Raw genomic sequence first — 288,358 nt, forward strand, 5'->3', positions numbered from 1 at the left:
TCGGTGCCTTTAATTAAAGTACTAGAAAATATGATGGCTCATTTTGTGACATACTGTAATTTAATCTTTTTGTTCCCCTGTTTCCCCATAATAAAAAGAGGCTAATAATACTCTAGCTTACCTCCTGTTTTTCAAGGGTGATGTAAGGTATTGCTAATTAATGTGTTTAGGAAAGGCTCGGATTTGCCTGGAATGGTATCAAGGGACAGGGATAGGTTATCCCGCGTTCCTATAAATTAAGGAGAGTTCTGGTTATTAAAGAAAGGAAAAGGCGAGCGTGATGGTGACGGCCTGGTGATCCCTGGAGGCTGAGGCCTGCCGGATTCCATCCCCCAGAACCAGGGAGAAAAGAACTCAAGCTACTTTCTGTTCTTTAGTCCTTTCTGTTTATCTACATTAAGGATATATGCTTTTACTTCCGCGGCTGCAATGATAATTTTTGTTGGTTCTGAATTATTTAGTTTGGCCATTATTCAGCGTTATCGGGGAGTCATCTAAGTCCCAGTTTTTTGGGACACTCAAGTGTCCTTCGTATCCATACATGGGCACTGGTCCTGTAATGTCTTTACAGCCTTCATTTCTGACCCTCAGTATGCCTTTCCCCTACTCTCTGAACCAAGCGTGTTTTCATGCTTTTGACTGATTTTTTTTTTTTCTTGAATGCTTTATTCCCCACTCTATACCTTTCTGACCTTGATTTTTCTGACATGTGCATTTTTTTCCCCCTTCTGGGCCATATCCCTTAAATTTCTGGATGTCTCTAACTCTTACTCATTTTGTTTCTTTTAGTGCCTTTTCTGCACCAGTACCCTTTGTTATTGTTTGCAGGACACAGTCCCCTTGCTCCTATTTCAAAAAGCCACGGGTTGTAAACCCTGTGCTGCTACAGGGTTGTTGAGTCATCCCGACACTCCAGACAGCCCTGGAGTGTTGATTCTCTTTGATACCATGGAAACCGAGGTTTAGAGAACTTAACTCATTAGCCAGTGATCACATAGTTCATAGGTAACACAGCTGAACTCCAGTATTGTGATTCATACTTAAATTGGGTGGGAGCTAGTTGGTCCAGGGAGGTTGCTCTCTGGGGGGAAATTAGCAAGCTTTCTCCCTCCTCCTTAGTGGTTTGTAATTGGGATTAACTACTAACATGTTGTGGATGGGGGCTGGGATGCTGTACTTTTTGCAGTGTGCTGGATATGCTGAACAAAGAATGTTCCTCTGTCCTTCATGGCTTAGGAATATCATGCTTGACATGCCTGTAACATTTGTTAATTATCTGAGCCTGAAATTTCCACTTTATAAAGTAATAGTTTTAACCAAGACTGAATTTCCTTGTATCTGTTTCTTTACATTCCTGTTGTATAAATCAAAGGAAGGCTTATTCTGTTCACAGCTTGATTAGAAATTGCTTATAGTTTTAGAACATTGCATTATAAGCAGGTTTGCTATGCAGCCATGTCTAGTTACTAGTTATTTTGTCAAAGCCCTCATATGTTGACATGCTTTTCTAATAACCTATTTTTATTTCCCTTTTCCATTTATTATTTTATTTAGGATAGATGGGTTTGTTTGAACTTGTCTGTAGGAAGATTATCCGTTTCATTTCAGAGTAGTAGAGTAGAAATTGGAAAGTGTTTTGCAGAAGGGCTACATAGAAGCTGATGTGGTTGAGAACTATTGACTTAAATAAAAGTCAGTATATTTAAAGAGGAGCCTCTTGTGGAAAGTGCCCAGCTTTTAGAGGTGGCTGTTTCTGTTATTGAGCCTCAGATACTTAAGATCTGCTAATACATGCTTCACTGTTTAAGATGAGGCTCTGGTACTATGTGAGAAAAGGAAATAGAGTTATCTTCTGCCCAGCTTCATGTGTGTGTGTGTGGTGGGGCATGCACCAAGGGAAGGCCAGAGGGTGTCAGGCATTCTCTGTTCTTTGTCTTATCCTTTGAGGCAGGGTCACTGTGAACTTGGAGAGTTTATGTTTTCAGCTAGGCTGGTACCCAGAAAACCATACTGATCTTCCTGCCTTTGTCCCTTATCAAACTGGGGTTATTAAGAACATGGGTAACCAAGACTGGCTTGTGGGAAGGCAGTCATGGGCGTAGGGTGGGGTGCTGGGATTGGGACTCTGGTCTTCATGGGTGAGGATAAAGCACTTTTAACCACTTAGACATCTCTCTAGATCTGAGTAGATTTTATAATGTGGTCTTATCTGCCATGCTTGCCATCATTCCATATAGAAGGTAGGAAAAAATTTAAAGGCATTGTTTTGTTTTTGTACATTTTATCGCTATTTGTGTGTAGTGCTTCCTTCCTTGTGTTATGCAAGGACACTTTTCTTCTGTGGATATTGAGTTCTGAGGATATCCATAGGAGGTAATGTATGTAGGACAGAGGACATTTTCTCAGGAGACCTGTTTCCGTACCAGTAATGAGGTGAATGGTGAGTCACAGTGTGTTTTGTTTTGAATGAATATGTTAATGAATGGCAATCAAATGTAAGGGTTTTAAGATTCCTTTAAAAGACTTGCTTTCACTACCAACATCTCTTAGTGGTCTTAGGAGATAGTGGAATGTACATCTTTTGCATGTTAAAGGGGTTCATTTATTAGCAAATCAATGGAGTAGGAAAGTACCTCAAGCAGAGAGATCCTGGCATGTAGAGCAGAATTACAGAGTACAGAGATACTATCTAGTCATGTAATTATTAATGAATATGCTAATGAGACTGGATACTAGGTCACCTTCCCATTTCTAATAGAACAGTGTTTTTAAATAATTGAAAATACTTTCATTTGTAAAGAGTCTCAAATTAGCACATTACCTTAACACTAATTTAGAAATAGTGGGAGGCCCTGACCAACTTGGAGGAAGAAACTTGAATTTTGTTCTGTGTGCTGCAGATGAACACCTGCCTGCCCCTTTCTGAGCCAGTCTCCTTTGGGTGTTATGGTTGCTGCAGAGGTAGAGTTTGGCATCCTGCATGGAAATTGAGTCATAAAGATATGATGCTGAAAGTACGATAAGATCGCATTAGAATAGACAGATTAGATTAAAGTAGTCAGTACAGGTATCAATAAGAGGCGCTGACCAGCCCACAGTGGGGAAAGCAAAATGGCTAGCTGTCAAAGCCTCAGAAGCCCCTCTGGGAGCTGGCATTGCTTCAGGTCTTTATATGTAGGAAATAGCTTCACCTGAAACCTGGAACCCTCTTCTTGGTTAGAAAACAGTACTATGTTAAGTGACAGAGACACATGTTTGATGCACTTTCAGCCTTCATTGAAAGCACAATAGACTGAATCATAGTTCCTTACTTTAAAATACAAACTTGTGAGTTCAGAAAACTGGGTTTGTGATTAAGTTTCAGAAAGCTAAAGTACTTGATGATTCCATCCTGTGATTGTGTAGCATTCAAGCAGAAAATTTAAAACTATTTATTGATGTTGTTTTGTTGTGATTTGAAACATACTGAGTGAAATTGAAAAGTGAAATGGTGAAAAATCTGGCCTTTTTGTTCCACTGTCTTCAGTCATCATCCAATTTCCTTCAGAAAATCTAATTTTTACATAAATTCTACATACTCAAGGAACAGATTAAGTGCCATTTCTTTCAGAAGATACAGGGAGGTTTTTGTTATATCTGTCTTTAAAAAAAAATCAAAAACAAAACACAACTGATTTCGTAGGTTCTGAAATCCCCTACCTCCTTCTTGCTAATAGCTGGAGGACCATTCTTAGGTATAAAATGACTTAATGGACAGCTACCTGCCAGATAAACATAAGGAGAACAAGAGACAACCATTTTATGAACAGGGATTCAAAAATCTTTATGAAGATAACTGCATATGGAGCCCAGCAATGTATGAGATATTATACTCCATGAGAAAGTGGGACATCCCAGGTGTGAAAAGCCCGATTGACAGTAGAAAATCACATCAATAATTTTATCACATCAACAGAGTAAGAAAGAAAAACAGTATGGTGATATCAGTACACACAAGAAAAGCACTTGACAAGTCCAAGACCAATCAATTCATTATGAAAACTGGACAAATAGGGATAAAGAGGGGGTTCGTTGCTCATAGTTCATGGTGAGGAACTAAATGCTTTCTTGCTAGGGGCAGGAGCAAGATAGAGATAGCCCCATCAACATTGCTTTTCAGCAATATTACAAAATAGGCCAGAGATCTTAAGAGATCTTGCCCAGGAGGAAATACCCATGACAAATGAGCATGTGAAAAGGGCTCAACCCCCACCCTGTCACAGGTTGACAAGTGGGAATGGATTCAATACCTGTGAGGGTGACTAAGTCCAGAGCACTGGGGCAGCCATGCCGCCTGAGATGAGGGCCTCTGAGGAGGGAGGCAGTCCAGTGATGAGGTGCACAGATGGCATGGCCACATTGAAAGACAATGTTCCCCAGATCAAGCTCATTCAGCCCAATGGTCCCAGAACCTCCAGTGTTGACTTTTGTCACAGGGAAACCTGCATGTGTCTATAGTAGCTTCATTCACATTTGTTAAAATTCACTTGAGATCAAGATGTCTCCCTCCCTCCTTCCCTCCCTCCCTCTCTCCCTCCCTCCCTCTCTGTCTGTGTGTGTGTGTGTGTGTGTGTGTGTGTGTGTTAGTGTTAGTAAGTTTAGACAGTGCTGGCAGAGGAAGCAGTGGAGTTCAGGAAACCTCACCCCACATTCTTATGAAAGAAACACTTCCTGAAGAGTATGTGCACTCCGGTTTCAAGCATGTGACCATGCAAAGCAGAAAGAGAAGTGACTCTCATAGTTGTGAGGGCCAGAGAGGCATGGAGGAGATTTCTCACACAATTACACTTTCCTTGTCCTACAGTGATTCATAGGAGCCATGATATATGTGTTAAAAATCTATAATATGTATGAGATCAATAAGGACCTATTTTGTAAGCTGTGGAATGTGAGTAAAGCCAGTGTCTGTGGGCCCATTGATAACACCAATGTACCACTCTTAGCCATATTAATACTTCTTTTTGTTCCTCCTCATTTTTCTTGCTGTCTTGGAGTTTTCTCACAGGTCAGTCTCAAGCTTTCTTCCTAAATCCTAGGATTAAAGAAAAACTAGTTGCTTCTCATTCATGTTTCTCTCTTTCCCCCTACATGATGTTGACCAGATTAGCAAACCCTTGCTAAGAACAGAAGTTGATTGGGCTGGTGAGATAACTCTGCAGGTAGAATTGTTTGCCCCCAAGATTGGCAAGCTGAGTTTGATTCTGATCCTCAGGGAGGAGAGAACGGACTCCTACAAGTGGTCATGGGATGCTCACAAGCATGCTGTGACATGAACCTGTACGTGCAGCACAGGTGCATAAGTAAATAATGGTGGTAAAAGAAGGGAAGTTGAGTGAAGGGTGGAACCCTGCATGTGCTCACATGTTAATAAACTTTGTCAGCTCATATGACAACTTTTTTTTTTTTTTTTTTTTTTTTTTTTTTTAAAGATGGTGTCTCACTATGTATCTATGGCTGACCTGCAATCACAATGGCTTCTAACTCAGAGAGATCTGCCTGCCTCTGTCTCCTGAGGGTTGGGACTAACCACTGGACCGTTGTGCCCTGCTCCACTGTCTTGATTATTAAGGAAACCAGATAAAAAGTCCCTCAGTGGAGAATGATTGTATTTCTGAGAAGGAGCTGATGCTCACAAGTTGTCAGGAGTAGATGACTCTGACTATCTCAGAGGACAACCTGCCACGTTGTTACATTTCTGTGGATGCCAGGCCTTTAATTTGTCATCTATTGAGACAGGAACTGGGCCTGTTGTTTCAGTCTGTGTATCTCCCAGCTCTTGCCCCTATCCTTTGCATTTTAAAAGCTGACTGTACTTGCTATATCTCAAACTTAATGTAAAAGGCTTCTATTTAAGTCACCTGTGATGATACCTGAATCCATTCTTCCTATCCTGAGATTTTGTATTTACTTTCCTACTTTCCCATTCTGAGACTCACTGGACAGAAGCCCTAGATCTTTCTCACACCTTTCGAGATGCCCTACACTCCAACTTGTTTTCTTTACTTAATACTAGGTTTCTGAGACTCCTAATTTTTACTTGTAAGCCTGGCTCCTTGATTTCTTCTGCTGTGTAGTATTACCAGTGTTTGAGTATATGCCAGTATATTTTTCATCCCACTCTCTGATGTTTTGGATGTTTGGAGCATTTGTTTTGTTTTGCCTCAGCTGCACTTGTGAATGTTCATGGTATGTGGCATGTATGTACTACATCGTACTCTAAAAACAATATACGGGGATAGTCTAGTAGGAGACTCCACACTGAGCATGTCTAAGACCCCATCTTAACCCCCAGAACCAGAAACATAAAAGAGTAAAAATGTACTGTCGACACCTTGAATGGTTGCCATCTGGGTTCTGCCAGCTGTCACTGTGACTGAATACTTGAAAAGTCACCTCATAGGGCGGTTCAGAGGTCTCATCCAGGGTCACTTGGCTAGTTGTTTTTCTGTGCTTGCCTGAGGCAGAGCTTCCCAGCTGGACCCATGCTCCCTAGAGCTGGGAGGAGGGGGAAGAGGTAAGCCAGTATCCTTCAAAGCCATGCCCTTCCACCCCCAGTTTTTAACCTCCTCCCATTAGTACCAAGAGCTGGAGACCAAGCTCCAACACAGGAGCCTTGCAAGAACATTCCAGATGTAAACATAACACCATTCATTCTAGCAGATGTTAAAGATTCTTGACAGGAGGATGTGCCGTACACACCCTAACTTGTCTTGTTTGGTCGTACTCACAGTAGGTGTCACTTCAGTTCCTCATTCTGTAGATGAAAGTAAAAGCCTTTGTCAATTGTATAATGTTTCTGGTGTTTACAGGGTCTAGAGAAGAGGAATAATAAAATCAGGAAGTCCAGTAAAAATGGAGAAAGTCGGTTATTTGAAAGATTAACGAGAGATGTATTCTGTTACATAGACTTCGGTGATGGGGGTTAGGTTGATGCCCGGTAGATGAGTGGTGTCCTGAAAGTCTTCCTCAGTAAGGAAGGCCCTGCGTTGGAGTCACCCACTACCTGGGTTATCCTGGAAGGCTGGGTTTATGATTCCAGGTTCAGCCCAGGTCTAAGGTATCTTCAGCATAGGGGGGAGTATTTATAATACTAAGAGAATTGAACACGGAAAGGTGTGAAGTCTCTGTCAGCAGTACACTGTCACGGAAGCATGAGATGTTTTTAGATTAGTAACAATCCATTGCACATATTCCAGACAGCTTTTGCTATGGGGAGACCATGGAATTTGGGAGACGCATACTTTCACTATAGAGAGAACATATGTGCAGCCAACGACTACTGCCAGGATAATGTGCCACATAAACCGATTAGAAGAAATTAAGATGGAAGGGAGAAATTGCTCTTTTTTGAAGGAATAAACCTCAGCTCCAAAAAGGTGATCTGTCATCAGGGTCTCCCGCAGGAGATAAGAGCACTGAAAAGAGTGTCCAGGAGGGAGGATACAAAGGCTAGACGCAGTCAGCTCAGCAGCAAACACAAGCCAGAAGAAGTCTGCTGGGTCCCTTTGCATCAAAAGATTTCACAGGCCACAGACTCAGTGCTGAAGAAGATTCCTTCACCTTTTTTCAGTTACTCATGTCCCTTCCTCCCTTCTTTTTTAAATCCTCTCACTCTGCACCCCCTCCCCCACTGTCTTGTGTTGGGGATTGAGCTCAGGGCCTTGTGCCTGCCATTGTGGCTTGTGTACCACTGAGCCATGCCCCAGACTCTTCCAGGTTTTTCCACTGCCCAGTAATTTGCTTGCATTCATTTTATTGGTTGATTGGTAGGATGTTACAAAGATAGGAGAAGAGAGGCAAGGTCTGGGAAAGGGCAGCAGCTTCTAGGCCCTTTTGGGAGTGTGCCAACTGAGGATCCTTCCTGTGTCTTCTAATGCTGTCTCTTTTGGAAACTTCTTTCATAGTCCTGTTTGAAGTGTGGACAGCCACGTCAAGATATGCTCACACAGAGCCTGATCCCTGGCAGTAGACTCTTCGAGAATCCTACAGGCCTGCCTGCTCCAGAGACTGCTTTAATCTTCTTGGCTGGCTGTGCACTATTTCTTCTCAGAGGGCATGGGTGGGGCTTCTGTAGACAGGAAGGTATTACTATCCACTGTGGTCAGGCGCAGGTAAGAGGATTTTATGAGCAGCTAAAGGCAGAAAGGAGAGGGAAAGATCAGAGTTTCTGTGGTATGCCTTGGGGCCAGGAACCATGGATGGAAAAAACTAATTTATGTATCATGATGTGACATCATTTCTTTCGTTCTCTGTCATTAAGTTTTACCTTTCTGAATCAGCGCGACTTCTCAGCCACCAACTCCCTGCTGCTTGCACAGGATTTCTGGTACATAAGTGAGAAGACATTGCTATATGTCCTTCCCCTGCTTTGTGTTAGATTCCATCTTGGCTCACAGAACCCTGTGTGCACTGGTCTTTTTATGTTTCCAAAATTGATGTGTTAACTATCTCTCTGGCCTTTTCCTGTGCCTGTAAACACGGCATCGTATTATTTCCTTCCCTGAGGCTTTTGCCGTTCCCTGTTTCAGAATGAACACCTGGCAGGTTCAGCTGGAGACTCAGTGACTGAACACTGTTCCTTAGACTGCCTTAGTGTGGTCCAGATTCCAAGGCACCTCTGTCATCTATTACCCAATCTCATCTAGCCTCACGTGGATTGTCTTACTCCATAGGACTTTCCATTGGCCCCTGTCCTTAGTGTCAGTCTGTTTGTCCTCCAATTATACTGTGAATTGTTAGTGCAGGAATGTTGTCTGTCCTGTTTCACTGTTTTGGTCTCAGTACCCACATACACCCAGCCTTAGGATTTTGAGTGGTGGCCATTTATACCTGAGAAGGCACTGAGGCAGGTCGTTTATGATTCCATAGTTTTTGCTCTCAGGCTGCAATTTATTGAATCAACCGAAAAGTGCTGAAGAGGCTTGGAATCAGCTATCTTAGGATGACAAGTTTAATGTTGTCTCAGCAGAGTGTGGCTTGTAGCAGTTCAAGTGACTTACCCAGGAGGCAGGCTAGCGAAACAGGACCTTAGCCCATGGACACCCCCTTAATCAATTTCAGAATGAGTTAGATTTCAGAGAAGGCCCAGCTGGAGAATTGAGAAGGTTGAAGGAGTATGGCTCAGCTGCTTGCTTGACAGAGGCAAGTTAGTCAACAGATGGCCAGAGAGTTAGACTAGAAGTGGGAGGAGCCCAACAAATGGCGAAGAACTGTTCAAGGTTTGCACTGGATAGTCCTGAGTCACCTTGCTCGATGCCTTTATTCTTGATGGGAGCTGCTGAGAGTTAGAGTTGTCTAGGCCCTCTGTGACAGTGAAGAGCAGTTGTGGCATTGGAGCATGGGATGCCGAAGGCAGCAGAGGGATTGGACGGGATTGAAGGTTGGTTGAAGACATCTCTATTGGAGCAGTGTCTGGCACTACTCTGCTAATAGACCCATTGCACATCACTGCGGTCATCTGGTCCATTGTCTTCCAGACTATTCAGAAAAGGTCTCCTAATTGTTTTCGCCCTCTCAGCTCTGCATTACAAACATGCCTGTTTGTCAAAGACCTTTAATTATTAATGCTTTCCCTTTTTCAAATCAAAGATTGCAATTAGAGTACAGGTTGCCTTCTATACTGAATTGACCTAAGTTGAACTAAAAGCCCCAAGCCTGAACAGAGCCCCATTCTAGCTATGGCCACAAGACAGCTCAATGGTTAGCTCATGTAGATTTCTGAAGGATGAGAGGTGGGTGTGGGCTTTTGGGAGCTTGGCTGGTGAAGGCCCACATTCATTTCTCAGACCCTCTGTCTTCAGATCGCTATCATCTAGGTGCTAGGTTTGTTCATTTAGCTTTTCAGACCCAGTCCCATTTGCAGAATTCATGTGATGGCAGTACTTCCTTCACTGAGTGATTTTAGTTCTCTTTAGATAATCATGCCTTTTAGCTCTTGGCATATTGCCTGATACATAATCTGTGTGTAGTAATTATTGTCTAGTTCTCTGAATTATCTTATAGACTTTGGACTTCAACCTTGATTTAAAGTTTTATTTTCTTTATTGCAGTACATAGGATCAAACTCAGGGCCTTGCATAAGCCAGACAAGAGCTCAGTGGAGTTCAGATTGAAAGATACGGGAAACTTAAGAGGTGGGAAGGGAAGCAGAAGGAGCGCCTTTCCTTGTAGTTTGCTTGGTTTCCCCAGCTAATTCCAGTGCACTTACCAACATTTGATATGGAGGTTGTCTGTATAGGGACATTTCAAATCAGAATGTTAAAACAGCCATGAGCTATGCTTAAGGCCCAAGAGTTTATGACCCTTTCTCCTTTCCAAGCTGTAAACCCACAGTCTTCTAGAAGTTAAGAGCTCCATCTTGTGCAGCACTCGCGACCCTGGCTTTCTTTGCCTAATCAGGGTGTACTCCTTCCTACCCACAGCACCCCAGGCACCAGCCTATGATCTCATTGGCCAAAAACAGTGAAAGGTTTCTTAACAATTTTGAGATGTGACTGACCAAATCCTGTGAATCGCTGCTGTTAAGACATTTAAATGTGACACTCTCCCTTGATCCTTTGAGAAACTCATATCCACCCTTGGGCTGTTCCTTGAACTCCAAAACAAAGTTAAACAAAGAATGGTGTAAATTGGGCAGTTGGGGGGTTGGGGGGAGGGATCCCTGGAAGGGCTGGCAGGTTGTGAGCATTTCCATCTTAGGTTAGAAGCAGCTGTTCTACCTTGACTATTAGAAGGGTGGTGGGATCAGGCTTTTCCTTCAGTAGTCAGTGTGATACTGATGTGCAATAATGAGCTCCTGCTGTTGTTTTGGGGACAACTTACCTGGGTATACGGAGGTGGAAGGGCTGAAATTTGCACTGTGGCAAATTTATAACAGTAGATCTGACCTTAAGTGCTTTTATGCAGTCCACATTTTTACAACACTTTTCTCAGTTCATGTCTATATCAAAGTGAGTGTACTCAAATGAATAAAATGTTTCCTTGGTAGCCATTGGTGTTATTTCAACACAGGGAGCAAAACATTTCCCTCGGAAGGTATCAGTCAGCACTATTTGCTATCTTTATTTCATTTCCTTTCATTTACCTTGTGTGCTTGCATACCTCTGTGCCCCAGTGTCAGTCAGAGGATGGCTCAGAAACCCATTCTTTCTTCCTACCATTTGGATCCCAGGATCAAACCTGGGTAGTCAGGCCAGAAAGAAGATAAACTTGTATTGGTGAGAAGGCTCCATGAGTGAGTGTTTGGTGTGCAAGTCATCTGACTTTGAATCTAGGAACCCATAGTAAAAGAAAATGAACTCCTAAAAAGTTGCCCTTTGTCCTCAACATGCATGCTCCCATACTCACACATACGCAGTGTTGTGTGAATTTAATTACATTTTGAGTATAGTGTGCTTCTCCGTCTCCTTTTGCTCTTCCCTCCTGCTCCATAGGGCCACAAGTGTGTTAGCAGGTGATTTTGTTAGCAGAGTGGAGATTTGATAAAAATGTGGTACTATTTAGGAGTTCTATTAAGAGAAGGCTTCCCCTCAAACAAGTGGTGTATGTAGTTCAACAATAGTTTGTCTTTGAAAGCATTTTAACATCCCTTTTCATTTTAAATACATTTATAAATTTTGCTTTTTAAATATTTTTATATAATAGTAGCCTAGAAATTCAAATGCATTAATGTCTGATGAACAAGGCATGGGATACTGAGATTCTAATCTGTTTTTTTTCCTCTGTATTTTCCTGAGCATTGGGCTACATGGCATGCCTTTTAGTGTGCTTTAAATATTTCCTTCAGTTTTTAAAACTTATTTTCTCATTATACCTTTGCTGTTGAGGCTATTAAAAATGTGTTTTCATTTGATAACAATTCATCAATAAATACCTTGGTCTTCTTGGTCTTTAATAAGACTGTCTTACACACTTATGTTTAAGGTTGGGACCGGAGCTGATTGCCAGGGGCCTGGCCAGAGGAAATTGTTTCAGCTAGTGAAGATGACTGACAACCACGATTTGCACATCAGGTGCTAGCAGTAGGGCTTTCGTGATAATTGCATACTGAAACACTTGTTGAGGAGGAGGCAGGTTTATTTCATGAAGCTCGCTGGAGTTTGGTACTCACCGTGGCTCAGAGCCAGAAGTGTAAAGATCTTCTTCACCTTGATGCTCAGCAAGCTACCACCCCTGAACCAGGAAGTCTTCTGTGCCCTGGGGTAAAACAAAAGTTTGTTTCTGGAGACTACAGTGGCTTTCCAACCAGGCAGAAAGAAAGAACACAGACATCTCAAGTAAGAATCTTCCAAAGCACATAGGAACCCATGAGAATCACTACTCTTCCTTGGGCTCAAACGTAAGCATAAAGGTAGAATGAAGTTATTCACATACACTCGAACTACGTATTCCTTACAGATCACTGGTGACAAGATTGGAAGATATCCCCAAAACCAAAAAGTAGAAAAAACATATCACAGAACTCCCATAAATTATTCAGAATAACGGCTTCACAGTCTAGTCTACTGCATGACACTGGTGACAGGAAAGAGGAGGCTAAGATTTCATCCCTAACTGATTCTGTCATTGTCATTCTATTCTGGCATTCTCAAGAGGATCCCATCTCGGGCAGATCCACACAGAAACTGCAGGACCAGTGGTAGACTATAGACTGTCTCATTTGAAATAATACACAGTAACATGGAAGAATATAAGTAGAATTTTGAGCAGATTGGTTAGAATATAGAATGGATTTTTCTGGCCTTCAGAAACTTGCAAATAGAAAGAAATAGTATTTTAATTTTTAATAGCAAATAAATTATAGAAAAATAAATTAGTGGCTTAAGCGTTTGAGGGAATCTGAATAAATCTTTTAAAAATTCAGTTTTTTATTAGCATAGTCAGTGGACCAGCAGGGTTTGTGCAGTTCAACACAGGCATACTGGGTGTGGAACAGGTCAGCTGCTCTGCAGCCATTTTCTCTTTCTCTGGGCTTCCCCGCTTTTGAAGTCTGCTTTTTAAAGCTGCCATCCATGAGAGAACATTTTTCTTTTTGTGTCTAGCTTGTTTCATTGAAGATAATATGCTTCAGTTCCATCTGGTTCACTGTAAATGAGAAGGTCCTATCCTTTATGGCTAAGTACTTGAGTGTATACATTTATCACATTTTTCACTCATTGATTTATGGGCCCGAACAGCTTAGCTATTTCGAATAGTGAAATAATAACAATGGGCATTCAGATATTTTATTATTATTATTAGGAAGGTTCATGTTGTGTACATACAGCATATTGTACTAATGTATAATTGGCATAGAAATCTCTTAATAATCGAATTGATACCTAAATAGTTTACTGGCTGAGTGTGACAGTTTGATAAATTGTGTGTTATGACCATTTCCATATTGGCCATTAAGGGCTGAGTTGACATTGTGATAAATTGTGTGTTATGACCATTTCCATATTGGCCATTAAGGGTGTTGTTTGGTGCGTTCAATCTAACCATGGATTCGTGGCTATTTTTTTGCCTCAGAAAAATACTTAACTTTGTTATAAGGCCTTATTCATTAAATATAGAAGAGAGGTTTGTGTGTGTAACTGTAGAATTTTTAGCCAGGGTGTGGCAATTGTAAGAAGCAGAGGAACCCCCCCCCCCCAACTTGAGTAACTTTCCAAGGTGTTGAGCTTAAAGCAGTGGCTTGGTGGATTAAAGAAATGCACAGAAATACAATTTACATTCTTTAGAAAGGATAGTGTTGTCATCCTTTATTTCACTAGTGGCTAATGTAAAATCCTGCTTAATACTTACTAAGCAGGGGATTCCCCCACATATTTAGGCCTGTCTGAGTCTTTCCTATAAGGATGAGAGATCAGAGGTTGAAAAATGGTCACCATTGTTCTTTTATACAGACCTTGATGATCCCACCTGCCTTAGCTCCAGTTCCTGTAGTTTCATTCTGAATTTCCATTGCATGAAAGCCTCACTGTGTGTCAGATTATTTCATTGACATGTTTGAGGAATAGCTCTTAACGTTTCACTGTGTTTATGTACCTGTACCATTTCCATTATGGAGACTTCATGCCTGTCTCCTTACAGTGTGCTTTCAAACCCACTATTAACAGTGTACTCGAGAGCTAGGCCACAGGCCTTTAATCCCAGCAGAGGCAGCTTGAACTCTTGAGTTCAAAGGCAGCCTGGTCTGCAGAGTGAGCTCCAAGACAGCCAGAGCTACATGAAGAGACCCTGTCTCAAAAACTAACAACAGCAGCAAATACATACATTGCAAAGTGGTTAAAGAAGTGTTGCTTAGTGAGTATGAAGATTTTGGAGGGAGACCTGAATTGTGCTAGGCCACCTTTTGATGCTGATGCTTTGCCATCAAGGACTAGTTAGCTCCTTCATGAATAAATGTTTTAGGGCCTGGAACAAAATGTGTATGTTCTTTATTATTGCCAAACTCAGTTGTAACTTTAGATTTGATTGTCTGGTTTCCTCAATTACTTTGTAAACTTGTGCATTACCCTTCTTGCTAGCCTAGCTCTTGTGCCTGCAGAGTTATTTTTATTGAATTGAGACATTTAATTTAATCTCTTGAGGTCTCTTAGATACACTAGCTAGCTAGTAGTTTTTATGTCTTTTATTTAGGCAAAAGTGAGAATTTCTGTTCGAAGAAGGCTGGTGTGCAGGTGTGAGTCAAGTATTGGTGTTTTCAGAGTAGTTGACATGGATCACTTTTACTCTCAGTTCAGTATGACACTTCCTGTTTCAAGACCCATCTGCCTGCTCCTTGTGGGCCTTTCCCTGGAAATAAAGGTGGTGCCTACCATACCCAGTTGTTCTGTATTTAATAGGCACACAGTGTCTGTTAGATAGCTTCTTACATCCAAAATAGTGACTATTTTTCTTTATGAAAATAATTTCTTTGTGCTGGAGAGAGGGCTCAGTAGTTAAGAGCACTGGTTGTTCTTACAGAGGATCTGGGTTCAATCCTCAGCACCCACATGGCAGCTCAGAACAGTCTGTAACTCCAGTTCCAGGGGACCAAACACTGTCATACAGGCAAAACACAAGTCATAAATTTTAAAAAATCTTCATATTTAATTACTAAATTTTTGTTTTGCTTTGTGTTTTGAGACAGGGTTTCTTTGTGTAACACTCTGGTCCTGGAACTTGCTTTGTAGATCAGATTGACCTCAAATTCAGAGATCACCTGCCTCTGCCTCCTGAGTGCTGGGATTAAAGGCATGTGCTGCCACCATTACATCACAGGCTAAAATTTTTTTGGGTAGGAAAATTTTCTTTTTCTGCCCTGAGGCAGATCCCCTTCTCCTACCAAGGAGTAAAGGGTTTATTTTGGCTTCTAGTTTATGTAGGGTAGAATCCATTATGTTAAGAGCATGGCAACAGGCAAGGAAGGCATGGTGGCAGGAATAGGATGTAGAATCAGAACAGGAAGGCCCATCCCAGAGACTGACTTACCTCCTCCACAATCTTCCCACATACTACCACCAGCTGTCCCCACCAGGGTGGGGGACATCGTGGTCTTTAACGGAAGTCTTCTGAGCCCCAGGACTCCCTCTGCACTGTGACCCAAGTTCTAGCTGGGGTTCTGACCACCGTCATGGGGAAGACATGGCAGCAGGCAGGAAGGGCATGTCTGCAGGAACACAAAGCTATTTTCTTTGAGACAATCGCTTATAACCCAGGCTGTATCCTATAGCAGAGGATGGTGTTGAGTTCCTGATCTTCTTGCGTCCATCTCTCTCGTGCTGAGATTCTGTCACTTTGTCCAAGCTTAAGAACGAGTTCATATAGGAAGGGAGAACAAACGCCTGATAGTTTTATTTATTTTATTCACCCCTCACTCCCCCATCCCCTATCTCCTTGACAAGGTAGGTTTTCTCCGTGTGGCCTTGGCTGTCCTTGTACTCTCCCTGTAGGCTAGGCTGGCCTCGAATTTAGAGATCCACCTGCCTCTGCCTCCCAAGTACTAGGATTAAAGGTGTGTTCTATCATTTCCCGGCTTATTTACTTATTTTTAAAATTTTACTTTTCTCTCTAAATTTCATTCTTGTTTGTTTTTCAAGACAGGGTTTCTCTGTGTAGCCCTGACTGTCCTGGAGCTCAGTCTGTAGACCAGGCTGGCCTCGAACTCAGATATCTACCTGCTTCTGCCCCTTGAGTGCTGGGATTTAGCACCATTTAAAAAAAAAAAAAAGTTATGTTTAGCTATTTGATACATTTAAAATACTGACTTCAGTCCATATTTTTGTTAGTGCTCATATTGGCCAGTCTAGTCTAGTCTCTTTATATGGTTCCTATTTGCTATAGCCCACTGGTCTTTGAGAGTGTCCTTGAGTTTGCTATTTTCTTGAGTTAGCCATTTTCTTAAAAACCATTGTACCCTTGAGTGGACGTGGTATTCAAGTAACACATTTGGGTTACCAGGAACAGCCCTTGATCCCTGAGTTTTAAAACGAATGGCCTCAGGAAGTCTGTATCTGTTCGTGTGTGTGTGTGGGTGTGTGTGTGTGTGTGTGTGTGTGTGTGTGTGTGTGTGTGTGTGTGTGTGAGTGCATACATAGATGGGTTCGTGTGTATCCAGTCTAGTTTGGCAAAAAAACATACTCAGTCCGTTTTTGTTTTTAAATTACATTTGAAGGAACCAATGTCATGGCTCATGTGCCACAACATGTGTGTGGAGGTCAGAGGGCAGCCTAGCAGAGTCTGTCCTCTCCCTATCCCTGTGGGGTCCAGGTTGGCAGGGGCGGCATTTAGTGTCCTTTTATGTGTTGAGCTGTCTCACTGATCCAGAAAATGCTCTTGGAGTTATCTGGGGGACATTTCTAGTCTTAACACCCTTTTCCTGTCTTTGTGTGAGTTCCTCACTTCCATTTATAGTGACCCCTTACCAGGCCTATAAAAATGTCAAGTCAGAAATTAACTTTTATGTGAAAGTAGAACACTTTTCTCGCCTTTAGGTGCTGTTGAGTATTATTTTAATAGTATGCACCTTTTTTCTTACTTAAAAATAGCCTCTAGTTTAACCTAGATTTTAATAGTATCACTTAAAGTTTTCTGCAGTAAATACATTATTATTAAAAGGCTGGTGATGGCTCATGAATATAACCTCCAGAGACCTGCCATTGTGAGTTCCAAGCCAGATTGAGACACCATGTCTCCAACAAAACAAAACAGCAACAGCCAATGTATTGTTTCACGTCTCCAGATCACAAGGAAAAGACGAAGGAAGAGTAATGTTAATAAAAGAGAAATTGAGAGCATTGGCTTCCTTTTTTCTCCCTGACCATTAGCCTGACACTGAGGGTCTTCTGACTATTGCATCTTCAAGCAAACTGTGTTTGGCTTTTTGTGTTGCTTTACTTGCTTTCATCTTCCTTATATTGAATGTAGCACCTGGAATTTGTATTTTTTCTTTTGCATACATTAAAAAAAATGATTATTGTATGTGCCTAAATCTTGTGCACCAGAGTGGTACAATGCCCACAAAGGCTAGACAAGGGCATCAGATTTCCTGGAGCTGGAGTTAAAAATGGTGGTGAACTGCCATGTAGATGCTAGGAATTGAACCTAGATCCTCTGGAAGAGCAGCCACACTCTTTACCATTGAACCATCTCACTGCCTCCCTTTTGTTACATTTTTCTTTTCAATTTTCCTTTTGATTTTAAAGGATTATTTTTTATTTATCCCTTTATGTTCTTATCTTCATTATAGGTTACTAATCTATTTTTTTCTAACCATGGCTACTTTGATCCTGGTCGGTTTGTATCAGAAGGAACCTGAGGACTCAGCTTGCCTCTCAAAGAAAACATGAAAATTATTTTAAGAATCTATAAGGATAAGGAATTTCTGCTATTCTGGGTTCCCCTCACCACCATTTAGAATGGATTCTGTCTTTGACAAATAGCTCTTTCTGAACTTGGTGATGAAACTTCCTCTTGGGACTCTTACAGAAGGGTCTCTGGCAACTGATTCGTGCCTTGAGCTTTCTTGAAGTCGCCTTATTTGTCTGCAGAGTCTAGAGCCCCAACTTCCTCGTCCCAAGAGGCTGGTTGTAACTGGAGTTATCTGGGAACAAATCTGAAGGGTTCCCTGGTGACTGAAATAGAACAGTGCTTTGCATAGACTTCTTGACTTTGTACTGTAGACCAGATCTTTATCTGCACTAACAGGACTCTTTCTGTTGAAGATAGGTATAAGTGCTGGGCCTGGTGGTACCGGCCTGTGATCCCACTACTGGAAAGGCTGAGTGAGGCAGAAGGATAGTGAAGTTGAGACCAGCTTGGACTACATTAAAAGAGCCCCTCCCCTCACCATTTATACTTCTCTGTAAGTGGCAGAGAAAAGGGGAACGAGAAGCCTGGGTGCTTTTTGCTTTCTTCCTTTCCTGTTAATCCTAAACTATTAAGTGAATGGCTGAAGTGACTGTGAGAAGTTCAAGACTTGGGTGCAGATTCCTGCCTATAGAAGCATTGTTGGTCTTTGTTTGATGTCTTGGTACTCTTTACCCTACATTAAAGTGTCAAGTAGAATCTGAAAGTCCTCATGCCCTGAAATCACTGTGAGTCACATCAAGTGGAAAGGAGGAAATAGTTAAGATGACTGAGGATGGCTGAAGGGAAAGTGTGATGGAGAAGAAAGCTGTGCCCGCTGGAGCTGACGGTGATGTGCTCTGGTTGTCTGGTAGGCTGCCACTGCGGTGTGGAAGCAGGGCTGTTTCCTCACAGCAAATGTTCCTGTGTCTTGTCCTGGGCAGTGGGTCTAGAGTCCTGCCATGTAGCCAGTGTCATTCCTGTCTCATCAAACTCCTAGTCCGTTCATAAAAGCACAGATTTGGAACGAGATTGATCATTCTGGAGTGAATCCCAGCTCTGCTGCCATTGTGCGACCTCACACACTTGGTTTTACCGCTGTCTCAGTTTCTTCATGTTCTACATATTGGAATAGTAAACCTTTCTTATAAATGTCAAGTGTGGAATAAATGAGACGGTAAATGTGAACTATTCTAGATCTGCTTTACTCTTACATTGTCCCTGTGTTAAACAGCCAGAGCATTGCTCCAGGACAAGAGTAAAAGGCTGCCAAGGTCTCTGTCTCCTGCTTCTGCCCTAATTCAGCTCAGCTGCTGTCCTTTTGGATTTGTTTCCTTTCTGAAGCAGAGCTTCCTCCCTTGATATTCTTCACGGCAGTGTTTCTTGGCATTAACATAGAGAGCTTGACCTGGCATAGGAAGACTTTGGAGGTTGGCCCATCACTGTCCTCCTAGATAGCCAGTTACTTCATTGATACACTTTGATTTTCTGGCCTACACTTAGCAGCCATGTCCTCTCACTGGTGAAATGTCAGCCTTTTGTTAGCAACAACGTAGGGTCCACTCTGTCCTTGCCGATATTTGGGATATCGGCAATTATAAGTTTTTGCCTTTTCTACCTTCCTGGTCTGTTACCGTAAGTCTGATGAGCATCTTTGGATCTCTCCTCCCTCTTGGCATGCTTGGGAATCCAGCTTCAGTCACACCAGGTTTCTCTTTAGCATTGCTAGCATTTGGATGGAGACTGTCCTTGATACTGTGTGATGTTCAAGAGCCTGTCCACTGTCTACCGATGCCTCCAGTCAACCCTTTTCCTGAAGGCGTGGTGTCTGAACTCACAGAGGTAACACAAACTGATTTATTAATGGGTGCAGTGAAAAAGGATAGACCCACAGATACAGAGTGAGGTTGAAGCCACTGCTGAACCTGCACCTGCTCTCTGTCCCTTGGGTCTCCCACTATGCCAAACACGAGCCAGAGCTTGAGAGACCAGGCAGGGTTTCTCACCCAGCTTTTCAGTCCTCATATAACTCCAGGCCACACCTTCAGGCAGGTATCCAAAAGTTATTGGTAGACACCAAAATTGTCTACATAGTACCCAGTATTGTACAGTGGAACAAAATTGTCCCCCTCCTTTGTTCAGAACCATCAGTCCGGACACCATATTTGTCCTTTTCATCTGCTCTGAAGAAAGTCCACAACTGGGTCACAGACATTACCTGTTTCTTTTTGTTTTAATAGGTCCCTAACTTTGCCTGGCAGTAGTTTAATATTTTATTGATTAATGCTTCTATTTTTCATGGGGTTATTTCAGACTTTTATTCTGCTCGAAATGTTCATTTTATTATATATTTGTAGTAGATGACCTTGGCATCAAAGATAAAACAGAAGCTATTATATCTGTCCTTATGAAACTTTGTGATACCAGCCATGAATTTGAGTCCTTGGTTAGCATTTAAGAAATTTTGTGGCCTTCAGCAAGTTAGCCTGTACCCTCATTGTCTTTGTCTCTATCATGGCTACCATAACAGGAAAGATATTGCCCATAGGTCAGCTGGTGATGGGCACGGTGAAGCCAGAAATGACTAGAGGGGTGCTGTTGTGTAAGGTGAATTAGCCACATGTTAGGGTAATACTGAATTTGGGATCTGAAGAAAATGAAGGGTGAGTCACATAAGTTACCTGGGGGAAAATGCTTTCAAATAATGTGATTCTAATATGAACAAAGAAAAAAGGAACTGTGTGGGGAGAGTAAACGACCTTCATGTTTGTGGATGGAGAGATGTGGAGTCTTTTTGTTTTGAGACAGGGTTTTACTATGTAGCCATGATTGTCCTGGAACTCTGTAGATCAGGCTGGCCTAAGAGATCTGCCTGCTTGGGATTAAAGGTGTTCGACATCACCACCAAGTAGATGTGGACTCTTTTTAAAGAGACAAGGTCTCACTGTAGCCCTGAAGATCCTGGGATTTGCTTTGTAGACCAGGCTGGCCTCAGACTCAGAGTTTCACCTGCGTCTGCCTCCTGCCTTCTGAGTGCCAGGATTAAAGCCATGCACCACCATGCACACATTTTTTTCTTTTGTTTCTTTAGTTTATTATTTTACATGTTGATCCCAGTTCTCCCTTCCTCCCTCCCTCCCTTCCTCTCTCTTACCCTCTCTACCCTCTCCCATGCACCCTAACCACCCTCCCCTCCCATTCCCCCACCCCAATTCCATATGTAGGGGAATGCCATCCAGTTGGGGTCATGTAGATCTGACAGGTCATGTGAAGTAGGGACTAGGGCTTCTCTCCTGTCAAGATGTACACATTTTTAATTGCCTGTATAAGTGCTATCGGAGGGTGGCATTAAGGGGAAGATTAAGTTAATTAATTTCAACAGTTTCTTCATTTTTCTTATCCATTCTCATGCTGCAGTGGGAATCCCATTCTTTTACTTAGTTGGCGTAAAGTCACAGTCCAGTTGCTCTTGTCCTTAGTCTCAAATTCAAACCTTATAAGATTTGTTTTATTTTATTTGTTTTATTTTGACACCTCCTGGGAGCTGGAGAGGCTGCTTTCTGTGTGATCATGAGGACTACAATTAGGACCCTAGTTCCTGAGTTCACTAGCTGGGCGGGCTTCATGCAGATACTTGTAACTGTAGCTGCCAGGGACCCAACACCTCTTCTGGCCTCTGCCCATGCATAGATGTGCATCCTCCACTCCACCCATAGGCACATATCCTGACAGACATCATCAATACATTTTTAAAACAAAACAAGCTACGGAATGGCTAATGAAACTTTCTGCTTGTTGCATTTGGCTTATTTGAGATCACATCTTCCCTACCCACTCCTCCAACCATGTGGGTAGTGGCCCTCCTATATGTTGCAGTCTATCCATTTAATACCTTCTTTATTTCAATTTGTTAGTGCTAAGTCCCAGATTGCAGTTTGTGTCTCATGGTGTGTGTGTGTGTGTGTGTGTGTGTGTGTGTGTGTGTGTGTGTGTGTGTGAGCTCTAGTGTCCTTGCAGGCCAGAGAGAAAGTGAAATCCCTAACAGCTGGAGTTACAGGCAACTGTGATCTGCCAGGTAGGGTGCTCAGGTCCTTTGGAAGAGAAGCAAGTGCTTTTAATCATTGAACTACCTCTCCAGCCCCTTAAACATCTTTACTACTAATATTTCATAGCTGTTTCTGGAAAAATCTAAAACGGAGGGTGGTTTTGTCAGCAAGTAATTCTGGAGAGGAAATGTTTGTCACTTATTTCAACAGTTTCTTCATTTTTCTTATCCATTCTCATGCTGCAGTGGGAATCCCATTCTTTTACTTAGTTGGCGTAAGGAAATGTTACCACTTATTTTACTGTTTTGCCCCTAAAATTCTACATATAGCAGTTTCATTGTCCACCCCCCCCCCCAGTATATGTATATCCATCTCAATCCCAAGATTTCCAAGAGATTCCAGACATATGGTTTTAGGGGAGAGAAGAGGAGAGTTTTTGTGTGTGGTGGTGGGTTGGGTTCCTGATTTTTCTAACTTACTTTGGATTTCTTAGTGCTACTTTTATTGTTCTCTGTTCAAAATGATAGTTTTCTGAGAGCCTGAAATTTTGTTAAAATGATTGTAAGTTATGAGCTACTTTGATGAGACTGAACATGTCTGCTCACTCCATGTAGGACATTAATGACAAATAAGGAAGGATTCCACCCAAGTGGAGTGTAGGGCATGGGCTTTTGGGTATAGGAGCAGCAGGAAAAAAAAAAAAAAAATCTCCTAATAACAAATAACAGTAAATCCTGGGGGAGCTTGTTTACCTTTCCCTCCCATCAACTGTTAACCATCTGTAAGATCATGAGGAGGCACCAGTGGGGCCTTATAAGCACCCCACCCCCTCCTTAATTGTCTTTAACTCCTTAGGGAGGGGCAGGGCCTCATGAACCCTCCCCCTCTGCCATCTATAAATCCTTGGATGGGGCGAAGTCTGACTAGCCCCTTCCCCAGATAGTATTAACTTCCTGTAAATCCTGGGGAACCTTGTGAGCCTCTCATCTGTCTACAAATACTTGGTTTTGTGCAAGGCCTTGGGAGGGGCAGAGCCTCATGAACCCCACCTTCTAACCATTTGTTAACTGTAAATCCTTGGGGAGGAGGGGGCCTCAGGGGACCCTCCCTACTCCCTAGTGGGAAGGTAATGGTGGACTTGGGCAGGTACCTGATAATAGTGTCATCTCATGAGAGTTCAAGAAGGCAATAGCATGCTTTGAGAGGACAGCATTCCAAAGCATTATCTTTCAAGTTTCAGAAGTCCTTACTGTTCAGGAATAAGTCCCAAGAAATCTGAATATCATCGTGTTTATTTCTATAGAAGTCAGCAAGATAACATGATTTAGTAGTAAGGATAAAGAGAAAAAATATTGAGGTTGAGAAATAAACATCAGCTTTGAAAGATGGTAGACTACCAGTTCATTATCCTGACATAAATAACAAAGAATAAAAACCCTGTTCCACTTTTGTTCTGAAATCATTTCAAGGTAAGCAAATAGCAAATTGGGCTTTTAGTTTTGATGTTTTCATTCTTGTTGTTGCATTTATTTTCAGCACTTGACTTCCTATTTTAACACTTGTTTTACATAGTCTTGATTTGATTGTACATATGATTCTGTACCTGCTATGACTTGTCTCTGGGTCTGTCTGTGGCCTGTGGTTTCCCTTGACAATGGATTTTTCTTGACATTTCATTTGGATTTCAGCCATCTTTTGGGGCAGGGGGAATGAAGGTAAATGGTATTTATTTTGAGACGTGGGTGTGACTGTTACATTCCTCAGGTTGTCAGTCTAATCTGGAGTCCTGAAGGTTTACAGGTTTGTTTTGTGGGTCTGGTTGTCTCCATTGCATCATCAATGCTTGTTGATGTGCTAGACCATTCTGATGCAGCCTCTCAAGAGGCTTTCTTGAACTTGCTTGAATATCTGTAGTTCAGCAAAGGTCTCCCAGGCTTTGTCCCCTCCTGGTGATCTACTGCCATTGCATACTTCTGGAAACATTTAGGTTTTTAGCCCTGTCTGTTGTCCTAGACTCCTAGACCAGTGTTGGGTTTCTAGAGGCTATGTTTCTCTTTCCTCTGTAATCTGCTTCTCCTTTAGTTGTAGGAGATCCCTATTCTTCCCTTCCAGGATAGTAGTTTCCTTCAGCAGTAGACAAACAAATGAAACTATCCATTTTAATACACTTTTTTTTTTTTTTTTGCAGTAAGAATAGTTGCAGCAAAGGATTTTTAAGGTAATATATGCAACATTATAGAGGTTCCAACTTTTTACTTGTGAGAGACCGTACACTTTAAGGTAGTTTTGACTTTGTTTGCTTGTTTTGTTTTGTTTTGTTTTGTCAAGACAGGATTTCTCTGTATCGCCCTGGCTGTCTAGGCACACTCTCTGTAGACCAAGTTCGCCTGCTTCTGCCACCTGAGTGCTATGATTATAAGGGTGTGCGCCACTACCCTGCCTTGTTAGCTTGTCTTAATGGAATAGTTTTACCACTGAACTCGGAGAGCAAAGAAGCTCTTCAGTGCTGTCTGTAGAATCTATTGTTTAAATGGATTATATCAGACTGCAGTGCATCTGCCCAGCAAAGAAAACTGTCATCAGAAGTGAAGGGACAGTCTTCAAGGTCATGCCAGATTTCTCTGACAGAGTTTATACCTAGAAAATGAGAGGACTCAAAATACAAGTAATTTAATGACAACATGGGAAGATGGTCTGAATAGACACTGCAGGCAATAAATATGCAGTGAATCCACTCCATGCAAATCACAGTTATGATGTCACAGTGCCTCACCTCAGTTCAAATGGCTGTGTATAAGAACAACACGGAATACAGCAAATGCTGAAAAGCACGTGCAGAAAAGAACCTTTGTACACTGCAGGCAGAAATGTAGAGTATAGCCACACAAGAAACAGCATGGAGGGGCTTCCGAAAGTTAAGGATAGAGCCACTGCAGGGTATAGCTCTCCCATGACTGGATATGTATCCCAGTAAAAATGAAGTAGGCACACAGATGAGGTACAGACATGTCCAGGCTTATTTTCTCTTTGTCACAGTTGTCATGTTACCTAGGTTCCTGGTTACAGAAGAATGGACAAAGAAAATGAGATATACTTGCTAGCATTACTATTTGTCCAATAAAGAAAAAGTGAAGCAGGTTATTTGCAGAAGGATGACTGGGATGGGAGAGCACTGTGTTGAGTGAACTAAGTCACACTCAGACAGACAGCAATGGGATGTTTGCTTTCCTATGAGGAAACTTGAGGCAGAAAAAGGTCACTTGAAAGTAGGGAGTGGGTGTACGTAGCAGAAGGGAAGATAGACATGATTGACATATACAATGATATAAGAATGTTTAGAAATGCCGCAGTGACTCCCACCAAGATACACAGTTAATAGGTATTATTAATAGCCCTGCTTACAGGCTGGCAATGCTACTCCCAATAAATAATAAATGTATTTTTAAAGTATATGAAAAGAGCCTGTTTAGGTATGAAGCATGGTTCTGTGTTATCAGTATGAGGGCAGTAAGGATTGTTCTGTATCTTCTGTGAGCCACTTGAGAAAAATGAACTGGGAAAGTGTTACAGTGACTTTGATGGATGAGCAGGGTTACTTTGTTAGCTTGGGTTTGGATTTGGCATGAGACAGGAGTATGCTTTGCTAATTGCTGAGGGTCCCAAAAGCCTTAGAAGTAAACTTTAGGAACGTTGCAGGTTTCTTCAGCCTGTCTGTTTTAGAAATGATGACCTTGAAGAACAAGTTTTTAATAGTTGTGACAGATGTGGTCTAGAGTTCCTTGATTTTCACTCTTTCATTTTACCATATTATGGTAATCTTATTTTTGGTTTGCTGTACTTGGGGTATACACCTTCAATCAATCAGTCAGTCAGTCAGTCAGTCAGACAGTCAATCAATCAATCAATCATCTATCCATCCACCTTTGAGGCAGGCTCTCTATGTATTTCTGACTGTCCTGTATGTAGACTAGGGCGGTGACAACCTAACAGATCCACCTATCTCTGCCTCCCAAGTGCTAGGATCAAAGGTCTGTGCCACATACCTGACTACATCTTAGTTTTTCAAGTGATTTTGCAATGAAATGACTAGTTTTTCCTAATTGTTTCTTAAAATGATACTGGTTATTTAATATTAAGTAACATTATAATGTACTCCCTAGTAGCTGAATGTTAACAAATGCATTGATTGAATTTAAAGTCAGTAGAGGTCCAGTAGTCTTTATGTGCCAAATCAGTCTAAAGTGGTCCCATGACTGGCAGGTGGGTCCTGGCTCCTGTAAGTACAGGCTTTGGAATTGAGGTGCTGCCTTCTCTGCTCCCTTTTGTTGAGTACATACATTATCTGCGCTATTGAAGCCCATGTGGAGCTAGTAGACAGTGCTGTCCTTTATATGGAGTAATTTGTTTCTGTCCCACAGTTGTGTTTTGCAGAAGGTTATAAATCTCTTTATATAGAATCATGTGTGTTTTTGAGAATGACCCAAAGGAAGGAATGCCTGAAGATGACTATTCACCACTAGGTTTTGTTTTGGTTTTGTTTCCTCAAACCAGGTGCCATTAGTTTGAGCAGTGTATATCAGTGCTCTGTGACCCTAATCTCAAACGCTCTTCAAAATGAGCGATTCCATTTCATCTTGAGAAGAACATTGATGGAGTTGAGATTTTTGAGTATTGTATTTAGAATTTCTTTTTAAAGATGGCTTAGAGGTTAGGGTTAGGGTTAGTGAATAGTACTGGTTGCTTTTCCAGAGGTCCTGAGTTCAATTTCCAGCAATTGTATGGTAGCTCACAACCATCTATAGTGAGATCTGCTGCCTTCTTTTGGCCTGCAGTGCAGGAGTACATGCAGGCAGAATGCCAAATGCATAACAAATATCTTGTGAGTATTTTGCCTACATGTATGTATATACCTGCACCATGTGTGTGACTGGTGTTCTTGGAGGCCAGAAGAGGGCCTTGGAACTGGAGTTGCAGATAGTTGTGAGCCACAGTGTATGAGCTGGGAACTGAATCTGGGTCCTTCTAACTGCTGGGCTGTGACTTCAGCACCTCACTTATAATTTACTGTCAGTTCTCAACTTAATGAATTTCCATTGAGCGTGGTCAGGACTGTTGCGAACATGGTTGGGTCAGGTAGAGCTTGTGGGTTCAGTGGGAGCATGGCCCTGTAGGAACCTGACCTATTTGCAAAGTGTGAATTTGCATGTGGCTTGGTTTGGTGGTAGTTAATAATTAAAACATTTCTGAGAGGCATATGGGCAGAGAACTTGCTGGAAGAACCCTGAAGAACTGCTTACTGTTGGCTAGAAGGCCACTTTCCATTTCTTTGTTTTTTGGGGTTTCTCATTGAGCAGAGTAGGAATTTTGCTTTGTTATTTATATATTTTAAATTTCTAGTGCTTTATTATTAAAAGTCAAATCAAAACTAGGAGATAGTTAAGAAGCCATGGTAGCCAGACTGTAAATAGGAAGTAGTGATCATCAGTAAAGAATGCACAGTTAGAAGGTTTGGTATGGTGCTAGCTGGTTATTACTCCTTTTCTTCCTTTCTATTCCTGTGCCTCCCTTCTCCTTCCCCTGTCAGCAAGAAGACAGCAATCACACATGTATGTTGGCCTCATCAGAGATGAGACTCTTTGGAAGGTGTTTTGTATAGGCACTCAGGATTTCTTTAGAGTTTGTATCAAATTGGTAGTTTGGTGATGAAATGAATGCTTCGCTTGGGAATTGTAAATATTAATGTTCGTTCTATAGAATTCTCTTGGAATAGCTTTGCTTTTCTACTTTAACCGTGTGCTTGAAGATTCTCAACATAGAAACCTGGTGAAATGGGGTACTATTGCATGGCAGCAAATGAGTGTGTAGGCAGAACAGGAACTCTGATTCACTACTCTCGATTTAGAAATTCTAAGTTCTCTTTGGTTGGAGTAAGAAAAGATAGTTGTGTGTGGCAGTGTAGTACACCAAACCTAGTATTTAGGAAGCTGAAGCAGGGGGATTCCAAGTTCAGGCCAAACTGGGCCCTATAGGAGGAGACCTTGTCTTTAAAAAAGAAAAAAACAAAAGGAGAAAAGATACATTCTGCTGTATACATTCATTAGTCCATCCAATATATGGTCTTCTCACAGCAAGAGTTTGTAGATGCTGGGAACACAGATAAATGAACATGATGAAGATACACTGTCCCCTTGTCCTTGCCCTTGTGATACTTGTACTTATCAGATGAGACAGGTATAGAATGATCAGTCACATGAGTGCTCAGATACAGTTGTCCCAAGTGTTAGGATGAATAGGACAAGTTTTGAAAATTTGTAGTTGAGTAGTTTGTCTTAATCTGGGAATAGGAAATGGATTGTTTTGAAGAAGAAACATCCCGAGTATGATTTATTCATTTTAAGTGTATGCTTAGGAAGTTAGCTAAATGTAAACCATTTAAGGTTTTATGATAAACATTAGACTATCAGTTTATCTTGTGTTTTATTTTTGGTTTTCTACTGGCACAGTCTAGTTGAAATTTTTCGTTCTCTTAATGAGTTGTGTTTGAGTATATAGTCCCTAAGGTTTTATGAATGAGTTCACTCTATATTTGACAGATACTAAAAGGCCCCAAGTTATAACAGACATGGAAGGTGTGAAAAATGAATTAAATGTATCTTGTATGACATTCTGTTGATATCTCTTTTTTTTGCCTTTAAAATTATTTTACGTGTGCAGTTTTTTTTTTTATGTATGTCTGTACACCATGTACATCCTTGGTGGTCATGGACGCCAGAAGAGGTTGTTGAACCCTCTGTGGCTGGGGTTACAGACAGTTGTGGACAACTGTGTGGGTGCTGAAAATTGAACTGGGTCTTCTAGAAGAACAGCCAGTGCTCTTAACCTCTGAGCCATATCTCTCCATCCTTGTTGGTAAATCCTTTAGTCAGCAGACCAAAGCATTTCTGTGGTCTGAGTTTTCAGATAGGCTTTGGGCTTCTCAGACAAAGGGCCCTGTCTACAGAAGCTTTCAGGATGTGAGATAATAGTAAACGATAAATAAATGTTGAACCAGTTAAGTATGAATAGGCCATGTTAATAAAGAGTAATCAGCTTGGTAGCTGACCTTCAGAGTCCCTTTGACATTACAAATCTGGTTTTAAAATTAGTTACTTAGCCCAGCAGTAGTGGCATACCCCTTCAATCCCAGCACTTAGAAAGCAGAGGCAGGAGGATATCTGTGAGTTCCAGGACAGCCAGAGCTACACAGAGAAACCCTAACTCCTCCCCCCCCCCCCCCACCAAAGTTTCTTAATATGTAGTCTTAGGCAAACTTAGGAAGCTTCTCTAAGCCTCATTTACCTCATCCTTAAGATTACATGTGTAAAGTGCTTAGCCTAGTGCCTGACACAGCCAGTGTTCCACAGTCCTAAACTAATACATTGCAGGAGACAAAGGGCAAACATGTTTTTCTTTGATGTTAGGTAGACTCCCAGGTGTGTTTAACTTGCCTGCCTAGCCCCCTTCCTCCCAAAATGTAATAGACCTTAAAGTATATGAAAGCAGATAATTTACCCTCTCACTGATTATACAAAAATGAAAAAAAGTTGAAAAGTGTTTTCCTTATTGATCCATGATGACCTACCAATCGCTGATAATTGAGTAGATAATTATGACTCCTGTCGTTTCAGTAATTCACAAGTAAGCCACCATGGCTACCACTGCATGTTTGTCCTGAGCTGTCTCCTAATATGTCTTTAATGTAGCTTAACATTTGTTTTTGGTGTATGAGGCTTGTATGACTTGTTATGTATGTGCAGACATATTTAAGGGACAGAAATCTTCATAAATGATGAAGTTTAGAAGATCTGAGTGGTATTTCTCATTTTCAGCTTCTTAAAGTATATATGGTTAGTTTTTAAATACTTCTGCTACTCTTTTTACTGCCTTTGCCTACCTTTGCCTACCAGGCAGTAGGATTAAAGATGTGGCCATCTTGCTTGGCCTGAGCATCTTTATGGAAAATATATATATATATATATATATATATATATATATATACAGAAACTCACAAGTGAAACATACAGTATTCTATGTATGCTCTGCTTTTTCTGTTGTTATGACAAAACACCCAGACAGCAGCAGTGTAGTGGAGAAAGGGTGCACACAATGTGTATGTATGTGTACTGGTCACTCATACATAGTCCATGATGTGGCAAAGGCATGGTGACAGAGAGTGGCAGGAACATCAGACAGGTGGGGAGGGTGATGAATGACAGCACTCAATCTCACTTCCTTTGGTTAGTGATAAGGCCCCAGCCTGTTGGACCCTGCTGCCCACAGTTAAGATGGATCCAGGTATCTCAGTCTACTCTAGCTAATTCCCCACAGGAATGCCTAGAGTCTTTGCTGCTAGTTAGGCTTGTGATCCTGCACCCTACTAAATCAACGGTCAGTATTATCCATTATATACTAAGGTTTCAAATCTGATGTTAAAATTTCTTTCAATTCCATATTGTTTACAGTTAGGATTTGCCATTAAAAATTAAATAATACAGATACTCCTTAACTAAACAAATTAAAAACCTGAAAAACAAAAACGAACAAACAAAAACAAACCCCTCCAAAAGAAACCAAAAAACTTGAAGGTTTTACTCATCTTTTGAAAAAGATCTTTTTCAAGTCTCTCCAAAGGCAAAATAGCCCCAGCTTAGCATGAAACCTAGATATTGGCTATAGTCTTGGTTGTAGGAGACAGTTTGGGATATAATTCTAGAAATACATTAAATAATAAATAATACATTTGAGAACAGCAAAAGGAGCCTAGCAGTGGTGACACACACCTTTAATTTCAGCACTAGGGAGGCAGAGACAGGTGGATCTCAGAAGGTTGAGTGAAGCCAGCCTGGTGGTTCTACAGAGTGAGTTCCAGGATGGCCTGGTCTCCACAGAGAAAACCTGTCTCGAAAAAGCAAAGGGATGAATTCAGAGTCAGCCCATATTACTCAGCAAGAAAGCCAGCTGTGGGGATGGGATACATGGCCTGTGAAAGCTTTGTTTCTATCCGGGTGTGGTTTTTGTTGTATTTGCATGCTTTTTATTGGACTGCTTTCCCTGTATTAGGATATCATTGAGAGGGATCAGTTTTCTTTAAAAACAAAACTCTTCACCTACGCTGGGCCCCCATCCCAGGGCTTTCTTTACACTAGTTAGACAAGTGCTTTGCCACCCAGTGGCACCTTCTGTCCCCAGCTCCAGTTGTTTCCTTTAATGATTTCCGTGTGTCCCAGGTTACAAAGCAGATAGATCACTGAAGGTTTGGTATTTGAATATGTGATTCCTTTAAAAAATCTGTACTTATGCTGCACTCTTTTCACTGACTTATTTTATAGGTTTATTAACCTTGCACGGGAAGAAATCCTCAGAAATCTGAGCTGTCAGCACACAGTTTTGTGCATACTTTTCCTTTATGCGATACAATTTTGTTTTTCCATAGCCAAGTAAAATTAGACTGCTCAATTCAACCCAGCCTTGTAGTTTCCATCTCTTATATAGGCAGTGGCTGTTTGCCTGTTTTAACAGCTTACTTCGAATGTTCTATAGATAGAAGAGTCTTTTTTTGTATTATAAACATGCAGAGTGGTATTATAAGGCTTTTCCGAAAGCATTTCTTTTTAAAGGGGAGAAAAGTTTAGGAAGAGAATTTTATTGGATTAGATAAAGTTTTGAAGTTGATAATCACTGAAAAATGGCAGATCGGATTTAGATTCACAATTTCACAAATCTGCTTTAAAATAAAGTCAGTAAAGCATATCCGTTATCAAACTCACCTGTGTCTGTCTGAAAGGGAGCCTTGATTGTGAGAATTGAGACGCGATTAGAAGAGGAATTCCTAGCTGTCTTTGGCTGGGTTATAAAGTCCTGTTGTGATTGGACGGGAAGTAAACATCATTTATTTTCTTCAAGCGTGATTGGCTAAGATTCTTTTCTTTCCATGGTCTTTTTTCCAGTAACTGTCTGGAGCTTTCCGTTTTATTACCCGACTGTGTTCTAGTACGCGGAGTACTGAGCTTGGCCCTGAGACAGTTTGTGAAATTTAAGGACGTCGGTAACAGCCCGCGGTGGAGTGTCTGGCGTTCCTGTAAAAAGGCAGCGCGAGGTGTAAATCTCCGAACAGCTCCAGTGCGGAATTAGAATCGCCGCCGGGAGGAATGCTGCTTTAGAGGCGCGGGCCGCCGAGCGGGCGCGGTGGGGTGGGTGGCGCGGCTCGCTGTGGCCCGCGCGGGCATCCGGACTCCTTGACGACGGCGCTATGTGTTCGCTTGGACAGAGCTCCTGACATGCGGGCCACCCGGAGTTGCCTTTGCGACCACGCGTGGGAGCCGAGCCCTTGCCCGGCAGTCGCCCCTCCGAGGGGGCGAGGACGGAGCGCAGGAAGCAGCTTGGCCTTAGCCCGCTGTCCCTCGGCAGCTGCCTCTCGGTGCCGCAGCGCAGCCGGCGGGGCGGCACTACTTGGCGGCGCCCGCCGACCCCCGCCGCCCCGCCCGCGGAAGGACACGCGCCGCGGCGCGGGCGGAGGGGTACTGGCCGCGGCGCGCCGCTGGCGCCGGCCGCGCGCACATTCCTGTCAGTTTGCCTGTGGGGCGCGCGGCAGGACGGGGGCGGCGCGGCTCCGCGTTGCCGATCGTGCCGGGGCGCAGTCGCTCGCGGGCCCCCTCGCCTGCGGTCCGCTCGTCAGCATGGGCGGCCGGTAGGAGCGGGCCGCGCTCGTCCCCGGCGCAGAGGCGGCCATGGCGGTGGAGACGCGGCCCGAGCTGGTGGGGAAGCGGTTCCTGTGCGTGGCGGCCGGCGAGGACGCGCGTCCCGAGCGCGGGCAGAGCGGCTCCGGGAGCGGCTGGCGGGCGGGGGTCATCCGAGCCGTGTCCCACCGCGACAGCGGCCACCCGGACCTGGCGGTAAGAGCGAGCGGACCAGCTAGCGGGCGGCCCGGCGGCACGCCCCTCTGCGCGGGGCCGGCGGGGAGCGCAGCCTGGGGGCGCGGGCGGGCGGACGCGCGGCAGGTGGGGCGGGCAGCCAAGTACGGCGTCGCGGGCCCCAACTCAGTGCGCTTTGCCCACCGCAAACCCGTACCGCATTTCGCTTTGTAACCAGAAACGAGGGGAATCTTTTTGGTAAGAAGGGTCATCGAAGCCTTTCTCCATCGTTTCATACTTTGTGTTTTGTTTTGTTCTAAATGGACAGTGCCCTAGGGCTCCCTCCCGTTCCCGAGTTTTAGATGGCTTCACAAAGGCGAGAGATACAGTAAATTAAGATTTGGAAGGGCATTTAGCACTTATAAATAGCCCTCCGCCCCCACTTTTGCCACTTACATAGGACACTGTCAGTGTTCTTTCAGGAGTATAAATGTGTATGTATGATTTTGTGCCAGGAAACGCTCTGATGGTCACAAATGCATTCTCATAAGGGAATGAATTTAAGGGAATGGGGAAGAGTAGAGAGACAGGGAATTCACTAAGCTTCCCTGCTTTGTTCAGTAAATACAGAATTTGTTAAATCCATAGCGACTAGGATAACTTATTTTCTCCTGCAAATTAAAAAAAAATCCTTTGTATGTAGATTTAGTTTCAAATCCACCGTAACATACTAAGTATTTACAGCTGTTGGAAGGCTTGAATATGTTCTTGCAAATCATTCCTACCTACAGTTACTGCCATAGTTAAACGTGTTATGTATTATTTAACTTTATCGTGTAAAATGAGTTTAGTTTGCTAACACTTATAAAAAGAAAGTAACACTAGAGCCAATTTACAAAACTCTGCTTGGTTATACTTTGTGTAATAATGAGGAAAAAAAGCCCTTAAACTTTACTCATCTTAATGATTACTTGTTACAGTTTTACTTAGTCATTACTTTGTGTAAAGATTCGTTGGCATTAAAATTGAGGGTTTTACCTGGAGGACATTTGGGTAATGGTTTAGACACTAAAGCAAACACTGAGCAGAATTTTGTGTTGTACTATGAAATTGTTTTAGATTAGATAGTACATTGAAAGGTCTATTGGAAATAGTGTCACGGAAGGAATAAGCATATGCCATGTTTTGCAGATAGCAAGATACTAATCTGGTTATTTCAAAGTGAAAATTGTCAGCTGGTCATGGCTTTGAGTGCTTGTAATCCAAGCACTTTGGAGTGTGATGAAGGAAGTTCAAGGCCAGCTGGGGCTACAACCGAGATCACCCACTACATATGCAGTGAGGGTTAAATTACCATGGATAGAAGCAGTGGAGTGGAAAGAAGAGAAGGGAGTTTCAGACTTTTTCTGTCTCCTGACTGTTGGTTACATAAATTAAACTTTATTTCCTATTATTGGTTCATACAATTAATATGTCTGTATTTAATTTTATATAAATTTTACTTGATGGGTAAAAACTTATGCCACCTAAAACAGTGTGATTCTGCCTTCCTCCCAATAATTTGACAAGTGATTTGTTACTGTATAATTTCCCTTTTAATTCTAGAGCCTATAGTTTTTGTTTCCCAAAGTTCCTTGAATATTTGAAGCTATGAAATTTAGAACATTTTTGCACTAGAGTTACATAATTTCACTTTCAGCTATATTAAAAAATGTTCATGGTTGGCCTCCATTATGGTGTAACTATTGTAGTTACTGAGGGAGCAGAACTGTATATAAACACTATATCATCTCTATATAGTATTTTTGGGGGATGATATTTTTCCTTTTTAAAGATGAAAGATGAAATTTTGCAGTCCGGTGTTGGTGGTGCACACCTTTAATCTCAGCACTTGGGAGGCAGAGGCTGGTGGAATATCTGTGAACTTGAGGCCACCTTGGTCTACAGAGCTAGTTCTAGGGACAGGCTCCAAAACCAGGGGGGGGGGGGAAGACATTTTTCCTAATTGTTTGTGCTGGTCTTGTATTTGAATGTCTGGACTCAGAGAGTTCTTCATGTCTCAGCCTCCCAAGCAGTAGGAATTATAGGTGGGTCTGTGCCACTATTCCTCTGGTTTTTTTTTTTTTTTTTTTTTTTTTTTTTTTTGTGTGTTTTTGTTTTTGTTTTTGTTTTGTATAGGCTATGATGTTAGGTCTTAAAATTATGCAGTATATATTTCTTTATGTACTTTAGTCACTTATTTAATTTTTTGGTGAAAGTAGTGTATAGGTTTTGACCTGTTAATAGAAATGAAGGAAAGAATGCAGTTAGGTAGTGTGTCTGTTTTAGCAGGTACATTTGGAAAGGAATAGAAATGTGCTTCCTTGGATGTATATTTCATTAAAAATTGAATTATTGACCTAGGATGATAATAAAGTCTTTAAGATGCAATTAAGCCATATGTGAAGACTGGAGTTTGATTCCCTCAGAATATACCTAAGTAAAACCAAGTGTGGTGGGATACACTTGAAATTCCAGCTCTGAGGAGGCAGAGACAGGCAGGCAGACTCTGGGGTTCATTGCAGGCAAGCTGGCATGCAGCCTAGCTGGCTCCACAGGTTCCAGGCCAGAGATAGACTCTGTCTCAAAGGGAAAAAGCAGGAAAGGTGACCACTGAGACCTTTCGAAGGTTCAGTGGATGGACCAGCACTTGTGTGCCAGTCTGAAAGCCTGAGTTTGGTCTTTGGATCCATGATAGAAGGAGAGGACCAACTCCTGTCAGCTGTCTGTTTTCTAAAAAGTAAATACTTTAAAAAACACAACGGCTGAGATTGTCCTCTGATTTCCATTCACAGTGCACAATGTGCTATCTGCAAATAGCATACTGAGCTTTGGTTAGGTGATACACATGTGTTACTCAAATTTTTTTTTTGTTAGTGATTGCTAGTTTGATAGATGATTAATGTCAGGATCATTAATGTTGCTGTAAAGCTTTTGTGAGAGTAACATGAGTTAATGTAGTAAAAGAGTAACCTGAGTACACTAATTCTTTAGATTCTCCTTATGAGAATCCACATGAGGAGTGTATTTGCTGTTAATTGGTATGCTCATTACTCTGTGGTTGGTGTGTGTGTGTGTGTGTGTGTGTGTGTGTGTGTGTGTGTTGTGTGTGTGTGTCTATTTCATGTACTCCTGGCTGTTCTAGAACTCTGTATAGACTAGGTTGTCCTTGTACTCAAAAAAGATTCCCCTGTCTCTGCCTCCTGAGTTAAATCATTTAGTGATTCTTATGCTCTCAGATTAAATGTCATTTATAGATACTGTTGGATTTTGGCAGAATCTCACTCATTCTCAGCCTTGCCTGGAGCTCATTATAAACCAGGCTGTTTTAGAACTCAGTGAAGTTCTCTTTCCCCCAATTTCCCAGTACTTGGATTATATGGATGAGCCATAGATTTTAGGTTACCTTGTTTCCTTAGTTTTGATTTATTGTGTGTGTGTGTGTGTGTGTGTGTGTGTGTGTGTGTGTGTGTGTGTGTGTGTGGTGTGGTGTGTGTGTGTTGGCTGTTATATTGCTCTTTAAACTATTGTCTAAGCACACTTGGCTAAAATATTCGTGCTTGGTTTATATGAAAATCAAGTCCTTATGATCTTAAATTTTGTCTGTAACTTAATACCTTAGCAATGATGAATCTGATCATGTTTAGGTTTATCATCTAATGTGTTATTAACGATTCAGTCACTAGATTCAGAATTATGCTAAAAATATTGTAGGGACTTGGTTTTAGCTCAGTGGTAGAGGGTTTTAGCTCAGTGGTAGAGATTGTGCTTCATATGTTTGAGGCCCTGGGCTTATTAATCCCCATCACAGATAAAATAGTTTAGAACCTAGCATTAATATTTTAGGGTAGAATGCATCTGTCACGTCATTCAGAGTGTGATATGGTCAGTAGATAGGCAGGAGATAGGAAAGCTTAAGGATTAAAAGGACCTCTTCATCTTCTGTGCTTTAAATTAGTGTTGTAGTTTCTTAGGGCTCAGTGTAAACAGTAAAGTGGACTTGATCTTCCTATATGGGGAAAATATCTCCCCATGGAGAGTACTCTGACTGCAGTTTTAATCTCACTAGGAAGTTTCTAAATGTGTACATTGGGTATTTGTAGTCCTATAAACCTCTGTGAATGAAGCTTAGTGTACAGTTTGTAGTCACACATCTCATTTTATGAACTGGACAGAACATTTAGTTCTGAGATCTTATAATGTTTGTTGAGCTTCACAGATAGTAATTTATTAGTCTACTAAATTCATATGGTTAAGTGATAATGATGTGGAAATAGCTGATATTTTAAAGTTTGTTGGTTTTGTATTTTGAGACATGGTCACAGTGTATAAACTCTGACTCTCCTGGAACACACTATGGAACTCACAGAGATGTACCTGCCCTCTACCTACTAGGATAAGAAGTGTGTCATCATTCCTTCATTTTTCTGTTTATTTTTTAACCTCTCAAAAATAAAACGACTTGAGAATTCTGAAATCACTTAACTAGTAAATATCAGGACAGGAATATGAATGAATACAGGTTTCTGATTTCAGATCTACCATGTCTGACATATCTTCTTTAACTGTGACAATTTAACTCCACCATCAGCTACCCAGAACTAAGGGTAGACTCTGAGGGATAAAAGCTTAATCCTCATCACATACATTATTAACAGATTTTTGTGTTGAAAGAATAAAATTGTGCAAATGTTTTGTGAGAATTATTAGTTATAATTTTAAACTTTTATAAAATTGATAATTCCAATTCAAACTAGGAGTGGGGGTTACCCCTACAGGACTGCCCTCACTTTAGACACCACAGGGAAGTCTCTGCAACCAATTATTAGCTATAAAAATCAGAAATTCCACAATCACCTCTCTTCTCTGGTTTAGTAATTTACTGAACAATGCACAAAACTCAGGAAAGTAATTACTATTACTATTACTAGTTTATTATTTAAAAACACAGTATAGTAATTGTCAAATGAATAAAAAATATAAAGAACAAAGAGTATTTCCATGCCCTCCAAATTATGCCCATCCTTTCAGTACACTGGGTTTTTCCAACATGGAGCTTTCCCAAGCCCATCCATCATCTAGGAGTTTGTAATATCAGCTTTCTCACAGGTCAAGGCATTAGGTTCTTCCAGGCTCTGCTGAGCTTTCCCCGACATTATATTTCAAAAGGCTTAGTTAGAACTGTCCTAAAATAGGTTGATGACCATATACTTAAAAATCATTGAGAAGATAAAATATAATTATTTGCTTGCTTGTTTATTTTGGAGGCTGGGTCTCACTATATAGCTCTGGTTGTCCTGAAACTCACTATTTAGACCAGGCTTGTCTTTAACTCAAGAGATCCACCTACCTCTGCCTGAGTGCTGAGATAAAAGGAGTGCATCATTCTGTCTTTATTCAGATTGGTAATGCAGAATAAATTGGCTTATCTTAAAAGAATTCAATTTGGCACTATAATTATTATATATAAAATAAAAGCTAAATCAATAAAACATTTTAGAATATGACAGAATGTTCTCTAAGGCCTACTAAGTAAGTATTATCAGTATGAATTTTAGCAAGCCAAATTATCATAAGGTATGATCCAGCACAAACACTAAAAAGATAACAGCTTGACACCTCCAAAATGTCTCTCAAATCCCTCAGGGAGCATTGTGCTGTCTGGATGCTAAGGCTCTATCTATGGATTAAAACAAAAGAAAAAATCCTATGCTAAATATCCTCAAAGGCATCTCTTTTTTTTTTTTTTTCTTACTTTACATATCGATCCCAGTTCCTTCTCCCTTTCTCCCACCCTCCCATTTCCCCAACCACCCTCCCATCCAACCTCAAAGGCATCTTATATAAAATGACAGTGCATAACTACATCCATACACTGGCACTGCTTCCTTCCCTGCTATTCCTCTGAACTTGAAGATGGAGCAGACGTTTCAAGCTAAGTAGTATCTTTCACAAGGTGAAATTAGTCATGTAGACTTACTCCTGGATTAGAGTAGATTGTAGGAATGCTGGCTGTTTCTACTACAATGCTAACATTCTCTGGCATGTGATAAGCAGTCCTTTGCATTCCATATAAATAATTTCTATAACAATACATCAACATAGCAAATAAAAAAACTCTGAGATAATGGTAAAGAAGTCAAATTCAAGCATCCAACACTTGATGTGATACCAATGTAAACTAACATCACAAGCTTTTGGAAGCAAAAAAAGAAAAGAAAAAATCATTAAGGAGGTAAGATAAAGCCAAATAATTATTAAGACATTGTATTTTTCATTCATTCTCTTCTCTATTTTGTCTTTATTTTGCAACTTTGCAAACTGCAAGCCATTTGAAAAAGCAACATGGTAGGGTATATTTTGTGGCAGGAGTGGGAACTACCCCCTAATTAAAAGACTATTTATTCTATAACAATATGTAATTGTACTATATGTTGTAGATATTAAAGAAAAGGGTAGTTAGACAACCATACCTTGGCCAATAGGTTGGCTTAATGACCAAGCACATAAAGGCAGGCAAGAGCTGCACTTGTTGACTAGAAGTGCAGCCAAGACTATGTTTGGCATCTCAAAAATTTTTGTGCCATTGTTTTCTTTTTACTCATCTATTTATTTTGTGTGCCTTGCCATGTATGTGGAGGTTAGAGGACTGCATTTTGAAGTCTGGGAATCAGACTGTCAGTGTTGGCCACAAGTGCCTTTACTGTCTGAGCCATCTTGCCAGACTTGCATCTTTTTGTTTAAAGTCCTGTTTTTCATTCTCTGTAGTTTACATTTAGAGTTATAAGGCACCTATTGATGTACACCATATGCATAACATGGTATTAGGTTTCAGAGGGGGAATATATAGTTCCTTTTTATTAAATCCAAAGATCAGCATTAGGTGGTAGCACATGCCTGCCATCAGCTCTTGGGACGATGAAGAGGATTGAGAGTTCAAAAGAACAAATGCAAGTGTGTGTGTGTGTGTGGGGGGGGGGGTGTGTGTGGTGTGTGTGTGTATGTATATAATATTTTATGTATGTGATATAGTTGAAATGATGTTGTATGTATTTTAAGCTCAGTGTGAGGGTAAAATTAGGAAATTTTATAGCAAGCCCCCAAATTGTTTATTTTTCCCTGGTGACTGAGGATACTTTACTTTTTTATTTGTTTGCTAGCGTATTAGCTCTTAATGAGACAAGTCCCTTGGATCATTAGATAGTATTTTTGCTTGCTTGTTTCTTTCTCATTTAACGAATGATTCTATCTTCCTGTGGAAGATCTCACCAGCTACAATAACCAGTCAATCATTGTGCACATTTATTATCAAGCATATTTAGCATTCAGACCACTGCTTAATAATAGGTGCTGTTAGACAATTAAATACATAAAGTTTGGATGTACCTTATTCAATATTTAAAATGTAGACTGTAGCTCTGGGTAGTTGCCTGTACTCACTCACATTCAGGTAGCACTAACTGGACTAAGTGAATTCACCCTCTCAAAAAAATGAAAAAGAAAAAGGACAAGAAGTTCCGAGAGGGATGTTTTGGGAGTGATGAGGTGGGAGTGGAGGATGGATATAACCAAAATGTGTTATATATGTATGAAATTGTCATATTAAAATTACTTAATAAAATAAAATGTAGAAACACCAACACTAAAAATATAAAGAGAAGGAATGATCAGAGTAGAATATTAAGGTGATGGTAACTATTTTGAGGTAATTGAATATGATGATGCAAACAAAGGAGTTGGGTGGGGTTATAAAAAGGGGTCAGTGATCTGTCTTATTTATTACCAGGATATGTTTACATTAACTCTTTATCAGCTAGCTTCTGTGTGATTTTTGTGGCTGATGTTTAGAAGAGGAAAACTGGGTAAAAAGGGGTACATGACTATGTGAAAATAGAGAGTACAGACATAAGAGAATACAAAATGAAATGATTAGGAGGAGTACTTAAAGATGTAAGGTGAGAAGGAAGGGGCAGGAGGTGTCATATCATATGACACAGTGGTAGAGTGTGTATGTCTAGGGATCCCCCAGTACCAATAGCAGAAGGGGGAAAACTTTGTAAGGTAGATTTCCACCTCTATACCTAGCTCACTATGAATGATTCCTAGATTAGTTACTTTTCTGTTGAGATAAAACACCATGAACAAGGTGTTTATTTGGGTGTGTAGTTCCAGAGGGATAAGAGTCCACAATGGCATGACCATATCATTCAAATCACCGTAGCTCCTGTCTGTAACTGTCTCTCAGAAGGACTCAGGAAGTCATTTGCTTATGGATTCTCATCTGAGATGATCTCATGTCTTAGAAAAAAAGACTTTCTTGTAGTGATTCTTGAAGTCTTGACAGGCATTTCATTTTGGGCTTTTCTTTTGATCCTATTCTAGAATCAGCACACACCTCCAGAAACTTTACATTGTAGCTGGTAAGGGCAGTTTTTTTTTTTTCTTTTCTTTTTTTTATTATTTAATTTTATATAACAAAGTCCAATTAAATGAAAACAAACATTTATACACAATATTTGGGAATTTGGGCGTCGTTCTTTCCAAACTACTTCCTGCTGGTAAGGGGCGCTGTCTTGGGGGATTCGAAGAAGATTCAGATATCCTAGCTGTAGTCTGTAGGGCTGTTTTGTCCAGCTGTTTGGAATGTAGGATCAGCTTGTACTCTGTTTCAGGCGGTCTGGCGTGATCGAACCACATTAGTCTGGAAGGAATCCACATCTTTTCATTTTCTGTGGAAACAAAAATAGAAATCCTTTTCCCCAGTAACTTGTTCTTCAACTTAAATTTTGGAGTCAAAGCGTTTTTTTTTTTTTTTTTTTTTTTTTAATTTATTATTTTACATGTCGATCCCAGTTCCCTCTCCCTCCCTCCCTTCCTCCCCTCCAGCCCTCCCTCCCTCCTTCCCTCCCTTTTGCCCTCTCTGCCCTCTCACATGCACTCTAAACACCCTCCCCTCCCAACCCCCCACCACAATACCATATGTAGGGGAATGCCATCCAGTTGGGGTCATGTAGATCTGACAAGTCCTGTGAAGTAGGGACTAGGGCTTCTCTCCTATCTCTAGAATAAGGCAGTTATCCCTCCATGGGGCATATGTTTGCAAAGTCCTTTTGTGCACCAGGGATACATCCTGGCTCCACTGTCTGAGGTCTCTTAGACTGCTCAGACCTTCTGGCTGAGACCCATATTCAGGGGGGTCCGAGTCAGACCCCTGTTGGCTTCCCAGCTATCAGTCTAGTGGCCCTTAGCTCCTCCTTGTTCAGGTAAGCTGTCTCTATGTACTTCTACCGCATGGTCTTGTCCTCTCCATCTGCTTCTGGGTTCTAGTTCGACTCAGTGTTTATGTATGGGTGTTTGCTCCTATTTTCAACAGGCATTAGTTGAGGACTCCATGGAGAAGTTAGTTGTTGATCTCACTCTCCGGGAAGGGCATTTATGATAGCCTATCCACGGGAGCTGAGATTGTTAGTTGGGAGCAGTCTTGTAGTTCCCTCGACCTTTCTTTGTGTTCAACTTTATCTGCAAACCAATATTGGCTCCCTCTTTTATGTTCTCTCTCTCTGTCTCTGTCTCTCTTTCTCTCTCTGTCTCTCTCTCTTTCTCTCTCTCTCTCTCTTTTTCCTATTTTCCATTCCTAACCAGGCTCAATCCTCCTGGTCGCACATGCCTTCCTCTCCTCCCCCTCATTTTCTCCTACTTCTCTCTCCATTAGCTGTCCTCCCCCACTTTACCTGAGGTCTGGGGGACTTGTCCCGGTAAGGGCAGTTTTAATTCAGTAAATCACTAACTACCAAGGTACTTTCAAAAGCTGTGGCTGCCATGCTGCATCTTGACTATGGAGTAGGAGTGAATGGCATAGAGCTTCCCTGGACCCATTGCCACAGCCTACTCAGAAAGAAGATGAACCATTTTTAATTTTTATGTTTTTCACTCTATGATGACAGTTTTGGTTTTGTTTCTGAAAGATGCTGACTTGGTATGTTGCCTAGGCTGGTCTTTAACTTCTGGGTAGGGAAGATCATCCTCAAATTTCCTAAGCATTAATAGCTGAGACAGGAGGCCTTGGCTTCATCTATGTCCATTCTCCTTTTTGTCATACTGCCTCCCCATAACAGAATGTAAGGGCTTCTACATGAGGTTGAGGAATGAGGTTGGTGTCAGAATTCTGTCTAAACCTCATGCTGAGGGGATTGCAGGCCCTCAAGTTCCTAAATGGTAACAGAACTCAGGACATGGCAGTACCTTTCACTTTTTGTGGTTTCCCCTCTTCTGAACCTCCTTTGCCTTTTCTTCTATTCTCTGCTTGGTTGATTGCTGCTCAGTTTTTCTCAGCCTCAGATAATTTTCCTACATACTTGGTTAAATTAGTGACTTGAAACATACTCATAGTTATTCCCTATGTGTCTTTAATAAAAGACTGTTACAAGAATTCAAGGAAATGGTGTTACACATTTACCACAGTGTCTTATATTTCTTTACTAAATCTGTTTGTGGATACATTGGTGAGTGGGTGGGTGTTTTAGTAGATGGTTGAGGGATGATGATTAAAAACTTAATGACCCAGTCTTCAAAGAAAGTGTGTGTAATTAAAAGATTTAGCAAGAATCTGGTGGCTGGTATGTCTGAGCTTCAGTTGGCTCATAGGACTATCTATGATCTAACTAAAGTTTTTTTGAGAGAAATAATATAAACAAGTGTATTAGGAAGTATCATAAAGGCAGATTTCTTGCCACAATAGAGTTTGAGATAAGTTTTAATTATTTTTGTAGTTGTGCTTTACAAGTGATAGAGTTAAATTAATTATACCTCCTGTTGCAATCAGACTGTCACTGCTGTTATTTAATATTTTGTGTGCTTAAGAAAGTTAAACCCTTGCTTGAGAGCCTATAAGTAGGAAAATAATTTTTATTGTTTATAACCTTTGATAGGATGCTATTCTAACATAGCCATATTTAATAAAAGTATACCATCTTTTAAAAATACTTGCTTTTATTTTATGTGTATGGTTTGCCTTCATGTATGTATGTACACTTGGCAGAGAACAGATGTTGGAACCTCTGGAACTGGATATATAGATGGTTTTGAGCTGACATGTAGGTGCTGGGAACCCTGGGTCCTCTGGAAGAGCAATAAATGCTTGTAAACACTAAGCTATCTCTCCAGCCCCATGTCACCTTTTCAGTAGTGAGAAAAGCGTTTAGTTTATCTTCTTAATAATTATTATGAAAGCTTAACCAGATGTCTGGTATTTTTTGAGGCATTTTAGATATTCAATGCCTGTGAATTTCTATTTGGGTATTAGTCTAAAGCTGTAAATATAAAAAGCCCATGCTTATGTCCATTTGGAGCCTTGTGTTTTTAATTGTGTTATAATAACTTGCATTTGAACTAACTGTTCCTTTTTGCCTCACCTTTTCTTTAGTACTAGTTAGTTGATATGTTCAAGTATTAACATTTCCTTACTAGGAAAGTTTAGAGATTGAGTTTGGATGTGTTTAATCAAAATTCTAAGTAGCAGAATTTTTTTTGTTGTCATGGGAAGTCCAGAAGTAGATGATTCAAGGAGTTGCCTATGACAGTGTTGTTTTCTTGGTTTGCCCTTAATAGTCGGTGACAATATAGGACAAATAGCTTGTTTAGCTGTTGAGAGGGGGGGGGGGTCAGAAAGGGCCAGAAACCTCACACTGTCTTTTGTTGCTAACTAAGAAGTACTATATGAGATTATCCCAACTCATTTCCAGAATTATGTCTTCTGTCTTCCAAGATCCTGGGAAACTGAATATGGGCCTTTTCTGGTACTAACAAAAAAATGTTTTGGTATGGCAGAAGAGTTTCTCTGTGCAAGAGACTTCCTTGGCTGTCCTGGAACTTAATTTGTAGATCAGGCTCCATCTGCTGGGACTAAGGGCGTGTACCACCATACCTGTCAGAAGACAATTTTTAGTCTTGCTTGGATTCGTGTTTTTCATATCTGTAATCCTTCTGAAACCAAAAGCTAGACATGATATGTTTTAAATTAATAGCCCAGGTTTGATTACCAGCATCTGTCTGGCAGCTTCTTGTAACTTCATTTCTAGGGGATCAAAATTAAAATATGTTATAGAGTTTACATAGCATAAATTTAGTATTCTAACTGGTACAATATAGTGAATGTCTCTTAGTTTGTGGAATTGTGTGTAATCACGACCATTGTCTAATTTTAGAACATTGCATTTTGTGAACACTCCATGCCAGAGTGGTGGCTCATGCCTTTAATCCTAGCACTCAACAGAGTGCAATGGGAGTTGGATCTCTGTGAGTTTGAGGCCAGCCTGGTCTACAGAGTGAGTTCTAGGACATGATCCAAAAAAAGAGAGAGAGGGAAGGAAGGGGGAAGGAAGTGGGGAGAGAGGAAGGGAGTGGAAGAGAGCAAGAGAGAGATTGAGAGAGAGACAACCCTACCTATTTTCTTTTCTTCTTGACTGTCCCCTTCCCCAGCTTATTCCCTCTCCTCCTTCCCCTCCTTTGCCACTTCCAGCCTCTGGCAAACTACTTCTCTGTTTTGCCTCTGGATATATCTTTTCTGGACATTTCATTTTAGCAAATAAATAATGTGTCATTCACCTCAGACTTTCAGTGTTCTTAGGATTTATCCATACAATTATAGGTTATGAAATCCTTATTAGATAATATGTATTTAAATGTTCTATTTGTTGTTTACCTTACTTTTTACTCTTTGAAGCAAAACTCAGTGTGCATGCGTGTGTACGTGCCTGTCATGTGCTTGAAGGACATGGAGGCCAAGGTATAGAGTATTAGATAATCTGAAACCTGAATTATAGATGGTTATGAGCCATCCAATAATAGGTGTTAGGAACCAGGAACAGTAAGCACTCTTAACCACTGAGCTGTCTAACCAGCCCTGAGTGTTACTATCACAGGTTTATTTACCAGTACTGCTTTCTAGAAATTCAACAAATGTGAATGAGCTGCAGAATGAATTCCCCTTAATTAAGCAACCTGTTAACATGTATTCCTTGTAAAAACAACAATATTTATTGTTGAAATTGTCTTAAGATTTTATTAGAACATACTGTACTTTTTGTAATATAAAACTAAAAATCAGCTTTTACCAAATGGAAAGGTAGAGTTTTTATATTATTCACACTTGTAAACATAGTAAACATAATTTTAACTTAAAATACGAATAGAGTTTCAGCAGTGTTCTCTAAATGTTTGAATTTTCTGATAAGAAAGCATTAGACTTTGCTGTAATTTATTACAAAGCCAAGTATGCACTGTTATGTATGTAAAATAGTGGCTTTTGTTTAGCTTCTTAGAGTGTTAGGAGAATTGTGTAGTTCCATTGATTGGTTCCATGCAATGGAAATCTGACCTTTAGCAGATGTTTGAGAAATTGCCAGCACAGCATGATCAACCAGCTAGACAGTTTCCCCTTGTTTTTTGATAGGCCTTTTATGGTTTAGGAACATGCCAAAAAATGTTCAAACTCTTTTTCATAATTGTCTAAAGTTCTGTAAAATATTAACAATACACTGTAAAATATGGATTAAAATGAAATAGCCACCCATAATTTATTTAAATCCACTAACTTAAGAAGAAATCTTTGTTAAAAATATTTACAAAAATATTGTTGAGTGAATAATATTTTGATGTTTTGAACCGTGAAATTGTTAAGGTTCCATGTATATATGTTGGATTTACCTTGCACAGTGTAGATATTATTTCAGGTTTCTCATACTTTAGTGTTAGTTTTAGGCACTTACTGAAGTTGAATTTTGGTAACTCTGATGGGGATTTTTTTTTTAAAACCACAGAAGAGATATTCCATCTAGAACTTGAATCCACATTAAAACTTGTTCTATGAAAGACAGTGCTTTTTTAGGCCAAGTAATAGGTTCAGCTGTGTAGTTGTGTGAGCTCAGCAAGAACACTGTAAGCTCTGTGTTCTTAAACTCTATCCACTGAGTGCACAGGAAGGGGCAGGAGGAGTGCTTTAATGTCTGAGAACTAAGTGATGAATGGACAGGCCCAGCATTTGCCAAACTGCATCTTTTTCCTGCAGGTGTTGATTTTCCATAGGGCATTGCAGTTGCTTTTTATTGTGATATGGCAAGAAAGATTCTATTTTAAGCAACATTTGAGCAATATAGCATTGTATGTTTTGCTGTATAAATTTGTAGCCATCTTTGTGTCTTTAGGCATATATACTGAAGTAATTATTACAGAGCATTAAAATTTGAGGTGTTGGTATACATATGCATATCACCTTTTGGCAGTACATACTTAACATCATATTCAATATCAGGAATTAGAAGATATGCCAACTAAAATTAAAAAGATTGAACATGTATAATACAATTTGCGAAATACTCATGGACCAGATAAAAGCTGATAACATATGGCTTACAAGTGAATGTGAACTTTATATTTTCTTACATAAATTAAACATAATAATTACTGTGCTAGTAATTATTCCATTATTAATCTTTCATGTTAGCTCCTCCTTGTTCAGATCAGCTGTCTCTATGTGTTTCTGCAACCTGGTCTTGTCCTCTCCATCTGCATCTGGATTCTAGTTCGACTCAGTGTTTAGGTATGGGTGTTTGCTTCTGTTTCCAACAGGTATTAGATGAGGGCTCCATGGATAAGTTAGTTGTTGATCTCACTATCCGGGAAGGGCATTTATGGTAGCCTTTCCACTGTTGCTGAAATTGTTAGTTGGCAACAGCAGCAGAGGACCACCAGCCCATAATTTACACCACTATAGGATCTAGGATACAAGGTGTACTCTAAGAGATTCATATAAAGTCCCTCACAGAAGCAGAAAGGGACAAGTCCCCCAGAGCACTGGGGAAGTGGGGGGGGGGGCAATGAATGGAGAGAGAAGTAGGAGAAAGAGGGGGAGGAGAGGAAAGCACTTGCGACTAGGAAGACTGAGTCAGGGTAGGAATAGGAGATAGGAGAGAGGGAGGAGGAGGAGGACGAGGAGGAGAGAGAGAGAGAGAGAGAGAGAGAGAGAGAGAGAGAGAGAGAGAGAGAGAGAGAGAGGAGAGAGAGCATTATTGGTTTGAAGAGAAAACTGAACCTAAAGAAAAGTCTAGAGACCTTCAAGATTCAGTGGTGCTTAAACTTCCCAATGCTGTGGTCCTTCAGTATAGTTCCTTATGTTGTGATCCCAACCACAAAATTATTTCATTGCTAATTGTAATTTTGCTATTGTTACAAATTGTAATGTAAATATTTGATACACAATCCCCTTGTGGGTGGTGACCCACACATAGGTTGAGAACATTTTTTAGAAGAACCTTCTTGTAGACTCTAGAAGATGGCATTGGATTCCCTGGAGCTGTGAGCTGCCTGTTGTGGGTACTTTGGACTGAGCTAGGACCTCTGCCAAAAGCACTAGGCACTCTTATCTATCGAGCCATTTCTCAACACTAATGCAGTCCCTAAAAAGAAAAAAGAAAAAAAAAATTTCAAGCTGCCTTGGAAACAATTTTAAATTAAAAAAGATGTGTGTATGAGTGGTTTGTCTGCATCTATGTATGTTTACCATATATATCTAGTGCCTGCAGGGGCAAGAAGAGGGCATTAGATAACCTGGAATTAGAGTTCCAGTCGAGAGCTACGTATGGGTGCTGGGAACCTAACCTGAATCCTCTCTAAAAGTAATAAACACTCTTAATTGCTGAGTCTTTTCCAGTCCCTAGTTTTTAGCTGTCTAATGTAGTCTGATGGTCATAGACTGTTATGAGCCCTCAAAATTCGATAGTTCTCTCTCTCTCTCTCTCTCTCTCTCTCTCTCTCTCTCTCTCAAAATCCCCCCCCCCCCACATACACACATACAATTTTTAGAACACAATTTGTCTTCCCAAGAACCCAGGTTATTTTAGAATTGTTTTCAATTCCTTTATCAATTGAAACATTAGAAGTACATGTCTGATTTAGGCTTGTATTTCACCCCTGTAGGCAAACACTAATTTAAAAACTGGCTAGGTATTCTCTTACTGTCTTCTTTTCTCATTTTGAATTCATTTACTTTTTAACTGTGTTTCTCTACCTTTTCCAGTTTTCTACTCAATTCTCCTTGGTGGAGAAGATGGATGCAAAGCAGGCGGTGTGAGTAGTTATTTATTCTCTCTGCATCTGTTAATTCTATATCATCTTCCCTCATGGTGATAGTTTTGTTTCTTCTTAATTCATTATCTTACATTTATTCAGTCAGTGGGTTTATTTGATTTCCTTTCTTTGATGAAATTGAATTGATTCAAATAAACTAGAATATTTACTAATTTGTAAGCATTTTTATTTATGTTTTCTTTCTTCTATTTTCTAAATATACATACTTTGAATCTGATACTAGAAATCTCTGTACTCCATTTACTGTAAAGTTTTAGAGATTGAACCCCAGGGGCTTGAGCATGCCAGGCAAATGTTCTATCAGTGCTCCATATTCCCACTCATGTGCCTAGGGTTTACTCACCCACTCAATCCCTTCATTTATTCAGTTCATTGACATTCGTAAAATTACTTACATAGATGAAGCCAACATATAACTTTTACTATAGAGTACAAACTTTAATAGGGGAATTGATTATTCTCATACCTGTTAGAATTTTTCACATATAATTAAAGCATTATTTCTGTATTTTGGTTTCTTCAACATATTATCGACTAATATTTCCTTTTGAACTAATATGTGGCATTATAAAAGTTGACTCCAGCTTGAATTTTGGCTCTGCCGTATATTAATTATGTAATACTATTTGACAAATGGCATAACCTTTCTGTTTTTTAACCTGCAGCCCTAGTACTCAGGCAGAGGCAGGTGGATCCTTATTAGTTTGAGGCCATTCTGGTCTATATATCAAGTCCCAGGCAGCCAGGGCCACGTAGGGAGACATTGTCTCACCTCTCCCTGATTTCTTTTCAGAATGTGGCTCATGTGCCAAATGGTATACTACAGAGGTATAATTGTAAATAAAGAATATTATGCTATGTTGGCTAAATACATTGTTAAGTTGAAATATGGTACAGCAAGTAGGTACGGTATACTCTGTCTAAATAGATAAGTGTGTGCTTGTGCCGTAAACTTCTGTTTTTTTTTTTTTTAAGAGGATTTATCATTTCATAACATACCCAAAGTTCATAGTTATCCTTTCCTTAAAAACAAAATGGCTTGGAAACATGCTGGGACATGCCTTTTAATCTTAGCACTTAAGCAAGAGGTTCTAGGCCATCCAGGGATACATACTGAATCATTGTCTCAGCAAATGAGAACCCACTTGTAATTCTGTATTCTAAGATGTTGGGATATCAAGTCTATTTCAGAAACAGAAGAGAAAGTATTCATCTTTCATGTAAAGCTTTATGGAAATCAGGCATTTGATAAGGGAAATTTTCATTTAGTAGACGTACTCCATAGTAGATGATGAAAGAATGATACACTTAGAATACTGCCATTTTGTAGATTTGAGGGAAGTATTGAATTTGGATAGTAATTATTTCCACAAATACATCATAATGATACATGCCTTTTTTTGAGCAGATAGTCTTGAACTTGGTATCCATCTGCCTCACCCTCCCATGTGCTAGGACTAATGGAGTTACCAGTGTGTCATTGTGACAAACTCATGTGTATTAATATACATTGCTCTCTATTTGGTAGCTTTCTTTGTTAATCCTGAATTTGAGTTAATCCTGAATTTAACAATTACAGTTAAAGGACAAAGGCACATAATTAAACAAAGCACATTGAATAGTCAATAAAATACAGAAAAATGAAGACTATATGGAACTTGATTTCTTTACTAGTATAATCACAGTAGGAAAACATTATGTGGAAACCTTTAAACAAAGCAAAATTGAGAGGCATGTCAACTCGTTGGAATTTGTGGCCCTTTGAACAAATGAAAAGAAAGCACACAAAGTGTCCATCCTGGGAAAAGTAGATGCTGACTTACTGTTGGTAGATTTTAGAAAATTAATTGGTCATGAATTTGAAATTATTGAAATAGCTGACATGGTGGCTCACACCTTTACTTCAGCACTCAGGGACCAGAGTTAGGAGATTCTGGGAAATTCAAGTACAGACTGAGCTACATTGTTAAATACAAGCCTGCCAGGGCTTAGTAACAAGATTTTATCTTGAAGGGGTATAATTGTCATTAGTTTCTCTGGAGAGCTGGGCTGTTTTCTAGGTTTTCATTATAAATAAAACAACTTTGAACTTGAAAAAAGTAGGTTTTATATCTGAAAATCCATGCAATATATTTCATCTCTTTTGTACATGCGTCTGTGGATATATAGGTTCTCATTGTTTCACTTTCTTTACTATCTAAGGTTCCACAGGCTTGAGGTCTCTTCATCACTAAAAAAGCAACTGTTCAAATTTTTCTTCTGAGCTTTGTTGCTTCCATTTCTTTTGAGAGATTTGAAAGGTTTTGTTTCAAGATACAAATACTTTGTCAAGTACATTATTTGTAATTTTTTTTCCTAGTTTGTGGCTTTTTTATTTTGTTAACACTGACTTCACAAAAGCAAAAATAATTTTGATAACCTTTTTTAATAGGTTATGATCTTAGTATTATTTCCAATAATCATTTTGCTACCCAAAGACCACAAAATTTTGGCTTTAAAAAATGTTTTGCTTTATATCCTTAAGTCTGACCAATTTGAGCCTATAGAATATAAATTATGCATTAAATATTTTTGTGGAGATGATATGGGTGTCCAATTATCTCTGCACTATTTTTGAGGAAATTCATCAACTCTCTTTTGAAATAACATTATTCTTTTATCAAAGACCAATTTTCATTTCTCATGGATTTATTTTGTGGCATTCTTTTATTAACTTTGTTTTCTCTCTCCTTTGGCAGTGCTCCTGGATACAACAGCTTTGTTTTCTGTCTTATTTAGTGTGTGTGTGTGTGTGTGTGTGTGTGTGTGTGTGTGTGTGTATGTGTATGTGTGTGTGTATGAGAGAGAGGGAGGGAGAGGGAGAGAGAGAATATAATAGGATGCCAAAGGGCCATTTCTGCATTTGGTTCACCTTTATGTGGTTTCCAGGGATTGAACTCAGGTTGCCAGGCTTGCTTGGTAAGCGCCTTTATCCAGTGCACCATCTTGCCAACCCAGTATTCAGCTTGGTAGTTTAGAAATACAATTTTTTTTTTTGAAATTGTTTTGGCTTTTCTATTTCTTTGTACTATCCTGTGTATATTTAACAATCTGCATAAAGAAAATACTGTTGCTTCCAAAACCACACAGGAACCCTGTCTCAAAAAACCAAGGGTGGGGTGGGGGGGGGGAAGAGAAAAAAAGAAAAAACTGTTGGGATTGGGATTGGCATTATCCAGAATCTGACTCAATTTGGGGAGAACTGATACTCTGAATTCATGTAGTAGTTTCATCTATTAGTCCAGCCTTCAGTTTTTCCCATTATCATTTTGTATTTTCAACATACATGTTGTAAACATATTTTGTTATCTGACTCCCTTTATGCTAGATTACTCATGTTTTTTACTTATTTTTATGTACTTGGATTACTTTTCTCATTGTTGAAACAAAATGCTTGATAAAAGCATCCATAAAGGAAGGAAAGGTTTGTTCTGCCCTGTACAGTCCATTATGGAGGGGGAAGGCATAGTACCAGTAGAGTGATGTAGCAGGTGCCACTGTATCCTCAGGGAGCAGATAGACAGGAATGGTCTGTCTACATTTAGTATGGGTCTTCCCACCTATTATCCCCAGTTAGGTCAAGAGAGTTTTCTCCTAGCCTGTCATGTTGGCAGTCAATATTAGTCATCACAAGACAGCTTAGTGATTGAAACAGCCTGGAACATACCCAGTTAAATATACCATTCCAATCCAAGGCTTCAGAAATTAACACCTTTCTCTAAGGTCTAGATTCTACTGCAAACTATCACTTGTTTAGATGTCAGTCTCTATTAGGCTGGCCCACTGGCTGATCCAGCATCAAAGAGTTCTTTACATGTTAACAATTGCTGTCTGTTAGGGTTTATAGATGTGTCTAATCAGTACTTATAAACCAAAAGATGTAGATTGAGTTATATTTTGAACAAAGACTATGTATTTTTCCTTCTTTTAAAGTAGCTCATACATTTACACTTGGTATTAGCCAAAAGATTCCGTGATCAATATAAAACTATTTTTTAATTGCTTTATTTTATGGCTGCAAGTTTTTGCCTGCCTGTATTTCTGTGTACCGCTTGTGCTTGGTACCCATGGAGTACAGAGGAGGGTACCTGGTCCCTGGACTGTTGCTGTGCTGCCACATGGATGTTGGGAATCAAACCTGGGTCTTCTGTAAGAGGAGCAAGTGCTTTTTTAACTGCTAACCATCTCTCCAGCTCCTATGGTCAACATTTGTAGAAAAAGATTGGTTAAAATCAGACCAACAGAAAGGAAGAGCTTTTTGTTTTGTGTTTTTAAAAATATGCTGTCATCATCTTCCAAGGTAGTAAGTATATTCTTTAAGTTGTGAAATTTGGCAATCCAACAGTATTCAGTATAGCCATTCATGTCTGGACCATTATATAATGCTCCCAGCAGAAGCAGGCAGTAATCAGTGAATTCAAGGGCGGCTGGGTCTACAAAGTAAGTTCTAGGACATCCAGGACTATTTCACCCTGTCTCTAAAAACCAACCAAACCAAAAAACCCTAAATTGTTGAGCTAGACATGGTGGTGTATGCCTTTAACACCAACACTCAGGAGAATAGCTCGAGTAGCAAGTGTCAGCTGTCTTATACTGGGAGCCTTTATCTTTTTTTTTTTTTTTTTTTTAAGCTTATTATAAGGTTGACATGTTATTTGTCATTCCTCTCCTATGTTCCATCCAAGGTTAATGAAGGTGATTTTAAGGTGCTGGAGAGATGGCTCAGAGTTTAAGAGTACTGACTGCTTTTCCAGAGTTCAATTCTTAGCAACTACATGGTGGCTCACAACCATCTATAAGATGAGATCTGATGCCCTCCTCTGGCATGCATGTTTACATGCAGGCAGAGTGCTATGCACAACAAACAAACAAACAAATGTTTTTAAAAAATGAAAAGGTGATTTGAAAGAACCATCGCAAACCCCATTGTAGTCGTCATACCCTTGTATAACAATATATATTGTGTTCTGTGAGAGTTAGGGCTTGGAGATTTCAGATACCATTTGAACTTCATTTGCGCCTCTTTTGATGTTGTGGTTGAGTAAAAAGAAAAGGTCAGATGTTGAGATGCCAAATTATCCTGTTCTGCATGTATCTGTCTACTGTTCTTGCTTTAGCAGTGCTAGAGATCTGGTTCTTGGACATGATAGACAAATGTGCATGACTAGGCTACATCCCTAGCTTGATTTGAATTGTTTGAGGATCTGTTCATAGGAAACCCTTCGATTTCTTGTTAAAAAAATTATTTATGTAGATTATTTCTTTATAGAATATTTGTCTTGGGATTCTGCAAAACACACACATGTATATCTATGTGTGCACACACATACATACACACATATTTGAATGTTAATATAATCTGAAACATTTATCATTGTATGTCTAGTTATTTATTTGATAAAAGGATCTCATTATATATCCCTGACTTGGAACTCTGTGTAGGCCAGGTTGGCCCTTAACTCACAAGGATCTGCTTGCATCCCCCTCCCAGTGCTGGGCTTAAGGCATCCTCCATGGTGCCAGGCACCTTTATTTTTAATATGAAGTATTCTTTGTGGTTAAGCAGCATTGGAATGAAGTTGCTGTTTAGTTTTGAATAAACTGCAAGACAAATTTCTCAAAGTCATGCAGTTCATTTTCATTTTAATGTAAATAAAACAACGTGAGGTAGGTATAATCAACTTGCAGTAATTTACACTATGTTAAGAATCGCTAAATTTAGCAGGCCGTGGAAGCTCATGCCTGTAATCCCAGAACCTCAGAGGCTGAGGAGAGGGGTGGCTGTGAGTTTCAAGGCCAGGGGGTTAAATTATGAGGTCGTGTCTCCAAAAATAACAAAAAGATTATTAAAATGGAATGTAAGCATCTCAGTTACCAAGGGGCAAGTTATTAGAATTCATTGTTGTAACATTTCAGATTGTACTTAGAATATGTTCATTATGAAATAATTTCCAATTATTTTCTTTTTAATCTTATAATCATATTAATAGGCATGATTGTTCAAGCAGAACCTCCTAGCCCAAGTTTTCCTGAATTCTTAGTATCATAGTGACTAGTTTTTATATGCAGTTGCAGAAGTTTATATAAAATGGAATCATCTTTTTCTCTTCTCAGATAATCATGAACACAATGATTAATGAGAAAAAAAGCAGCTGTATTTAATCATACACATATTTTCCTCCTAAACTAGTTGTGATATACTAGTTGTGATGGAATGACCTTATAGCACACTAGTATGCAGTTGCCCTGCCTCAGACTATAGAATGCAGAGATCATTGTATGTGCCACCATGATCTGCTGAGTTTATTACATTTTTCCAGATGTATTTTCTGTATCATTGAAAAAATAATTTTGCCTTTCTCTGTCCATCTGATTTATTGTGTTGATTGACTTGAACATTGTGAACCATTTTCTACTATATGGTTTGCAAAGCCTAATATATTTTCTGTTTACATTTTCTTCTTTTAATGATGTGGTTTTAGGGCTTTTTGTATTTAATCACATGTTCTATACTACTGAACTGTACTCTAGCTGCCTATTTACTTTGGAAAATACTTTCCAAGCTCCACCATTAGATTAATTAGTTACACATAGTTATTTAGTGTATATTTTAGATATGCTGGCTAATAGGTGCTGATTAGCACCAATTTTTTTTTTTTTTTTTTTTTTTTACTTTTTAAAATTACTTTTTTTTTTTTTTTTTTTTTTTACCATGTAGTCCTTTATGATTTGCTTCCTTGTCATAGAAATAAGTAGGGACTTGTTCTGACAGAACATTACAAAGTTCTAGCATTTGGGATGCAAAAACAGGAGGATCCCAAGTTTGAGACCACCCTGTGCCCAAAACCTAAAAAATAACATTAATGTCTTTTCTAATTTCCTTTCATGGGTATCATTGCTGTATATTGCTCATAAAATTGTGTTTTCTTTCTTTCTTTCTTTTTTTTTGTAGGTTTATGTGGAATTTGATGACCTTGAATGGGATAAACGGGAGTGGGTTAAAGTTTATGAAGATTTTTCAACTTTCTTGGTGGAATACCACTTAATTTGGGCCAAAAGGAACGACCCTAACCAGACTCAGGGATCCAAGAGCAGACAAATTCAGTGGCCTGCACTGGTAAGATCTGTTTATGTTTTATTAAGTGTTTTCAGTTGTTTATGATGAATAAACATTGAATGTAATTTGAGATATGTCTGGCCAATTTAGTTTAATATTCGTGAACAATTGTGATCTAGCAGAATTTTCAAAGCACTATTGTAATTAACAGTTTTCTGTGTCAGTTTGATTAATATTTTTAGCATATTTAGTTCATAAATAGTTTGCTCTATCCAATTAGATAAAAACTTGAATTTGTTGTAGACTACTTGAAAAATAGTCATCTAATTGTTTATTGTGTGGTGTGGAACAGCTTTGTTGAAAGGAACTTTAAAGTGAAAGAGAAATGCTTGAATTTCCAAAGTATTCAGCACCACATGATTCTTGTCTTGTTAACCAATCTACAGTATAAGTGAGACATGTGTAGGTGGTGGGTCAGATTAGTTCATATCTTAAAATGGTTTGGTTAAGAAAATATTTTCATAAAGTTCTCATTAGTTAAAAGATGTCTTAGGGTTTCTATTGTTGTGAAGAAACACTATGACCATGGCAACTCATATAAAGGAAAACATTTAATTGTGGTAGCTCACTTACAGTTTCAGAGGTTTAGTCCATTATTATCATGGCAGGGAGCATTGATGACATGTAGGTCAACAAGATATGGGAGAAGGAGTGAAGGAGTTGAGAGTTCTACATCTTGATCTGCAGGCAGCTGAAGCAGCTGTCCCACACTTAGTTTGAGCAAAGGAGACCTCTGGGCCCACCTACAGAGACACACTTACTCTAACAAGGCCACACCTCCTAATAGTCCTGCTCTGTAGGCCAACATTGAGGCCTTTGCTATTTAAACCACTACAGAAGAATTTTAGGAAACAAACATATGAACTGAACAAGATTACTAAATTCTGTTAGCCAAGTGAGGCATGGTTGTATGTGTGTATAAATCCGTCAGTTTAGGAGGTAAAGCAGGAGGATAGGATGAGGAGTTCAAGATCTGCATTATTACATCGTGAGTTCAATCTTAATAGGAAAATAACACATTTGATCCTTGACACCATTCCCCCCCCCTTTTGTGGTTGTACTTTTTTTTTTCTTTCTTAAGTTTGTAGAATGTTGTCTTTATCCCTAAGTTTCTGAAATTTGATTAAATCATGATGTTTCTTTGAATCCCACTATTGGAGCTTAACTTTCTTCAGTCCTGGGAAGTATTCTTTAATCTTCTTCTCTCCTTTCTCTTTTTTGCTTTTTTTAGTGATAGGCTCCCTGCCTTCTTTTCTCTTAGGAAAGAAACAGTCTCTGCTAAGGATGAGTCTTTCAGGGTTCTGGTACAAAGTCAGGGGAAGACTAATATTCTGTCTTTAGCTATGAGTCTGCTACTTGGTTTAATTATGATGAAGTGCAGAAGTGACATTTGGTTATTCCCTAGTTACCTATTATGTAGTACTGGCTGTCCTGGAACGTACACTGTATACCAGACTGACCTTGAACTCAGAGAACCACTGCCAGGCAAGACCTTCTAATAAAATAAATATAATTACCTAATCTAGGTGTTGTTTAAGCTTTGAAAAATGAGGTAGAATGCTTGATCACAGTGCATGTTCATCCTAATAAATATGGTAGTTGTGAGGAATGACCATCATCAGTTGGACTCACCAGGGAGACATTCCTGAACTTGTTCACAAGTGAGGGAGTATTCAGAATGCTGTGACAGAGAAAGGAAGACCTAACTTGGCTGTGGACGTCACTGTTACACGGCCAGTGTCCATGATTGAATAAAAAGGGGAAGGGAGATAAATGGGTGAGCAAAGCATCCATCTGTTCTCCTGCTTCATGACTCTGGATCCAGTGTCATTCCTGACTCATACTCTTGCTGTTCTGCCTTCCTCTGCAGTCATGGAGGACTGCACCCTCAAACCAGGAGCCACAACACCCCCCCACCCCCAAGTGGTTTCTTAAGTATCTTGCCACAGTATCAAGAAAAGCAATAAATCTAGAAGTGAGCCCCTTATGCAATTATTTATATTTACTCCAATGTTTAGGAGTTAGTAGTTAGTAAATTTATATTTACTCCAATATTTTACTTCAGTAGTAGTATGATGTTAATAGTTGCTGTTATTTAACATTCTTACAATTCTCCTATAGATTGAAAGATGGAAAAACATTTAATAATAATTGTACTTGCATCCATATTTTAAAAATGTTTTGGAATTTTTTAAGATAAAAATGCATGGTAAATAATTATTATGTATTAAAATATTATTATGTGTATAACCTCCTCTCACACATATGCATTCCAAAGTTTGAAGACCAAACTGTAGAAGCTATAATGATCCAAAAATTAGTCTAGAATTAATGCATCACATATACTCTGAGTGGCATTGGAGATTAAACTTAAGATTTTACATATTTTAGGCAAATGCTTTACCATCAAGTCATAGTCCCAGCCTTCATGGAGGTATGTGCGAAGAATGTTATTACCTGGCCACTTATTATTGAAACACCTAATGATTTTTCATAATATTTGTACCAGTGCTATTCTCTGTTCTTTCTTGTCGTTACTCTTACTGGCAACATTTCAGCCACTTTGCTGCAATCCTAGCCTGTATATTATTATCTAGTTAAACATTGCCCATATTCAGTATTCATTACCTGAAACTGCATAACTCTATGTATGAAAAAGTTAGAACTATAATGATAGCCATAGTTTAAGTTTCATTTGCTTAGGTCTTTTTCCTCTACCTAAATGTCACAATAGTCCATTCATTCGTTATTCATGCCTTTGTCTATATGGGTTATCCAGTTCCACTAGTCTTTCTATTTATAATTTTGATACAGCTGTTTCTGAAATTATCATAGATTGGATGGTGAGAAAGTTTTACCTGACCCTAGATTAGATAAGCATTAAATATTTACAAATAAAATACTTAGTGATTATTCAATTGTCATTGAAACAATTCTTTGGTTTAATTACAATTTTAACATTTTATCAAAGAGGAGTATAAATGTACATACTAATGATAGATGTTAATATTTTACATTATCATTAAAATAGTGCCTGGATATTTGATACTTCTGGGCAGAGAGCATCCTCAACATTTTCAGAATTGTGATAGATTTTTTGATGATGTGATTGTCAGGCCTGAGAGTCACACTTTTGAATAGATACATAATACTGAATGGAAGAAATAATTTAGGGCCTTTTCAAAAATTACTGGAAATTATGACCTATACCCCAAGCCAAAGTCACAATATAACATGCAAGTCAGAACTCAAATAAGTTTGGTTTGGTTTTGGTTTTTTGAGATAGGGTTTATTCATGTAGCCTTGACTAACTCAGGAATCTGCCTGCCTCTGTGAATTCAGGACCAGCCTGGTCTACAGAGGGAGTTCTAGATAGCCAGGGCTACACAGAGAAACTCTGTCTGGAAAAATGAATAGATAAATTTTAAAAAGCATATATATGTACACATATATGCCTAAAAAGTAAAATAATTATTAAAATGCCCTTGAATCTGATAATAGCCAATATGAACGTATTTTTTCAGCATGACCAGAAGCATGATTTTTAGAGGAAATGGTACTAAAAGTCTCAGGACTAGTCCTTGATGGATTATTTCTATTAAGTGGATCCTTTGAAGGAATCTTGATAAACAAGATATGCTGTCGGGGATATAGCTAAAGAAGTACACAGATTTATTTATTTTAACATTTGGTGGTAAAGTATATTCTCAAATCCTGGAGGTGGATTTTGGTTTTGTTGTTGTTGAACAGATTATGAGATGACTAAGAAATTGTTATGATTTCTAACTCCAGTCCACCCTTCCAAGCTCTCACTGTTCTTACTGCATAGGCTGATATCATAATTGGTGTTTTTGTTGTAGCTACTGGTACAAATAATAAGTTCATTTTTTATCTTAGTCAAAAGAAGTTGACATTTCATATTTCTGAACCTAGAAAAAAATCAGTTTACCAATACAAATGATTTATGCTATTTTTATTTCTTCTTGAGAGAACATTTTTGTTTGTTTGAAGTATGGCGGCTGATTTATTTTTCTTTAAAAAAAAAAAAAAAAGGATCTGGCTATGAATCCTAAATTTTCATTCTCTCAGATGTAGCCAGCAGTCTGAGAATGTCTGTCTGAAAAACAGAGATAGCCTTTTGCCCAAATTTCTGTTACCAGTGCCTTTTGATATCCAGTATGAATTATTTTGTTTGAATTTCTGACAGTGGCAAAGACAATAGGTAACTATTCACATTTAAATAGCTTTCAAAAGCTGGACATATGTGTAAACTTTATTGGGGAACTCATTTTGGAGTCCTAAGAAAACATTTTATTTGTCCTTTGCCTTTCAGTTCTAGCATTGAATACTGAAGCCAGGGAGATTGCAAGTTCAACTTGTTATAGTCTACATAGCAAGTTCCAGGGCAACTCATGGAAATTAAAGCTATAATAGAATATTATTTTCAAATAATCAGATATAAAAGTCCTTGGGTTTGGTTTTCTTGAGTGATTGACTTTCTTTCCCATGCTTGCCCAGAACTGGTAATGTTCCTCTTCCTAGTGTCTTGTCCCCAGTGTTGGGATTATAGTTGTGATTACCCTACCCATCTTCAATGTAACTTTTTTTTTTTTCTCTTTTCTCATGGTAATCTTTCTTTTCTATGTAGTTGAAGTTCTTTCATCCTGATATTACCTATCAAGTCTATAAATTGAACACCTTACTGTTCACATACACAGTTCTGTTCAGCTTTTTTTAGTTTCCTTCCTTTTTTGGTATGTAGGAGTATGTAACCATAGGCCAATGGTCTAGTTTTTTTAAGTTATAAAAAGGTAACAATGATATATACCTTTGGGGGAAATGTTTGTCATGTAGAACGTTTCACTTAGGTGTGAGTTACTTTTTTCATTAAAAATGTCAATAAGTTTTAATACTTTTGTTTAACTATTAAATAAGGTATAGTCAAGAAAGGTGGAGGTGGCTCAGCAATTAAGAGCACACTGCCTGCTCTAACAAAAGTCCTTAGTTCAATTCACATCAAACATGGTGACTTACAACCATCTGTAATGAAATCTAGTGCCCTCTTCTGGGTTGCAGGCATATATGCAGGCAGATCACTATACATAATAAGTAAATAAATCTCTTTTTTAAAAGGTGAAGGTGGTGCTCATACATAGAATACATAAGGCTTTGATTTAATCCCCAGTACCACATAAGTCAGGATGGTGCTGCATGCCTATAATTTCAGCATGTAGGAAGTTGAAGTTGGATGGTCCAGGTCATCCTCAGCTACATAAGGAATTCCAGGCCAGTTTGGGCTGTGTGAAACTCAAAGTAAAATGAAATAAAATCTTGGTTGAGTATAGTGATGCATGCCTTTAATCCCAGCTTCAGAGATAGAAGCAGGTACCCCCGAGTCCCAGGCCAGTGGCACTGCATATGGAGACTCTGTCTTAACAAGTTTCACATCCCACCAAAGAAAAGTAATATATATGAGAGAAATATAGAAAAAATGGCATGTATTGGAGCTGGAGTGATGGCTCAGTGGTTAATAGCACTGGCTGCTTTTCCAGAGGTTCTGAGCTCAATTCCCAGCAACCACATGGTGGATCATAACCACCTTTAATGAGATCTGGTGCCCTCTTCTGTTATAAGTCAACAGGGCACTCATTTACATAAAATTTAAAATAAAGTTTTAAAAATTGTATGTATTGATTCCAGATTAATACAAACTTGTTTTTTCTCAGGTAAATGCCTTAATTAATATTTAATAATCTCATATTTGGGATGACTTTATAGAACATGAGTAGTCAGAATTGATTGTACCAAGTGTTTCTTGCATAAATATTCAAAAATTTCCCTGTTGTTTAGAACTAAAGTATAATGCTGTGTGCATATTGGTAAGAAATTTAGTCAATAAATGTTGTGAAAATCAAATTTGTATTTTGAGGTACCTCTTATCAACTGGCTTTCTGACGAGACTCATAAGATAGCAAGACTGAATTCACGATAATGAAGCTTATTCTTAAAATACTTATACATTTATTTTGTGTGTGTGTATGTACATGGGTTTGCCATGGCACACATGGAGAGATTAGAGGACAATATACAGAAGTCATCTCCCTCCTTCCATAAGGCTTGGAGACAAATGCCTTTACCATAGAGCCATCTGGAAACCCACTTACACTCTTCTTATTGTGGTACCAGCCTTTTAAATGCTTCTGGCAACTTTTTAATCTTTTCACAGGTACATGTTAGGTATGTCTATGACATGCCATGTGATTTCTCAGTATTTCTGTACACTGTAGTGTTCAAATCAGAGTAGCTATATTTTATGTGGTGAGAACTTTCAAACATCCTTCTGGCTTTTTTAAAAATAGCTGGGCATGGTGGCACATGTCTTTAGTCCCAGGATTCAGAGGGAATAGGCAAGTGGGTCTGGTCTATAGAGCAAGTCTAGTACAGCCAGGGTTACACAGAGAAAGCCTGGGAGAAAAGGAAAAAAAGAAAAAATACACTATCATCTGTAGTCACCTTACTGTGCCAGAGCTTAGCCATCTGATATTTTTGTAAACTTTTCCATATGACACCTCCCCAGACTTCTATAACTACCATTTTTATCCTCAACTTTTGTGAGATCAACTTTTTCTAGATTTCACAGCAGATTGAGATTATGTCGTACTTTTCATTCTTCTTTTTCTTGTTTAACTTACCATAATCATAATGATCTGTAGTTCTCTGTTCATGGTATAGTAAATGGCTAATCTTTGGTCACTGAACACTGTCTGAGTACCAGTGCTTTTCCTTTCTTAGGTAGAAGACACTTGAGACAATAGTATTGTTATCAGTAAGTGGACATTTTAGTGACAACATAGCAAACTGCAAGTGACATGATCTGAACTTCATGAATACTTACGATTTACTTGGCATTTTCATGTATTCTCTTTCCATTTCTGACATGTAACATGGGTTGTTTGCCATGTTTATCATATCTTTAGTTTTCATTCATCTTAATTTGTTTTCCCTGGTCTGTAGAGTGGATTGGGGCATTATTAAAAAGTAAGTTGAGAACACTGGCTGCTCTTCCTTAGGACCCAGGTTCTTAGGACCAAAAATCAAGTTGGGAAAGAAAGAGTTTATTTGGCTTGTACTTCCACATGGCTGTTCTTCACTGAAGGAAGTCAGGGCAGGACAGGATCCTGAAGGCAGGAGCTGATGCAGAGCACATGTAGCGGAGCTGCTTACTGGCTTGCTCAGCTTGCTTTCTTGTAGAGCTCAGGGACAGCACCACCCATGGTCTAGGCCCTCCTCTGCTTCCTAAATGAGAAAATGCCTTATACCTGCATCTCATGGAGGCATTTCTTAACTAAGGGGCCTTCCTCTCTAGCTTGTGTCAAGTTGACACACAAAACCAGCCAGTACAGTGGTCATGTACTGGCCACAACATGAGGAACTGTATTAAGAGGTTGCAGCTTTGGGAAGGTCTTTTATACTTGGGGGTGGGCATGAGTGCTTTGTTCAAGAAGACCATTGGAGGGTGTCAGATCCCCTGACACTAGAGTTAGAGACAGTTATAAACTGCCTCAACTGGGTGTTGGAAATTAAAGTTGGGACCTCCTATAAGAGCAGTATGAGTTGAAACCTTTCTTCAGCCCCTTAAGAGTTTTTTTATTCTTAAATCTGTGTTGTAGAATAAGATGGCTAAAAAATTTCCAGTACATTAAAACATAATGAAAACCTTATTTGAACTATTACTAGTATTTTAGCAGTTCAAAACATTGAGGTTTTGTAGGTGGATCTTTTTAGTGCAGATCACTGTTTATTTCCTAATATCCTGGGGTCAATTTAATGAAGTTTTAGTTTCACTTAAAATGTTCTCAGTGTGTTGTCATGTTATTTCACATGATTGAAACACAGTATCTTTAACATTCACACCAGCCTGAGATAGTCAGTGTAAAAGCTGTTGCCCAGCATATGTGAGTCATAAAAGTTCATTGCCTATTATGGGGTGAAGGTGTGGCAGTTCATACCAAAGAAGTTTTGTCTTTTACAGAATTTCTGGTTAACTTCATCTTTACATCAAATTTAATCTTTGTGCCAATGCTTAACAAGCTGGATGTTTCAGTTAATATTTGTTGAGTGAATTGCTTCCTAATCCTTTTTTCATCTGAAGCTGCCTAACTGGTTTGACCACCTCTTGTTCTAATGTGAGCCTGTGGGGGTGGGGTATTGCCCCATACTTAAGTAGTAGTCTTTTGGAACCTAAACTGGACATTTGAGGATTACTAATGTTAAATTTAAATATATAAGAGCAGTTTCAGATGGTGTCCAACTTAAGATGACTCGGTCTACTTTTTCCTAACTTTACAATAATGAGACAGCAAGTACAAAAATGTGGAAACTGTACCTTGAATTTTGAGTTTTGTCTTTTCTTAGAGGCTAGGCATATATATGGGATCCTAGGCAGTATAAACAAGTAGCAGCTCTAAATCAGCCAGGAAATCCAGTGGGTGAAGAGCCAATCACTTACTAAATTAGTTGAGATAACCAAAGCATTAGTATAAAACAGTTTGTATTAGATACTTTTGCCCAACTTGTACATGTTTCTGAGTGCATTTAAGAAACACCAAGCTTCTGGACATGGTGATGCATGCATGCCTTTAATCTTAACATTGAAGGCAAGTGGATCTCTATGTGTTCAGCACTTCATTCATGTAAGTTGTGATATAGGTAGTTTCCATGGAGAACCAGATAGCAATACATTCTATTTTTAGGTATGTAACACCAAATAACAGTGAGTAGTAAAATGTTTACTACCTAGTCTTACTCTAGTATTTGAATACTGGCTTTGTTGATGATAAGAGTATTACTAAAATTGTAATTTGTAAATTAATAAAGTATATATAATTATTTTGTTCAGATGACTGAAGAACCTGGAAAACTATTGATTCATAATACACTACTATTATTGTTTTTACATATAAATATGCATATGCACATAGAGATATATGTATATATACACTATACATACACACATATATTTGGAAACTAGCTGTGCTGTCAACTTTGGAAAAATGTATCTTAGTTTATCATGTTGAGTTGGCAGTGTGCAAAAATGAAGTCATTGATCTAAAAACATTAACCATAAATATATATATACACACATACATATATATTTTCATTTGTAGAGGAATAATAATACTGTTAAATATGTGGGTCTTATCTCTGTGGGGTTGGTACAAAAACTAATAAAGTATTCCTTAAGTAATGAAAACAACAACAAAACTTTGGGTACTTAGCAATTCTGAGGGAACTTGCAATGCATAAGCATTTGTCATACATACCTGCCCTTCTCCCAAAAGAGGATTAGAGATGTTGCTTAATGGTAGAGTTGAGTACCTAGTGGCAAAAAGTTATGCTAAGTGAGATAAAACGTACAGAGAAAGGTAATTATTATTTCATATATGTGGAATTTAAAAATGTTGAACTCACATAAACAGGGCAGAAATGTTTGGAGAGATGGCTCTTTAGTTATGAACTCTTGTCCTTGCTAAAGGTCCTGTGTTCAGTTCTTGGCAGTCAACCACATTGGGCTGCTCACAACCTCCAGTAACAACTACTCAGGGGGAATCTGATGCCCTCTTCTGGCCATTTGGGCCACACATGTGGCAACTCCCCTGCTCCCAAAAACATATACATAAATTCAACAACAACAAAAGAAAGAGTAGAGAATGGTGATTGCCAGAGAACAGGAGTAGACAGATCTTAGTAAAAAAGTTTAGACTTTCAGTTAATGTGATCAGACTGATGACCATAGCTAACAGTACTGTCATCTGTCATGTATACTTGAAATTTCCTAACTAGATAAAGTGGTAGATATATAAACCAGCCTTGTAGCAGTCACTTTACAGTATGTGAAATCATCACATTATACACCTTGAATTTATAAAATTAGTATCAATTATATTTCAATAAAGACGAAAAATGGGGAAAATGTGCTGTCGTTGATAATTCAAGATTAAACATTGTAGTTTTAGGTCTTTTTCTCCTTTGGCCACAGTCTTGAGCCAGCTCATTCTGGGTTCATAGTTCATGTGACCTGAGAATTTTTTTTTTTTTTTTTAATCTTCACAGGCAGTTTCAGTCAGCCTTAAAAATCTTTTCTTGAATGATTAACTACACTTCTGGCTCTTCAGGTCTTTTCTTGAAAGCCTTCCTCTTTGTTCCAGTTTGGATGCATAGAAACTAGGGATCAGAGATGATTAAGCCCTCATCTGTTTAAAGCTTCCAGGGGAAACTATCTTTGCATCCATACCGTTTACAAATTGGTTGTAGGTTTTCTCTTGCCATGGAATTTGGGGAAGAAGCATTGCCACTCCTCCAACCTACTGTTTCTGCTGCTTGGTAGTTTAAGGAGAGAGAATGGGGGAGAGAGATCTCTGAGAGGGCATCTTTCTACCTGGTATCAGAGTTTCTTCTTTTGCCTTCGGATTTTCACATTTGTTAAAGGAGTCAGAGCTCCACACTGAAAGTGGCTTGTTTCTTCACAATTAATAACAGTAATAAATAGAAACACAAGTAAGTCAGTCTAATAGTCACTGCATGAAGGTAAAGAAAACTTATTTTTGGCAAAGGACGTAGCAGAGCAAAACCCACAGGCAGTTTTTAAAAGTTAACTCTACTAACACACTTAAGCTTCATGAAGAATTACTTCTACATACTGTTTTGCTTTACTGTAGAAAAATGCTTATTTCCTGCCTTGTAAGCTTAAGGCTATGGATTTAGATCCCAACCTCAGCAAATGGAAGGAGAGGCAGAGATGGAAGCAACACTTTACACTTTTGAGACCAATGTAAGAACATAGCAAGTAACTATTCACAGAGACGCACAGAGAGATGCTCAGAGGACACTTGGGTGATGGTTTTGGTTTTTTTATTTTTACACTAAATTTGTAAATTTAAAGTAATGTTCATGTTTCTGTGACAAAATAAACTACAAAGTTAAAGTTTTCCCTAATGAAAGCTAATAGTGAGAATCTCTTGAGATAAATCCCAGAAAACAGGTAGTCAAGTGTTAGTGCTTGGAATCCTTAAAATTCTTAACGAAAGCACAATGGATAAAAGGTATAAAGTACTCTCAATCCACAGGAATCTTAAAGATTTTTTCTCATTCAGTTTCACAGGCCATTTGAAAGTTTGAAGAAAACTAGGGTAATGGAATAAGTTTATTATAATCACTGAAACATCTAATTGTGAAATTTTTCTCATTCACACAGAAATAATTGTGTGCATCATGAATCTCAATTTATCCCTTTTCCAGTTAGCTCTGGGAACCTATTTATTTAATCTCTTTATGAGGGAATGAAAGTGCTTTGGAAGCCAGGCACAGTGATTCCTGCCTGTAATCCCAGGATATGCAAGGCTAAAGCAGAAGTTTACCAGGAGTGTGATGCCTGCCTGTTGTGCTTGCTAAGTTCAGGTCAACCTGAGTTATTGTGAAAAAGAAAGGGAGCCAGGATAGGGCCAAGTTAATGAGACCTTATTGCTTTGTGGCCTTTGTAAAGGAAACAAATCATTTTCTGTGAGCATTTGTTGAGATTCAACTTGTGTATTTATTTTCTCTGTGCTTTTTTGTAACAAATTTCCTAATGTACAGTCTGTTAGAAGGACAGTAAAGGATACTTTAATTGAATTATTACTGTCTTATAATTGAAAGAAGCAGTTCAGTAGCCAAGTGTCTACTTAGTTATATAAAATAGTTATCTTTTCTGCTACTTTGTATATCAGAATTTCATGTTGTCAAAATATTGGCATAAATGATACATTCTTAGAGGTACATTTGAAATTTTGATAAACTTGTTACTTTACTATGTTTTCAGTCTAAATACTGAAGATAAGTGATCACTGTCATCTTTTTTAAAATTAGAAAGCTACTGCTGTCATGGGGCACTAGGAATTGAACCCATATACTCTGGAAGAGAAGTCAGTGCTCTTAACTGCTGAGTTATCTCTTCAGCCCACTAATTATTCCCATTTTAACATATGTTTTTATATGTATGGTTGTATTGATTTGTGTAGATTTATCCCCATAAATTATAATTGATTTTTCATCACCAAGAGAGAAAAGATCTGTGGATTACAGAGATCCCATCCTGCAGACTTTCCCTGTGATTTTGTGTCTGTCACTCCAGACAGCTTTTAGTTAGCCTTTATTTATTAATATTTTTTGAAATAGGATTTTGCTACTTTGTGTTCTGCCACCAGTGTAATATATGAACATGCAAGCAGTCTTTTCTGCTCGTGTTAAGTAATTTGAAGAAAAGAGCAGAATCTTAAAATATTTTGTAACTAACTCCCCACCTGCATGAAAAGTGGGATTTTTATTTGTTTGTTTGTTTTGTTTTGTTTCCAGATAGTGTTTCTCTGTGTAGCTTCGGCTGTCCTGGAACTAGCTCTGTAGACCAGGCTGGCCTTGAACTCTGCCTCTGGAGTGCTGGGATTAAAAGTGTGTGCCACCACTGTCCAGCCAAAAAGTGGGATTTTTTTATTCAGTGACAAATTTGATAGTTTTTTATCTAGATCCTTTTTTTTTTTTTTTCTTCTTTCTTTGACTTTTGAGATGAGGTCTTTCAGTTATCCCTGGCTGATCTAGAACTCATTATGTAGACTCGACTAGCCTCAAACTCAACTTCCAGTACTGGAATTAAAGGCATGAGCCACCACACTCCACCTTTTTATGATTTGTGAAATATAAATGTAGGAGATACGGTTTTCTTTTCTTTTTTGTTTGTTTAGTCAGGCTCTCACTATGTAGTGTTGGTTGGCCTGGAACTTGACATGTAGACCAGACTGGCCTATAAATTGGTAGAGGTCCACTTGCCTTTGCCTTCGATGTTCTGGTATTAAAGGTGTACACCATTTTGTTCTCAAGCTTTTCTTTATTAAATTTAGAAGTTAATCTTTGTTCCAGTTGTTCTGATTTAGTTTTTTCAGACAGGTTGCCCCTATAACCCAGTCTGGCCTGGAGTCTGGTCTATATGAAGTCAGTGTTCCTGCACCCTCCTGTCCCAGCCTTTCAGATACTGGGATGTTCATAGGTGTCTGCTTCCTTGCCCAGCTCTTATCATTTGTTTGCTTGAAGATGGTTATAAGATCGACGAAGGGTGCACATCCCAGATTAACATTGCTGGTAGTCAATACCTGTAGGACTATCATTAAGCCTATAGTGCATTGACTTCTCTTTGTGGGATGTGTTGATAAAAAAATTTGTTAAAGTCAGGCTTCCAGTATCTTAGTGTCATATTCTTCCATTAGTTCAAAGGTTAAAGTTTAATACAAGAGATTGGCAGAATACTTTGCTCTCTGCCATCCCAAGCCAGCAGTCATAAAAACAATGTAGTTAATACTCTCTTACAATGTAAAAATCACTCCTCCTCCAGAGTACTGGGATTCTTATAACCACAGCCTGCAGAGTTACGGTGAAAGGAAATTAGTAAAGATTCTCTATTAGGAGGCAGAAGGATTAATCAGTTAATTCTGAATGAGATGTCTGAGGCGAGAAACTCTTAAACAATTCTAGAGTGCCAGGGTGTCTCTCACTAGTATAAGAAAGCCTAAAAAGGATTGGAGTTCAGTGGAGAAAGTATAAGGTGCTAGGTTTGAATTTTTCAGCATCTTAAATAGAAACAAAAATCTAGAAGGAAAATATTTTTTAATTACAAATTCAGCTGTAATAAAGAATTAAAAAAATATTAGTGTAACCCTTTGACAAGATATCTTCAGAATGCTGTTATCAAGGACATAGGAAGAGAGGGTTACTAATTCTCCAAGGTAATTTTTAACAGTTAAAATTGCATGTTATAATCACTAATGTTGCGTCTCCCGAAAATAAATTGTGGTAGGAAAATAGCTTGCCTTCTGTTAGTCTTCTAATTACCAGAACTAAGTGCACAAGACCCACATAGAGTGCTTGACTGAGTGTGTGTCTTCTTAAGGGGAGGGTGAAGTATGAGCTTGTGTTGTTTTATTTTTTAGATTTGTGTGGGTGTTCAACTTACACATGTGTGTAGAGGTTGGAATTGATGTAAGGAGTCTTCCTTGATTGCTTTTCTTCTTTATTATTTGATTCAGGGTTTCAGTTTCACCAATATGGCCATTAGACTTCTCCTGAAGAACTCATCTCCAACATCAGAGCCAGGATTACAGGGGAACTGCCAGGCCCACCTACCCTTTACATAGGTTGTAGAGATCTGAGCTCAGTATCTCTTGCTTTCTTGACAAGTGCTTTATAAATAGATGAACTGAGTCCTGTCTCCCCCTCTCCCCCAGAGGAAGTCAGAAGATGATTTTGTATCTTCTAGAAATAAATGTAGAACTCAGTCTAAAGGCATAAAGCCATACTCTGCAGCCTTAGCATTGCATGCTGGATCTGTGTACATTGAGTAATGAAATATTAGTTCTTTGGGTGTTATTATGATAACAGGAATTTTGCACTTCTGTATTTCCATAGATAATATAGAGAAAAGTACACCATACTGAAAAATATTTGCCAGAATCTAGTTACAAGGCTATATCTAGCTGAGGTCCTTTTAACTATAATTGTTTTTCTATTTTTTCCCCCATATTTGTATGTCTTTTGTGTTTTTGGATTTGTTTGTTTTAGGAACAGGGTCTCACTATGTAGCTCACTATCCTGGAATTCACTATATAGATCAGGCCAGCCTTGAGCTCATAATGATCTATTTGCTTCTGCCTTTGAAATAGGTCTATAATACTAGGCCATTGAACACAGAAGTTTATTCCCTAGTATTCTCCCTTTGATTTTTGCCCTGGCAGTTTTTGTTGTTCTTGAGGCTTTCCTGGTCTTTATTGTTGGAGAAAGCCTGAGGATTTCATGTTTCCATGTGTATAAAGGTGTAGGACTTACATGGGATAAGCTAAAATATAAAACTAAAATGTTCATTTAATCCTTAATTCCATTTACGGCCTTCTTTCATTATTGGACGGAACAAATTTTCTTTGGAAAGCTGGTGTTGCCTTCCTTTTGGCCTGTTTACTTTCTCACCTCTGTTGATTTATTCAGCTTGTAACCTGGAAACCAGCTTAAAGGGAAGGAAGTCAGAGATGTGTATTTCTGGGCAGTAACTGGAGTAGTTTCCTCTTCCTCTAGCTGGGTTCTGCAGCTAGAAAAGAAAAGGCTTCTTACATCCTTTACCAGAGGGCAGGGTGGGATTGATGAGCTCCTCACTTCCTCTGTCTGACCTGACTTTCCCATTCCTGATAAGCTTTAAGAATAAGAGAAATCAAGGAGACTTGGTAAAATTTAGCAACTTTCTGTATCATCACTTCACTGTTTTTTGTTCTTTTTTTCCTTTGGTTTGGGTTTTCAAGACAGACAGGGTTTCTCTGTATAGCCCTGGTCATCCTAGAATGCTCCCTGTAGACCCAGCTATCCTCAAACCCAGAGATCCACTTGCCTCGACCTCCTGAGTGCTGGGATTAAAGGTGTACACCACCACTGCCGACCACTTCACTGTTTTTATGTGTGTTAGAAATTTGTTAGAATACAAAAACAAGCATCAATGTATTTATAAGCATGTCAAATGCCATTTCAACATTTAAAAGTATCCTGTTGCGTTTTACCTGCAGCTTGTATGTATCTCTGTAAATATTCATTTTGCAACAAGAATTGTCCAGCTAAGTTCTTGAGACACCTTTTTATTTTATTTCAGCATTGATATAATTTGAAGTATATTTAAGATGACTGTTTGGTTCCTCAGTAATCATATTAGTTATTTTGATTTTATCTTAAGGATGACTTCGGCAGTTGGGTTGATACTGTGGTTCTTTGTGGTTGCTCCTATTGGAGTCTGATAATACTTGAGCAGCATTTGAAAAGTCAGTTGTGTATATAATCAAATCTTAGTATATAATGCATTATTACTATAAGATTAATCCTGTGAAATACCGTAGACTACTGTGTGTTGTAAATTGTAGAAATGTAGAATAAGAAGGCACTTCGAAATTGATACTTAAATCCATAGCTGTATGAAACATTTGGCTCTGTGTTTGGGATTCAAAAGAGATTGTCGTATGTGTCCATTTGTTTTTCTTTGTAACATATATGACCCATTTTTCAGTTCCTATTTGTTTTCTGTCATAGAAATGAGTTGTTAGGATTGCATATTATGACTTTTAATCTTCTCTTGACAGCATTATTTAAAATAGTTTATGCTAAAGTAACATTTTAGTACCATCCGTTGCCTGTAAATTAAAGCATTTTATTTTAGCACCACCCACGCTCTGTAAAATAAAACATATTTACTCCCATACTTAGACTAATTATTGCCTATCACTTCATCTTTACTCCATACCCATTCTTGGTTTTAGGGATAAGGTTTCAGTCTACCCCAGGCTGGCCCTGAATTTATTTCAGTCCTCCTGTACCAGCCTCACAGTTATGAACCACCACACCCAGTAAAACTTTATTTTCACATTTTTATTACATGTGTTCATAGTAAGTATGTTTCTTCATGTGATTCTTAAATGGAACTGAAAACATTTCAGGTAAATATTAACTCTGAGGTCACTCCATGTCAGGAGTTTGTATTTTATTTTCTGTTGTAAAGATTTAAAATTTGATTATACTGACAGATTAGTAGATATGACCTAGTGTTTAGCATGTAGCCACAAATCATGTTTTGCATCTCTGGTCCTTAGGTTGTTGAGTAGTTTAAGTTTATGTTTCAGAATCACATGTCTTGGTATAGCAGAAATTAGCGGGCAACACATGTATTTTTAAGTCCTTTAGCACTTTTATTAAAAATTGAAGAGCAATACACAGGAGATTATAGTGTTAATCAATATAACCAAAGTATCATTTTGATTTTGATCAGTGTGGATTTATGATATATTTTAGGATGCATTTCTTTTGTATAGACAGCAAACTTCTCACTTCAGAGAACTACATTTTAGATGTTCCATAGCCACACACATTCAATATTGTACAGCATAACCCCAGAGTTATGAGCTAGCTTACCCTTTGAATAGAGTGCTTCTGAGATGTTGCTTATGTCCTTTTGCTTTGCTTTATTACACCTATTTGTTTATTTTTTAAGATTTTTGTTTTGGTTTCTTTTGAGACAGCATTCTGCTAGGCCTTGCTGGTTGAACTAACAACAGTGTCTCCTCAAACCCATGTTTGTTGACATTACAGACCAGCACCACCACATCAAGTGTGTGGCTTTTCCTTTTTTGTTGTTGATGCATTTTCTGTTTTTTGGAGATGCCTCCCCAGTGCTGGAATTAAAGGTGTGCACCACCACTACCAGGCATAATCATCCTCCCTCCCTTTTTTGGGAGGGGGAGTTTAAGACAGGGACTCACTGAGTAGCTCTGTCTGTCCTAAAACTGTGTAGACCAGGCTGGCCTCAAACTGACAAGAGAGCTGCCTGCCTCTGCCTCCTAAGTGCTGGGATTAAAGGTGTGAACCACTAAACTAGGCTTCAGCTTCACAGTTTTAAAAATTGACTTTTCTAGAGTTTTTTTTTAAACACTTGATGACAAAGTTTTTCTTTTATTTTTGAGATTATAATTACAGCAGTTCTCTTTTCCCTGTCCTTTTCCCAAACCCTTCATTCATCCATCATCCAAACCTTATTATATTTCAAGTTCATGGCCTCTTTTTCATTGATTGTTATTGCATGAATGTATATGTATGTATTAATATATATGTATATATATACACACACACGTGTGTGAATATAATCTGCTCAGTCTGTATAATGTTACATAGCAAAAATTTAAAAGCCCCAACCAGTTTTTAAAAATAGCTTAATGATAGATTTTTTTTCCCCCCAAGTTGATGTTATATATTTTTTAGTTTTATTAACTTTATCATCTTGGTAATTCTGAAAAACAAAAACTTTGTATTTGCTTTACGAAGGAGACAGTAAACTTGAGCTCTTCATCTCGCCACTAGTCTGCCTTTGTCTGTTGTTAAAATTATGAGCCAGTCTCTATGGCCGCAGCCAAATGAGTAATCACCAGTAATGTGACTCGTGCTGGAAGTGACTCCATCAGCACCTGTGACGGGGGATTAGTTACAGTTTACAGAGCACCGCCTCTTCCCTTCTCTCACAGTGCCCTAAGCCAAGTACTCGTTCTCATTTGGGTGTCTGTGCTGTTGGAAGCGACCGCAGTGTGTTTCCATGCAGACAGTACAGTGGGAAAGCTTCCTCTAGCTAATGGATGGCTGTTCTCTTTATTTGGAGTATCTTACTGGTTATGTAAGTGACCTCGGGAGAAATTATCCTGACCCAGATCGGAGGATGCGGTAGTGCTTCAGTTGCAGGATTTCTTCGTCGTTAACACCACAGTGCTGATGACAAAGAGCAAGTTGTAATCCTCATCACTGCCAGGGCTGAGCTGGGCAGACAGAAAATCGTCATTTGTTGCTTGGAGCCTTGTTAGGTTACAGCCTCTGCTTCGTTTTGTGGTCTTGGCTTTTCTTCCTATACAATGACGGCGCTGCGAGTGGACTCAGAAGTGCTTGGTTTGAAAGCCATTTGCCTGTGATTGTTTTTGAAGACTAAAGAAGTATTTATGTTTGATTTAAAAAAAAAATACTGCTCAAGAACAGAATGAAATGTCAGCTATATTTACTGACCTTTAAAGCCTTGGCTTGGATTGCTGAGATTTAAAGATACTTTAAAATTCTCAAGAACTAAGTACGGTTTGTATTTTTTTCTGCTTCCTTTTTCTTTTGTCTTTATTACATTTGGTTTTGCTTCATAGCCTTAGGAATTGAGGTCATTGCCTTTTATAGTTCTAGGCTCAGCGTTCTTAGTTTTAAGATTTCTAAAACTATTTAGAAAGAGGTTCACTTTGTTGCCGATTATTTAGTTACACTAAAAAATTAATTTAAAAGCTAGAGTTTAATTGTTTCGTGTATTTGGGCAGACGTGTTTAAATTAGAAAACAATGTTTTAAGGGAAGTAGTATTTGTTTTGTGAGGTGTTTTGTGTTTTCTCTCTCTCTTTTTTTTTGGTGGTGGTGGTGGTATATATTCCCTTCCCCACCCCCAACTTGTTTTCTAACAGTATCATGTTTTCAGTAGACCTGCTTGGGTGGGAATTTGGACTTTGTTCTTTCAAGGCGCTCCAGTCTTTTTTTTTTTTTTTTTTTTTTTTTTGTACGCTAAACCTTGACTTACAAGTGTGGACTAGATTATTTTTAGTTTCAGTATTTTCCTTTGTTGAGATTTACACTTGTATTTTTGTAGTTAATGAGCTTGATTTTTTTTTTTTTTAAACTTGAAAAAGGAATTGTTAAATGTTAACCGGAGATTGTTAGAAACTGTGGCTGCAGACATAAACCCCATGAATTTCCTGTTAAGTACTAGGTGGGTGAGCTTTAACATGTTTTGTCTGAGCAGCTGAGTTTGAGAACTGTAGATGATTTATTTAAAAATATTTTTCGGGGAGGGCTCATCTGTTCGCCTCTTCCTCATGTGAATGGAATGTGGTGCAGCGTGGAGCCCCAAACAGGATACAGTTGTTGGAGCATTCTTCCTATAGCGTGGTAGGCCTTTCTAGAAATACAGTATCTCAGCAGGATTTATTTTGGCTTTAGACTATTTTTAAAGTTTGATTAACACTAACAGATGACAGTAAGAGAACTCTTAATCTACTAATAAAATGGAAAAAGTGTTTTCTTTCAACTAAATATTCAATTTTTAACTTAGTGTCTTTCATTTTGGTTTTCAAAGACTTAAGCCCTTTGTGATTAAGGCCATATTCTACTAGGTTTGCTTCCCCTTGGGTTGAGGAAGTTCCCATAAATGTTTTCAGCGTCTTGAATTAGTTATTTGTGAGTTCTAGTTTTTGTACATCCCAGTGCACCTACAACAGAGAAACTTACTATATGGATTTATTATTAAAGCTACAAAATACATTTGTTTCCATTTTAATATGAACATGTTTAACTTTTGATGTGTTAGATATAAAAATTATCATTGAATTTTTCATGTTTGTATATTTTGTAATAGTGTAAGATTTACACTGGCACAGTTGATAATTTAATATATATTTTGTTTCTTTAACAAGCACTGTAAAGTGCCTCTACTTGTTGAGGGTATATTTGTAATTTAAATGTACTTGTACATGGTATTATCAGAGGTTTTTTTTTTTTTTTTTTAACTTGCCATACATTATTTGCTAGCCAAATTTACCAAAGGTTTTCAGTTAATACCTTGAAGTTCGAGGAATTATTTTATCTAGAAATTAAAACCCTTTCCATGTTAACTGAAAGTAATTTAAATTATGTTAACTTGCTGAATTTTATCTGTAAACCTCTGGCCCACCTTGAAAAGGAGAGCTGTTGAGAAGTTCTCAGGAATGTTTTTGATATTATAAAATGTCTGGGTCTCAGGAAATGCAAAACACCTGCATTATTTGCTTAAGAAAGAGGTTCTTAGGACCTACTAAATTGAATTGTTTCTTTAGCCACTTAGATAATAAACTTTTGTTTATCGTTTTTTGTTAACCTTGATGGTTTGGTCTGAAGTGTTTGGAAAAGAAACAGATAATGTCCAAAGATTGAAAGTCCTCTTGAGAAGGAGCCAGTGTTTGTTCATTTACCAAAGCTAAACTAATAGAAGTATAACAAGAAAATGTTTCTTTGTAAAAATAAGGTAAATTAATAGCTTTTCATGTTAACATTTCATATAATCAGATAATAGGAACTTTTTAAAAAGTGAGTAAATTCTCTTGTAAGTAATGATAGGATTTTATGAAATACTAATTTTAGGAATCTAGGCTCAAGAAATAGAGAAAATTGGTGTCAGTGATAGATATCCAAGTAATGTGGGAATTTTCTATTTTGAAAATGTTATTCCCTCCACAAAGTACTTTGTAAATATTTTGCACTTGACAGGCTATAGACTGGACATAGAAGAAAGTTATTGTAATAGATTTAATTATCACAGATGTTAAAAAGTAAGTGTAGTGTGCAAGAGGGATTTTGTGTATTTGTATTTTGGGGGGGGGGGGTTCTAGAGATCCAGGGCTTCCTGTGCATACTAATAAGTTAGCACATGCTGTTACCCTTGTTCTCACAATTTCAGTATTATTTCCATTAAAGAAAATTATTTGCTCATAAGTTCATTGTAATTGAAATGGAGCAGAAAGGAGGTATGTTTAAAATACTTGTTTATTCTCATGTACTTATCAAAAAGGTTGTAGATCACAGTGAATCCATTTGAGTCGTTTTAGGAATTTCTTAAATGTAGAAATTAACTCTTTAAGAATCTCTTCAAACTCAAATCTTTACTTTTCCCCCCAGAGTATTTTGTGTGTCTTTAAGACTTAATAATTACAAAGGAAGGTAAAAACAAACCCCAGCAGCTTTAGGAATCCTGGAGACATTTATTGTTCATGAAAAAAGCTGTTTTGTGTTCAAATGGTAACTCAGGTTGCTTTGTAATGAAGTGTGTGTGTCTGTGTGTGTGTGTGTGTGTGTGTGTGTGTGTGTGTGTGTGTGTGTCTGTCTGTCTGTCTGTCTGTCTGTCTGTCTGTGCTTAGAAGCCCAGTTGGTTAATTACGTTTTTCAGATTTTGATTATTTTATACTAAAGCCAGTTTTTTTTAAAGATTGTTGAAATTTTGTTTTCATTCTAAAGTTTTTTAGAACAAACAGGAGTATAGATACATGAATACTTTTCATTTTTATTGAAGCTGACTCTACTAAGAATGAGAATGTGCTGATAGTCATTTAAGAAAACAAACATGTTATTCTTACTTCCTTCCTCTAACTTTCCCACCTACCTTACTGCAGTGTGGTCTCAGACTCACTTTTAACAGGAGACTTTGCTGCTGGGTAGACTGTATGGTCTTTCTTACTGACCTTCCTGCTGCCCTCTCTGAAGTAACTGCTCCTGTATTTTGTATTTATTCTTAGAGCAAGGCAGGGGTGGAGTTAGATCAGATGCTTCCTGCACTGTATTAAAATTAGATGATAACTTCTGTCTTGATGGCTTAGAGAAAGGAGGGTAAATGTGTTTGACTTCTTCAGGAGCAGTTTCAGTTTTAGTGTTAAGTAGGAACATTTACATGTATATTTGTTAGTCTCTTTTCAAAAATACATAACAGCTTAACATGGTATAATTTTTCGCTTATGTGTTATGGTTGTATTTAATTCCTTTTTAATGAATATAAGTCTATGGTTTAAGTAAAGGCATTCAATTATATGTAATTGTGACAATGATATTTAAACAGTATTCATACGTACCTTTTGTACCATACTTTGAGGATACAATGAGAAAATAACCGTTGGATTTTTTTTTTTCCTTTCTCTTTTTTGACAGACCTTCAAACCATTGGTTGAAAATAGTATACCTAGTTCAATCACTGCAGTAGAATTCCTTATAGATAAACAGCTGGATTTTTTAACAGAAGATTGTGCCTTTCAGCCATACCAGGTAAGAAACTGTAGACTGCTTTCAAAAGTTACTTGTTCATTAAATGTCACTCATATTTAGGTATTCTTAAGCAATGTTTTATTTAACTTACGTATACAAGGAAGGAAGTGCATCCAATATATTTTAATTAGAACATAATTTATCAGTTACTATGTGCTGAGACCTTCCTGTGAATCTGGAAGGTTCTTGCTGTTGCTAGGATTACAGGAGTGAACCCAGCAATCTCTGACATTCTGAATGTTAGAAAAGAACTGGCTAAACACTAGTATTACTTTGGTTCTTCTCCAATTCTTTAAGGTGAGAGGCTGGGTCTGTAAATGTAGTTAAGATCAGTCTTTTTTTTTTTTTTTTTTTTTTTTTTTAATGTGCATATATCCCTTTTCTTTGCTTTCTCTCTTTTTTTTGGGGGGCTGGGAGGGGTTGTTTGTTTTTGCATTATTTGGAATCAAGCCCAGGGCTGTGGTCAGGATAGTCACTTGCTTTCTCATTGAACTATATACCAGCTCCTTTTTTTTCTTGATGAAATTTTGTTATTACTAAATAATTTAATAGCTTAAGTAAATGCATTTTTAGAAGATATGTTTCCCAATAGACAATTAGATGTAAATTATGTGAGGAAACTTCACAAGTGTTAACTATATGAGGTGATACATACCTATAATCCAGCCACTTAGGAGGCTGAAGTAGGAGGATCTCTTTAAGGAACAGCCTGGGCAACATAGGAAGACTGTCTCAGAAAGCAGAAAAGTATATTGGGGGATAGGCAATGGTGCTGGAGAGATGTGTCAATGGCCAAGAACACTTGGGGCTCTTGTTGATAACTAAAGAGTTACTAGCATTGACATCAGGCAGGCCACAGCTACCTGTAACTCCAGCTCTTGGGAATCTGATGCCCTCTTCTGACCTTTGCTGGTGTAGGCATGTGGAATATAGACACAGAGACTTGCACATTCAAAAATAGGTTAAAATTAAATCCTTTGTCTTTTAACAAAGTAAAAGAGAATTATCTAGTTTTTTAATCTTCTAGCTTCTTAAAAATTTTAAATTAGAAAATATGTAACTCACTCTGTAGATCAGGGTTCTGTCTCTGCCTCCCAAGTGCTGGGATTAAAGGTGTGCGCCACCATCACCTGCTATACATTCTACTTTTAATAATGACCTCTCAGTGCCCTAACTGCAACATGCTTGATAGGAAGAATGTGCTAACACTGTTGGATTGCTCTGCCCTGCTCCCCAACATTTAGAAACTTTTTCGGGTTCTGATTATTTCCGTTATCTAAAACTTTATGTAGTTTGTTGAATTGTGTGATTGTGGTTTTTCAGAAGTGATTTAGACTGCTTTTCTAATAGATAGGCAAATCAACCTTTGGCCTAAACAGGTTTGGTATCTCTGAGAATTGAGGGGACTTACTGAAGTTGCCCTTTGTTTGACATTTAATAATTGATGTTTCAAAAAGCAGATGTTAACCTAAGAGGACTTGACTTTTAGAATTTATTAGTTTTTTTTTTTATAAGAAAGTGGTTATTTATAAACAAGTGTTTATTTGGTTTAGTTTTCTTTTTAAATCTTGTTGAAAGTATCAACATCCTTCCAGTTTATATGTTTTTAGTATGCTGAATAGTCATGTGGCAGAGGTCTAATATGGTTTAACATCATTTTTCATAATTATTCAAAGTAATGTGTGAAATATAGACACATTTGGAGAAAAAATATTGGAGTTTCTTGAATCAAAGAGACTTAATTCCAGAATGTTTTTTGTATTCTATCATCCAAGTAGTATCTTAAATATTTTTACTGTTACATGTTACTTTCTTGACCTTTCAAGTCAAAGGAGTTAGGATACTTAAATTAGCTGTGCAATTTATTGTCACATCTTTTTCTCACTTTACATTTCCTGAAGGAAGTTATTTGTAATCAAGTTGGTAATTATCCTTTAATAATAACTTAGACATGAGGGGTGTTTCTCTTCTGTAGAAAAGTGGGTTTTTGTTTTTGGGGGCAATTTTTTTTTTGAATATAATTTTTAGCCTTTAGTAATGAGACTTAAATTTTACTTAAAAATTTCCAGAAATGATATCCCCTTCCCCCTTTGCTTCAATCCCAGAGTTCTCAGTATCCCATTCTGTGGCAGTATGCTTTGCAGTTATACAGCCACCCCCCTTTTTTTTAATTTGTAATTTGTATAAGTATAGTGGGTGTTTTGCTTGCAGGTATGTATGCACCAGTGTTCACACAGTGCCTGTGGAGGCCAGAAGATGGCATTGGGTTCTCTGGAACAGGGTTAGAGAGTTAACCAGGTTCTAAGAGAGTGCTGGCAATCAAACTTCTGCAAGAGCAGATGGTATTCTCAACCACTGAGCCATTGTTCCAGACTCTGAAACCATGGAGCACAACATCAACTTAGAATGAAAACATAGATACAATGTAAGGGAATGTTTAAGAAGTAGGACTTAACATTAGTGCAAGTTATTTTGCCTTACACCATTGGTTTGCATTCCGTTCTTTCTCCTCCCCCCCCCCCCTTTTTTTTTTTTTTTTTTTTTTTTTTTTTTTTGGAGACAGGGTTCTCTGTGAAAGAGCCCTAGCTATCATGGAACTGCTCTGTAGACCAGGCTGGCTTCAAACTCACAGAGATTCACCTGCCTCTGCCTCCTGAGTGCTGGAATTAAAAGTGTGCACCATCCCCACCTGGCACATTCTACCTTTTCAGTGAATGATTTCAGTGTAATATCAGATTATATATTAAGTTATTTGCTCTGGTCAGTTGTCAGGTGACATGAAATTTGATGTTTTCAGTATTTTGGAAAGGATTTTGACTGGAGAGAAAAATTGAACCAGTACTTCAGACAATACAATTAAATGAATTTTTATAAGATCATTTGGCATTGTAAATTTTATTTTGTTTTTCTTTTCCTGTGCACACCAAAGAGTTGTTTCCTTCTCTTCGTTTTCCTGGTCATGCCTAGTTGCAGTTGATAGTCTTTGAAGCAGAGGTGGGGGGAAGGGTTTGGAAAATAAATAAAATTCCATTGCTCTGATGCTTTTTTTTTTTTTTTTTTTTTTTGTTGGAGGGGGTAGGGCATGGGGATGTCTTTGCTTCTTTATTTGAAGCTTTTTGGTTGTATTATAGTTGATTTTGCCCCATTTGGAAATGTGATAATAAGTTGATGTTTTCCCCATTAAGTTTGATTGTACTTTCAACTTTCAGCATGATTTTGAAATTGGCTTTTCCTGCATTTGGCGAGTAGCCATGCACACACCTGCAGTTTTCAGGTTGGTTGCTTCATACAAGATAGAGAAGAGATTAGTTCTTGCCTGAAAATTGTATGACTCATCAGTTGAATATGGTTTGATCTGCTTTGATAGTCCAGTATTTTCTAGGGATCACAAGTCTGCTTTTTTTTTTTTTTTTTTTTTTTTTAAATAATTGAAAATAGGTTTGTTTGCTTTTTTTTTCCCCCTCTCACAGAATATATCTTTATGGCAGTTTTACCTTTTCTACTCTTTCCAGTTTCTCTGCTTCCATCTGAATCTACTCCCTTTTTGTCTCATTAGAAAGTAGACAGGCTTCTAAAGGATAATAGTAAAATAAAATATAACTGCCTCATCTTCCATGCTGCTTACCCTGAGGGGAGAGTTTTGATGGAGACATCTCATTTAGAGCCAAGTGTTCAAGGTCTCTTATTCTGCATATTGTATGGCTTGGGTCTCTATATGTGTACCCATCTGTAGCAGAAAGAAGCTACTCTGATGATGGCCAAATAGGACATTCATTTATGAATACAGCAGAATGTCATTAGGAATTATTACTGCTTTTTTTAGTGTTTGGGTGTACCTTGTTCCCTGGGCTATCTAGTTTAAGGTTTTTAGTCACACGAGCCGTTATCAGAAGCAGTGCTGGCTATGCTCTGAAGGCAAATCAGATGTTGGTTGGTTAATCCCAGAAGCTTTGTGCCACCATTGCACTAGCATATCTTACAGGCAGGGCACTATTGTAGATCAAAGAGTTTGTGGCTAGGTTGGTTTAATGTTTTTCTTTTGGTAGCATGTAGAGTACTTTCCTGTGCTAGGGATCTAAAACATAGACCTGTGTGACTTCTCCATGTTCAATGCATTGTGTAGCTGTTGTCTTTAGCAATGGTTCTTGCTATCAGTTTGTGGAGAGCAACCTATAGTCTTGACAACAGCCTGGGTTGCTTGGGGTTTCCCATTGGACCCTTTTGGCCAACACTTCAACCAGATGTAACCCAGACTATGAAAGCTTCATTTGGTGACAAGAGATAGTCATTTGGGGCTCTCTCTCCCTCATTATTTGATTTCATTTAGACCTTCTTATGCCATATAGTTTGGAAAGCTTTTACTAGGTTTCCATACTTTCCTTCAAATGGCCCTTAGTTTTAGCTGTCTCTCCCCATATTCCCTTCCTCATCTACATCTTCTCCCTCCCTACTTGTTCTTCCCATTCCAGCCCCCTTTCCCCCCAACTCTATCTATTTCCCTTTCCTGGGGAGAGCTATCTGTCCCCCTTAGTCCTTTACTCTGTACGTAACCTCCTTTGGTTCTATGGATTGTAGCTTGGTTGTAACAGAAAAAATAAATGATCAGAGATAAGATACTGGGGTACAAGCTCAAGATCAGACAGAAAAGCAAAGCAGCCAGCTAGTAGCTCTCACCTCTAGTTCAAGCTGAAAGGGCCGATCCAAGAATGAGCTCTTCACCAAGTCTCAAACTACTGCCTTTGCTCGGTGTGGCTGGAGAATGAATGCCTCTCTGAGACCTTGCTTCTGTGTTATGTACTTCCCTAATGTTAGGATTAAAGGTATGAGCTCTGATTCAATCTTTTGTAAGCCTGGGTGGCCTTGAACTCAGACCCATCTGCCTTTGTCTCCTGAATCCTGGAATTAAAGGTGTGTGCCATCACTCTGACCTCTATAGCTTGTGGCTGACTTTGCTTTCTGAATCCTCAGTCTAGCTTTATATTAAATCATAAATAATATATCATCACACTTTGTTATCATTGATTTAACAGCTAATATCCACATATAAACAAATATATAACCTTTTTTGTTTTTCTGGGTCTCGGTTACCTCCCTCGGGATGATTTTTTTTTTTTTTTCCTGGTTTCATCCATTTGTCTGCAGATTTCATTGTTTTAACAGCTGAGAAGTACTCCATTGTGTAAATATACCACATTTTCTTTATTCAATTTTCTGTTGAGGAGCATCTAGTTTGTTTCCAATTTCTGGCTATTATGAATAGAGCAGCAATGAATATACTAGAACAAGCATCTCTGGTAGGATGAAGTATCCTTTGGGTACATTCCCAAGAACAGTATAGCTTGACCTTCAGGTAGATCAATTCTGATCTTCCACAGGAACTTCGGTCTGATTTCTATAATGGCTGTATAAGTTTTCAATCTGGCTAGAAATGGATGAGTGTTCCCCTTACTATACCATGCACTGATCTTAGCTATTCTGACAGGTGTAAGGTAAAATCTCAAAATAGTCTTGATTTACATTTTCCTGATGCTTAAGGATGCTGAACATTTTTAAGTGTTTTTCAGCCATTTGACTTTACTCTTTTGAGCATTCTCTGTTTAGATCTGTACCACATTTTAAATTATTTTTCTTAATAGTTTTTTGATTCTTTATAAATTTTGGATACTAGCCTTTGTTGGATGTATAGTTGGTAAAACTCATTCTCCATTCTGTAGGTGGCTGTTTGTCTGAATGATAGTCTCTTTTGCCTTACAGAAGCACCTTCTCAGTTTCATGAGGTCCCATTTATTAATTTTTGGACTCAGTTTCTGTGTCAGGAATTTCAAGACTATTCCCAACTTTATGTCCTATTAGGTTCAGTATATGTGGTTTTATGTTGAGGTCTTTGGAGTTGAGTTTTATGCAGGGTGAGAAGTATGGATTTATATGAATTTTTCTACATTGACCCCTTGGTTTGACCAGCACCGTTTAGAGAAGATGCTCTCTCTTTTCTTCTTCTTCTTCTTCTTCTTCTTCTTCTTCTTCTTCTTCTTCTTCTTCTTCTTCTTCTTCTTCTTCTCTTTCTCCTTCTCCTTCTCCTTCTCCTTCTTCTTCTTCTTTTCTTCTACTACTACTACTTCTACTACTACTACTTCTTCTTCTACTACTACTTCTTCTACTACTACTACTTCTACTACTTCTTCTACTACTTTTTTTTTCCCCAGTGTGTGTTTTTGGCTTCTTTATTTAAAGGGGAAAAAAAAATGGTGTGTATAAATGTGTGGATTTATGTCTGACTTTCTATTGATCAACATGTCTATTTTTTTTGTCAGTACTATGCTGTTTTTGTTACTATAGCTTTGTAACACAATGTGACATGGGGAATGTTGATACCTCCAGCAGTCCTTTTAATATTAAGATTAATCCTCTGCTTTTAATTGTAATGAAAGAAAATAAGACAAAGGACATTAGTTAAAATTCCTAGATTTTTATGAAGAATTTGCTTCTCCAAGTTTATGCCCCATTTTTGTATGTTGTTTTGAATATGTATTATATTCAGGTGCCTTCCCTAACATAAGGCCTAGTCATCTTAGAATTTAATGATTATATTTGTATTTGAAGCCTTGCATCATATTGAACTAAAAGTTAGGAATGAAATTCTGGTCTTATCACTCTTTGTTGTGTTTAAGCACCGAATTGTTATACTCAGTAAGCAGATAGAGTAGTGCTGTGGTGATTGGCTGGCTACGGCACATTGGGCTGGCTTGGGTAACCAGAGTACTTCTTTAGTTCCTGAGCTTGAGAGTGCTTACAGATTTAGAGGAGTATTTATTTACTTAGTATTTATAATTTGTGTGGATGTACATAAGCCATGTCTTGTTTAGAGGGCAGAGGAATTGATTCTCTCCTTCCATCACTAGAGTCCTGGAATTCTAACTCAAGTTGTGAGGCGTGGTGACAAGTGTCTTTTATCCATGAGCTGCCATGTTGGCCTGATGAGTACTATTTTAACTTCCCTACACCAGGACAGTTTTTGCTAGTGCTTTATTATGATTGCTTTGCATTTTCCACACTGGAATGCAGGTGTTTTTGTTTTATTCTGTTGTCATACATTGCATCCTAACTGCAGTTTCCCCACCCTCCTCCCATCCCAGACCCTCCCCTTTTTATCTTTTTAAATGTGTATGAGTGTTTTGCTTACATGTATGTTTGTGCCACATGTATGCCTAGTACCCATGGAGTCTGGGAGAAAGAGGCATTCCCTAGGACTAAAGTTACAAAAGATTATGAGCCACTATGTGGGTACTGGGAATCAATATCTTCTGAAAGAACAGTAGGTTTTCTTAACTGCTTAGTCATCAGTTGAGAGTCTACCTGTATACTTGTAATTTCTCTATTCCTTCAGTAATTAAAATTGTTTTCTCAGATTCTTGCACATTCTAGGCAAGCACTTCACCAGTGAGCCATACTCCAACCCCTTTTCCCACTATTGATTAAATAAATATATTGGCTGAGATTTCAGGAGATTCTTAAGGTAATTGTCACCAAGCACAACTGGCTTACTAAAAAGGAATCAAACAATTGGCTAGGATAAGTTAGCAAACAGACACACAGTTGATTCTTATGAATTTCTGTCACTGTCCTGTGGAGTTTGGAGTTAATTTGTTATCAGGAGATAAGTAAGGTAAAATATAGTCTCTGGTTAGCCGGGGGAGAAATTGGCTGATGGTTTGGTTAAAAGTAGGCATATGCTATACTTTTTTTAAAAATTGAAATAGCAAAAATAGTACAAAACCTAATTATATGTTTATAAGCAGATCTATTCTTCAACAATCTTTGATGATGTTAGTTTACAAAAGAAAGTAAACAATATGTTGTTACTATTACTTTAGAGGGCTAAGGAAATGCCATGCTTTTTCAAACTTATTTTTGTTCATTTGTTTATTAATGTGTGTGTGTGTGTGTGTGTGTGTGTGTGTGTGTGTGTGTGTGTGTGTGTGTTTTCAAGATAGGATTTCTCTGTGTAGTTCTGGCTGTTCTGGAACTTTCTCTGAAATTTGTGGCTTCAAACTTAGAGATCTGCCTTCCTCTGCCTGAGTGCTGGGATCAAAGGTGTTCACCACCATGCCTGGCATTGCTTTTTCAAATTTAAAAGTATTGTCAGTCCAATTCATAATGCAGACATATACTTTAGAGCAGTAGTTTTCAACTTTCCTAATGCTTGACCCCTCATATTGTGGTGACTCCCAACCATAAAATTATTTTTGATTCTACTCCATTAACTGTAATTTTGTTACTGTTTTGAATTCTAATGTAAATATCTGGTATGTGGATGGCCTTAGGTGACCTCTGTTAAAGGGTTGTTCAGCCTCAAAGGGGTCATGACTCTTAGGTTAAGAATTGCAGCTTTTGACATTTATGTTGTTTGGTTTTTAAGCACTGTAAACATTTATATGGGAAACAAAGATTTGACTTGGTGAAAGTGTGTGTGTGTGTGTGTGTGTCTGTAAGTGTAATTTTGAGATAATGACAATTACAGTTGGGAGTTGGTATTAAAAGATGTATTTTATCAAACTCCCCCTTTGTGTTTGGTAGACTCTTGTTAGATAACTCAGGCTGGCTTCCAACTCAGAATCTTCCCACCTTAGCTTCCAGAGTTCTGGAGTGGGAGGTTTGCCCAGGCTTGCCTGGGAGATGAGGAAGACCCTGTCTCCCCAAATAAAAAGAAATTCTTTGAAGTAGATTTGATTAAAAGCACCAAAAGTGCCTTGGGAGGGCTTCAGAGATATGAAGCCAGTAGAGACTAAAATGATTTAACGGTTTAAAGTCTCAGGAAGGAGATAAAATTAAGGATGAAAGTAAAAAATATGACAATATTGATTGACAGTGTAATCAGTGATAAGGAAATAGATTTAGGAAACATCAGGATATACCAGCCTTGTTAGAAAAAGGTTAGGGTCAGATAAAAAGAGGGAAAAGATTTTTAAGTACAGTTAACCAGCAAATAAAAAACAGTGGTATGCTGGCTGTTTTGACCTCAAAAGGAGCTAATTGGTTATTTAACATGTTTTGCCCTAGAAATTGAATGTAGGCATAGTGATTAGTCAGTGAGTTTCTGTCTTTCCTGTCAATCATGATTTAAAATCTTGACTTGGGGAATTAGAAAATTTTACATAAAGAGTTTTCACATCTATAAAATATAGGCAATTATATACACCAGGGTTGTTAGAAAGAATAAAATGAAATGACCTGTTAAACAGCTTCTCATTTGCTTAACAAGGCCATTTCCCTGTTTTCTCACAGTATAGCGTGTTCAAGCCTTTAGAGTAGTTGTTTGTAACTTTCCTGCTATTCACACACTTGTTGGGCATTCACTTCTGTTCATATTTTAAAATTTTGTCTTCCCTGGAACTTCTACCATTGTTTTTCCACCCAACAAATTATAGAACATATTTTCTACAGTGGTTTTTGTTTCCTCTTCTCTCAGAGGCATGTGTAGGTAGGATTTTCATGATAATTATACACACACGCATGCACGCAGGCACGCATGCACTCACTCAAGCACACACACGGTGCAGGGGATATCAAGTTTTATATGCTGCTAATACTTGTTATCCTTCCAAAGTATATTAGGTGCATATCAGGGGTATTTGACAATGCTCTGCCTCAAGAACAAGCCTGTTTGTGCATGTTGAGTAGATGGTGGACTTTCCCCATTGTGTTTCATTATTTGTGAAGGTTGTATATTGGCTTGGGGGAAATCCTTTAAACACTGGGTGAAGTAGTTTAGTTGTACGACCTTTGAAGTTCTTCCTAGCATTTCTTTCAGCTTGCTCAAGGTGAAAAATAGCCATTTCTGACCAACAATGAAGCAATCAAGTTAAAAACCATAGTTGGTTTAGTCTGAGAGGAAGCATTTTATAAGAAAGAACGTTTGAGTTATAAAGTACTAGATACAAGTAGAAAATCCTACCAAACTAGAAAACCAATGCTGAAAACTTGCTGAGAACTTTGTATCCTGTTTTTCTGTGTCTGTTTATAAATTACATTTTGACAGGAATTAGGTACAGTCCCTAAATTTTCATAAGCAATCTTCCTTTTCCATTTCCATTTCATCTTAAATTTCAAACCTTGAATAAATGACTGTGGTGCTTATTTTAACATAACAAAGGGCGGAACTGGTTGCCAGGTTCCCCCAGCATACCTTGGTTCAAAGTGGGGCTCTCAGTATACTAGTCCTTTACCTTGAACTCTCCAGCCCAGGTGCTGGGCTGCCCTCCCCCAATGTAATCCAGTCTTTTTGGTTACTTCGCCCTCTTGTACCTTTGACTGTCTGCTGTACATGATTCCCCTCACTCCCTTCTTACTTACCCTCCCCCTCTTCCCACACAGCCCAGCTCAGTCTGGTCATGTTCACTTGGGACTCTCCCAGATGTCCCTGGCTCTCCCACATATCTAGGAGCAGTCATGTCCTTTCCTTCTTAATTTCTCTTTTTCATTCAGTGTTACCATTTGAATGAAATTTAGAAGTTCTTTTCTAAAACGAAGTAAGTTCAATCAGAACATTGAGGTTATAGCATGTATATTGTGTCAAGAATGTAAAAAAGGACCAGGTCATGACAATAGCTGTGAAATGGCTACTGGTGGATTATTGGCTTGGTAAAATTAGCATCCTTGGGTAGGCGTGGCCTGGGGGGGTGGTTTAGATAAAGCCAGAGCAGGAGGCAGCTCTTGTGTAGTTCTTGGCTTTGTCCCATTTCTACTCAAAAGTGACAGCTTGTAATACTAGAGCCAAGCTGAAGCCTGAATAATAAAAACCAGACCTCAAAAACAAGATAACCAGTTACTAAAATCAATTATTGTGCTTCCTACCTAAATAGTTTGTGTTTAGGAATGGATATGTTATGTTTTAACATTAATTTTTGTATGGTATTTTTTATACCATTTGCCTACCTAATTTTAGGAAGTCCTAATTTCAGTTGTAATTACAAAATATGCTTATTAAGGTCTTGAATTAATCAAGTTAAACCATGATTATTTTAGTCTCTCAGGAGACATTAACCCTAAAATTTAGTTTATTTCAAAACCAACAATTCCAGTGCATACATGCTGCCATTAAAAAGTTTACTTGTGAAGACTGCAAGACATGTTGTATTGAACATGCATCCATGGAGGCCAGGGACAGGTTACTGTACTTGGAAATAGCCCATAGTGTGAGGAGCTGTTCTGCAGTACTGGATGGAAAACTAGTTACTACAATAGTTAACTCTCCAGATCTTAAACATATTAAAGCATACCCCTTTATTTTGGCTGCTGTTAAAAATTTAAAGTATTTGAAATTATGCATGTAGTCATTGGATTCTAAAAATTCTACACCATCACTAGTGTTTGAGAAAGAATTTTCTGGTTTCTTTTGTCCATCAAAATAGGATAATAATATTCATGCTTTTCCCCTAATGTAAAATTTTACTAAAGCCTCACTATATTATTTAAAATCACAGTTAATTTGTGATGTTAATTTATATTTTTAAAAATACAATAATTTCTACAAGGCGTTGGTGGTGCGTGCCTTTAATCCCAGCACTCAGGAAGGCAGAGGCAGGTGAATCTCTATGAGTCTACAGATAGTAGAAGCAAAAACAGAAGCTTTCCCCCAAGGCTTTGATGTTGAGCAGTTATTTCCACTGTACCATAGTGGGAGGTCAGGAGGGAATTATCTTTATTTACCTTTCTCTTGTATTCCTAATAGTTGATTTCTTTCCTAACCACACAACTAGTTTTTAACTAGTGTAATGTCTCTAGACTTTCCACAATCACAAAAAGCTCTAAATCTGTGCATTTTTTTTTTTCAGATTCATTAACTTTCCATGTAGAGAACCTCACCTGGTTAAGATGTTTTACATTTGTCCTGCTTCCCCTCCCCACCCCTGTTTTTCTTTGTGGTAACTGTATTATTTTGAAGACATAGATTTGCTCAAAGTTGGGAAAAAGGTATACCTCTGTTAGCCTGTCCAAAATAAATGTCTAATTAAAGATAAGACAGTTCTCCTTCACAGTTATTAGTTGATGAGTAATGATTTGGAAGCTGTTAATTTATGTCCATGAGATCCTATTGACTAAAATTCCATGTCTTCAAAAAGTCTATAATCTGGTGGAGAAAGGGACACCTAAGAAATACAAAAGTACATAAAGACAGAACACTGCATATCATCAGACACTAGGGAAATAAAAGGAAATTGACTTTAATTGTCAGTTGTCTTATATTGTGTGATGCTTTACTCTTTTGTCTTTTTTTTTTTTTTTTTTAAGGTCTGAGGGGCCTGCCACCAGAGACTTATTCTTAGTTATGATCGCCTGACCTTAATTTGGCTTCTTTCTAGCCAGCTTTTCTTACCTCTAATTAACCCATCTACTTTTTTCCCTTTGGGGTTTTACCTTTCTTATTCTTGTGTCTTTTCTTTCCTTCTTAAACCCATGTCTGGTCGTGGCTGGCCCCTGAGGTCCTTCTCTCTTTGCTCCTTTTTTCTCCTTTCCTAGTTTCTTCTATTTATACTTTCTGCTTGCCAGCCTTGCCTATCCTTGCTCCTGCTTTGCTATTGGCCATTCAGCTCTTTATTAGGACAATCAGATATTTTAGACAGGCAAAGTAACACAGCTTCAAAGAGTTAAACAAATATCACACACCTGAAAATAATATTCTATCTCATTACAAGGAATGTAACTTAAATAACCCAGTAGGACGTTAAAATTTGTTAAATGCAGAAAGTCAAATGAACAGGCAGCATACACATTGAATGGTCCACTTACATAAGCATTAACTTATCCTCTTGTGAAGTTATAGTGATGATGAGAAGGGGTTTTATTTGAAACAAGGTCTTACTTTGTAGTCTGGAACTCATCTTTGTAGATCAGGCTAGCCTCAAAGCTCACAGAGGAACAACCTGTTTTTGTCTTCTGAATACTACCCTCAGCTGAAAAGGGATTTTTTAAAAAACATATTTATTTTTATTTCATGTGTTTTGCCTCCATGTATGTCCATATGAGGGTGTTGTATACCTGGAACTGGAGTTACAGTTATGAGCTGGGAATTGAAATCGGGTCCTCTGGAAGACTGGCCACTGAACCATCTCTCCAGACCTGAAAAGGGATCTTTTAAAAACAGCTGTAATCGAATCAGCCTCCTATTGGTTTCAAATTCTATGTCCTCTTTGCACATGGTCAAAGGAAACTAAAAGTAGAGCTTTAACTTTTAGCCATTTAAGCACGAAATTGAGTGGTACTAAAAAGTACCTTAACAGTATTATGCAGACATCAGCATTGCCCATTCTCACTAACCTTTCATCACCCTTAACAGAATCTATGTTAATTAAGAGTAATTCCCTAGTTTCTGATTTCATCTGCTTCAGCCTTTGGTAGCCTATGTTCTACTTTCTTTGTGAATTTGCTCATAATAGGCATTATACATAAGACAAGTTATACAATATCTCTTTTTAATGGCTTGTTTCAGTTACTGTGATGTCTTCAGGCTTCACCCATGGTATAGCATATACTAGACTTTTAATTTCTTTTTGTGTCTGAATTTTTCATTGCTTTTACATTTTATTTTTCATTTTGAGGGATATTTGGGCTTTTTTGTTTTTTTTTCAAGACACAGTTTCTTTGTGTAGCCTTGGCTCTTCTGAAGCTAGCTCTATAGACCAGGCTGGCCTTTCACAGAGATCTTCTGCCTGCCTCTGCCTCTTTGGCCATGGTGAATAATGCTACTGTGAATAATTTCTGCTTCTCTTTATATATACGCATATACACATAGGTATATAATAAAATGTGGAATTGTGGAAACCTATGGAGATTTTATGTTTTAAACTTCTTGGTGCCAGCCATGGTCATGCACACCTGTGATCCCAGCTAGTACATGCCTATAATTTATTTCTGTACTTTCTGTTCTATTCCCTTGGTCCATGTCTGTTCTTATGTTAATTTCATATATTTTAATTAGTTAGGATTTAATTAATTAGGATACCAATCCCTTTTCCTTGCAGCTACTCACTTAATTTGTATAAATGATTGTCAGTCCAAAATAACTCACATAACTATTCCTCTGTTTTGTCATGAAATTTTATCAATGTTCCAAAGAGATCTTAGTTTCATAACTCCTGTATAAATTGTTAAGCAATAGATTAAACCTTTGCAGAAAGTAGATGTTTGAAGTTTGAGTGAAGGGGTAACCTGGTGGTTGCTGAGCTATATAATATGTAGCCTTTCACTTGTTTGCTGTCCATTCACTATAATTGTAAGTTTAAGATTGACCAAATACTGAATTCTCTTTCAAGATAGGGGAAGGGGTTGGGTACAAATCTGCAAGTTCTGAAACAGTAGTTTATTTATATAGTGCTTGTATACTACCAGATATGTGGGGTGTTGTAGTAAAGAAATAGGATTCTTCTAGAAATTAGATGGGGAACTGGTTTGGTGGTAAGCACCCGATCTAATGTGCCAGGTCTCAGTTTGATTTTTCACAGCACCAAAAATAAACAAAAGTAAGATGGGAGGGAAAATGTGAAAGACAAGAATGGTTCCCAATAGGGTATAGTACTTTAGGGTTGTCTTAGGAACAGAACCAAAGAGTGAGGGGGCAAGAGGAGGAAATTGGTCAATGAAATTGGGGATACAAAAAAGTCTAGAATGTACCTACTAGACCAACCTTGAGTCCAAAGGCAGTCAAAGATCTCACTCTTAGACCTTGAATTGATTATGGTGAGTAATCTGTTACTCAAAATCTGAATACTTAATTAAATCCAAAAAGTTCTTGGTAGAACCGTGTAGACTGACATTTGACCCTATACCTGGACACCATAGTGTAGCTAGGTTCACACAAAATTGACACTGGTACTATTGATATTTAATTATTCTGCCTTGAGTTCTTGGAGGGCAGGTCCCTGTGGCTCTGTAGTAAATGCCTTTGTCACTTCTCTTAATTGCCACATCCTCTTTCTTCCTCCTTTGCAGTGTTCTCCAGTCTGTAACATCCTTAGACTGTGAGTTTTGTTTGTCTGTTTTGTTCTGTTTTTCGAGACAAGGTTTCTCTGTGTAATAGCCCTGGCTATCCTGGAATTCGATTTGTAGACCAGGCTAGCCTTGAACTCACAGAGATCCACCTGCCTCTTCCTCCTCCTACCTCCCTAGTGCTGGGATTAAAGATGTATGCTGCCTTACCGGGCAGCATTCCCATACTGTAATTTTAAGATAGTTTAGAAAGTGGAAGCCTTTGAAGCAGTATTGTCTGGTTAATTTTGCAATTATCAGCTGACAATAAAACATTTATATAGTCTTTTAGGTGCTTCTAGAATTCTAAACATGAGCAGAATTCTAGATGTGAGGCCAGTATCTTTCCCCCCCTTTTTTTTTATACCCCTTTGTTCCTAGGATCATGCCCCGGGCCTTGTATTTACTTGTTAGACAAGCACTGCTGCTGAAGCCATCCCCAGATCCTAACGCTTTTGCTTTTACATGGTCCTTTTCTGTATTTTGGGTCTCAGCTGTTTGTTTCTCCTCGCTGCCTAATTGTTCTTATTACCTATTCTGTTCACTTCCATACTTTTTGCTAAACCTAACAGAATAATATGCTTCCATCACATTTATACTTAAATAGTTCAGTAATCAATAATTGGTGTAAAACAGTAATTTTTTTTGTTTTTAATTAACTATGTCCAGATGCTCTCTGTTGGGAATCAGTACTACATATAAGTCTGCTTTATAGTTAATAGTGTGCATTCTTTTTGCCATTCAGGGAGATGCCTTTTGTTGTTGTTAATACAGGTCATTGTAATCTATACAATAAATCAAAAACTAGATTTGTAACATTTCTTCATGCATAAAATCCCAGGATTAAGACTATATAGATGCCTTAATCACATATAGTATGTCAAATCATAGCATGTCAAAATCATAGTAGGTAAAGCTCCATAGAAAGATGACTTTTATCTTGTTTCTTACATGTCCATATTTTATCAAGGAGTTAAGTTTCTTGCATACTGATTGTGGCTCCCCTACTACCCAACATGCTGAAGACTGTACCTGTAGTCTTCAATTTGTAGTACCTTCCAGTGCTTATTACTAAGCCTAATGTTGAAGGAAAGTTCTCATTGTTTATCACATGTGTATGAGCAAACTTTTATTAATTGGTAGCATGTGTCTGGCATGTTGTTAGTGTTGGGAAGCATTGCATGATAGTGTAGCAGAGATCTCACCTCTCAGAATGCTGAACAAGATATATAGTCATATAGCTAGTTCAATTTAATGACTACTTTTGTCATAACTATTGTCATTTTGTGGTGCTGTTATCAAGCCCAGGACTCCTTTCATATTAAGACTTTGATATACCAACTGTGGTATGTAGACCTTCAGCCCCACTTGTTTGTATAATTTAAAAACCTACAACGTAGTATATAATATTGTTTCCATTATACTGGTGCTATTTCCTATGTGTTAATGTATCCAAAAGCACACATCATGTTCTGAAATTTTTGTGGTAAAGAGAATATGTGAGATATTTATATCAGACCATAGGAATGTGGGTTCAGGAAATGAAAAAGTACAGTACTTGCTTAGTATGTATAATGGGTTTAAATTCTTGATATATATTGGGTTTAAATTCCTGATAATATAGAAAGTTGCGGGTTGCCTTTGTGTATAAATATCAGTCTATGTTATATATGTTTTCAAGAAGCCCTTAGAAGTTTGAGACACGCTCAAAATAAACCCAGGATTTCATACATAGCTAGTGAAACATTTTATTCCTGCTCAAAAATAATGGCTCACATAATTATTAAATTCTGCATTCTCCTAGTTTTCTTGTTTTTGTTCTTTTTTTTTCCAGCCAAAATTCTTCTGTCCTATATGTAATCACAACCATTTTTGTTTTTTTGTTGTTGTTTTATTTTTTAATATTTATGTGTATTTGCCTTTGTGTATATATGTGCACTGCCTGTGTGCCTATTTGAGGACTTACGATCCCCTCAAACTGGAGTCACCATGTGAATGCTTGGAATTGTATCCTGGTCTTTTGCAAGAGCAATAAGTGCTCTTAATTGCAGAGCTGTCTCCAATCCTTCACAACCATTCTTGCCAACCAAGTGTTTAGCAACCTTATGCTTTTTATATTTTCTGTCATGTTTACTTTTAGTTTCCAATGTTGAATAATTCTGGGGTGCCATTACAGCTAAATGATAGAGAACACTTGCCTTGTGCAGGATCCCTGTGTTTGATTCTTAGCAGAAAAAGGAATAGTTCTGTGTAAGGAGTATGGTTTTTCCACCCACCACCTGGTCTTGTCCCACTGCCGTGCCAGCCCCGATTAACACACAGAGACTCTGTATATAATTCTGTTGGCCAGTTATTAGTTTCTTATCGGCTGGTGGTTCTATTCTCTCCAGATTCTCCATCTTGGCTCCTTACTACTTCCTCTTTCCTCCTTGTCTCCTAGTCCCTCCTATCTTCCTTTCCTACTGGCCAACAGTGCTTTATTCATTAACCAGTATAAGAAACATATACAGAATGACATCTCCCATCATCTACTCTTTTCTGTCTAAATAAAAAGAAAGGTTTTAAGCTTAACATAGCAAAATATATAACACAACAGTTATCAAATAAGAATCACGTTTAACAATATTTAGTCCATTAACATTTAGCAAGATTAAAATAAACTATTTTATCATCTATCCTATATTTGTGAGTCTAAAGTCATATATGTAACTTCTCTTAAGTTTAACTAAGGAAAACTATAACCATAACTATCTGTCTTCAACTCCATCAAAGACCACAGAAGGATAATATATAAACTCTAGAAATGACAGAGACAACTCATTGCCTATTCACCCAAAGTTCTTTTGTAATCTTCCATCTTTAGCCCATAGGCCATAGTGTGTCTGGCAGACTCTTTAGCAAAGCAGGAAACTTTAAAATGTCTTTTGGATTGGCAGTTTGTCAGTCACTTTTCTCTGTGTCCTGCAGACTATCTGGCAGACTCTTCCATGAAGCAGGAACTCTGTAGCAATGTCCATCTTGATTCAGCAGTCACTTTTCTTTGGGTCCTGCATGTCCAGTTTATACAACATAAAGTCAAACAGTCCAGACAAGAGCAGTATCTTGTCCAAATGGCTAGTCTTGCCATATTGGAGGCAAACTCCATAACGAGTTTTTTTAATGTCCATCTTTCTTTCTGACGCAGGTGGTGTTGCCAGGAACAATTATGTCTCACTGTCAAGAAAAACCCTAAACCATTTTAAATGCCATATTCTGTAGATCTTTGAAAGGTTTGAAGAATGCCTATCCATCTCAAATACATCTCTGTATATCTAGAAAACCTAACTAACTTAACTATAAGTTTTGACTGTTATAGGTAACTATCTATAATCTGCACAAAATTATACATTTTTAACTGAGCTATATAAACACAATACCTAAACAAGAGAAATATAGATATCACAAAATTGACCTTAAATTGTATCAATAAATGAAAATCGATTCCAAATGAAGTATTCATATCCATACCATAATTCCCTTTTTACCTTTAAAAAGAGATTGGTTGTGGTCATTAACCACTTATAACCAACCCCATATAAATGAAAACAAACATTTGTACACAATATTTGGGAATTTGGGCATCGTTTTTTAATTTTTTGAGACAGGGTTTTACTATGTAACTCTTATCTGTTCTGGAATTTACTCTGTATACCAGGTTTACTTTGAAATCACAAGATTTGCTTGCCTGTTTCTCAAGTGTTGGGATTAAAGGGGTGTGCCGCCACACCCAGCTGTTCTGTCTTTTCTTTTTAAAACCATTTTTTTTCCTCCCAAGCCTACATGTTTTTTAAAACACTATAAACCTTTAGCTTTTACTTAATGTGAATTTGTCTTTACTGTAAATCTTTATCTTTTTCTGGTCATGAGTCTTTTATCAGGTAAACAACAACATTGTGAAAATAAAAGTCATAGCTGTGTCAGCCGGGGTCTATCCAAGATGGCAGCAGCTATTTTACCACCAGCAGTGAGAGCTGTGTTCACTGCCTTGGTCAGCCCTGCCATCCAGCAGGCATGCTGCCGGCTTGGAGATGTGGTCACTACCATTACCATCTCTCATACATACAAATAAATTGTTAGCAGAGTTATTTAAAAGCCGTGCGTTTGTTTTTTTTTTTTTTTTTTTTTTTTTTGCCGTGGGCACCATATGTAGGGAGTATGGTTTTTCTACCCCTCCCCCCCCCGGGTCTTATCCCGCTGCTGCGCCAGCACCAATTAACACACTGAGACTCTGTATTTGATATAATTCTGTTGGCCAGGTACTTGTTTCTTATCGGGTAGCTCTGTCTTAATTATTAACCCATTTCTATGTATTTTCACATGATCTTACCAGCGAGAGGCGGCTGGCAGTTCTATTCTCTCCAGATTCTCCATCTTGGCTCCTTACTACTTCCTCTTTCCTCCTTGTCTCCTAGTCCCTCCTATCTTCCTTTCCTACTGGCCAACAGTGCTTTATTCATTAACCAGTATGAGAAACATATATACATAATGGCATCTCCCATCAATTCTGATTGATCGATTTGCTTGTCTGGGGTGGCATTTTCTGTTTTACTCTTTTTTCTTACATGTCCAAAATTTATAGTGCCCAGGATTGTGAGCCATGCCAGCTTCAAATCAAGTGTCACATGTGGGACGGTGCAGACGTTACATTTATATTTACAGTGTTAACTCTGAAGGAAAACATCAGTCATATCACATTTCAGTGTCACTGTGTTGTCTTCACTTTCAGATGAGTCCTTAATTTCTTCTGGCATCCTTTTGTATGCTTTTGTGAGCTTGTATTTCATTTCCTTACACAGTTACTTCAAATTATCACCACTGTACTAAACTTCCTTCTTTTCTACTAGTAGATGACCTTTCTCCTATTGCACAGAGGAAATTGAGGTTACAAGCAGGAACCCCCTTAACTTCCTGTTCTTAGACCTATTTTTGTACCTTTTCTTGCCTTCTTTTTTTCTTGTCTCAAAGAGAAGTCCATGTGGTGTTTCTTCAGTTTTACTAATACTTCTTGGTTGCTTTCTTTAGTGTTTCTGATTATGAGAAGGAGAGTGAAGTCGGATGGGTGGGGTTGAGATAGGTTGGTTAGAAGAGGTCTGTGAGATGGCTCAGCAGGTAAAGGCAAGAACTGCCAATAATGGTTGGAGTTTGATCCCCAGGAGAGAAATGATTCCTATGAGTTGCCTCTGCCATCTACATGCAGGCACACATGAGCAAGTATAATAAAGGATTTTAAAAGACAAATCCATATAGTAAATGAATAAAGTCCCAAAGGAGCCAGAGATTATCACCTGGAATAGGAAGTGGAAAGGACATAAAGTAAGCAGTCAAAGATTAGACAACTAGAAATTGAGATGTTAACAGTTAGTTAATAAGGGTATTCAGGTGGGGCGTAACAGGCTACAATGAAGACTTAATTTTCTTTGTGAGAAATTATTCGATGTATATATGTGGGTGTTTTGTCTGCATGTACAGATGAAGAAGGCATCATATCCTATAGAAATACAGTTGCAGACGTGAATCACCATGTGGATGCTGGGGATTGAACTCAGGACCTGAAAAGCAACCAGTGCTCTTCTTCGCTGAGTCATGGAATAAATTCATTTCATGACCAATGTTCACCTCCCATTTTAAAGAATTTTTTAAGTATGTCACACATACTGCCATCCTTAATAATACCGTTTTATGTTATCTTAAAACTAGTTTTAGGTTTAGGTCGCCCATTCCGTGCGCGTGTGTGCGTGTGTGTGAGTGCGTGCATCCTAGCCCAGGTTGGGCCCAACATGGCCCCTTAGTGATTCTCCTTCCTATTGGGATTAGAGGAATGACTTAGTCCTTTGTTATTGGTGTTTTTTTTTTTTTTTATAACAACGCATATCTCATGTATTTACAATTGTTCTACATGTGTATCTGCAAAGCAAACAGGTAGATTTAAATATGTTATAAAAGACTAACCCCAGGAATTGCTTATCATGCCAGTTTGAACTAGATTTTCTTTATAAGATTTATTTTTATGTTCTGTGAATAAGTATTTTGCCTGCATGTATACATGCTTATGTACCACATAAATGTCTAATGCTCACACAGGACAGAAGGAACCAGATTCCCTGGAACTGGAGTTATGAGCAGTAGTGAGCTACCATGTGGGTGCTGGGAATTGAGCCCCAGTCTGAAAAAGCAACAAGTGATATTAAACACTGAGTCATCTCTCCAGCTACTGTTCTCATTCTTAAGAGAAATGACACAATAGTTCTCAGGTGTACATTTTACTTTCCATAAAAATATGAAGAAAACGTGAAAAAGGGCTCTGAAAAATCTGTAGTGTTGGATTAATTTAGAAATTATATTCATTATATTTTTAATATTTAAAACATTGTAAATGAACGTTCACTTTATGTGAAAAGTATACTAGAAGTTTCAAATTTGTTCTGTAATTACCAGAAAGTTTTGTAAGAACCAGAATTTTATGTATAGTATCTGCTTTCTGTTGTTGCAACAAAATACCATGAAAAGTAACTTGAGAAAAGAGTTTATTTGGCTTTCACTTCTACAGCACTGCTCATCATCAAAGGAAGTCAGGACAGGAATTCAAACAGGGCGGGTTCCTATGCAGGAGCTGATGCAGAGGCTATGAAGGGGTCCTTCAGCTCAGGCCCTCCCCCATCAATCACTAATTTTTTTAAAAAATGCCATATGGCTTCATCTTACGGACCTATTCTGTCAATTGAGGTTCCCTCCTTTCAGATAACTCTGGCTTGCGTCAGGTTGACCTAAACTAGCTAGTATACCATCCTGCACTGTTAGAAGAATACTTTATGCAGATTTATAATTTTACTGAGGTTGAACTGTCATGAACCTTTTTCTTTTAAGAGTAAGGTGTTCGGTAAGAATATTTTCAATTATGACTTTAAAAAGCACTCAACAGGTCCTAGGCCTAGTTTGAGGAAGCTACAGATAGTAAATTGTGGTCAACAGATGTTGTAAGCAGGAGACTCAGCTGTGTACTATACCTGCTAATAAATAGCTTGAAACACGCATACAGGGATTCTCTGTAGCCCTGAGTGTCCTAGACTTGCTCTGTAGCCCAAACTGACTTTGAACTCTCATATCCTTTTGCCTCCTTTGCCTCTCTGCATGTGTCTGTGCCTTGTGCTGGAAAAGGTGTATGCCATCCCTGCCTAGTGGCTTTTTAAAAAAGTTGACCAGTATTATTTAAGATGTCAAAAAGAATATTATTGTTTTCATCCCTTAGAAACACATTTTTTCTTTAAATGGCTTAAAAAAAAAAAAAAAAAGACAGGATCTGTCTTTTATGTAACCCTGGCTGTCCTAGAACTCAACTATGTAAACTAGGGTAGCATCAAACTCAAAGAGATACATCTGCTTCCCAGAGTGCTGGTAATAAAGGCTTGTACAACTACACCTGGCTTAGCTTTAATTGTTTTTTAATATTATAGTTTGCTCTGGTACTCTAGAAGAGAAGACCTTATTGCTAATGGTACTTGGTAAATTGTCAAAATGCACAAGTGTTGCACTTTATAATTGTCTTATCAAAGGATTTCATTTTGAAGATTAGCTTATAAAAATAAAAAACTGAAACAGGAAAATAAAACCTCCATGAATTATTTGTACTTCTTGCCTGTTGGCCTGCTTCCTTTATTTTCAAAGCAGGGTCTCACTCTGTATACCTGGCTAGTCTGGAACTCTATGTAAGTAGGCCAGCCTCCAAGTCAGAGATCTGGGTACCTCTGCCTCCTAAGGGCTGGAAATAAAGGTATGTACCACCACACCTGGCATTGCTGCTATCTAGTTGTTTTATTTTAATAAAATTTGTATATTCATCCTAAAATTGTTTAGGGTTGTGGTAAATTATATTTGATAAATTATAAATTTTATTGATAAATTAATTTAGAATTTTCCTCATTTTATGAAACCTTGTTACTGATAATTTATTCAAACCCAGCAGTGAGCTTTCAGAGTTTTGATTCTATAAGTACATAAAGTTAGAAAGTGCCCTGATAGAGATTCTTGCTGATTTACTTTCCAATTGGACAATTTGGGGGATTGTCCCCCAAATTTGTGATTGATTATGTTTTTTCTGTGAAGTAGAAGGAATGATTATCACAGTTATTAGTAGGATTAACTGGCTGGAGTTTTCAATCTTAGAACATACTTAGCTGCATGAGGAATACATGCAGATACATGTATAGATAGATACAATCCCTTACAGACCCTACTCCTACCCCTTGAATTATTCTTAGGAGAAAGTTCTTAGGTTATGACAGGGGACACCATACTTCCATGCCAAGCCAGCTTGTGGAGGTCAGATGACAACTTAGCTGCTTCTCCTGCCATTTTGGTTCAGGTTGTCAGACATGATGGCAAACACTTTTACCTACTGATCTCTCCCTACAGTACTTATTTTGATTTTTATAACATTTTTAAATGGTGGGCAAGGTGTCAAAATAAGACTGAGAATTGGTTTATGCCATGAATCACTCACAGTTTAAGAGGCTGCTTTTATATTGTGTAGAGATAAAAGTAGCAATCTAGGGTGAATTTAGAGTGACAACACCAGCAGTTGAAAAGAGTACTAAGCTTTTAGTGTACATGGCTTTGCTTTGAGTTGCAGCTGAGTCATTGGCAAAGCCCAGCCAAGTATCTTAGAGCCCTTTCTCAGGAAAACAATGTACATAGTACATACATACATACATGCTTTATGAAAGTGGTGGGTTATCAAACCAGGATACTTCAAGTAAGCTTTCTATTGATAATTGGACATTGGTTACATTCCCCCCCCCCTTTTAATTGAGGATGTGTGTGCGTGTTTGCCTTAGTGCCTGTGATCATGATCAGAAACCAGGGCTTTATACTACATGTAAACCCCCCCACCACCACTTTTTTTCTTAAGTTGTAACATTAATGAAATATGTATGGTACCTAACCCTCTAATATCCTATTTAACATACCACATCAACTATGAAGTTTTGCCTAGTGTTTTGCAAGTTATTTTAAAAGTATTGTCTTGTTTCAAGTAACTTCATCCTTGAAAGAATGAGGATGTGTTTTAGTAGTAGATGCATGCTTAGAATGTTGTGAGACTCTGGATGTAACCCGACTCAAGTTTTATCATTAAATATACATGATTTATATAGAAAATAGTGTTTATTAGTTATGAAAATGGATTCTTGTAGCTTAGTTTTGAAATTTATCATTTAATGTTTATTTTTAAAATGTTACAAAAATTAAAAAAATTTTGACTAGCAGTGTGGTCTTATAAGAACTTTATAATGGTTGTTATACTAATAAATTTTTATTCTTGTAACTGAGTATTTTTGTTTATTTGGTTTTTTCACTGAGTATATGTGATGTATCTTGTCGTTTATTAATTGTGTGTACATATGTACATGTCTTTGGAGTCCAGAAGAGGCCTTCAAATCCTCTGGTACTTGGATTACTGGCCATTGTAAGATATTAGATAGGGGTGCTGGGCATAGCTTGGGTTTTGAGCTATTGTTCTTTTCTTGCTTGCTTTTTGAAATAGAGCCTGAGTCTCGCTGACCTTAAATTCAGTATAGACTAGACTATCCTCAAATTCACAGGGATCTACTTGCTTTTGCCTCTGATGTGCTGGGACTAAATGCATGCATGACTAGGTCTGGCAAGACAAATGTTTTCAAAGCCATTGTTAAAGCAGCTTTCCTCTGGAGAAATAACCTTATATTCTAGATAAAATTTCTGGCCTATGATAGAAAATTATAAAGTGTTTGCATTTTTATCATTACCTTTTTGTTCAGTTGTTACACTTTCATTTTATTTTGGTGTGAAGTTTGTCTTTTCCATTTTACCGTGAGCTTAAAGTTTGGTTTTGTGTTACTTAGTGTCACTGTTCCCCAGCATCAATATCACAGTGTTTGAGAGTGGAACTGTTGGTTGTGTACAAGTAGAGTTTAAGGCAGTGAAGCAATTTCTAATACTCCACACCGATTAGCTAGCTTCAAAGAGTTCAGCATAACTGGAATTCTATTGAACAAACCCTGATTGTTGTGTTTACACTTTGGAGAGAGCTGTAGATCAGAGTCTCTTATCAAAGTTAAGTAAGAAAATCATTCAAAATACTCATTAAAAACTAAGAATACTGTAGTTTTATCTTTCTCCAGTTATTAAATAGAGGTTATAGTATCATGTCTTTCTGTTGTGGACATTGCTTAAAAAGTAAATACAAAAAACTCAAATGAACACTACAGTTTCTTCAACAGTGTGTAGTTTGTATGTAAAAATCTCCAAAATAAAAATGGGAATCAGGCTGCAGAGATGGCTCAGCAGTTAAGAGCACTGGCTACTCTTTTAGAGGACTTGGGTTTAACTCCCTGTACCCACATGGTAGCTCACAGACTATTTATATTGTTAGTCCTAGGTGACCTTATACCCTCTTCTGGTATGAGCATCAGACCCATATGTGGTGCATACATGCATGCAAAACACATTTATACACAAAATGGGAAGCAGATGTTTCAGTGTCCTAGTTTACTTTGTATGATGTAGGCAATTTTAATCTCAAAGAAAGGTAGTACTACAAGCCCAACAACTTAGAAGTTCAAAATCATCCACTCAGTGTGTAGACCATGCTGTCCTTGAAATCAAGAGATTCCGCTTGTCTCTATCTCTCAAGTGCTAGGACTTAGAAATTCTTATATAGCTAGATAACCCTGTATAGATATTGTTGGTTTTTGTCAGTCTCATGCAGTCCCAGGTTGCCTGAAGCTTACTGTAAACCATACTGTCTTATAACTCAGTGCTGCAGTTGGGTTTTTGTTTTTTTTGGGGGGGGGTTCCTCTTTGTTTTTGGGGGGCACACTGCCCAGCCCCAAATAAATACATGGAGATTTATTCTTACTGTTTCTAGCCAGATTTTCTTAAATTAAATTATTACATCTACCTATTGCCTTTGGGCTTTTAACTTTCTCTCTTCTATGTGTCTTTTTTTTTACTTCTTACTCCATTGCTGGCTGGGTGATTGGATGGCAGACCCTGGAATCCTCTTCCTTCTTTTCTTTTTCTTTTATTTATTCTACCTATTTCTCCTGCCTTGCTATTGGCAGTTCTTTATTAGACCAATCAGGTGTTTTAGACAGGCACAGTATGACAGCTTTATAGAGTTAAACAAATGGAACAGAATTCAACACATCTTTGCATTATTAATCAAATGTTCTACAACATAAATGAACGCAACACATCTTAAGCTAATACTTCACAGCACGATTCGATTTTCCTGCCTCCATTTCTTTAGTACAGTGATGAGGCATGACAACAGGGTTGAGGTTGGCATGCGAGGAAAGTGTTCTATCACTGTGATATATTCAAGCCTCCCTGTGGGTCCTGGGAGACAAACCTGGGTCTTCTACAACAAACTCTGCTTAACTGTATAGTCACCTTTACAGTTTTTCCTTTCCCTTCCCTTTCTGCTTCCTTTCCTCATAGTCATTGTGCAGAACAGATTGGCCTTGGCCTTGGAGCTATCCTGCCTCAGCCTTCTAACTGCTAGCATTGTGTGAGTCACTATGTCTGACTTTTTGCTTGCTTCTGAGCTTAGGTAGCTCTGGCTAGCTTTAAACTTTTTAACCTCTTGCCGCCTCTTGGGTTTTGGAATTGGATATGCACACCCCTATTACTGCAAGAATTGAATATTTAAGGAAAAATTGTATCATTACTTTTTAATGTCTTATAAAAGCCTATCAAGATAAATGACAGATGTTAGCAATTACCTTGAAAATAAGGGAATTGAGAGACAGAATTTGAACTTCAGATAGTCTTAGTAGAGATTCACAGTACCACCAGTTTTTGTTGTTTGGTACCACTTTTAAATATGGTGGTAATTGTCAAGGATCACATCTCATTACATACTTGTTGCGCTGTATTGTTATAGTTGCTAAGGAAGCTAGCTTATGAACTTATACTTTTATATGAAGGGATTTGATGAGATGCTTAGAACATAGAATACAGTAAGTTATATCACTATTGTTAACAAAGTATAATTGGCCTTTTTCTTTTTATTTATAATTTTAGGACGACATTGACAGCCTAAAGCCGGTACTCAGGGACAACCCACAGTTGCATGCAGAAGTGAAAGTCTGGGTGAAGGAACAAAAGGTTCAAGAGATTTTTATGCAAGGTATCTATTTTGAAGTTACACATCATTTTTGAAACTAAGCCAACTTGTTTTCTTTTTGATTGCTCAGCTTTGTGCAGTTCAGTAGTTTTAATTGCTTGTAGTCTGTCAGAGAATAAATGGCAAACCATAAACATTTTGATAAAGTTCATAATTTCACTGATTTATTGTACATGGAATTATAACTACACAATTGTTTTGTTGATAGGGAAATTTCCATAGTGTGAAATGTTTAAGGTGTGGTCTTCCTGGAAAAAGAAGCACTATTTGCAGTGGAGTGCTGCCCAAAAATTATAACTTATCTCCTTTGAGGAATGCTGTTGGTATCTGATAAGATATCGGTGTACCTGCTATAGTATTTACCACAATACAGCTTCAGTTTTGTTTCCTTTGTTTAATAAGTTACAGGTTTGTCTATTAAGGTGATTTTCAAATCATAGCTGCTTTATAATTCCTAGTAATTTGTTTTAATAGCAATAAAATCATGGTAAATAATAAAGTTTTCATGTAAATGGATCGAAACTAATGCATATGTCTTAAACTGTTGACATACTGTTGAATGTAAGGAATAAGATTTGTTAAGTTCCCATAATTATCCCAATCTTTGAAATTCATGCCAGTCGTTAATTCCATCACTATAGAGTGAGTTTGAGTGCAGCCTGGTCTACATACTCAGTTCCAGGACAGCCAGCACCATATAGTACGACCCTGTGCCACAAACAAAGTTCATGTCATCAAGTATTAATAAGCAGTGCTCTTGAAGATGTAACTTTTGTCTTATGTGCTTATGTATAATAGCAGATCATCTGAGTGTTAAACACTTGTTAGTATAAAGTACTCTTTAAGCTTTCCTCATGGAAACTTTAAACATAAAACTAAGTAAGTAAGCTGGACTTCATCTGTCTCCTAACCAATGACCATCAGACCTCTGCTAATCATGTCCTGTCTAATAGTCATCACCTTTATTCTATTTATTTTATTTTTAAATGAAGCTATCATACTATTGTTATCCTAAGGTGGGTTGGGGGACATTTTCTTATTATCAGATGCAGAAAGGGAGGTTCCAAATTCCATGTATTTAATATTTTTTTAAAATCTGAGATCCAGAAAAGTTACTTGTGGCTAGATGATGTGTCTGTCCACTTCTACTTTCCCTCCATGCTTTATAGTTTGATGATATAACCAAGTTCATTTTTAAAAAATGACTGTTTGCTTGCATTCTTAGGGAGAAAACTGTAAAGTATTAATAATCCCTGTTTATCTTTGGCAAAAAATATATGAGGCTGACTCCAGATTGTGTAGGCTTTATAATTTACCTTCTCTTAACTGTCCCATTAATCAAATTACAAGTTACTTTCCCATTTCAGACATGAACACACATCCTTAACCTTTTCTAGACCACTGTGGCTTTACATGGTGTTATGATTGTAAAACTTTCCTATGTGTAGCAGTGTCTATAATGATCGTGTTCTGAGATAAAAGATACTTGTCTTCTAAGACATTTTAAAAACTGATAAGTTTTAACTCATCTGTCACAGAACATTGTTGCTTTTAAAAGGTAATTCCTATGTATACCTAAATGGTGTCTTCATCTAAGATATTCCTTGTGTTTTGTTTTTGTTTTTTGTTTTTTGTTTTTTGTTTGTTTAAGGTCCTTATTCTTTAAATGGATACAGAGTGAGAGTATATAGACAAGATTCTGCCACCCAGTGGTTTACTGGCATAATTACTCATCATGATCTCTTCACCCGCACCATGATCGTTATGAATGATCAGGTAAATAATTACAATTTTGGTGCTGAGGATCAAACCCAGGGCTTTGCACATATTAAACACACCTTTTGTGTGTTGAGTGCATGTTACTTCTAACCTGAACCCCAGCCTCTCAAGTAATCTTTTGGAAAGGATATTTTTTTGTAGGGTGGTAGTAAATACTATATAGGGTTTCTAATCATATAGCCCTAAGAAGTTTAAATGTATCAGATGTTACATAGATCAGTAATTGATGGTGACGTCACATTTATTTTAGTACTGTACTAACAAAAATTGTTCACTAATTAGCCTTTTTCCCCCCAAATTAAATCTTAACTTTCTTAAAACTTCAGTTTTTTTCTTCCCAATAGTAAATATTTCCCAAGTAGTTTCTTGAACATTTTCAAAACACATTGTTCTCACATCACATTTCATTGTTGATTTCCTTTATATTCTAGTGAATATAAAAGGGAAAAGGTAGTTTTATTGATTGTTACTGAATTGGTTATGTAAGCAGGTGGTATCTTACAAATTTGAATTCTCAGATTTATAAGTAGTTCACTAAGTAAAGAAATTGTACTAATTATGCTGGTCAGTGTTAGATTTAATGTTTGTTTTGTGTCATGGATTAGGTACTAGAACCACAGAATGTCGATCCTTCTATGGTTCAAATGACCTTTCTAGATGATGTCGTTCACTCTTTGTTAAAAGGTGAAAATATTGGCATTACTTCACGACGCAGGTCTCGTGCCAGTCATAATATCAGCACTGTTCACGTATGTATGTTATTAGTAATGCAGTTTTATAAAATACTTTTTCTTAGACTATTCAAAACCAAATAGTAATACAATAATTGTTGATTTATTTTTAGGGTCATTATACACGTGCTCAAGCTAATAGTCCCAGACCAGCAATGAATTCTCAAGCTGCTGTACCAAAACAGAACACACACCAGCAACAGCAGCAAAGAAATATTCGTCCAAATAAGAGGAAGGGCTCAGATAGCAGTATACCTGATGAAGAGAAGATGAAGGAAGAAAAATATGATTACATATCACGAGGAGGTAGGATCCAAAATTGAATTTTGAGATAGAAACAAACAGGTCTCACTGTACATCTCTGGCTGTCTTGGAATTCACTGACCAGGCTGGTCTCAAACTCAGAGAGCTTTGTGTGAAGAGTGCTAGTATTAAATGCATGCCGTCAGGCCTGGCTGGACCCACTCTATTTCTTAAGGGTACACTCAAATAAAAATGCATTAAAATATACTCATAGATTGTGAAAAATAAAATCCTCATCTTTCTCATCTTACAGAAAATCCAAAAGGTAAAAGCAAACATGTGGTGAGTAAAAGAAGGAAACCTGAGGAGGATCAAAAGAAACTCAACATGAAAAGGTTTCGGACTGACAATGCTTCAGACGTTTCTGAGAGCAGTGACTCAGAACATTCAAGCAAGAGAATAAGTGATAATTCCTCTGAGCAAACAGCAGAGTATGAACTGAAAAATAAAATCGCTTCAAAGGTAAATGGAGAAGAGGGAAAATCCCAGCTTGTTGAGAAGGCAGGAGAAGAAACCTTGATAGATCCTCAGCCTTCCTGGGATCAAATGCAGGAAGATAAAAACCACGAAGAAGGGGAGAAGCCAAAGTCCATGGATGGCCACCTTCATGAAAAAATGACTCTCCATTCTTCAGAACAGGCCACAGTTGCTGACCATGATCCTAATGATTCAGTTCTTCAAGAATGCAATATGGAAAACAAACACATAGTGGAATTATTACCAAAGGAAAATTTAGTATCCAGAACACCGACTCCTAAATGTGTTTTGGATATCAAAAATGACACTCATTCAGAGAGGGCGGCTCAGGAAAATTCAAATAGCTTTGGCCTCCAAACACTTGAGAACATGGATCCTAATGTTAGTGATTCTAAACATTCAAATGCTAAATACCTAGAAATGGCAAAGCAAGATTCTGACCAAAGCTGGGTCAATGATGTAGTGAAAGTGGATTTAACTCAGTCAAGTGTCACAAATACTTCTTCAGGAAATGATCGCCGAGATGTGGATAAAGAGAGAAATCACTATGTCTCTTACATGTCTTCATTATGTACAGTTTCTGTCACAGAGGATAAGCTGCATAAGAGAAGTCCACCCCCAGAAACTATAAAATCTAAACTAACTACTTCAGTAGATACTCAGAAGACAAAATCTAATTCTTCTCCTGAAGTTGTTAAACCCAAGATTATCCCTTCTCCTGATACTGTAAAGACTAAGGCTGCTTATGTGAATAGTCAAGCTATTGGTGAGAGAAGGTTGGCGAGTAAAATAGAACATGAGTTATCCAGATGTAGTTTCCACCCAGTTTCTACTAGGGGTAGTGCACTGGAAACCACAAAGAGCCCGCTAATCATTGATAAAAATGAGCACTTCACAGTTTATAGGGATCCCGCTCTTATTGGGTCAGAAACAGGAGCTAATCACATTTCACCTTTTTTGAGCCAGCATCCTTTCACTCTTCATTCCTCATCCCATAGAACCTGTTTAAACCCAGGTACCCATCACCCTGCCTTAGCGCCAGGATCCCATCTACTAGCTGGGTCATCTAGTCAAACTCCATTACCTACCCTTAACACTCACCCTCTCACTAGTGGTCCACACCATTCTGTCCATCACCCTCATTTACTTCCCACTGTGTTACCTGGAGTGCCTACTGCCTCCTTACTTGGTGGCCACCCACGCCTAGAGAGTGCTCATGCCAGCAGCTTGAGCCATTTAGCACTAGCACACCAGCAGCAGCAACAGTTGTTACATCAGTCACCTCATCTTCTCGGACAAGCCCATCCTTCTGCTTCATATAATCAGCTTGGACTTTATCCAATTATTTGGCAATATCCAAATGGAACGCATGCATACTCAGGACTTGGTCTACCTTCTTCTAAGTGGGTTCACCCAGAAAATGCAGTTAATGCTGAAGCTTCATTAAGGAGGGTAAGTGACACTGTTGTTTGCCCCAGAACAACATGTATTTGTTAATTAACCTCTGTAGGTACTTTAAATCTATTATAGATTTTCAAATTGGTTATCTTTGCAGATGGTTAACAGCCTCACCAGATATTACTTTTATAGATCATAGTATCTGTTAGACTTTGATTTTTTTGCTGTATATTTTGGTAGTTGAAAGTATAGTCTTAAAATTTATGTGTAATGGTTAAGGTATTTTTTCTTAAATACATATTAGTGAGTTTTCCTTTTTAATGATACTATATTAGCCCTTGGATTATGTTCATGGGATATTTCAAAGTGTGACTCAAGTGTCTTGTGTGCATAAGAGATTCAAAATTAGACTCCTACTATTTGGCAAAACTGCCAAATTGGAGAAGGTTCTGGGATAGGGCTCACACTATTTCGTGCCATGTACTTTCAAGAGCAAATAACTGCACTTATGGTAGTGCCACACAAACAAATAGAATAGCTATTACTGTTAAACTCTTAGCAGCCTTGGCCTTTGTGCCGCCCTTCGTGTTAAGTCTTGCCTCGGGTCTGTTTTAAATATTACCTTGCTTGTAGTAAAAGCAGCATTCAGTTTATCATTTTTAAGCTCTCAATTCAGTAAGTATTGCCGAGTTTTTCAGTCTTTTACATTAATTTATTTATCTGTCTTGGTGAGTTGGTGAGCCACAGCGCACAAGTAGAGTTCACAAGGCAATTTATTGTGGGTGTTGGCTGTCTTCTGCCATGTGGCTTCTGGGGATCTAACCCAGGCAGCTAGGCATGAAGCTAGGTTTCCTGCCATGCCAGCCACCTTGCAGCCTAGTATCTTTGAGCAATATAGAACCCTCAAACTTAATTATCTTGTAAAACGAAACCATAAACCTTACATTTTTAATTCCCTTCCCCTCAGCTTTTAGTAACTACATGTTTACTTTCAGTTTCTATGTTTTTTACTACTCTTAGACACTTCATACAGAATATGTACTTATTCACTTAGTATTTTTCTTATCTGTCTTTGTTTAGTATGTCCTTTAGATTCATCCATATTGACATGAGACAGATAGATGGCCTTTTTAAGGGCTGCATTCAGCTTTATTGCTTGTGTACATAGATGGACAAACACAAATTCATTCATTCATTTTTTGCTGGAGCCTTATCCATGCTAGTCAAGGCCTCTATGACTGAGCCTGCTATGCTTTCTTTACCCATTTGAGTGTTTTTCGCTACATAGCTTTTAAGAGCAGTGCTGTACGAAGATGGGATGTACTTAAAACTTTCAACAAGTGTTGAGCAAGATCCATAATATGCTGAGAATACTTATTGAGAAGCTAGTGCTACTGGATTTCTCACTTATTTCAGGAATGATATTGTGTATGTTTACTATTGCTTTAGAAATGACAGTATAAACAGGAGTGGTTGTCATGGTGCCTAAAGTTGGTTAGAAAAGCTGTTGTAATTTTTGATGACAGTAATGAGGTCACCAAGGTCAGAATCCCAAGTTACAATGGTTGATGATGATAGTGAGGGACACCAGCTAAGCAGCTGGCAATCTAGTAATTTTGAAAGATATTTCCTGTAATTTCTTCTCAGTAACTCCCCTTTAGTTTGCCTTCCTTTGATTAACAATGGTAGTTAGAGTTTTGTTCTGCCCTAACACTGGCATATTTAGTATTGGTAAGATTTTAGTTCTAGAATTGTACTTCCATAATTACACTTATATCCCTCTTGATTTTGTTTCTGAGATGGGGTCCTGATTCTATTTGCATATTTGATCATTTGCAGTTGATCTTGTATTGATTAAATCCTATTAAAATTTACATAATCTAAGTCACGGAAGATCACTAATTACATTTTTCACTTCATTAGAATTGAAAGCAAGCTTGGTGGCCCATGTGCCCATTGCACTCACACTTCACTCTTGTGTGTATGTCATAAATATAGTTGGAACTGCACAGAGATAGGCTAGAGAAACAGAGTTCAGGAGGTAACAAATGGATTTGAATCTTCTATAAATTCCAGACTCTGTAAAACAGATCTAAGGACTTAACAGACTGTAAAACCATAAAACATATTGTGCTAGTCAGATTTTTATTTATTTATGTAAAATTACAATGCAAAGATGTAAATTAAAATTAACATTCTAAGCAAAAAAAAAGATCTCTTAACCTCATGTTTGTGATCAAAGTGGTCAGGCAATATAAGCAGAAGCTACTAGATGAGGAAATAATTTTAAATGGTACTTCATAAAGCAAATGCATTCATCATTGTCAAAAATTACTGTGACTTGACTTCCAAGTCTTATGTTTATGTAGCTATGGCCTTTTGTGTCGTTCCATATTTAGATATTCTTTCTGTGCATTATTATGCATTGTTCTCTTGTGAGGTTTAGAGCTATAACTTACATTACACTGTCTTTGAGATACATGCTATTTTTATATTGTTGTGAGTCAAAGTAAAGGTAGTTTAATTTTCCTGTTATATGACTCATCCTGATGACAGATTTACAAAGCACACTCTTGAGTTATATTGAGTCACAATATAGAAAAAAAAATTTAATATGTAATCTGATGTATGTGGTATTAACTTCACCAGACAGGCAACATATTGCCCTGGAAAACATAATCGAGTTATGCTGCTATATGTCCAAATATAGTGGCCTTATATCTGGCTTATAGAGTGCAGTAAGAACACATTTAGGCCTTGAATATAATGGTCTGGGAGGTGTGCATAAACTCTTACAAAGTTAATTCTATGGTATAAATCGACAGACAAGCTTGATAATACTTTCTACTGCTAGTGGAATAATGTTTTAGTTATTCTGGTTTTGCTGTGAATAACAGATTCTTCTGGTGTTGGGATCATATGAAGTCATAAAATTAAGTCTGGACATTGCTTATAGTTAACTAATGGTACTTAATATCTGCTTTTAGTGCAAGAATATTTCTTGAAGTACTATTTTAAAGCCAGTTTTCAATAGAATATGGAAAGTAATCATACATAAAGAATATATATGGTTAATGTTGGTTAAGAATTGAATATTTCTCACTGGATTTATTTAAAAAAATGTCACACTTCATAAAAATACAATGGTCAGAATTCTTGCTATGGAAGAGTGTACTGGGAGTAAGTTCATGATAGCCACCATACTCAGCTCAAGAATTAGCTTTTTTTTTTTTTTTTTTTTTTTTTTTGGGTAACTAAAGTCTAGGCTTTTTATTTTTGTTATTTAATAGAGTTCTCCCAGTCCTTGGTTACATCAACCCACTCCTGTGACCTCAGCAGATGGTATTGGATTACTTAGTCACATTCCTGTCAGACCTTCCAGTGCAGAGCCTCATCGACCTCATAAAATTACAGTGCATTCCAGTCCACCAGTGGCAAAAACTTTAATAGATCACCACAAAGAGTAAGTTCACCAATGTTTAAAAATTATAGAATACCTTTGTATTCCATGATTTGTCTTAATTTACTTTTTAAGTAGTTTATTTAAAATTGATGTCAAAACTAGACTTTGAGGAGATACTTTTCATTGTATTTTGGCCTGTTGAGTTAGTCTGCCATCAGACTCATGTAATCCTCCTGCCTCAGCCTTCAACATAGTGAAATCAGAGGTACAAGCCACTATATATGGCTCTGTTCCTTTCATACTGGTGCATCTTCAATTCTAGAGACTGGACAAAGCTGTTTGCTTTCATAACAGAGTAATAATTCATTAAAACCGTCTCGTGTTTTTTATGAAAAAGTGATTACAGAAACCTTTGTGTATTTTCTTTGTAGAGAATTGGAGAGGAAAGCTTTCATGGAACCATTACGTTGTAATGCTTCTACATCAGTGAAAAGTGACCTGGATCTTAATAGGTCACAGGGAGGAAAGGATTGTCATTTGCATAGGCATTTTGTGGGTCCGAGGCCACCCCAGGAGACTGGAGAGAGACTAAACAAATACAAGGAGGAACATCGGCGGATTCTTCAAGAGAGTATTGATGTTGCCCCATTTACAACCAAAATCAAGGGGCCTGAGGTTGAAAGAGAGAATTACTCCAGAATAGCACCATCATCTTCTAGTCCTAAAAGTCATGCCATCAAGCAAGATAAAGATATAGAACGCTCAGTATCAGAGCTTTATAAGATGAAGCACTCAGTGCCTCAGAGTTTGCCCCAAAGTAACTATTTCACTACATTATCTAATAGTGTGGTCAACGAGCCACCGAGGTCCTACCCGTCCAAAGAAGTTTCAAATATTTACACTGAAAAACAGAACAATAACCTCTCTGCAGCTGCCAACCCGCAGTCTCTTTCATTTATATCATCTCTTTCAAAGCCTCCACCTTTGATTAAACACCAACCAGAAAGTGAAAGTTTAGTAGGCAAGATACCAGACCATCTTCCCCATCAGATTACATCTCACTCAGTCACAACTTTCAGAAGCGATTGTAGAAGTCCTACCCACTTGACTGTTTCTTCTACAAATGCACTCCGCAGTATGCCTGCTTTGCATAGGGCACCAGTATTCCACCCACCAATCCATCATAGTTTGGAAAGAAAAGAAAGTGGTTACAGTAGCCTTTCCCCTCCAACTCTGACCCCAGTGATGCCAGTAAACGCTGGTGGCAAAGTTCAGGAATCCCAGAAGCCTCCAACTCTAATTCCTGAGCCAAAAGACTCCCAGGCAAATTTGAAGAGTTCTTCTGATCAGAGTTTAACAGAAATATGGAAGTCTAATAACAACCTCAGCAAGCAGAAAGCTGAGTGGCCCGTGGAAAAGAGCAGTGGAAAGTCACAGGTTGCTGTGGCATCTGTCATTGTCCGTCCACCTTCTAGTACAAAAGTCGATAGTGTGCCATCTGTACCATTAGCTTCCAGAGATCAAGTTTGTGAGAGGTCTTCATCTGGGACAAGTAAAACAGATTACCTCAAACCAGAAGCTGGAGAGACTGGAAGAGTCATTCTACCAAATGTGAATTTAGAAAATGTTCATGTGAAATCTGAAAAAAAAATTGAAGCTGTCTCCCAGAGCAGTGTTCCCGTTTCAGTCATGTCTGCTATAAATGTAGTCTGTAATACCAAAACAGATGTATTTACATCCGCTGCCACTACCACTACTGTTTCCAGCTTGGGTGGTTCAGAAGCAATTTATTCTTTATCAAGTACCATTTTGGCTTCTGCATCCTTAGAATGTACTACTTCAAAGAGTGTTAGTCAGACAGTGGCACAAACAAAGGAATGCAAAGTCAGCACTACTGGGCCAGTTACTATAGCCTGCAGTAAGACAGGAAGTGGTGTTCATCCTAGCTCTGGCTCTTCAGGCACAACTGATTTTATTCATTTAAAAAAGCACAAGGCAGCATTGGCTGCAGCTCAGTATAAAAATAGTAATGTCAGTGAGGCTGAACTTAATACTTTGAGAAGTCAGACAGCAACAGCCTCTCTTCCCCTGGATAGCACCACGATTTGTGGTATAAGTAACAAAGCAATCTCTGTAGGAAATGGGCCGGTAGCCCAGGCCAGTCAGCCCAACTACCACACTAAACTGAAGAAGGCCTGGCTCACCAGACATTCAGAAGAAGATAAAAATGTTAACAAAATAGAAAATTCAGGGAGTTCTGTATCAGAAATTATTAAGCCATGTTCTGTCAATTTAATAGCCTCTACATCTAATGACCTACAAAATAGTGTAGACAACAGAGTCACAGGAGATAAGTATGGAAGAGATGATAAAGCCAGTAGGAGAAAAGCCAAAAGAACTTACGAATCTGGCTCTGAAAGTGGAGATTCAGATGAAAGTGAGAGCAAGTCAGAGCAAAGGACTAAACGGCAGCCTAAGCCAACTTATAAAAAGAAGCAGAACGATCTACAAAGAAGGAAAGGCGAGGTTGAAGAAGACTTGAAACCCAATGGAGTTCTCAGCAGGAGTGCCAAAGAAAAAAGTAAACTGAAGTTGCAGAACAGCAATAGTGGTGAGTAATTTGTTTATTGGATAGCCTAGCAGAAATGGTGTGGTTCCTTAGCTCTTGTTTTTAAAATTCATTTCTGCATTTCCTGTGTGCCCCTACAAAAGGAAAAGAGAGAACACTTAGATCTTCATTTTTAAGAGATGTCTTCCCTGGCTTTTGTTGTAAGTGATATGTGCAATCCAATGTGTAATGTAGGAATGACTCATAATGTTTGATCTTTTCCTAGAAATGTCAAAATATAGCTTTGTTACACTACAAAAATGTATGATAATAAACTATGACATGACTTAGTTAGAAAATAATTGGTGCTTACCTGTAGACACACTACTTAATGGTAGTGTGAATGTGGTCCTATCTCATCCTTATCATAAAGCAAAGCTGTAAGCGTATGGAAATTCCCATTTTAACAATGGGTAAAGTTAAAAATAGAAACTTGTGATTGTCTGTGATTATTCTAATAAGTATTTCCACAATAAACAAACACTTCAGAACTGGCCAGAGTTTCATTTTCCTTTGTGGCTTCAGCTGGACAAAGTGAAGAATACTTATCAGTAATAGTCATAACAAAATGTTTCTCTGTCTTTTGAAGTAGTTTTCTCAGTTTGCTTATTTCTTTGTAGATTTGTTGCATAATGCAGAAGGCAAGTAATTGTTTTACTGTATCTGTATAATCACCCACATATACAAAACATTTTTGACAGTGTGGATGCTCAAGCAATACTCCCATAAGTGTTTGGGTGCTTGAAGCCTCTTATTTGTGCCTTTTCAGAGTAAGATCTTTCCCACATAACTATGTGGGACAAAAGGCAAAGTGAAGTAGAGAAAAACAGGAGAGTGGAATCATTGAAAAGGACTAGCTCAGCTAGAGCTCCTGACAAACTGCAAGGACAGTCAGAAGGCAGAGAGGGATTGACGTCAGAGGACGCCTGGCACTGATTTAACATCATATCATATATAGCAATGTTTTTTCTTTCTTGTGGTTCTCCTTATTACCCTCTAAACTAATTCATGAGAAGATTGGTGGTCATTAATTGTTTTAATTCATGTATTTCTTTTGATGTTGGGTATTCTAATTATTTAAACTTCTAGAAAATAGCTTTCAACAGTTTGAAAATACTTCTGAAGTTAAATTCATCAAATTTTTAAATAGCATGCACATTCTCTTTTCATATCAATAATGAATATGCATGTTTCCAAGTGATATTCTAAAATAATGGACAGGTAGTAATGCTTAGTAAATCTTCTTATGTGGTGACAAGTATCTAGTTTCCGACCAGGTACTTTAACTCTCATTTGTTTGAAAGTTATAGTGACTGCTTATGTAGTTTATTAATTAAGAGTAGAGTTGATTTGCTTCTGGCCCATGTAGAAATATTACTTAATGTAGGATGTTTTCACGAGTCAAAAAATTTCTAGATCTGAATATGTACTTCTTAGATGAAACTTTACATTTTTCTCCCCGTTGTTTAATGGAATTGTCATTAGTCATGGTCAGCTTAAAGAATGAATTAGGTTTGCATGTTAGAGGATTTCATATGATTTTTACAGTATCATACATGTATACTTTATAATTGACTTGATTATGATTACGTTTTGTAATATGTTTTACATGCCCATAAATAATGTTTCTTAGTACATTCTATAGGCAGCTACAATGGATTTTGCTTTATTTAGTGTTTTGGCATATCACCATATCTTTTGCCTTTCATTTTAATTAGAAATTGGCTTCCTTTCCCAAATAATTTTTATATAAATTTACTTTATTAGCTGAAATTGTCAGCAGATTTGAGCATATTTACACTATATCTATTGATGTATATAATCTGTGACTCACCTGTAATCTGAATTAATCAAAAATACATTTATGGTGTTGGCATGAGAAATCAAAGGTTAGAGTATATTTGTGTCTCTCATTTTCCAGTTTTCACTAGGCAGGTGTTTGTGAATTTGTTAATAAAAACATAGATCTTAAAGGTATTCACTGTATAAAGGAAGCAGTGTTGTTAGATAATTTTTGTTAAGAGTGTCTTAATTCCAACCTAGCACATTTTAGATAAGTTGTCAATAAGACATTTAGAATTAAAGGATGATGTCTTTAACAAAATACTATTGTTAAATTCCTAAAGAAGTTTAGTATTGTCTTGTTTGGTCTAATAATATAGAAGAATTACTGTATCAAAAGCCTTTATAATTTTATTCATTTTTAAAAATTCAGTTTGCCTGTTTGGTATCACATAATTACATAATTATGAATTGTTTTCAAGTGTCTTTTTAAAAAATTCATTGTACTGTTTAAATTTTTACAATCACTATTAATGGGGTTTCACATTCTAAACTGTTCCCATCATCTAGAGTTAAAAGTATATTGGGCAAAATTAATTTCTAGTTAAAAAAAATAGAAACAGGCATCTTGTACTTTACGCTACTATAATCAGTTGAAAAGTAAATGATTGAAGAAAGTTTGCCAAATATAAGTCTTATCAGTGGTGTGACACTTCTGTTGTTCATTCTGACACCCTTAATAAAGTCCACAGGAGATATTTCCCTTACACATTGGAGGAGAAATTTTTATTTTATGTATATGGGTGTTTTCCTCCCTGAATATTTTTGGACTGTGTGTATGTGTGGTTCCTGTGGGGACCAGAAAATACCATTGGATCTCTGGAACTGGGATTGAAGGCTGTGAGCTTCCATGTGTTTGCTGAGGATTGAACCTTAGTTCTCTGGAAGAGCAGCCAAGGTTCTTGACTGGACAGCCATCTCTGTATCCCAGGAAACATCTTTTTAAGTCATTAACTGCTGTGTGCCATGTACATGAACATGTCTATACTGAGTTAAGTCTAATGGTTTCTAACCCTAAGATAAAGACTAAAAAAAGGGAAACAGAAGCAGGCATCAATCTTAAGAATACCTTAGTACTTTAATCCAGCTTCAAACATTACTATCTACGTGAAAGTGATTTTTTTTTTTTTTTTTTGTAATTATAATGCTTACCCTATCAATATATAGATATAGGAATTCTAGATAGGGATTGTGTTCTTAAGTTTCTGAAGCAATACTGGTTTCAAAAGAGTAGTTGTGTCTGTCTTTGATACAAGCAGAATGGATTTGAAAACAAGGATAGTAGTATTTATTCTTCAGTTACAAATAGTGGCCTGTACATCAAATGCCTGTGGTAGATCTAATAAGAAAGACAGGGTTAATAAATACAGCTGGAGGTAACAGTGGATATCTTTTAGATTTTTATAGGTAGAATTACATTTGTGTATGTACTTCATAAATTTTCCTGGCCTACAGGTTGCTCCTGTCATATAGATGACTGATTGCTTTAGCTAATGGCCCTTTATTTACTTCATGTTAATAAACAGTAATAGTGGTACTGAATGTGGTAAATAAATCTACATTTCACCTTAAAATTCTATACTATAGTCTATTTGAAATCAGATTATTTTGTTTTTCCTTTTACACTTGAGAAGGGATTTTACCGTATTTGCAAAGATTCAGGGAGCAATTTGGTCAATTTGTGTGTTTATTTTGTTTTTCATTATTTCCACAATTCATATTGTGGGTCTTTTTTCCCTTTCTTTAAAACACTTTTACTTTTGTGAAAGATAATGTTCCCACAAATATATTGATGTCAGATACGATACTGTTGTCATAGGCAACACTGTTTTAGTGATTATAGTAGTTTTTGAGACACTAGATATCCCAGATTGGCCTTGAACATTCATTCGCTCATCCTTCCACCTCAGCTTCTGAGGTGCTGGAATTAAAGGCATATATATATATATATATATATATATACACACCTTCATACACGTTTATTTTAAGCTAAATGTTTGCCTAGAGTAAATGGTTCTCATGTTTGGTGTTCTATTTCAGACTGGCCTTGAACATTCACTCACTCATCCTTCCACCTCAGCTTCTGAAGTGCTGGAATTAAAGGCCTAGTGTGAATGGTTCTCATATTTGGTGTTCTATTTATATGAATATGTAGTGTTTAAAAATGTCATTTCAGCAGAGGGTCTCCTGCTTTCCTCTCCAGTTACAATGGGTGAGCAGGTAAACAAAGGATGCTGTATATAGACAGAAATTATCCATCATATAACTGAAATTTAGTGTAATCAGCTAGAGTTTAATCCCAAAGAATATTCCTGCTAATAATCACTTTCTGACATTACAGCTGGCATTCCTCGTTCTGTGTTGAAAGACTGGCGAAAAGTCAAGAAACTGAAGCAAACTGGGGAATCCTTTTTGCAAGATGACTCTTGCTGTGAGATAGGGCCCAATTTACAAAAGTGCCGAGAATGTAGACTTATTCGTAGTAAAAAAGGAGAAGAATCAACTCACTCACCAGTATTTTGTAGATTTTACTACTTTAGAAGGTAAGTAAAAATACATCTTGTCAGGGTAGGGTTATTGAGTATTGTACTGGTATTCTGAGAGGTCCCTTTCAGGATCTGGGAGTGTGTCCTATTTGTGACACAATCTAAACAATACTAACTCATGCTGTGCTTGACAGCTGCTGGCAAGCAGCCTTTTCACATCACTATTCAATTACTTATGTTCCCACATCTTCCTTCTGAAAGATTAAATTTCTCTTTAATCAAAAATATCACCATTTTTTTTCTAAAAGCTGTAAGAAAATACCCAGTTTCTTAAAAAATTTCTTAAAGAGGTATTTGCTTTTGCCAAAACAGTTTAACATATGAGTAAACATTGCTGTCTATGAATGCAGATAAACCATCTTGGCTATGAAAACATGTCATTGTCTTGTTACATGGGAATGGTCATATTTTTGTTAAATATACACTTAAATATCATAGCTAAGGCATATTGTTATAGCTCACAAGTTTTATAATAAAATATGAAATCATAGATATTAAATTTAATGTAACTATTGGTAAGTACTTTAAATTTTAAAAGCCTATTTTTTGACTTGATTAAAAATCAAAAAAGCTTGGTAACCCCACCAATGAAAACTCCCATCCTAGAGTCTGTTATTCTTGTTCTAGAATATTCTTTGGTCCTTGGTGCCTCTGTGAAGTTTATAACCTGTCAAGGCTTACAGCTAAGCTGTTTCGTTTGGAAATGTATGGGTACTTACAGAGATGTTAAAGAGATAAGGTAGTGTGCACACAGTCCTTACTGTAGTTCCACACAAATATCAGAGGCAGGCTGCTCTCTGTGAGTTTCAGGCCAGCCTGGGCTATGTAGAGAGAGACCCATTTCAAAACAAAACAAAAGCCATTTTTACTTCAGAGTCTATGGCAAACAGTCCCTAAGGGCAAAGCATGCTACTTTAGGAAGAAGTTAAAGTTACAGAAAATAATGCTATTGCAAGTGTAGAAGACATTCCATTGGTATCATGGGAGTTGTTTTGAGGAAGATGAGAAGACCTTGGGTTTGATGAAAAGAAATGTTCTGATGAAGACAAAACTGATTGAAGATAATTCAAATAGTCTAAAATCAGTTCTGCTTATCAGGGGAATATCTTGGTTTTAACAGTGAAGGGAAATGGGGTTAGAAGTTCAAGGTCCTATAGCAAGTTTGAAGCTAGCCTGGGCTGTGAGACCCTGTCACAAAAATGAAACATTAAATGAAAATAAAAAGTTTGGTACTACGATAAAAATCCCAAGGTGATTAAAGACATTTTAACTTTATCAATTTTAGATTAAGAAAGGATAGTTGTTAAATTACACCTCAGGCATTGTGGTACATGCTTATAATTTCAGAAAGCTTACACAGGAGAATTGGTGCAATTCAAGGCCAGGCTGGGTTAAAGCATGAAGCATTGAGTGGTTGGGAAAGAGGAAGTAGAAAGTAACAATACTGCTTTGGTAACATTGGGGAGATAAATTGGCTCTCATATTCATATAATACTTGGATGGTGTTCCCAATAGTTAACAGCTGACTGTAGTTACCTAATAATAGGTGGTTGATATTGTTCCATTGAAGGTTGGAAGTCAGGGCTTTGTGCATGCTGGGTCATTGCTGTACCAGTGAGCTTTGGATCCCCCAAACCTTACTTAACAAAATCACGTAAAATCAGTGCTACTTATTATGCTACTAGGTAATGCCTGAGAATGTAAATTGATTAATAACTTAAGTATGTGTGAGAAACCATGTTTTAAATTATAAGATGTTTATAATATAGTAGTAGAATAAAAATTATTTCTAATCTTAGTTTCTAATTTACTGTTTCAGACTGTCATTTAGTAAGAATGGAGTGGTCAGGATAGATGGTTTCTCTTCTCCTGACCAATATGATGATGAAGCCATGAGTTTATGGACACATGAAAATTACGAAGATGATGAAGTAGATGTTGAAACTTCTAAATATATCTTGGATATAATAGGTGATAAGTTCTGTCAGTTAGTTACATCTGAGAAGACAGCTTTGTCCTGGGTGAAAAAAGATGGTAAGGAAATTAATATAACATGAACTCTATAAATTTCCTTTAACATAGTCTCTGTATTAGTTTAATCATTAGGTCCCTCATCTAATTTTATTGGTATTTGAGCTGTGATAATGCCACCTCTTAGGTGCTTAAGTACAGATAATTCACTTTTGAGATTGAATGGATTATTCATGAAATCACAACAATGTTTTCATAATCATGATGCAGCATGAACTAGTACGACAAAATGTCTACTTGGAAAAATTGTACAGTACCGTTTGGTGTGTGTGTGTAAATCTATCACAGTTTATAGTTGAATCGCAAGTTCTTGTTTCATTATGACTTTTGCAGATAATTTCTTTAAATGTCAGGTTTGTAAAATGGAAAAGTTAACTACCTCATGTATTTGTTTACAATGCAGTTATATGGATTCTATTTACTTCAATGTAAAGCATTTAGTATCAGTAAGCATCAGTGTGACATATGTTCTCAGTGTTTATGTTTTTCTCTGTCTTTTCTACCCTGAAATCAGTAGATTGTTTGTCAAAGTATATATGGTAATGATTAGAAACATTTTTGTGTCATAACTGAATAGAGGGCTGGCTATGACGCTCGCTATCTAATGATGGAGGCTACAGATACCACTAGCCATGCTGTACTACACACATGGTAGAAACCTTGTTTTGGATACAAGCCAGCCATTTTAATATTTACTTAGGATTCTTTCTGGGTCTTCTAAAGAATTGTGCTCATTATCAAGAAATCTGTTTTGGGAGCATAATCCTTATACTCAAGGAAGTGGAAGCAGGGGGACAGTTTGTGGCTAGCCTGAGAATATGCCAGCTACATATTGAGAAGCCATACTCTTAGAGAAACAAGAATCTACTCTTGTTTTTACATTAAAATAACTGTAGACATTCTTGATTTATTGTCATTTATTTTATTGTATTTCAGCCAAAATTGCCTGGAAAAGAGCAGTCCGAGGTGTTCGGGAGATGTGTGACGCATGTGAAGCGACCCTGTTTAACGTTCACTGGGTCTGCCGCAAGTGTGGGTTCGTGGCCTGCTTGGATTGTTACAAGGCCAAGGAGAGGAAGAGTTCTAGAGGTTGGCACATAGCTTAATGGGATTAAGTGGGGTTACTCTTTATTGCTCATGTTTTTCCTTAATTGTGGGTATGTTCCATTGTGGACATTCATAACATTTGGATAAGGAAGAGGAATTGCCTTGATTTATCGGTGTCTGCACTTGGAATGAAGTTCCATCTTCATTCTTTACCCCCTGAGTGAATCCACTCTGAGGCAGAATGTCTTCAAGTCACTAAATTCAAATTTAGCTGAGGCCTTTTTGCTTTCAGACTCCATTTCACAGTTCCCGCTATCTTTCTAGAATTGTTTAATTCAGTAGTCATTTGTGTTGTCATAATTGAAAACTTCTACATATCAGTCTATAATGCTCAAACACTTTTTAAGGATATATTGTCATTTGTGCCCTTTACCCCATATATCTTTTTGATGCTTTGAGATAAAGTTTCTTAATGTAACCTTTGCTGTCTTGGAACTCTTCTGTAGACCAAGTTAGCCCTCAGCTCAGATCCACCTGCCTCTGCCTCCCGAGTGCTGGGATTAAAGGCATGTGCCACCACATCCATAGGATGAAGAAGAAATCTTTTCTATCACAGACTTTGAAACTGTTCTGTATAATTTTTAGACACAAAATAGTGTTAGTATTTCACTTGCTAAGAAAGCTGAAGGTACAGTTTTAAAAGGATGGTATTTATGCATCAAAAGTGTTGAAGGCTTACCGCAAGCCCAGTATGTAAGATAGTATACTTGTCTAACATGTCCAAGGCTTGGGGGGGGGAGATACCATTGTACAGGCATGGTCATACATGTTCTTGAGGCAGGATTGACTCATGTTCAATTTCAGCTGGGGGGTCAATAACAAGACCCTGTTTTCCATTTATTAAAAAAAAATATTCATGTAAAACTGTTTAGTAAGTGGCTATCCAATAGTGGTATCCACCAGTTAGGGATAAAGTTAGAGTGAAGTATAGGGGTTTAAAAACCTGTGGAAGGTTTAGATGCTGTGTCATTCCATTGTCCTAGACTTGGGTGTTAGAAAGAACCATAGCTTAGCTGGCAGTGTCCTTTTCTGTTGGTAGAATTACCATACACCCTCAACCATTTTCTTATACATTGTTTACCACCAATAAGACCTAGGTATGTAAAAGCATTTCTGAAAATCTTAAGCTGTAATATGACTAAAATGGTATAACAGTGTTAAGAAATTCATCTTTGCATTTGAGTAATTTCTTAGGGTATAGGGGTATAGTTTAGAGGTAGGGCCCATGTTTTTTGTCTCCCCCCCCCAGTTGTGTCTTTCATTTGTCAAATTTTTAAAAGCTTATTTTAATCTTAACATTTTCATGAAACATTTCTGGATTTATGCTGAATTGCTTGAGCTTTGTGGGATTTTGTTTGTTTGTTTTGAAGCTCTTAGAACTACATCATGAGTAGCTGCCTATGTCAGTAAACTCATAAAGCTCTCTGAGGCATGGAGTGTCTCATGCTGTCCCTCACATTGCCGCTGAATGTAGCGAGCCTAGTTTGAGATCAGCAATAGCAATTAGTACTACCTCTATAGAGTGTCATCTTCTCCGTGTCTTAAAACTTTTATTTATTTATTTATTTATTTATTTATTTATTTGTTTGTTTGTTTGTTTATTGCATTTTGTGTGCATGTTGGCAGTTATTTCATCTATAGACCCATACATGTTAGACAAGGGCTGAATATATTAGCAGTGTCCTTAAACTTGTGTCAATATAGTCTAATATAATGTGCAACCTCTTATGCATAGAAAAAAAACTAAGAGCTAAAAGAAGATTGGCTATATTTTGGAATCAGATAGAAACTAGAAGTGACCCTTTATAGTAATAGTAGCAGGGAATAGTCATTTTAGAAAGAGTTATCACATCCCTCCCCCTTTTTTTTCTGTCTCAATCAATGCTTTTATCAGTATTCATTGGGTTTTTGTTGTCTTTTCTGACTTTTTAAAAATACAACAAAACAAAATCGAAGACTGCCATTGCAGTTTCATGTAACTATACAACCATTATATTTATACTCAAAGAATTTTCTTGAAAGAAGGTATATTATCTTACAGACAAAGAGTTGTATGCTTGGATGAAGTGTGTAAAAGGACAGCCTCACGATCATAAGCATTTAATGCCAACTCAAATTATACCTGGCTCTGGTAAGTCTAAGTATGTGTTACTTTGTATTATAGGTCCTATTTTGTCTAGATAGAAGAGCAGTTTCAGCTATATTAACTGGACATAGTGATAAATATCTGTCACCTAAGCATCTGAGAGGTTGGGGTTGCTATGTGTTTGAGAACAACCTTGGTTACACATACAGTAGGTATTAGGTTCAACCCCAACCCCCCACCAAACAAAAGCAAGTACTTTTATTTTTTAGAAAAGTATGGCTTAACCAATTTAATTGTCTTGTTCAAAATGGTAGCAGCTCTTAGATTTAATAAAGATGGGGGAAAGTCTTTTCTTCTCCGACCCAGTATAATAAACTACGCAGACACTATGGAAAAGGGAAATTGAATAATGATATTGTTTGGATTGTAGTGACTCTTCCTACAAGTTTTGAGCATACTGATAACTTAATAATCGGACAATATGAAATTAACAAATTTGGTTGGTGGTAGTTCTGTGATATCTGGAGGGGTAGGTAGTATTGAGTAATAACTGGTGAGAAAAACATAAGCATTCTCCTGTTCAAGCATACTAAGGAAGGCATGTGCCTATAACAACCAGTGGGTCTTTACTAACTGCTGTTTTGTTTTACAGTTTTGACAGATCTTCTTGATGCCATGCACATTCTTAGGGAAAAATATGGTATTAAATCCCATTGTCACTGTACTAACAAACAGAACTTACAAGATGGAAATTTTCCTACAGTGAATGGTGTGTCTCAAGTAAGTAAAAAAGTCTGTTCATATACAGCCTTTAGTAAATGACACAGCTTTGGGAATTGGAAACTCAGTTAATGGCCCAGCACAGCAGCCATGCTTGTAATCACAGCATCTACTAAGCTGGGGCAGAATTGCTGTGAATTCAAGGCCAGCTTTAGCTGCACAATGAGTTCTTGGATACACTGGGAATATCTCAAACAGGAACAAAAAAAATAAAAAAACTCTAGGTTTTTGTTTCTATATTAATTGTAGATATGTCTCACAATGACTGGTGTTAACTGAATAATTAAGGAAATAGTGTTTAAAAACTCAACTCTTTTACCCTTACAGGTTTTACAGAATGTTCTTAACCACAGTAGTAAAACTTCCTTGTGTATACCTGAATCTCAGCAGCAGAGCACCCCTCAGAAATCTCAGAGCAATGGTAGTAGCAGCCCTGGAAGTGTAAGCACAGACAGCAGGTTGACCCCTCCAGAGTCCCAGTCACCGCTGCACTGGCTAGCTGATCTTGCTGAGCAAAAAGCCAGAGAGGAAAAACAAGGTAAGCAACTATTAAAGTTTGTATTAAAGGCCTGAAGTATACCAGTGTACTTATTGTACATGACCGTAAATAGTTTGTTTGGTGCTTTATTTAAATTATATCTTAGGATCAAGAAAGTATTTGTCCTTTTTTATTAGGAGCCAGCCCTCCTTAAGATTTGATGATATCAAAATTAGTTCTGTACTCATTTATGAATGTAGTATTCACAACAGGTAGTCACTCAGCTACACATTTGAGATGCTGAGGAAAGCCTGTTCATCCCAATGTAGCCAACGAGGGACTTAAGTCGTCTCCTTTGTGGTCAGGTGAATGCATCAGAGCCACCACAGCTTTTATTCCTCACTATAAAATGTAGGTTACCTATTTTTCTATACTTTACTATTAAGTGTGTACTAACTATTTGTTAAATTATATTTCAGAAAACAAAGAATTTGCTCTTGAAAAGGAAATTAAAGAAGAGGGAGAACAAGATGCCTCTGATTCTCCAAATGGCAGCACATCGCCTCCAGCCTCCCAGAACAGTGAACAGGGCTCAACCCTACGTGACTTGCTGACTACTACGGCTGGCAAGCTTCGTGTGGGCTCTACAGATGCTGGCATTGCCTTTGCTCCAGTGTACTCAATGGGAGCCTCGGTGAGTCTGTCAACTAGTGTGTGTTTGTTAGATGTGGGTTGTTGCACATTTTGTACAAGTACCCTCCACTTAACTATAGCTATACCTCTAGCCTCTGGTTTTAAATTTGTATAGATGTGATGTTTAGCTATGGTTTTAATGAAACAGATACATATGAAATAAACAGCTAGGTCTGGTTTCATTACAATTCTAACTTCAAAGCTGGAGTTATCCATCTTAGGTAGAATGTTGGAGAAGTTTATTTGAGTCCGGCAGAGCTCTAAGATTGCTGTTTGCAGCCTGAAGGTTAGGTTTGTAGTGACAGAAAGTAGATCTATGTGAAAATATCTGAAAAGTACTTGAAAAACAAATCTAATTACTTGTCAATAAAAAGGAAAAATAAAATGTTATAGTTGCTTTTAAAGTATATGGTTAGTTCTTACCCCTATTCCCTCTGCCCGATACATACCAATGTGTAAAATAGGATGACTGTTTCTGGATCTCTCTTAGAGCCAGTAGTTTTTTTACATTACCAAAATTAGGGTCCTTATTGTTTTCAGAAGTTGTTTGTTTTTCTTAATAGAGTGGCAAAAGTGGACGGACTATGCCTAACATTCTTGATGACATCATTGCTTCAGTTGTTGAAAACAAAATTCCACCAAATAAAACTACCAAGATAAATTCAAAATCAGAGCCTAATGAAGAACCTAAAGAAAGCCGAAAATCTGCCACGAATGAAAGCAATAAATTATACAGTGATATACCACATTCTTGGATCTGTGACCAGCATATTTTATGGCTTAAGGATTACAAGAATAGTAATAACTGGAAGCTTTTCAAAGAGTGTTGGAAACAAGGACAGGTAAGAATGTTAACAGTGGTTAAAACTCTTTATGGACCTGAAAAGAAGTAATAGAAAACTTGATTCTCCTGTGTGGGAAAAAAAAGACCCTCAAAATTAACAGATTGCCAAAATTATTATTTCAGGATTTCTGGTTTTGTCTAGAGGTATATAATTGTGTATAAGGAAGTAGATTTTTGACAGATAGTTTTAGTTAATGAGTAACGTGCATTAGTAATACATTTACAATTTTTTTCTGATTTAAGTCTTTTATTAATATGTTAATATGAAAAGCAATTGTATTGAACTGATGAAAATGTAGATGGGTTTCCCTTTTAATGCTTACAAAAATTTTAAAAATTGTTAAGTTTTAAAAATCTTTTATAGGCTTGTGATAAAACACAAAGCATACAGTTTTCCACTGCATACCATACCCTGACTTATTAATTCATCAAATTTTTGTTTTGGATTTGGATTTTTGAGTCAGTGTCCTTTTATGTAGCATTGGCTGTCCTGCAAGTCACTGTTTAGACAAGGCTGACCTTGAACTCACAGAGATCCATCTGCTTCTGTCTCCAAATCATTGGATAAAAGGCATGTGCCACCATACCCAGCCTTCATTTTATCGAATCTTGAATATAATTTCCTTCTGCCCAAGTAATAATTAGTTTTTATGACCAAAGTCCTGACTTAATGTTTTATATGTGATTCACATATTAAGTATCTAAATTAATAAAAAATTTGGAGCAGACTTAATTACCTGCCTTATGGTATTATATTACTTTGTTTCCTCCTCCTTGGAACCAATTACTACTACCCTTCTATTTTTTATCTTTAAGTATTACTTGTGTGTTTGTGTGCATGTGAAAGTTGACAGCTTTTGGGAGTCACTTCTCTCCCTCTACTCTTGTGGGTTCTAGGGATTGAACTTAGGGCATCAGTCTTGCCTGTATCACTTTTACCAGCTGAACCATCTAACCAGCTCTACTTTAATATGCAGTTACTGAGCATCTAATTAAAGACGTAAAACTCAGTAGACTTTGTGAAGATGAGTAAGAACTATTTTACTACAGCATTCCTCAGTATTTTAGTCAACTATGTCCCTGTGGTGAGAAATGGTCATTCAGTCCAACACAACACCACTGAACACTATCTAGGTTTTGCATATACACAAGAATGATGTCATAAATCTTTGAGCCTTTTTGGATCTGCTACCATTGGTGAACTGAAATTTTGAACACTTCATTTTATGTTGGGACTTTTTGATAGGAAACAGTCACATGGTCATTTGTATGAACATGTTAAAGAATTTAAGGACTTTTTGAAAGGTGCTGTGAGAGTCTGGCTAAGCCAAGGTACTAATTCAAACAAGCTATTATGAATTACTTAGAAATTGAGTAAAATTTTGTAAGTTAACATGGCATTCCTTGACATATACTAGTTATTGCAGAACTCTGTAAGTAGGTTGGCTTGTTTTGAACCTAGGAGAGGGCGGAAAAGAAATTTACCACCTTAAAGAATACACAACGAAACACTCTTTAATAGTAAGTGATAGCTATAATTGGCAATTTAAAATAATTGACTGTACAGCAGATACTTACAGGAGAAAAATATCAAAGGTAAAAGGTCTGATTGGAAAGTCTTTGAGGTAGTTTAGTAAGATGATGACAGTAGCTTTAGAATTTTACCTAGAATTAATTTTACTATACCAATTAGCTATCTTTTTAAAGATTGGTAAAAGGAATAATAAGATTACTTTTATATATCAACTGCTGTGTATGAATTGTCGGCAGTAAATACCTAGTATCTGTACCTATTTTAGGAGTTGAACATATTATTAGCTTATTGAACATTTAATGGAGCATTAGACTAGATTTCATTGAGGGTTTGTCTTATTTAACATATGTATATAATATACTCTAAGTATATTCATATATATGTAGTGTGTGTGTTCTTGCCTGTGATCTGTGCATCGCTTGCATGGCATTGGATCCCTTGGAAGTAGAGTTGCAGATATTTATGAACCACTGAGTAGGTGCTGGGAATGAAGCCCAGGTCCTCTGCAAGAGCAGCCAGTGCTCTTAACTGCACAGACATCTTTGCATTCCTTTTTTTTAATGACAGTCCCACTAGGTATCCCCCAACTGGCCTACAACTCATTGTGTGGACCAGATTCAGAGAGATCTGGCTCAGAGTGGGGTTTTTTGTTTTTAATATTTTGTAATTAAAAATTCTAACTTGAGGCTTTTGTTTTATGAAGTTTTAAATGTCTTAGTTAATCTCTATTTAGACTCTTAAAGTCATAATTTCATAAATTCTCCATGTTGCAGAACTATATTATTATTTAGAATAAAAACTGAATGATTTATTTATTAAACAATTAAACATAGAAGTATTTTTATGTAGTTTATTAGAATTTTTAGAAATAGTAAATCTTTAGTTACTGGTTTTTCAGTAACAATGTTGTAAAATTTGGATTCATGAGATCTGAAAGGCAAGATTCATTTATATTAATCAGTAGGCTTAAAGAATCGTATCATGCCTGTGCTCTGTTGTTATCAGGACCCTTGTATAGGTGAAAGAGAATGTGTTTTAAATGTTGTAAATTAAGTGTATATAATGTTTTGATCTTGACTTTCTTATTTCAAATGTTAATGCATTTATTGCATACGTAGAAAGATTATATAGTGTCTTTTAAAAGTTTGCCTGTAGATAAAGCAATCTCCGAAAATATCCCTGCTACCCATGAATGCAATCTTCAGACTTCCTTTCTGAAAGTTTCTATCTGTTGAAATTTCTATACAAAAATGTAATTTTGTTGGATATGCTGGCCCATGTGATAGTACCTGCAGTTAGGAAATTGAGCATGGGGGACAGCTTGTATTACATTGCAAAAACCCTGTGTCAAAATAAAATAGGAACCAAATAAATAAGTAAATAGCATCATTCATTCTTGCCATGGTATTCTTCATTATTGTTTTCATTCATATGTATGTATCTTTCCAAGTACAGAACTATTTGTAAGTAGCCTCCTTTATTCACAATATTCACAAATTTGCTAGTGGGGCCAAAACTTAATACTGCCATCCACTTGCATGTACACTTAAGCTTTGAAGTGTCTAGACGCCTTTAATTGTTATCTATTTGTGTTTATTCATAAGCCTGCAGTGGTTTCCGGTGTGCATAAGAAAATGAACATTAGCTTGTGGAAGGCAGAATCAATTAGTCTGGATTTTGGAGACCATCAAGCTGATCTCCTGAACTGCAAAGACAGCATTGTTTCAAATGCCAACGTTAAGGAGTTCTGGGATGGTTTTGAAGAAATTTCAAGTATGTTATTTTTTTCCCCCACTGTTGTCTTACTCATAACCCTAAGGTGATAAATTACTAACACAATTTAATTCTTCACTTGTGAAGCATCCATATTTATATTGTTCTTCAGTTTATTAAAAAAATAAAGAGGCCTTCATGTAGTTACAGTTAATATATTCACAGCACTTAGTGAATTTGAGGCCAACTGAGCTAAATAAATAAGATAAAAAATAAAGAATTTAGAAACAAAATAATGGTTCATAATCCTAACTCTAGTCCTAATTTCCTTTAACTTTGACATAATTTAAACTGTATTTCCTAATAAGGACTTCCTCAATTATAGAAATAAAATTATATAGTGTATGTTAAACACTTTGAAAATTAAAAACTATAGATGTGTGAGATTAATATTAACAAATATAAATAATTAGGAAGAGCAATTCCTTTTAGATACTACAAGTAGTTAATGCCGTGTATCCCATATTTAAATCTTGAGGCTCGAGAGATGGTTCAGCAGCCCTTGCAGAGGGCCTGAGTTAGTCACTTTGGTTAACTGACAGCTGCCTGTAACTTTAGTTCCAGGACATCCAAGGCCCTCTTCAAACTTCCTTGGACACACACGCACGCACGCACGCACGCACGCACACGCACCAGCACCCATGAAGCATCTGTGTTCAACAGTCTTAACCATTCACATTTCTTTCGTGAATAAAAAGGCCTAAGTTGTACTTTAAGTAACTAACTTCTATTTTTATAGAACGGCAGAAAAACAAAAGTGGAGAAACTGTAGTTTTAAAGTTGAAAGACTGCCCATCTGGAGATGACTTTAAGACTATGATGCCAGCAAGGTATGACTTGGGAAGTTGAACCGGGCTTGTTCTTAGCATATAATACATATAAGTATTAAGGGGTTTTTGTTGTTGTTGTTGTTTTGTTTTTGTTTGGCTTTCTCAGTAAAAATAAATAACTAAAAAGTGAAACTAAGTCTCTGTAGCCTTATCAAGGGGGAAGACTTCATCCTGAAGAAGTATTTGTATTAGGGTTCTGTAGTATCCTGTTGTAGGCCTCCCTCTTGTTGGTGCATTTATGTACTTTGTTGTGTTTAGGAAAGTATAATTGTTACATTAGTATGTATATTTTATGCCTACCTTGTACAGTAATCCATTTTAGACTCTGAAGGTTTTGATTCTACAATAGTATTGCGTAGTTTAAGGGAAGGATATTCCAGTCTTCACAAATGAAGAATTTTATACCTCCTGCTGGGCTGTGGTGCTCATGCCTTTAATCCTAGCACTTATTGAGGCAGGTGGATCTCTGAGTTTGATACCAGCCCTGTCTACAGAGTGAGTTCCAGGGCAGCAAGAGAAACTCTGTAACCCCCCCCCCCAAATATTTTAAATACAAGTCTGTATTCAAAAGAAAGCTGTGTTGTTATCTTTAGATATGAAGACTTTTTAAGAAGTCTGCCATTGCCAGAATATTGCAACCCAGAAGGGAAGTTCAATTTGGCCTCCCACTTGCCAGGGTTCTTTGTACGCCCTGATCTAGGACCCAGGTTGTGCAGTGCCTATGGTAAGTATATGTTTACATTTCTCTTTAAGTTGGGATTTCATGACAGTTTAACAGATTTAAACCTAAAAGCAAATTGCCCAGTGATTTTTTTTTTTTAACCCATCAGTAAACCTGTTCTTTTAATAATTCTCTTAAAACCCTTTTTTAATGTTCAGTGTAATATAGGAATTAATAGCCAGTATATCCAAGTAAATACTTAATTCCTTATAACATTTCTATGTATTTTTATTGAATTGTTTTGTATGTGGCATTTATTGATAGTTTCTAGCAGCTATATTTTAGGGGCAAGTATAACAAGGCAACTAAAACAAAAGTTATAATTAAATTGTTTTATGGGAATAATAGCTGTACGTTATATGTGTACAGTACTTTGGAATGAAAGGTCTCATCTCTCACATAGGCGTTGCTGCTGCTAAAGATCATGACATAGGAACTACAAATCTCCACGTAGAAGCTTCTGATGTTGTGAATATTCTAGTCTATGTCGGCATAGCAAAGGGAAATGGTGTCCTTTCAAAAGCAGGTAAAGAAACTTATAGAGTAACCACTGTTGCTACTGGTTACAGGGCTAACACAGTAGATTGGGGGTAGGAGGTGTGTTCTAACCTTTGTTACCTGAAAATTACTTTTCTTGTTTATCATGTAGAAAAGAAAAAGTAGTAATTTTAAAAGTAAATGTTTTTATTTGAGCCTTTGTTTTTACTAAGTATTGTATTTATGAATGCTTTTTGTTAAAATCACTTGGAATTATGTGCTGAATAGCCACCAGGTTTTGAGGGTATCAGTGGGAGATACCATTTATGATTCTATCATACCCCCACCCCTTGGACTCCAAAGGAAAAACATGTTTTCTGTGACCATTTTTTCTATATTCTTAGATTTTACTTTTCATTCTTTTATTTCTCTGAATCTTTGCTGTCATCTGTTCCTTCCCTCTTAAATATAAAGTCACAGCTCTTAAAGTTTCCTTTTCCACAACTTCTCTTTAAGTGGTAGAGCATTTACCTAGTTCTGATTGATGATGTTGCAGTTAAATAAGAATAAGAGCAGACTAAAATTTTTTTATTCTGAGAAGTAATCCACCTCCTAACCAGTCATTCTGTTACCCCTGCCTTCAGAACTTTTCCCTTGCCCTCCTTGACACCCTCTGTCTCTTGCTTTCACTGAAACATACTTGTATAGTTCTTTCTGGACCATTGTGATGGGTCTCTTCAGTTTGGACTTAGCTGTACTGAATACTCACCTAATCTGACACCTCATGAATAGACTATGCTATAGTTACAGAAGTACCTTTTCTAGTTTGGTTTAATTCTGTCTATAGCTCAGAATAGATCTACAGTTGAATGACTAAGCTGTTGGAGATAGGGGAGTCATTCTCATACATACTATATTTTTGGCATATTTGGCATATTTCTCAACACTGTAAGACTTTGATTACTTAAGTCCTTAATGGTCATTTCTGACTATAATGAAGTACCCCCAACCCAGTTCTCTACAGAACTGGAGGTCATTGGCACATTTAGTTGTAGTTCTAGCGCTAGTATAGAAGTTCAGATTACATAAGCTTTCCAAATCTGTGACATTACTCTTAGTTGCCTTTTTTTTTTTTTTTTTTATGATCCTCTACTCTTACTTACTTGTTTGTTTGTATGAGTGTTTTGCTTGCCTTTATGTAAGTGTACCATATCTTGCACGCAAGTACCCACAGAGGCCAGAAGAAAGCATAGGGCCCACTGGAACTGGAGTAAAGTGGCCATGTGGGTGCTGGGAATTGAACCTAGGTCCTCTGCTAGAGCAGCAAGTACTCTTAGATATGGAACTGTCTCTTTGGTGCCTCTAATGTATTGAAATGTCCCCTTTAGCACTTTTTTCAGTTTGAGGAACTTAACATCTGCTGTTTGGCCTAAAGCACTGGAACCTTCTTACTTATTCTTATTCCCTATCCCCCTATTCCTAGCATCTTTCCTCTTTTGAAAAAAACTTTCTTTTAAACATTTTTTTTATTGGTGTTCTCAAAGGAATATTTTAGGATTATATTCATAAGTAAACATCTCAAGAAATAGTAGCCTGCTTGAACATACTGAGCTCACCTATGAGAGTTTTTCATTTACCAATGGAAAATTAACCTAGTCAGTAGTCAACTCTCATCTTACTGGTGATTCCTCTCTCAAGCAGTAAGATTTGAGATGGCAGCTCACCTCCCCATGTCTACAACAGTAAAATTTGAAATTAAAATAGAGTAGTAAAATTTAAGTTGGAAAGTTAGGAATAACAATCTATTAATTGAAATGTGTATTTTATTTAATGTATTGTGTTATGGCTTTTGTTGTTGTTTGTTTGAGGTAATGTCTTGTTTATATGGTTCTCTCTAGCTTTTTACTTGTTACATAGCCCTGGCTGGTCTTCAGTTCATGTCAGTCCTTCTGCCTTCACCTTGCAAGTGCTGGGATTATGGGAAGGCACCATCACATATGGCCCAGCCTGTAATTTTATTGAGAACACTTTAAAAATACAGTTTTGAAGTAAACTAAAGAAGGATAGAAGTTTATAGTAAGCTTGTAGTATTGTCCTTTTTTTTTTTTTTTAAATCCTTTTCATTAATTAGGGGAAACTTTGTCACACCTAACATCAAAAACTCAACTATTCTCTTAGTGCCTTTTTATTCGATTTGTATAGATTTATTAATATCTTCCTGGAACCCCATGAAGTCCTGAATTTTAAACCCTCCCCCAGAATGAACCTATTGTTACTCTATTAAATGTCTGATAAATATTTGAATAATGAAACCTTTGCAGTGATATTTGAATATTGTATTTTCCTGTCATAGATGTTAGGAAATATCTGTTACATCCTTTTATTAAGACCTTACACAACTTCATGAACTCCTGACTTTTTACCCCCTCTTCTCCAAGAAAAGAACATGAACCCTATTAATCCTCTAATAAATGTTTGAATTAGGAAAACTTTACAGCCAGATTTCAATATTATTGTAAAGATTTTTGCCATCACAGATGTTAGGAAACATCTGATATATTCTTTGCAGTAGACAGTATTTAAAACACAGAAAACAGACTGGAGAGATGGCTCAATGGTTAACAGTACTAGCTGTTCTTCCAGAAGACCCAAGTTCAGTTCCCAGCACTCACATGGCAGCTCACAGTTGTCTATAACTCTAATTCCAGCAGATCTGATGTCCTCTTTTGAATTTCTGAGGCAGTAGGCACACAATGTGGTACACAGATGGACATGTAAACAAAAACACGTTAAATAAATAAATAAATCTAAAATTCTTTTTGAATGAATATGAAAATTTTTGCTATAATGTTCATCCTTGAAATTCCTAGAGTTGATACTTTTATGTTTTTCCAAATTTCCTTATGTAGATACAGTGATTTCCAATATGCCAAAATATGATTGCCTGACGTTTCCTTAGAACCATAGCTTTGTGAAGAGATGACAAATTAGCTATCCTATTGAAATTAACCAGAATTCTTCTCATTAGTAACCCATATTAAGCAAATGCACGCATATAACTAAGCCTTTTACTTACTTCATTGAACCTTTTAGCTCAAACATAAAATCAAGGTAATGATTCCTGTTGGATTTAGTAGATAGAGAAGACAAATAATAAATGTCAAAAAATAACTTTTTGTAGGTTAAGGTATGCCTTGAGTTTATGCTGTTCAGACCACCCCTGAGACAGGGAGGGTGTTGTTTAGTTTGAAACTAATTAAGTTTCTAGCTCTAAAGTACATAGTCTCTGTCCCTTAAGCAAACTCGTGGGAAATCACTGCTTTTCTTCCTGTGGGCACAGGAGCCGGAAACTCGGGGCTCTCCTACCCCAACAGTGTTGGGTATATAACCTTGCAGTGGGATCACATACTTTTACTAGAACCTAGAACAGGAGGATCATGAGTTGCAATTCAGACTGTTCTATAGCAAGTTACAGACTTGCTTGGGTTGCATATGAATCCCCCCCACCTCCCCCCCCAAAAAAAAGTTAAGACGAAAGGTCTTGTGCTCTGGTAATCCGCCTTAGAAGGTCTTAGGTCTCTAGTGGTCTGAACTGACCAACTGAAAATAATTGCCTGTGTTTCAGGAACACTTAAGAAATTTGAAGAAGAAGAATTGGATGATATGTTAAGGAAAAGATTAAAGGATTCGAGTGAAATGCCTGGTGCTCTGTGGCATATTTATGCTGGAAAAGATCTTGACAAGATAAGGGAATTCCTTCAAAAGGTATAATTGAAGTTTCAGAGAATTCTACCTCTACGTTGAACTAATTATTTTCTACCTTTTTTTTTTTAAGCGTTCTGCAGTGTTAAATAATGTAATACTTTTAGTTCTTTTTAGTGTTTTATTGAATTTCAAAAGCTCCTTTATATTGAGCTAGAGAGTTGGCTCAGCAGTTAGGATCATTTGATGTTCTTGTAGAGGACCCAGGTTTATTCCCACCATCCACATAGCAGCCCATAACCATCAAAAGACCTCTTCTGGCCTTTGAATGCACCATGAACACATATGCAGGGAAAACACCCATACTGATAAATTGTATAAAAACAATTTTTTAGAGCTATGTTCTCTTGTTTTTAAAGTCCATTTTATTTTGAGGGTTTTGAACAGCAACCTGTTCATGGCTGTTAATGCTCTCTTGGGCTTTACAGTGAAGTACTACCCTACCCAAGAGACACACATAGTCATCATCATACTGGTAAAAAGAGATATTAGGAATTGCCTAGTAGTTTTGGGTTTTTTTTAATCTTTGAAAATTTCATGCATGTATATAATGTATCGTGATCATATCCATCTCTTTCTAGCTCCTCCCTTTCTACCACTCATCTCCCTCCTTCCTGTCTTTTTTGTGTATTTGTGTGGTGATGGCAAAGGGGGTGTTCAAGACAGGGTTTCTCTGTGTAGCCCTGGTGATCTTGGAACTCACTCTGTAGACCAGGCTGACCTTGAACTCTGCCTGTCTCTGCTTCCCAAGTACCTGGGATTAATTGTGTGCGAGCCGCCAACTCTGATGGGTATGAGTATGGGTTATCCAGTAGGCCATGGGCATCCTACCAGTGGCCACCGCTAAAGACAAGTGACTCTATCTAAGAATCCATCAGCTGCCAATAGCTCCTTGCTAGGGGTGGGGTCTGTGAGGTTCTCATCCCCGCCACAGATTTTGGAAATTGTGAATGGTTTAAATTTGTGCAGATGATCACAGCTGCTGTGGGTTTGTGTGTTTAACAGCATGTTCCTTTCAGAAGATGAGATTCCATAGTCACAGCTCTTCTCCCCATCCTCTAGCCTCCACATTTGCTCTGCTTTTGCTTCAGCAGTGTTCCCCAGAGGGTTTGAAGGTTGATGTGCATGTCCCATCTATGGATGGCTTGCTTTGAGCACTTCAGAGTCTCTACACCAACCTTCACCTGCTATAAGAAGATGCCTCCCTGCCCAAGTTGATAGCATCAGAACCATCTAGGTAGATGTTAAAACATGAGACTAGTTTTCTCAGTTTGGTCCTGACTCCCGATCTCAACAGCGATTCTACTTCACCATATTTGATTGGTCACCATATTTGTTTGAACATAACTAAATTTTTATTTCATAATGCTTTTAATTCTTGGGTTAATTTCTAATTGCCCAGAAAGTGACTAAAACTAGTGATAAAATAAAAGTCAGTGGCTTGAAGGATTTAACAAGTCACTATTGCTTTCTTTGTTCATCCTCTTGGAAGGATTGAAATAATGTCCCTGTGATGTATGTGAAGTCAAGAGCCATTCCAAATCACTACATTTAGAATGTCTAAAAGTGTTCTAACCTAAAATATAGTTAAGTATGCCTTTTAAATCTAGTTTTTTATTAGCTATTAATAGTTCTTGAAATAGATTCTTGAAGAGTTAGGTCATGACATCTATAACAGTTGTCCTTGTATATATCCTTAAGGGGTTATGAAATCTATGTGCATGATTGGTTTGGCTAGAGAGGAAAACAGGCAAGTTTTTTTTTTTTTTTTTTCCTTTCTACATGAATAGGAAACAAATGTATGGAAGAAAACCAAATAGGTGAGTTCCAGGAGAAAGTAGTAGCAAGAAGGGACCATGCACACTTCTAACAGCTGTGGTACTTTAATACCATTTGACTTCATAAATAATTGCAGTATGTTTAAAGACCGATTCTTACTCCAGCTCTGAGTGGCCTAGAACTCACTGTATGGAACAGATAGGCCTCTAACCCAGAGAGATCCAGCCATTTCTGCCTCTGCAATGCTGGGATAAGCCTTGTTTTCTTAGAATTAAGAGCAGTTGTTGATAATTTTTGTTTGAGATTTGTTTTATATGTACAGGTAGTTTGCCTGCATTTATGTCTGTGTACCATGTGCATGCAGTGCCTGAGGCACCGAAAGACAGCATTGGCTCCTTTGGAAGTAGGAGTTGTAGATGGTTAACTGCCATATGGATATTGGGAGTCAAACCCACATCCTCTGCAAAAGTAGCCAGTGCTCTTAACTATTGAGCCATCTCTCCAGTCCCTAGTCATTGTTTTATAAGAGTATTCAAGCAAAAGACCAATATAAGACAGACTTTTCTTCGATTAAGTTGGTATGCATATTTTTATTTTAACTTATATCAGATTTCAAAAGAACAAGGCCTTGAAGTTCTGCCAGAGCATGATCCAATACGGGACCAAAGCTGGTATGTGAATAGAAAGCTCCGCCAGAGACTACTTGAGGAATATGGAGTGAGAGCCTGCACTTTGATTCAGTTCCTTGGTGATGCCATTGTTTTGCCAGCAGGAACACTTCATCAGGTACATATTTATGTAATTCTAACACCTCTATACTGGGAAGAACTTTGGAAAAGAAATTATTCTGTGTATAGGTAAAAATAAAAAATGTTAAGTAGGAAGATTACCAGTACCATTGTATTTCCATTACAATGGTGCTTATAGTGTTTGAAATCTAGAGTAATTGAGTACTTCTCTACAGTAACTTCCTTGATAGTGTGCTGGATGATTGTGTTGCTTATGGACTCATGTTCATTTCAGAGATGTTCATCACAGTCACTTGTGAATTGGGATTTGGAACCTTTTATGCCATTTACTTGTGCTAGCCTCATCAGAGTCTAGCTAACTTGTACTCAAATGTAGATGACTTTAAGAAAACTGTCTATGCTAAGATAGACTAAGACTTCAGTTTGATTAACAGAGAATAGGACTTGTGGATCCTTGCTAATTGTCAGGGTGGTTGTTGCTGTTTTTCAGTCATTTGAGACATGCTGTTAGTCTTCCAAGTTCTGGGGTATTTAATGGAGTCTTGCCTTGCAGACAAGGTCTTCCTGAACTGGCAGTGGTGTTGCTGCCTGTGGCTCCCTGGTGCTGGGATTATAGATGTTTGTCACCACACCTCATTTCAGTGTTTTCATTCATAGTCTTGGTACAACTTTTAAATTATACATGTATTGGTATCATAAGCAAGTGAGTACAGGTGGTGCCTGTGGAAGCATGAGCTAGGATGAGCTATAGTTGAGCGTGTTGGGAACTAAAATCAAGTCCTCTTAATTGCCCGGCCTTCTTTCTAGCATAGGCTACCCTGGAACTTACTGTGTAGCTTCTGAGTATGACCTAGAACTTGTGCTCCTTTTGCCTCCTCTACCTTCTGCTTTTATGAGAATGCCATTTCATTGCACTCATACCAGCTGTGATGTTCACACTTGTAAAGCTTGTACTCTGGAAGTGAAAGGATTGTGTCAGTTCTGTTCCTGCATGGATTATAGTCAGACCCTCTTCTGATAGACAAATAGTATTAATGTGATCATACAGTGTGTGTCATTGTGTTTTAAATTGTGGATATGTGAGTATAGGTGCCCACAAGGCCAGAGGCATCAGGTCCTCCTGGAGATGACGGTACAGGTTACTGTCTTAGTAAGACCTGACATAGGTGCTGAGACCTGAAGTCACATCTTTAAGAGTTGTACACGTTTTTAACTGCTGAGCCACCTATTCTTAGCCTATTCTTACTCCTTAAATCTGTTTGTTTGTTTCTTTCTTGTTGCATTTTTGAGACAGGGTTTCTCTTTGTAGCCTTGCCTATCCTGGAAGTGGCTCTGTAGACCTGACTGGCCTTGAACAGTTCTGTCTGCCTCTGCCTCCCAAGTGCTGAGATTTGAACCACCACCTCCCAGCTCAAGTCTGGTTTTTCTTTATAATGCCTTTCATGTTCATCCATGGTGTATAGAGCAAGTGATCCATTTTTTTATTGCTAGTGTGCTGTGGCAGCATAGAAAATACTTTTCAGTCATCTTTGCAACTGGAATACATTTTGGGTGTTCCTAGTTTGGGCAATAAATAAATGTAAACATCTACGTATAGGTAAATAATGACTGGTGGCATTTGCCCTATCAGATGATAAATGGGTGACTAACTTTAGGAAACTCTCATTGCTCTCTTAAGGAGTTTGTGCCTTTCCTCACATTGGTGTTAGGTTCAGCTTATTTTCTCTGCTTCCTCTCTAGCGCTGGGGACTTTGAGGTTGTTGTTTTGTAAGGAGTGGGTCTCGGGTATAAAGGAAATGACAGAGTTGAGATGGCATTTTGTTGTCTAGACAGGGTTGGCTTTAGATGTGCAGTGATCTCCTGACTGGGTGCCAGCATACTTTTCTTACAGGTGCTATACTCCAGCCCTAGTCTTTCTGACTCTTTGGTAGTCACATTGGGAGAGAAAATGAACTTTCACATTTCCAATAATCAATCCTGATGTCACTGTCTAGGGACTACACTGTGAGATGTCCAAACTGTTTGAACCATGTAGCCCTGCATCTCAGGGCCAGCACTGATAGGAAAGAAGCATCAGATGTGAGAAGACAGTGACATTTAAAAAGTACAGGGCACAGTAAACGTTTATCTTAGCAACTGGAAGTGTGATGGCCACAGTTCCCTTCAGAATTTACAGCCCACTCTAAAATTGTAACTTTTAAGTCTCATGTTTGTAAGCCTTACAAAATATGTGAAATTATATCCATCCATAGACAAAGCTGCTAAACCTTTCTCTCCACTGTAGTGTTCTGAATGTGTAAGAACTGGGGCTAGAGCATAGTAGCAGAACAATGGCCTAGACTGTGAGGCTCAAACCTCCCCCCCCCCAATTCCCTCACCCCCCAGCACCACAGGAGAGGAAATGGAAAAGAAAATGAACATAAAACCTTTATTAATAAGTTTACCCTAAGATTCTTAGCTTACTAGACTGCTTTAGCATTTATAGTGAATGACATCATGGTCATGATATCTTTAGGAGTTACAAATTGTCTGCCAGGTTTGGGTGATCGGGGTGCACACCTTTAATCCCAGCACTTGTGAGGCAGAGGTAGATGGATCTCTGTGAGTTTGAGACCAGCCAGGTCTACAGAGTGAGTTCCAAGACAGCCAGAGCTCCACAAAGAAACCCTGTCAGATATGTGGGGGGAGAGTTACAAATATTGTCTGCATTTTAACTACCAGAAGAGATGTGTGGCAAAACCTTCTCACCTAACGTTTTCACAAACCAAATAATGATGATTAACCCTATTTTAAAAGATAACATTCAGACTATAAACATGAAAATCTCTGTTTTCTTACCTCCCTCCTTATGATTAAAGATTCAAACAGGAAAAGAAAAGGCATATATGAAATGGGAAGGCTCTTGTGTTCTGCTTTAAAACTGGATCCTTTCTTCTTTAACTCTCAGGCTTTCAGCCAAGTATATCAGACAGGGGTTGTACAGAAACACATGCATCCTGTAAGCAGTAATAAAAGTTGTCAGTCAGAAAACATTCTAAAACAGCCCTAAATTGGCAAAGCTGATGTAACCTTTTCTAGTTCTGGGAGGTAACACAGCTCAGAAGAGCTCGAAAGAGCCAGGAGGCTATTTTAAGAAGAGTCTTTAAGGATATCTTTGTCAGCACACAACTGACCACTGAAAAAGTATGGGACAGAGATTTCCTGACCATGCCCAGCAAGAAATACAGCCTTCTCAGAAACTCTGCAGTGTGACTAAAGAATGACTGTAGTCCTCAATAACCCATGACACCAAACCTTAAGAAAAGGTAGAATGATTCCCAAGGCTCACATGGTAATGTTCAGATGCCCAGTTTTCAGCCTAGAGTGATAAACACATGCACAGAAACAAAAGGATGGTCTGTTCAGAGGAGAGAATATATCGACAGGAATATTCCCAAGGAAGCCCAGAACACAAAGGAAACACCATGGATAAAAGATCTAAAGGGGAAACCACAAGGATGATGTATGAAGAGAATAAAAAGATCAAGACATGGAACAAAGGATCTAAGTCAGAATTTTGGAGGTACAAATGACTTTAGGTCATGCTAGAACTAAACATATCAAAAAATCAAAAGGTAACATGTTAAGACTCCTGAGGACTCACAGCATGCCCAGATAAGACATGGGAATCACAAGGCATTGGAGACTATGTAGCTGGTATGAGAGAGTTAATGTAGCAGTGTAAAGTATCTGTTAGACAAGACATCACAGGAGTTGGGCTCCTGATGACTTGCCATTTATTGGCTGATTTGTCTTGGGACAGGAGCTGAGCATCTCATCCATAGTCTACAGTTCTGAATAGAGCATCTGTTCTACAGAAAATAGGAAGACCCAGTGAGACTGTACAGACATGCTGCACATGTGAGGCTCCCACTGTTACTCCAGAGGAACCAGAAGCCCAATGAGCACAGAAACAGAGCGCTTACTTAATGGTGCTACCAACTTGTCAATAGAGGCACAGTGCCCGAGTTAAGCAGCCCTGCAGACTTCAGCAGCTGTTCAGGTGGTCATATGTCCAGAGGAATTCTAGCCCCTCTGGAACCCCATCACACTGTCATCAATTAGAGTCTTTCCCAGTCTCCATTTCCCTCTTACTATCAGCTTCATCTCACTCCTCCCAATTAAATTTGTTTTGCACACTTAAAAATTAGAGTAAATGTAAGTGCTGCTTAGTTTTTCAGTTATTCCTTCTTTCCCAGGAATTTTTATGGCATTTAAAAGTCTCTTTTAAAGACAAAGACTTAAAAAACAATCTCAAATTAGATCCACTTGGGCCTTCTCTTGTTACACAGAGCATTTAGAGAAAGCAGTTGTAGGACCAAGGACGTGCAGAAGGTGTGACTGCTAAACAAATGACATAGTGATGACTGAAGAAAACCCATCTAGTCAACCAAAAGAAACTTTAGAATAACTTTTAAGACTAAAATCACATGAGATTAGAGGGTTGCTTTAATTGGCTAATTTGAACCAAAGGCACAAATTAAAAAAAAAAAAAAAAAAAAAAAAACCTAGATCAGTTCTGAAACTAAATTTCTGGCCCCAGTGTCTAACAAATGAACTAAGTTGCATTTCCTTGTTTTGTTTTGTTTTTGTTTTTTTTTTTTTTTTTTTTTTGTTTTGTTTTTTTAATTCTTTGATCTAAGAATTAATGTTGCATGACTAACAAAGGAATAGCAACCACACAGATTGAGTGTTTTATAGCCTCTCTCCTTAGCAAGATTTTAATAATACATTTTGAAAGACCATCTAAACAATATTGATAATTTAGGATCATACTAGCCTCTCCAAAGGATTCCTGGAAAAGTCATTTGTTTTTATCATTTAAAAATACTTCATTTACAAAGTCACTTCACATGAAGCTGTTTGGTGACATAACTTTCTCATTAAAGTGTGGTCTTAAGCTCTGAAATCCATTTGATGTTTTGGGAAAATTCTCTAGCAGAATTGTCCTTTGTATTTATTCATTTTAGACAGCTTGACTTTTCTTCCACTCTGACCTTCTAAGATCTGTATTTCTCATTTTTTCTTTTGGAATAGGTACAAAATTTTCACAGCTGTATTCAGGTAACGGAAGACTTTGTCTCCCCAGAACATCTTGTACAGTCATTTCATTTAACACAGGAACTGAGGCTTTTGAAAGAAGAAATCAATTATGATGATAAGCTACAGGTAAGAAATGTTCCAAGGAGATCATTTTGTTTTCTGGCTTTTTATATTCAGAAAACAGTGTGTATATACTCCAGCTTAGGCAGCTATTGCCTGCTTGGCACACTAAGATAACCACATGGGTTTAACTGAACTCATTGACTGACTGGTGCTGAAATCTGGCACTTGGAACCTTTATGTTTCTTTCTTAAATTTGATACTCCTTGGTTCCCAATTAATCGCTTTGCTTTTTAAGCAGGCCTGTAGTGCATGCCTGGTAGTCCTAGCACCTGGGAGGCTGCAGCATGCAGTTGCTATTGAGTTTGAGGCTCACTTGGACTATAGTGAAATCCTGTCTTGAAATGTATATGTACCTTTGTTTTTAATCCAGCAGCTGTCCTTTGTGAATTTCTCCCCAGCTCAATTGATTGCAAATACCATCTCTTTCAGGTTAAGAATATTTTGTATCATGCAGTCAAAGAAATGGTGCGGGCCTTGAAGATGCATGAAGATGAAGTAGAGGATATGGAGGACACTTAAGTGTGGTGGGAACTGGGATGCCTTCAAGTGACGATAGGTCTGACTTGCGCTCCATTAAACCATCAGTGCCAAGAAATTCTCTTTGTAGTAATTACTTGCTACTGACAACCATACCAGTATAGCATTATGTCACGGCCCATGATTCAATGCTAGCTATAAAACAAGCTAAATTTAAAGCAGCACTATATAGCTGCTCCTGTATCATAGTGTATATGATGTTTGTGAAGATGCCAGATTTAAAATGATGTATTTATTTTTGGTAAAAAAAAAAAAAAAAAATCTATGCTATATTGTTGATCAAGTGTAAATGTGCTCTTGTACAGTTTAATAAAATAACTGATATTTTTCACTACATTGAGACAGTTACTGTGAGAATAGGACATAAACACCAGCTGTTGCCTGCGTTTGGAAAAGTGCTGGATTGCACAGCAGTCATGTTATAATCAGAAAATTACTGCCAAATAATTGTAAAATGTGTAAAATAGAAAGTATATAAAGTAGATACTAAACTAAACTCAGACACTTCAATATTTTGTTGAAGCTATTGACTGTACAATTAAACATTTTCAAAAGGTGTAATTTATTTAAAATTGTCCCATTTTGGTAAAATTTATGTGAAGTTTTAAAGCTAAATATTAAACTTAATATGCTATGTAAATATATACATATATACATTTAAGGATGTATTTTTTTAAAACATTGGCTTGCTTTTGTTAAAGTGCAAGTGTTACATATGGCTTTGTACATTACAGTTGAAAGGGGTTTTACATTTTCCATTAAAAGACTTTATCAAGAAGCCTGATGTTCCAGTTCTCTCTGGTGTGACCGTGCTGGGATAAAGCAGAGCTTGCAGCCACAGGCTGTGACTGGGAACTCTGCAACTCATTGTGTGGCCCTGTCAAGTTTGTTTTGTTTCCGTAGTTGATCACTGTCCCAGCTTGAGGCTAGCCTTTGCTGCTGGAATATGTAGTTCTCCCTTGACATCTATGGGTATTGAGTAGAAAAAAAGGAGTAGCCCAAGTTGGCTACCTTGCAGTTTGCTTAGATTTAACTTGATTTGTGTCCATCACCATTTAGCTTCATGTGTTATGACACCCATTTTACCCAGGCAAGGTTCAGCAACTCATTTTACATTAGTTGCTTATGCCTGGCACAAGATCCATTGAGATTGAAGCTAACTCCTTGCCAGGAGGAAAATGTACTGAAGACTAAATTTTACATGTGAGCTTTGTACTGGATATAATTTCCCAAAATGTCCTCAACTCCATATGGGTGTTTGTTTTCTTTTTACAGTCTCTCCCTCCCCTGCCCTATTTGAAACATGTTCTTTTTCTGAGACCTGGGTCTGACATTTTGGGTAAGCCTGGCTGACCAGGAAGCCTCCATCTCTTATCTCCCCAACACTGAGATTATAGACCCTGCCCTACCACTTAGCTTTTTATGAAGAGATTTATATAGGGCTTGCTGTCAGGTCCTCATGCTTGCCTAGCAACTTGACCAACAGAACTATCTCCCCATTGCCTTGAGCAATGATTACATTTCACCCCTTTCTTTTTGGTTGGCTATATTGTTCCTCATTTAAGGAAATATCTTACTGTGTCCATTTCCTGTGTAAAGTGATTATAGGGATTATCTAGGTTACAAGCTGGAGACCTGGCTCAGTGTTTAAAAAAAGCCTGCTCTACAATCATGGGAACTAGGGTTCACATCACCCCAGCACCATGTAAGTAGTGGGGTGCCCCTATAAATAAATAACTCTGAGGGGTAAAGATGGGGTCACTTGAGGCTGTTGGTCTCTAGGGACTAGGGAGGTGGCTCAAAGGTTAAGAGCACATGCTGCTTTTGCAGAGGATTCAAGTTCGATTCCCAGAATCCACATAGATGACACGCAACCACCTTTAACTCTAGCTCCAGGGGATTTTACACTACATGTGTACCTGCACTTACATAATAAACACATAATCCAAAGAAATCTTGAACATGTTCAGGTAGCAACCCTGCCTCAAAGGAATTATCAGAGAGCAATAAAGGAGGACATCTATCGACCTTTTCTGGCTTAGGCAAACATGGGCATGCATGTGTGCACATTAAAGGAGAAAATGAATTAACTAAATGTGTAGAGGCATAAAGGTCAGGGGGCTTTTTATTAAAATGAACCTGCATATATATGGTAGTCATTGCCCTCATACCTCTATATGGGTACTATTTCTTGACTAATGAATGTATATGTCCACTTCTTTGCTGCCATGTATTCTGAGATTGCATCATAACACCCCTTTGTTATGAAACACAGGCTTAAGTGTATCTAGTTTAGATCTTGGGGGGAGCACCCTTAAATACCTGGCTTGATGAGTTTATACAATATGCAGATATAGATGCAGCCTGCTGCTTGGTTGCTGGGCCAGGTATGAAGAGGGAAAGAATTTAGCCACCATTCTATAGTTATTTAGTCCACTTTACTATGCATTGGGATAGCACAGGCCAAATAGGATATAAAGCCATGTGTGTTGCTTATCTTATGTAAGATTTAGAAGTTGACTAATTTGCAAGAGTTAGGACACAATTACATGAGTGTCCCTTGAAGCCATCTGAGTGAACAGTAATCAGAGTGCTGTGGCTCCCAGTCCATTGAGTTAAGTCCAGACTGGCCTTGAACTCTCTGTGCTGACTAGGCTGACCCTAAACTAGTAATTTTTCTGCTTCTGTGTCCCTATTTGGGGGGCAGGTAGGCTTGTACTACTATACTAGGTTTATGTGGTGCTGGAGCCCAAGGCATATTAGGTTTCATGCTGAGCATACACCCTAACAACATAGATCCCATGCCTACTGAACCATCTTGCTGCCCCTGAACTTATTATTCTCCCTCTCCTCCTCTCTCTCTCTCACACACCCCTACCCCAACCTGATTCCCCACCCATCTTGAGATTCAACTGAGACAGCAAGACTTGAAAGTCCAGGTTGCTGGGCAGTGGTGGCACATATCTTTAGTCCCATCTTGGAGGCAGAGGCAGATCTGAGTTGAACCAACATGGTCTACAAAGTGAGTTCCAGGATAGCCACGGCTACACAGAGAAATGCTGTCTCACACTCCCACCCCCCAAAAAGGTTCAGGTCAGTGGTCAGAAAGATAAATGACTTAATGGTTAGGTCCCCCCCCCCCCTCCCAAAGTCCCAGGGTTTACTTCCCAGCATCCACAATGGTGGTTCACAACCTTTTATAACTCCAGTTCCAGGGGACCTAACACCCTCTTCTGGTTTCTATGAGCATCACGGATACAAGTGGTGCAGACAAAATGCCCATGTACATATACAAAAACAAAAGTCAAAGCCTTCGGGTCCAGGTGCTTCACATTTCTTTTTAAAAATTGTATCTTATTTGTGTGTGTGGTCAGAGGATAGTTTGTACTAATTGGTTGTCTTGGGTCCTGAGGAACAATGTCGGGCTGGAATTAGTGCCTTTACCCTCTGAGCCATCTCACCAGTCCCCACTTTTATTTTACACTTCTTTTATCTTAAACTTTTAAAATTGGGTTTCTATATCTGTTCTAAGCTAGGCAAGCAAGACTGTGGGTACAGTAGAAAGCTCACCTAACATACAAGGCCCTGAATCCTACCCCAAGATTGCTTGTTAGAAGATACAAAATTACTTTCTTACTGTTATTGTCCACCAGATGGCACTACTGATCATCCATAGTTTCTAAAGGGAAGAACTGAAACAACTGCTGGTGCTACTAACTTCCTGTGATCACCAATTACGGTGACAGGTATTATGATAGGGTCATCCTTCACCCCAACCATCCAGAAGAGTGGTTCTCAACCTGTGGGCCATGACCCCTTTAGGGGTGATTTACAAACAGACAAAATTACTTATCATCAATGTGACAATTTTATAACAGGGACAGGGAGGTCACAATATGAGGAACTATTGAAAAGTCTCATCATCATTAGGGAGGTTGAAAACCACTGTTCTAGAATGATTTTAGTAACCTATAGTCTTGAAGGCATAGATGGCCCAGGCACACACTGTGCCACACCCTTCCTAGTAGCATTCAACTTAATCATTAAAATACTTATGCTAGCAACTACCCACAAAAGGCCACCATCATTCTGGAAGGTGCTCAATGTGCAAGCATGGGCACTTGAGTAAAAAGCCAGGCATGGTAGCAAGGGCCTATAATCCCAGTGCTGAGGGAAGTATACAGGAAGAGCTCAAGAGCTCAGGGCCAGCCAAGCCAGCTTATGTGGTGAGCTCCAGCTTCAGTCAGAGGTCTGGACTCCAAAGATAGATGGAGGGAGGCTGAGGAAGAAAGACGCCTGATGTTGGCCTGTTTGCATAGGACATGCACACACTTTATGCTTTCTGAAAAAAATGACTATTTCGCCAGAAATCTGAGGCCAACTGGTTTTCCTTTTCATTCAGTAACCCACTTTTGACACCAATGTATGTGGGTTTTCCACTCACCTAATTTTCTGGTAGAAACTACTCAATCAGATGTCCCTCAATTTCCTTCAGTTCTGACACTTACCTGTATGTGGATCCCACAAGTGTCTACCTTGGGTCAAATGCAAGACCAGGTTTGACTTCTGCTTGCCAACTTGAGGTTAGTCCTTGGTCCCACTTTGGATTACTTTGCTAGAATAGGCCAGGTGGACAAAACCCATTTGATAATAATAAAACTCAGGAGGTGCTGAGGGATGTAAGAGTGGCATACCTCTTTATACACACACACTCAGAGCACAGGCTCCAACACGGAACCAAGCAGTGTGCACAAGAGCTTCAACAAAGGAGAGGAAAAGGTCTAAGAAAGAGTGATGGGAAGGGAGAGAAGGAGCAGAAGTGATGGGAAGTACTCACTTTGTTCAAAACAAAACTTTCCCTTCTTGCCCTGTGTGAGGCAAGCTCTCTGTAAAGAGGGGGTTGAGATCACAAGCTTGAGACCATCATGAACTGTTTACTCATAGCTGGGCCTTGTGGGAAGAAAAGGCAGGAATACAGGGAGAAGCCACTGAGTGCCTAGTTAACCACCAGCCATATTCAACAAGGGTATGAAACACAATTACTTTATTGATTTCTTACAATCAAATACTGCTAACTAGCATTACTTTCACACATGCATCATTCAGAACAAAGGAGAGCTCCTCAGTATTTTCAAATGATGCATCATATAACACAAAGTTAGAACTTAAAATGCACCCTGATTAATTATGTAAACTGGTAATTTTTTAAAAAGCATAACTAATAATTTGGTTCCTTTCTTCATAAAATGGAAATTTAAATATTTCTCCTGATAGTCTTGAGGTTATCATTATGTTATGAGTAGTGCAAACTGTGGCACATACAGTTCCATCTGGAAGGGTGTATCGTACACACCGTATCTCAACAAACAAAATGTGCATAAAATGCATACAGTCAATGCATGATAGAAAGCATGTTCCAAATACAAGCGAGCCTTTCAGGCCACCATATTTAGCTTTTGCATTATCATTTATGGCATTATAGATTAATTACACGTGACATACTTTTACACATTTAACCCTGAAGATAAGAAAAATAACTGTTTGAAAAATTATTCCAGGTAGCCATTTGGTTTGTATCATAAGAAAGCAAACCTCCATCCAAGAGTTGAGTGTCTGCCAAGTCAGAATTATGAGCTTTAGTCGTAAGATAAGTGATGTTTCACAGTGACTTTCCCAGGTCCTGGCATGGCCTCTTCTCTCACAGTAGACCAGATGAAGGAGCGTTTCTGGGATTCCCCTGGGGTGTGGCTTTCCCTTTGTATTCTTTTTCTGGATTAACTGTCAGCAGCCTCTCCAATGGCCTTCCATTTTAATCATTCATGAATCCTTTCAGAATGTCCTCAGAGAGCTCCATAAGAGGAAGTTCTGGAGATGGGAAATCCAGAGGAGGAAGATTGGGTATTGGAATGTCCTTGGCTTTCCCAGTATTGGCGGCAAACTTCTGCCAGGTTGAAGAGGCTGTGGCAGTTTCTGAGTGTGGTGGCAAGCTCCACAGTTCTGACTTCTCTACAAAGTCAGCATCAACGTCCAGCTCCTTCCCTGAGCCTTTCAGAAGTCTGGCCTTCTCAGCCTTTAGTTGTTTATTTTCTTTCCTTAACCTTTCATTCTCAGCCACAAGGAATTCCACATGCCTCTTCAAATCTGCAATTTTGGTTGCCTGCTCCTCTATAATTGTTTTATCATCTTTTGGGGCTTTGCTTCCAATACACGGTTCTGTTGGCTCATTCTTTTGCTGAAGTAAATATAGCAGTGTGTCTGGATCCCTGTCAAAGACCCCTTGAACCTCTGGGAGGCGCTTCTCTGTGGAAGGGATGTATGTTTGAGAAAGTAGAGGGTTCTGGCCCTCTATGTCCTCAGAGGGCCTGTGAGATGCCTGCAGGTGGGGCATTCCGTCCCTGTCTGTGCTGTGCTGCGCTTTCAACCGCTCTTCACGTTTGGCCCTCTTCCATCTCTCCTGGATGAGGAGAAGCTGTTTCATGTGGCTGTCCCGTTGCAGTTCCAGTGATAAGTGAGCCTGTGACACAGAAGAAAATGACAATGTACAGAACTTAAGAGTTAGAAAGGTCACAGACTTAAGTGCCTCAACGCTTGCTTGAGTGAATGTGGAATCTTTAGGAGGTGTGGTCTATGTCTGTGGCTTACCTGTGGTGGGCCTTGAGGTTCATAGCCAGTTTCTGCTTCTGCTTCCTGATCCATAGAGATTAACAAACCAAGTCATAGGCTGTCACTGTGGGCTGAGTTCCAAGTGTCATGCCTTCCCTACCATGATAGACTGTATCCCCTTCATCTTTGGTCTTCCAATGCACTGGATATCTGAAAAGCTTGATACACACTATATGACAGCCATCACAAGTTCTACACTATTAGCTGTAGATTGGTTCAGTCTGAGCAAAGTGGTTTTACTCTGTCCACGCTACAGTTTACAGGAACTAAGTCTGTAGTGCAGTCCAACCCTCTCAGGCATTTTCGTTATATAATCAAGAAATTGTCCCTACAGCTAGGGTGTAGTTCAGTGGGCTGGCGTTCAATAGCATGTAAAGACCCAGGCTTGCCCCTAGGCCACTGGGGGAAAAAAAAATGAAAAACTGGCTAAAATTTTCTTTAAAAGACATTTAATTTTATGCATTATATGTACATGTAGGTAAGAAGAGGTTAGATCCCCTGGAACTGGAGACACAGACTTAACAATCTGAAGCCCTGACATGACTCACTTGGGATCCTGACTAGGGTGTTACTATGGACAGCACAGGGGCAGGGGCTGGGTGGTCTCTGGAGGCAGAAGAGCAATCCCAAGCTGTAAATAACTGGGAGGTCAAAGCTGCAGTAGCTAGCTAATTTTTGCACACACCAACATTCATACTTGGACCAGAGGAAGGCGGCTTTGCCAGTTCTGAAACAGATTCAGGTGGGGAACAGTTTTGCCAACTTCCCATGGGTCTGAAGCTATGGTCTTTGTCATGATTGTGCCCAAGTAAATAATATGCATTCATCACTCTGGGATTCCTTTGTTAAGTACAAACTGCCATGTGGGTGATGGGAACCAAACTCATATCCTCTGTAGAGTAGCCAGCTCTCCAGTCCCAAGATGGTATAGGCCTTCCTGAAAATATTACGACAATATATAGTCATCCTGAAACAGATCTCAAAGTCCAGGAATCTTCTAAGTATTCAAGAAACAAACAGGAGCAGACCACTTCCTGTTGTCTGCCATCAAGATGTAGGAATCCTAACTCCCTCTCCACCACCATGTTTGCCTGCGGGATGACAATGGACTAAATCCCTGAAACTGTGAGCCACCCCAGTTAAATGTTTTCCTTCATGAAAGTTGCCGTGGTCATGGTATCTCTTCATAGGAACAGAAACCCTGATTAAGACAGAACTGACCTGAGGTCCTGCTACCCATGAGGCACCTCTCCAGCCTGAGAATGGATCTTAACGTTTGTGCACTGGGGAAGAAGCTAGAGTCTAAACCAGTTTGTCAGGCAAAGGAAAGGACATATGGATGGCAAGGAAGTCCTAGGTGATAACTGAAGAACGAATGAGCTACATGAACAAAGGGCATGTGCTTAGCCTTGGAAGCCAGCTTTCTGCCCCTGGCTTCCAGTGGAACAAAGCTGGAGGTTAAATTCAGAAAATGGCTGTTAAGGTCCAAGGGCTCCACTGGGCATGGAGAAGCCTTTAGTTCTGAGAGGCCAGCCTGGTCTACAGAACAAGTTCCAGGATAGCTAGAGCTACACAAAGACCCTATCTCAAGAAAAGAAAAAGGGGGCTGAAGAGATGGCTTAGCGATTGGGAGCACTGACTGCTCTTCCAGAGGTCGTGAGTTCAATTCCCAGCAAACCACATGGGGGCTCACAACCATCTGTCATGAGATCTGGTGCCCTCTTCTAAGGCAGGCCGAACACTGTATATATAATAAATAAATAAATCTTTAAGAAAAAGAAAAGAAACAAACAGGAGAGTATTCAGATTTAAAGTGCCTTTGACAAAAAAAGTATTGTCCATCTGGTTCCCCTGGGCCATTCCTGCTTCCTCAATATGAGCCAGTATCAAAAGCCAGTGTGGCATTAGGAAAGGTCTCATGTGCTGTAAAGAAAACTCCTGGCAGCCTGAGACCTGTAAGTAACAACAGGAAAGCATGGCTGCAAGGCCCACGGCAGCTCATACAGTTTTAATTTCCTTCCTAAAATACACCTGCATGTTTTTTGAGTGTTTTGAGAAAGGTACAAAACTTAAGTTTTACACAGTTCAAATCTCCACAAGAAAATCTTTAAAAAGCATTTTATTTTTCAGTTGAGCATGGTAGCACACACCTTTAATCTAAACACCAAGGAGACAGAGGGGATGGATCTCAGATTTCAAGGCTACCCTGCTCTACATAGTGTGCTCCAGGCCAGAAAGGACTATATAGTGAGACCCTGATCTCAAAAAAAAAAAAAAAAAAAAAAAAAAGAAAGAAAGAAAAAGAAAGAAAGAAAGAAAGAAAGAAAGAAAGGGAAAGGAAAGAAAGAAAGACGAAAAATCAAAAGATTTTTTTGTTTTGAGGGAGGAGCACAGTGCCAATGGGGGCCAGAAGGAACCAATTGTACTTGGGTTCTCTGAACTGCTGAGCCAGCTCTCCAGCGCCCCCAAGACATTTCGGCAAATTCTATTAGCATGTCTCACCTGCTCAGACTGTGTCAACTTCATGGCTTCAGAGAGATAAGCTGGTTAAAAAAAAAAAAAAAAAAAAAAAGTCAGCAAATTAATATGAGCATTATTATTTTGTAATTTTTAGGCTAATAATGGAAATGTTTATTCAACAATACAGAACTTGTTCTTCTAAGCAATTGTGCTAAAAAGGCAAGTTTGAAAATAGTATTAACTTCTCCCAAAAGAATGTCACTGATAAATAAGCATTTCCTAACCTATCTTAAAATTTGGGGGCTTTAAAACCTCTAAGTTGAGCAGGCTGGGGACCTAGCCATAGCAGAGTGCTTGTTTGCCTACCACAAACCTGTATCCAACAATGCAGAACAAAAAGATTTGTAGATTTTATCACAAAGGAACTGAAGATTAATTAGAAAAACTATTCATAAGGAATCAAAATTAAGTAGGAATTTACTTGTGCTCACCAAAAATATCAGCAGATGTTTATGAGTGTTCATTTGAAAATCTGCACCGCATTGTGAGAACTCTTCTTGTCAGTTGTTTCTGAGCTATACCAACAGCCCACCACTAGTTAGGTACTTAAGAACCCTAAGCCAGACACTGTGGCACATGTAATGCCTGCATTTGGGAGGTTGATATAGGAGGATCATAAGTTCAAAACCAACATAAGCTATACAGACTGTCTAAACAACAACAAAACACTTAGAATATAATACACACTGTGCAAGTTGTTGAGGACAGAATAATACTATTTATGAAGTCAGTCAAACTTTTCTTTAATCTTGATCAAATTCTAGGTGACAACAGGCAATGCTGAGATCCTTACATTTTTCTCTTTGGGCTAAGAGAAGGGTGAGAAGATTTGGATGTATCTTTGTTTAAAGTAGGGCCTCAGAGGCTGAGGTTAAGAGCACTGGCTGTTCAACCCAGAAGACTCAGGTTTGATTCCCAGCATCTATGTTGGCTCACAACTGTATCCCCAATCTCAAGGGATCCAATGCCCTTTTCTGGGATAAACAATGCACAGGTATATACATTCAAGCAAAACACCCACAAAATGAATAAATAAAAGAAATTTTTTTTTTAAAAAATATAGTCTCATGATGTAGCCCAGGCTGCCTTCAAACTCAACAAAACTCCTGACTCAGCTCCCTGAGTGCTCGGATTTAAGCCATCTAGATTTTTCCAGTTGTATGAATGACAATTTTCTTTTTTCCTACCATTATAGAAATGTAAAATTTCTGGGCAGACCCCACCTCCCCAGACCCAGAGTAGTACTCTGAGATAAAGGTATTTACAGGTCCATGGTAGATCTTGAAAGTTCCTGAAAGCTAGAGGTTTCCTTTTGGTGTCGATGAGAGGGCAACTTGTGGGAGTTGGTTCTCTCCTTCCGCTGTGTGGGTTCCAGGAACTAAACTCAAGTCACCATGCTTGGTGGCAAGCGCCTTACTTGCTCATGCTGTCTTTTCCTTTGTCAAAGTTGATTTTCTAGAGCTGTCAACAGGGCACAACAGCTGAAGGAGGCCCTTGTAACACAAGCCTGATACCTGAGTTTGATGCCTGGATCCCACTCCCCAAAAGTTGTCATCTAATCTCCAAACATACACTATGGCACATGTGCACCCCCTCCCCCCTACACACACCATACCACACACACAAAATAAATAATAGTTAAATTTTCTCAAGACATTTGTCACAACAATGCAAACAATGCAGAAAAGTAGAAGCAGGAAGTCAGGTCATTGTTGTGACTGCCTGATTATATTGCTCAGAGGTCACTGGTACTGATCTACAAAAGCCTGCAAGTGTGGAGAAGGTAGGCTAGCAAAGGCAGCTTGAAAGGCTATATGCAGAGCTTAATAGGCAATTTTGGTGAGAACACAGCAACTAGAATGCTGACCACAATGCAGGAAAAAAAAATGGCCAGGCTCAGGAGGTTTCAGACAAAAATGTAACCCTGACTAATACAGAACCAAGAGCAAGTTCTATAATACTCAGGAACTCGAAATTCATTTATGAATTACACTTACAGTCCTTTCCCGTTTTAGCTTTCATGGTTTTCCTCATCTACTTGTTTTTAGCTTCTGCATTCTGCTATATGTTCCTCTGTAAGGTATTTTATAGTCTTTCTGTAATAATCAGAATAAAATAACAGTATTACTAATAATGGATCAAGCTCTCACTCACTGTAAACTTTTTGAAAACTCTGATCTTTACACCAATTTCCCTTTATAGATATTACAACTCTGCTATCTGGTCTTAATCCAAATACTTTAGTGTTTTGTTTTTTAATTCCACTACTTAAAATTTCCTGTCTGCTAGGTTTTACAAATCCCGAGATTCAAATTAGATATTTTCTTCTCCAGGAAAAAAAATGAACTATCTATCTTTGCTCCAGTCATACTGGCCAGGCTTATACATTTCTCTTCAACTCTTCCTGGATCTTTATTCCTGTCCTGAGTCTGTCAAACTGTATTCTATTTCTTTCCCTTTTGCTCATCTGTTTGCAAACCTGTTGTGACATTCTATCCTTAATATTGCTTGACTACACCATGGAATTTTCTTGGGACATTGCTCTCATATTTTCTGTATACATTTATCTCCTCTGAACTACATTTTGCTTTAAACCACCTGCCTTAACGATTAGAACAGCTTTCACAAAACCAAGTTTAAAAACAACTGGGCAATGCTGACCTTAGCAGAGCCCTGAAATTGAATATAACATGATAAGATATCTACAGTGCAAAAGAATTCAGCAAGGACCACACTATCACGTTAGAGATTCCCCACAATAAAGTCTTTCAATTGAGACCAAAAGGGGGGGGGGGGGGAGAGAGAAGGTACTTTAAAAGTAAAGAGGCCTAGGCAGTGGTGGTGCTCACCTTTAGTCCTGGCACTTAGGAGGCAGAGGCAGGTGGATCTCTGTGAGTTTGAGGCCAGCCTGGTCTATAGAGCTAGTTCCAGGACAGCCTCCAAAACAATACAGAAAAACCCTGTCCCGAAAAACAAAACAAAACAAAACCAACAAAAAAAGGGACCCAGTTCTGGTTCCCAGCACCCCACATAGGGTTGTTACTCTAAACCCAAGGGATCCAACGTCCCCTCACCTCCATAAGCACCTGCACAAATTCATGACACATAAACAGGTAGGCATGCACATACACATAAACATAAAATAAGTATTATTTTAAAACTTAAAAAAGAGAAATTGAGTGCACAGCCATGCATTTCTCCACAAAATAATTTTGATGATTTTTTAAGACTGAATTATATGAAAGGAATATCTCAAAAATTGTTTTCTCACACAATATATTTTGATCATATTCTTTCCCTTCCCAACTCCTCCCAGATCTTTCCACCTTCCTATTCACCCAACTTTTCTCACTCTCAAAGAAAAAGAAAATAAAAACAAACAAAAACCAGTAAGACAAAAACTATCAAAACATAATCGAAATATTCACCCCCACCCAAAAAAACATGAGGACTACTTTTTGCTGGCCAGTTCCTCCTGGGCATGAGGACCTGTAGTATGCGTGACAGTCCTAGAGACACTCTACTGAAGAAGATGTATCTCCCCTCCCTAGCAGCTATCAACCTCAATTAGCTTCTTGGTTAGGGGTGGGGCTTGTTACTTCCTTTTCTCAGTGCTAGGGTTTTCTGGTTTGAATCTAGACAGGTTTTATGCATGCTGTCAGTCTCTGTAAGTTCATATGTCCATCAGTCCTATTGTGTTCAGAAAAATTCTAACAACACTGGCAATGACTTCTTCTAATTATAGCATGAGGCTAATATTTAAAATAGAGGTTAAGTAAACAGTAAGAACCACCCCTCAAACCTGCTTACTTATTTGCAAGTTCTCTACCACTGAGCCACATTGCCTAATCCCACAAAGTTGTTTAAGTCTTCAAAGACAAAAGAACTTAGGGGTGATTTTGTTTCTCTCTTTCAGGTTCTTCAGCAAAGACTGCAATTAAGTGTACAACCTACAATGATTCACTCCATTTTAACCTTTGACACACACAGGAAATCTAATTTACTCTGAATAACGAACGGGTGCTCTCATCCACGTCACGGTTTCCATAAACATGGTGCGCTATCACAGGAGCTTATTATATAAATCAAGAATCTAGTTAACAGCTGGCTAAAGAGAGATTTAAAGACCATCAGCTTCATGTTGTGGAAAAAAGCACTAAACATAAAAATACTCAGAATATTATGAGGTGCCTAGTTACATACTCAAGACCTATAGCAGACACATGGGCACACATCAATGGCACAGCCAGCCCTTGTTGGTGTCTTCTTAGGAAAGAGACTGGCTATAAAGCCATGGCTGGTGATCAATTTTGTGATGTTCCCGCCTCTCACCAAAGTGTGAGAATTATAGGCGTGAGTCACTCACTAACTGCAACTAAACGAGCCCTTCAGGAGGATGAGGCAGGAGGAGTGCTCAAGGCTGGGAAGTAACCTGGGCTATGTATAATGAGTACTGAGCCACCAAGGGCTAAATAAGCAAGATCCTGAATCAAAAAATATTTTTTCTCTCTCTCTTGATAATTACTTACAGGCACAACATACCAAACAAAGCAGTGCCCACTGTGACTTTGTAAAATAACATTCCTTTCCCTGCCAGGAAAGATTTCTGCTCTCATCAGAGAGAAGGAAAATTGCTTCCTAGCAGAAAGACTGCAGTGCTTGCTCTAGAACAGACATGACACTCATTCTCAATGGAAAACAAGGTACTCAGATCTATTTATGAGGCTAACTCAGAAATTTGGATCTCTGGTAAAAAAAAAAAAAAAAAAAAAAAAAACCCATACATGCTAAGTATGTACTTACACTAAGCTCTATCTCTCGCCCCAGAGAGCCAATAACTAAATGACAGTTAGCAGGAGTAGCTACAGTTAGTCAGTCAGTCTGTCTGTCTGTCTAAGTCACAGGTAAATGACAAGTACTATCTATCTATCTTAGTCACAGGTACATGACAAGTACCAATAACAAAGTATTCTTGTTTTTGTTTGTTTGTTTTGTGGCAGGATTTCACTTGGCAGTCTAGGATGGCCTCCAACTCATAGAAATTCTCCCGGCCTCAGTCTGCCAACAGCTCTATCTAGTATTTATTAAGAAAAATCCTTACCTGTAGCCTTTTTGTGACAAGAAATCGCTTCTTCGTATTTCCCAGCAGCTAACAAACGGTCTGCTCGTCGGCTCTGTTGGTGAGCCTAGAAGACAAAAATTCTGAGTTACTCCAAATTATAAAACAAGACTTTGACTTTTAAAAAACAGTCTTTTATCTGGGTAGTGGTGGTGCACACCTTTAATCTCAGCACTGGAGAAGCAGAGGCAGGTGCATCTCTGTGAGTTCCAGGACAACCAGGGTTGTCACACAGAGAAACCCTGTCTTGAAAAACAAAAGACAAACAAAAACCCCAAAACAAACAAATCATTTTTTTTTTAACTAAACAAACGATGCTATGCAAGGAGCCAAGCCTAGAACCATATCATGATAGGAACTGGCAACTCCTCTCTATCTATAACCCTCTGCAGTTACCAGGTTCTAACTGTTAAGTGATCTCACTGCTCAAAGTAACCAAAAAAGGTATAATCCCAGGTATTACTCAAATCATGCATTTTCTTGATATTTAACTAGTTATTTCAAAAAGACATTTTATAGGTATTTTCAATAGTCTATATAGTCTAAAGACATTAACCAGGAAATGTATCATGAAAAGTTCAAGCTTAGAGATGTTCATTCTTCCCCTTAAACACTAAAGTTAGTACTTATTTTAAAATTTTAAAAAATATACAGTTGAGGGATTTTGATACTAATGTTTAATATTAATATTTCATGTACAATTCATCAAAAAAGGGCAAACTTAAGAGCTTCTAAAAAGCAAAGGGCTTATATATCCTACTGTAAAGTATATAGATTAAATAGTGCTGCCCTTCTTCTATGGATAGGTTTCCCTAAGCCTCCATCCAGCTATGGAGCCATATGTCTGTAATGCTGGCTCTCAGGAGCAGCAGGAGGAGCAAAGCCATCTCCTAACTCAGGTTAGCCTAACCAACACAGCAAGACCATACCATAATAGACCAAAGACCAGAAGGTATAGTCAGTGGTAAAATACATATATCCAGCATGGCAAGGCATGGCAATGCCCAGAATGGCAATTAAACAAACAAATAAGTAAATAAACCCTCCAAAGGCTGGAGACAGACATAGCTCAGGATGGAGCACCTGGCTAGCACTTATGAGGCTGTTAGATCACAAACTGTAAGCAACAACTAAAGAGCTTGGATATACATTATTTCCCTTACAGCTTTGTCAACCTGTTTCCTTCTCTTACATAACAAGGCCAGTTACTTACATTAAAATTATAACATTTAGATAGGAGGGAAAAAGAAAGAGCAATAGAAGGTGGAAGAGAATGCAGTCAGCACACATGGTGGAACAGTCTTCTAGCCAGTATGGTCTTCCCTCCCTTAACAAGCCTGAAGATGACTTAGGAAAGTCTCTTTTAAAAAGAGAAAAAGAGGTCTTGGGCAGGTGTACGCATGTGATAGCAGCGCTCAGGAGTAAAGGAAGAGAACTGAGTGGGATCTTTGCTCAAACAAAAAGACATGCATGCAAGCATGTGTGGTGGCTGTGGCAGTTAGTCGTTTTTAAATTAACTTAACACAGTTTGGTTATCTGAGAGGAGGGAACAGCAACTGAGAACATGCCCTCATCAGAGTGGCCTGTAGGCCAGTCTATGATTGATGTGGAAGGGCCCAATACACAATTGGCATGGTTACCACTGGGCAGGAGGTCTCAGGTTAAGAAAGCAGGGCAGAGCAAGCCATGGGGAGCAACCAAGTAAGGAGCATTCATTCTTCCATGGCTTCTGCTTCAGTCTTGAGTTCCTGTTCTGACTTCCCTGGATGATGGACTACAAGTTGCTAATTCAAATAAACCCTTTCTTTTCTACACTGATTTTGGACATTGTCTTAATTACTATTCTATTGCTGCAAAAAGGTAACTATGACCAGGGCAACTCTTATAAAAGAAAGCATTGAGGGCTGGCTTATAGTTTCAGAGAGTTAGTCCGTGATCATCACAGTAGGGAAGCAGGCAGTCATGGTGCTGGTCAATAGCTGGGAACTTTACATCCTGACCCACAGGCAGCAAGCAAAGAGACTGGGCCTAGTGTGGGCTTTTGAAATATCACAGCACACCCCCAGAGACACCTCCTTCAACAATGCCACACCCACTTCAATAGGACCACACCTCCTAATCCTTTTGTATAAATACTCGAATCTATGGAGGGCCATTATCAATTCAAACCACCACATTCATGGTGTTTATCATAGCAAAGATGAAGATAGAAAACAGTACTTCTGCTTGTATTTCCCCTACTTCTATTTTTGTAAAGAAGAAACAAACTGTTTTTAAAGACAAGATCATCCCTTCCCATTGTTTCTGAGAGCTTTTAGTCTTCAAATAGCAATTATGCAAACTTTGCCCGAAATCTCAGATCATGAATAGGATTTTAAAATAACAGGTTAATTTTAACCATGAAGGCTTGGACTGAGCAATAAGTATGTTCTGAACACCTAGAAATTTTCTAGTATCCAGATAAAACATTTGGGATAGGGCAGATATTTTTAAAAAAGGATCCCTTGCCTGTCCTGGAAATTCCCGTTCTCTTGCCTCTAACTCCTCCTTCATGCTGGGAATATAAATGTACACTGCCATTCTCAGATGAAAGGGCAAATCTTTTTTTTTTTTTTTTTATTAACTTTCTTTTTATTTGCTCTTTGTGTCTTTCATTTCCTGTCCCTGCATTATCAACCCTCTGTCCTTGCAGCAACCACCCCAAGATAAAATAAAATTTAAGAAAAAAGAAAGAAAAAGGAGAGGAATGGAGTCATGAAAGCTGCAGTATGACACAGTGGACATACAATCAACCCTTGTATCCATATATCTTTATTTGCAAGTATTCATTGCAAAGAGTCTGGTCTGGTTTGAGGCCTTTGGTTTTTGCTACTATGCTGGGCCCTCACTGAACTCCTCTGATGCCCTGTGTTTCAGAAATCCTGCAGTTTTGGGTCTACTGAACAGGTCCCTTCATGTGCTCCAGCAGATCACAGATGGGGTGGATGTTGGGGTGGGCCAACCCATAACCCTGGGTCTGGGTCTGAGTAGTTGCAGAGTTGGTCAGCCCGCCAGCGCCAGCTCTTCCCGTCCTGGCTAGTTGACCCTTTGCATTGAGCAAAGGGTGGGGCAAGTTCTCCTGTTTTCATGTCCTTGGGGTTGGACACCTGTCCCACACCTATATACCTTCAGGACCAGCTCTACTGTGCTGCCCAGATGTGGTATAGGGGCCACTCTCCCCAGTGCTGCAGCATAAGGAGCAGGTAGAGCAACCCTTCTCTCAGGACCTCAGCAGGACCAACTCTTCCACCTGCCTCATGCATCAGTGGGAGTGGGGATCTCTCTCCAGTACATGCCACCACAAGACAACTGATCAATGGAGACAGCTCTTCCATGATCACAACTTAAGGCCTGGCTTACCTGCACCTCTGTCAACATGACTGGTTCTATTGTGCTGATCAGGAGAGCAGGGCCTGCTCTCCAGAGTGTTACATCTGGTGGAGGGCAGAGAAGGATCTCCCACCCTTCTGACCTCAGGGCTAAGCTCCCATCAGAGCAGATCTTTTGAGAACACTTATAAACAACAAAAGCTGGCAGATTATCTGCAATGAACAGTGGTATTCAATCAAGGTCTTAGGCAGTAAGAAACAGAAAAGTGATTGAAGGTGTCATATGCAGGTGCCTTCACCTTTTTTGAGCTCTAAAATATTAAAAAGCCCACATCTTTTTTTTTTTTATTAAGATTTATTATGTATAGAGTTTCTGCCTGCATGTATGGCTGCAGGCCAGATGACACCAGATCTCATTGTAAACCACCATCTGATTGCTGGGAATCTGAACTCGGGGTCTTTGGAAGAGCAGCCAGTGAGTGCTCTTAACCTCTGAGCCATCTCTCCAGTCCCAAAATCCACACCTTTTCTTCACTAAAGAAAACTTGTCTGAAACCCCATGCATGGCGTCCTCATAACAAGGACAACACAGCACAGACTCAATCTACACCAAGAGCCAAGGGACTCTAGCATTTAGTTCTTTTTCTCACTCTAAACCAGCTAAATCATTCCAATCTGCAGGGGCTACTTCCTCGCTCATTAATACAATTTGAACCAGATCACTGTTTAAGTTGTAAAGAGAATTCAAACCATTTGGGCATCTGGTTAAAATACAGATTTTCAGCCTGTAGTCTTATAGCAGGGTTTGCAAATCTGCTGAGGAGAGGCTATGGCCCAAGCTCACAGACAAGAAATCAGATGAGCCAGGTGGTGGCACTTGCCTTTAATCCAGCACTAGGGAGGCAGAGGCAGACGATCTGTGAGTTCGAGACCAGCCTGGTCTACAAAGCAAGTTCCAGGACAGCACAGGCCTGAAGAAAGTGAACCAGCCCAAAGCCTATCAAGGGACTCCTACTCTGAAGTTCCAGGCTCCACAGGCTCTCAGACACTGCACACTGCTCTTCCTACCCCTTTCTCTGGCAGCCACCTCTTTGGGCTTAAGCTAACAGAAGTTTCCAACTAAAACCAACAAAAACCCTAGCAACTACAATTCTGTTACTAAGTGAATGAATTTAGTCAAGGACTTTTTACTTCTCCAGGCTGCTTTAAAACGCAAGTTCAAGGCCACCTTTCTCAGCACAGTGGTGCTTGCCTGTTAGTGCCACCATTGAGAAGGCAAAGCAAGGCAGAGCTGTGTCAGCTAAAGACCAGCCTGGTATACAAAGCAAGTTTCAGGGCACAGACAAATCTTGTCTCAACACAAAAAAAAAAAAAAAAAAAAAAAAAAAAAAATCCTCCAAGGTTATAATAACAGTATCTCCTGTATCTTTCAATTTATTAATTTTTGATCTGGAGGAAGTGCTCTATCAAGAGGAAAAGAAAACACCATGCAAATATCAGAAAGAATAGTCTTCAACTGGGAGCAAAGAGGACACATTTATCCTTATGCCCACCCCAGTTCACCAGTCTCCCACTAACAAGTATCAAGAGTCAACCCTTTGTCTAAACCACAGACCAGCTAAACTGAAGGTAACTAATTGCTCCAGTGAACTGGAGGCCCTCATTTCAACTCTGAAGACCAACTTTCCCCTTGTGCTACTTTGTTGAGAAGCTTTTTCCTTCCATTGGTTTCTAGTTGAGCTTGTTGTTGTTTTCCAAAACTGTTATCACCTGCTGTGTAGAAAGTGAGAATCTAGTATAGGATCTTTCAAATTACAGGATGTAACCCATTAAAGGTTATGAAACAATTTGGTGAATTCTGATAGTATTAAGAAAAAATTCAGAGGCTAGAGAGATGGCTAAGCAGTAACACTGGTTACTGTTCCAGAGGACTTATGCTTGATTCCAGAGTCTACATGGTGGCTCAATAAGGTCTGAAACTCCACTTCCCAGGGACCCAATGACCTCTTCTGGCCCAAGTGCACGTGGTACACAAACATACACAAAGGCAACACACATACACACAAACAGTGTGTTTGTGCATCACCCAACTGTAAGTATTACATCACTTCATATACAGCAAAAAGTTAGTTTGGCTTTATTTCGAGTGAAATGTGACTCGTCCAAGATATATTCCATAATACGGCAGCTTGGCAGTAAGTACACACATAAAGGATTTCTCAGTGCAGAACACAGGTAAAGCAGATGGGTAAATAATGCCCTAATACAAAGCTAAATGATTTATTTTAGATTCTGGCTTTCAAACTCAACTTATTCTGCATTTCAATGTCATAATCTATAAAACTGGTAGAACATCTCATCTACCTATTAAGGCAAGAGAAATAACGAATTCCTACCATTTACTAATTGTTGACTATAAATTAGCACTCCATTACCACCACTCCCCACCCACACCCAGGGTACTACCAAATAAGTCCAACCGTGCCTATGGCACAGGATTTATTTTCCTTATGTTATTTTCAGGGCAACACAAAAGAGATTAAAACAGCCTCTTTTTTCTTTTTCTTTCTTTCTTTTTTTTTTTTTTTGCCTCTTTTTTCTTTAAAGCTTTTAATTCTAATATGACTAGCTAGCATGGGAAGTTCCAAAGACTTCAGCTATATTAAAGGTGGCTATTCCTTAGCCCATGATATGAATCTTTCCCTTGTATGAGATGCCTGAAAGCATTAATCACTTCAGGCAAAATTAGAACGAATCACTCCAGAAGGAAGTTATATTTTTCAACAAACACTCCCAGCACTCTTAAGCCTGAACAGAGAGAAACAGGTGTGAGTGAAGGATGAACACATAAAAAGCCAAACAACAAAGCAAGTGTGGTTGTGCAGTCACATGGGCATCGTCTGCTGCAGCCTAGGCAAGCAAAGCATAAACAAGTCATGTGTACTAAGATCTGACATCACTACCAAGTTGGCAGGAGGAGGAATTATCTCATGGAAGTTTTGACGATCATTTGCTACCAGACAAAAGCCAAAATTTAATGCACGGAAAGAAATACCTAACACACTCTTAGTGATTTCATAAGTTACAATTTTTTTCCATATTAAAAATTAATAAGCTGCGTGTGGTGGAGCAGGCTTGTCAGCATACACTCAGGAAACTGAGGCAGGAGGATCACAAGTTTGAAGCTAGCCTGAACTACACATGGTGGCCTGGTCTTATGACCCTACCTTAAAAAAGCAAATAGCACAAAGGAAAAAACGTGATAGAACATGGTTATATGAGTTCAATGCCCAAACCCACATGGTGAACTGACACACTCCCGAGTTAACCTAATTTCCACACATGTGAAATGCACAAATACACAAACCCAGGTCTTCTACAGCTCTCTAACTGGCTTACCACTGCTACTTTGCAACACACTTCATCCAAGTAAACATCCAGTTGTTTTATCTTTCAGTAAATAGCCAGGCTGGACCATCAGAAATCTTCAAAATCTCAAATAGCTTAAGAATTCAAGCTGCCACATTTCTGAAGTTTGTCACATTAATTTTGAGAGTGAATAAATTGTGCTAGCCTCCTTATTTACTCAACGGCCTGGACTTCCGGCATTTAGAAAGCCAAAGCAGGATGGTCCAGCGCTTAAGAACAGCCTAGGGTGAGTCCTGAAGCTAGTATGGCTCAAACAAATGGTAGATAAATAAAAGTACTGTTGCCATCATTTACCTACTTTTTCTGAAACCGAGCACTTGGGTGTCCCACCTACCACTGAAGTTCAGTTTCAGTCCTCTTTTAAGCCACCACACACTAGTGGAATAGTTAGCTAGGGTCATGCTACACCCTGTGGCCAAATAAAGTGAAACTACCTGGAATGGGACCAGTGGTCGTTTGCAAGGGCACTTGAACTTTGAAGCATTTTGTAAACAGCTGGCTACAACCTAATAATACTCCTGTGGAGTTTCGTATTGAGCCATCCACGCTTCACTGCAAACTATAGTGACTACTCAAATTCTCTTAGAAACGAGAGGTGCAAGGTATTCCCTGACTTTCAAAGACTCATCAATGTAAGCCAATCATTCTTTTCTTTTTTTTTTAAGACAGATTTTTTTCTGTGTAGCTTTGTAGAACAGCTGGTCTTGAACTCAAGAGATCCGCCTGCCTCTGTCTCCCTAGCACTGGGATTAAAGGTGTGCTTCACCATCACCTGCCTAGGCTAATCATTCTTAAGTGTAAACAATTTAGGCAGAGCCTAACTTAGTAAACTCCGGGATAGGCTCTTCAGGGCTGCTAACCTGCCAGATGGTCACTCTCAGGCATTCAAGCTCGACAACTCCAAATCTCATTAAGTGAAATGTCAAGGGCTTACAGCCTCATTATTAACAGCGGCTAAGTCCTCCGACGTTCTACCTATAAAGCACAGCTCCATATGCCTTTTATTTATGTTTAATCCTCACAAGAAACCTGAAGGAAACAAGGTGAAAATTTTTGCTTAAGATCTCTATTAGATGACTAAGACAGAGTTCAAATCCAAGCAGATTTCTGACTCCAGGGATCTGTACTCTCAAACCACAGGCTCTGGCTTCTCTGCACAGCACAAACCAGGCTCTTCCAAGCCAGCAGGGCTGAGTTCCAAAGGGAGAAATCAATCCTCCGCGGTCCTGTTCCCAACCCCACCATATCACAAACCACCTACAAACTTGGGACTTCCAAGTTCCAGTCTGCCACGCTAAGAAATCGGACTTCTGCCCCTAAATTACGTGACCCTTTCCCAGCAAACCCAAAGATGCCCTGTGACTACTCTGGGAAAAACAAACACAGCAACAACAACAACAAAGCAGCAACAAAACCACCTCTATGGCAGATCTGGGGTTTTGTGGGATTGTTTGGGCGGGGGCAGGAGGGGGTTCCTTTTTGCCTAAAACAATAAGGACCTGGCTCCCTGTGCTTTTTTCTCCTGAGAAAGGCGAACATCACATCTCTGGTACTTTAACGAGGCCTGGAGCAATGGTGCTGGGCTGCGGGGAGGGACTGCTTCCTATCCAGCTGTTTCGAAGGGGCCTCCGTTGGCGCAGCTGTGAGGGTAGCCGGGAGATGGGGGAGGTGAGAGGTGCGGCCCGGACACCCCGACTTTAACCGCGGCCTGCAGGCGGCTACGTGGCGCTGGGAAACGGTCCCAGGCGGGCAGAAGCGACGGGCCCCGAGGGAGAGGCCCGGACCCCGGGGGTCGAGGTTCCCCTCAGCTCACGGTTCCCCCCTTCAATCCGGGTTGTCCCCCAGCCCGCGTCCCCCCTCGTCCTACCCGTCCCTCCACAGCCCGCGACCACTCACAAGGTTGAGGGGTCCTTCCATCACTTCCATAGACCCCGGGGTGAGCGGCAGCCCGAGGCGGAGCGGCGGCGCCTGGGCACATGGAGGGGCAGCGAAGGCAAGGGACGCGGCGGCTGGCGGGAGGCTCCTCACGGTACCCGGAGCCGGCAGTGAGAGCCCAAGAGCGACGGCCGCGCCACTTCCGCCTCCGACGTTGCGCCGCGGGGCCGTTCTACGTCATCGCGCACCGCGTCGTAACGTCACGCGCCGGTGCAGGGGCGGGGGCTCCGGGTGAGAATGAGGACGGGGAGGTGGGTGGGGCTAGAGGCGGGGCATCAGCTAACTGACGCGAGCCGCCCTCTCCTCGCGAGAGAGGGGAGGGGCGGGGGTGGAGTCTAGGCTCTTGACCTGGCCATCGCATCACGTGAGGAGCTGGGTCTGAATAGTAGTTAATATGGTTTCTGCACACTGAATAGTAGTAGTTAATATGGTTTCTGCACAGCTGATGTTTCTGCCTAACTTCCGGCAGGCTTTCTCAGATCCCCTTTTCTCACCTCCACCCCCTCCTTTTCTGTTTCTGTTCTATTGATTTTTTTCAAGAAGCAAATTGTCATGCTCCAGGTGTTCACACTTTCACCACCTGAGAAAGAGTCTGTATGTAAACCCATACCTTGAACATGTGTCAGTCCTTGTACGTCAGCCTCCTGGGTACTGTGAGTAAAAGAAGGTGCCACCATATCTCCACTCCACCTTGGGGATTGACGGTAAGTGACCCCAGGCTAAAACAAGGAGTTTAAAAAAAAAAAAAAAAAGAAAAAAAGCAGATTACAACGGTTCTTCAACATCTATGTACTAAATCCCTGTGCTGTTCTTTTTGTTCCAGAATCCACTTACAAGGGAAGGGGGGTGATGGAAAGGAGCTGAAAGAGAATACAGTCGGAAGAAGGAAAGAGGGCCTATCTGGTGATTTTACAGTACCAGATTCTGCAAAGAGAAAAATCAAAGAACTGCATGAAAGTACTGTATGGGATAGCAAACAGACCTGCCTTCAAGTTCCTGACTCATCTCTCAATGATGGATTGCAACCTGGAATTGTCAACCAAATAAACCTTCCTCCAGGATATTGCTTTTTTGGTCAAGCTATTTTATCACAGCAACTACAACCGTGGCATAGAAAAGCATTTGACTCTTCCAGGATGATAAAACTGAGAAGCAGAACTTGTTAAAATAAATAATAGTCAAGAGTAGTGAATCTCTGTCACCGCATTGTTCACTCCACAATGACCAGCTGGCCCATGAACATGGTCAGTAACTCTAGAACAAACCAGCAGCTGGACAAGGAGTGTGTGGTGCATTCAAGTATATGCTTACAAGCACCTTTTTCCACATCAGAGAGAAAAAGGTGTCCAAACCTTGGCCATGATCATCATGTCCACCAGTTCTCACTGGCTATGAGGACATACTGTGGGTGGCCAGAATGGTAACTCTTCAAAGACCTGAGAGCTGTCCAGACTCATCTACAGAGAATGCCCATTCATTCTCAGGATACAAACAAAGGTCACTGCAATTCTGGGACCATTCCAGCTGTGAACATAGCAGAACATGCCTACTACTGAACAAATAAGCAAGGCCCATTTGCTGCTTGGCCTAGAGATTTTTGAGAGAGCTGGACTTACAAAGCTTCCCCAGGAAAATGCAGTCCCTGTAACAAAGCTCAGCCCTGAGTGGTTCATTCCTGATGCTTTCCAGAGTGTACCACAAGTCTCACTTTCAGAGATTCTTTAGATTGTAGCCACTCTAGTTGCACACACAATATTGATTTTCTTCAGCATGAAGGTAGTGCAGTCTTACACTGCACACTGTGAGGAATTCTTATCTATTAAGAAACTGTCCCCCTTGTTTGAACTGGATTTTTTTTTTTTTTTTGCTGTGCTTGAGTCCTATACCTGAATTTTGTGTAAGTCACTATAATTTATACAAACACCCATGCATACCCTGTCCACTGCTGTCAACATATACAGTGTGCCTACAGTTGACTCAATAGTCCCCATTCTAGGAATCATCTGCAGAAATACTAACAGGTATACAAAGTAAAGTTAGAGGAGGGTGTCTACTTAGCATGTAGCTGTGCTCTTCTACCTCTAAAAATGTTCACACAACACTAATTGTACTATTGATAAGGCCTCTCTCAACAGAGGATATTCCTACATGAAATGGGACCTTGAATTGATAACCTCGAACCAGAAGATCCTTCCGGTCTCAACTTTTATCTCTGCTATTTCCTGGACTCAAAACAGAAGCTTGGGGAAGAGATCGGCATGCTGTCAGTATAAGAAACCTTCCATGAGCATAGTATAGGAGGCATCCAATATACTTACAGACAAGACTGTAGACAAAGACATAGACTTGAGTTTAGGACACATCAATGTCAAGAGCAGCCAATGCAGTCGTGATGAGCCAACTTGTCCATTCAGGAAGCACCAGTATGTCCTCAGTGGTATTAGGGTGGTGGTAGTGGGCATTACCAACACCCTTTGGTATGTCTTTGAAGAGTACTTCCAGTGAGTTGGTCAAAACTTCTAGATGCTCTCAGAAGGCAAGTAAGACTACTAGTAAGCCATTGTGGAAACAACAAAGTGCCCAGTTGGGAGCTCTTTTCCCTTGACTTTATAGAGCAAAAACAACATAGTTATGGAGTTTCCAAAGTAGTGCTAAAACCCAGATGGAAAGGTAGGAAGGAGGGAAAAGCACACAGCACAGAACTCTCAAAGAGTACTCCTCCACCATGCATAAGTGAAGGTTATAGTAGAGAAATGAAGATGACCGTCTGAAAATAACCTTCCTGCCTGTTGTTAGCCAGTCATGAGCTCATTATAAATGAAAGAGAAGGGGCAGAAAGGCTGATGTAGCTCAGGAGGCAATAGACCTAACTCCTCCACTGACAAAGTTCAATCACAGTGTCACCATAAAGGTTTCTAGGATGTGTCATAGTTAAGTTGAGAAGCTGCCCTACAACTGGTTTAATTTCTGAAAGTAAGACACAACACATTGGGCTCCTTATGAAGTAGCTACAAATTCATAAATTCATTCTTGTTAGCAAGTGTGAGGATCTACTAGATTAAAAAAAGAGAGGTTAACATTGTGATTAAGACAGTGTGGAAGAGCAGTGTAGGGCCATCACAAAGACAGTAGAGGATGCCAGGGCCTAGAGATGAATAGCACCATACATGTATAAGTAGGTAGAGAGGTGGCACACACTTGTAAATTCCACCACTAAGGAGGTGGCGGCAAGAGGATCAAGTGTTTTAAGTTTACCTTTGGCTATATAGCAAGCTAGAGGCCAGCCTGGGCTATACAAGATCCTGCCCTAAGAGAGAGAGAGGGAGTGAAAAGGAGGGGGAAGCAGTGGCAAGACTTGAAGAATAAAATAAAAAGTCTAGGTGGCAAAAACATCTTAACCTTCATTGAAAAACAGTCCTAGTCTAACTGATGTATGAGCAAAGACTGTCTTTCCTGTATTTAGTAGCTAGGAGGGTGTAGTGAGATAGTCCTTCTGTAGCACTGACCACGCCCATTGGGGGGGTGGAGCCATGGGTGGAAGTGACCTATGGAAGGAGGTTGGAGGGGGCCAGGAAGGTGCTCTCTTTCTGGCGTGACTCGGACAGGAGAGGATGGGGTTGAATTTCCTGGTGTTCATCTGTCTAGGTTGTAAGTTATTTCTCCCTGAATAAACATCTATTCGGCCTATTTGTTTATCCTGATCCTTATTTACCGCAATAGGAGGGCTCGTTCACCTGCTCTGCTACTTCTTGATATAAAAAAGTTCCACTCAGTTCCTATTTCTAAATTCACAATGAACAAAAGGCAAGACAATGTTTAGACTGAAATAAATTATAGTCCCAGTTGTTTTCTTAGACCACACATGTGTTGATGTGTTGAGCATAGAACACCCCCTTCCCCCAGCTCCCTCCAGACTCATTCAAGTGCTTCTTGGAGACAAAGTAATTTCCCAAACCTTTTCTATTGTCTTCATTTCCTGACATGGATGGCTTAACTACATGGTGGGCTTTGTAAATTCTTGGGCACTGACTTATATGTCCATTCATTCAATTCCCAGCAGGCTCAGATTAGGCCTGCCCTGAAGTCATAAAATTAAACAGCCTAGCTAGGTCCTAAATCTAGGTCTGGCCGGCCATAGACCTGATTCTCTTTCCACCAGCAGTGGCTGAGTATCTGCCAGAATAACATGGTGATTCTGGCAACAGTGGGACTAGACTGCAAGGGTAACCCAGTGCAATCACTTAGGTTATTTTTGGTTTTTACAAGCACACAGCCCTGAGATTCAAGCTAAAAAGAGAATTGCTATTGTTAGTCGCTGTGTTCTCCCCTAGGGTATGTGCCAAGACCTATTTACAAACCAGACTGGGCAGGACTCAGCACGCATGGGGGTGGGGATGGTGGCCCACACTAAAGCCAGCAGGCTGCAGTTCCTTAGATTCTGAGCCAAGTGGTCCAGTTGCTCCAGCAAGAGCCAGGATGAACAAAGCCAAGTTAAACAGCAGCTCAGCATTGTGTTCCACAAAGTTCAAAAGAGGGGAAGCCAAGGAAAGTCAAATCTCATACTTTTACTCAATAAACTAAAGCCTGAGAAAGTCAGTCAAGGGTAGACAGGTCTGATTCCATCAACTTGGACCTGGCTTAATGTTTCTCAAACAAAGAAGCAGAACCGGTCACTCAGAAATCACATGTGTCTTTGGACCTCATAGCTAGTGGTGCCCCATAGGGCTTCCTGGCTCCCAGCTGTAGACAATTCACCTATTGACTTGACTTTAGATCATGCACATGGGAAGGTCCTTTCAGCAACACCTCCCCTTTCATATGTTTTCAGTATTGGGATTTGTTTTGTTTTACTTGAGTCTGGCTGTCACTACGTTGGGCATGCTGGCTTCAAACTCCAAAGCTCAAGTGATTCTTCTGCCTCAGCCTCCTTGGTACTTGAGACCATCGATGTGTTCCACCATGCAGGCCCCCTTTCACTACCATTGTGTTTCATGCCTTTTGGAACATGGAGGTACCCTAACCAAACCCTCCTCAATGTCTGGGGAGATGGATCATTGTGTAAAGTGTCCACCACAAAAGATTGAAAACCTGAGTTCAGATCCCCAGCATCCACAAAATCTGAGTGCAGTGGCCCCAGTGCTGTGAGGGAGGAGGTCAACAGGCAGATCCCCAGAGGTTAATAGGCAGCCAGTCTATCTCCCAAAAAGAAAAAGAAAAAAGAAAAAAAAAAAAAAAACCAAAAAAAAAAAAAAAAAAAAAAAAAAAAAAAAAAACTGAAAGCAACCAGGGAAGACATCTGATACCCACATTTAGCTCAGGCATGCATTGGTACATGTACTCATATGAACACATACATGCAACACACACACACACACACACACACCCCTGCAGCCATTATGCTTTTGTACATTTGTTTTCTTATGTACTTACTAAGTAGACTAGGATTCCCCAAACTTGGAACAATCATACTCCTTCAGCCTTTATGAGTACCACCCTCAATTACAGTTCAACCTCCCAGCTGTACCTCTTGCTCTGGTATTTGGGTATAAATGTTAATAGATCTGGACTATCTCAAGCTAAATGACCACATGCTTGGCAGGCATGATGAAAATCATGAGCTATTGGAAGATGACAGCCCTTAAAAGATAAGAAAATTATTAGAAATGGAATAGTAATGAAGTAAGGTGTTTGTCTTTGGCAGAAGTCCCATAATTGTTCTGAAATTGTCCTATTGTTTGTTTCCTTTTCTTTCCTTCTTGCTATATAGTTCAGGGTGGCCTCAAACTCTTAATCCTTCTGCCTCTGCCACCCATGTGCTAAGATTGTAGTTTACCATTGTTCTAGGCTTTTGCTTTTTTTTTTTTTAAGGCAGGTCACCAACTTACTATATAACAAAGAATGATCTTGAACTTCTGATCTTGCCTCCAGCTCCCAAGTATGTGTGCCACCACACATGGTTTTTGTGATACTGGTGATCAAATTTAGGATTCCCTGCTTTCTGTATGCTAAACAAACTCTCTACCATTGGAACCACATCCCTAGCTATGTTCTCAGGTTTTCTCTGAGTATTTGCCTCTGGATTAATTTTTAAAAATATTTCTATGTATATATTATGTATAATTTGCATTAGTGTATGTTATATAAAATATATAGTTAATTTATATTACCAAGGATGAGAAAAGTTAATAGGAGGGTTTATAATCTGAGAGTAAAGAGGAGACTAGAGAATGGGCTGGTTGTGGATTAGTAGTAGGAGTGAGAATCAGGAGATGCATACCCTTCTACATATTTACATGCATGTTCATTAAAATTCACTATTAACTTCAGAGCACAGATATGGAGGATCCTAGATTGTATGTTATAAACGTTTCACTTCATTTTTCATTTTATTTTATTTTATTTTATTTTTTGAGACTGGGTTTCTCTGTGTAACAGCCTTGGCCTTCCTGGAACTCTGTAGACCAGGCTGGCCTCAACTTCACAGAGATCTGGTGGCCTCTGCCTCCCAAGTGCTGGAATTAATTACTACCATTTTTAAATTTAAAAATTGTAGGCAAATATTCAAATATATGCATAATCACATTTCTCCATCTTATGACTATTGAAGATATAATTCTCAGATAAAAACCAAACAGAAAAAGTAATTTTTCCATAGTCATCATGACTCTTAAGTACACCTTTAATCAATTCAATGCCTTCTGTGATCCAAGTTCCTGGCTGGCATTCTATCTAGACAACACTGGCACAGAAGGCAGCTGTTATACAGTCCTGAGAATCCAGATGAAGTCTTCAGAGATGGAGCATCATAGGAAAAGTTAAGATTTTCAATGAACTGATTCTGTGAGGGGAGAGGGATAGTTGTAGGGATGAAACTTGGAATTTTGCAAATCCTATGCCAGGTACCCTACCACTGAGACAAATCTTCAGCCCCTGCTTTGTTTCTTTGAAACAGTTTATTTAGCCTAAATTGGACTTTGTCTTAATCAGTGTTCCATTGCTGTGAAGAGACATCATGACCACAGCAACTCTTACAAAAGAAAACATTTAACTGGGGCTGGCTTACAGTTCAGAGGTTTAATCTGTCACCGGCATGGTGAGAAGCATGGTGGCATGCAGGCAGGCATGGTGATGCAGAGGTAGCTGAGAGCTCTACATCTGGATCTGACTGCAGCAGGAAGAGACCGTGAAACTGGGCCTGGCTCAAGCATCTGAAACCTCAAAGACCACCGCTAGCAACACACTTCCTCCAACAAGACCACACCTCCCAATAGTGCCACTCACTATGAACCTATGGGGCTGTTTTCAGTCAAACCACAGCAGCCTTGAACTAAAAGTCTACCACCTCAGCCTCTTGAGTACTGGCATTAGGGGCATGTACCATAGATTGAGTTTTCTACTTGGTGGCCATCTCACAGTTTTTACCCAGGATCTTTCACTTTCACTGATCCCTCTACCTCTGTCTCCCAAGCACTAGAATTATAGGGCTATGCTTCACTTCTGAGATGGTCTTTTAAAATATTTTCTCCACTTTCTAGTGAATAAAAAAAATCCTTCAAGGATTTGGATATATGATTCTGGAGCTAGGAGGGTATGTGATTAAAAAAAAAAAAACAGAAGAAGAAAAGAAGAAGAAGAGGAAAAAGAAGAAGAGGAAGAAGAAGAGGATGAAGAAGAAGAAGAAGAAGAAGAAGAAGAAGAAGAAGAAGAAGAAGAAGAAGAAGAAGAAGAAGAAGAAGAAGAAGAAAAAGAAGAAGAAGAAGAAGAAGAAGAAGAAGAAGAAGAAGAAAGCTGCAGGAGAGAGATGGCTGGCACTATGTACCTCTGCCATGCCATGTTTCCTTCATCTGCTGCTGACATTTGTTGCAGAAACATCAGTGGGAAGGATGATACAACCTCAGCTGTTAGGGCATCAGGGTCATGGCCAAGAATGTTCACACATACATGGAAGCTGGCCAGAATTGGCTTTGGGAGACACAGGTTTTTCCATGCTCAGTTCTCCCTCTCCTCTTCCTCAACCTGCAGGGCTCTGCTTGGCTCCCATACATGTACCACCTTCTTCCCTTCCAACCCACATTTTGGCAAAGGAAGCAAAGGAATTAGAGTGATTGAATTTTTAAAAATCATAATATTAAAGCAATTCTTCAGAACTCCTTTGAGTTTCTCATGATCACAGAACAATTATCCCATTCAGTGAAATAATAATTATTGACTGAATATTATAGGAAAAGAATTTTGTAAATGTATAATAATTAGAGTATTTGGGGGTAAGTATATTTCTTTGACATCTCTTGCTATTCCCTTTACCAGATTATGTGGCCTTCAGAATAATATCAGTGTACAAATTGAACAAGACACAAGACTCAATTCGCTGGCTGGCTCCCATTAAAATTCCATGCATGGAACTGAAAAGTTTCTAGACCCAGATTAAGTCCTCTTCACTGATACAGCAACCTAAATCAGACCAACTCAAACTGAATTTAGGAAAAGACCATGTTTAATGAATACAGTGCTCCCGGATGGCCTTCCAGACCCCCAGAGAGGAGACAGGAAAGGGAGACTAGAAAAACCACAAGTCTGTTCTCTGAGGGGACAGTTTAAATGTCCCATGGAAGTGGTCTTGAGCATCTCTAGGGGAAGGGCCATCATTTGGCAGGCTGACCCAATAACCAGTTAAGGAGATGAATATGGTGATTTAATCAAGGTGGTCACAATAAGAACAATGTGGGGTCCTCAGCTATCATGATACTATTCATAAGCTCCTATTGCCCAGGTGTACGTATTCACAGGGTTCCCTGGAGATTTATCAATGTGTCTGGTCATGACATTCTGCCCTATGCACATTCCAGCACAGAGTACAAGTGAAGGAAGACAGATATGTTACCAGAAATTCTCAGAGGTCCTCCCAGAGTCACCACATGTCAAGAGGAAATCAGGACCTCCTCTTGGGAGTCTTGGACTCATTGACAAAGTGAATGAAGGAAGAAGGAAGAAGATAGAATAGAGAAAAGGTCACATGGTCTGAGTTAAGCTGGCATGGAGGGCAACCACATGGTGGACAAGCAACCATCTGGCAGAAAGAGAGCTCCAGAGGAAGAGTGAAGCCCCAAGTGTTGGGAAAGCTTGCTTGAACACAGAGAAAAAGGAAAAGGTACCATTTTGTAATCCAAAAAAGCAGACTATCAATTTACAAAGCTGCTTCATGGCTGCAGCCATCTAAGCAAATGTTGACAGCAGGGCTTCTGGGATGGAAAATTGCATTATCTCATTAAAGGTAGAATTATTCCTTTTATCTTTTTAGCATAGGTTAGAGTGGATATGCTGGTTTTGTGTGTCAACAAGTTAGAGTCATCAGAGTAGAATGAGCCTCAGTTGAGGAAATGCCTTCATGAATCCAGCTGTAAGGCATTTCTCAATTAGTCATCAATGGGGGAGGATCCAGCTGATGGTGAGTGGGGCCTTCCCTGGGCTGGTAGTCCTGAGTTCTGTAAGAAAGTAGGCTGAGGAAGCCAGAGGAAGCAAACCAGTAAGCAGCACTCCTCTATGGCTTCTCCATTAACTCCTGCCTCCAGGCTCCTGCCCCATTTGAGTTCATGTCCTGATTCAATTGCTGGCCTATGCCCCTTTTTAAAGATGGTAGCTTCAAATTAATATATCTGGGAGTAGATAACCCATGTCACTTCCCTTTGGGTATTTATTTTGGTGTTACTGGGGCATCACACAGCTAGGCAGCCATTCATAGGGCCATATCCCCAGATCTCTTTTTATTTTTCATCATTACAATATTTTTATGATTTATTTTACTTTATGTATATGAGTGTTTTTCCTACACGTATGTGTGAGAACACAATGTGCGTGCCTTGGAGGTCAAAGAAGGCAACCCTGAGTTACAGTTAGCTGACCTGTGTGTGCTGGAATTGAACTTGCATGCCCTGGAAGGCAGCCAGTGTTCTTACCTACTAAGCTGTCTGTATGCGCCTTAATTTTCTTTTCTTTTTTCTTTCTCTCTACCTTCCTTTTTCCTTCCTTCCTTTCTTTTCTTTCTTTCTTTCTTTCTTTCTTTTTTTTTTTTTTGAGACAGAGTTTCTTTGTATTGCTTTGGAGCCTGTCCTAAAACTAGCTCTGTAGATCAGGCTGGCCTCGAAATCACAAGAGATCTGCCTGCCTCTGCCTTCAGAGTGCTGGGACTAAAGGCGTTCACCACCAACACCCAGATTCCCCCTTAATTTTGTTTTGAGACAGGGTCTCCCTAAATTGTTCAAACTGCCCTTGAACTTGATATTCTCTTGCCTCAGCCTTCCGAAATGGCTAAGGATGGTAAGTCGGCACCACCAGACACCAGCCTTTCTTAATTTCTCTAAGCTTTAGTTGATATTGATTTTTAATCTCTAAGCCAAGGATCAAAATAGTTGGCTGATGAGACCATGAACATCTTTAATTTCATGACTCAGGGGTCTAAAACTCATTGTATTAAAAACTGAGCTCCCCCTGTGCCACCGTGTGCTTCATTGTTCCCATGCAAGGAGATGGAGTGAAGGAATGGAATGCTGTGGTCATTGTGACATAGCATTAGGCTACTACATAGGCTCCACTGGAATGTAACTACTCCAACAGCAGATATGACAGTGAGGGTGGCTACTAAGTAGCTCAGAGGTGGATAGCAAAGTGAGAGTGAAAATGTTGGTCAAGAGCGTGAACCATGTACTGGGTGGGATGGTGAAGGGTGGTTTAGGATTTCATCATGTTTCTCAGAAAGACAAGTAAAATAAAACATGAATTACTCATTTCTGGAATTCTTCATTTGGTATTTTCAAACTTGGGTTGACCACCAGCACAAACCACTGAAATTTTGGGAAACATAGGTATGTATGAGTAAGGGGGACTCATGCCCCCCCCTGCTGTCTAGTTTTACCCAGCAGTTGTCCAAGAGCAAGGACTTGTCTTTCTCATCCACCACAGAGCATGAGCCACAGTTGTTCTCTGTATCAGCTATTTTTCTTATGTTGTGACAAAATACTTAACAAACCAATTTAAGGAGGGAAGGGTTTATTTTAGCTCATAGTTTGAAGTACGTCCCTTCATGGTAGGGAATCAGACTGATGGTCACATTTTGTCCACAGTTAGAAAGCAAAAGGAGAGATGAATTCTAGTGTTTAGCTTGCTTCTTTGCTTTTTCTTTTTTAATTCAGACCATTGATTGGGTGATGCTTCCTACATTCAGAATATATCTTCCACAGTTAAAACTCTCTGGAAAGGTCCTTACAAATGTACCCAGAAGTGTTCCTCCCAGGTGAGCCTGAGTCCAGTCAAGATGACAGTGAAGATTAATTCTCACACTCTTGATTCACACTCAAGACAGAGTAGTTCCATGATCAGATATGTGAAGGCTTTCCCCCACACACTGAGTAATTCTCCAGCAGATACCAACTGGTTATCCTATAGTTTAATTCAGTTCTTACAACTGTGAAATCCCTCAGGGGGAAGGGCCCAGGCCTCCAAGACTACCTGGCTTGAGACAGCAGATTCACACCATAGGCTATGGCCCATGCTTGGGACTGACTGTAAATTGACTCTGATTTGATAAGCACGAAGGACTCAGGAAGACTTATTCATTGTTGTGTTATGAAACACCACCAATGAAGCCCAAAATGGGATGTACAGGGCCAAAGTGTGGAGGAGGACACAGAGCAGCTGCCTCTACAACCTTTATGTATTCACTGACCTGGAAGGTCAATCTGACCCAAGAGCCTTTATAGAGCTTTAGGACTTGAGGCAGAGCTCATTGGCAAAATGTGTGCTACTCCCTGAGTATGAACACCAGCTTTACCAGAGAAGACAATGGTGGGGAGGGAGGAGAAAGAGAAGACAAAAAAGAAGAATAAAAGAAAAAAGGAGGAGAAAGTCAAGAAAGGGAAAGCAGAATGAGTCTTTACTGAGCTCTAAGAGTCTCCCCTCTCCTCTTTCCTGGAAGTTGGTAGTCAGGGATGAAGGTTCCAACTCCTTGAGACTTGGATTTTTAGCAGCCATCCTGTGAAGGGACCTCATTCTAATCCCCTCATTAGCATAAGAAGGTATAAGTAAAAGAGCTAAGGTCCAAAGGCTTCAAGAGCTCAGCGCAGGAACTCTTGACAAATGCATAATTAATTTAATATACTAATATAGAGAATAAATAATTTAATATATTTACATTAAATAACTACATTTTATATTACATTCCAGACAGAGAGAGAGAGCAAGCAAACAAAAGACTGGGGCTAGAATAGGTTTTTGAAACTTCAAAGCAATTTGTGGATCATGTGAGCTCCCATGTACTACTCTAGCATGATGTCTGCTTTCAGTCATGCTCCCTGCCATGATGGTCATGGACTCATCCTCTGGAACTGTAAACAAGCCCCCAATTAAATGCTTTTTTAAAAAGTTGCCTTGATCATGGTGTCTCCTCACAGCAGTAGTACAGTAACTAAGATAATTATAGGCACCTTTTCCTATGCTCTGTGTGTGTGTGTGTGTGTGTGTGTGTGTGTGTGTGTGTGTGGAGAGGGGGCTACCCAAGCATATCCAGACATGTCTACCAGATGGATTCTCCCCCACACACCAACCATTTCTTGTCTGAAGACCAGACTGGCTTCAATTTATGGCAATCCTCCAAATTCTGCCTCCTGCATACTAGCTTACACCCCTACCCTTGGCTGTTTGTTGAAACAGGGTTTCACTATGTAGACCAGGCTGGCCTCAAACTCAGGGTTCTCTTGCTCCACACTCCTGAATACTGGGATTGTAGACATAAACCATGGCACCCTCTGTTAGATATGGCAAGAGAGAGGCCTTGGTGGGTTGTAGCCAAGGGAACCCACAGCAGGTGAGAAACAGATACACCATGTAGGCAGTACTCACATGGAGGGTTTTTGGGGAAGGGAAGTAGAGAGAAATGGAGCACGGAAGAAAGGGAGGAATACAGAGAGACAGAGAGGGTGGAGAGAGAAGAGGAAATGTTGGGGCCCATAAAGATGGCTCTGCTTCATCTTGACTGTATCCTACTGAAGCCCCACCAAGAAGGGTTACAAGGAAGAGGAAGGAGAGAGAAAGAGGAAGCCTTTTAGTCTTTTGAAGGGAGGGAGCAGCACATGTTCATGTATACTACACAGCGGGCCAGGGTATTGCCTGTGTATCGGGTATGCAAGCAGGGTGAAGCACTCTGCCAGGTGTCCAGGAAGGGGTGGGCCAGGTATGCCTGAATGCTAACACCCTCCACCACCACCTTCCATTTCTGTGGCTGAATCCTTCCTGAGAGTCCAGACACACAGGTTTGACTTAGGAGTGACAATCCTTGGTGACTGAAGAGAAGCAGCAGTGTATCGAGGAGTCTTCTGGAGAACCTGCTTCCCTGCTTCCTTTCTGATGTCACCGCTATACTGAAGTGCCACAGGATAATTAGATAACACAAAAAAATTTATTACTCAAAAATTCTGGATGCCAGAAGTCATGGAAGGTGTGAAGAGGGTGTTTCTTGGGAGCCTCGTTCCTTCCTCTTTTTTTTTTTTTATCCATGTTTACTTTTCCTCCTCTTAGGACTGACCTATTGGAGGAAGGTCTTCCATGTGACTGACCTTTTACCTTCATTTCTATGTTAAAAGCCTCCTCTCCAAGTAAGTGTACATTTTGAAGCAATGGGGGTTTAGAACTTCAAAATACCAGCTTTTGCTTTAGCTGTGACTGGAATCAACCACATACCTGAAAAAGTGATAAATGTTGTTGACTTCTGCTTAAAACTTTGTCTTTGGGACAGATAGCATGGCCCATTGTAGCAATCCCTGCATTTGAAAGGCGGAGGCAAGATTACAAATTCAAGGCTAGCTTAGGCAACATAATGAGTTCCAGTCTATTTCTGAGCTCTATCGAAAGACCCTCTCTCAAAAATAGATAGATAAATAAGTAAATAGATAAATTTTTGAGAAGGCTAGAGGTCAGAAAACAGAATTTCAAGGTTTTGAGTGGCTCTCCTTATTGGAAGTCACAGAGATGCCAAAGCATGCTTGTGTTCTCTAATCTCAGTGTTTTCAATGGCTTGCCTTCAGTGTGAGCCAAATACCCCTGTTATTACAGAGGAACACTAGGAGAAACTCTACTCTCAGTCCCACAGCAGGTTTACAACACTTCCTCTCTGGGGGAGGAGTTGCCTTTGACCTTCATTTAGCTGGTGAGTTGGAGGGCACTCACATTCCTATTGCACTTTCTCTGCATGGTCTTTTAATCTCATCTGCTCTTCAAAACAGTGGTGTCTCCCTGTCTAGCCTCTTGAGATCCCCTGTGCACCACTCAGCTCTTCTGACTCGTAGTTCTTGACCTTGCTTGTAACCAGAAAACAGAAGAAACTTGAGCTAATCACTTGGGAATTGCCCTTTCTTTCTCCACCAACTGTGCCAGCATGCCCACAGCTGTCCACTTCTCCCCCTTCTGCAGTCACACCATGCCTAGATTCCAGCTGTTCTTTCATAATCCTCATGTATTTCTAGTCTAGTCCCCATTCAGCCCCATATCGAAAGAGCTGCCTTAAACCAGACCCTTTAGCTCATGAACCCTGGGACCTAATGCTCTCCCTGCTGAGATTCTGATTGTAAAGATAGGGCACACCTTGCCACAGGGAGAAATGGGCTGGGCTTTACCTCACCAGTGGTTAGCACTGACTCAGGGCTTTGGGGTTGCTTTCTGCTTCACTTCAGGGCTTGGCTCCCATGATTAGCTCTTCCTTTTCTCTCATCCGGGCCATAACACAAACCCACCTTAAGAGAGCACACCTTTCTTGTCACCTCTTTTTCATCACCCTAGCTCCCAGTCATCTCACCACTCCTTCCAACCAAACGAAGGGGCTAGAGAGTTTGCTTAGGGGTTAAGAGTTCTTGCTTTTCTTTCAGAGGACCTGAGCTTGGTTCCCAGAACCAGGGGTCTGATGCCCTTCTTCTAGCCTTTACGGGCATTGCACATACAAGGTGCACATACAGGCATAACACTCATACACATAAAAATAAAGAAATCTCAAAAATGCTATTAAAAAAAAAAAAAAAACCCTCGATTCCTCAGGGCTAAATTTCTGATGACCCTTTGTTTGTCTGTGTGCCCCGACACCCCCACCCCTTTTCGAGATAGGTCTCACTGTGTTGATCAGGCTGACCTTGAATTGACTGATAATCCTCCTGGAATTACAGACCTGCATCACCTGACTGGCACCAGTAATCTATTTGAAGTTACCTGGATTCCTGAAAGGTATCTCAAGTGGACTAAGTTCCAAACAAGAACCTTGATACTCACTAAAGTAAGCAAGCAAGCAAGCAAACAAATAAAACCCCCAACTCCCCCATTTACCAATGTAGGAGCTGGTGTCAGCAATTGCTAATGTCAAAACTGATGAAAATGGATTGTCACCAGATACTGAATGAGCTGACCTTGATCTCGGCTTCCCCAACCTCCAGAATTGTGATAAAGAAATGTCTGTTCCTTATCAATAAAAACAAAACTAAGCCCATTGTCATTCTTATGTCATGTCTAGTGGCTAGACACTTATGCTGAGTTTGAACATCCATTGACATTTCTGGAGATCATGCAGTGGTCATGTGAATTGCTGAAAGGACTTTTTGTTGTTGGTTTGTTTGAAGCATTACCCAAGAGTTATTCACTATTTAGGTAGCCCTGTCATCAAGGGCCATACTTCCTACTGGCATCTGAGCTGCTTATGGCATGCTGATAATCAGTGGGTGAGTGAGTGTGAGTCACATTCATGGTGATTCAATGTATGGAAGAAAACATCAAACAGCATCATTCTGTCTTCAGGTATAGTCATGCCTAGTCACGTGCCTATTGAAATGCATCTCCTATGACTATGTCTCACATTTCCCCTGTTTATTACAGGTAGTAATATAATGTAAATATGTATATACATATGTATCTGTGCATATACATATGCATATATATTTAAATTTTAGGTAAACTGTATCATTTATGAGTTTATTTTAGTGCCTTAAATGTGGCTATGAGTAAAGGCTATTGGCTCTGAGAAGAGTTAAGAAATAGCAAGGAAGGACTAGAGAGGTGGTCACAAGGGTTGATGTTCTGGGGAAGGGTTAGAGGTGCTTGTTCAGAGGGCACAAACTTTCATTTACACAGAAGAATGGGTTCAGGATACTGCATACATAGCGACTACAGTCTACAACAAGATATATTCTTTATATCAAGGATCCCTTTATTTCTGTCCACTCCCTAGGCCCCTCCCCTCATTTAGAGATGGTTACAGATGGTATTTCACTACACACACCAAGCTAGCTTTGAATCTGAGGTCTTTCCTTCAAGTTCTGGGGTCACAAGTAACAAACTCTCCTACAGAACTGGGTGCGTCCGAAGGAACATAGTTCATCATATTCTTCTGTTGCCTCCCAATTGTCACTGGGCTGCAAGAATAATCAGTCTGTGGACTTCAGATGAACCAAAGAGGCCCCACACATCTGGAACTGACAGTGTGGCCTTACCTCCCTCAGTACTTGCTTCAGCTTAGAGATCTGGGGAAGTGTCTCACCACAAACCCTCTAGGCCCCAAATTCCTGAAGCTCTCCAGAGGTGCAGGGCATAGTTCATGGCTTAAATGGCCCAGCCTTGGCAGTATGGTTTATCAGGGTCTCTAGAATAGACAAGCAAATGTGGTTTGCACAGCACCTGGATGGCATGAACTGAGAGTGGTGGCTCAGTGAGCAGGGTGGTATTGAGCCGAGCCACTAATCCCATGTCATTCTAAGACCAGGGTCTTGGGACTGCCAGTAGAGCTTGAAGGTTGTGGGGATGGAGCTCTCTTGGGAGTCTGCTCAGAGTCAGATCCCTCTGCCCACCAAGGCTTTGTGACCAAGGCTGTAAGTCTGATTCATTTCATGACTGTACCTCAAGGAGAGAGTCTTCAAAAGTGTCAAGTTCCTGGGGCGAACCTCCCAGGCAAACAGAGCCTGCAAGGTCTCTAGTGGGGGTTCTACAACACAAACAGGAAGTGTGGGGAGGGCCAGGCCTTCACCATCGTCCCCAGAATCTTAGTATTTCTGCTGGGAAGGCCTCTGTGAACAGTGATGGGGTTAGCTCCAGAGGACAGATGGGTGCCGCTTCCTTCCCCGGCAGGCTATGACCACAAGGCCTCCAGATTTGATGAGGGTACTCGGAATCCCAGAAGGTTAGAAGTGACTTCAGGCTCCAAGACACTTGCACTTAAGTCTAACATTTTGAAGACTGAGGTGGGGGAATCAAAAGTTCAAGACTATCTGGGCTACATCCTGAGGGGGAAAAAAGGGTGAGGGGAGAGAAAGAGAAATAAATGACTAAATAGATCATGATACAAAAATTCTTATGTAATATAATAAAATGGACAAATTGCCAGGCTTGCTAGCACTCAGGAGGATTGTTGTGAGCACAAGGCTAGCCTTAGAAACCTAGAAAAATTGTACCAGAACGACAACAGCAAAAGGCAACAAAAATTGCTAAGAGATTTTAATATTCTCACCACAAAAATGATAAGCATGTGACTCTGTGTTAAGTAGTCGGGTTTAGTCATCCCACAATATTACATATACCAAAGTAATAGGTTGTATAGCATAAATGTACATCCCAGAGGGCTTCTGGAGCCAGCCATGGACTTCTGCTGTGTTTTAGCCTTTGGCTGGGCTAATGTTGGCAGGATTGGCATTTAGCATTCTAGTGTGCTCTTCTGTTGCTGTGACAAACACCATGACTAACTTGGGAGGAAGAATGTACTTTACCATATTCTTGAGTTCGTCATGGGGGGAAGTCAGGACAAGAGAGCAAGGCAGCTCTCTGCTGCCTTTCTTATTGAGCCCTAGCTCACCTGCCTAGGGGTGGTGTTGCCCACAGTGGGCTGCCGAACCCTCCCACATCAATCAAGACAATCCTCACAGACATGACTGCAGTGTTCAATCTGATGGAGGCACTTCTTGAGCTTCTCTCTTCCCAGGTGACTGAGTTGTATCAAGTTGACAATACAAACTCATCAGGAGACTCAGTAAGGGCACAGTGCATAGAGTCTGGTATCTGAAACTGGATATTGACACGAGGATCACACTGGGCAATTCCACTTGAGATCTGTTAAGTAGTGAGCAAGGGGAAGTCCTCATCAGCTGACCCTTAGACCTGGGTTACTATATGTCGGGTGTCACACTGAATACATATTCCAGTTAACTCTCAGAACCCCAGTAGGGGAGAATTATTCCTATCATCCTTATTTTAAGATTGGAATATAAGGCTGGCCATGCATGGTGGTACACACCTCTAACCCCAGGACTCAGGAGGCAGAGGCAGGTAGATCTCTGTGAGTTGAAGGATAGCCTGGTCTACATAGTAAGTTTCAGGGCATCAAAGCTACATAGTGAGACCCTGACTCAAAAACAGCCTCTCCTCAAAAAAGGATGGGAAATTAAGGCAGAGAAAGTTGCTGTCACAGCATGTGATGTCTGAGGTACCTTAGCTCAAGAGTCGAACCTTATCACAGTGTTTCCACTGCGTGTATAGAGTTATCTGCTAAAACTGACTTTACACATTCCCCTACCATAATTCTTTGGCATGGAAACACCCTATTGTTGTTGTAATAGATTGTATTATGTTAAAATGTTTGCTTTTCATAATTGCTGTTTATGCTGAAGAAGTGGCTCAGTAGCTAGACTACTTGCCATGCAAACAAGAAGGATCCCATATAAAGGCTGAGTGGGTCTGGTAGCCCATCTGTAACCCTAGTATTGGGTAGACAGAAATGGGGGTGGGCATATCCTGGGGGAAGCTGGATATCTAGATTAGCCATAGAATGAGCTCTGAGTTCAGTTGAGAGGCCCTGCCTCAGTGAATAAAGTGGAGAGCCGTCAAAGATCCCCACATCAGTCTTGGGCACACACACACACACACACACACACACACACACACACACAGACACAGAACATACAGACACAGACACACATAGACAGACAGACAGACAGACAGACACACACACACAGACAGACACAGACACAGACACACACACACACACACAAAGACACAGACACACACAGACAGACATGCACACACACACATAGAGACACAGACACACAGATACACATACACAGACACACACACTGCCAATACACGTGTCTACATACAGACATGCATGAACACATGCAATATATACACACCTATCAGAAAATGTTGTTTAGAAGCTAGGATGATGGTCCAGTCAGTAAATTACTTGCCACCCTAGCATGAGGGCCTGTGTTTAGCTCTGCATGACTCCTGTAAAAAGTTAGGCTTGACAGCATGCTCTAGTGCTGGGAAGCAGAGGCAGGAGAGTACCTGGGGCTAACTCACCAACCAGTGAGCTCCAGGTTTAGTGAGAGACCATGTCTCAAAAAATAAGGATAGATGGCTCAGCAGTGAAGAGAGCTGGCTGCTCTTCCAGGGGATCTGGGTTTAATTCCTAACACCTACATGGCAGTTCACAACTGTTTGTAACCCTGGGGGACCTGGTGCCCTCTTCTGGCTTCTGTGGGCACCAGGCACACATGTTGTGTACAGACATATATGTAGGCAAAGATTTCATACCATTAATAATAGTAATAATAATAATAAAATAATAAAGTAATAGTAATGATAAGTGATAGGTGGTGTATGATTGAGAAGGATGTCTTTTGTCTCAAGTAGGTTTTCTATTGCTGTGGTAAAACACGATGATTAAAATTTGGGAGGGAAGTGTTTATTTTAGCTTATGAGTTTTAATGGAGGTAAGTCAGGGCAGGGACTTGGAGGCCAAAATTGAAGCAGAGGCCATGGAGGAAGGCTGAGTTACTCCCTCGGCCTTTCTCAGCCTGCTTGGCCATCTGCCCAGAGATGGGGGCATTTTCTCCCCTGGGGTTCCCTGTTTTCAGATGACTCTGGCTTGTGTCAAGTTGACATAAAACTAAACAAAACCAAAAGCCAAGCCCACCCAGGACACCTTCTCCACATGAATGAACACACATAACACAGACATACGTGTACAATACTTAAAAATTAAAAGTTGCTCTTTCAGTTGCTGTCTTGAGTGTTATAAAAATTCCCTTAGTGCGTCCCTAGAGAGATGGCTCAGTGGTGAGGACCAGAGTTCAACTCCAGTCCCTGACAGTATAGAAACTGTAACAGCACAGTTATTTGGGTTAGGCATTTGTTTCTTCCACCTTTACTCACCTTCTGATCCAGTTCTTATATTAAATATTACAGGAGTGGTCACTTGCTTCCCCTCTAATCAAAAGGTATCCTTTAACGTCATCTGTAATTGATTAACCGTCCCTGATCATTTGATCATGCTTACTTTACACAGGCTGAAATGAAACATGCCACTGTAGTCTCAGTCTGAGACATGCATGGAGTCACACTCACTTTACTTCTGCCTTACCTTACTTCTTACCACATGGGTGTTCAATAGCAATGCTACCAACCCCTTCTATACTGGACACTCATTCTGACCCTCAGAGAAATTCACAGGCCCGTTCACTGTCTTCCTCCTTGAAAGAGAAATTAAAAGAAAAACACCCAGAACTACTAAATACACATTTTTCCCTCCCAGTTCCAAGTCTGCTTCCAACCACACCCTGTCTGGACATAAAAAATGCAACCTCAGACTTGAGTTTGTTATTGGTAAGGGCTTCCAGACACTGGGAAGATTCCCACCCCAATAAGGAGAAGAAAAGAATTAGGCAAAAATTTCAAATGGTTCTTACAACAAAAGATCCAAGTACCTTAAGTCTTCAAGTAATACCTTTATCAGTATATAATAGGAACTCTGTATAGTAAAGGAAAAGGAAAATTTCCCCTAAGACTGTAGCACTTCCACAGGAAGGCTCTAGCTACATTCCAGAATAAAAGATGCCTAGATATAGATGATGCCTTTGACGTTGTAATAAAGATTACTGAGATATTAAAACTTTTCTATAGACCAACTACTTGGGGGTTATAGCCAGCTGTCTTTCTTGTAGTTGTCTGTGTGTCATAATCCATTGATACTCTCTCTGTAATTGCAGCCCCCTCCCCCCGCCACCAAAGCAGGAATGAGTCACTGCCTTCATCAGCTTGAGGTTAATTGAAAAGCACAATGAGTAGTTGACAGGACAAAGAGATAAGACAGGCAGTCTATTCTGTCTAACAAAGGCTATCAACAGTCAAAGGGGGGAGTTCTCAGTGTCTTTAAAATAACAGTAAAGTGCCAGAGGACACCTGCTTTGAGATAATGTCTCAGGGGTGCGCACACATGAAATTTCAATAATGTGTTTGCGTGAGCAAGACTTGCATAATGACCACAACAATTGACATGCCAATGCGGACAGAAGAAATTTCACAAAACCTCACTCTTAAAGTTTTTGTCCACTTGACACAAACCTACACACAGCTGGGAAGAGCAAAGAGGAATTATCTCCATCAGATTGGCCTGTGGGCCTGTCTGTGGGTTTTCTTAATTGCTGATTGATGTAGGAGGGTTGAGCCCACTGTGGGTAATGCCATCCCTGGGCAGGTGGACCTGGGCTGTGTAAGAGAGGCAGCTCAACTGGAAATAAGCCAGTAAGCAGCATTCCTCTATGGTTTTCACTTCAAATTCTGCACTCAATATCCTCAATGATAGTGAGCCATGATATGAGTAAATCCTTTCCTCCCAAGTTGCTTTTGGCTCAAATATTTTATCACAGCAGCTGGAAAGCAAAGTAGAACATACATGCCTAGATAAAAAGCTTCAGGCAATTAGTGGCTCCCAAGAAAGGGAGAATCACTTTTCTCCAGGGATGAACTCTGCGACAGGAGCTCTAGTTCAAGTACTCAGTCCACAACACATGTACATGTGAGCAACACTAACTGAACCCAGTAGGGTGTTTGTGTATACATACATATATGTGTAACAATAATAAGTAAGCCGGGCAGTGGTGGCACATGCCTTTAATCCCAGCACTCAGGAGGCAGAGGCAGAAAGAAGGATCTCTGAGTTCAAGGTCAGGATAGCCAAAACTACACAGGGAAACCCTGTCTTGAAAAACAACAAAACCCCCAATAATAAGTATACAAGAGGTCAGGAGTTCTAGAGGAAGGAGGCATGGGACTAGTTGGAGGGGGCATTGAAATTATATAAAAAGATGATCACATGTGAAATTCTCAAAACACAAAATATTTTAAAAAAAAGCAAACAAATCCCACTTAATTTCCAAGTGCAAGGAGTATTAAGCAGTTACAAAACTAGCAAAGAGCAAAGGAAGTAGCTTCACACAGAACAAGAGAGGTTTTGGGTTTTCTTGGCGGCTTTGTTCAGCATCAGCCCCCAGCTCAGGTTTTCCTGATGCCTTCCGTTAGCCAACAGCATGCTTCCTCTTGCAACAGGCCTACCACAATACACGCTCTCACAGGGTTGATGTAATTTATTGGAGATTGTGTGCCTGCCAAGCAAGTGATTTTGGGGGAGTTAACAGCCTGCCTCGCCTCCCACCAGATGTTCTGAACCAACACCACCTTAGATATATCCTGAAACAGAGTGCATGAAGTCCCGTTCCCAAGCAGTTCCTCAACATGTCCTCTAGGTGTCTCCGGTGACCGTCATTCGAGGCAAGCTCTGTTCTTTGGCCAGCAGCAAAGCGGACATCGGGTTTGTAAGAACAGCTGTACACATTCCTTTAACCTTGGGATGATCTGTTGAAGTATGTACAGACACATGTGAAAACATTCATCTTTGGTTTGATCTCCCTTCCCCTCCTTCTTTCTCTGCCCCTCCCTCCTCTCCAAGGTCTCCTATGTCCCAAAACAACTTTGAATATGTGGGCGAGGCTGACCTTGAACTCTGGGCTCTCCTGGTTCCAGCACCTGAGTGCTAAAACGACAAGTACACACTGATACACCTGGTTTTGCGCTGTGGATCAAATCCAGGGTTTCGTTCTTGCTAAGGATGTGCTTGAACAGCTAGGCTACATTAACAGTTCCAGGAAACTTTCTCTAAGTGGTTTAGGTTAAATTGAGAAGGAAGAAAAGAACATTCAGAGCCAGTGAGAGAAACCTTGATATTATTGAAAATGGAATGTGATTTTGTTATGACAATTACATAAAAGATGGCATCTAAGATTGACACTGTGATGGATGTGGACAGAGTTAGTGTCCGTCAAGCTAGGGGAGTTTTAGCTTTTGACAAGATGATCTATTGAACTCTTCTACCAAGCTCCACAACCCTGTGAAAGATTCTGATGACCTAGAAGAAGTTTTCACATTGGAAAATGTCACTTTCAATAGCTTGAGATTTACATTTAAGTAAGTGAGTGAAACAAATAATCTCCAGCTGTAATTGAAAGACAAAGCATGGAATGAATTATTTCCTGGGGCCCTGAAGTGTTAGTTTTCTCCCCCCTGTTCCCATCCAATTTCTTAGAATCAGGGTCTCACTCGGCTGATCTCAAACTTGCACTGATCCTCCTGCTTCTGTCTTCCATTCCTCTTGCTTTTTAAGTCAGGATCTTGAGCTGGCCTGGAACCCATGATCCTTTAGACCCAGTCTTCCAAGTTGCAAGAATTACAAGTGTTCACTATCCAAGTTAAAAGCCTTTATTTTTGAAGTTCTTTATTTGGAAGTGGTTTCACATGAGCAAAACACTGATGTTTGGCCCTCTGCCTTCAACTATGGGCAAAACTCCTAGCACTTTTACTGTTTAGAACTAGGAGATACATGAATACATATTTATTCATAAACATACATGTCACATACACACAGATGCACAAAAGTACTTACAATATACATGCAAGCAAAGATATGCACATATACACCGCATACATATTTAGGGGACTCACTTTCCACTTCCAAACCCAACACACACTTGAAGGGTTCTTTCTTGCTCTCCTCATTCCTCATCCATGTATGCCATCTCCTGAGATGGCACCATGGCTTTCAGCAAAGGTACACATCTTCAAAGGACTTTGTTTTTGGTTTCCCAGACAGGCAACAGTTTTGGGGGTTGCTTTATGGATAGCTTCTTATTTATTTATTTATTTATTTTTTAGATGGGGTTCTTTCTGCATATTCTGGGCTATCCTCTAATTCTAACCCTCCTGCCTCAGTCTCCTTAGTGCTAGGACTATAGGTGTGTGCAAGCAGACCCAGCTCAGGCAGCTCCTCCCAAAGAGCTTGCTTGGCATCCTAGACCAAATAGTGCTGACACCGTCTTCCACCCACTTAACAAAACAGCAAATTATTGACCATTTCTGGGATAATGTTCTTTCTGCTTGAAGGGCTATGTGTATCTGGAACAACTTTCACATGATTTCACAACAACTGGATGTGGCTTTGGTGGGACAAGAACTTTAGATATAATGGCAGGTGACACATTCTTGGAGCTACAGAGGACAGGAGAGCTTGGTAGTTTCTGTCCCTCATGACTCAGCAGCCTTTGGTGTTTTCCCATCATGAGGTGGGCCAGGAGGAAGGCCTGAGGGGCTAGCATTCAGGTTCTCATGCTTGTGTAGCGCCACTTTCAGGGAGTAAGCCATTTTCCAGGTGTTACTTGGCTTTGTGACTCCCCCTTCTCCCTTCTAACCCGTGCTTCCTCCCTCCCTTTCAAGCCATGCCATCCTCAAAGCCCTTATTTCCTACCGACTCACCGCTGACAAGGCCCTTCCATGATCTTGCTTATTTCTGCCTCTAACTACTTTGCCCGGTCTTGAAGGCAGGGGCCCTGGTGTGTGTTTGCTTTGGTGTGCAGCCATCATTGGACTAATAGTAGCAACTGAGGATGCCCAACTGCTGTAGGTTTTGCAAAGAGCAATTTTATGGCCAGTAGGGCCTTGTTATACACCTCAAATTATGCCACGTAGGTGTTTTGCTGGTCTTCCTACACAGAAGTCTGGCACTGTGCTGAGTTCACCAGCCTGCAAAAAGCTTCATCCAGAACACAGCTCCTGCCAGAGATTTTTACTCCACTTACACTCTGGCTGGTGGTAGACCAATACCTGCAAACCACAGTTAGTTTTATGAGGTTGCTGCGTGAGTATACTGCTTCTTTTTCCTCCCCTTGTAGGGAATCCACCTCTCTGCTGCAAAATAAACTTATATTATATTGAAATGTTCTTGTGGAAGTGGGATAAGGGTTATTGTACCTCACTATAAAAAGAAGTAACTAGAAAAGAAGCCTGCCAGGCAAGGCTACATTCTTCTACAGAGCATGATACAGGACATAGGTGCCATTGGCGAAGACCTATACCAATGATTGCAAAGGTAGTGTCCTAAATGGCTCTGGGTGGATGGACCACTTATCAGAGCCGAGGCAGGCTTTCCTTCATGGAAGCATCCTTTGCACTATATGGCTAGAATATATCTTTATTTTGTATGTGTATGTGCACACGTGCAGGTGTGTGCAGGTGTACTTACCTGAGCACGGGCACCTGGAAATCAGAGGCTCACACTGTATGTCTCCCTCTATCACGTGCCACTTAGTTTATTTATTCATTTTGGTTTTTTTATTTGTTTGTTTTTTGAGACAGGATTTCTCTTTTGCTTTGTAGACAAGGCTGGCCTCAAACTCACAGAGATTTGCCTGCTCTTTGCCTTCAGAGTGCTGGGATTAAAGGTGTGTATCACCAATGCTCGGCTTATTTATTCTTTCTTTTAAAAGTTTATTTATGTGTGTGCACATGTGCCTGCTTGTTTGTATGTTCACCGTGTGTGTCCAGTGCCCACGGAGGCCAGAAAGGGTATTGAATCCCCTGCAACTCAAGTTAGAGACAGTCGTGAACTATCTGTGGGTGTTGGGAATTAAACCCTGGTCCTCTGCAAGAGCAGTAAGTGCTCTAAACCACTGAGCTGTTTCACCAGCCCCTGCCATATTTATTTTTTAAAAGTATGTTTATCGAAGTTTTATTTTTGTGTGTGGATTAGTGGGTGTATTGGGTGGGTGCATACACACATGTGTTTCTGGAAGCCAAGGGGTGGCTTTTGGGGGCCCAGTCCTCTTCTACCCCATAGTGTCTGGGGGATTGAAAGCAGTTTATCAGGCTTAGTGGCTGGCACCTTTACTGAGCCATCTTGGTGACCTTAATTTATGAGAATAGTCTGCTATTGAACTGGAGTTCAGTGTTTCAGTTAGAACAGCTACTCAGCAATCCTCTGGGACCCACCTGTCCCCACTATTTACCACATCCAGCGCTGAGGTTAGACATGTGCCTTGAATGCAGATCTTCATGTAGATGCTGGGGATCTCACCTCAGGTCCTCACACTTGCAGAGCAAGCACTTTCTTTATATGGCGTCATCTCCTCAGCAGCCCCCCCCCCCTGCCCCACTGCAGTGTGTTTAAAAGTTACAAGGCAATAGCCACATGTAAACCATAGAGTGTCTGTACCTTCTTGCTCCTTTGAAGCCACAGCCTTTGAACATTCATCACAACTTTAGCTATATGATCCTACACTGTTTGCTACAAATGGTCAAATTTGACATTCATTGTCCTAACATAGTTGGCAGATTCCTATGGTTTATTTATTTTAGGTGGTTTTATTCTTTGTGCATGTGAGATCACTTTAGTTGTGTGGAAGACACACTTTTATGTGTAGTTTTTTTTTTTGGGGGGGGGGGAAGGGTTGGCATCTGTGCAGGTGGGGTTGGGTTCCACCTAGTTTGCTTATAATAAATATGTAGTCACTGTAGCTTGATGCAGCAGTGGCTGTTGGATAACTGACATTTCACCAAAAACAAAAGGAGGCATAAATGCCGGTTCCGGGAGTGAGAAGTGACAGTTTTCCTGTGCCTGTCACTGGAACCATTCTGAGCCGATGCCTGACACTCTAAGAAGCCTGTGAGTTTCCTTGAAAAGAGCCAGGGCTGTGTATGAATGGAGCTGGAAGTGGGTGAGGCCCCCGTAGCAGCCAGGCTTCCAGTGTGGAATCTGAGTGGGAGGGAAGCGTCTCATTGCTATTTACCTGCAGAACACGGCCTTTGACACCCACGATGAGCCAGCGCTTTTGACTGTCACCTCCCGAGGAGGCAGCATTCCTCAGCCCACACTCCACTCTGTGCTGACATCTCTGGGCAAGCTTTGTATCTGTATCTTTCTTTAAAACACAGACTCTGCACTTTGAGGGAAGCACCAATCCAAGGCTCTTTGGATTTTTGCTTTTTTTTGTCATTGCAGGGAGACCCACAGAGCCACCCACACAGGGACATCCTCAAAGGGAGTCAGAGATGCTGATTCCTTTGAAGAAGCTGTGGGGAAACAAAAGGGATTCCCCTATGTGCTTGTGTGCCTGCAATTTCTTCCTTTCCCACCACTCCGTACAGAACTCACAGACAAATGTCTATTTGTAGGGTCTCAGATTGAGCACTGGGCGATAAATAAGGGATTGAGGCCCTGAATCTGTAGTCTCTCTGGTTTCAGTGCATGCCAAAGTTCGGGTTGCAAGGATGCGGTATCTACAAACACACTGTGTTTTAGAAGCAAAGGAGATGCAGATCGCTAAAACAGCAGTAGCTCTTTCATTATTATTAGCTCACTCAGATAACCTGAGGGTCAAAATGCCTGGCCTCCGAAACATAACAGTCAAAGAAGAAGTCAGTGTGGGTGCCCACTTCACACACACACAGCACACATGCGTCAGTCAGGGGACCTTCATCCCTGAGCAATGGTGCCGATGATGTCTTCTGGCAGAAGACTGGCAAACCTCTGTCATAATTAGTCTATTTTCGGAGGGCCTCTCAGAAAGGGAAAGCCTGTGGTAGGTCTGTCAGGGCATCTGTGACCTGACGAACTGTCAGGTGGCCTGTTAGCCCTGGTCCAGGTAGGACCAGTTCTCCTGGCAGGTGAGATTCAAAGGGGGAAGCTGTGGTTCTTGAGTTATTCTGGCAAGCCAGCCCATGTCCTTCTGGCTCCCCTCTCTTGAGAGCCTCTGCCACACAGGCAGAGACAATGGATGCCCAACCCACATGCCCAGCAGCTCCCAGCAACCTCTCAAGGTGCCAGGAGAGTCCCCTAGGGCCTGGTTGGAAATTTTTGCTGCCCTGGCAGGCCCCAACACTAGCTTAGGAGAGGCTAGGCCAATCCCGGGACGGGGGCTCCCCATCAGTAGACAAAACTTCCTCCACTTGTTGGCTCTTTTTATATGACTTCTCATGCCCTTCCCACCCCAACTATGTGGCCTACATATTCTCCACCTTTGTGTTCAACTCTGGGCTCCCATGTGGAACGACAAATCAGCAGTGGTTTCCCATTCTTAGAAAAATCCCTTTAAGACAACTTTTCTAGTTCCTTCTGCTTCCCTCCTTTCTTTGCCTCTCCCTTCCTTTCTTTCTACTCTTCTTCCTTTCTTCCTACCCCTCCTCCGCTGTCCTCACCCCTGTCCTCTTCCTTTTCCTCCTCCTCTTCTTCCAGGTAGACTCGGGTTCACAGATGCTCTCTTATGTGTAATGGCAGCCAATGGGCCCCTCCACTCATGCTGGGCATCTTCTTTTACTCCCCACATCCTGCCTGGGATACCCAGGTGATTGGGCCAGTCAGTCTTCAATGCTCTGGACTAGGTTGGTGTTTAATGAAGGGAGAGCGATGCCATATTTTCAGAATTCCTTCCTCCTTCTCCTTCTTTTTTTGCTTGAATCCTAGAAGAAGCCGATAGAAGGAAGAGCCCTAGAATTGCTATGAGTAGAAGGGAGACAGAGCCTAGCCTCAGCCTCTGCCAGAGGGTGAACTTTGTTAAGGGACAAGGTGATATGGCTGTGATGGCGACTGAGCTGTAACTCCTTTCCATAGAAGATAAGCACCAGAATGTATTATGACTTCTCCTGGGCCAAACTCAGGCAGAAACTGGGGTAAACAATGAGATGAATGATATGACACCTTTAGTCAAATACAGCAGAATACAGAGACAGTGACACTGACACTAAGGCAGTCTCTGGGGATCTGACCACGGCAAGTTACTCACACATTTCAGTTTGTGTTAGCGCCTAAACGTGTGGGAGGCCAGATCAATCTACCTATCTCTGCATTTTTACCAGGGAACCCAGGTGCTCAGACTGCACCCGAAACCCTGGCAGGGAGCCAAGCCAAACATAACAGCAATGTCTGGGCAGGAGAGATTCAGCCCTTGCCCAGGGTTCTGGACCCCCACCTCTTCCTCCTGCCAGCCCAAAGCAGAGGGTTCCCTTGTAGGATCCATGAAACAGTCAGGTCAGCTCATGATAATGAGACCTCGGGATCTAAGAAGAGAAAAAAGAGATGGGGTGGGTTATTAGGCACTGTTCCTAGTGCCGTCTGGCAACTTCTATAGTCTCACTGATAGCTGCTTGGTTCCCGGAGGAAGCCCTAGGTAGGCACAGTGTGCCTACCTTTGATTTGTAGTATGAGCCAACATGGGCCAGGAGACCTGTCCCTGGGCTGCAGGGAGGGAGGTTATAACCTTGCAGCATCAATAATACTACCTCTGTAGGAGGCTCCCTGCCGTGGTTGAGGTCCTTGCTCTGTACTGTGTTTGCTTAGCTTCCTGATTTCTGCCATACCTACCCATAGGCTGGCCTGTGGGACATTTGCTAGTTTCAAAAAAAAAAAAAAAATGCCCGTTTTAAAAATCAATGTTTCCTTTAGCTTTGCTCTAAGAAATAGTATCCATGAGATCAGAGGTTTGATATGATTCCAATATGTTCTCTAATAAACATGAACCTGCTTAGAAATATCATTCATGAAATGCCTGAAATTTTTTTGAGTACTGTGCTTTAGGAAATTTACAGTAGTGGGCTGGAGAGATGGCTCTGTGGCCAGAGAGCTTGCTGTGTAAGCAAAGAGGGCCAGATTTCAGATTCCCAGAACCCATGTAAATGTCAGATAGTGCGGTGGCCCTCCTATAATTCCAGCCTGTAATTCAGTGAGCTCTGAGTTTAATTGAAAGATTAAGGGTAAAAGAGCAATAGGAGAAGATACTTGACATCATCTTGGGCACGCGCGCACGCGCGCGCGCGCGCACACACACACACACAGTGAGAGAGAGAGAGAGAGAGAGAGAGAGAGAGAGAGAGAGAGAGAGAGAGAGAGAGAGATGGGGGAGAGGAAAATATGCTATAGAACATCTTGACCTTGGAGGATGATGTGAGGAGGGTGACAATGAACCAATTATTCTAGATTTTTTTTTTGTTTTGCTTGTTTGTTTGTTTTTCTCAGTACAAGATTTTTTCCCATTTACTTTGAGGCAAGAAAAAAAAACAAAACAAAAAACAAAACAAAAACAACAAACAAACAAAATGGCCAGGTGTGATGGCCCACATTTGTTATCCCAGCACTGCTGAGGAAGAGGCTTGAGGGTCAGAAGCTCAAGCTCAAGCTCAGCCAGTCTGGCTATGAGTGGTCTCTAGAAGGCACCCATCCCACTTTCCAGGGTGACTCACAGACTCATGAGCATGACCTCAGTGCCTCCATATGGGCTTGCCCAAGCTTTCCCCCCATCAGGAAGAATGGCTTCTCATTTTCTGAGACACACATGTGCAGCTCATGTAGTTCTTTGGTAGCAAGGAGGGTGGGAGTGTTTTCTTCTGGGAGTCCAGGAAAATGGGGGAGAATGAGACATGGGGAGATAGGATGTCTTTGCCCTAAGTAAGAGAAATGCAGCTTTTATAGAAGTCGATACTACATTTTCCACATACCAGATGATACATCTCTTCCTATACCCCCTCAGCCCAGAGGAAGGATGCCTACCTGTGATTCTGTTATGAGGCTAAGTGAGCATCTCCTACTTTATTGTGCCCATAGAATGTGATGCAACAGACAGCTCAAGGTTGCTTCAAGCTTCTGTAAACTGAGGTAGGATATCACGTCCAAGTCTGAGGCTTCTGCTGTTAGAACTGTGTTATATATACACAGGATGTCTGTTACTTGTGCCCATAAATCAGCAAATGATAGCTCAATCCTTCTTTCCTTGGCAAAATGGGAAGAACCTGTATTTGGTGCTAAGTTCTGTTTTAAAATACAAAAGCTATTGTTGAAATGCATATAACATAACATTTATTTATTTGTATGGGAGCATGACATGTGTCAGAGGGCAACTTGTAGGAATGGCTTCTCTTCTACCATATGGGGCCTGAGGGCTGAACTCAGATTGTCAGGCTTGGTGGCCAATATCTTACCAGTGGAGCCATTTTGCCAACAACACCCCTTGTCCCCCCCCCCTTTATTTTGAGACAGATGTTACTAGGTAGCCCAGATGACTTCATACTTGAGAACTTCTTCCTGTTGCAGCCTCCAGATTTCTGGGATGACAGGTGTGCACTCCCTTCCTGGCCATAGTTAGCCTTCCTCAAGTGTGCAGTTCTGTAATTCCGAAGTGTACATTCACTGTGCAATAGACCCTGAGAGCTTTTCCAATGTGCGTGATGGAAACTGTGCCCATAGATCAATGGCCCACTTCCCTGGAAGAAACCATTCTACTTCTACAACTTGATTATTTTAACGGCCTCACACAAGTGGAATAATTAAGAACTTTTGTCTGAGAAGCATGTAAGAAGCAGTCTCTGCAGATGAACAGACTCTAGCTTCTTGCCAGCTCTTGAGATAGGAGGGAATTGTGAGTTCCACTTGATGGATCTCTGCTCTTGGTGGTTGTGAAGCAATTAAAAAACACAACGATTGGAAGTTAAGATCCTTAGATTTCCTCATAAAATCCACTTCTTGGGCTTCATCCGTTACTCTCCACCCTGAAGTTTCAGTGCCATCAATATGACAGGCAGGCGATATTGCCTCATCTGTCATGATTTACTTAATGTTTTCTGAATTTAGTAATATTTGATTAAAATTTAATGTGAACATATCATACTATGCCATATATATTATTGCATCCATTAATCAGGTAACGATCATAATGAAATACCGGAAGGTTGGATGAAAAAGGAGCTGAAATCTTGATGTATGTTTGACATAATTCTGCGAGTGATTAACTAAAAATAAGAGTCAGTCTTACAAAAACTCATTAATATATATTACTTCTATAATCATCTATGTATCATCAGATATTTTTAACCTTTGTTAAGCTTGATTTTTTAATTTACCAAAAGACAATAAATATTAATAACCATGAAAGATATACATTATCCTATTGAAACACAAGTTGACAGAATGATTCATAATTTATTCTAATATTTTTGGGTATAACGATGTGTGTTAAAACATTAACTATGTTATTTAATCATCAGTTAGTCATGGGGGAAATGACATACATACATTTAACATAAGGTTGAGTAAGATACTAATTTAAATAGCACATCATATTTCTATCATCTTCAACTTCCATGTCATTGAACATCACAGATAAGCAGCATGACACTGTATAATCGATGTTCAATACAGGCTGACTTTCATGTGTAAGTATCCCCCACTTTGTCCAACTGAAATAGGTCATCACTTGTTCTTTTGACTATTGCTAATGTAATTAGCTAACTCAGGAGGGACCAATTGGAGTTCAACCACCTATCTGTCCTGGTCATTGGAATAGTTGAAGAGGGGGTGTGCGTTTGGGGAAGCAATTGAGCAGAGTAATAAGTTCAATGCAAGACAGTTTAATTGTGACTTGATGGAGGGACATTGATTATCTAAACACAATTATCCTCCTAGTTGCTTGTCTCTTAGATTGTATTGAGATGTTCATTATTCACTCATCCATCATCACTTTATTTTGACTTGGCCTTGACTCATGACAGGTTCCTGTTGAGTTCTGGGGTACAGGATACACTGACATGTTCCTGGTTTCCACACACTGACAGCCTACAAATGAGTGGAAGTACAAACAAGTATGAGCAGGGGTGGTCTCCAGTAAGGACCTGAAAAAGTGACATGGAACACAGTAAGTACTTTTCAAGTCTGGGAGTATCTGGGAAGACCTTACAGGAGCTGGTTTCTTAAGTATAGGACTGGGGTGTGAAAAGGTCTCCAGGTTAGACACATGTGGTGGGGATGTGGAGGTATTTAGAGAGAATGAATAGTGTGTGCAAGCTGCAAGATATGATAAAGAATGTTCTCGAAGGAAGAGAAATGCACTCCTGTGTTTAATGACTATACCCTGAAAATGGGTGATGCAAGTGCCAAGCTTTTTTTTTTCCTGGATGCTGCTTCCTGAGAGAACTTCATTTGAAGCCCAGGGCCAAAGCAACTGCATTGAGTCTACTTGGGGTTTGTGTTTATTTCTGAGACAGTGTCCCTATGTAGTCCTGCCTGGTCCAGGACTCACTATATAGCCAAGGATGGTTTTGAACTTGTAATCTTGCTGTCTCCACATCTAGAAGGATGATATAATAAGCCTGTGCTCAAACTACTTAGAGGGGTTTGGTAACAGAGGACCTTTTGAGAAAAGACAAAGACAGGGGGAAATGTGTAGGGGTGAAACTCAAATACACATTTTGTGACCATGCAGGGACACTGCCCTGCAGAAGTGTCATTCACACAACACCCCCCCCATTAACAATTTTGAATGTTCAAACAGAACCACCATATACAGAAGTAGGAAGCTGAACCTGGTAATGCACTTAATGGCTAAGTACTGTGTTAATGGGGGAATGCTTCCCACAGGGGTTAAGAATGGCTTTGAGGGGGCTGGAGACATGGCTCAGTGGTTACAAACATTGGCTGTTCTTCCAGAGGACCAGGGCTCAATTCCCAGCACCCACATGGCAGCTTACAACTGTCTGTAGCTCCAATTCCAAAGGAACTGACACCCCCATGCAGACAAAACACCAATCAATGCTCATAAAATAAAACTAATAAATTATTTTTAAAAATAATGGCTTTGAAAGCTGTACACTTAGGAAGGAAGCTTTGGCAGGAGAATGGCCCTGTGTTATAAACCAGCTAGTGTTATATAACAAGACCCTACCTTAAGAACAAACAAACTACATTTGGAGCTCACTTTACCTTTCTTTGGAAAGTGTTATTTAAATGGAACTGTGAGCTGATAGGGGTTGAAACAAGCTATATTGTCAGGATTTGAGATACCATACCCAGAAAATGTTCAATAAATGTTTCCTTCATATTTAAAAAAAATGGCTGAAGGAAAACCAACAATTTGACTCTTAGGTTATTGGGAAAGGAATCTTCTTGAAGGCAAGATTGTGTTAGAAGTAGGAGGCACCAGATCTAGGAAGAAAGGAAAGTAGTATTCCCATCTAGAAGGGAAGATTAGCCTTACCTGTCACTTGTAGCTGATAGACTTGACCCTGTCCTTTGGGTGGGAAATGGCTCCCAGTTGGAAATTGGTGCTGTTTACGAGTGGATGGGTCCAGCCTGTGGAGAGGTCAAACATCATTTCAGTGACTTGTTGCAACACTCATGATTCATATTGATTTATCATTCCATCATTGCGTTATGTAAATAAGCAGCATCTTTTTTGTATGTGTCTTGGGGTTTAATTGAGTTTGGGGCTGGGGGGAGGAGGTGGGAGGTTCCAGGGCTAATACTGTTAGCATCTTCCTCAGTTGCAAACACTTCTCATGATGGATGGAGCGGGAACCATAATCACAGCAGCCAAACTGTTAATGGGATTCCGTATGGGGAGGAGGAGGGCGATTATCCCAGCAATCTTTATGACAGTAACATAGAAGAATCTATAAACTAAACAAAGTCACTTATAAATGTGACCATGAATCAAAAACTGTAACGAGGTATGCTAATTTGCTGGCTTCTCAGCTACTCAAATTTTATTATTTTATAGAGGAGTAAACTCTCTCCACTCTCTCCTTCTCTTTCTCTCTTTCTCTCTTCCTCTCTTACACACACACACACACACACACACACACACACACACACACACACACACAAAACCTTTGGAACCAGACATAAACCTTCATATTTTTAAATGATTGATATTGCCAAATAAAAGTGGGAAAACTCACAGGTGATTTGTATAATGAAAATGGAAATGTCTCATAATTATAAAACTTTAATTAAACCCAAATCAAGCCAGTCTTTAACTTCCTATCTTATTAGTTTCTATTGGGGATTTGAAAGTCAAAGCAAAAACCACTCTCCCATCCCTGAAGAGAACTCTCATTTCTATGGCTTACCCTATGCTGAACACTACAGGCTTTGAAACAAGAAATCTCTCATCGAAAGAGTCTATGATTCTGAATCGATACTGGAGTTCTAATGACAGAGGAATCTTTACCACCGACCTCCCTTCCCCCTGTGGAGCTCCCAATACAAAGGTGTGTGGGAGGCAGTGGGAACACAAACCCTCCTCCATTGTTATCAGATAGCAGCTCAAGGAGAGAGGCCTGGCCAGAGTTTGCCATATAGAAAGCACACGACCCACACAGCACCATTATTCATTCTTCCAGCTTAAGGCTTGTTTTGCACAGATGTGCCCTTCCTGTTTGGCATATGTAACTGGGGACTGTTGTTTAATCTAAGAAGATGCGTCATCTCAGCACCAACTGGGATTTTGTGAACACCTTTTGTTAAACATAACATAAAGAGGGGTGTGCTTGCCAAGAGTGAGGTAGGTACCCCAGCAAAGAAATACTGCAACATTCTTCCCTGGCCATCAAAGAGAGATGAGGGTACTTTATGACATGTAAATGACAGCAAAAGTAGTAAGGAATTTCCTAGCAGTGAGAATAGACAACATTTGTCGACTTCTAGTGTGCCTGTGCACACACTTATTTCTCTCAAAGCTGAGGCATTATTTTTAGTTTTGGAACAATTCTTCAATTCATTCTTAAAAGTAAATTAACCTTCCTACCACCCTTGGATTCAGACATTTGTTTTAGGGAATTCTATGTCTATTGGAACAAGAGTGAGACAGAAGTCACAGACTTAGACAAAATGACAGGAGAATATGTTCATTAACTGTTATTGAGTGCCTACTGTTAGCTAGGTGGTGGGTATAATGAGTGTTCCCAGACTTGATTTCATATCACTTCCATAGCCCTTCAAACTTTCATCTCAGGAAAGTGAAAATAAAGTTGATTTAAGCAGGTTCATTCTGGGGACTCGGAGGGCAGGACCTCAGGGAAATCATTGAAAAGTAGAGGGACAATGATAAGCTCTCAAGGCCCACAGTATTTATTGTGTGTGTGTGTGTGTGTGTGTGTGTGTGTGTGTGTGTGTGTGTGTACTCACACATGCAGGCTTGAATGCCATGGTACATGTGTGGAGGTTGGAGGACAGCTTTGGGAAATTGCTTCTCTCATTCCACCTTATAGAGGGTCTCTTATCCATCCTACTCTGCATATTTGGGCTTTTTACATGGGCTCTGGGGCCCCAAACTCAGGGTATCAGTCTTTTACAGCAAGAGTCTTCATCCACTGAGTCATCTCCTGGAATCTACCTTGATTTTGATCTGGATTAGGTCAGGCTGGCTGGCCAGTGAGCCTCAGGGATCCACTCATCTCCACCTCCCCAGTATTGGTTTTGCCTCTGTGTGCTGCCACGACCAGCTTTTTGACATGGGTTTTGAGGCTTGGACTTGGGTCCTTGTGGTTATGAGGCAATCTCTCTACAGGCTAGGCCATCTCCCAGTACAAGGAGCTATTGGCTGTCATCAGACAAGGTGAGATCATTCTGATAAAGAATCTATACACTGTTTTCTGTGTGTTTTTCTGTTCCAACCAGTTCTTTGGTTTTTTTTTCCTCTCATTGCATATTTATTTCTCAAAAACTTGGAGAAAACGAAGGCTCGCACTTCCTTTTCCCTCCCTCCCTCCCTCCCTCCCTCCTTCCCTTCCTCCCTCCTTCTTTTTTCCCTCCCTTATTTCCTTCATTCCTTTCTTCCCTCCCTCCTTCCTTCTTTTTCGAAAAAAAAAAAATACTAATTTGCTTGTTCATTCATGTGTGTGTGTGTGTGTATGTCAGAATTGAATATGCATTCCAGGGATTGAACTCAGGCTGTCAAGTTTGGCAGCAAGCACCTTTACCCTCTGAGCTATGACACTGGCCCACTCTTATTTTTCAACAGTGTTTTAAGGACAGGATCTAACAGAGTGAAGTTTTGGATGATTCAGGGCTGCTGCTTCTCATCTCCATGATCTCTGAAGAGTCATTTTCTTCATCTTTGGGAAGACATAAGAATGGGGACAGATGGGAGGGTGAAGGAATGGAGGAGAAGGAGAAACAGAATAATTAGTGCTTGAGGAATATGATCGCAGAAGTCAGGTGTAGTGGTGCAGGCTTATCTCATACTCAGGAGGCTGAAGTGGGAGGGAGGATCTTGGGTTTGAGGCCATCCTGGGCTACATGAAGGAAGCCCTGTCTCAAAACAAATGAACAATGACAAGGCGGCAAAGCAAGGAACAACTGGTCAGGTGGAAATTGTTTGATTTAACCGAGAGGCTTAATTTTTTCCCACTTAATTAGCATACAACTCCCTGCCAAATTCTGAGATCAAATTAATTATTAGCTAATGCCTAATTTCAACCTGAGAATGTTGTTATCATTGGTGAAATGTAAATATATTTGAATTAGGTATTAGACACTTACACCTTAGTGTAGTGAAAAAGGAATTTGTTTGAGAGCAGAGTAAAGGAATGTGAGCACCAAAGGGATGCACAGCGGTGAAGGGCAAACAGTGAGACCTTAGCATTCTTACAGAAGACCGAGCAGCTCCAGGGTGGATTGGTGCCTGTGGCCTTTCCAGGCACCTATACTCATGTGCACATATCTACACATATACACATATTTGAAAGTAATAAGAGAAAATCTTTTTTTTTTTTTAAAGATTTGAGCATTGTCTGCCTAAAGAACAGTCCCAACAGGAAACAGATGTTGAAAAAAATGCTCATTCTCCTTAAATGATAATTTGAAGTATGTGTGTGTGTAGACCAGAGAGTAAAGTCAGTGTTATTATCCCTCAGGAGCTGTGCACTGGTTTTTTTTTTTTTTGTTTTGTTTTGTTTTGTTTGAGGCAGATTCTCTCCCTAGTCTTGGGTCCTGGGGTCAGGGATTCACCCATCTCTATCACCCTAGCCCTGGAATTGCCAGTGTGAGCCACCACATCCAGCCATTTTGGGAGCTTAGACTCAGGTACCCATGTTTGCATGGCAAGCACTTTACCTGCTGAACTGTCTCCACAACCCACAGATTTCTTTTGTAACTCATTTCGTAACCAAACCTGACTTGACCTGAACCCACTTGGGAGCCAAACTTGCACTTGATAGACATGGGCACATTTAGATCCCTCATGGAACCTCAGTGCAGCCTATCTATGTGCCTGGTTGCTGAACAGTCATAGCTTTGAGAATACAAAACTTCATTCCAGGCCTGGCTGGTGATCCAGTGTGGTGCACAGCAGGGAACTGAGAAGGAACACTGTCTGTCCGGTGCCTCTGGTTTACCCTCCACCAATGCCCTTGCTGCTTCAGAATTATTTTCATCCAGTCTATCATGACCCATCAGCACTGAAAGTCACTGAAGGTTAGTGGTTCCAACTCCAGGCCTCAAAGTGATTCTAAACTGGCACTGCCGTCACTTGCCTCACCAGTGTCCCTAGTATGCTATCACAACCAGGGTCAGAGAACAGGAGAGCAGGCTTCCTGCCTTGGAAGTTAATTTCCAAGGAGATGTTTAAAATATTCAAACTTGGCAGTTTAAAGTAAAATAAACTCATATGGTGGTTAAGTTCAACATGGAAATCTGTCTCATTCTCCTTCCTCAGAATTAGGAAGCAGACAAGTTTCTCAGAGCTCTTCTCTTTCCCTGGAGCATCTCATTTCCAACAGAAACTGGAGTCTTTCTGTACTTGAACACTGAATTCTACTTTGCATGAACAGACTGGGTGAGCTTGTTGAAGATCAATGATCACACACACACACACACACATACACACACACACACACACACACACACACACACACACACACGAACACACACATGGCCAGACCTCAGGATCTGTGGGGGCTGCCTTAGGATCCTCTCCTCCATGCATACCCAAATCTGAGAATGCTCAAGCCCTTTTATAAAAATGATATGCTACTTGTATACAATCCACACATGACCCCGTGCTGAAATCCCCTCTAAATTACTTAAAATTCCTCACACAACATAAATGCCATGTAGTTGTCATATCTATTGCTTATAGGATACTGACACAGACAAAATGTCTGTGTATATTCACGTGTAACTGTTTTGCTGGATGCTTGCAGTTTATAGTACGGAACCTGTGGATGCAGAGTGGATTGTGTAACAATACTACATGTTCTTTCTCTTTCTTTCTTTCTCTCTCTCTCTCCCTTTCTTTTCTTTTTTCCTTTTTTGAGACAGCATCTGGCCTGTCTCAGCTCAGGCTGGCCTCAACTCAAATTCATTATGTAGCCAAGAATAACCTTGGGCTTCTGATCTTCCTGCCTCTATCCTCCCGAGGGTTTGGATGAAAGATATATGGCATTATGCCCCAAGTATGTAGTGCTAGTGCTATATAACTCTCTGTGCATGTTAGGCAAGTTCTCTACCAACCTAGATGTTCTCCTAACCCTGGGATCAAGCCCAGGACCTTCTATTTGTAACTTGTTCTTTTGTTTTATTTTGTTTGTGTTTCTTTGAGACTGTCCCAATTGTATATAGTCCACCCTAGCCTGGAACTTGTGGCAATCCCCCTGTCTCAGTCTTTCAGGGTCGGGATTACAGGTTGGAGCTAGCATGCCTGGCTTTGTAGCCTATTCTGACAAAGGACTTAAAGAAGTTAAAAATAGCCATTCCTTTGCTCCTACTTTTTAAATAACATTTTTTTCCCTCAAAAGGAATAATTCAAGTAACAATTTATTTTGGAAAATTGACCATTTCTCTGAATTATAAGGCTATTTTCAAATATTTATCTTAAGATAGGCAGCATCTTCTTCCATGGCTAATCAGTTTCAAAGTTCTGGGTCACTGGTTTGTTTTCAGCACTTACTATAATCCCTCCAGGAAGTCATAATCCACTCTAGAAATAAGTACAGCCAACAGGCTTTATAAGCAAACTGGCAAAGAGTCTTAAACCAAACCAAATCAAACTACCAGTGTACTACTATGTAGCCCAGGCTACCCTGGAACTTATTATTCTGCCATCTCACCCTTTTGAATGCTGGGATTACAAGTTTTGCTTCCTTAGAGTCTAACAAGAGGTACGAAAGTGGCTATGCTAGCAAATGAATGTGAAGAGAAGAATACAAGCCTACAGGGAACTGGGGGAAAGGCAGAGAAGCCAGCTGGCTAGGGGCAGGAATAGATGGAAAGTAAGCAGGATTTCTACCAGAAAAACTTCTAGCTATGGTTAAACTATCTATCTTTATGCAGACAGTTTGCCTCATACTTTATGCCATACCCATTTCCATGATGATCAGTGGAACAATCCAGAAAAGACCTGTTGGCTGACTGCTTTATCTCAGGAATTCCAAATGGGCAAATGTGTATGATTTCCTTCCCAGCAGCACTGCTGGACGTCATGGAGACAGTCTTCAGTCCTCAGCTTCTATCTCCAGCCCTCTGCAGCTTGGGGAGCCAGAGACCCTCTGGAGGACAGTGCCAGTGTGGTCTTCAAAGATGTGCCCTCCTCTTTCAAGAGGGACAAAGATGAAAAGAAAGGAAGGCAGGCGTGGGAGGACCCTAAAGACCCACAGTGGGAGGCCAGAGGCCACAGAACTGCCACAGCTTCAATGGGGAACTATGAAAATACGGCTTTTCATGGCCCCTCACAGAAGCCGAAGACCTATAAGACACATACTAAGTTTATCACATAGATCAACAAGACAGCTTTGCTCATCGGAAAAGCAACAGAAGTGGGTAGCCATAGCAGGGGTCAAGAAGTCAAGAGATCTTACTTCCGGCTTGACATCCCCCTTTGTGGGTGACTTAAGCTCTCCTCCTCATTGGTGGCTGATATTATATCGTTTTGGCATGGTAAGTAGGACCATACATTCTGGGTCTTTAAATTCTCTCACTGAGACTTTGGCCTTAAGTTCAAGATACCATATGATCACGAAAATCTGGGAGGTGCGAGGGCACCAGGATTCCCCCTAGAGTGGTTGCTTCCAATTTATCAGGGAATTCTTAAACAGATGATGACGAGTGTTTCACTATCACCAGAGAACCAGTGTTGTTTGTAAAGAAATAAATTATTAACTTATTCCAAGGCTAATCATAAAATATAGTCGTTTTTGCATGACACAAGGAAAAGTTATTTACCAACCGTGTATCGGAACACTTTGTCTTTAAGCATTTTAAATACAAATAGATTGGGGAAGCAAAATTTCTGTTTCCACAAAGCACTAGAAAAGATCCGAAGGCTACAGTTGGACTTGAAATTGAGTTTCTCATAATAAACAGGTTCTCACCCAAACCAGGACCAATTTGGAGGCTGTGATGCAGCATAGTCTTCCATTTATAGGGCAGGAACAATTGAACATTCAGAGGGTGGCCCAGAGCTCCTAGAACTGTTTTCTCCCTGTGAAAGCCTGTGGGGGAAATCCAACAAGGCAGCCACTTTCTTCTGATTCTTGAGGGGAGTCAACATCAGGAGGGGCCCTTGGGCAATATTTGAGTTTGGTCATGGACTTTTCAGAAACAGAGAACTGTTTTAGGGCTATGAACTTGTTCAACTCTCATATATTGCTGCCTCCTTCCCTGTTTTCCAAAATAAATACCTAGATTAAAAGATGTTTAAGGAAAATAGCAGGAGAGACTTGACTCAAGTAAGATGAGCTGTAGAACTTCCTGTTGGAAAATTCTTTTTGTAAGTCTCAAGGACTCTTCTAGAAAGAAAAAGACCCCACTCCTTGCTCTGTGTTTGCTAATTTCTCAGGGCTTACCATAGAAGAAGCTCTCTGTATGGCAGCTGCATGGCGAGGAAGTCCTAGGCCCTATCAGAGCAAGCGCAAGGCAGGGCACACGTTCCTCTGGCACTTGGCATGGGGCCTGGTTTCTAGGGAGGGTGTTAAAGGTGAAACATGACTGTCAGCATCTGAAAACTTTGTGAGGTCCTTTGAAAGCCCAGGATTTTAGGATTCCTGTTCTGGAGTGTGTCTGGGAGACAGTGAGAGCTTGCTTTGGGTTCCTCCAACAAGGTGAATCCTTGGCCAAGGAAGATTTGTACATTCATGGTGGGAATGGTGACTGTCAACGGCACCTTCATAGCCTTCACAAGCATGGGTCTCACCTGAAGTCTGGAAGCCAGGTAGGCTTGGGTTATATAATGAAGTACCAGAGACCATGTGGTTTATCTAGCAGGCATTGGTTTTCCACACAGCTCTGGAGTCCAAGATCAAATTCATGTCCTGGTGACAGTACTCACAAGAGAATATCATATTTTTCTCCCTTCCTTCTTTCTCCCTCAATCTCCTTTCTCTCCATGCCTCTCGCCCTTCTCTACAGGAGCTTGTGGATCCCAGAGGCTAGCCTCCAATCAGAAATATAGCTGAGGATGAACCTTGAACTTCTGATCCTCCTGTTTCTATCTCCCAAGCTCTGGAATTACAGATGTGTACCACCATTTCTGCCTTATGGGATGCTGGGATTGAACTCAGGGCCCTGTGCATGCTAGGCAAGCCCTCTACTAATTGAGCTACATCCCCAGCTCCTTGGTCCTCTTACAAGGACACTAATCTCATTATGGGACACCACCCTAAACCTGATTGGTCCCTAAAGGCCTTCCTTCCAGTCCCAAAACATTATATATTAGGATATTCTGTGACAGGGTCCCAACATGTGGTCCAGGCAGGGTTTAAACTTGGAATCTACTTACCCCTTCATTTCAATTGTGATGTTTGGAGTAGCCAGTGACATGTCTCACTGCTGGGAAAAAATGCTTGACAAAAGCAACTTTTAAGAATTAGGGGGTTCTTTTGGCTCACAGTGCAAGGACATAAGGCATCAAGGTGGGGGAAACCATGGTGGAAGGGGATGGACAGATGGACAGATGTGTCTGCAGACAGGTTGCTGGCACTCATCTCACCTCCTTTTTGTTCAGTCCTGGATCTCTGCTTCTAGATTAGTGTTTTCCACAAGTAGAGTGGGTCTTCCTATTTCAATTAACCAAGTCTAGGAACACTTTCACGGACATGCCTCAAGGTGTGTCCCTTAGGTAACTCCAGATACGATCAAGATAATATTAATCACACTGCCTTTGTCACGATAGTCAAGACTACCAGCATTTATACGCAGGCTTTGCTTGCATCCTCCATCCTTCTTATTAAGGAAACTGTGTCTAGTGTCTGGTGTTGGAATGAAATGAGCTGTTTATTTAAAAGAGACCCAGGTAGTACGAAGACAACCTTGGCATGGAAAGAAATAGTATTTGAAAGATGACTGGTGGGTGTGGGGGGGCAGGGGGCTAGTGAGATAGCTCAGTGGTTAGGAGCATTTGTTCCTCTTGAAGAGGAGCTGGGTTCAGTTCCCAGCACCCACAAGATGGCTCACAGCCCCCTGTGACTCCAGTTCTAAGTGATGCGAACCACTTTCTGGACACCCTGGGCTCCTTCATATGCATGGTACACATAAACTCATTCAACAAACACACACTAAAAAACCAACCAAGCACATTAAGTTAAACATTGTAGATATGTCATAACTTCATAAAATTATAGAAACTCTAGAGTTACTTTTTACTGTGATCATAATTACTCACCCAAGGGCCAGGCTGATAATTTAGTAAGCAATAAATAAAACCTGGGAAAGGGCTAGTTCAGGCTTGTTTAAACTATAAGTATCTGAAACAGTCCTACAGCTATCATTTTTTTTTTGAGAGACAGAGTCTGGCTATGAAATATTGGCTGGCTGGCCTGAAAATTGTGTGTAGACCAGGCTGGATGTGAACTCATAGAGATCTGCTTACCTCTGCCTTCAGGCAGGGATTAAAGGCATACACCACTACAGCTGGCAAGTCTATGATTTTATTAGAAAAGAAAGATATGGGGAAATTAGAGAAAAGGAATTTGGGTGGTTTTTATTCCAACCTTCCCCCCACTGGGATTGTGGATGTTGTCCTTGGAGACACTGCAGCTCTTTTTTGACCACGAGGACTAAAGTCTCTGGTGAGGCAAGAAGTAAGGATGATTTTAGCAGCTTGAGTGGCACTAGGGATGCTGCAGAATTGGACTGCCTACACCTGGACATTTTGTTATTTGACAACAACAATAATAATAAGAAGAAAATAAAGCCATATTTGGTGCAGTGTCTGTAGTTGGAGGTAAGTGATACTGTTTAAGGTATGGTGTGTGGTTTCTTTTCTATTGCTGTGATAAAACACCATGAGCAAGCTTAAGAAGGGGTTATCTTGGGCTCACAGTTCCAGAAGGGTAAGAGCCTATCACTGCCATAGCACAGAAGCATGGCAGATGGCAGCTGGAGCAGCAAGCTGGGAGCTCCCATCTTAAACCACAAGCAGGAAGCAGAGAATGCAGTAGGTATAGTATGAAGTTTTTGAAACATGGAAGACTACTCCTAGTGACAGTCTTCCTCCAGAAAACCTGTCCACCTAAATCTGCCCAAATGGTACTTGGACCAAGCATTCAAATGCCAGAGACTGTGGGGGGACATCTGTCATTTAAACCACCACACATAGTCATAGTCAAGTTGTGAGGCTAAGGCAACTTCCACACCCTGCTATGACCTAGGATTTTTTTTCCTTCTTTTTCCTTCCTAGGAAGCTTCTTGAGAGCAAACTGTCATCCTTGCATCCCTGATGTCCTGAACAGCTCTGGCAAAAGCTGGGACTGTGTAAACTCTGGGAGCGTGAGGGCGTGGACAGTTGCCTTGGATCAGATGCTCCATAATGCCTCACTGCTGCCAATGTGCTTTGAGGAATATTTAGGAGATGCAATAGACAGACCGGTGATGACTCATTGGATGTAGGGAGAAGAGAAGAGGGAAAGAGATCCAGGATGAGGCCCTGGGATCTGGACCAAACAATTACAAAGAAGTTGAATGACATTCCCCAGCCAGGAAATACTAAGTAAGCAGTACACTTGGGAAGACAATGGGCTTTATTGTTCTCTTTGAGACAAAAAAAAAAAAAAAAAAGACGGAGAGAAGCAAAATCTTGCCCAAGATCAAACCACTCGGTAGAAGAGCAAGGATTGGGGCGGCTTTGTCACTGTCTTGACAAGCATTGGTATCTGCCCAACAGCTGAAGCTGCACTCTTGGGGACACTAAGCAATATGTCTGTTTCTTTTTATTTTCTTTGTTTATTTTTTCCTTCCTGCCTCCCTTCTTCCTTCTCTCCCTCTCTTCCTGTGCTGGGAATCAAACTTACTGTGTTTCACATGCTAGGCAGATTCCCTGCCACTGGGTTCCAGTACTCCCCCCCCCAAACTCTTTCAAGCCCCAGTGAAGATATTAAAGAGCGTATTATTATTTTGTGTGTGTATAAGTATGATGCCCATGCCATGACATGCATGTGACAGTCTGAGACAGGGTTTCTCTGTATTGTTTTGGAGCCTGTCCTGGAACTAGCTCTATAGACCAGACTGGCCTTGAACTCACAGAGATCTCAAAGAATTTGCCTATCTCTGCCTTCCAAATGCTGGGACTAAAGGCATGTACCACCAACACCCAGCTAAGACATTTTTTAAAAAGGAAAATGTCTTTAGAAAATTATCAATGTCCAAGGAAAGGAAGCTGTATTTCCAGTCTGAAATATACTACAGGCATGTAGACACATTTAAGGGTGTGCTCATTGCACTATTTTTTGTTTTATTTTTAAGTTTTTCCTTTGTTGTTGTTGTTTTTAAATAAACAACCATTACTTTATTATTATTGTGTGTGTGAGATATTATTGTGTGTGTGTACAAATGTCACAATGTATGTGTTGAGGTTAGAGAACAGCTTTTGGGAGTCAGCTCTGCCATTCTACCATGCTGCTTACCCTAGGCTAGCTGACCTGTGAGCTTCTGGATGACTCTGTTGTCTCTGCCTCCCATCTCATCACAGGAATGCAGATGCATACCACCACATGAAGTTTTATTGTGAATTCTGGGTATCAAAATCAGGTCATTAGGCTTTTGTGGCCAGTGCTTCTACCTGCTGAACCATTTTAATGGCCCTCAATTTTCCTTTATTAACTTTATGGATAACATACCACATTTTAGGGGCTGTATTTGTAAGTGGTTCAAAGGTTTCTCAAACTTAAGGAAACTCAAAGAATTATACATCTGCCTACCACCCATCCGTCTGTCTATCCATCTACATACCCATCTACCCATCCTTCCACCCACCCATCCACCACCCACTAACTCAACTCATCCACTCACCCACTACCCATCTACCCATCTACCACCCATCCACCCAACCCATCCACCCATCTATCCATCCATCCATCCATCCATCCATCCATCCATCCATCCACTCACCCACCCACCCCACCCATCCATTCTACATCCACTCACCCACACACCCCACTCACACATCCATCCACCTATCCACCCACCCACCCAGACACCCACCCATCCATCCATTCATTCATCCATCCATCCACCCAGCCACCCACCCACCCAGCCACCCACCCATCCATCCATTCATTTATCCATCCACCCACCCACTTATCCACCCATTCATCCCTATACCATCTATCCATCCATTCATCTTCTTTGTCATCTATAAATGAGGAAGATTACTTAATATTCTTTAATTAAAAAATTAAATGAGTTAATATATTCCAAGTATTCAGAGTTGTCCGGAACACAGTAGAGCATTGTAACATTACCCACTATAATATTTTAATTTAAGATTTATTTATGTGTATGGATGTTTGGGCTGCTGGCATGTTTGTACATCATATGTGTGCAGTGGCCAGAAGACAGTGTCAAGTCCTAGGAACTGGAGTTAAAGATGGTTGTGAGCCACTATATGGATACTGGGGAATTGAACTCAGGTCCTCTAGAAGAGCAATGAGTGCTCTTAACCACTGGACCATCTTTCCAGTCCCTTTGATGCTATTATTGATGATGATTTGAGGTCTGCCTCTCATGAACTCTTTTTTGAATAACTTCTTTATTCCTAGCATATAGGGAACCAAAATTCTGCCATGTTTAAAAACATGCCATCCTTTCATGTGATTTAGGAAAAAGATTTTTAAAGTTACTAGCATTAGGATTACAAAAAAATTGCTTTTCTCTAGGCCATGTTTAAGTTCTAATTTCCTATCAAGCATAAGCCAAAGCCTATACTGTAATGGAATAAAGTTTACTTCAGATATATGTGTGACAGTACACTTTAACAGTCTGGGAATCACATATTTGCTTAAACAATGGAAAACTTTATAAAATCTTGTATTTAAGATATTACTTTTTAATATCTTTGCATTAAAATGAAAATGATTACTTTTTAATATTGCTGGAAACAACCCTATCCCCAACTGTAAAGATATATTTCTTGTGTGATTTTATTATATGCTTAATAATAGTACCTGTGAGCTCAGATTCCTTTTGAATAAAATTGATTGGAAACTATATCCACCCTAAAGCATCTTTAATGTCATTACAGGCGGGTTGGAGTAAATTAAGCGGTATTTAGGCACCAAAGTCTTTAATTCCATCGAGTTTGAGTAGGAGGTAGACATTATGAGGTCCAATTAAAAAAGTCGCTAATGTTTTTACATCTGAGTAGGAGTAAATTAAACAAAATCACTCCTGAGCTGCTAATATCATTTTAATTGAATGTCATTCGGCTTCTAAGTACTGTTACCACTTTACAGATAATGAAGCTGCTTCTGCAATGTCTGGGACAGGAGTGGGGGTGGGTACTAAGAGTAAGGCCATAGGCTAGGCCATAATGGGACTGACCAGTATGGAAAGAACATGGCCATGGCTATGTGTACTAAAATTCACTGGAGCTTGGGTCTGGAGACAAAGCTAGCTAGCTCAGTGGTTCTTTTGCCAAGGACCTGAGTTCGGGTCCATCCATGCCAGATGGCGAACAAACCACTGGTAACTCAAGCTTTAGGAGATCCATGCTTTCTTTGGGCTTTTGCAGGCACCTGCACTCAGGCACCCCCCCCCCCACACAAATCCATGTAATTAAAAATAAATATTTAAAACTGTTGGATCTTCATGGGCTCATGTAGAGGGGACCAGAGGGCCACAAAACAAAAAGGCATGAGTGTGGGAAATGGACCTGTGTGGGGGCAGGGGATAAGCTAGGTGGGAGGGAAAAAAGAGTGGAGAGTGGGAATAAATAGAATGCATTGTACACATGAATGAAATCGCTGAAGACCAAATTGCAGAAGTGGAGGATGTCACTGTGGATCACAGAGTCTGGATAACACCCACTTGCTGCAGGTTGCCTCTCCATTCCTGGGGGATTGGTGTGGGAAATCTGCATCTTTCCTGAGGAGGGCATTCACAATGAAGTATGCATGGGATTGGGTTCACTGGAAAATTTGATATTGAGACCACATTTAGGAAGACAAGAGAGAACAGTGGGAACTCCGGCTTTCAAAGACATACAAACATCGAATAATATTAATTTGTACATCCACCCATATGAGACCATATATGATTTTAATTAGGTGGAGGAAGAAAATATAGAAGACAATGTCCAGGACTGCAACATAAGCATCGAGGGGTCATCACTGTTACTTTTGTTATTTACATGAAGTTTGTGAAGTTTTGACTAGGGAAACAAGAGTAATAAATGAAAACTGCCCTTCTGATTTTTGTTTTGTTTTGTTGTTGTTTGAGACAAGGCCTGAATATTTAGCTCACATTGGCTTTGAGCTTATGATCTTCCTACCTTGTTGGGAAATTTAAGTACTTGTCCCTTACAGCTCTCTTCTCCCCACCCAGATGTAGAACTTCCGTGCAAACAAGGTTGAGCAAACAAGGTTTGCTCAGAACTTTCCGATGTGCAGTGCCCATACCTTGACCCCAGGAGTGGGTGGTGCATGGCTTCCTCCTATGCTTAGCCCATCCCCTGGCTTGGGTATATAAGCCCATTACTCTCTGTAATAAATGACAGCAGCTTCTTCCTCACTTCTTGTGGTGGTGTGTTAAGTGTTTCAATCCTGACACCCTCTGTCAAGCTCGGTACTCTGGCTGCACGGGCGTGGCACTGCCTCATCTCCTGAGGGCTGTGATGACAAGTGTGCACCACAAGTGGATTTTGAAGTTTCTCTTTTTTACAGAGACACAATTTGTGCAACAGAAAATTCATTATTTGAATATGTCTAAGAGGTCTTCAGAATCTTCCCAAGACTGTGGAACCAATAACTGTGATTACAAACAATTTCCATCTTCCTAAAGGAAATCGTGTACCTGTGAACATCACTCCCAATTTCCTTTTCTGCCTCTCCAGAAGAATCCCAATTCTCATGCTGTATTCATGTTATAGTGTCCCTTCCAAATATTCAATTTAACTAGAGGCATGTGGTACTTTAATGCCTCTGGGTTCTGTCATTGATGTTTTCAAGGTTCATTCATGGTTAGCATATTCATTTATTTTAAAAATATTGTTACTATTATTATTATTGTGGCATGATTATTTGTATGCATGATGTACATATGTACTTACACTTGTAATAGTGCAAATGTGGAGGTTTGGTATTTTTTGTCAACCTTTTTGTAGGTCTAGGGATTAATTTCATGTTTGTCAGGGTTTCAGAGCAAGCACTTTTACCCACTCAACTGTCTTGCCAGGGCCACTCAGTTCTCCATTTCTTTTTCATAGCCAACTAATATTTCATCATGTAGGCACATTTTGCTTATTCAGTCATTAACTAATGGATCTTTGGAGTATTTTCAGCCTCTTGGTACTATGAATAATGTTGCCATTAACATTGGGCATCTATTTTAGTTCTCCCAAATACATGATAGAGACAGAGTTACCAGGTCAGATAGTAATTGCATATTAGCTTTGAACTACTTTACATTCCCTTTGCAATGGACAAAAGCCCCAGCTTTTCCAATTGGAACCAAATGTTAGCTAGTAACATTGTTCTGTGTTTGAAATTACAGCCTTCATGGTGGGTGTGGAGTAGGATCTCACTGTGGTTTTCAGTTGCATTTCCTTAATGACTAATGCCATTGAATACCTCTCCATGTGCCTTGTGGCCATCTGTATCTCTTCCTTGGAAGAATGCCTATTCCAGGCTCCTGAGGTTTGAATGTTACCAAAATGTGTGATGAAATGTAATCCCCACTGGGAGGCATTGAGAAGTAAGACAGGACCCTTCTTGAGTTGGATGGGTCATGAAAACTCATGAGGTCATGGATTTATTCATGGATTAATGAACTAATAGATTATCTCTAGAGCAGACCTGTTTCAAAAGCCAGTGTGGGCTCCATGTCTTGCACGCAACCTTCTTGTGTGCATGCTGATGTCATGCCCTGTACCATCTGCAGAGTTATTGCGGTTAAGAGGACCGTCACCACATGCAGCCCTGTGACCTACCCCAGAACCATGAACCGAATCAACCTTTATTCTTCATTAATTAACCACCCAGTCCATGCTTTCCACCTATGTCAACAGACAATGGACTCAGAAAGTCTGTTCTCTGGATTTGATTCAACCTTTCCTTTTGTCATCGAGTTCTCAGAGTTCTTCATATGTTTGTGTGTAGGATAAAAGGTCCCAGCCCAGTTTTGGGTTTGAAAACCTACCCAGCCCACTAATCCCTGAGCATAAAATCCCACCAATCCCTGGGCTTAGCTTGAAATTTTACCAGTGTCCCCCCCCCCCCGCCCCCCGAGAAATCTCCACCCTGGAAAACTCCTCCCTCAAGAAACCCTATACCAGGCTGCTTCCTGCTCAGTTCCCTGATGCTTCTCTTTTGAACAGAGGCTGCCAATAATCCTCTTGGATGAGGTTTGTTGTGTGGTGTGGCTTTGTGGTATTCCTTTGCTCCTACTGCCAGGATACCTCTCCCCTCAGAGCTGTAACACTTAGTACTGTGTACCAAACCCTTGTCAGAAAGGTGACTTAAATTGTCTATTTTGCTACCTTGGTGATGTCTTTTGACACACAACTTAATTTTAATCAAATCAGGAATCTCTCTCTCTCTCTCTCTCTCTCTCTCTCTCTCTCTCTCTCTCTGTGTGTGTGTGTGTGTGTGTGTGTGTGTGTGTAATGTTTAAGAAACTGTTCCTAATCCAAAGCCTCCCAGACTTACACTGTGATTTTCCCACTTGTATTTTGGCCTTTACATTTGAGTCTGTGACGCATTTGAAATTAATTTTAGACTTAGTAAGACTCAGATACTAGCCTTGGCAAAGAACAGTCTTCCTGCCTTGAGTTAGTATCTGCATGGATGTTCGGTGAGTACAGACGTATCTGTTTATATCTGCTCTCAGTGAGACAATAGTGATGTAAATGTCCATCTGAGGACTGCCCCAGCCTGCTGTTCCCCTTACTATACATCTTCAGCAAGTGTTCACACTGGGGGAGGGGGTGCCCCCACTGACAAGTTTCTTAGTTTTTCCAAGGTTGTTCTGGCCACTGGAGATCCTTACATCTCCACAGTTTTTATGATAAACATGTCTTGTTTTGTGATGAGGTGGCTGCCTATTTTCTGCATCGGGTGGGGCCTGCATTGAACTGTTTAAGAGTCTTTTTGTGTTCACACCATCAGATCATTTAAATTTCTTTTCACAACAGTCTCTAGCATCCAGTGTCTAAGTCTTGCATTTGTTCCATGTGTGGGTCCAGTTTATTCTTAAGTCAACATTCTTTTGGATTCTGTTGTAAGTGCAACAGTTTCACTAATTTTATATTGACATTGTGATTGTTACATATAAAATACAACAATGCTTTTATCTTGTGCTTTTTGTTGATTTTATTTATTAGCTTTAGGAGTGTTTTACATGGATGCTTTGAGATTTTTTTTCTATAAATAGTACATCATGGACACTTTCCTATATAATACTGCTGCTATTTACTTGTTTAATCAGCTAATCCTTGACTAAAACTTTCAACATACTATTTTTTTCTTTTTGGTTGCTCCAGGGTTTGAACCCAGGTCTTTCAGCATTCTAGACCAAGGCTCTACCACTAAGACACAGTTTCCAGTATAACATATGAGATGTTAAGAATGATATCATTGAGGGACACATGTGTCTTTTATCTCCCTCCCTCCCTCCCTCCCTCCCTCCCTCCTTCCTTCCTTCCTTCCTTCCTTCTGTCTGCCTGTCTTCAGTACTGGGTATGGAACTCAGGGTCTTATACATGATAGCATGTGCTCTGTCACTGACCTATATCCTCTGCCCATAAGACTTGTATCTTTTTACATATTACATAACATCTGGAAAGTTGTGAGTTGTGACACTTTAAGGTTTGTTAAGTGGAAGGTGGAAGAAAGTTCTCCATCGGCTCTCTGTTTCTCAATGATGTGAGGTAGAGGCAGGGTGCATCCCTTGGCCCTGTCCCAGTGGCTGCCACACTTCTGCCCTATAGCCATGATTCTTTAGCTCCATCTCTGCTCTCCCTATCTCCTTTATCACCTGGTTTGCCAGAAGCACTGCTCACTCCGTCCTTTCCCTTACTGGGAGGAGAATGAACAGCACACCAGCAGCTTTCCTCATGAGCCCTGCATGCTCCTCACACCTGCAGTCCTTCTGTCCCCTCAGGTGAGGCTAAGTGGCACAGTTCCACAACCTTTCCTCTGTGCCTCTGGTGAGTCCTGCTTCTGTGGCCTAGTGCTCAGTTTGGAACGGCACTTTGACCATCAGGCCTGGTTGGACACTGAGGCAGGAACTGACTCAGCTAGACATTCTGTTGCATGGACTGTAGCACTGCAAAGAAAAACATTGCTGATGAGAAACAAGAATGGGTTGCATCTCTTTTACCTGCTATTACATCAGGGACGTCATATCATCTCAGAGGACATTAGATTTTCACTCTCATAAGAAAACAACCTCATGGGTATCTTCCGGTTTAGAAAAATGGTTCCCTCTGTAGTATAGGAAGAGGCTGAAACAAAGCAGGATGATTTTTTTTGTGCTCAATAGGCGAGGAGGATTCTTGAGTTTCCCAGGAAATGGGGGCCTGAGGGGACCTGATAGAACTCCATGGGGAGCCATGAAGTGCTCTGGTAGGGAGAGAGAGGGCCTATCAGAAGGTCAGGGCCCAAAGGGAAAAGATGATTAATGACAGAGATTGCCAGGGCAACTTTGAAGCAAGGATGCCTAACATGAAGTGTTAAAGTTTACTTCCAGCATTTTATTAAAACAGTGCTGTGGACAGTAACCCTGTGTTGCTGGGTGCTCTGGGGGACAAATAACAACAAAAAGAAAAAAGAAGCAATAACTATGGTGAAGGGTGGGGAGGAAATTTGACAGGGAGACCCAGAGCCAGAAGTGATGATCTTCCCATAGTATGTATACTTAAAATCTGTCATTATAAGAACAAAAACACTAAGCAAAAATCTGTCCTACAGTCTTGGTGGCCATCACTCAGTTTCCATGTAGCCTTTAAAAGTATTTTATCATGTATTATAAGGCATTAATAATATATAACAATGGGCTTCATTTAGGCATCTCTATGCATGTATATGGTGTGTTTTGATGGTATCCATCCCTCAATGGTCTGTCTTGTACCCCTCCCCATTCCACTGATCTTTATCAAATGGGTGATTTAAAAAACTCAACAATTTTAGGCCAGGCATTGGTGGCACATGCCTTTAAGCCCTATATAACTTGATTTTTATCACAACAGTTTCATTCTAACTCTTCAGAAAGGAATCTAAGATGTCACAAACTTTTAAAATATCATAATTGGTTATTTGAAGCTAAAGTCATCTGATTGTCATGTTTAATTATTTAAATGTCACTGAGTTTTAACCTTCCAAACTATTTATGAAAAGGAATTCCATACTTTTCTTTGGTTTTTAAAGTTCCTTTTTCTTCATGGTAGAAGGCTGCTTAAACTCATCAAAATCACTTTGATTTTACACCTACAGTTGGTACCCTAACATCGCCATTTTCGACACTTATAAATGCTCTAATAGATACATGGACAGTAATTTAGTTTGACTTAAATGTAATAATCAGACCCATTTATCTAGGCTGACAAGATTTCATTTCCTAATGATCTTTTATTGTAAATTTATTTGATTTCCTCTAATATATTGTCTCATTTCTCATCGCCTTTTCTTTTGAAAAAAATATGAATAATTTTGTATGGAATTATGAAGGCTTGGCTTAGAGCTGACAGCTCTGAGAAACAGTGGCTATCCCCACCCTTTTAAATGGATTAGATAGTTTGGTAACAAAGTCCCAAGAAGAAAGGAGTGTTAGTTTATTTGGAAGTTGTTCTAGAAGACCCTAAGTATTGTACCTCTAGGGGCTCCTATTTCCGTTGGATGACCAGAAGCTAACATACTGAGATCCACCTGCTTTCAGTTCCAGGTTCTATATTTTCAATTCCCTAACCCACTTCAGCCTCTTCATACTCAGTCAATCCAGCTTGTAAATTAGTTATAAAAGAAAACCTTACAAGTTAGTTAGGATTTTTTTTTAATTTTTAAGAATTCATTTGAATGTGTGTGGGTATTTTACATGTCTGTGTGCATATGTATAGTGTCCACAAAGGTCAAAGAAAGCAGTGGATACCTTGGAAGTGGAGTTACAGATAGGTGTGAGCTGCCATGTGGGTGTTAGGAATTGATCCGGGACCCTCTGGAAGAGCAATGAGTGCTCTTAAACTCTGGACCATATTACCAGCCCCGTTTGTTGGTTAGTTTTGACAGTCAACTTGATGCACCCTAGGATCACCTGGGAAGATGATCTCAATGAGGAATGACTACAGCAGGTTGGCTTGTGGGCATGCATGTGGGGCACTGTTTAGATTGTTAATTGACCCATTTCACTTTAGGTGGCACCATTCTCTAGGCAGGGCCTTTAACTGCATAAGAGTGAAAGTAGCTTCACTCTTTAAGGGGCAATTAAGCAGAGATTCATGTTTGTTTGTTTATTTATTTATTTATTTATTTATTTATTTATTTATTTATTTTTGCTCTTGATTGTGGATGTGATGTGAAAGCTTCTTAGATTTCTTCCTGGTGTCCCTGAAACAATGGACAGTAACCTGGCATTGTCCTTAAGTCCTTCCTTCTCTTCTGCTGCTTTCAGTCAGGGTTCTTGTCACAGCAACAGGAATGAAACTAAAACACCCTCTTTTCTCCAGAATGGTGCCTTCTTTCCACATTCTTATTTCTATGTGTTTTTATCACAGTCCTCTCTGTCAAGCTGAAAACTTGCAAGACATTTTGGAGACTGTCATTGTGGCACAACATCTTGCCTTTTTTGTTTGTTTGTTTGTTTCTTGAGACAAGGTTTCTCTGCATTGCTTTAGAACCTGTCCTGGAACTATCTCTTGTAGACCACCCTGGTCTCGAACTCACAGAGATCCACCTGCCTCTGCCTCCTGAGTGCTGGGATAACATCTGACTCTTGCAGCTTCCCCTCAGAACCCAGCACCACTCTCTCTATGCCTGCGGAGGTCAGATGAGAAATTCCAGGAATCTGTTCTCTCCTTCCAACTTTATAGGTTCTGGGACTAAATTCAGGTCGTTAGGCTTGTGTGGGAAGCATTTTACCTACTAAACTATCCTACCAGCCCTGATTTACATTTTTATATTGAAGCATCTATATGTAAGAAATGAGCTTTTTTTGTTGTTGTTTATTTATGTATGTATTTATTTATTTGCTTTTGAGATAGGGTTTCTCTGTGTAGCCCTGGCTGTCCTGGAACTCACTCTGTAGACCAGGCTGGCCTCCATCTTGGAGATCTGCCTGCCTCTACCTCCCGAGTGCTGGGATGAAAGGCGTGTGCCACCACTGCGAGGCAACTCTTTCTGATATAAAATACACCAGCAGACCATGTTAGGATTTGGCTCAAAGAGAGTAATCACACGATATATTCAGTGTAATAGCATAATTTAAAACTGGTAAAAAGAACTTCATTCAGTCCCATGGTTGTGCTAATAAATGTTGTATACGAACAGACATTTGTGTGTGGGAACTGTAGGCTGGAGGTGATCTCAAACCAAAGGCCTTGACCCTATGGCCCAAATGCCCACCTCTCAGAAGTGAGAGGCTCTGCCTCCATTCCTTCTTGTGTGCCTGCCTTCGGAGCCTTCTATGAGCCGGGCTCTCCGTTACACACTTTGTCTTAGTTTGAAGATGTACAGAAAACTCTACGAAAATTGCCATTGTTATAGCATGACTAGATGACCTCTAGTATTACCCCCAAACCTTCTCATCAACTATGTCCTTAAGGGTTTGGGGTGATGGGAGATTTTAGCAGAAAAGGACAATAAATAGCAAAGGAGTGACCAGGAATGAGCCCCCTGATTCTCCACTGGACGTGGCTAGCCTCTTCTCTTGCTAGTAGGACTAGACTCATCCTTGTAGGCCTGTCTCGGGAATCCCTGTGTGTGCTAGACAGGCCTAAATAGGAGGCATTTCCAAAACTCTTACCTAGAGGAGTGGGAGGCAAGCTGAAGCCCATGCCTTGCATGGTAACACCACCTCCTAGCTACAAATTACTCATTTCAAACCCTGCATTAGGCGGGTGCCTGCTTGCCAAAGGAACTCTTGGGTTTTTATTCTCCTCTATGTATATACTCTTTATGCCCATAAAGTCGGGTTTTGTTTTGTGACTGTAAATTGGAACCAGGGGAGTTTCTTTTTTCTCTGTGACTGCAACCACAGCGAGGCTTTCTCTACAACCTGGTGCTTTGTGCCCTTGTGTGTGTGTGTGTGGGCAGAGAGCAGGGAGGAAGGAACTCTTGACGGAGCTGTTCACCTGGTCTGAACAAGAGCTTTCATTTTTTTTTCTTGTCTTTAATCATTATGGGGTGTGAGTTAAAGGCAGGATTTGCAGAGGGGCTATTTTTCTTTAAACTCTGTTAGGAGTTAGAGAATTCCTGGCTTTTTAACACTTAGTTTATTGCTGAAACAATTTTACAGACTTCTAGAATAAGGTAGAATGCACTGGATGACTTTCTGTTCATTCTGAATGCATCTCTCCACATTGGTTAAGTGTAGAAGCCAACTAAATAGTCTCTTCACCAAACCATGGTGGATTGGAAAGGACTTCCTTGCTCACATATTCATTTAACCAACATTTTTGAATAATCTTTTAAAATCTCTGTCTCTCTCTCTGTCTCTCTCTCTCTGTCTCTCTCTCTCTCTCTGTGTATGGTATATGTGTGTATCTATCATACCACAGCATACAAGTGGAGGTCAGAGGGCAACTTCTCTACTACCATGAGGGTATGGGGACCAAAGACTGGCTTGCTGATCCATGACTTTACCCACTGAGCCATCTCAACAGTTTAACTTACATTTTGGAGCTTCTGCTATGTGTTTGTGCTTGGAGATAAGGCTCCAAAGATAAATGACATTAGATCCTTATCTTGAGTGGTCCAAGGTTATGATGAGGCATGGAGGAAGACAGAAACAGTCTACTTAAGAGGTGATGCTGGCTGCATCTTGATGGGAGTGAGCCAACCTGATAAGGTGGTGGGGATGTGACGTTGCTGTTGTATAGATTCAACTTTTTGTGTGTGTGTGTGTGTGTGTGTGTGTGTGTGTGTGTGTGTGTGTGTGTGTGTGAGAGAGAGAGAGAGAGAGAGAGACAGAGAGAGAGAGGCTGTGTGTTCTGGCAGGTGCATTTGTATGTGTATATTCTTGCATATGCAGGCCAGAAGTCAACCTCAGGTGTCATTTTTCAGATGAAGTCCACCTTGCTTTTTGAGCCAGGTTCTTTTTCTGCCTGAATCTCACTATTATGCCAGCCTTAGGGATCCCTCCGTCTCCACCTCCCCTAATGTGGGATTACAATCACATCACCACACTTGGATGTTTTGCCTGGGTTCTAGAGATCAAACTCCAGTCTTCACGTTTACAAGACAAGCTGACTGGGCCATCTGTGCAACAGACCCTAATAAACCTAGGTTTTTAAAGAAGTTTTAGGTTTGTGGCAATATTGGGTAAAGGGGTTATCTATATATCTTCTGTCCAGTCCATAACATCTCCATTTGCCTTAGTTAGGGTTTCTATTGCTCTGACAAAATACTATGACCCAAAAGCAAGTTGGGGAGGTAAGAGTTTATTTGGTTTACACGTCCTCAGCACTGTTCATTGAGGGAAGTCGGGAACATAAGCAGGGCAGGATCCTGGAGGCAGGAGCTGATGCAGAGGCCATGGAGGAGTGCTGCTTACTGGCTTGCTTCCCCTGGCTAACTCCTGTGCTTTCTTATAGAACACAGTACCACCAGCCCAGGGATGGTACCATCCACAGTGGGGAGGATCCCCCTCCTGCACTGATCACTAATTGAGAAAATGCCTTACAGCTGGATTTCTTGGAGGCATTTCCTCAACTGAGGCTCCTTCCTCTCTGATGAGCTTGTGTCAAGTTGATACACACCCAGCCAGTATACCCATTTTCCATATCCCACTTCAGAGTGATGGTATTTGTTACCATTAGTGAATCTACACAGGCACACCTTTGCCACCTGGTGTCTAGTTTACCTTAGATTCCCTCCTGCTGCTGTATGTTTGTTGGCTTGGACCAGTGTTCATAGTCACAAGCCCATCATTGGAGTATCATTCAGAGTAGTTCAACTGCCCTGGAATCCCCTGTACCCACTGTGCCATCCTTCCTTCCTTGTAACCCTTGATAGCCCTTGAGTCTTCTCTAGAGCTCTGACCTGTCCAGGGAACATGTCATGTAGCTGGACGCATATGCCCTGCAGCCTAGCCATGGTACTCATTGCTTTTCATATAGCCCTTGAGTCTTCTCTAGAGCTCTGACCTGTCCAGGGAACATGTCATGTAGCTGGACGCATATGCCCTGCAGCCTAGCCATGGTACTCATTGCTTTTCATATCTTTTTGTTATTTGGTAGCTCTTGTTTTTGAGGGGGGTAGTGATGAGACAGGGCACCCATCTGGCCTCAAACTAATTATCTTCTTGCCTCAGCCCCTCTTGTGCTTAGACTGCAGATGTGTACTGCCAAGCCTGGCAACTCCTGCCTTTCAAAATGTGGAGTGACATTCTGGTGTGGATGCGTTGTAGTTTATTATCTATTCATCTGCTGCAGGATGTCATGGGTCCTTCCAAGTTTTGATGATGCCAGCTACTTAAGTAGGTAAAGAGGGCCTTGTAAAGACACAGAAAGATGGGGCAAGGCTTGGATATTGATATTTAATGTATGGATAGACCCCCTAACAGAGAAGGCTCATTTAATCTAGGGGATCATTCCAAAACCACAGTGTTTATCCCTTGGCAGTAGTACTTCTGCTATTACTATTGTGTTTGGAAACATATATAACAAAACGCTGATTCATTCTCTCTCTCTCTCCCTGTGGCATGCACACATGTACACACACTTGTGAAATGGGCTAATGAGATAGCTGAATGGGAGCTTGATGATGACCTGAGTTTGATCCCTGACTTTGACCCCCACATGCATATTATGGTGTCCACTTGAGTGTGCACATATGTACATGTGAACACACACCATAATAAATAAATGTAACATACAAAGAAGTTTCTGCTGGGATGAATTTAAGTCATGAATGTTGCTCTGAAAGTCAGGGAGAGAACCCAGGCTGTGGGCTTGAGCACTGTTTGCTCCTTGTGACTCAGAACTGTGTGGCTTGTGCTTTTGGAAGAGCTTCACTGCCTGTTTTGGAAGGAAGCCCAACATCGGAGGTGGTAATGGCGGTGATGTGGCAAACTGTCCAATTTGTCTGAACACAGGGAGCCACCCTCAATTTCTAAATAAACGCAGAGTGAGTCATGCCAAGAACAGAGTCCACAGCCTCATTACAGGAGAGCGATCATTGCCCCCGTTCAATGCTTAATGAAGTCAGTGGGGTTTACAACTATCACGATGTCATCTGTGAGTCTGTGACCAATCAGGTCAATATTTTACACAAAGGATCGAATGGCAGCTCTTTCCCGACTTGACAGATTTTATTTCATCTGTTAAAGTATCATGCACTGGTGCTGGGAATTGGCTTGGTGGATAGTGCATTTGAATGTGACTGTGAGAATTGGAGTTTGGACTCACACCCATGTGAGTGTGTGTCCTTGAGCTTCTTCACACACACATACACACACACACACACACACAGTGGCAGCAGCAGCAGCAGCAACATACACACATGTGTCCAATTACTCACATGTAATGTACACATGCATACACACACACACACACACACACACACACACACACCATACACACATACATGTAAGGAAAGTAACTCATTAGTGAACCTCATTGATTGCTCTTGAATGTGCTGAAATTGTTGATACCTCTGCCAGGACCAATGTCCCTGAGGATGTCATGGGTTTACAGCCTGAATAACTCATATTTCATTCAATTTTCTCCCCTCTTGTCTAATACCTTCCTGGATACTTCTACCCCCAGTGGTTATGTAGATTGTAGTATGTCTATCTAAGACTTAAAAGCTAACATCACATAGAAAAGAAAATAAAGTATTTGTAGGTTCTTTTGGGTCTGGGTTATCTCACTAGGGATTTTTTCCCCCTAGCTCCATCTACTCACCTTCAAATTCCATTTTTTTTTCTTTTCTTTTTTATTTGGTTTTTCAAGACAGGATTTCTCTGTGTAATAGCACTAGCTGTTCTGGATCCTGTTCTGTAGACCAGGCCAGCCTTGAACTCACAGATATCTGCCTGCCTCTGCCTCCCAAGTGCTGGAATTCAAGGCATGCACCGCTGGTGCCCAGCATTTCTTAATGTTTTAACAGCTGAATAATATTTCATTGTTTAAACATACCACATTTTCATCATCCATTCATTTTCCCAGCAGATGATGGACATCTAGGCTGTTTCCACTTTTTGGCTATAATAAATAGAGTGGCAATGATCATGAATGAGTGAGTATCTCTGTAGTAGGATGTAGAGTCCTTTAAGTAGATGTTTAAGAGTGGTAGAGCTGGATCTTGAGGTAGATTTATTCCCATCTTCCCAAGGAACTGCCACACTGATTTCCATAGTAGCTGTACAAGTTTGCACTGCCATCATGGGATAAGTGTTTCCCTTACCCCACATCCTCGTCAGTATGAGCTATCATTTATTTATCTTGGCCATTCTGAGTGACATGAGATGAAATCTCCAAGTAGTTTTGATTTGCACTTTGCAAAGGCATGTTGAAAGTATAAGTCCTGGGATGTAGGTGTTGTTAATCTGTGTTCAACCTCTCTCTTTTTCAGGCTCAACAACTCAGTGTGGGGATCTCTTTTACAATATTGCACTATTGAAAAATCTTACTACAGCAATGTCCATTCTCTGGGGAAAAATACTCACATATCTAAGGAGGAACCCTAAATTAAGTAAGCTTGCAGGAGTTAAAAGGGTCGGTCTTTGCAGAGTTACTTACACTATAGAGAAAGCTTAGTTCAGCTTCTTAGAAAACAAAGTAGAAATAAATATTTAACATTAGCATACTGCTTAATAACCACATGTCTGAGGAAACAATGCTGCTAATTATGGAAGTTGACAGAGGAAGATGGAAAGATACAAAAGGCAGTTTGTGTGAGAAAGCAGCTATAAACTGATCTGTGCACACTGCTATGTGAAATGAATTCACCTAAGGAAATGGACAGTGATGTCAGAATTTGAGACAAGGGCAAGAAAAATAAAATTCATTCATTTGTTGAAACCCTTGTTAATATTGATGATATTTTGCCAATTACTTTTTATTAAATATTTTACTTAATCTCTATACGTGCATACAATATATTTGGATCCAATTCACCCCTATTCTTTCCCCTTCAATCCCTCATTCCCTCATTTTTCTCTCTCAACTCTCTTTTTTTTTTGAGACAGGGTGTTGCTATGTATCTCATTCTCACTTTTTTATTTAATAGTTACCAAGTCCACTTAGTTTTTCATATATGTGCTTGACTGTGGGACCATTTATTGCAGTGGTTCTTAACCTTCCTAATGCTGCAACCCTTTAATACAGTTCCTCATAAAATTATTTTCATTGCTATTCCATAATGTAATTCTGCTACTGTTCTGAATCTTAATGTAAATATCTGTTATGCAGGATATCTGATATACAACCCCTGTAAAAGGGCCATTCGACTTCCCAAAGGGGTCACAATCCAGTTGTGAACCACTGTATTAGAATATAGGTAGCTTCTCAGGGCCTGTATCCCTGCAGAAAATTTAGTCTCCATCTCCCTGTAACTATCAACTACCAGTGTCTCTTCAGCTAGGGGTGGGACTTCATGAGCCCCTTCCTCCACTCATTCTGGGATTCTGACTGCCTGGATTTTGGGCAAGTCCTAAGCAATCACTCACAACCACTGTGAGTTCATATGTGCAAAGGTGTTGCCATTTCTGACAAATACTGTTTCACCAACTACACCCACCCTCTCTGGCTCTTGTAATCTTTTGACCTCCTCTTCCAAGATGACCACTGAGCATTGAGATGGTGGTGGTGATGATGTAGACATCCCATTTAGAGTTGAACACTCCAGTGTCTTGTTCTCTGTTTGCTGACCAGTTGTTGTCTACTGTATTAATTACTACATTGCAAAAAAAGGAAGCTTCCTGCCTGAGAGTTGAAAGATGCACCATCTGTGGGTATAAAGAGGAGAACTTGGGGACAGTTTATTACTGGGTCCATTTAGCAGAATAATAGTCCCTGGTTCTTCCCTAGGGCTTAGGATCTAGCTAGTCATGAATTACTTTTAAATTAAGATCTCATAAAATTCTTATGAAGAATGTCCATAAAATTATATTTTGGTGGCAAACTTTAAAATAAATTCTTTTTAATGTGAATTCTAAAATTGTTCTGAGATCATGAGAGAGAGAGAGAGAGAGAGAGAGAGAGAGAGAGAGAGAGAGAGAGAGAGAGAGAGAAACATTTTCCTTAGTGTTATCAAAGGCATCTTCTGGGGCTGGGGAAGCAGCTCTGTGCTTGCTGTGCAAGCATGAGGACACTAGTTCAAATCCACAGCACCCATTTAAAAAGGCCACACTCAAAGGGAGCATTGTGGAAGGAGGAGAAAGGGAAAGCACCAGGCATGTTGTCTTTCAGTCTGGCTCATGTTCAATGAGAGACCCTGTTTCAAGGGAATAAATAAAGATGGTGATAGAACAAGACATTGGCTGTTTTCTGGCTCCACACATGTGCACAAGCATCCATACCTACTCTACAGGTGCATATATACCACACACATTCGCCATATGTGAATGCTTGCACACAAACATGACATTCAAAGCATCTTCCTCAGTTTATGGTTGAAAGTTAATACTTGCCCTCTAGTGGCTTAAAATTGTAAATAGGCAACTTTTGTTGCTTCCCCCAAAGCCTCTGTTATTAGACATAATGGTATCATTAAATAAAAGCACATGTGGGAATGTGAATAGCATCAATGATCAATCTCTTCTATCCTAAACTGGCCCTTAGCATTTACCCTGGGCCAAAGAGAAGTTGGGAGCCTGGGCTGTGAAATGGAAATAATTGAATTTCATAATCTGTCTTGTCAACCACGGAGGTGACCCTGAACACCTGTTACCCTCGCTTGCCTGGCTACTGTCTGGCTGGGACTGTTTTAAAGAGTACTACCTCATTGACTTCTTCAGAGGCAAAATGCTCACAGCAGTTGTTGGGGGGTTGTGCAACAAAATGCTATTGTCACTCTTTTTCTAGTACCAACCCTGGGGCAATAGTACTCTTCTTGATTCTGAGGTAACAAAGAAATAAGCTGTCGGGATGGTTAGTTTTAATTGTCAGCTTGACACGCTATAGAATCCTCTGGGGAAAACATCTTAGTAAATTAATGTCTTCATCTGGTTGGTCTGTGGGCATGTCTGTAGGGATTGCCTTGAATGCTTTAATGGCTATAAGAAGATATGGCTTGAAAGTGAGTGGTACCCTGGCTTGAGGAGTGGCCTGTATGAAAGCAGAGGAAGCCAGATGAGCTCTACACATGCAGGTATCCATTTCTCTCTACTCTGCTGTAGGTATGATGCAGCCATCCCTCTCCAACTCCCGCAGCAGCTGTGACTTCCCCACTGTGCCAGACTGTGACTAGGAACTGTATCTAAGATGAACCCCTCAAGATACTTTTTGTTAGGACATTTTATTACAGCAGCAGAAAGAAAACCAGGGCAGATAGATGTCCACAGGTTTTTCAAGGTTCTCTGACTGCATGAGGAGATCTGTGCGCATGCAGAGATAATGAAAGTTCATAGCTCGTGAATGTTAAAACATTGATCCAATAGGATGTTACTGCTTCATAGATGGTGGGCTTCATGGCTGTGTCTGCATTTTCATGCAATTCTCACGACTGACAGCAGCTTCCTACCTGACAGCTTAGTTGAAAGCATCCTTTCATTTTAGTGGTGTATAAAATACCTGTTATGAACCGAGAGTGTCTTAGACTCAGAGAAATAAGGCTATCAGTCAGAGGTTATGCAAACAACAAAAACAACAACACCTAAGTAAATAAAAGTCCACATTTACCAAGGTCCAGGCAAAAGGTAGTATATATTGTCAGCATTTTAAAAAATAATCTCTAGAAGTTCAGTGGATTTGGGGGGGGGGATGAAAAACTACTGGTGAAATCATGAATGAACTTTAAGACATGGCTACAAGTATTCCCAAGGTCAGCCATGAGCTGGAATGGAATACAAGGAAAGCTGACTTGGGTAATAGAAGGAGACATACTGGGTAGTCCTAGTAGAGAGGGGCTTCTGGGTAGTTTGGCCAGGAGAAACTATCCTGTGGTGGTTGTCACACTCTGTTTACTGTCAGAACCTCCAGTTTCATTGTGGTCACAAAAGAGGGTGTGGCCCAGGGTTTCTTGCATTCCTGTTTTGTCTCCTTTGCTTGTAATTGCAGTTGTTTTAAGCTATCTTTCTCAGCCTCAGCATTACTGACACGTTGGGTTGGGTGGTACTCTGCAGTAGGGCTTTGCTGTGCATTGTGGAATATTTAGCATCCTGTGTGGCCCTTACTTGCTAGATGGTCATAGCACCTCCCAGTTGGGACCAAGTTTCTAGACATTGCCAGATACCACTTGGAAATTGTGTGTGTGTGTACATTTACAAAGTCTTTGCAATGGACTGCTATACTCCATTGTACAACTCTTAAGGAATGACTCTGCCATTTAACCACTATTGTAATTAGTTTGTGACAGGGTCTTACTTTGAAGCTCAGGCCGGCAGGCAAAGGACCTGTGATCCTCTTGCCTTGGTGACTCAAATGTTGGCACCAAGTATGTCTCACCACATCTGGGAACCATTAATCCCTAACTGTGGATGGGGTAGAGGAGACTGATTCCTGGGAGCAACTTTTCCTTCCTTCCTTCCTTCCTTCCTTCCTTCCTTCCTTCCTTCCTTCCTTCCTTCCTTCCTTCTTTTTACTAACTTTATTTTGAAGAAAAAAATTTTTTTTGATTCATGGAATGGTTGTGAAGTTGAAAATGCACATTCCAGTATCACTGTTTCCTCTCTGGAACGGCAGCCGTTGACAATTATCAATACTAAGATCTTAGCAATTACTCTCCATAATACCATTAACTAAACTGCATTCATTATTCAGATTCCCTTACTTTCTCACAAAAGTTCCTTTATTTTCCCAGATTGTCTTCATTGCATTTGCAAAGGGAGCATGAATATTCTTGGAGTGTTTGATAGTTAGAAGGAATCTAAAATATATCCCTGGAAAATGGAAGGTTTTCAGGAGAAAAACATAACAAGCTCTATGTATAACAAAGGTTTCAACATTATTGAAGTTGGTAGGAAAAATTGTGGTGAGTGGAAGATTTTCTGTGTCTGTGAGAAGGTATGAGCACATATGCATGGAGGCCAGCAGGGGGCATCAGACGACGTGCAACTAGAGTTATGACAATTGTAAGGCTCGTGATGTGGGTGCTGGCAACCGAACTTGAGTCCTCTACAAACAAGTGAACTTAACTGCAGAACCATCTCTCCAGCCCTGGAAACAAGAATGGAGTGTGGACTTTTTTTTTTTTAAGAAGAGGCCTCTTGCCTTCAGCACTCAATGAGATTTAAAAGATCCCTCATTTCTGCTGAAAGTGGAAAGTCTCACCTGAAGTTGACTGTGAGTCACAAAGAGCTTGAGTAGTAGAAACAGGAACCTACATGCACTATTGTCTCACTTTCAGCAATTTGTCCTTGGTCACAGGTTTTCTCTAAGTGATGGATATGGGTGGGGTGAACTCAGATCACTGTTTCAGATTTAGGATGAGTGACATGGCTGCTTTCCAGTACTCACTCACAAACACAGCATGAACATGGAGCCACATGGAAGAGCTGTAATATACTGATCCCAGTACCTGTGAGCTGTAAGTAATTGCAGGTTCTTGGTATCATTTGTGGCCCAGCCATTTCTCATTAAAGTCAGCCTGATTCAGGAGCCGATCAATGCCAGGGAAACCCTTTTGTCTTCTTTTAGGGCACAGAATTTTAAAGATGCTTAAGTCAATATTCCTTTTACTAATGTGTCTTACAGAAATGCCTGGGTTCCCTCTTCTTCTCATATAATTAATTGACCTGCCTGCCACCCACGAGGTATATTCGTTGTTGCCTGCCTATAATTCTCCCTTAGTCTAATTGCATTCTGTTTTCAGTTCTGTCTTTAGATAGTTCTTTTCTCCCTTGGTAGTGTGGGGCATGCATTGTACTTAGTTTTATCTTTCTGTGCGTTTACTTCTAAATGTCAGCATAATTTTTCTACCTTATAATATCGGAGATCTTATAAGCATCCATCAGCTCCATAGAAGAGCAGGAGAGATTAGATATCATTTATCTGTATTGGTTGTTCATCGTAATGACCCACTGGACAACATGAACAGATAATCTGTTCCTGTGATGGAAACTAATTATTCTTGAGCATGACAGTCTCGAAATAGCTTTTGTGACATTGTTTTTAAAAATGATGGCTACCTAGTTGTTATTAGTGCAAGCGACAGCTCAGCCATGCTCACTGATGATTTCCCTACGTAAGTACCATGGAAGTTTGGATTTGTCTTTATTGCCACTTTTTTTTTTTTGAGAAAAGTTGGAACTAAAATTTGAGACCTTCAAATTTTTAATTGTCAAACATAGGCCTAATAAAAGTATTTACTGTTTGATATTTAATATTTCCTCACATATCTTTATTTTGTATGGGTAGGTACATGCTTGTGTATTTGTGCACATGATAGTGTGTGTGTGTGTGTGTGTACATGTGTGTGTTCCTGTGCATGTGTGTGCATGTGTATTTGTGTATGTGAGCATGTGTATATGTGTGTGTTTAGGGCAGAGAATGCTTTGCAAGAGTCTATTCTCTCCTTCCACTATGAAACTATGAAGGTTCCTGGAATTTAGCTCAGGTTGTCAGACTCAAGTGGAATGTGCTTTTGCCCACTAAGCCCCTGCGTTTTTTAAAAAAATCTTTTAAGAGAATATCTCATGTAGCCAAGGCTACTCATGTAGTCAACGATGGCTCCTGATCCTCTTCCTCTGAGTGTTGGGATTAAAGGATTGTACCACAGTGCTCAAGCTAAGAGTTTCTTAATGGGAAATAATGACCATTCTCTAAAGAATAGGAATAGTAAAAGTACAACTAGAAGACAAGATTGGAAGGAAGCATTCACATACCCTGATTCTTCTTTCTCTCATTGGCAATCATGCATGGTTTGGAGACTAAAGTTGCCAAGAATTAAGGTGATAAAATTAAATCTATCTATCTATCCATCCATCCATCCATCCATCCATCCATCCATCCATCCATCCATCCATCTATATTTCGTTTACTATTGTTTTGTGTATGAGTGCTTGCCTGCATGTATGTCAGTGCACCATGCACATGCTCACAGAGGCAAGAAGGTGTTAGAAGCCCTGAACCTGCAGTTACAGAGGATTGTGAGCTGCCATGTAGATGTGGAGAACCAGACCTGGGCCCTCTGTAAGAGCAGCCAGTGCTCTTGAAGAGCATAATTCTATAACTACTTTTAAACATAGGATTGATTTACACAGAAAATGAGTTTTTATTTCATGTATGCATATAACCCCAGTGTGTTGATAATATCTAGTTTTGTGTCTTGTGTAGACTGTATTAGAAAGTCACTAGTTTACAATAGTATCTGTATTGCTGACATGACTGGTGATAAAGATTTCTATATTGTTATTGAGCCATAATGCAGCTTGGGTGTACCTTGGTTTGAATTTGGTAACTTTCAATGCCTAAAGTTTCTTTGTTGCTGTTTATTTTGTTTGTTCATTTGTTTCCTGAGAGTCCTGGTGTGCTGCCCAGTCTGATCTCCAACTCCTGAACTTCACAGCTCTTCCTACTTCACCCCCACTCCCATCTCCACCCCCACCCTGCCCGAGTTAAGGCTGTACCAGCATGCTAAAACACCCAGCCATCCTGGTTTCAACAGGTTTTGCAAAAAGGAGATACAGTGACCAAGGACTGTGGCTAATAAATTGAAGTAGCCGAGAGACTTCTATTTAAGGAAGTAACATCACTGTAAAGCAGTGCATGCTGGGCCAGGGAGATGGGATAGAGGTACCTAAAGGTGTGCTGGGTAAGCCTGAAACCCGTGTACAGGTGTGAGAGGAGAATTGCCTCTGTCATCCATATTACATGTGTGCCCCACAACACATCACGGGGTGTACACACACAATGAATATGTTAAAACATTGTCACTATAAAAAATTCAAACACCACCAAAGCTAAGTAAATCAAAATTTTCAGCACTCTTCCATTTTCATGGGCTCTGGGATCCTTTATCCTTCTCCCTTCTAAAGAATGCTGTTTAGAGCACCAGAGCTTTATTATATGTACCTTGCAGTACACACATATATACATATAAATATTCTATATATCATTCTGTACCTTGTTTTTCTCACACAAAATTTGACTCCCCCAATGTATACATAATTCTTTTAAAACCTGCACATCTATTTAAATCGTTCAATAAATATATGAAATGAGGCATACTCTCCCCTATTGCCTTGAGTTTAGGAAACTTTCATCATCCAGGGACCAACTGGAGGAATACATTAACTGGACCCCTGACAAGTGTCATGGGTGGCTGAGCACTTTACAATATTGAAAGACACGGCATCTTGGTGAGAAAAGGTGGGCACCTCTGGTACAGGGGACCTGCGTAGACTCTGCCTCCCGCTCAGCTCTGTGTTTGTAATGTAATGAACTTCGCAGTATTTGATCATATCCTATGTAAATGCTAATATTTAAGATCCTCCTGCCTCAGTCTCCCAAAAGCTTGGATCATAGGAGTTCTCTATTGTATTTGCGAACTGTTTTTAACACCCTCTTCTCTCTATACTTATATGTACTCATGTATGTGAAACAAGTGTGTACAAATTGTAACATGGTAGAGGTAGACCGTATTGATTTCTCATTCTGAATGCCAGGCCAGTTTGAATGACCCTCAAACTCCTAGGCATCCTCCTGTGTCTTCTTTCCATGTCTTCACAGTGGCACGATGATTTGAGATGCTCTGACTTTCAGTGTGTTTGAAATCAAGTCCTCATGTTTGTACAGAAAGTGTGTTCATCTACCAAGCTATCTCCTCAGCCTTCAAGTATTCTTAGTTTGTATTTTCTGAATTAAAATCTTCATTTTGACTGGCAATAATACTTTCTGGGGTTAATTATAATTGCATGCTGGCAACACAATATTTATTCTACTGGTAGTAGACACACACCTTTCTCTTTGAAAGTACTGCTTGGAACAGCTTTTTCCACCCCAGAAGTATGGTGGTAATGCTTCCTGATGGGGTGAGAAAAGACACTGGCAAATCTTTGGACCCACCTAGCAAGACTGCACTAGAACCCTTGCTCCTAAAACCTATTACTGATGTACTGTCTCTGAATCCATGGCTAACCACCCCATGAATGGAGCTTACAAACTCCATTCTTGTGTTCTTGTATCACACTGACTTTGAGAAAGATGGATTTGAGCACCATGATGTTATTATTAACAATAATGTTAGCTATAGCTAATGTGAGTGAAATATATATGTATATATATATTCATTCTGGGCACTTTGTAAGTCACTCACTCACAATACCATACTTGAGGAAACCAACTTAGTCTCAGTAAGTTTTCTAGAGACACAGCTAGTGATGTGACCAGGCAGAGGGAATAATTAATTGAGTAGGGAGAAACCAAACATGTAATAAGTTTTCACATGACCACAGATCTGGTCACAGGCAGAAGGTAAATGTTGGTGTTCTCCCTCTTAGGAGGATGCCATAAGAAGTATTAACTTGAAGACAGTTCCCCATTCTCAAGCATGCCCAGAGTGCTGGCTATGGTGCCCCATCCTTAAAAATAAATGTAAACAAAGCTGGTCCTTGTATTCCTCCAGCAGCCGGAGCTCGCTCATGCTGACGTCTGCAAAGGTCCCGTGCTGGAATCTGCAGAGTGGATGATTAGTCCCAGCAGCCTGGCCTGCATCTATAGGACATCTTGTAGCACAATCAAGCCCCACTTCATCATGCCTGGTGACAAGACTTTTCCCGAGGAAGTCTCCATCAGGGACCAGCTCAGTAGCTAATTAGACAAGGCGACTTACACGGCAAGTACAGGCCTACTTCAATAGGCTGTCAAGCTACTCTTGTCGGCCCTGTGCTTTCTACCCGGCACTGTACTGGTTGAACATTAACAACCAGAAATCTGCTGATTTTCTCCCATCTCTCAGCCCATGCAGAGAAGGAGCGGCAACTTATCTGTATGCCTTAAAGGTGGCCCCAGGCTTCATTATCCATGAAAAGCATCAATCTTCAACTCATTGTTACAGAAGCGTCACAAGATGTGGCAATTGGAGAAATGGGCAGAGGTGCCGCGTGTGGACTTTCTAGTGTCCGTTATTATTTCTTCCTTTTCCTAGGATGCTTGCTTTCAGAGGAGAAAAAGCCAAAGACTTTAAAAAAGTCTAAAAGGTTTCCCTGTGGAGACAAAAGCTAAGGAATTGCAAGTGCTTCCTTCCCTTTGGCTATTGTCATTTAATAGATTGTCGAAAACAATCTTAGATGTATGTGTTTACCAAGTTGTCAAAGTAGAGAGGTAAGTAGCAAAAGAATTTTTCAAAAAAAATTAGAGCTATGTCTTATATTTTAGAATGTAAAACTATAAACACAAAAAAGCAAAAACAGTGACAACAAAAAAGCAATTAGCTTTTATCAGGATAAGATGTATTCTTGACTGCTTACCCAATTAAGTCAATAAGACATGAAAATCTTTAAAGATGCTCTCTCTCTCTCTCTCTCTCTCTCTCTCTCTCTCTGTGTGTGTGTGTGTGTGTGTGTATGATCAGACCATCTCAAATCAGCTTCCATCACCTGTGGTAAATGTAGGTGATGCTAAAACTATAAGAAAACCATAAAGATAATTCATTCAATCCTGTCAGGTCTCAGATAAGATATGAAAACTAGATCGAGCATACTATGTTCTCAGTGCCTTGCTTTGTCTACAACACCACACTCTGATGTAGGAATTGGGGGGGCAGGCAGTTGGGGCACAATTTGTTTCTTTAAGCTGATTGAGTTTAACTCAAACTTCCAGAGCCAGTGACTTTGAGATACACAGAAGCCTTCCTTGTAAGAGTCTGTCCATGGAGGTAATTTAGCTGTGTCTTCCTGAGAGTGAGATGACATCACCTTCTGACTGAATTTCAAGGGAGAGTGTATTTGGTGCTGAATTGTACTATACGGATTCTAATTTGTATACCACAGCATACTGCTAGTAACGAGAACTGTTGTGTCCCTTTGCCGTTTGAGTGACCTGGAGTAATAATCCTAAAGGTGGGAGCTATGCCATCTAAGAGGAGATTCTGTGTGGCTTACACAGTTTCCACTCATCTAGTTTGCTCCAGCTGTTCAAACAGTGTTGCTAGAGTGGAAAATGAATCCATATTGAAACTAGAGGCTTGGGCATGAGATGGGCATGTCTGATGGGAGATTTCTGACTGTCCCAGAACACTGAAACTTTTGGGGGGGGGTCTCAATATCTTCAGATACACAAAGAATGAAGTGAATATATGTCTAAGGGGATTTCTTTTTCTTTTCATTTTCTTAAAAAAACTGCAACTATTTATTTCATGTGGGTTGTGGGGAGCATAAAGGCACATAATATAGCTGGTGTATGGAGGGCAAAAGAAAACTTGCAAGAGTTGATTTTCTCCTTCCACTCTGTGTATTCTGAGGCTCAAACTCAGGTCATCAGCTTTGTCAGGAAGTGGCTTTACTAGTTGCAGAGTGGGGGCTGTGTGTGGACATGAGGCTGAAGGCTGAGTTAGGGGAGGTGCAGGGAATGGAGAGGAAGAGCTTGTACACTGAGTATTTTAGGTGCTGAGTGGAGTGTCACACACCTTTCACTATTTATTTATTTATTTATTTATTTATTTATTTGAGACAGGGTCTCTCTATGTAGCCCAGGCTGTCCTGAAACCTTCTTTGTGGACCAGGCTGGCCTTGAACTCACAGAGATCTGCCTGCCTCTGCCTGAAGAGCACTGGATTAAGGCATTTACCACCACACCTGGCTACACAAAGCATTTTTGGTTTATTGATTGTTTCTTTGAGATGGGGTCTCATATATACCAGGCTGGTCTTGAACATTCTAGGTAGCTGATGATAACCTTGAACTTCCAACTCTCTTCCTTCCACCTCCTGAATGCTGGGATTACATTAGTTCACCTCTACACCCAGTTTATTCCACAGTGGTGAATGAAGCCAGGACTTCCAGCATGTTGCCGGGGTGGAGGATGGGGGGCATGAGGGTGTATGTGGGGTGTAGTCTACCAACAGAGCTCCAACTGCAGCCTCAGACCTAGCCCTGGTTCATTATTTCTCTGTTGACTTGTTTGTGTTCACAGGATCAGTGTTTGTTAAGCAAACAAACAAATAGAATCCAGAATGATTGCCAGCATGAAGACAGTACAGAGGTACAGATTTCATCTTTTTAAGCATCTTGTCTTTGGCACCCCCTGAATCTTATGTTGACTTTTCCCACATATCCTGGCACACCTAACTGTCACTGATAAGTGTCATTTACGGTATGCCATTGTGTTCTGAGATTTTATTACTGACTTAAGGTGACAGCAACCTCTGTCCCATTACCAAAAGTGGGAAAGCAAAGCTGGACTGCATTGTATACATTTGTCTCACACTCACTCTACCATGTGCTAGCATCATATGCCTTTCTTCTGAAATGTCTGAGTTTCCCCAGCTTAAGTCCCATCCTTGACTTGAGAGGGAAGGGGGAAAATTGAACTAAAGAAGTTCCCTGATTCTCTTTCTACCTCTGTCATATCAGTGATTTGTGTCAGTTTTGTGACAGGCACCTGACAAGAAGCAAGGTTTATTCCAGCTTACCGGTTGTGGGGAAGTCATAGCAGTAGGACCATTAGATGGCTGGTCTCATTGCATCCATAGTCAGGAGGTGGAGTGCTAGCCAGCTCCCTCTGTCCCTTTGTTCTATCTGTCATCCGAGCCCATGGGATGATGTGGTCTATATTTAGGGGTTGTCTTCCTAACTCAATTAATTTAATCTAAAAACAAACAAACAACCCTTTCATAGACATGCCCTGGAGATTTGTTTCCATGGTGATTATGATTTCTGTCAGACTGAAAATCAAGATTCATCATCATATCTAGCCCTGTAAAATGTCGGTTTTGTTGTTGTAAGTCTTTTTTAGATTAAAAAAAAAAGTGTGTGTGTGTGTGTGTGTGTGTGTGAGAGAGAGAGAGAGAGAGAGAGAGAGAGAGAGAGAGACAGACAGAGAGAGACAGAGAGAGACAGAGAGAACTCCACATTTACACTGGCACCCTTGGAGGCCTGAAGAGGGCATACAGGAGTTGTGGACCCCTGACATAGGTGCTGGGAATTGAACTCTAATCCAAGCAGGAAGTGCTCCTAATTACTGAGCAATCTCTTCAGACCTTGATTGTAATTTTTAAGAACTAGTTTGAAGTGACCCAGGCTGCAATTCCAACATTCTTCCCCTACTTTGGAAGTGTATGTGGTGGACATTGTTTGGGGTAGAAATACAAGCAGAAGACAGGCAAACTACTGAGATTTTTTTTTATCCTCTCTTGCCTGCCAGGCAATTCACCTTGTAAGCCCTGGGTCCCCTTGTGGTGAGTTTGACAGAACAGCTACTGTCTATAAGTTGGCTTGTCTTGATTACTCATTAGTGGTTCCCAGTTGAACCAGGGAATCTCTCTAGAGATAGACTCTTGGGTTTGAGGTTTTCTGTCTGAAATTCTAGAAAATTTGGAAAGGGTGTTAGAGCAGTCTTTAGATCAGATCCATACCAGCCAGGCTGGAATGCCTTTCCACACGGGAGGAATACCTGGAAGGTAGAGCCAATTAAGCAACCCGTTCCCCAACAGTTTTGTTCTCGCATGACCTTTTTTTTCCCCTCTCACCTGTTGTGTTCCTCAGTCCTTTAATTAATGAGACTATGAAAATTTCAAAGGAACTACACAGATGTGGCACCATTGAAGTGCTAGTATAGACTTGAAATGGATTATGAAATTAGGAGCAAAGACAAGTTAGCACCTAAATTCCAAATGCAATTTTGAAAATCTATTTTGTCTTCTTCAGTGGCTCATTTCTTCCACCGCATGAAAACAAAGCCCCGAGATATCAGGGCGACTTGTTCAGTGGTGCAAATACTGACTTGTTTCCTGAGGCTCTTACAGAGACATGGAAATACAGTGTGTGTGTGTGTGTGTGTGTGTGTGTGTGTGTGTGTGTGTTTGTGTGTGTGTGTGTGTTAGTGCATGGGAGAGTGCTCCACCATGTACTGGTAAGAACTTGATAACATATTTAAGTGGGAAAAAGTCAACTCAAGGCTGAGATAAACATCCTGACATGGCCTTTCTCACCCAGGACTTAGACTGCTCTCTGTGGTTGGGAAACAAAATAAGAAGGGCCTTTGTTTTTATACTCCAGGTTATTACTGGTAGGATTTTGGCCAACTAGCAAATGCTGTCAGAACAGCTTCAGAATCCAGACAACCCACCACGTCAATTTTTATTTTAGGCAAACTGGTTGGGCCGTTTCTCCTTCAGAGAACTGGAGTGGGTTTCCCCTGATGAGCCTAATTGAAGGGACTTGCTTCCACTTGAAAGATGGAGTAAACATCTGGCAAAGAGGTCTGTGTTTAGCGCAGTGTAGAAATCTTGGAAGAGACCAGGAGCCTCGGGCACAGCTAGCTAGCCAGGGTCACCAGTTTCATGCCTGACTCCTTTCTTCGTCTAGCTCTGACCTTGGATTAGACTTGGCTGTGTGCATCCCCTCTGTTGCATGGGAATGGTGAGATGATGAGTCACAATTACGACAGGGACAAGTCACTGTGAATAACTGGAAAGCACTTTTTTGACAAGGGCTTGTTTCTATGGGGGCCTTTGTGTGAACACAGTTGGGGAATGTGTACACATACACATCTCAACTCAGGAACAATATAGGTTTGGATGCAAAAGGAGGCATGCTCAGAATTCCAGGACAATTGCAAATTGTTATGGAAGCAAACTCTGCAGTGGAGTAAGGAGTGGGGTAGCAGTTACAGGAGCAAGAACACTGAAAGGGGTTTTCATTCATTTAGTTTCTCAACACACATTTCCTGAGTTCTTACCTTACACTGGATTGGAGACAGTCACTAAGATGCACACAGGGGTACAGTGCAAGTGCCAGGCTCAGGGTTTAACTGTAGCAACAAACACACACTGAGTTGTATGGAGTTTTCTCTCATGAAGCTCACTGGGGATTCAGAAAAACAAAACAAAATAAGCAAAACAAAGCAAAACAACAACAACGACAAAAAACAAACAAAAGCAAAACAAAACAAAACCAAAAAACCAGGACTTGGAAATTCTAATTTAGTGGTATACAGAAATAAATTCTGTATCTCATTTTTTAAGTCTAAAATTAAGCACTATACTTACCTTGAGGATGAAGTGGGAAGGTCTACAGAAAGTACTTAGTACATTCTTAAGGACACGCAGACTATTATGGTAATAGTTGTTGCAAATGCATCAAAAGAAAACCAAACAAAACCCACTAAATCTGTATAGTCAATCATGGAGTAATTGTTAAGTATAGGAAGATTTCCATAGAGACAGGCTTGGGATTGGGGAGAGATGAATTAGATACTTCAATAGCTTTACATTGTCAAAGAATTACTATGGTAAGGGTAAAAACAAAAGGTACATTCTTCTTTCTCAGCTTGCCTGTGGGATATTGGAAAAGTCAAAACTTGGATACATTTTAACTTCTTTGTCAATAAAGGGAACTTGTGATTGTACTTACATTTGGGACACATTCCCATTCCAAATTTGATTTCTTTTTCTTTTTTGTAGCAATGAAATGTGATGGCGAATGAAATGTAGTTGGTGTTGCTTACCTTTTAGGTTGGAAGTAAGATACAAGCCTATGCTATTAAGGATCTATACAGGAGGACAATAATAGTATAACAATAATATTCTAGTCTAGACTGACTCCTTGATAGAAAGACTCATCTGCGCAGAGATATCTGTCAGTGGCATAGATTAAGGCAGAGTGGCTTAAGAAACACGTATGAGCCAACTAGACCATTAACTAAGAATGTGCTTGAGAAAAGTGGCAAGTGTGAGCTGAATCTTTAGGTGGCTGGAGTGGCTTTTAGAAAGCCAGCATCACCTGGGAATTTACTAGACATGCAAATTACTAGGCCACAGTCCAGCATACTGAATAAGAGACTCCCGGGGAGGCATCAATATTTTATACCCCCCCCCTTCCAAGTGTTTGTGATGCTTGGTCAAGGCTGAGAACCCATCCTAACAAGTGATTAGCATATAAAGGATAGTTAAAAAAAACAAACAAGTTCCACATTTGTTCATGTATTTATTAAATGAGAAGTACTTTGCCCGATTTATAAAACAGTACTAAGATATACCCAGAGGCCCAGTGAGATTGCTCAGTGGGTGAAGATACTGCCTGCCAGGTCTAGGGACTTGAGTTTCATCTCTGAGGCCGGCCCACCTTGTGGAAGGAGAAAACTGAGTCCTGGAAAGCTGACCTCTGTCCTCCATGCGTGTGCACTGTGGGATACATGCCCACATATATACCCACATAAAACATAAACAACAACAACAACAAAATAATATTATTAACAAGAAAACCATAATTTCTTGGCATGGTGGTGCACAGTTTTAAACCTAGCATTTGGGAAACAGAGGCAGGAAAATCTCTGTGAGTTCAAGGACAGCCTGGTCTACAGATACAGAGCAAATTCTAGGACAGTCAGGGCTACACAGAGAAATCCTGTCTCAACAGCCCCCATCCAACCAAAAAAAAAAAAAAAAAAGGGAAAATAAAAAGAGATAAATCATGGTGGAAGTGAGGATTGCAAAGTTAAAAACCTGAGAGAGAGATTTCTGCAGTTCCTCTTTATCCACCAATGGAAGTCTGAACAGTTCTTTCCAGTGTCTTCTGCTGAACCAAAGCCATCAAAGCCACATATTCTTATCCAGAGGTCTGTTAGCATGTCAGAGTCTTCTAGAATTTTTTTTTTTTAATGAGAGACAAGAAAGCTTCTTTCCCCACTATGTCTTAGGGAATGTGCCACATCCTCTGGAGGGGCGGAGGGAAGGAAAACATAATCAGAAAACAAAAAGTAAATAGATTAGCCACTCCAGAAGCAACCTTAATGGGGGGTGGTGCACGCATGACCTCAGGAAAGTGACTGAATGGGAGTTTTGGTAGAGCTGTAAAGTTTAGATGAAATGACCTAGGGAATGAGGCCATTTTTCAATTAAAACATCAGCTCAGTGCATTTCTCAATGTCCAAGAATGGTTTCTTAGGGACCAGGTGCTCCGTCTTCATAGTTAATATTAATGAGACACACTGTACTTCCCTCCAAGGAACTGATCTCCATTGTGTCTTTTATTTTCTGGACCTCTCCGTGAGATAGGCGTGGGTGGGTGCTATTTCCCCATCTCCTCATAAGTGAGAACGCCGGGAAAGCCAATGTCTTCGATCAGAGCGAGCTCAGCCAGTCAACAAATATTTATGAAGTATCTGACATTCTTTCCTGGCAGCTAGTCTTTCAAATATCTGTGTAGGGTCTTACTTTGATGAAATCAAGCAGGCTTAGTGAGTTTAGGGGAAACCGAATTGTGTGTCTTGTCTACAGTTCCTGGGGGGAAACACAAATGTGCGGGCAGGTACCTCTCCTCTACGTGCCATTTATCACCTGTGACTCATCCGTACCCTTCATGGCAGCTCTCCATGTAGCCTACCAGGAATAGGCTGTGAGGTTAGAGAATAGGAAGGCAAGGACTCTGTTAAACCAGCAAAGTTGGTTAAATTATTTTCTTGTTTAATGAAACTCAGGAACAAAACTTGTTCCAACCTTATTTGTTTAGGACTGATGAAAACTCTAGCAACAATGAAAGTGTGCAAATAGTATTGAAACAGGATCAAGAGACCTCTGTACGAGCCACACCTTCCAGTGATTTTATGACATAGGCCAATGCACTTTTTGGCCTCTGCTTTCTTATCTGGACATGAAGGGGTAGTTTAAAGTAGATTTTGTGAGTCCTTTGAGGCTATCTGCTTGCTTTCTGATGGCCGGGGCATCATCCCAGCATTATTAGTATTTGGACTTACAGCAGTAGTGGGAGTAGAAGAAATAGTGTTCAGAGCCTGGAGAGATGGCTCATCAACTAAGAGAACCTACTGCTCTCAAAGTGGACCTGAGTTTGGTTCCCAGTACCCAAGGTGAGAAGCACTAATTGTCTATAACTCCAGGTCTAGGGCATCCAACGTATTCAGATGTCCATGCCCCCCCCACCACACCACACATCACAGACAACACAACACACACACACACACACAACACATACACACAACACCACACACACCCCACCACACACCATAGACAACACATACCACACACATACACCACACTGCACATCACAGACAACACACATACACACAACACAGACACACACCACACACCACAGACAACACGCAAACACACCACACAACACACCACACACCATAGACAACACACACAGACAACACACACCACACCATACCACACATCACAGACAACACACATACACACAACACAACACACACACACCACACCACATACCACAGACAACACACACACCGCACAACACAACACACACACACCATACCACACACCACAGACAACACACAACACACACACACACACACACACACACTGGTAACAAGGAAAATAGTTTAGAGTTAGGTTTTTTTTTTGAAACTTTACATATTTTCTTTGTATTTTGAGTGTTTAACTTCAACATATTTTGCATGGGTTCATTTAGATATATTTGCAAAAAAATATGTATTAAGTCACTGGGTGGTAGTGGCATATGCCTTTAATCCCAGAACTCAGGAAGCAGAGGCAGGTGAATCTCTGTGAATTTGAGGCTAGCCCGGTCTACAGAGTGAGTTTCAGGACAGCCAGGCTACATAGAGAAACCCTGTATTGAAACAAACAAACTATATATAATATATACACATATATGTTATAAGTATATATGACTTTATATTTATATATAAATGTAGGTGAATATAAATTTAGTCACCTCAGAGTAATAAGGCACTAGGTGATTTTGATTTTGCCCTTCATAGTTTATTTAGTTTATTTGTTGTATGTGTGTGATGAGGTTCATAGGTCTTGTCTGATCTGCCCAGTTTTCAGATTGGAACACTGAGGAACAGAGAGACAAGTGATGTGCAGCTCCAGCTCTCTAAACCCCTCTGAAGCCTTGAGGTTGTTAACTAAGTTTGTAGCTTTCTAGTCACACACACACACACACACACACACACACACACACACAATGTGTATGGGTGTTTTATCTGTATGTATGTCTGTCTGTGGATCACATGTGTACCTGGTGCCTGAAAAGGCCTAAAGTGGACTGTCAAGTGTCTTGGAACTGGAGTTACAGATGGTTGTAGCCACTGTGAGGGTGCTGGGAATTAAACTTGGGTCCTCTGGAATAGCAGTTAGTGCTCTTAGCCTCTGAGCCATCTCTCCAACTGCTCCTCATTAGGGTGCTTCTTTCATCCTAGTACACTTGTTTTATGTGCCTTCTCCCATGCCTACTCCTTCTTTCTCTTTCCTCTGACATATGAACCCTCTTCCTCTGCCTCCTCCCCCTCCTTATCCCTTCTTCTTCACGGGGGCTTGTCAGTCAATTGCTCTAATTCTGATTGTTGGAAGAGTTTTCTGTCCTTCCTGCCAGCTCCCAGATAACCACATGGAACCTTCTTATTAGTTATGAAAGCTCAGCCGATAGCTTAGGCTTGTTCCTAACTAGCTCTTATCACTTAAATTAACACACATTTGTATTGATGTATATTCTGCCACATGGCTTTTTATCTCTAACCTATTTTGTGTGTCTGACTTGTTCTGAGTTTAGCTAGCCTCTTTGCCCTTCTTCCCAGCATTCTCTCTGCCCTAAAAATCTTGCCTAGTATTGGCCATTCAGCTTTGTATTAATCCTAGCAGAGTGATGCATATTCACAGTATACAAAAACATTATTCCAAAACACTGTTTATACCTTCTAATCTTTTCTTTTCTTCTTTTAGGGTTGAGGATATAGCTCAATTGATAGAGTGCTTGCTTGATGTTGAGAAAGCTGTGGGTTTGATCCCCAGCACTGTGTAAAGCAGGTGGGTTGGCTCAAATGTATAATCCTAGTGAATGGATATTGGAAGCAGGAGAATCAGAAGTTCATTTCTATAGAGGGAGCTGCAGGCCAGTGTGGACTACCTGTGACACTAGCAGACAGCAAAACAAAACAGAACAGAAAGCAACTGGGTATCTTGCTTTAATCAAGACCTTGTCAGCCCCGTGGCCCACCTAGCAGTGACATCAAGCCTTTTGGGGTGGTTGATTGAAATCTAAGCCTTGCCAGCAGATTATCAAACTTCACCTGCTGTGTTGTGTGGTGAGTGTGGCCTCCATTTTGGCGTTGGGACTTTTCCATTTTGCAGTGACACCAGTTTGGTGTCTGTGCCCCTTGTTGATATGGTGCACGTTGTAGGAGTGAATATTTAACACAAAACCTTTCACAGTTGTCCCCGGGATTCATTAGCGACTTGCTCAGAAAGTGAAATAAGAAAAGCATGCAATGGGGGAGGGATAGAGAGCAGTGAGGTGGGAGCAAGCTTCAGGTTGCTCCACCAGTGTTATGGGTAGGTGACTGACAGACCTGTGTGGGAAAGCCCAGAGTCTTAGTGGTTTTAGTTACTATCCCTCCAGATTCTGGTGACTTCAGTTGAGAGAGAGAGAGAGAGAGAGAGAGAGAGAGAGAGAGAGAGAGGAGAGAGAGATTTATTTTGCCAGTTTATACTTAGCTAATATATCCAATATAATTGCATCATTATCCCCGTCAGGAGTATCTTCTTGGTTAATGAGTGATAAGCATATATCCCACAGAATGAATGACATTTGCAAATAGGTGTGGCAGGAGCTGTCTTTATAATGGATATTGAGTCAGTTGAGGACTTTTGGCTTACACTATGAACAGGTGTCTAAAAAAAAAAGCCTATTTTTTCTAATCTCCATATGTAATTTCTACTAATAAATATTTCTTCACCTTCACATCTACATGGAAAAATCGCCTCCCACACAAGCTCCACCTTCCAGCCAGGTCTAAATCCCTCACTTTTAACGTTATTATTATACCCAGGATTCCAGCTGCCTTTGGTTATGAAGGTTTCATGCAAATATGAACCAAAGGGAGGGAAACATGAAATGCTGCCACTTTCCCCTTCCCATTTCCCCCAGTGAAATAACAGTTTATTCTGCAGGCTTTCAAATCACTCCCACAAAATTGGCAATCCAATACAATCGACGCATTCATGCTAATCCACCCAGAAGTAAATACACTGGGGTAGAACTGCGACATTCGCAAAGGCCATAGCTCCCCAATTACTGAAGAATTAACTAGGGATATAATGAGGGAGGTTTAAGTGTAATTCAGTGCAGGGAGGAGCAGGCTTGCCATTCTGTGTCTCACCCGCCAACGGAAACTTTCTATACATTCTAGAACTTGGAAGTATGGCTAATTTCCACATTTGCTTTAAATAAAAAGATTGCACCACATTTTCTTGAGTTCAGTCTAAGAATGGACAAAATGTCCCCCAAGAGGTGCTAGCTTGAGGGCCTTTCTGGACTAAGCCTGTGCTCTGGCATGCTTGAAGAACCCTTGTGGGAGTGTCTGCTGTGAATCCACACTGCATGGAATTCGAGCTTTGCTGGCTGTTTATGGAGAACAAAATGAAGTTAGCTGTCTGGCTGTATATGCATGCTAGAATGAGGGTCAGAAAAGCCTGGGTTTGGGTCCCAACTGTACCCTGGTAGCAATAATAGCACCATTATGTTTAATACTATACATATTCCTGAGTTTTTAATATGCATTTTAGCCTCACAGTGATCCGGGGAGGCAGGGAATGAACTTATCAAGGGCCTATGTGTTTCACAGATGAGGAAACCCAAGCTCAGAAAGGTGTTAACTGCCTGTCACCTTGTAGCCTTCTCTTCTATCATATAGCTAACAAGCCCAGGTCTAAGTCCAGAGGAGACGAGGTGCTTCACCTTGTACACAACAAGGCTGATCTGAAAAGGACATCATTAGTCTAGAATTTCCAGCCCGTTGCTTAGGTCATTGGACCATGATGTCTCTGAGCACCCAAGCTGGCCCGGGAGGTAAACCACCTCCCATTTCATCCCTTTGGCCAGGAAACCACTTCTGTCCTCTGATTGGATCTCAGCAACTGTGATCTCTGTAGACAGGCCATCAGGAGAGGAAATGAAATGCTAATCATGTGCTTGGCTGTTCCAGAAGGATCTCCCAGCCTATAAATGGACGTCTTGCAGAGACTTCTTAGCGGTTATGATCAGTAAAGACTTGCCACCACTTTAATCTCTGAGCCCAGTCCACCCACAGGCCTCAAGAAAATGCCTGATTGATCAGACAGCACCACATATTTCAGCTCCTTGTCCATTGGGAGGGGAAGAACCTTCCGGAAGCGTGGGCACCCTGGAAGAAGGCTCTCTCTGTTCCTGGATCACACAAATAGTCTAGAGTCATGGCTTTCTTTAAGTGAGCTTGGGACCACCAGTCCCCATAGAGGGGGATGAAGGAACATTTCTTTCGTGCAGTGGACACTTAAATATAATGGAGTGGATTTTATTGAAAGTATCTCTGTGCAGGAATGTGAAGATATCTAAAGAGTTATGCAGAGCTCTGTGTGCTGAAGCTTCTCATTGAAAATGTAAAACTTACTTAGTTTCATTAAGAACAGAGATATAGTTTTTGAAGACAAAGAGAAGCAAATGAAAGTGTCACAGAAAACAGTTACGAAACACTCATTAAAGGCACCATTTACAAATCTCAATTCAGTTGACCTAAGAGCATAAAGTTTGATTTTTTGTTTGTTTGTTTTGTAATTTAATTGTTTATAAAACAGTCATATTTTGTGAGTTCTTGAATATTGAGCTGTAAAAGTAAAACAAAACAAACAAAACTTCCAGCAAGATGTGAGCCAAAGCTCCTTCCAGAAAATTATTCAGAAATAAGCGTCCTCCTCTTTATAAGTATAAGTTTCCTGTAGTTAATAATTCACTGTAGCAAGGTTGATATGAATAGAGCTACAGTTTCTGCCTTGAAGAAAAGCAAAGCAGATACTCCATCCCTCCAAACAAAAACAACAAAACAAAACAACAAAGAACTCTCAAACTGGCAAAATTTTACATAAATTCTTCTACTCCAAATTTAGACTTCCCCCTCCCCAAACTGCCTTAGACTATTGTTCCTCTTACTCCATTTCAGATTTATAGCTCTTCATTTAATTATTATTTATCCAATGACTTAGGAGTTTCTATGGTGTTTTTCCACCTAATAAATCAGTTTCTTTTTGGCTCCAAGAACCCATGTTTGTGTTTTCCTTAGTTGCCTTCAGGGAGCTGTCTGTGGTCCCTGCTTTGTTTTCTCCTGGTCTAAATGCACAAACCTAGGCCCTCCCACCAAGCAAGGCAAGTGTGATATATCCAGCTCACCCAGCCCCTCCCTTGCTGGCATTAAGCCTCTTTTTTTTTTTTTTTTTTTTTTTTTTTTTCTTCATGAGAAGCGCACTATACATGGGTTCAGGCTTCAGGCTTCAGTTTCTTGGATAGATTTATACTTTTCACTCAAAAAAAAAAAAAAAAAAAAAAAAAACCGTGTTTGAGTTTCTTTCTGAGGCAGTGGAAATAAACACGTGGGAGGAAGAAAGAAGAAAGCCCGGAAGTCCACAATAGGGCTCCTGAAATGAGTGCTTGTCTGGTGTACTCAGTTTGTCTGTTGGGTAGATAAACACTTCTCAAGAGATAAGAAGACACTTGCCAACAGCTTGGCCAGATGTGTTTGGGTTCTGGGACCCACATGTTGGATGGAACAGACACTTGCAAATTGTTCTCTGAGTGCATCGGCACACACTCCATCTACTTCACATGACTAGTTGAATACTATGAGAGAGAGACTAAGAGACCCCAAGCTGATATCTACTTGATTAACAAAACCTTCATGTCAATCCTGTGCATACTTTCCTTCAGTACTGAGTGAACATTGGCTGAACCCCAATTATGTGTCAGACCCAGAGCTCTGACTGAACTTGAGACTAAATGAGATAATCTTTGCTCACATCTAGGAAGGAGAGGCAGAAACATGGTCCCCACAGCACCTAAGAGATCATTCATGTTCAAAGCAAGAACGGTGATAATGAGGACAATGCCGCTTTTTTCAGTAATGATGTTTGTTTGTTTGTTATTAATTTATTTGTAGGTAGGGGTTCTCTGTGTAGTCCTGGCTGTCCTGAAAATTACTTTGTAGACTGCCTGTCTCTGCCTCCTGAGTGCGGGGATAAAAGGTGTTCGCAACAACATTTGGCAAGTAAGAATGTTAATGGATGCTCGATAGACTCTCATTTGATCTCCACAAATATCTGAGGAGGCATTTTGTAGGCTAGGAGCCAAGGTGTGCAGAGCATAATGTGCTGAAATTCACGAAATGAGGAAGTGGTAGAAACAGGAATCCAAACTTGAAACCAAGAGGGTATGGTTTTTATTTTATTTATTTATTTGTGTGTGTGTGTGTGTGTGTGTGTGTGTGTGTGTGTGTGTGTGTGTATGTGTGTTGTATATATATGTTTGGTGCATACAGTATGTGGAAGCCAGTAGTTGACATCAGGCGTTGTCCTCCATCACTTTTCATCTTAAGTTTTGAGACAAAGTCTCCAGCTAAGCCTTCACTGATAGTCTAAACTGGCTGGTCAGCAAGCTTCAGGGGTCAACTTCCCCCAGCCAATGTTGCTCTCCAGTGCAGGGTTACACTACTGCTTGCCTCCTTTCCTAGAGTACAGAGGGTCTGAACTCAACTCTCCCTGCTTCTGCAGCAGGCACTTTACCAACTAAGCCATCTCCCCAGCCCCCAAAAGCCTATGGTGGTGTTTTAAGATTATTTTTTATAAGTATTACTGTTTGTCTGAAATACACTTGGATGCCACATGTATGTCTGGTGCTTAAAGAAGGCAGAAGAGGGCACTGGGTACCCTGAAATTTGAGTTACAAATGATTGTGAGGCACCATGCCTGTGCTCAGAACTGAGCCTGGGTCCTCTGCAAGAGCAATATGCATTCTTAACCACAGAGTCTTCTCTCTACCCCAAGAGCCTATGGTTTTAACCACTAATTCCTCCTGGAGCTTTGCTCTAGTCACCTGTGGTCTTTGGTAAGGATGTGAATTCCTCACCACCATCCTAGAATGGTGGAATCTGACTCTCTGCAGAGCAGGCCAGGGATCTCACTTGGCCGCCTTCCAAAATCACTAGTGTGCTGTCCTGGGCATTTTAGAGATTTGTCCATATTGTCTCAGATTTCACTTATCTCTCCTGTCTAAATTCTCAGCCGGCTTCTAAAGCAAAGAGGGAAGTTTGCAGGAAGAATGGAGGAGGAAGCTGAAGGGGTCCCACTGTAGCAGGATGGCAAGTGGTACCGCCAACATTTTGGCTTCTCCAGGTTTTATTCCTTGTAAGAAAGCTGTTGGCAGCCTTTCAAATAGCAAAGTGTGGCAACATGGAAACGCATATGCTATAATAAGTAGAAAGAGGTGGGGTGGGTGGGGGAGGCAGAACACAGAATTGCCAGGCTGCTGCTATTCAACAGTGTAATAACACGTCTGCATGTGAGCTGGGAACATCTACACAAAACGAGAGCACAACAGGCTGCCCTAGTGAATTACAGGCAACTGAAAAACAAACAAACAAATCGACTTAAGACAGCAATTTTCACTATTAATGCCAGAATGTTTATGCAATGAAAACTTTAAAAGCCACCAAATGGTTCACAGGGAGAAAGGAACAGCCCACTGTTCTCTTGCCTTAGGGGGTGGAATGTCTTGTTGAACAGTTTCTTTTTGCCCTGGAAACCAATCCAGGACTCTCACAGGGGTCCAAGCTCCTCACTCGCCTTACAGAGGCATCCAGAGTTAGATGTGTACACACAGACAGGGCTGTAGTCGATGGCAGTAGCCATGAGTCTTGGCTTCTGAGTCACTATCCAAAACAGGGCTGGCGGGACCACAAAGCCCTGAAAAGAGATGAAAAGTGGGGACAGACAGGCAGAGGCAGGGAAGCCATCAAGAGTCCGAGTTGAATTGTATCTCCATAAACATGGTTCACTGCATATTCTATATTGTTTGAGAGGTTGCACAAAATGCCTGTCAGAAAGAAAATTGGTACCCCTAACCCAATAATGCACTGCAGTGAAAATGCATAGCAAGAGTAATACCATTAGCCAAGGGTTGCACATCATCTGGGGCAGGCATCTCTCATACATTATCTCATTAATTTTTTTTCTCCATTAACACCCAACGTACAGATTTACCCTCCCATTTCCCAGATATGGATGAGGTCCTGGAGAATTGAGGTAACTAATTTCAAGTCATGTTAGGAAATGGAATGGCATCCCAAGGCCCAATTCCCTCTCTCTGATGGAAGAGTGGTCACAGCCTCCTGAGGGAGCTGCTAGAAGGTGCTTAAGTTCGACGAGGAGATCCAAAGGAGGAGGTCTGGGTGGAAGAGGGCCAGGATGATGTGTAGAGAAATGGAAAGGGAGATCCAGTGTGTTGAGGGAAAGGGTGAAGATGAGAGGGCGATGATGGATGTGCGGGATGTGAAGAGAGACGCTGAAGATGCTGATGGTGATGGGAGTTAACGAGTCTGACCACTAACTGCCCTTTTCATTTATTCATAAAAGGTCGGAAAACTGATGGTATCCGAAGGGCATTCAACGATGTGCACCAGGTTTTTCATTTCTTATAAATCTTTCCTTGTGTTAATAAACTTTGGCTAGTGGAATTCCTTGGGGGCAAGGGAGTACACATCCCAGAAAGAAATATTGAAAAATTAGTGAAACATTCTTATTGCTAATGACTTGGTCAACTGAGATGGGGCATTAGACCTCATTTCTGTTTTGTTATTAGGCAGAACATATTTTATTCCTTGGTGTCGAAAATATGAGCTTTTGATATTGCTGCCGAGTGTAATTGACTCTTAGGAGCCCTGTTTGAACTCAGTGATTCATCATTTTTCAAATTAGTAAGGACAGCATTAGGGTAATCTGAAGTGATAATCAGTGAAAACTTCCCAAGGCCTTCCACAACAATGGAGGAAGCCGCCATCTGCAGTGTCTCTTATCCCCGCTGCCATTTAGGTTAAAGTGCCAATTGGAACCCCTTCGTTTAATGTTTTGAGGCATTTTTCTCCTTGCTCCTGACAGCCACAGGAAGTCTATCCTTGCGATGCATGCTCACAGCCTGGTTGGTTGAACTGGGTAGAAGTGACCACCATCCTTGTAAAAGACAAGACACTCAAGTGTCAGGCGCTTGCAGAGCCATCCATCTTCAGCGATTCTCCACCCACGGGGCTGGGCTGCAAGCACCCACGATTGAGCCCCTGGTCTCTGCGTTCTCTTTGTCAGTGTGCCATTGTCAATTCAGCCATGTATTCAGTGATTAATCACCATTTGGAAGGTTCTGCCCGGAGCCCACAGAAAAGAGGCAGTTCCAGCGGGCGGCTTCCTTCGGATTAGTCAAAAATGGTAAAGGCTTGCTGCTGAGGTTTTGTCGGGAGAGGCAAGGATGCCACCTCGGTTTCTTTTGTGGGAATGTAATTGGGTTTTAGAAATCTGGGAAATCAACCCAGTCATACAAAAATAAATAAATAAATAAATAAATAAATAAATAAATAAAATGAACCTGCGTTTAGAACGAATCTTTGCAAAGTGTCCCCTAGAGGTGCTGTTTACAGTTAAAGCACATGCAGAGTTACAACTTGTTCACGACATTGCTTTAAAGTTTTGTTTTGCTTTTGCTTTTTGTTTTTAAATTCAGGTGTCCACACGCATATTTCTGTCAACATAACTGCCTAAAAATAACTCTAAGGAAGATGGGCACCTGGTATTTTACCACCAAGTGCTTCCTACCTAAGTAAAATATCTGAGGCTTTTTTTTGGGGGGGTTGTTTGTTTGTTTGCTTTTTCCTGCAATAGCCACAATGATGGGCTATTGGGTTTTTAAGTTGTTATGACACCTCTATTATTATTATTATTATTATTATTATTATTATTATTATTATTCATTTAGAAAAGAACCTGGCAACAAAGGCATTGGTTCTGAAATTTAAAGATGATGGTTTCCATGGAAATATGTAGAAGGATGGGCAACCAACAGATTTTCCAAAGGGCTCCCTGAAATAGAAGTTAGGGTAACTTAATGTTGCCAGATGAGGAAGGAGCTAGGGAATGACATCCAGCCTCCTGCAGTCAGTCTAGCCTACCAAGATTATCATGCACGTGACTTCTAAGTAAGAAGGTGGGTTTCCAGAACAAGGTGAGTGAGTCATCTGGGGAAAGTGAAAAAGATACTGTGTGTGAGCCTATGTTCAAGCTTCATGTTTTTTTTTTTTTTTTTTTTTTTTTTTACTTCTCTCTTGATCAGTGTGATCATAGGGGGGTGGTCTCCCAGAGAATTCCTCCTTTCAGGGCTAGCTGGGATTCCAAACAGGTTCTGTATACTTACTCGTTTTCATTCTACCCCCAATGTGAGTTTTAGTGAGTCAATGAGAAACACATGAAGAAAACTCGTTCGAAAAGCAAACTGACTCCTTGTGATGTGACTCCTCTTTTTAACCCAGCTTTGCCTGAGACTTAGGGCTCCCTTGTATCTTTGCTCTTTTGGTATGAGCTTGGTCTTTGAAGTTCAGATGCTGTCTTTGAAGGACACTCAGGGTGTGTGTGTGTGTGTGTGTGTGTGTGAGAGAGAGAGAGGGGGGGGTTAGGGGGAGACAAGGAGGGAGAGAGAGAGGTCCCAAAGTAGGGAGGTCCCTTCCCCAGAACAAGGTTTGAACCTTGCTAGGGTGATCTGCAAGAGGCAGCTGACAGCCATAGTCACTCCTTGATGGGCAGTTTGCCTGGGACTAGAAGCAGCTGCTGCCTGACAGGGACATGAGCCTGGAGGCAGAGGAAGTGGTCCTTGAGAGGATGATCAAGAGGAAGGGCAGCAGGAGAGGGGTGGAGTTGGTGAGCATCCCAAAGTTCTCCTCTAAGGAATGATGGAGATCCTGAACCCAGGCTTCAGTCCTGCCCCACACAATGTACAAGCCTTTTTGGGGGATTCTCCCTACTCCTGGGTGTGAGAGGCTACCTGAAGACAGTGCAGACTTGTCTCAGGTGTGGCATTGCCTGGGAAAGGCATCTCTACTCACAGCCACAGGTCCTTAAATGTGGCACCTGATAGCTAATTAAAAATGTTCATCCTCAGGCTCCCATCGACCAAACCAAAGTGAAATTTTGGCATTGTTTGTGTGGGGCGGCAGGAGGGGGAAGCAAACTCATAATAAATCTTCTAGGTAAGTCTGTCTATACAGCTCAAGAACCACAGACTTAAACCTAGAGGTTTGGAGAGTGGATGAACAAGAATATTTTTGTTTTGTTTATTTCTTTGGGACAAAATCTTGCTATGTTGGCTAAGATTAGCCTGGGTAGCCTGGGACTTACTATATATAACCCACAAGGACTTCGAACTCATGGCAATCTTTCTCCATCCAATCATGTGCTGGCCAATATGCCCACCTCATTTGGAGGCCTTTATCGGTGGATTGGGGCAAATGAACTAAGGCAAACAGAACCTCCCTTGTCCTGTCCCTCTTACTATCCAGGGGACAACTGCAGGAGGCACCCATCACACTTGGAACTGAAGTTCTCCAGCCAAGACTACTGAGGTGCTGGATGCAAGGGTGAAAAGAGTTGCTTGGTACAATTTCAGCTCTGGACATAGACTCCTGGGAAGAAGGAAGGTGGTGCCCTCCCTCCCTCTTCCCCTTTCTCTCTTTCCCTCCCTTCTCATTCTATCTCCCTCCCTCCCTTCATTGCTTCTCTCCCTCCTTCCCTTCCTCTCTCTCTTTCTCTCTTCCTCCCTCCTTTCCTTGCTTCTCTCCCTCTCTCCCTTCCTCTCCCATCCTTCTCCCCATCTCCCTTCCCTCCCTCCTTTCCTCTACTTGGAGCTGAGAATGGCCTTGCACTCCAGCAGCTCATGCCTCCACCTCCTAGGAACGAGGCTCACAGGTAATGGTCATGCCTGGCTTCTTCCCACAACTCTCCAGTCATTCTGCTGCTGTGTCTTTGTGAGGAAGAAATGAGATCTTTATTATTTTGGGACCTGGCATGTGAATTGTGCTAAGAAAGAGTGTAAGGACATAGGGATTTCTCTATTAGGCCCTCCTTCAGTGCTACCAAGGACATTAGATGGGAGGCAGCAAGACCTGCAGAAAGTAGGGCTGTATCCTAAGGAGAGATCAGATCCTAGCAGCTGACTCTTGGTAGATTCGTATGGAAACTACCCTCTCCAATTTAAACTCTCTGGGTGGGAGGGGAGCTGAAGCAGGAGGATGGTGAGTTTGAGGGAGCCCTGGGATAAATAAGAAGTCCTTTTCTTGGATTTCAATGATTGGGACCCTTTAGTTCCAAATGGTGATGAGAGGGCTAAGACTTGACAGACCTATTTCCCTTAGTCCCTGTTGCCCTACTCCACCAATAAACAGTGACTCACAAAAGAAAAACAAACCAAACCAAAACCATCCTAATGTTGTCCCAAATAAATACAGTTCTTCATTGATTCAACCTTCCTGAACCCAATTTTACATTTGCTTTCTATAGGTTATTGCAGTGACGTGTTACAGATGAGGCAATTCATTAGCTACCCACAGGCCTAAAAGAATTCAGGCTTTTAATTATCCCAACATGACCTCTTCCAAGTTTCAAGAGGGCTTATCTGAAATCTTGACGTTTGGGTTTGGGTGTTGATGCTTCCGAGTCTGAGATAGTCTCTGTCAGTTGTGCAAATATGAGTCAGTGGCATTGATCAGCAGGGCCACACCACACCGCAGAAGAAACTTCAGGTGGGAGTCTCATCTGATTGTGGGCCACACCTGCTCACCTCTGTTCTATAGCATGGTTTGAGGAGCTCTCCAAGACTCTGTCACATTCTTTTGGAATCAATGAGCAAACCTCTGCCTTTGGAAAATCACTTCTGGGATGAGGAGATAGCTCAGTTTATAAAACACTTGCTTTGTGAGCATGAACACCTGGGTTAGATCCCCCAGCATCAGCAGGAAAGAGTTGGATGACTGGGCCAGTGAGATGGCTCAGGGAATAAAGGCACTTGCTACCAAGCTTCTGGGACAGGATAGGACTAACTGTGAAAGGTACACAGAGGTGTGTGCACACAAACACACATACACACACCACGCTCAAGCATATATGCACTCAGGCACAAACTCAGAGGCATACTAAACAATTAATTATTGTTAATTAATTAATTAATTAATTAATGTTTTTTTAAAATACCACACGTGGTTTATCATGCTTATGAGTTCAGTGCTGAGGAGGCAGAAACAGGTGGCTTGATGGAGTTTTCTGCCCAGGCAGCCTAGCTTTACACACACACGTGCACTTTCAATCATGATTGCATCTCTTTGCTATAGTATTTCATTTATTAATTTTTCTCGAATAGATTTAGCTTTCAGAAGGCACAGAACATACTTCATGGCCTCAGTGGTTGTCAGAGAGATTAAAACAACAGACTTGCCAACTCTTTGGTGATTCATGAATACGGAGTCTTGGTGTCACTAACTTACCCCCTAAGTGTCATTGGGATGTAAGAAAGAATTTAGCTCTACATTTGGTGACAAGTGACTAAGGCATACCCTGTACAGTCATGAAATTTCAATCTACTGAGAGAACATACCTCTCCTTCTCCACATGTATTTACATGGGTAAAGTTTAGGCCTTGCAGGTCTGGCTGGACATGTCATCTTTTGTCTTCTCTCCTCTTTGTGGTATCTAAGAGGGATCTGCTTTCAGAGGAATCTTATTTTCTATTCCTGGAACCAAGAAGACCAGGAAGTGTGCTATATTGAAGTAATAGCTAGTATTTATTGAGCATTTACTATGTTTCAGGAATTCTTAAATATGCTCACTCTGATTCAACTTGTTGGATTCTTGTGTCATTTGCATGAAGTAGAAACTCAGCCTCTCTCTGTTGTAGGACAGTGACAGCTAGGAAGTAGAAGGGGCAGAATTCAATGCAACACAGGATGAAGTCAAGGCTTGGCTTGGATTCATGGTATACTGTTTCTGTTGGAGGACAAAGCCTACTGCAAGGCAGAATCGGGTCTAAAGAGAGTCATTCTATTGCACCTTGGTGTGTGTGTGTGTGTTCATGGAAGAACCCAACAGGACATGTGACAACACACTGGAGAGCCAGATTGAATTTGCTAAGGATTCTGGGAGGGAGGCCTTGAAACAAATGCCTGTCAAGGCCTCATTATTTTGTGTGTGTGGGGGGGTCATAAGAGAAGGAAAAGGTTGTGAGTGGAACGAAGCCTCCTTCCAGCTCTTGTGGTGGCCTCCCTGCTTCTGCTCATCTTTCCCTAAAAATTCTTCCTGGAAAGCACTTAGTTGTTATGGTAATATACACTCTAAAAATATTAACAGACCAATATAGAATACCAGTTAATAACAGAACACTAGTTCCCAAATGCAGAACCTTCCACTGTTTGCTTTGAACTTTGGGGTCTAATAGGGGGACCCTAAGCCATCTGGCTTTAAATCCCACTGAACATGTGCAAACTCTGAACCTCACATACAGCTTCTGGAGATCTGGGGTAGTTCCTGCCATGGTGCTTTGTAGGCCCTGCTCCCCTCTTCTCAAGGGTTGTACACATCACACATTCACTGTTGCATTTGTTTCTAAAGTGATATTTAATAGAAACAGTGCTTCTCTCACTTGTCAATAATTAGACCCTACCCTGTGTCTTAACCCATGAGCTTGATCACTAGAGGCATAAGGATGTGGAGACTTTGAGTAGAAATGGGTCTGAGTGATGGCCTATGTTGAAGTCTCAGACTCCATGCCTACAGGTAGAAGCAGAAAAGACCAAATAGATAGCTAAGCTGTGGGCAAGATAAATAGGATAAATAGTAGAATTCACTATGGTAGGAGCTTGGAATCTTCTAGATGCTAGATGTTTGCTTAACCTCAGGACTTAAAGTTATAGAAGGAAATGCAAAAAAAAAAAAAAAAAAAAAAAAAAAGGAAGAAAATATGGGGGAAAATAATGATGTGGAAAAAAATAAAACTAAGAACTAAGGATAAATTTAAACAACATGTCTATCAAGTTCAGTTGCTTGATAAGTGTCCCAGAAGCCAATATAATGAAACACAACAACACATTTGGGAGATACACAGATGACTTTAGGTCATGAGGCCTTTGATGCCTCTATGTGCTCTTTAAACCCTATCATCGTTTGGCCTTGAATGTTCTTCCATTGCTCACATAATTCTACCTGAACATCTTTTGGGGATAGGGGAAGAAAAGATGATGTCAAAAGTACCAAGTTTCAGTTATACAAAGACCACAAGCTCTAGAAAGGTAATATTAGCACTCGATTGTATGCTTGAAAGTTGCTGAGATGCATACTTCTTTGTTGTGTGTATATATGCATGCATTCACCCACATGTGTGTGCATGCTCTGGTGTGAATGTGGTATGGGAAAGAACAATTTTCAGGAGTCAGTTCTCACCTTCCAACTTGCTGGAACAGAGTCTCTCTTGTTTTTGCTTTGTGTAGCATACTTCAGGTTAGATAGCCCGAGAGCTTCCAGTCTCTACGTAGAAGGAACGGGTTGATAGATGCATACTTATAAATGGCTTTTTATGTGGGTTCTGAGGTTGGAATTGCAGGGCTATTGATTTTACCCACTGAGATATTTCCTCGGCCTGGAGAGGGTAGATGTTGTCTCTCCTGACTCCTTTCTCCCAACACCTCCCCCTTGCTTCCCACAGACTCATACACAAGATGGCAACTTTGCGAGTTGACGGTAACTATTTCACAATGTATATAGGCACTGACATTCTTTAATTGCGTGCACACATAGTTTAACAACTGGGAATGAAAAGAGTTGCAACAGGTACATCATGTATGTGTTTATTTCAGCAGGGTTTGCCATTGTCTTCAATGAAATTGAGTCATTATATCTTAAAGTAGTTTTGTTTACAGAAGCTGGTTCTTCAAGAAAACAAATAAAATCCTCTTCTCCTCTTTCATTTTGACAGTTCAAGTAAACATGGGGTTTGTGTTTATCCAGGATGGAATTGATTATTGTATTAGTGATCTCTTGCTGTCTGACAGATTACCAAAATCTTAGTGACTACAAACAAGCATGTATCATCACACAGTGTGGGTTGGGGATTTGGAGGTAGCTGAGCTGCATGTTTGAAGCAGCTTCTGGCCACATTATAGTGGAGATGTTTCCACATTGCCAGTCATTGGAGAGAGAGACAGGAGGATCCTATTCCAAGATGGCAAGCTCAGACTGTTGTCAAGGGACTGAATTCTTCACTTAGGAGGCTTCCCACAAGGTCCCTAGAGTGTCCTCATGACACAGCAGCTGACTTCTCTCATATACAGACATCAAAAGTAAAGTAGGGTGGAGACACCAGGTCCCTATCATCCAAGCCATAGGAGTCATATACCTCCCCTCCTGGGATACTGGTCAGAGGCAGTACTACTCAATATGGGAAAGGTGTCTGCAGCCCCTGAACACCATGAGGTGTGAATGTTGAAGCCTAATCCAGAGGCTGAGTCAGAAGTTACCCACTTAAATCCTAATGAAAACTCATTTGTCAATGTGAGAAGCAACAAGAAGCACTAAACATTTGGGGGGAAGGAGCTCGGGTTCTTTTTATTTCCTTCTATGAGCTAGTGTCCATTTCTCAAGCAAAGCATCAAATGATATCAGGTGTAATTCTTTGGTTGTGAACACATACAGTAAGTCTGGCCAACTCAAGAGGGGAAAATGAGTCATTAAAAAAGCACACCGGGGTTCCTAGCAGGAGGTGAGGACAGATGGATGATGAGGGTTAATTGAGAGCAAATATCTCAGCAGCCTGAGACTGCAGCAACAGGAATACAATGCAAGTGCTTTGGGGTCCTTCAGTGGAGGGATCTGCTCCTCAGATCTTCTGAGGGCCCAGGAGGGGGAGTTTCATTGGGCTAGTCTGCATTATGTGGCTGTTTCAGTAGAGATGTGAAGACCTGTAATTTGCAGCCTTTCAGAGTTGCAAGGAGCATGGCTGACTTTCCTGTGAAAGAAACTGTACACCTGCCCTCATTTGGAGACCAAATAGCTCTATGTTTAATAAAGAACTTTGGTTTTATGTTTCGAAGTGAGCAAGAGCCTATTGAGTGTCAGGCACTATAGTATTTGTTAGTTCTTTGTGTTGGCAGTGTTGAAGGGGAGATGCCATATTTTAGAAGGTAAACAACAGTGCCCCAGGCACTGAATTATTTTCAACCTGGAAAGGCACTCATTAATCTTGGCTATCTGGTATATCTAATGAACTTGCCTGAGATTTTCCAAAGTGTTGTCTTCTGGACAAGATGAATTGTCCTTCTCTGTCTAGAAGGAACAAAGTACTTGGGATTTCCCAATAGCATTCCATCTGTTCTTTCATGGTACTTGCCAAAGTTGATAATTATTATTTATTACTACCTGCAATAATTTACCTTTTGCTTACTTCTCTGACATATTTACCCCCATCACTAAACCAAAATATTTACAGGAACTTGCAAAGCACAACCAGGCATGGTGGTGCACACCTGTAATCCCAGCATTTAGGATCTGAAGGCAGGCAGGAGGCTCAAGAGTTTAAGACCTTTAAGATTCACTGCATGGTGAATCTAAGCTGTCCTGGCATACTCAAGATCCTGTTCCAAAGAATCAAGCCCAAAACAAAATGAAAGGACAACTACAAACTTGCTAAGCACAGTTACTCTACCCCACACTGGTTACATTTTGGATAACTCTTGTTATGGGAGTGACCAAAGAATTATCAGTAATGCCTTCATCTGCACTGAAGGACACCTGACATCATTTTAGGGGTCTTCTAACTGATACCAGTAGGACTCCCCATCGCGGTAACCACAACTTGTCTCCAGATGTTTCTTGGGGGGCAAAATAATTCCTAAGGGTGAGCCACTGATGCAAACAAGAATATGCGTGCTTGAGCCAATTAATTAGAAGACTCATTCAGAAACTCAGCAGACTTACAAATCCTTGAATGTTACAGAAGAAAATTTGCCTGTTCTGTTATTCTAATTCATTTATCCATCTCTGAACTCATCAAACATTCTTTGAGGGGCTGTATAGGAAGAGGCTGGAGTATTGATTAACCCCCTTTCAAAGTTTAGGAGTGGTGCTTGGAATTACAGAGTAAACACTGAAAAAATGAGAACAAAACATAAATTGACCTCATATTCCAGGGTGGATGGTAGTTAGAACAGTGCCTTGTCTGCCATGGATTCCTGGCCCTTTTCTGCTTTCTATGCCTCAACCATCTTTCTCAAGTTCAGCCTATGAGGTCCAGACAGAATTCTTTCCCTATAGCTTTGTTAATGATCCAGGAATTGATCTTTTGCTTTGGATTAACCCTTTGCTTCTACCACACTGGGCGGCTATATTATAGATCTTTTAAACACATCTAGACTTCCTAAATAAATGTTTTGAAGGAGTTTATCAGAATTGAAAAAAAATCCTTAAACAAAATTGCACTTATAATTTTACTCTTACCATCAGTGTAGCTTCATAACCCTGGGTAGGTATACAAGTTGCCAGGCTGGCTATATACTTCATCTGTGGAATAGAAATGATCTCACCTGTTCTCAGCCACAAGTATGATGCTAGTGAGGATGTTAAACAAAATGATAGACACAAGTGTATTTTTGTGAATTGAAAATATAGGGTACATTGGTGTTATTTAAAGGATTAATAACACAAATTTCTTGAGGCAGAGGGCTATGTTTTATGTCTTTGCATCATAAAGCTCAGTGTGTATGTATCTGTATATGTTAGAGTGGGCTCCAATGATGATAAGACTGCTGTGATGTCTTGTGAAGTGTGGATCTCATTCATTATAAACTTGTTATCTGATTACACACTAGTCAATAAATAGTTGTAGAGTCAAATTGAATTTCAGATAATCACCCAAGAAGTCTTTATTATTACTCATGCATATGTATGCTGGCACCTTCTGAAGCAATGAGCTGTAAATAGTCTATGTGAAACATATTTTAAGGATATAATGGTATCTTGTGAATTTTTTATGATGAACTTTAAAAATATTTTATTTGATACAAAAACACATCACATAAGGTATACATTCTGAAAGATTTCATTCCAAAGCATATTAAAATAAAAAGTATTATTTCCAGCCTTGGATGCATTTGTTTGTTGTTTCATTTTATTATACAAGAAAGTGACAAATAGTTTAGAGTACAATAAGAGATAAATCTAAAATACTCATGTTTCCCAGCTATATCCTGAGTTTAAACATTATTTTTACCAATGTGTAAATTCAGTAGACTAAAATTTGTTATGGTTAAGCTCACAGTTGTTTTAGCCTTTCTGATACAAATGTATCGTGGTGATGCTAAAATTGAACACCATAGTAACAAATTTGTTTTACTAAAATATTGAGATAACACAAATAAGATATTAAGGAAGCTCATGCATTAGCTAGTTGACCTTTCTTTAAAAGTAAATACTAAAGAAATATTTTAAGGGAGTTCCTTGTTTTTTTTCTTGACTAGTGTTCATTTCCAGTCAAATATTGCTTTTGTTTAAAAAGAATTAGGTTAATACCTGTTAAATGTGGCAGTAAAGTTTTACTACACACAATTAAGCTATAAAACTAAATGGACTTTGTAGGTAAACTTTCCAATACAGGCTTTCCAATACAGGTACTAGATACTCTACTAGTTACAGAGCTTTGAAAATACTGTTTATTTTCCTAAAGTGGGAAATTTAAATGAGGCCTTTTAAGTCTATAAAGAAGACACATGGACATTGTACTTAATGAACATGGCACTGACCTTTTTCTTTTTATAAATCTGATTTGGAGGATATTTAGTGACTGTCTGCCATGGGCTGAATGTGGCAGTAGGCATAATCTTTCCCCACACAGATATGCTGAGATCTGCTGACCTCACTCTAGATAGACATGTCTAGAGCCTCTACACTTTTATAAAATTTCTCTAAACTTTACAAAATAATGATTACTACAGCACTCTTTCTGAAAATGTTTATTGGCTACTATTTTATTTCATTTTTATTTAGGACAGTAAGCTCCTAATAAAAACTGTTTTAATTGGTTCTTTCCTAAGTTATCATGTAGAAGACACATAGGAAATGCTCAACGCTTGGGCAAAAGCCACAATTTCACTTCAGTCAACACTGATTTCCTTGCAACTACATACTTCTGTTTCTAAGTGCATATCTGTTTGTCTGGTTCTGTGGAAAGACCAAACCCACTTCCTTAACAGAAATGAGAGGGATTGTTTCTTCAGTCCTTCACTTCTTTGTTAAAACTGGCTAATCCCAGAACACAAAATATGCTAGACTTCTCAGACAAGGTGAGGGAAGTTTAGGTAGTGAACTGATTGGGTAACTTTAGACTGATGCTACAATTCTGTCCCAGAGGATTTGTAAAATGTAGTCCAATCCAAATGCATTAAATTCAAGAGATCTAATTCAGGAATCAGTGTCAGTGGTGACATATCTTAGTCAAGGCCAAGTTTCACATCTAGCAGCTGGCCCGATGGTAAAGGAGGTCATACTAAGTACTATTCAGTTCTTAGCCAATATCTGTTATTTCCATCTCTTACAACTATTGACAGAAATTGTTATCTTTTTTCCAAAGTGATTTTTTTCATCTTTTATAATGGGGGTCCTAAGTTTATCTGAGTACATGGTCATTTAGAATTTATTTCTCAGCCCTCCTGGCATCTAGGAATCACACAATGGTTGCAGACTGAGTGGTACATGGTACTTACAGGAAGTACTTTTCTTCTGGCTAGTTGGACTATAGCTAGTTGGGTCAGAAGTAGCCACTAACACTCATGATATGGAAGTCCCATACAGTCTTTTAAGCCAGCTCTCATCTGCCTACATGAACACAAAGTTAAACCTTGCTTATATTCTACATGGTCTATATTCTATTGACAGTGATGAGGTAGCCAATATTATGACTATATTCTCTCATCTTTTTTTGAAACTATATACAAAACGTACTTTCATTCCAGACATTGAAATGAATGGAGTCTGTGCAGGAATTATGGAGATACTTCTGAGTTTCTTTAATTCTTCTTTCTTCCTGCTGCCTGGGATATGTGATGGGTAGATCTTCAGAGGCATACTATTTTGGAACAAAACACATATCCTTATCCTTATATCTTAAGGTCAGAAAAGGTAGGAGGAACATGAGTTCCTCAAGATGTTAAGAAACCAACTTGTGGAGCTGGAGAGATGGCTCAGTGGTTACGAGTACTTGACTGCTCTTCCAGAGGTGCTGAGTTCAATTCCTAGCAACCATATGGTGGCTCACAATCACATGCAATGGGATCAGAGTCCTTCTTCTATTGTATATGAAGACAGAGCACTCATATACATAAAATACTTGATAAAATAAATCTTAAAAAAAAAAACTTGATTTGCCAGTATCAGACAACTTGTTTTTTGACTTCTATAATATGAAGAAGTTGATCTTTTGGCATTTAAGCCACTTTATTCTTGGTTTTCTGATAAAGGGGCTCTCTAGATTCAAGAAGAAAATACAAGAGAAACATTACTGCACTCCAGAGAACTGAGGGGCAGGGCCTATACCTAGCAAGGTTGAGATACTGGAACAAAAGGAAGAAGGAGGCCCCTGGAAGGCTGACCTAGCTGAACACATAGATATAGGTCACCCAGGTCCCAATCCCTGGTGGGGAAAGGGCAGCTGCCATGCTAACAGTCCATAGGCTCATTATGGCAGGCACATCTGGTCTGCAGGTGTCAGGCCTTAGTGCCAGGCACTGGTTACACATGGTCAGAGATGGGCCAGTCTAGGCTGACACCGACTTTTGTCTTAGACCTTTCATGAGTTACATTCTTGTTGCTGTCATAGAGTTCCCAACAGAAACTAACCCAAGGAAGGTGGATTTATTTCAGCTCATGAGGGGATTCAGCCATCATGGCAGGGAAGGCATAGCATCAGGAACATGATGTTGGGGCAATAGTTAGGCAAAACATGGGGTTGAGGGCAGGAAGCAGGATGAGGGCAGGTTACTACCCATAAGGCCTAACTCCACCAACTCACTTCCTCCAAGGAGCTCCACTTCCTCAAAGTTTCATAATCCTCCACCACAGCACCAGCATGGGACCAAGTGCTCAAGTACATGAGATTTGGGGGTACATTTCTCATTCAAAGGTCAACATTGTTAAGACAGAATGCTAGTGTTGTCCTTTGCTCCTTTTCAGCTTCTCTGTAAGCGTTCAATGGCCCTCATTGCAGGCTGGGAATCTCGGCTCCGCCTCCTTTTAGCACATGGGGTGGTCCGTCCGCTTCCGGGAGCTCATTTGCACTCTGGAGATTGCTTTGAGTATGCAAGCACAGGGTTCCACAGTGTGGGAGATCAGGAGACAACTCAGCTGATCATGAGAATGTGGTGACGTTTTGTTTGCGCTCTAACAAATAAAGCTCACCTGGAGATCAGAGGGTGGAATTAGCCACTAGTTAATCATAGAGGTCTGGAGGTCTGTACCAACAAGCAGGAGGTGATAAGGTGGGGCAGAGACAGCTCAGCAGGTTTCTGTTGAGAAGTTGACAGGGTAAGAGGTGGCTGTGGCTTGCTTCTTTGTCTCTCTGTTCTTTCAGCATTTACCCTGATATCTGTCTTTGGGTTTTTTAAATTAAGCCAATTAGAACTTGTGCTACATCAGATTCAGGAGACTGTTAACATCAGCCGAAGACTAGACAAGCAGTTTAGTTGCTGGTGTTCAGAGGGACTTCTAGGGAGTGTGACTTGGTGAGGCAGTCCACTGTTGAGTAAAGAGACAGCTCTGTAAGCTAGAATTTAGAAACCTAGAATTTTGTATGGGAACTGCTATGCCAGCATATTTATAATGAAGAGTGCCAGGCAGACAGGTGGACACTGAAAGTATAAAGTACCACATAGATGTTTCAAGTTCACTGAGGGAGTGCCTCAAAGCATCATCTCTTTCTTTCCCGCTGTTACTAAGACCACATGATCCAGGGCCTTTCAACAGCTCAGCTATGGTTTTCCTGCTAATTAATTTCTTCTTGTAAAGGCTGCCTTGGGGAAACTCATATTTTGACTAAGTTCCTGTGGGTTATGAAAAGTTTGCAGAGGGAAACAATTGTTTTCCTCAGAACTTCCACCTTTCCACAAATAACTTGTTCAGAATATTACTGCTTTCCATGGAACGATCTTTGTACACTGTAAATATGCATTACTCTCATTGATTAATAAAGAGCTGACTAGCCAATAGCTGAACAGAATAAGGTTAGTGGGAGAGCCAAACTAAGCATGCTGAGAAGGTGAAAGGCAGAGTCTGCAGAGAGAAGCAAGATGGGCGTGCCATCTTGAGAAAAGGTACCAAGCCACACGGCACATAGGTGAAAAATATGGATTAATTTAAAGGTAAGGGTTAGCTGGTAACAAGCCTGAGCTATTGGCTGAGCATTTATAATTAACATTAAGCCTCTGTGTCAGTTATCTGAGAACTGGCAGGAAAGAAACATCCACCAACAAGTGGCACCCAATGTGGGGTGGCAGATGAAAATGATTCTTTTACCATTTATTAATAGATACATGCCATGCACAAATATTAAAGGAAAAGGAAAACCTGAGATGGACCCAAGATACTGTGAAGACACTTTGCCCCAGATCTTCCCTGCTTGAAAGGGCCCGAGCTCCTGTCCACTCTGCCTCTTCCCCCTCTCTTCCTGTCCATTTGCTAACCTAATACCTGCCTCTAACCTAGTGCCTGCCTCTGGACTAAAGCGCTCTTTTCAATTGGATTTCGGATGGATGACAGAATTCCATAACAACTGCTGACAGAACTGATAACTTCAAAAATCAGCCTCATGATGTAACATATGATTATATGTAATCATATTAATCAGATGTATGTCTATTATTACTCCACCTACAAAAGTATATTCTACTTGTCTTCATTGAATTTCTTCCTCTTTCTCCTCATGTCTTTCTTTCCTCATACTCTTTTTCTTCCTTCCTTCCTTCCTCTCTCCCTCCCTCCCTTCCTTCCTTTTTCCCTCCCCCCCCTCTACCATCCCCCTCCTTTTTTTATGAGATAGTTTTGTATAATCCAGGCTGGCATTGTCTTGAAGACCTTCAATCTCCTGTCTCCGTCTTCCAAATGATGGAATATAAACATACCATACTTATGCTTTCCAGAGACATGGTCTTTATTTTTATTTTATATTTATTTTATGTGTATGTATGTGCCTGATTGTATGTCTGTGCACCACATATGTGCAGTGATCATAAAGACTGGAACGTCAGATTGTCATAAGCCACCGTGTGTTGAACCAGGGTCCTTTAGAAAAGCAGAGAGTGCTCTTAACTGCTGAGCCATCATCTCTCTAGTCCCCAGAGTAAAATATATATATATATATATATGCATGCATGCTATTGACTCATGGAACTTGAGCTGACCATGAATTCTCCTGCCTTGTCCTTTTCAATGCTGAGATTGTAGGCATATACCACCACATTTGACATTCTATTATTAGTATGAATTATATAAATAAGTATAGATAACAAGCCTTGGGAGATGCTGGGTTAAACAAAACTGAGCAGGAAAAATGTTGTGGAGTGTGTGAGCTTCTGAGTAGGAAGCTGCCCAAGGCTGGGGGTCCAAAATTCCACATAATGGGAAATAATTCTGCTTCCTTCATAGCTTGTCCACTTAAGTTCTTTTCCTGTTGCTGGGGATGGCCCAGAACAAAGGACAAGAAAATACAAGGGTTCCTTATGTCTCTGGCTGTGTTCTAGTCAGATGGTGTGTGTGTGCATGCACACATGTGCACTTGCGTGTGTCTTCACAACACCCCTGCTTTCTGTCTTTCCCATCTGCTCTGCTCGCATCTTTCCATGATTTCTATGCTTTCCTTCTCTTTAGGTGACATGATGAATATCCTGTTTGCCATAGTGCTGGACATGAACTGTTGCAGAATGGCAGTGGGTACCTCTTGATATGCTATTTTGTGTTGTGATTCTCCTCAGAGGTAGCAATTTCCAGAATGTAATATGTAGGTTAAAAATATAATGTAATCTGGTTTGCACCATGTTCCAAGAGCACCCATGGTAGTCCCTGGCTCTACATATTTCCAGAAACTTCCTTCTACTCTATTCTTGCCCAACTTTCCTTTATTTTCCCCAAGATATCTTAGGGTTAGTCTACAGAAACACAGGAAGAATGCTGGTTTAGTTTAGTTTAGTCAAGGAACATCATGATGGAACAGAATGATTTGTTTAACTAAAAAAGGTGAGAGGTTTTTGCCCTGCTCTGTAACCATCCAAGATCTCATAATAGATTATGTCCTTACGATGTATTTAGCATGAGCTCTTCTCCAGACAGCCTCAATGGTCTCTGGAATCTTTCTTACAGCATCCTCTATGCTGGCAACCAGAGTTTTAGACCACCATGGCTGCTCTTGGAACACTGTGGAAACCAAATTACATTTTATTTTTACCTTACACATTACATCTGCTAATGACTTAGGTCAACTGGGTAAGCAATATGGTCATTCCTAATTAATTTTGCAGCCCATTATAGCCAATTATTTTAACCACTGGATCATTTGTATTTTTATATTATCTGTGGTCTTCCAGGTACAAATGGCTTAATGGGCTGTATAATGTTCAATCCCTGATCCATGATTAACATACTGTTTAATGAGCACAATTTTTAAGGAAGCTTGAAATTTCAGGTCCCTGGTTTCTTCTACAAAGTCAGACAATGGAATGAAAAGTTTGAACCAATAATGGGTTTTGAATGGAAGGTTATCCTTGCACAAATGAGTTTCTTTATGCAATCTGGGAGCATGCTGCTTTTAAACAGTGACTATGAGATGCTGAGTGTGCTGACAGTTCTAAGATCTGGCATCCAGTTTGGGTCATTTGGTCTCGTAGGTCCAGGGTAGCTGAGATATGAGGTCTTGCAACAATTGTGACAAAGAGGTTTCTAGTTCACGGTTTCAAAATCCATTGGTTGAAAACCATTTTTTGATCTTTCTTGCATGTGTAAGAAACTGAGCTGGGGCTGGGGAGATGGCTCAGTGGATAAAGCTTGCTGTGTGAGCATGAGGCACTGAGTCTGAATCCCCAGAATCCACGTGCAAGCTGGGCACAATAACATGCACCGAGGACTGAGGTGGGCATTGGAGATAAGTGGGCCCTGGGATCTCATTGGTCAACCCAGATGATGGAGATGGCAAGCATCTGGTTTGGTGAGAAACCCTGCTTCAAACAAACAAGCAAGCAAACAAACAAACAAACAAACAAATGTGAAGAATTTGAAGAGAAAAGATATCTGCATGCACTCCTGTTCTCACGGTGAGTGTGCTGTACAATCATGTGCATATACCACATAAACTAAAAAAAAAAAAAACAAAAAAAAAAAAAACAGGATCAAGAGAATCTGAAAAGCTTCCCTAACTACAGAAATTTAGAGAGCTTCCCTAACTGCAAGGATGTAGAGCATGTTAGTGGAAGTTTGTCAGGAATCTTGGGTCTAGAATTTTGTAGCAAAACTGAGCTCTCTAAGCTTTTTGGGTCTTATTTTCTATACATGGTGTCTTCGTGGCCCAGCTGTTTCTCCTCTTGGGCAGATTCAAAGCTCCAAGAAACTGCATTGAGATATGTTGTACCAGCTTCTGTCTGCACAGCTGCATCAGAGTCTAGCATTTTCTTGTCCTTGTCTCAGTACACGGAACATGTAGACTGGTGTAAGTGTGTGTGTGTGTGTGTGTGTGTGTGTGTGTGTGTGTGTGTAATGCTGTGGGTGAGACCAAAGTTGCTTATATCTTTCTCTGGTCTTTGACCCTCTCCTACTGAAGTAGCATGGGCAGCACCTTGGTCACTGATAAACATCACTTATTTAATCTAACAGTTTCTGAGTATTTATTTACCTTTGCTTCCCAGGGCAACTATGTGCAGTTACTTAACAGTTGCTATTTTCCCAGTGAATACATAACCCACTAAGTTTTTGTTTTGTTTTGTTTTTTTTCTTTTAGGGCTGTTGATAGGACTAAATTAGATAAAGCATATAAACTATTTAATGTGCTTCCTGTCATAAATGGACCAAAACCAGCTTTCTCCTTTCACTTCTCTGTCTTCATTTCTCCCGGGTCCTCTTCTCCTCACTTCCTGACCCCTTTTCCCAAGTGACATGCGAGCTGTATAATTTATATTTAGGAAGGAAACTTAGATCACACAATCAGATTAATAAGTAAAGAGTAATGAGTTATGTAACCCTCTTAAGGCCAAGTTATCTTCTCTTGGCCACATGTTTCTTGAGATTTTGGAGGATGGGGTATTGTGACACCCATGGGATATCCTTTGGCACAATCAGATACTACAGAGAGAAAAGATGCTGGGAATCTCTCTTACCCCAAGGAGTACGGTCTAGGTGGAATTTACAGTTTGATTGTCTATCTAACTGTATCAGTTACTTTACACCATGATAAAACACCTAACAGAATAGTCTAAGAGAGGGAGGGTGGGTTTCTTTAAACTGTAGTTTCAAAGAGAGCAACCTATTGTGGTGGGAAAGACATGGCAGAGCCTATAGTGGCAGAGCATGTGGTAGTGGAAACTCCATCCATCTTGGTAGACAGTGCACAGAGAACTCAGACTGGGACCAGAAGTAGGTATCACGTTGGAGGTCTACCTCCAGAGTCCCACTTCTGCAAACTAGGTCATTGTCCTAAAATGTCTACAGCTTCCCAAAACAGCACTACTATCCAGGGAACCAACTGTTCAAATGCATGAGCCTGAGGGGGCTGTGTTCACATTCAAAACATGGTGTCTGTTCCTGGTTTTGGTAGACCCATGGCCACAACACAAAATACAACAGTCCAACTGCAAAAGTCCTCATTGTTTTAACAGATGTTAAAAAGTTGAGCACCTCAACCTCAAGGTTCCTTTGCAAAGTGCCATTTTTCTCTTTGGTAGCATTTACCTCATTAACAAGCAGTGGTGTCTGCACCTGCTCTGTCCACAGCTTCAAATGCACTGGTGCTTGAAAACTGTACAGTTTCTGACATCTTTTACTCCACTTTCTTCTCTTCATTTCAACTATAAATCTGGCTAAAGGAAATGATTAGTGAGAGAGCAACAACCCAGTTGCTGTGCTGTTTTGAAATTTCTACTGCTAAACATTTATTAATTTATTTCAAATTCAGTCTCACTCAGATTGTTAAGGAACAAGAAGAACACAACCTGATTGTTTTCCAGAATACAACAAAAATAACTGTTATCCAATACAATCACTGTTTTTTGTTTTGTTTTGTCTGAAACCTCATGAGAGCCATCTCTATTATCCACCATAACGCTTTTTCAGCATCAGAACTTCAAAATGCCCAGAAAAATAACCCATAAATTTCAGTTTACAACATTCTAGGGTTTCTTTATTATGCAGATGCAAATCCTTCCAAATTGACTCCATAAACCAAAGTATAAACTCCTGGTATCAATTCTCTGTATTCTCTTTCTTTCTTTCTTTCTTTTTTCTTTTCTTTTCTTTTTTTTTTTTCTTTTTTCTTTCTTTCTTTCTTTTTTTTTTTTTTTGTCCTTGTGACAAATACCTGGCATACTTAGGTGAGTTTCAGTCCACCATATTGTGGAAGATTCAGCAGGCTTCACAGTGGCTGAAGTTTGTGGAACAGGCTCATCACATCTTTCCAGATCTTGGAGAGGATCAGGCTGAAATACAGCCAGGCTATAACTCTTGATGGACTTTCAACAATCATGCCTCCCACTTTGATGTTTCCCACTCTAAAAGCAAAACCAGCAGGTGGGGACAAAGTGTACACACATGAGTTGGTGGGGAGACATTTCACAATCAAATCATCACATCATAGAATAGGCCAACTAATGTGACTTACATTAGATCAGAGGTACCCATTGTCTGTGGCAGAGAAGAGGGAGCAATTATTTCTTGGGTGATGTGTTGTCTCTATATTCAGACTCAGAAGAAAAGATTTGCCTGCCTGCTAAAAATAGTGATACAGCCATGTATCCATTGCATCAGGCAGCTTATTAGGGAGAATATAAGCAAAGGCAATACTATAAATATCAAAGCCTACCTACAGGACCAGGAAGAAAGCACTGGCAGTGTGATCTGAAGAACATATTCCCTCCAGGAGAGTTCTGTGTTCACACATAGTCTTGTCAAGGGAGTGCTGCTCTCAAGCAGAAATGGTGAAGGAGAAGTTGAGAGATACCAGGGGAATCAGTGTTTGCCTGTAGACGTAGGTAATAAATCGTGTGGGAAATGCCAATTTTCAGAATTCTTCTTTCTATGTGATTCAGTGTGAGTGAGACAGAATCGTTGTCGGTGACTATAAAATCCATCTCAAAGACTCAAAAATCATTAACATCCAATAATACTGATTAGTTTTGTGTTAAATCTGAGTCTTGTGGGTTCTATAACTCTCTCCTTTGGCAGAAAATTCAATAATTTATTATCACTGAAGGTAAAAGTAGTCTTAGAAATATTTAGCTTAGTTTCAATGCTGTTCACTTTCCATCCATAAAATGCTAGTCATGTCCTCATAATTCCTTGTTACAGAGTTAATTAAGTTTCGTGTTTCTGCATTTACAACTTGACTATGATTTTGCTAGCAGTCTGGTGGGAATTCTCATTATTTCTAGTCTTCACTTTATGGGAGCAATCTATGTTTAAAAATTACAAAATGGAGACTCATGCCAGTAATGTTATAATTTGGTAATAAATTTTTACTAACTTACTCATTTTAATGAAAACAAGGAAGGCAACATTGAAACCAGATTTTTTTTTTTAAAAAAAAATCTGTTTCCTGGAAGTTTTCAACTTAAAAAATAGTTGTGCTAATTTTAAGACATTGATCTTACTTCTAAACATATTCTTTATGTAAGAACAGACATTATACTGTCCAGCAGTGAGAAATCCCACGATGCAAGGATACCCACTGGGGAAGGTTCGTAGACCATAGAAGCAGGAAGTTCCTTTGAGATTACCAGGGAGAAATTGCATTTTTGATGAGATTGGAATACAAAGAGAATATTTGAGTTTGTTTAAATGTAGAAGATTTTTTTAAAGATTTATTTTCTTATTTATTTATCTGTGTGTGTATCTATATGTGCAATTGTGTGCATGTATGCAGAGGTTTGAGCCTTGGATCTGCAGTGATGGGCTATAGTGAGATGCCTTAGGTCTTCTGGAAAACTAGTGCATGCCCTTAATTGCTGAACCAACCATCCAGACCCAGGTGGAGGTTTTTTTGTTTGTTTGTTTTTTGTTTTTTTTTTGTTTTGTTTTTTTCTTGGATAGTTACAAGGAGATATCTGATGGTGTGGTTTTAGATTGACAGCATGTACTCAACCTAACCCAGGTGGGCTCCAGATTGCAGATTTCTCTTTGTTAGTGAACTTTGAAATCAGGGGCAATTTTTGTGAGAACAGCATATTGGCAAAGCAGATGTTAAATCAGACAGAGCTAATGGCTCATTTTAAATGTGCTATAAATGGTAATAAATATCACTATAGAGACCGGTCCTTGGGCTTCTGTTACACCCTCTTAGTTAGAGCCTTTCCATGGATCCCCCATATTGTCCCCTACCTTGTTCTGTTTATACTTTAGTCCTCCTTATTCTGTATTGGACACCCTAATGGAAGGGAAACCCAGCTACAGCCTGGCTGAGTCAGATTGTCTTTCTTAAGATTAGAGTCTCTTTCCCATCCCTTCCTCTCCCTTTCCTCCCTTCTCTCTTTTCCATATACATAGACATAGACATAGGCATAGACATAGACATAGACATAGGCATAGGCATAGACATAGACATAGGCATAGGCATAGGCATAGGCATAGGCATAGGCATAGACATAGACATATATATATACATATATATATGTATATATATATATATATATATATATATATATATAATTTTTTTAAAGACAGTCTTCCTAAGTATTCCTAGTACTCACTGGGCAGACAGATCGGCCTTAAACTCATAGCAATCCTCCTGCTGAAGCATGTTTAATGTTGTTTACAGGTAGTACAGCACTTCCTCCCTTCCTTATTTTGTTTCTTGCCCCCACCTTGTTGGGGATTGAACCCAGGGCCTCAAAAATGCCAGGCAAGCAGCCTACTGCTGGCTGGCTCCCCCAAGCATCCCTGAAGCTAAGAGTGGAAGGACTTGATGCAGATTGCTGCCGGCACTGAAGTGAGAGGTTTTGAAGGATGAAAGCCGTGGAGAGACATGACATTTCTCCATGTTGAGTAGGCATTTTCACAACCATGACAAAATACCTGGCCTGAATAGTTTAACTAAGAAAGTGTTCAGTTTTGACTCACGGTTTCCAAGGTGTCAGTTTTATCATGTTGGGGGCTGAGGAAGAGATGGCAAAAGGAAGCAGAGTGGCTCACAGCAGAGAGGACCACCGATGTGAAAGATAGAAAGAGAGAGAAAGGGAGGGTGGGAGAGAGAGAGAGAGAGAGAGAGAGAGAGAGAGAGAGAGAGAGAGAGAGAGCGCCTGTGCTTGCCCTTACTGCCCCTTCTTCCACTCAGGCATGTCTTCTTCCCCTTAGCGGAGTCTTACAGACACCCCAGCAGTGTGCATTTCTAATCTCCCAGGAGCGTTTCAATCAAATCAAATTGACAGGCAAGATTAACAGTTGCAGCAAGAGCCAGGGAAGCAGGGAAAGGCAGATCCAGTGAGGAGGAGAAGGAGGGAACAGGGCTGACCTTTGATCTGGCTTGACGATCTGACTCACTTGGGCTGCTCTCAGGAGAGATGCTGGCATCTTGGTCTCTGACTACACTTTCAATTTTGAGGGGTTTCATGAGCATTTGGTTGCTGTCCTCGGTTTTTGTGTGGCTCTCTATGTTCTCATAAACACACTATGTGCTTGTCTGGGATGGATCTCTTTCTATTATTATTCATGGCTGCAACAGTCTGGTCAAGATGGAAGTGAGGTCAATAGTGCTTCAACTTCCTTTGTAAAACTATACTGTTCGAAACAGACCCATGACATTAATAAAAGTTATTTGGAGCAGATGAATATGAGGGCGGAGTTGGCAAAACACAGAGGAAATGCTCTTGGAAGATATTCACCCAATGACCTATGAATGTAACTGACCAAAAGAAACCCAGCCTCCCGCTTTTGTTCTGAAGGGCTGCGGCTAAGCCTGTCATTTCCATGAGCTGTGGCTTGGTCAGGGAAGGAAAACAGTAGCCCATGAGATGGCTGGAGAACAAGCCAGACAGGCCTAATTACATGTTGCCTCGCCTGGTGCTGGCTAGATATGCCATAGATCAGAGGAGAGCCCTGGAACAGACCTGAGCTGTTAGGAATGGTGGGAAGTGGCAGAAGGGAACTAGCTGCAAAGGCAGAAGGCCCAGGCTCCAGGGTGAGTGTGGGACTAGGGTGGAGGAGTGCACTGGCAAGGGATGGGAGGTAGGGAGGAATCTCAGGCCCAGTGGGATGAAGGGGGAATCTACCTGGACAGACAAGACTTGTAAAGACAAAAGCTACTAGAAGGCAAGGCATATGCATGATGAGTAAAGAACGTTGGAAAAAGGAGTTAGAGGAGGAAGAATTGGTTGTACCACCTGGAACAGAAAGGAAATGCATTGAGAACCTGTGAGTACAAGCAGTAGTTCTGGGACAAGGCTGGTCCAGCCCTTGCCAGATGATAAGCATGAAGCTAGACTTTTGGTGAGGGAACAGGATGTTTTTCAGGCTTTTAGAGGGTTAGAGTTTTTCTTTCCCAACCTCCTCCCCACCCCATCCTGGAAACTGTAACACAAAAGTACAGTAAAAGAAGCAACAGAGCAGCTTAGTTCTGGGTGAAGTTAGGAGAGGTGAGGATGCATACCTCTGCTTCCATGCTCAGTGCACACCACAGCACCAAGGCTGGAGATCTGCATGGAGAGCCATAGAGGTGGGAGGTTGTGAGCAGGGGAGGAAGGAAGTCGTGAGCCCCGGAAGTGGGAGGTCATGAGCAGAAGAGGAAGGAAGTACGAAGTTATGGACTTGGGGTGGTGCATGGTGAGCAGCTCATTGCAAGGTGAACTGACATAAGGAAGGAACAAGGCAAAGAGAACAGAATGGTATGGGAGATGCTAAGACAATGGTTCTCAACCTGTGGGTCAAGATCTCTTTGGGGGATTGAACAACCCTTTCACAGGGACCATGAAAGACATTCTGCATGTCAGATATTTGTATTACGATTCATAATAGTAGCAAAATTTCAGTTATGAAGTAGCAATGACAATAATTTTATGGCTAGGGGTCACCACAACATGTGGAACTGTATTAAAGGGTTGCAGCATTAGAAGGTTGAGAACCACTGTGCTAAGGGATAGGAACAAAAGCTGGGAATGAGACAGCCAGAATCCTACTTCTTGGGTCTTAGTCAGCCTTGGCTAGCATGTCCTTCTATTGCTCCTCAGGTTTCATCTTCAGCCCTGGAACATCTTGGCTGGCTTCAAATTCATGATCCTCCTGCCTCCGCCTCCTTCAGCAAATCCTACCTGCATGTGCCACCACAACCAGCCCTGGAACATCTTGGAACAGTAAGAGTGGACTTCTGAAAGTGTCCCGCAGCTCCCTCCTTTGCAGTGGCAGTGTAGGACATTCATGGGTGAGCGGCGCAGGGTCCTGTGCACGTACACCTATCCTTTACCTTCCAGACCTAAGCTACCTTTTATGCAGTCCTGATATTCTGTGATTTAGTGCTTAGGAAGAGAGTGTGTCTCCCAAGGGGTTATATTAAATTGAATTGACTGTCAGACATCAAAAAGTTACAACAAGAAATAAGATGGACCATACTCATCTTCGCCAGTTCTTTGTTTTCGGCTTCCAAATGAAGTCTATGTTGGTTTGGTATGGCCAACCCAGTTTCCTGCACTAAAACGCTAAGCAGCTGGAGTTGATTCAGGTGAGTTGAGGCTTCAGCAGCCCTGAGGCTGATCCAGAAGAATTCTTGAATTCATCAGCATCCACTATCTTCTCTATCCAAGCCAAGCTTATTGGAATGTCTAGTGGCAGCCCACATTTGCTGTACATGAGTAATTTGGTGAATTCAAAAATAACAGTGGACTACAATGAAAATTAATTTGTGAGCTTCAGATTGTGAGTTTATATGCAGGCAGATTTGTATTGTAGTAGTTAAGGACCTGGCTGAGGAAATCCCATATATTAAAATGTTGCAGAGAACAAAAATGCCTATTTCTGAAGATAGCCATCATTTGTCCTTCAAAGAGCCCAATTCTCTTTTGAATTAAACATGGAAGAACCACAAGCTAGACCAAATGGCCTTTAGAAACAGATTTACTTTATTTTCAGTTAAGTGTACATGTGTAGGTATGTGGACATTTGTATAAACAGGTACTCATGGAGGCCAGCTATATCAGACTTCTCGAAGCTAGGGTTCAAATGGTTGTGATACCTGTCCTGGATCCTGCAATCTGAACTCAGGCCTCTAGAACAGTAGTATGTGCTCTTAACCATGGAGCAAATGCTTTAAACTCTAGAGCATAGTTATGACTGTATACATTTGCTCAGAGGGTACTGATGAAATAAATCCAGGTCTCTGGATTATTAGCTATGACCACCTGCTGCCTCTGGTAACTACAGGTCCTAACCACTCATCCCTATGCCCAGCTCTGTGTTTTTTTTTTTTCCCGTTACAATATTCTAGAATGCTTTCAATACTACCTGCCTGGAAAACTCTATAGCATAGGCTGTGTGTCATGTATGCTCATATATGTGGGGCCCTGAGGTCAACTTCAGGCGTCACTCACTCCTCACATACCATCAACCTGGGGACAACAGTCACTCACGGGGCCTGGAACTCACCAGTAGTGTTGGCCAGCTAGCCGTAAGGACCCATCTTCTTTCTGCTTTTCAAGTTCTGAGATTGAGCATCATTTGATGAGTTCATTTTTGGACATAAGATTTATTAATACAGTTAAGCTCAACTTCAAATTAATATTTTTAAATATGAGAATTAGACTTCAAGTTTTCTATTTTGTCTGAATTAACTAGCTTTGATACTGTTAACAGTAAACTTTTGTGTATGTGTACCATGAGTTGAACTCAGGGCTTTGTGCATGCTAGGCAAGTACTCTACCACTCAGCTACATGCTCAGAAACCAAAAACTATTTATGGAGCTGGCTGCACAGGCACAGTCATAGACCTAGTCAGTGAGGTAGCAAGGGTAAGAAGAGGTGAGTGCCAGTCTCTAAGATGTTATTCTCTTGCAAAGGGAAAACTGACACACAAATAAGAAATGAAAAAAATGTGAAGCCTTGTCTGTGCTTATTTACTTGATATCTGTAATTTCTACCAGAACATTTGATAATAGAAAAGGATTTCTATTAAGGATGATAGAAAAGGATTGTTTCTCAGTGGGGAAAAATGGCATCAAGAGGACACTAGAGGGGCAGGGCAGCTTTCTTGCATATGGCTGGTGTTAAGACAGCTGCTGGAATGCAAGTGAAATTTAGGAAGCAGTCTAGGCCTGCCTCTGTGGTTCTGACCTCGCAGAAGTGATGGGAATGTAACTTTCATGGACATCAGAAGCTTCTGGGTAAAATAAGAAGGGTGACTATGCACCCTCAGGTTCCTAGATCACTTCAGGCTAATAGGTGTTGTGGACTGAATGCTAAATGTCTTCCACAGGCTCACGCCTTTGAGCATTTGATCCCTAGTTGGTGGCACTGTTTGGGAAAGTTAAGGGATTGCATCTGGGATTGCATAGCCTGGCCCCACTCCCTTCTTCAGGATTGCTGATGCAATGTGATGGGCTGGCTTCATACTCCTGCCGCCATGCTTTCCCCATTATGATGCACTGTACCCCTCTGGAACTATAAGGGGAGGCAGATTATTTCTCCCTTAAGTTGCTTTTGTCATGGTAGTATCTCGAAATGAAACAAAGATACGACATCACAAGACATGATTGGTCCAATTGCATTATGGGGAAATAAAGATGTGTGGGCATAGGGTTCCAGAAAAGGCTCTCTGGTTGACTTTGCAGAATGGAGAGATTCCTATAATGCTGAGGACTGGGATGTAATATAAAAAGTATAAACTTGGTGCTTACTTCATAGAAAAGGATGCTGAGTTCTCCTTAAATTATATACTACCAACACGTAAGATGCTAAGTTGAGTCATGAATCACAGTCATCTTCTGTAAGACTTACTTTTACCTGTCCAGCTTTGGCCATTTTAAAGATACTAGTCAATTTTTTGCACATTCTATTAATTTATTTTCTGTACTCTTGGGCAGTCTTACTTACATGGCAACAGTACAATGACTACTCCAGACCATTCCTAGATTCCAGTTCTGGGAGTTACAGCCTCTCTGCCAGCTAAATGAGGGTTTCAATAGAGGGGATGGGTTTAATTTAAGCCTCAGAGTGTCAGAAGGTTTCCTCCCCCACTGCAATTACAAGAATTATATTTAATATGTGTGTAACAGATATTCACACCTTGTTGGGAAAACAATTCCCTTTGCATGGGATAAAAAAATTGACTGCAAATATTTTATTATGTAGGTTATTTATCCTTCCTCAAGTCCCTGTAGTTTCACATTCCTCAAAAATTAATCCTGCTTATCACTAAATATTCTTTACCTATTTGATTCCCAGTCATTTGATACAACTTTTGTGTATAAGAAGGCTTGGATACAATCATAAATCTTTTTTAGACAATAGAAATATCAAGACCACTGTCAGAGATCCAGTTAGTGAGCATCTGGGGATATGTCACCCCACAAAAGGTCAATACAACAAATACAATTATATGGGAGAAACCAGATCCAGACCTAATGTATAACAGAGACCTAACATCTTTTTATACTGAGGTGATGTTTGAATGAAATAGAAAATAGGATTCTTTCTATCGTGTCTACCAAGGCTAACTTTATTTAAGTTTTCCTGATGTTTTGATTTTCTTTACTCATGCAATGTGATGGTTACCTTTAACTGTCAATGTGTCCCAGCCAAGAGTCCCCTTTCCAGAGAGTTTTAATTAGGGATTGTCTATACTGGGTTGGCTTATGAGCTTGTTTGTAAGTGATTGGCTTAGTTGAATTAATTGATTTGAGAAGACCTAGCCTACTATTTCCTAGACAGGAAGTCCTGAACTGTGTGAAGTAGAGAAACGAAACTGAGCACAAGGAAGGAAACAAACATTTACACACTCGTTTCTCTCTGTTCTTGTGGATGACATTTGACTAGCTATCTGAAGATCCCACTGCAGTGATTTCCCCAAAGTGATGGACAGTCACCTAGAATTGTGAGCTAAACTGACCCTGTCTCCCCTAATTTTGGCTGGTTATATTCTGGGTGATAATGTGTCTGACCTAAAAACAAAGTAAAAGAAGCAAACGTGACTTCATTGTGCCCAGAGAAGTGGAGGTCCTCAGTGAGACACATAGGAATGCTACTGTTTTATTGTTCAAGGAGGCAAGCTCAACGAGCGGCATTTTTTTAAACACTGCCCTCCCCTTTCTTCCTGCCCAAGTTGCATATATGCAGCTGTTTTGGACCATTAGACAACAAGCACAGAATGTACGAAGAAAGACGGGAAAACGAAGAGGACTGATGGTGTTGGGTTTTCTGTGCTAAAATAGAGATGACATCCAGTAGATTTGCTACCTTAAGAGACAGCAAATTTTACTTGTTTAATCCATTATTTGCTACATATCATGCTACAAAGCCTAATCTATTTATTTATGGCAAATTCTTGCCAGGACAAATCAGGAAATGAACCAGTTTTCATAATATTTCGACTGTGATAAGGTGTTTTATACTTAGTATCAGAGGGCAGTTTGAGGGTTAGTAGGAATGAGGTGTTTGGAATGCACAGATATTCTCTGTGTGTGACAGCTGTCTTTAGAGGAACGGGATATACATCTAAGGAAAATTTCACTTTTTTCTCAATGTTTTCATCTAAAAAAAAAATTAGGTAATTATTGACTTGTAAAGAAGTTTCTGGTGTTAGTATCAGGTAACCTATTTGAAATATTTTTTATACCCCATTTTACCCTAATATTGATTTAAAATAGCTTACTGCTGAAAAATACACAGTATAAAAATCAAATGATAATAAAATATGAATCCAAGCATTGTGGATGCCTACTTGTATTCTTATTAGAGAAAGAGGAGAGAGAGAGAGGGAGAGAGAGAGAGAGAGAGAGAGAGAGAGAGAGAGAGAGAGAAAGAGGCTATAGATTTGTGTGAGTGGAAAGTTAGGAAAGATCTGAGAGGAGTTGGGGGAGGGGAAACCATAATCAGAATATATTATATAAAAATCTATTTTCAATTTAAAAAAACAAACAGAAAAGAAATACTGTGTTAAATACTTTTTTTCATACTGTGACACAATACCTGACAATACTGTGATAAAATACCTGATCCAACATTTTATTTTAACTCACCTATTCAATTTGATTTTTGAGACAGGATCTCTGTAGGCAGCACTGGCTGTCCTGGGTCTCACAATGTAAACCATGCTGGTCCACAGAGTTTTATCTGCCTGCCTCTGCCTCCTGAGTGCTGGGCCTAAGAGCCTCTGTCATCTTATTTTGGCTCACAGTTTGAGAGCAGAGTCCATCATAATGGGGAACTTATGACAGTGGGAGTGTGAGGCAGCTCATCACATTGCATCTGCAGTGAGGAAGCAAAGGGAGATGTTGATGCCCAGCACACTCTCTCCTCAATGTTCAGCTGATGGGATGGCTGGACCTTTGCTCTTTCTTTAAATCTCTTAGGAGACATCCTGCTAGGCACACAAAGAAGTGTTTCCATGGTAACTCTAAGTCCCATCAAGTTGGCAATGAAGCTGGATCACCACAAGTACCAGGCTAATCTTGGCATGGACCAGTCTCAGAAGATCTCAGTAGCCACAGAGAAGAAGGAGCATCACTCTGCTGCATTTTGGTAGCTTATTATTAGGCATGTGCTAAAGTATCACACAGGAGGGCAAAACTCAGAAAAGCAGTCATATTGTCTGTGCCATGGACTTGGTCTAGACCAGTGGTTCTCAATCAGTGGGTCACAGCCCCTTTGGGGGGTCAAATGACTCTTTTACAGGCACCTCCTACCACTATCAGAAAACATAGATATTTACATTATGGTTCATAACAGTAGAAAAATGACAGTTACAAAGTAGTGATGACAATAATTTTACATGAGGAGCTGTATTAAAGGGTTATAGCGTTAGGAAGGTTGAGAACCACTGGTCTAGACAGAAAAAGCACAACTTAAATAATCATGTGCATGTAGTTTGTTTGCTTGCTTGCTCTTTATGTGAACAAGAAGAAAAAAGCATACAAGATATCTTTAATTTTATTTATTTATTTATTATTTATTTATTTTGGCATCCAACTCTGGATGACATTTCGCACATGAAAATTTGTGCGCGGACCATATAGTGCTCAAGTACCAAGAGGCTGTAGCTCTTTAGCTTTTAGGTCAGTGGAGCCATCTCCTTTTTCACATCCAGGTGTTTTCTTGTTTGTTTGTTTGGATAAGATCAGAGCTTCTCTAACTGGAACTGTGCTCTGACTACCTCACAAGACTGTTGCAGTCTGGAAGAAAATAAAACTCCAGAGAAACCTTTCTCAATGAGTTGTATGACCAGGTTTGCTGAACTCAAGTGAGACAAGTCCCTCCACTATAAATCAAGCTTATTTTTCATAAGCTTTCTGATACAGTTCGTGAGAACATATTCTAAAAGAAATAAGGGCTTTCCCAGGCCAAGGAGCTTCGATACTCCACCTGAGTTAACACCTAGTAGAATTTGCTCTCCCTCATTAATCTGGCATCAAGAGTGAATTATTTCAAGCTGGGCATGGTGATGCATGCTGAAACTCTGGACTCTCAGGAGGTGGAGGCAGGAGGATCCTGATGTCAAGATCAGCCTTAGGTACATGAATCATCTCTCAAAACCTCAGCAACAAATAACAAGAAAGTGAACAATTGTATACATTTGCTAGATAACCCCTGCCAACACCCTCAAGTACTAAGACTTCACACTAAATTAGAGATTTGAAAAGAAACATGCCTATGGTGTCTTGTTGAGAGAGTGAAAAAATAATAATTTAGTGCACTTGTTATAAAGATTGATGTTTATTTTTGTGTCTGTGATAGTATATGTGATTTGAGTGCAGATGCCCTAGCAGGCCAGAAGAGGGCATCAGATCCCCTGCAGTTGGGAGTTACAGGCAGCTGGAAATTTCCCTACCTGGGTGCTGGGAACAGAACTTGGGTCTTCTGCAAAAGCAATATGCTCTCAACCCCTGAGCTGTTTCTGTAGCTCCTGTGCCTTAGTTTTCATGGTG

General features: G+C 40.0%; 2 protein-coding genes across 9 annotated transcripts; one reads left to right on the forward strand and one right to left on the reverse strand.

Annotated features, from left to right (window-relative positions):
- The first annotated feature begins 32,578 nt into the window (after positions 1-32,578).
- Jmjd1c (jumonji domain containing 1C) lies at positions 32,579-147,051 on the forward strand. Of its 7 annotated transcripts, none has more exons than XR_007834678.1 (26): positions 32,579-32,827; positions 55,959-56,123; positions 78,464-78,577; positions 105,698-105,803; positions 107,452-107,576; positions 108,185-108,328; positions 108,424-108,616; positions 108,867-110,542; positions 113,779-113,951; positions 114,323-116,502; positions 120,683-120,884; positions 122,707-122,921; positions 123,855-124,007; positions 126,067-126,156; positions 126,764-126,891; positions 127,219-127,429; positions 127,849-128,063; positions 128,626-128,904; positions 132,045-132,213; positions 132,953-133,043; positions 133,637-133,767; positions 134,168-134,290; positions 137,867-138,006; positions 140,392-140,568; positions 144,334-144,573; positions 145,608-145,724. XR_007834678.1 is itself a non-coding variant. In XM_051186836.1 (26 exons), the coding sequence occupies exons 1-26, from the start codon at positions 32,663-32,665 to the stop codon at positions 146,253-146,255; spliced, it is 7,587 nt and encodes a 2,528-aa protein (XP_051042793.1). In that variant the 5' UTR covers positions 32,582-32,662; the 3' UTR covers positions 146,256-147,051. The 7 variants fall into 7 exon arrangements, 6 of the variants coding, with proteins under 6 accessions (XP_051042793.1, XP_051042794.1, XP_051042795.1 ...); XM_051186836.1 differs by lacking the exon at positions 144,334-144,573 and adding an exon at positions 146,166-147,051 and having other exon boundaries at positions 32,582-32,827; positions 145,608-145,739; XM_051186837.1 differs by lacking the exon at positions 144,334-144,573 and adding an exon at positions 146,166-147,051 and having other exon boundaries at positions 32,582-32,827; positions 108,264-108,332; positions 145,608-145,739.
- A 4,249-nt stretch (positions 147,052-151,300) lies between these two features.
- On the reverse strand, positions 151,301-169,411 carry Nrbf2 (nuclear receptor binding factor 2). Of its 2 annotated transcripts, XM_051186844.1 has the most exons (5): positions 169,269-169,323; positions 160,558-160,642; positions 157,454-157,552; positions 155,439-155,479; positions 151,301-152,787 (listed from the first exon to the last, which is right to left on the reverse strand). In XM_051186844.1, the coding sequence occupies exons 3-5, from the start codon at positions 157,488-157,490 to the stop codon at positions 152,083-152,085; spliced, it is 783 nt and encodes a 260-aa protein (XP_051042801.1). In that variant the 5' UTR covers positions 157,491-157,552; positions 160,558-160,642; positions 169,269-169,323; the 3' UTR covers positions 151,301-152,082. The 2 variants fall into 2 exon arrangements, with proteins under 2 accessions (XP_051042801.1, XP_051042800.1); XM_051186843.1 differs by lacking the exon at positions 157,454-157,552 and having other exon boundaries at positions 169,269-169,411.
- Between the last annotated feature and the right edge of the window lie 118,947 nt (positions 169,412-288,358).

Source organism: Phodopus roborovskii, unplaced genomic scaffold, assembly GCF_943737965.1.
Source record: "Phodopus roborovskii unplaced genomic scaffold, PHOROB, whole genome shotgun sequence".
NCBI lineage: Eukaryota > Metazoa > Chordata > Mammalia > Rodentia > Cricetidae > Phodopus > Phodopus roborovskii.

Bases quoted from the DNA above. Each gene is read 5' to 3' on its own strand.
- Jmjd1c (XM_051186836.1), top strand. From the start codon at position 32,663: ATGGCGGTGGAGACGCGGCCCGAGCTGGTGGGGAAGCGGTTCCTGTGC. The intron at 110,543-113,778 runs GTAAGTGACACT...GTTATTTAATAG, and splicing joins CTGAAGCTTCATTAAGGAGG to AGTTCTCCCAGTCCTTGGTT. The intron at 133,768-134,167 runs GTAAGTATATGT...TCTCTCACATAG, and splicing joins CAGGTTGTGCAGTGCCTATG to GCGTTGCTGCTGCTAAAGAT.
- Nrbf2 (XM_051186843.1), bottom strand. From the start codon at position 169,298: ATGGAAGTGATGGAAGGACCCCTCAACCTT. The intron at 160,643-169,268 runs GTGAGTGGTCGC...TTTGTCTTCTAG, and splicing joins TGGAAGGACCCCTCAACCTT to GCTCACCAACAGAGCCGACG. The intron at 152,788-155,438 runs GTGAGACATGCT...TCTGTGTCACAG, and splicing joins AGTTGACACAGTCTGAGCAG to GCTCACTTATCACTGGAACT.